This window comes from Pristiophorus japonicus, chromosome 3 (genome assembly GCF_044704955.1).
Source record: "Pristiophorus japonicus isolate sPriJap1 chromosome 3, sPriJap1.hap1, whole genome shotgun sequence".
In the NCBI taxonomy this organism is placed as follows: domain Eukaryota; kingdom Metazoa; phylum Chordata; class Chondrichthyes; family Pristiophoridae; genus Pristiophorus; species Pristiophorus japonicus.
This window is the reverse complement of record NC_091979.1, coordinates 177,577,521-177,865,878: the sequence shown is the minus strand read 5'-3', so window position 1 is coordinate 177,865,878 and position 288,358 is coordinate 177,577,521. Positions and strand designations below refer to the sequence as shown.

General features: G+C 46.8%; 1 protein-coding gene across 2 annotated transcripts; it reads left to right on the top strand.

The window, feature by feature from the left end:
• Positions 1-63,223: 63,223 nt before the first annotated feature.
• On the top strand, positions 63,224-280,665 carry ahr2 (aryl hydrocarbon receptor 2). Of its 2 annotated transcripts, none has more exons than XM_070876058.1 (11): positions 63,224-63,630; positions 63,773-63,960; positions 211,659-211,780; positions 215,918-216,007; positions 251,109-251,244; positions 258,867-259,006; positions 260,174-260,376; positions 261,264-261,373; positions 271,559-271,700; positions 273,536-275,651; positions 279,639-280,665. In XM_070876058.1, exons 1-11 carry the CDS (start codon positions 63,572-63,574, stop codon positions 279,654-279,656), a joined length of 3,324 nt encoding a protein of 1,107 aa, XP_070732159.1. In that variant the 5' UTR covers positions 63,224-63,571; the 3' UTR covers positions 279,657-280,665. The 2 variants fall into 2 exon arrangements, with proteins under 2 accessions (XP_070732159.1, XP_070732158.1); XM_070876057.1 differs by having other exon boundaries at positions 279,636-280,665.
• The last annotated feature ends 7,693 nt before the right edge of the window (positions 280,666-288,358 follow it).

Sequence of the window (288,358 nt, the reverse complement as noted above, 5' to 3'; positions counted from 1 at the left end):
GATTTGATAGTCCCACCCTTTTTCTTTAAGGGCACATATTTGGCCTGAACCCTCCGGATCTCCTCGTTGAATGTCTCCCACTGCTCTGACACTGATTGCCTTCAAGTAGCTGTTTCCAGTCCACAAGGCCAAATCACTTCTCAGCTAAGTAAAGTTAGCAAAGTCCCTCTTCCCTTTTTGAACAGGGGTGTAACATTTGCAGTCCTCCAGTCCCCTGGCGCCATCCCCATATCCAAGGAGAATTGGAAGATTGTGGCCCGAGATCTTACAATTTCCACCCTTACTTCCCTCAGTAACCAATGATGCAACCCATCCAGACCAGGTGACTTTTGTACTTGGAGAGAGAGAGAGAGACTGGGGGAGAGAGAGAGGGGAACAGAGGGAGAAACTGGGGAGAGAGAGAGTGGAAGAAGAAAGAGAGAGACTGGGGCAGAGAGAGAGATTGAGGCAGAGAGAGAGAGACTGGTGAGAAAGAGAGACTGGGAGAGAGAGAGAGAGAAAGAGAGAGAGAGAGTGACTGTGAGAGAGAGAGAGAGAGAGAGAGAGAGACTGGGGGAGTGAGAAGATTGGGGCAGAGAGAGAGAGACTGGAGAGAGAGAGAGACTGGGAGAGAGATAATGGGTATGGAGAGAGAGAGTGGGGGAGAGAGAGAGAGAGACTGGGGAGAGAGGGGCAGATAGAGCCTGGGAGGAGGCAGAGAGAGGGGAGAGAGAGGGGACAGGGAGAGGGGATCGGAGGAGAGAGAGAGAGGGGGAACTTGGAGAGGAGGTCAGGAACTAGGTGCGGGGGGGGGTGGGGCAGGGGGCTAAAGAGCACGGAGAGTACAGTGTGGATAGGGGAAGAATGTAATCCAGGTCTAAAGAAGCTGGGGGGGGGTGGGGTGGGGTTGAGAGCGAGAACTTGATCTAGATGGTAAGACGGATCATGTTATTCCAACCCCACCCCCTTTACACCCGCACCACGTTCTCCCTCTCCTCCCCCTATACCTGGTTTATATCTCAGAAAATTCGGTGCGCGTGTGACAAGTGATATCATTAGACTGGACGAAATCCAGAAGTGACGACACTGTCACTGTTAAGTCCTGACTCTAATGTACTGACTTACACGAGACACATGCTGAAATCAGGGTCACTCAGGACCTGCACCTTTAATTCCAGCTCTCCAGTGCTGCACTTGCCTGAGACCTCCCTTTATATACCTCAGTGGGACAGGTATGGAGTGTCTCCTGCAAGTGCACCCCTGGTGGTAAGGTATGCTTATTGTTACAGATCATATCCAGTTACAGTTATGTATAGCATGGCAAGATACAGTTATATACAGTAATGTGAGATACATGACATCACCCTCCCCCAAGGTCTTATTGCCTTTATAGATTCAGTCTCTCAGGTGGTCTGCGCTCTCGTGTGGAGCATCTTAGTTGTGGTTCAGTTGTTTGCCTTGGTGCCTGTTTTTCGTTCGGTGTGATTGCTGGTATTCTCACCTGAGCTGTCTGTTGAGACTGCCCTTTCCTCAGGTTGTTCCATCTGTCTGTCCACCAGGTGTGGTGTGAGTTCCACATTGTAGTCTGCCTCTTCAGTGTTATCAGTGAATCTACTTTTTACTTAGTCTACATGGCTCCGGCAGGTTTGGCCATTGTCCATTTTCTTTCTTTGTCTGTTACTGTCCCTGCAAGCCATTTGGAACCCCGGCCATAGTTTAGCACAAACACTTTGTCCTCTATCTCGTTCCACCTCTCCCTCGAATTTCTGTCATGATACTCAGTTAGCTTTTGACGCTTAGACTCAACAATTTAATGCATGTCTGGGAGGATTAACGAGAGCCTGGTCTTTAAGGTTCGTTTCATCAATAGTTGTGCGGGGGGAACCTCAGTCAATGAATGCAGACGAGATCTGTATGCCAGCAGCAGTCGCGACCTTGGATTTTTAGCATGCCTTGTTTAATGATAAGCACTGCTCGCTCCGCCTGGCCATTGGAGGCCGGCTTGAAAGGTGCTGTCTTAACGTGATTTATACGTGGTCAACTATAAAATCGTGAAATTCTGCACTGGTGAAGCACGGACCATTATCACTGACCAATATGTCAGGAATGCCGTGCATTGCAAACATGGTTCTAAGGCTCTCCACAGTGGTGGAGGTGGTGCTCGAGTTTAAAATGGTGCACTCGATCCATTTTGAAAATGCATCAACGACTACGAGGAACATTTTGCCCATGAATGGGCCCGCATAGTCTACATGCATCCGCGACCACGGTTTGGTGGGCCAGGGCCAGGGGCTTAGGGGGGCCTCCCTGGGGGCCTTACTGAGTTGGGCACAAATGGTGCACCAATGGACGCAGAGCTCCACGTCCACATCAATGCCAGGCCACCAGACATGGGATCTGGCTATGGCCTTCATAAGGACGATCCCGGGTGCTCGCGATGGAGCTCCCGGACAAACGCCTCCCTGCCTTGTAAGGGCATAATTACTCGGCTGCCCCACATCAGGCAGTCTGCCTGCAGTGAGAGTTCATGCATGCGCCTATGGAAGGGTTTGACTTCCTCGGGGCAGGCATCGCGAGCCTCTGCCCAGTCACCGGTTAAAACGCATCTTTTAACGAGAGATAACATGGGGTCGCTGGTCGTCCAGGCTCTGATTTGGCGAGCCGTCATGAGCGAACCTGTGGATTCAAAGGCATTGATTGCCATGACCATCTCACAGTCCTGTTCGTCGGACCATTCTGTGGTCACCAGGGGTAGACTGCTAAGCACTTCGGCACAGTTGCCTGTGCCTGGTCTGTGCCTTATCGTGTAGTTGTAAGCCGCCAGCATGAGTGCCCACCGCTGAATGCGCGCCGAGGCGTTGGCGTTGATTGCCTTGCACTCGGATAGTAGGGACGTGAAGGGTTTATGGTCGGTTTCTAACGCAAACTTGGCCCCGAAAAGGTATTGGTGCATCTTTTTGACACCGTACACGCACGCGAGCGCCTCCTTCTCAACCATACCGTACCCGCGCTCCGCCCACGAAAGTGACCTGGAGGCATAAGCAACGGGCTGCAATTTACCCGCATCATTGACGTACTGTAAAACGCACCCGACCCCGTACCCTGACGCATCACACGTAAGGACTAACTTTTTACCTGGGACAAAAAAGGCTAAAACATTCTTGGAACATAGAAGGTTGCGTGCCTTATTGAAGGCGCATTCTTGGGCGTCCCCCCAAAACCAATCGCACTCCTTTCTGAGTAGCACGTGGAGAGGCTCCAGCAGCGTGCTCAAGTTCTGCATAAAGTTCCCAAAGTAATTGAGTAGCCCGAGAAAGGCGCGCAGTTCCAAGACATTCCGGGGCCTGGGTGCCAGGCGAATCGCTTCGGTTTTGGATTCGGTTGGGCGGATTCCATCAACGGCAATCCTTCTGCCCAAAAATTCAACCTCAGGCGCGAGAAAAAGACACTTGGATTTCTTAACTCTTAGGCCTACCCGATCCAATCGACTTAGTACTTCCTCAAGATTGCGGAGATGAGAGTCGGTGTCCCTGCCCGTGATGAGTATGTCATCTTGAAACCCAACCGTCCCTGGGATGGACTTGAGCAGACTTTCCATATTGCGCTGGAATATATCAGCTGCCGACCTCATGCCGAATGGGATCGATTGTACACAAAAAGGCCTCGATGTGTGTTGATGGTGGTGAGTAGCTTAGACTCTTCAGTCAGTTCTTGCAGATACGCAGATGTGAGGTCAAGTTTCAAGAAAAGTTTTCCTCCAACCAATATGGCAAATAGGTCCTCCGCTCTGGGCAGCGGGTTTTGGTCCTGTAGGGAGATTCTGTTTATGGTAGACTTGTAATCCCCACAGATTCGCATGGATCCATCAGGCTTCATGACGGGGACGATGGGGCTTGCCCAGTCGCTGAATTCCACGGGAGAAATTATGCCTTCCCGCAGAAGCCGGTCCTGTTTGTTTTCAATCTTTTTCCTCATCACATAAGGCACAGCTCTAGCCTTGTGATGGACCGGTCTGGCATTCTGTGTGATGTAGATTCTAACTTTAGCCCCTTTGAAGGTGCCCACACCTGGCTGAAAGAGATGTTCAAAACGGCTTCGAACTGTTGAGCAGGAGGTCCATTCCTCTGACGACATGGTGTGAACATCATCCCATTTCCAATTAAGTTCTGCTAGCCAGTTTCTCCCCAACAGGGCTGGGAGATCCCCGGGGACAATCCACAGGGAAAGTCGGTTCACCATCCCTTTTTGTGTGACTGAGAGCATGACGCTGCCAAGGTCTGGGACGATTTCTTTACTATCGGTCCTTAATTTGGTGTCGATCTTTGTGAGTTTTGGTCTGTTGCTTTTGTGCGGCCACAGCTGTTCAAATTGTTGAACGCTCATGAGGGATTGACTGGCCCCCGTGTCCAGTTCCATGTTGACGGGTATCCTCCATGTTGAGTAGAACCCTCATCATAATTGGAGGCGTCTTGGTGTAAGAACAGTGGACAGTGATCGTGTTAACCCGCTGTACCTCGGCGCCCCGTGCACTGTTCCAACCGTCTTCTGGTCCGCTTTCCGACCCTTCCGATTCGTATACCAGCCGAGCTGCTGTTTTTCTGCACATGCAAGCCAGATGCCCTGTGTAGTTGCAGTTTCTGCAAACGGCATGCTGAAATCGACACATCCTGGTTGAGTGCCTTCCCCCACATCGCCAACACAGACCGTTTCCATTGTTTCCGAAGGATGAGCTGCGTCTGGCTGATCTCCTTTGAGCTTCTCTCAGTCTGCAGTTGATTGCTCGCATTGTGGGTTGATGAGGTGTGATCAGCCGTTCATGTGGCCCTTGATTTAGATGGCTTCTGGCGCCACTGTCTGTTGTTGAAGGCCTGCTCTCCTGCCTTTGTCTGTGTGTGGGGGTAGCGGTTTGTTTCACAATGTGAACCCCTTGTTCCGATGCCTTGTTGGTTGTCGTACCCGAAGTATAGATCAGCCTCGTTTCTTCTTCGCCTGCCAAGAACGTCTGTGCGACCAGTGCTGCTGCCTCTAGAGTCAAGTTCTTAGTCTCTATAAGCTTTCGGAATATGCCTGCGTGGCCTGTTCCTTCAATAAAAAAGACTCTCAGTACTTCTCTCCTTAGTTCATCGGGGAACTCACATGAACTAGCCAGCCTCCGAAGTTCCGCCACGAAGTCGGGTATGCTTTGGCCCACAAAGCGTTTGTAGTTGTAGAACCTGTGTCTGGCCATGTGTAGGCTGCTCGCTGGCTTCAGGTGGTCTCTCACCAGTGTGCTCAACTCCTCAAACGACTTGCTTGCTGGTTTCGCGGGTGCCAGCAGGTCTTTCATTAAAGCGTATGTTTTCGAGCCACAGCTGGTCAAGAGATGGGCTCTTTTTTTGTCTGCCTTATCATCGCCCAGCCAGTCTTTGGTCACAAAGCTTTGCTGGAGCCTTTCTATAAAGTCATCCCAATTGTCTCCAGCATTGTATTTCTCATCTGAGCTGTTGGTAGCCATTCTGTGGATTCTGTGATCCCGTAACTCATCGCCACTGTTAAGTCCTGACTCTAATGTACTGACTTACATGAGACACATGCTGAAGTCAAGGTCACTCAGGACCTGCACCTTTAATTCCAGCTCTGCAGTGCTGCACTTGCCTGAGACCTCCCTCTATATACCACAGTGGGACAGGTATGGAGTGTCTCCTGCAAGTGCACCCCTGGTGGTATGATATGCTTATTGTTACAGGTCCTATCCAGTTACAGTCATGTATAGCATGGTAAGATACAGTTATATACAGTAATGTGAGATACATGACAGTCACTATTCACTTCATACCCAATAACCTGTTAAAAATCTATGACTCACACACAATGCCCCATTTATGATGATCAGGGTGGTAAGGGGTTTGTATAAGGTCAGGAACTTGTTTGGGAGAGAAGGTCATGAATCCGTTGGGGAGGAGGGTCACGAACTCGGGCAGGTGGAGAAGGACTGAACTCGGGCTGTGGGGGAGGAGGTCAGGAACGTGAGCTGGGTGAGGGTGGTGGAGAAGGCCAGAGGACAGAGGAGGAATATCAGAAACTTGAGAAGATGGTCAGAAACTTGGCTGGGAGGAAGGTCAGACAGGAAGGTGGGGAGGAGGAACAGGAACTTTTTTGGATGGGGTGTAGGAGAAGGACTTAATCCATGAGAGTGAGGCCTGTCTATTCCAAGCATGCTCTGTTCTGTCTAGAGTTGGCAATCAGAATGGCTCGAATTACACTTTGCAGAGCCACTGATTAAACAGGCAGGGCGGATCTAATTACACATTCCAGAGAAACTGCTGGGTGTGTCTTATCCTCCAAGGGGACCAATCAGAAATCAGGACTTGTCATCAACAATGCCCAATTAGAGCTTTACGTGTTACAAATAAACGCATCCGGAAGGATATACTTTCCAGAGAGGAAGTGCAATGTAGGTTCACCAGATGGTTCCTGGGATGGAGGGATTGTCCTCTGAGGAGAGATTGAGTAGACTAGGCCTATTTTCTCTAGCATTTAGAAGAATGAGAGGTGATCTCATTGAAACATACAAGGCTTGACAGGGTAGATGCAGGGAGGATGTTTCCTCTGGCTGAGGAGTCTAGAACCAAGGGTCACAGTCTCAGAATAAAGGGCCGGCCATTTAGCATTAATAGGAACAAAAGAACATAAGAAATAGGAGCAGGAGTAGGTCATATGACCCCTCAAGCCTGGTCCGCCATTTAATACGATCATGGCTGATCCAATCATGGACTCAGGTCCACTTCTCTGCCCACTCTCCATAACCCCTTATTCCCTTATCGTTTAAGAAACTGTCTATTTCTGTCTTAAATTTATTCAATGTCCCAGCTTCCACAGTTCTCTGAGGCAGCAAATTCATCACATCCACAACCCTCTGAGAAAAGAAATTTCTCCTCATCTCAGTTTTAAATGGGCGGCCCCTTATTCTAAGATTATGCCCTCTAGTTCTAGTCTCCCCTATCAGTGGAAACATCCTCTCTGCATCCACCTTGTCAAGCCCTCTCATAATCTTATATGTTTTGATAAGATCACCTCTCATTCTTCTGAATTCCAATGAGTAGAGGTCCAACCTACTCAACCTTTCCTCATAAGACAACCCCCTCATCTCCGGAATCAACCTTGTGAACTTTCTTTGAACTGCCTCTAAAGCAAGTATATCCTTTCGTAAATATGGAAACCAAAACTGCACGCAATATTCCAGGTGTGGCCTCACCAATACCCTGTACAACTGTAGTAAGACTTCCCTGCTTCCCTCATCCTCTTTGCAATAAAGGCCAAGATTCCATTGGCCTTCCTAATCACTTGCTGTACCTGCATACTAACCTTTTGTGTTTCATGCACAAGCACCCCCCAGGTCCCGTTGTACTGCAATCTTTCTCCATTTAAATGATAACTTGCTCTTTGATTTTTTTCTGCCAAAGTGCATGATCTCACACTTTCCAACGTTATAATCCATCTGCCAAATTTTTGCCCACTCACTTAGCCTGTCGATGTCCTTTTACAGATTTGGATGAGAAGAAGCTTCTTCACTCAGAGGGTGGTGAATCCTTGGAATTCTCTACCCCAGGGGGCTGTGAAAGCTCAGTCGTTGAGTATATTCAAGGCAGAGATCGATAGATTTTTGGATATTAAGGGAATCAAAGGATATGGGGATTGTACAGGAAAGTGGAGTTGAGGTAGAAGATCAGCCATGATCTCATTGAATGGCGGAACAGGCTCGAAGGGAAGAATGGCCTACTCCTGCTCCTATTTCTTATGTTCTTATGTTCTTCTGAAAAGAAGGAGAAAATTGAAAAAAACAAATGGAATAAGCAGTCCCATCCTGAAAAAAATTAATGTTTTCTGATTTGAGTTGAAAGGATTTGTATGGTATGTATGTTAATTGATGGTGTTCCACAGCTGTAGGTTCCAAAGCCATGTCGGCACCAGTTGTATACAAACAGTACAATCCAACAAGCATCTCTACCAGATACAGAGGGGAGACAATGAACTCAAATGAGGAAATAGATATTTTCTTTACCTGCTGTAACTGTTACCTTTTTCCCTGGTTTTTCATTCTTTCCTTTACCATTTGCTTATTAGCCTCGGCAATGGGAATTTAGCAATCACAATAAGCGTCACTTTCCTACGACCAAGTTTAATCGTTCAGTGTGTCACTGATGAGCTTACTGGCCTGTCAATAGCCCTTCCCACTTTGACGTGTTTAGTCGCGATCCATGGCAGTGTTTGGGCTTTCGATTGGCTGAACAATCAACCTATAGAGCTGGTTCACACCCAATTAAAACCCAGTTTTTTTTTTAAATGGAAGAACTTGAGTTTGCCAATTTAAAAAAATGTGTTGAAAAATAGGCAGAAAGTTTTTTTTTTAAAAACCAAAGAAAGAATTGCATTTATATAACTTCTTATGACGAATCTCAGGAACATCTCAGAAAGCACTCCAGATACAATAGGGTATAAATCTATCTTGAGTGGTAGCACAGAATATGCGATAGTCAAATGAACTGCACACAATTTTTTGTTCATTGACTGCAATGGAACTGAAAATCAGGAGTGTGAAGTGGGCAACAATTTCCTATCGCAGGTTTTACACTGCCACCCATGCAATTTTTACCCCAATGAGTTACTCTGAAGCACAGTAACTATTGTTATGTAGGTAAACGGGCACGTAAAAGTAGAAAAGGGGTGATAGAACAAGCAGAAGTAACTTGTTTCAAACTTTATTTGAAATTGCTTTTTGGTGTTTATTATCATTTATAATGTTAATATAAGAACAAAGGAACATAAGAATTAAGAGCAGGAGAAGGTCATACGGCTCCTCAAGCCTGCTCTGCCATTCAAAAAAATCATGGCTGATCTTCTACCTCAACTCCACCCTGCCCTATCTCCATATCCCTCGATACCCTTGCTTTCCAAAAAGCTATCAATCTCTGCCTTGAATATACTTAACATCTGAGCATCCACACCCCTCTGGGGTAGAGAATTCCAAAGATTCACAACCCTTTGAGTGAAGACATTTTTCCTCATCTCAGACCTAAGTTGCTGACCCCTTATACTGAGACTGCGACCCCTAGTTCTAGACTCCCCTGCCAGAAGAAAGATCCTCTCAACATCTACCTTGTCAATCCCTTTAAAAACTTTACATGTTTCAATTCATTCCCTCTTGTTCTTCTAAACTCGAGGGAATGGGTTAGCATTTCACCTTCATTGTCGGCGATTTTCTCGACGGTACAGCTGTTTTTCCGCCCAGCAAAAGTTTCCACTTAAGTTTTTCAATGTTATTGCCCACATCTGAACACGCCCGCCGGGTCCAAACCATCCACGTGCAACACCGAGAACAAATACCAGGGGTAAGCTGAGCCTCAACTGCCGACGTCCAGATCGCCGAGAGAACCACCCTGTAAATGCTGCTTAATCACTGTGCTAGGTGAGTACCCTGCAAAGAAAGGTAAGTTAAAGGTTCTTTATTTTTTTTTAATTTTAAACAGGGATTAGGTATAAAACTGTCTTGGGAATGCTTTGTACGTTTTTTTTTAATTGACATTTCCCGCCCCCGCCCCCACCCCTCCCTAGGCCCAAGCGCAGCCTCAGACTAAATTTTAGTACTTACTGTCCATTCCAGTAACGACCACCCATGTTACTAACTTTCCAATTAACCACCGACAATGAGTGTGCAACTCCCATTTTTTCGCCGGGCGATTAGTTTTAATTCTCGCCAGCTTTACTCATTGAACGTTAGCAGTTCTTCTCAGTGGGCAATCGGGCCTTCAGAGGCTTTAGGAAAAGTCTAGACCATAGGGCTTGTCTATTTAACTTCTCCTCATAGGACAGTCCCCTCATCCCAGGAATGAATCTAGTGAACCTACTTTGCCCCTCTAAAGCTCAATATCCTTCCTTAGGTAAGGGACCAAAACTGCACTCAGTACTCCAGGTGTGGTCCCACCAAGGCCCTATATAATTGTAGTAAGAGTTCTTTACTCTTATACTGTCATCCCTTTCTAAAATGCTTTCCTAATTGCTTGCTGTACCTGCATGTTAATTTTCTGTGATTCGTGTACAAGGACACCTCGGTCCCTCTGAAGACCAATATTCCAGTAACCAAGCTGCTTCTGACAGCTGAGTACTTTATTATTGTAAAAGTATTGTTTAATCAAAGCATCTTAACGCATGAGCTGAAATCGAACAAAAGTGATCGGCCCTGGTGACAAGTGTTTCCCCAGATCAGTGATAATATTCCACCTCCAGACCAGTCCACTGTGCATCTATCTACCAGGGCATTGGATATCTAGGAGATGTAATTGGTCTAAGATCTGGAACACATTTTTACATCAGGTATTGCACTGGTGCAAATTGTCATCAACGATATTGAGCTGAGATCAACCATTCTTGAACAGGTGATACTTTTCTTCAAAGCTCAATTTATTTATGTCCATTTGCTTACAAACAAGGCCCTTGCCATCTATGAGCTTATCGTGGATGATTGCATCGACATCATGGCCCTGACGAAACTTGGCTGAGGAGTGATTATACCTTACCTTTAAACAAAGCTTCCCCGTCTGACTATACCTTCTACCAATTGCCCTGCCCTTGACCACCGTGGTGGCGGTGTGGCTCCCATCACAAAAATCTTTAAGGAAGCAGTAGCAGGACATTTGCAAAAAGCATAATTTAATCAAGCAGAGTCAGCATGGTTTATGAAAGAGAAATCGTGTTTGACAAATTTGCTGAAGTTCTTTGAGGATGTAATGAGCAGGGTGGATAAGGGGGAACCAGTGGACGTGGTGTATTTGGATTTCCAGAAGGCATTCGATAAGTTGCCAGATAAAAGGTTACTGCACAAGATAAAAGTTCACGGGATTGGGGGTAATATATTAGCATGGATAGAGGATTGGCTAACTAACAGAAAACAGAGTCGGGATAAATGGGTCATTTTCCGGTTGGCAAACAATAACTAGTGGGGTGCTGCAGGGATCAGTGCTGGGGCCTCAACTATTTACAATCTGCATTAATGACTTGGATGAAGGGACCGAGTGTAATGTAGCCAAGTTTGCTGATGATACAATGATGGATGGGAAAGCAAATTCTGAGGAGGATGCAAAAAATCTGCAAAGGGATATAGACAGGCTAAGTAAGTGGGCAAAAATTTGGCAGATGGAGTATAATGTGGGAAAATATCAGGTTATCCACTTTGGCAGAAAAAATAGAAAAACAAATTCTAATTTAAATGGAGAAAAATTGCAAAGTGCTGCAGTACAGAGGGACCTGAGGGATCCTTGTGCATGTACACAAAAAGTGAGTATGCAGGTACAGCAAGTAATCAGGAAGGCAAATAGAATGTTGGCCTTTATTGCAAGGGGAATGGAGTATAAAAGCAGAGAAGTCCTGCTACAACTGTACAGGGTATTGGTGAGGCCACACCTTGAGTACTGCGAACAGTTTAGGTCTCCGCATTTAAAGAAGGATATATTTGCATTGGAGGCTGTTCAGAGAAGGTTCACTAGGTTGATTCGGAGATGAGGAGATTGACTTATGATGATAGATTGAGTAGGTTGGGCCTATACTCATTGGAGTTCAGAAGAATGAGAGGTGTTCATATCGAAGCATATAAGATAATGAGGGGGCTCGACAAGGTGGATCCAGAGAGGATATTTCCACTCATAGGGGAAACTAAATCTAAGGGGCATAGTCTCAGAATAAGGGACCGCCCATTTAAAACTGAGATGAGGAGAAATTTATTTTCTCAGAGGGTTGTAAATCTGTGGAATTCTTTGCCCCAGAGAGCTGTGGAGGCTGGGTCATTGAATATAATTAAGGCGGAGATAGACAGATTTTTGAGCGATAAGCGAATAAAGGGTTATAGGGAGCGGGCAGGGAAATGGAGCTGAATCTATGATAACCCATGATCTTATTAAATGACGGAGCAGGCTCGAGGGTCAAATGGCCTACTCCTGCTCCTATTTCTTATGTTCTTATAGAGATTGGGAGTAGGAATCCTGGCTGACACTTTTTTCCTTCCATTCCCCTATTTCTAAATAAAAATACCTTGGCCTGTCCCCTTACTCCTCTGGCACTTTCTCCTCCTTTGAACATCTCACCTTATTCCACCGGTCTCACCTCTTATTTAAAATTCTCATTCTCTATCACCTACCCAATTACCATAAAAATGTTATCACCGAGATATCTTCACTGCTTTCCTCCCTCAGCCTCTGCATCAAGCGACTTCTCATCCTCAGTGATTCCGACCTCCATCTCAATTCATCTTGCTCTCTCTCCTCTGAGTTCACTACCCTCCTATCCTCCCTTAATCTCTCCCTCCATTTGAACTACCCAATCCATATTCACGGCCATCCCCTTCACCTTTCCATCACTCGTGGCCTCGCTATTCCTACCATGTCAATTACAGATAAGGCCATCTCTGACCATTTCCTTGTATCACTCTCCACCCACACCACCTTCCCCCACCCAACCCTACTTCCTTCTGTGTCCGACCCTGTAAAAAACTCTCTCCAAACTATCTTACAACTGCACTTGTCAACCGGGATTTCGCCGCCAAAAGCGAGTTCGATGTTGGCGGCATTAGTGTAGCATGGGAAGCATGCTCCAAAGTGCAGTCCACCCTCTCCCTTCAATCTCCCGTGGCTGGGGCCTGTTAAGCCTGCCCTGCTGGTTTCCTGGCCAATGAATTGGAAGCGGGTCTGATAGCGTCATCTGATTCCTTAAAGGGACCATGCCCACCTTTTATTTGACAGTTCTTCGGTCAGTCTTTTGCAGCATTGAGCTGCTGCAAACACTGACGAGCACTGCACAAAGGTGCACGGCTGCACCCCGGCTCTCCCATGACTCCCTCCAGATGCTTATGGAGGGAGTCACAGCACGCAGGGAGGTTCTCATCCATTCCAGTTGACGGAAGAGACTTCCCCAGCAGATCAACACAGCCTGGTTGCACATTGCACAGAAGGACATAAGCAGGGATGTCTTCTGGAGGAGCTGGCTGCAGTGACACAAACCTTTCAATGATCTCAGTAGATCAGGAAACGTTACTGCAAAGGCACACTCAACCTTATCCAGCTGTGCCATTCATCACATCCCCATCACTCTGCCTTCCCTACTCTACCCTGGCACATCCTTACTCACACCAACTTACCTTGCACCTCCACCCATCCCTCTCTCTCTCTCTCTCTCTATCTACATTATCATTTCCCCATTTCACTAGCAACCCCTTACCCTCCACCTTGTCCAATCATACCAACTAACAATACACAAGGGTAGGCACTTGGGCCCTTTAGCCAATGTTCATGTATAGTTAATGTTTATGTGTTGTCAAACATTGAAATCTTTATTTTCAACACTTTACATTCTTGGACAGATTTGTGAGCACCTTTGGAAGTGGCTCAGTGAGTTGTAGTGAATGATGAGACATAAGGGGACCCTCCACAATGGTGATGAGTATGAAAGGAATGGGTTGGACATTGCAGGGATGCTTTATGGAGCTGGTGCAGGGTGGTGCCAACCTGGTGCATCATGTGGCAGTCAGTGTGTACAGCGTCAAGTGAAGTAAATGTGGCCACGGTGAGGCTATCATTGGCCTCCCGGATAGAAATGTGGTCAGGTGCTGATATCCTGTGTACTGTGCAGCATCAGGTGATTGCGGAGAAGTTTGGTGTTGTTGGTGGTGATGCTGGTGTGTTTCGTGATGTTGGTGTTGGGGCTGATCATGATGGGATTTTTTCAAGGGCACCGATGCTGCTGGAATAGATGGGAAATGAGGTTGAGATGACTGAAGCGCTCTGTCAATGGTGAGGCAGGTTGCTCTAAGGAGGTGACAGTGAATAGAGAATTCATGGCAAACATTTCCAAAGTGCATACAGCTCAAAGTCTCTTCCAAAACCTGACATTAGTAGTAGAGAAAATGCTAGAATCTATTATTAAGGACGTGGTAACAGGGTACTTAGAAAATAATAATAGGATTGGGCACAGTCAACATGGATTTATGAAAGGGACATCATGTTTGACAAGTCTGTTAGAGTTTTTTGAGACTGTAACTAGCAGAATAGATAAGAGGGACCAGTGGATGTGGTATATTTTGATTTTCAGAAAGCATTTGATAAGGTGCCAAACAAGAGGTTATTAAACAAAATTAGGCCTCATGGGATTGGTGGTAATGTACTAGCATGGATTGAGGATCAGTTAATGGACAGAAAACAGAGAGTAGGAACAAACGGGTCATTTACGGGCTGGCAGGCTGTACACTAGTGGGATGCCACAAGGATCAGTGCTTGGGCCTCAGCTATTCACAATATATATCAATGATTTGGATGAAAAAATGTAATATATCCAAGTTTTCTGAAGATACAAAGCTAAATGGGAATGTAAGTTGTGAGGAGGATGCAAAGTGACTTCAAGGGGATATAGACAGGCTATGTGAGTGGGCAAGAAAATGAAAACATTGAACATAATGTGGAGAAATTTGAAGTTGTCCATTTTGGTAGGGAAAATAGAAAAGCAGAGTAGTTTTTAAATGGTGAGAGTTTGGGAAATATTGGTGTTCAGAGGGACCTGGGTGTCCTTGTACACGAATCACTGAAAGTTAACATGCAGGTATAGCAAGCAATTAAGAAAGCAAATGGAATGTTGTCCTTTATTACAAGAGGATTTGAATACAAGAGTAAAGACGTCTTACTGCAATTATATAGGGCCCTAGTGAGACCACAACTGGAGTACTGTGTACAGTTTTGGTCTTACCTAAGGAAGGATATACTTGCCATTGAGGGAGTGCAATGAAGGTTCACCAGACTGATTCCTGGGATGGGGGGTGTTATGTTCAGAATAACTCCACAAGACTATATTCTGTAAGCTCAAACTGTTGTGACCTTGGTCTCTTTAATGTAACTCCAGAGTGAGGAAGCAGCATAATAGACTGCCTTTTATACCTGCTTGCCCGGGTGTGCAGGTGACCCTTGGGTCTCCAACAGGTGCGCCCCCTGGTGGCGAGTCTTACACACTAGTAACGTTTACATACATAACATCACTCCCACCCCCCCACCCTCGCCCCGCACCTGCCAAAGTCTTAGATGCAAGTTATTTACAAGTTGAGGCAATCCGGGGCTCTACATTCCCGGGTTGATCGCCTGAGTTGAAGTCCTGGTATGGGTGAGTTGGTCGGATCATGGCTGCACGGCAGCGCAGCTGGTCTGATCGGACTGTCAGGCATGGTGGGTTCATCCTCGTGGTTGACCGTGAGGTCGGTTGCTGGTCGGGTGTGTGTGGGTGGAGCAATGATGGTAATGTCCTCTTCAAACTGTTCTTGGTTGTCAGTGAATCGCAGTTTGGTCTGATCCAAATGCTTTCTGCACAGTTGTCCATTCAAAAGTTTGACAACAAACACTCTATTCCCTTCCTTGGCTAAAACAGTGCCAACAACCCTTTTGGGACCATGACCGTAATTAAGAACAAACACAGGGTCATGAACCTCAATGTCACGCGATACAGCTGCGCGATCGTGGTACACGTTATGCCGGTGACGCCGGGTTTCTACATGATCATTGAGATCCAGGTGGACTAAGGAGAGCCTGGTTTTGAGCGCTCTCTTCATTAACAATTCTGCAGGGGGAACACCAGTAAGTGAGTGGGGTCGCGTCCGGTAGCTGAGCAGAACCCGAGATAACCAGGTCTGCAGGGAACTGTCCGTCAAGCGTTTCAAGCTCTGCTTGATAGTTTAGACTGCCCATTCCGCTTGACCATTAGATGCGGGCTTAAACGGGGCAGACCTGACAAGCTTGATGCCGAGCTGGTGAAACATGGTCCATTGTCACTAACAAGGACGTTGGGCAAACCATGGGTGGTGAACATGACCCGGAGGCTTTCAATGGTGGCAGTGGATGTACATGATGACATTATTATACATTCAATACATTTAGAGTAAGCGTCCACCGCTACTAGGAATATTTTTCCTAGAAAGGGGCCAGCGAAATCTACATGGACCCTGGACCACGGTTTGGAGGGCTATGACCACAGACTCAGTGGGGCCTCCCTTGGTGCATTGCTCAACTGTGAGCAAGTGTTACATTGGTGTATGCATGACTCCAATTCCGAGCCAATGCTGGGCCACCAAACGTGTGACATGGCGATAGCCTTCATCATGACTATGCCTGGGTGGGTACTGTGTAGGTCGCGTATAAACATTTCCCTGCCTTTTTTTGGCAAAACCACGCAATTCCTCCATAGGAGACAATCCGAATGGATGGATATTTCATCCTTGCGTCGGTAAAACGGCTTAATTTCGTCTTGCAATTCCCCGGGAACAGTCGACCGGCTCCCATTAAGGACGCAGCTTTTTACTAGTGATAGCACAGGGTCCTGGCTAGTTCAGGTCCTGATCTGGTGAGCCATGACGGGTGACTCTTCGCTCTCAAAAACATCCATTACAAGAAGCAAGTCTGCGGGTTGTGCCATTTCCACTCCGATGGTGGGCAATGGTAGCCGACTGAGGGCATCAACATAGTTCTCAGTGCCTGGTCTGTGGCGGATTATAGTCATATGCAGATAATGTTCGTGCCCATCTTTGGATGCGGGACAAAGCATTGGTGTTAATGCCTTTGCTTTCTGAGAACAGCGAAATGAGCGGCTTGTGGTCGGTTTCAAGCTTGAACCGGAGTCCAAATAGATAGTGGTGCATTTTATTAACCCCGTATATGCATGCTAATGTTTTTTTCTCAACCATACTGTAGGCTCTTTCAGCCTTAGATAAACTTCTGGAGTTTGGCTGACACATTGGCTTGTTGTAACACACAACCGACCCCGTACAAAGATGCATCACAAGCTAGTTCTAAATGTTTACATGGGTCATACAATACAAGTAACTTGTTAGAACATAGCAGCTTTCTGGCCTTATTAAAGGCTGTCTCTTGAGATTTACCCCAAACCCAGTCGTCACCCTTGAGTAACAATAATTGCAAAGGTTCCAGCAAAGTGCTCAATCCTGGTAGAAAGCTCCCAAAATAGTTGAGGAGTCCCAGGAAAGAATGCAGCTCCGTCACATTCTGTGGTCTGGGTGCATTCTGGATGGCCTCCATCTTGGAGTCCGTGGGTCTGATGCCATCCGCCATAATCTTTCTCCCCAAAAATTCGACCTCTGGCACCAGGAAAACACACTTCGAGTATTTCAGCCTGAGTCCCACTCTGTCCAGTCGCTTTAGAACCTATTCCAGGTTGTGCAAGTGTTCGGTGGTGTTGCGACCAGTGATCAGGAATTCATCTTGAAACACCACGGAGCACGGAACCGATTTCAGCAGACTCTCCATGTTTCTCTGGAAGATGGCCGCAGCTGAGTGAATCCCAAAAAGGCATCTGTGGTATATGAACAGCCCTCTGTGCGTGTTGATGCACGTCAATTTTTTCGAAGGTTCAGCCAGCTCCTGTGTCATGTAAGCAGAGGTTAGATCCAGCTTGGTGAACGACTTCCCCCCTGCTAGCGTTGCAAACAGGTCATCCGCTTTGGGTAATGGGTACTTGTCCTGTAACGAGACTCGGTTGATCGTCACCTTGTAGTCTCTGCAGATTCTGACCGTACCATCACTTTTTCAACACCGGAACAATTGGACTGGCCCACTCCTTGAACTCGACTGGCGATATGATTCCCTTTTGTTGAAGTCTGTCCAGCTCGATCTCGACATTCTCTCGCATCATATATGGAACTGCTCGGGCCGAGTGATGAACAGGCCATGCATCAGGGACCTGATGGATCTTCACCTTGGCGCCTGTGAAGTTGCCGATGCCTGGCTCAAATAACAAAGGGAAATTTGTTTAGCACTTGGCCGCACAAAGCGCCATCCACCAAAGACAGTGCTTTGATGTCGTCCCAGTTCCATCGGATCTTTCCTAGCCAGCTTCTGCCGAACAGCGTTGGGCCATCGCCTGGTACAATCCACAATGATAAATCATGCACATCCATCGTATGATACCTTCACTGCCACACTGCCAATGATTGGTATGAGCTCTTTGGTGTAAGGGCGCAGCTTTGTGTGAATCGGGCTCAGTTTTGGCCTTTGTGCCTTGTTACCCCACAGTTTCACAAAAGCCTTCTGGCTCATAATTGACTGACTCACCCCCATGTTCAAATCCATGGAAACTGGAATGCCGTTTAATTTGACTTTCAACATTATCAGAAGGTTTTGGTGGTGAAGGTATGTACCCCATACACTTCCTCTTCAGCCTCGGGTTGAGTTGCGTCTCTTACTCGTTCAGCGTGATCCGTGCCGGATCGGTCGTCTTCTGCCGAATCTGCCACGTGGTGAGTCGCAGTACGTTTGCACATTCGCTGGAGGTGCCCCATTGTTCCATAGCCCTTGCACACGTTGTAGTGTATGGAGAAAGAGTCAGACTGAACACTGTGAGCGCAATGTAAAATGTGACCTTAGTCTTTTATTGCAGGTCTCCAGAGTGCATCACCAACCTGTGAAACCTCCTTAAATACCTGTGCTCCTAAGGGATTATGGGATCCCTTGGGACTCCAGGGGATGAGCCCTCTGGTGGCTGTACAGAGTAAATACAAGTCCACATATATAACACCACTCCCCTGCAAAGTTAATAGTGTAACTATTTACAATGTGAGTCGATCTGGGGCCCTTCTTGCCCTGGTTGATCGTCTCGGTGTGAAAGCTGGTGTTGTTGAATCATTTGTTGGGCCCTCGCTGGGCTGCTGTGCAGTTGGCCTTGCTGGGCTGCCTGGTGTGTTGGGCCCTGCAGGGCTGCTGTGGATGATGGGTTCTGCTTCGTGGTCAACCGTGGTGCCGGTTGCCACTGGTGTGTATGTTGGGGGATCAAAAAAGCTAGGGTCCAAGGTGGGTTGCTCAGGATAGTCTATGAATCTGGGTTTGATTTGGTCCAAGTGTTTCCGGTGAATTAGTCCATTTGAAAATTTGATCCGAAACACCCTGCTCCCCTCTTTGGCCAGGACAGTGCCGGGAAGCCATTGTCCATAATTTAAAACAAATACAGGATCATTGATTTCAATCTCGCATGACTCATTTGCGCTCTCATGGTATGCAATTTGTTGAAGCCGCCTGCTCTCTACCTGTTCATGTAGATCAGGGTGAACTAACGAGAGCCTTCTCTTAAGTGCTCTTTTCATGAGCAGTTCAGCCCAATGAGTGAGTGGGGTCTCGTGCAGTAGCTAAGCAGGACTCGGGATAGGCGAGTCTGCAGTGAGCCTTCAGTTGCACTCTTCAAGCCTTCCTTGATGGTTTGCACTGCTCTCTCTGCCTGACCATTGGACGCTGGTTTAAACGGGGCAGATGTGACATGTTTGATCCCGTTACGGGTCATGAATTCTTTGAACTCAACACTGGTAAAACAGGGCCCGTTGTCGCTCACCAGGACATCGGGTAAGCCGTGAGTGGCAAACATGGCCCGCAGGCTTTCAATAGTGGCAGCAGACGTGCTAGTCAACATTATCTCACATTCAATCCACTTGGAGTACGCGTCTACAAACACAAGGAAAATTTTACCCAAGAACAGGCCTGCATCGTTGACGTGTACCCTAGACTACGGTTTGGAGAGCCAAGACCATAAACTTAGCGGCGGCTCCCTGGGTACATTGCTTAACAATGCGCATGTATTACATCTGTGAACGAAGTCCACATCGATACCGGGCCACCACATGAGGGATCTGGCTATCGCTTTCATCATTACGATGCCTGGGTGGGTACTGTGGAGGTCATTGATGAAGGTGTCTCTGCCCTTCTTGGGGACCACAGCCCCACAGAAGGCAGTCTGCCTGTATAGACATTTCATCCTTGCGCTACTTTAACGGCTTTATCTCTTCCTGCATTTCCACTGGGACACAGGACCAGCTCCCGTGAAGCACACAGCTTTTGACTAGAGATAATAAGGGGTCCTGGCTTGTCCAGGTTTTGATCTGCCGGGCAGTGACGGGTGATTGCTCACTCTCAAATGCTTCCATAACCATGGCTAGATCTGCGGGCTGCGCCATTTCCATCCCCGTGGTGGGCAATGGCAGCCTACTGAGAGCATCGGCGCAGTTTTCTGTGCCTGGCCTATGGTGGATGGCATAGTTGTATGCTGACAACGTGAGCGCCCATCTCTGGATGCGGGCCGATGCGTTGGTATTTATCTCTTTACTCTCGGAGAACATGGATATAAGTGGCTTATGGTCAGTTTCCAATTCGAATTTTAGCCCAAACAGGTATTGATGCATTTTCTTTACCCCATAGACACACGCTAACACTTCTTTTTCAATCATGCTGTGGGCTCTCTCAGCCTTAGACAGACTCCTGGATGCATAAACAACCGGTTGCAGTTTCCCGAAATCATTAACTTGTTGTAATACACACCAGATGCTATATGACGACGCATCACATGCTAGTACCAAACACTTACATGGATCATACAACACAAGCAATTTGTTTGAGCATAACAATTTTCTCGCTTTTACAAAGGCATTTTCTTGGCTTTTGCCCTCTTTTCGTAGTAAGACATGTAGTGGCTCTAGCAGTGTGCTGAGAATCGGTAAGAAGTTACCAAAGTAGTTCAAGAGTCGCAGAAACGACCGCAGCTCCGCCAAGTTCTGAGGCCTTGTTGCGTTCGCGATTGCCTCCGTCTTCGCGTTGGTGGGCCTGATGCCATCCGCCGCAATCCTCCTTCCCAAGAACTCCACTTCAGGCGCCAGAAAATCGCACTTCGAGCATTTTAACCTGAGCCGCATGCGGTTGAGTCGACTAAGAACCACCTCCAGGTCCTGCAGGTGCTTGACTGTGTTCCGACCTGTGACCAAGATATCGTCCTGGAAGACCACGGTGTGCTGGACTAACTTCAGTAAACTTTACATGTTTCTCTGGAATATCGCTGCTGCTGATCGGATAAACAAAAAGACCTTTGTGCGTATTGATGCAGGTGGGGGGCTTCGAAGAATCCTCCAGTTCCTGCGTCATGTAGGCTGAAGTCAGATCCAACTTCGTGAACGTCTTTCCTCCCGCCAGCATTGCAAAGAGGTCATCGGCCTTTGGTAGTGAGTATTGGTCCTGCAGGGAGAAACGATTGATAGTTACTTTGTAATTGCCACAGATTCTGACGGTGCCATCTCCCTTGAGGACTGGGACAATAAGATTGGCCCATTCGCTGAACTTGATCGGTGAAATGATGCCCTCTCTTTGCAGCTGGTCTAATTTGATCTCAACCCTTTCTCTCATCATGTACGGTACTGCTCTCATCTTGTGATGGATGGGTCGCCTCCCCGGAATTAGGTGGATCTGCACTTCTCCTCCTTGGAATTTCCCGATGCCTGGTTCGAACAACGAAGGAAATTTGTTTAAGACCTGGGCACACGAAGTGTCATCGGCGGGCGATAGCGCTCGGATGTCGTCCCAGTTTCAGTGTACCTTTCACAGCCAGCTCCTGCCGAGCAGTGTGGGACCATCGCCCAATACCACCCAGAGTGGTAACTTATGCACCGCTCCATCGTAGGAGACCTTTACGGTAGCACTGCTGATTACAGGAATCAGTTCTTTCGTGTAAGTTCTTAGTTTCATGCAAACTGGAGTTAAGACTGGCCCTGAGGCCTTGTTGCACCACAACCTTTCGAAAGTCTTTTTGCCCATGATGGACTGGCTCGCGCCTGTGTCCAGCTCCATTGACACCGGGAGTCCATTTAGTTCAACATTCAGCATTATCGGGGACAATTCGTGGTGAATGTGTGCACCCCATGTACCTCTGCCTCCTCTTTCTGAGGTTCTGGTTCATCGTGATCCTCCATTGATCTGTCCTCCTCTGCAACATGGTGGTTTGCAGGTTTAACAGGCTTTGCAACTTGCCTGCACACTCGTTGGAGGTGTCCCATTATTCCACAGCACTTGCAAATGTATTCTTTGAATCGGCATGAATGGAAACGATGATCACCCCCACAGCGCCAACATGGTGTTAATGGCCTTCCATTCATCACCCTTGATGATGGACTCTGAGTCATCTGCGGATGTGCAGCTGCAGGTATGTGTGACCTGCCCTGTAGGTTACAATTCGAAAACACTTTGCTCACAGTACTTGTAGCAGCACTTGTGTGCTGAGAGATTTGCTTCGCATTGTCACTGGTGGCAATGAACGCCTGGGCTATCACTATGGCCTTACTCAAGGTTGGGGTCTCTACAGTCAAAATTTTACAAAGTATGGTTTCGTGGCCAATGCCAAGTACGAAAAAATCTCTGAGCATGTGCTCCAAATGTCCTTCAAACTCGCAATGTCCTGCAAGGCGTCTCAGCTCAGTGACATAACTCTCTACTTCCTGGCCTTCAGACCTTTTGTAGGTGTAGAATCGGTACCTCACCATCAAAACGCTTTCCTTCGGGTTCAAATGCTCTCGGACCAGTGTGCACAAATTATCGTATGATTTCTCTGTGGGTTTCACTGGAGTGAGCAGATTCTTCATGAGGCCATACGTTGGTGCCCCACAGACGGTGAGGAGGATCGCCCCTCATTTGGCATTGTTCTCTTACCCATCTAGCTCGTTGGCTACGAAGTATTGGTTGAGTTGTTCCAAAAAGTTTCCCAATCATCTCCTCCAAAAATGCCCACTGTTCTCTGCATCTTTGGGTTCACTATCTGTATCTTGTCGCCAGTTGTTGTGCATGGAGAAAGAGTCAGACTGAATACTGTGAGCTCAAAGTAAAGTGTGACAGTCTTTTATTGCAGGTCTCCAGAGTGCCTCTCCAATCTGTGAAGCCTCCTTAAACACCTGTGCTCCCAAGGGATTATGGGATCCCTTGGGACTCCAGGGGATGAACCCACTGGTGGCTGTACAAAGTAAATACAAGTCCACATATATAACACATGTAGTGCTTGAATCGACTTTGATGGACCCGATGATTACCCCCGCAGCACCAACATGGTGTTAATGAATTTGCATTCACGCGCCACAGCGGACTCTGACTCATCCTAGGACTGGCCTCTGCAGGCATGTAGGTCCTGCCACGTACTGTTCAGCCTGCTGAAGGCATTATTTTATGCAGAATACTTGCATGTGAACTTCGATGCTGCAAAGATATATGTTTAGTTTTATCGTTCATGGACATGAAAGCCTGGGCTATCGTGATGACTTTGTTCAGATCTAGGGATTGGGCAGACAGCAGTTTGCGAAGAATGACCTCATGGCCGATTCCAAGCATGAAAACGTCCCGCAAGGCATCTTAGGTCGGTGACATAGCTTGCCATGTCCTGGCCCTCGGAGCGATGGTGTGTATAAAAGCGATACCTGGCCATTAAGATGCTCTCCTTCTGCTTGAGGTGTTCCCGAATCAGTGTGCACAAATCCGCATATGTCTTGTCCGTTAGTTTTGTCGGTGCTAGCAGATTTTTGATGAGGCATAGATCGTGGACCCACAAAAGGTGAAGAGAATTGCCCTGCGCTTAATTGTGTTACTGTCCTTGTCCAGCTCGTTGGCCACGAAGTGCTGGTCAACACGCTCAATGAAGACTTCCCAATCATCACCCTCAATAAATCTCTCAAGAATACCAATGGCAGCCATAACCACGTGAAAGTTCGTGATCTGTTACCCGTCGCCAATTTTTACGTTCAGAATAACTTCACAAGACTGTATTCTGTAAGCTTAAACTGTTGTGACCTTGGTCTCTTTATTGTAACTCCAGAGTGAGGAAGCAGCATGGTAGACTGCCTTTTAACCCTGCTTGCCCGGGGTGTGCCAGTGACCCTTGGGTCTCCAACAGGTGCGACTCCTGGTGGCAAGTCTTACACACTCGTAAAGTTTACATACATAACAGGGGAGAGATTGAGTAAACTAGGCCAATATTGTTCTGCATCTGTAAAGCATGCACCCCCATGTTCCGCCACCAGGGAGCGCATCCCTTGAAGTTCCTAGGGATCCCAGCATTGCTTGGGAGCACTGTATATCAGCTGGTGCCTAAGGCCTGTTCCTCACTCTGGAGTGTCTTAATAAAGACTGAGGTCACTGTTACTTTAACCTCCCTGTGTGCAGTCTCATCTGTGTTAGGAACACAACAACTGGCGACGAGTGCACAAATCCAATGCAAAGATGCAGCAAACTGTGGGCATCCTGGAGAAGTTCTCGGAGGGTGAGGACTGGGAAGCCTATGTCGAACGGTTAGACCAGTACTTTGTAGACAATGAGCTGGACGGAGAAGGAAGCGCTGCAAAAAGGAGAGCGATCCTCCTCACGGTCTGCGGGGCACCGACCTACAGCCTCATGAAGAATCTTCTGGCTCTGGTGAAACCCACAGATAAGTCATATGAGGAGTTGTGTACACTGGTTCGGGAGCATCTTAACCCAAGGGAGAGCGTGCTGATGGCACGGTATCGGTTCTATATGTACCAGCAATCTGAAGGTCAGGAAGTGGCAAGCTACGTCGCTGAGCTAAGGCGACTTGCAGGACAATGTGAGTTTGATGGCTACCTGGAGCAAATGCTCAGAGACTTTTTTGTACTGGACATTGGCCACGAGACCATCCTACGAAAACTTTTGACTGGAGAGACACCGACCCTCAGTAAGGCCATTGCAATAGCACAGGCATTTATGTCCACCAGTGATAACACCAAACAAATCTCTCAGCACACAAGTGCAAGCAATGTTCATAAATTAACTGGAATTGTGTTTGCGAGCAGAAATGTACAGGGCAGAAACCACGGGTCTGCAACTGCCAGCAGGCCTCAGGTGACCCAGATGACTCAGAGTCCGCAACAAAGGATGAATGCAACGTAGTTTGCACCTTGTTGGTGTTGTGGAGGCTTCCATTCAGTCTATTCATGCCGCTTCAAAGGGTGTGTTTGCAAGAGCTGTGGAACAATGGGGCACCTCCAACGAGCTTGCAGACAAGCTGCAAGCTCTGCAAAACCTGCTAACCACCATGTGGCAGAGGAAGATCGGTCCATGGCGGAATAAAGCAATTTCAAGCCTCAGAGAGAGGAGGCAGATGCTGAAGTACATGGGATGCACACATTTTCGATGAAATGTCCACCTACAATGCTAAACGTAAAATTGAATGGCTTACCCGTAGCCATGGAACTGGACACTGGCGCTAGCCAATCCATCATGAGTAAAAAGATGTTTGAGAGACTGTGGTGCAACAAAGCACTCAGACCAGCCCTGAGCCCCATCCACACAAAACTGAGAACGTACACCAAAGAGCTTATCACTGCCCTGGGCAGCGCCATGGTCAAGGTCACCTACGAGGGCACGATGCACGAACTGCCACTCTGGATTGTCCCGGGCAATGGCCCCACACTGCTTGGAAGGAGCTGCTGGGCAAAATCCGCTGGAACTGGGATGACATCCGAGCACTATCACATGTCAATGAGGCCTCATGTACCCAGGTTCTTAACAAATCTCCTTCCCTTTTTGAGCCAGGCATTGGAAACTTTTCAGGGGCGAAGGTGCAGATCCACTTGGTCCCAGAGACACGATCCATTCACCACAAGGCGCGAGCGGTACCTTATATGATGAGGGAGAGAGTGGAAATCGAGCTGGACAGGCTGCAACGTGAGGGCATCATCTCCGCAGTGGAATTCAGCGAGTGGGCCAGCCCGATTGTTCCAGTACTCAAAAGTGATGGCACAGTCAGGATTTGCGGCGATTATAAAGTAACTATTAATTGTTTCTCGCTACAGGACCAATACCCACTACCTAAAGCAGACGACCTATTTGCGACGCTGGCAGGAGGCAAGACATTCACCAAGCTCGACCTGACATCGGCATACATGACGCAGGAGCTGGAGGAGTCTTCGAAGGGCCTCACCTGCATCAACACGCATAATGGACTGTTCATCTACAACAGATGCCCGTTTGGAATTCGGTCGGCTGCAGCGATCTTCCAGAGAAACATGGAGAGCCTACTCAAGTCGGTACCACGCATGGTGGTTTTTCAGGATGACATATTGTTCACGGGTCGGGACACCGTCGAGCACCTACAAAACCTGGAGGAGGTCCTCCAGAGACTGGATCGCGTAGGGCTGCGGCTGAAGAGGTCGAAATGCGTCTTCATGGCAACAGAAGTAGAGTTTTTGGGGAGAAAGATCACGGCGGACGGCATTCGGCCCACAGACGCAAAGACAGAGGCTATCAGGAACGCACCCAGGCCACACAACGTCACGGAGCTGCAGTCGTTCCTGGGACTCCTCAACTATTTTGGTAACTTCCAACGGGGTTAAACACCCTCTTAGAGCCCCGACATGTGTTATTGCGTAAAGGTGAGAACTGGGTATGGGAAAAAAAACAAGTAATTGCTTTTGAGAAAGCCAGAAACATTTTATGCTCCAACAAGCTGCTTGTATTGTATAACCCATGAAAAAGACTTGTGCTCGCATGTGATGCGTCGTCGTACGGAGTCGGGTGTGTATTACAACAAGCTAACGTTGCGGGGAAGTTGCAACCTGTCGCCTATGCTTCCAGGAGCTTGTCTAAGGCCGAGAGGGCCTACAGCATGATTGAGAAAGAGGCATTAGCGTGTGTGTTCGGGGTAAAGAAAATGCATCAGTACCTGTTTGGCCACAAATTTGAGCTGGAAACCGATCACAAGCCCCTCATATCCCTGTTCACTGAAAACAAGGGGATAAATACTAATGCCTCAGCCCACATACAAAGGTGGGCACTCGCACTATCAGCGTATAACTATACCATCCGCCACAGGCCAGGCACCGAGAACTGTGCGGATGCTCTCAGTCGGCTACCATTGCCCACCACGGGGGTGGAAATGGCGCAGCCTGAAAACTTGTTGAGGGTGGCGCAGACCGCAGACTTGTTGATGGTCATGGAAGCGTTTGAAAATGATAAATCACCTGTCACGGCCCGCCAAATTGGGACTTGGACCAGCCAAGATCCTCTGCAGTCACTAGTAAAAAACTGTGTACTGTATGGGAGCTCGGCCAGCATTCCCATTGAAATGCAAGAGCTAATGAAGCCGTTCCAGCGGCGAAAGAATGAGCTGTCCATTCTGTTGGACTGTTGTGGGGTAACCGCGTAGTGCTACCCAAAAAGGACAGGGAGACGTTCATCTCGGATCTCCACAGCACACACCCGGGTATAGTAATGATGAAAGCGATAGCCAGATCCCACATGTGGTGGCCCGGTATCGACTTTGACTTAGAGTCCTGTGTGCGGCAATGTGCTCAGTTGAGCAACGCGCCCAGAGAGGCACCACTAAGTTTGTGGTCCTGGCCCTCCAGACCATGGTCGAGATCCATGTCGACTATGCAGGCCCGTTTCTCGGTAAAATGTTCCTGGTGATGGTGGATGCTTTTTCAAAATGGATTGAATGTGAAATAATGTCGGGAAGCATCGCCACCGCCACCATTGAAAGCCTGAGGGCCATGTTTGCCACCCACGGCCTGCCTGACATACTGGTCAGTGACAACAGGCCATGTTTCACCAGTGCAGAATTTAAAGAATTCATGACCCGCAATGGGATCAAACATGTCATCTCGGCCCCGTTTTAACCAGCCTCCAATGGGCAGGCAGAGCAGGCAGTACAAACAATCAAACAGAGCCTCAAACGAGTCACAGAAGGCTCACTCCAAACCCGTCTGTCCCAAGTACTGCTCAGCTACCGCACAAGACCCCACTCACTCACAGGGGTGCCCCCGGCTGAGCTACTCATGAAAAGGACACTTAAAACCAGACTCTCGCTGGTTCATCCCAACCTGCATGATCAGGTAGAGAGCAGGCGGCAGCAACAAAATGTAAACGATGGTCGCGCCACTGTGTCACGGCAAATTGATCTGAATGACCCTGTGTATGTGCTAAATTATGGACATGGTCCCAAGTGGATCGCGGGCACGGTGATAGCTAAAGAAGGGAGTAGGGTGTTTGTAGTCAAACTAGACAATGGACAAATTTGCAGAAAGCACCTGGACCAAACGAGGCTGCGGTTCACAGACTGGCCTGAACAACCCACAGCAGACACCACCTTTTTCGAGCCCACAATACACACCCAAAGGATGAGCGACACCACGCAGGACCAGGAAATCGAACCCATCACACCCAACAGCCCAGCAAGGCCAGGCTCACCCAGCAGCCCTGCAGAGCCAACAACACGCCAGCCCAGCAAGGGCACAGCCAACACACCAGAACAGACATTTGTACCGAGGCGGTCCACCAGGGAAAGAAAGGCTCCCGACCGCCTCACCTTGTAAATAGTTTTCACTTTGACTTTGCAGGGGGGAGTGTTGTTGTGTATCTGTAAAGCATGCACTCCCATGTTCCGCCACCAGGGAGCGCATCCCCTGAAGTCCCAAGGGATCCCAGCATCACTTGGGAGCACTGTATATAAGCCGGCCCCTAAGGCCTGTTATTCACTCTGGAGTGTCTTAATAAAGACTGAGGTCACTGTTACTTTAACCTCCCTGTGTGCAATCTCATCTGTGTTCGGAACACAACATATATTCTCCAGAGTTTAGAAGAATGAGAGGTGATCTCATTGAAATATACAAAATTCTTACAGGGCTTGATGGGGTAGATGCAGGGGGAATGTTTTCTCTGGCTGGGGAGTTTAGAACCAGGGTTCACAGTCTCAGAATAAGGGGTCGGCCATTTAGGACTAAGATGAGGAAAAGCTTCTTCACTCAGAGAGTGGTGAATCTTTGGAATTCTCTACCCCAGAGAGCTATGGAGACTCAGTCTTTGAGTATGTTCAAGACAGAGATGTTTTACTACATTAAAGGTGCTATATAAATATAAGTTGTTGTTAATTTGAGACACGCACACTCATATCTCTTATTTCCCAGTAATCTACTGTGGATTAATTAACCAGTAATTTTGCAGTGCACACGATGTATATATTTGTGAGCACATTTATTTCAGCATCGTCTCGTCAGCACTGAGATCGAGTACACGAGTTCATAGCACCGCTTGTTGCGCCATTTTTTTTTTAACTACAATCCATGTGGATTGGAAGCGACAAGATTGGTGATATCCTTAAGATTGGTCTCGCACTTGAGTCTCACAGAAACTAAGCCATCTTCCAACGTGCTCTAACAGCACTCGATCCTGTTTGATCTCGGAAGGTTTAGCAGGGTTAGGCTTGTTTTATACTTGGAGGGGAGACTGCCTGGGGATACCAGGTGCTATCGGCTTTGATTTAAGGCTCCAAGATGGGCATGGCCCCTGGAGGTGGATACCCTGGCTGCCTGCCTCTCTTACCCGGTATTCTCCGTGCCCAGTTAGGCTTGAAGAGGTGTCTGCCGTGTCTACCGGTACGCTTGAGGCTATTCACAACCGATGGGCACTGCAGGGTATACAGTATCTTATAGACATTGATGGTAACATTGGAATTTAGTTGGGAAAGTTCCTTTTGCTTTTGTTGGGACTTTTTTGCTTATGTTGAGCTTCTTTTAGTTTGATTGGACCACATGTTTCTTTCTTATATTAATGGTGTCCTAAAAGGGGCACTTGTTGTGCTGATTCTCCCGGGTCACCCTTATTGGTCCATCAAAATAGGCCCACAGAAATTAGGCCACAAATATCGTGGGAGGGCCAAGCATAAAGGGAAAGGATTGTCCAGTGTCAGCTGTGGCTCAGTGGGTAGCAATCTTGCTACTGACTCAGAAGGTTGTGGATTCAAGTCCCACTCAGAGAATTGAACACACAAATCTAGGCTGAAACTCCAGTGCAGTGCTAAGAGAGTGCTGCACTGTTGAGGTGCTGTCTTTCAGATGAGATGTTAAATTGAGGCCATGTCTGATGTCTCAAGTGGACATAAAAGATCCCATGGCACTTTTTTAAAGAAGAGCAGGGGAGTTCTCTACAGTGTCCTCACCAATATTTATCCCTCAATCAAAATAACAAAAACAGATTATCTGGTCATTCTCGCATTGCTGTTTGTGGGACCTTCCTGTGCACAGATTGCCTGTCATGTTTCCAACATTACAACAGTGACTACAATTCAAAAGCACTTAATTGGCTGTGAAGCACTTTGGGACATCCCGTCATGAAAAGCGATATAAATGCAAGTCTTTCTTTCTTTTTTGATCACATGGAATATGTACAGACCTTCATCACAAGTTACACACCTGCAACGAATACAACACAGTAAAAATCCTTCAGTAAAAAGTCATCACATATCAGTCATTACTGGAATATTAGTGTTTGCCATGACAACCAGCCCTGAGGAGACTAGGAAATTAAACCCTCCCTAAAGGCTCCAAGTACATATATATTACATGTTAAAAATAGTGGAATAAAAACAGAAAGTGCTATAAACACTCAGCAGGTGTGGGGAGAGAAACAGAGAAACATTGCAGGTCGATGATGACAACAACAACTTGTATTTATATAGCACCTTTAACGTAGTGAAACGTCCCATGGAGTTTCACAGGAGTGTTTTAAGACAAAACAAATAAATAAGACACCGAGCCACATAAGAAGAAATTACAACAGATGAACAAAAGCTTTGTCAAAGAGGTTGGTTTTAAGGAGCGTCTTAAAGGAGGAAAGAGAGCTAGAGAGGCGGGGGGGTTTAGGGAGGGAGTTCCAGAGCTTGGGGCTCAGGCAGCTGAAGGCACGGCCACCGATGATTGAACAGTTCTCATCAGGGATGCTCAAGAGTGCAGAATTTGAGGAGTACAGACATCTCGGAGGGGTTGTGAGGCTGAAGGAGATTACAGAGATAGGAAGGGGCGAGGCCATGGAGGGATTTGTAAACAAGGATGAGAATTTTGAAATCAAGGCGCTGCTTAACCGGGAGCCAATGTAGGTCAGCGAGCACAGGGGTGATGGGTGAACGGGACTTGGTGCAAGTTAGGACATGGGCAGCCGAGTTTTGGATGACCGCAAGTTTACGTAGGATAGAATGTGGGAGGCCAGCCAGGAGTGCATTGGAATAGTCAAGTCTAGAGGTAACAAAGGCATGGATGAGGGTTTCATCAGCAGATGAGCTGTGGCATTGGCTATGGAGACCAATGAGCTTACCCGATCACTCATCGGTGGCGTCAATGCAGTAGGTGAAGAGTTGACGGGCCTGACGGGAGAAATAGCAGTAATGACATGGGAACTTAGGGAGGGAATGTCCGAGGGCGTGCAAATTACGGCACAGGCCATCAGGGTGGGCATGCAAGTGTCGGCACAGGCCGTCAGGGAGGGCCTGGTTGAGGGAGCTGCTGCAATAAGGGCACACAGCCCAGCCAATCAAATGACACCCCTATGAGGAAGTGAACGTTCACTGAGATGTGGATGAGACATGGTTGCAGCCTTTCTTTGCTGCTTTTGTTCTTGTTCTTGATGTAGCTGTAGTAGCGTTTTTCAAATTGAAATTGTTTTGTAAGTTTTGTTACGTTACAACTTATAAGGGATCTTATGGTTTTTAAGTGATCTTATAGTGTAAATGCTCTCACATTTTTTTGTATCTTATTTAATTTTGCACCTAAAAAGTGATCCTGAAGTTTAAAAGTGTTCTTCAGAGTGTAAGATTTTTCAAATTGAAATTGTTTTGTAAGTTTTGTAACTTTACAACTTATAAATGATCTCAGGGTTTTCAAGTGATCTTATAGTGTAAATGCTCGCACATTCTGTAAATTATTTAATTTTGCATCTAAAAAGTGATCTTGAAGTTCAAGTGATCTTAGAGTGTAAAATTTTTCACATAAAAAGTGTTTTGTAACTTTTGTAACTTTACAAGTTTATAAGTGATCTTAAAGTTTTTAAGTGATCTTCAAGAGTCATATTAAAAAGTATAGTTTGATACAACAAATATTTTATTAGAATGACGTTAACTTTTCAATAAAATATTTTTTCATTAAAACTTTCATGTTCCATTAACACAACACAACGTAGGAACAACTGCAAAGAATAAACATGTCCATATGCAAAAGTGTTCGCAGTGCCCTCAGGCATCAGTAGTTGAAGCGTTCAGGGATGAGCTGCTGGCGCAAGGCTCGAGCAATCATTAAAGGGGCACAATGGACGGCCCTCCTCCGACCTCGTGCTCCGGCATCAGGCACTTGCATGCTTTCCTGATTGCCGTTATCATCCACATCCTGGTCTTCCGTAATACTATCATCATGCACTGGACCCTCACGTGGCTCTTCGGGTTCCACTACCAGCTCCTGCTGCCTCATGATGGCTAAGTTATGAAGCATGCAGCACACAACAGTGAAGTGACCGACCATCTCAGGAGAGTATTGCAACTGTCCTCCGGAATGGTCCAGGCATCGGAATCGCTGTTTCAATATGCCAATGGCCCTCTCAATGATGCTGCGCGTCGCAATGTGCGCCATGTTGTATTGACGGTCAGTTTCTGTCTGTGTCACGCGTAGGGGTGTCATAAGCCAGGTGGTCAGGCCATACCCTTTGTCTCCCAGTAGCCAGCTCTGCCCTTCTGGCTGCTGCTCAAACATGTCAGATAGAACGCTGTCACGTAGGATGAACGCATCGTGGGTGCTGCCAGGGTATCTCGCATCGACTGACATGATGCGCTGCTTGTCGTCACACACGAGCTGCACATTGATAGAGTGAAAACCTTTCCTATTTCGGTACTGCTCAGATTCCTCCACGGGTGCTCGCAAGGCTATGTGGGTACAATCAATGCAGCCCTGTACCTTTGGGAAGCCGGCAATCCTGAAGAAGTCCACAGCCCTCTCATGGATCGCTTGTGCGGTCATTGGGAAATTGATGAAGTCATTCCTTCGCACATAAAGTGCAGCCGTGACCTGGTAAACGCAGGCATGTATTGCACGTTGAGAGATGGTGCACACATCTCCAGTTGTAGCCTGAAACGATCCCGAGGCATAGAAAGAAAGTGCAGCTGTTACCTTCACTTCAACAGGCAAGGCAGTTATCCTTCTGCTTCTGGGCTGCAAATCTGCTCTCACGATATCACAGATCTCAGTGACAACTTCTCTGCGAAAACGCAGCCTTTTCACACAATCAGCCTCGCTCATGTCCAGGTACGAGCGCCTGGTTCGATATTGTCGATGTGGGTAAGGTCTCCTGCCCATCAACCTACGGGCTATGACGTTCCTGGTGCGGTGAGCTCTAATCAATTCTCTCCTATGCAGTGAATTGATGGCGAACCATTGCATAATATGTGGTGTTGACAATGCAGCACCCATTCTGCAAATGTAAATATAAAACTGTCGATGTGGCTGCCTCTCCCTGTCCAAATGGCCTCAGTCCCCCTCACAGCTCGAAGCCTGCTGCTGTATCTTTGGCTGCCTGCCTGCCCCTCCCTCCCCTCCCTCCCGTTCGCGGGAACATCGCTGAGCTGACTGTAAGGCTTCCACCTCAAGTGGAAGGCTGCTTGCTGCCTGGTTACTGCCTGCCCCTCCCCTCCCCTCCCTCCCCCCCCCCTCCCATTTGCGGGAACATCGCTGAGCTGACTAAGGCTTCCACCTCAAGTGGAAGGCTGCTTGCTGCCTCGTTACTGCCTGCCCCTCCCCTCCCCTCCCTTCCCCTCCCCTCCCATTCGCGGGAACATCGCTGAGCTGACTAAGGCTTCCACCTCAAGTGGAAGGCTGCTTGCTGCCTGGTTACTGCCTGCCCCCCCTCCCCTCCCCTTCCTCCACCCCCCCTCCCGTTCGCGGGAACATCGCTGAGCTGACTAAGGCTTCCACCTCAAGTGGAAGGCTGCTTGCTGCCTCGTTACTGCCTGCCCCTCCCTCCCGTTCGCGGGAACATCGCTGAGCTGACTGAAGCACTTTCACACAGATAGGAAGATGGTTTATTTAATCTTTTCTTTGCTTATAAATGTTTATTCAGGTTGGATTTATTTGTATAATATTTGTATAAGTATAAATAAGGATTTATTGTAGAATTTAATGAGTTCCCTTCCCCCCCCCCCCCCCCCCACCTCGTTCTGGACGCCTAATTTGTAACCTGCACCTGATTTTTTAATGTGTAGAACAGGTTTTTTCAGTTCTACAAAAATCTTCACTTGCTCCATTCTAAGTTAGTTTGGAGTACGTTTTCACTGTGGAAACTTTGAAATCAGGCGTCAGTGGCCGGACACGCCCCCTTTTGAAGAAAAAATTCTGTTCCAAAGTAGAACTGTTCTACCTGACTAGAACTGCAGAAAAAAAAATGTGGTGAATTGCGATTTCTAAGATAGTCCGTTCTCCACCAGTTGCTCCTAAATATCAGGCGCAAATCATGTGGAAACTTGGGCCCATAGAAACATAGAAAATAGGTGCAGGAGTAGGTCATTCGGCCCTTCGAGCCTGCACTGCCATTCAACAAGATCATGGCTGATCACCCACCCCAGCACCTCGCCCCCTCCACACCCCCCAACCCCCCCAGCCGCAAGGACCACATCCAACTCCCTCCCGAACACATCCAATGAACTGGCATCAACAACTCTCCGCGGCAGGGAACCCCACAGGCCAACAACTCCCCAAGTGAAGTAGCCTCTCCCAATCACAGCCCCAAACAGCCTACCCCCCCATCCCAAGAGCGTGCCCCCCCCCCTCCGGCTCCGGACCCATCCAACACCGGGAACACTCCCCCCGCACCCAACCCGCCCCGTCAGAATCCTTCCCAAATGCCGAACACCCCCGGATGTCGAGCCCCCAGCCCCGGCCACCCCGGAGCCACGCCTCCATGACGCCAACCACACCACATCCACCAACCACCATCTGCGCAGTCAACCCATCCACCCCACTCTGAACACTCCCCGCACCGAGGCACAGAGCCCCCAGGCCCGCCCCTCCAACACACTTCGCCCCCCCCCAGACCTCCACTGCAATGTGGCCCCTCCTGTCCCCCGCCCTGGGTTTATCCGCCCCCCACCTCCACCACTCTCCCCTCCATCCCCCACCCCCGTCTCCTCTCAACTTCCCTCTGCCTCCCCGCACAGGCTCCCATCTTGGGGGCGGTAACCTTCTGTGGCAGGGAATTTTAGCCCCAGCGTGAAAGTCCTGCTCCTGCCGCAGAATTGGCCTTACCACCCCTCAATGGAAGCGGAGTGCAATTTCCCACACCCCACTTCCTTTGGGGGCAGTTACCGGGGCACGACTGGATGCTCCTGTGACAGTTTGAACTGGTGCTTTCCACTCTCCCGTCCTATAACAGTTTGAACTGGTGCTTTCCACTCTCTGTCCTGTGAAAGTTTGAACTGGTGCTCTCCACTCTCTGTCCTGTGAAAGTTTGAACTGGTGCTCTCCACTCTCTCTCCTGTGAAATTTGAACTGGTGCTCTCCACTCTCCCGTCCTGCGACAGTATGAACTGATGCTCTCCACTCTCTCTCCTGTGACAGTTTGAACTGATGCTCTCCACTCTCCCGTCCTGCGACAATATGAACTAGTGAGCCTACTCATGCCACCCACCCTGCCCCCTCTTCTGCTGCTAACCATTTGACTGTACTGTTATATTTTGCAGAACTTGACGCCAAGGCTGACGATGCAGAAGAAGATTCAGACGTGAATGAGCCTGAAGAGGAGAACATCTTCCAATCCAACCCTCCAGACCAACATGGGGGTGAGGGGAAGGGTTGGAGCTGGATGAAGCTCCAATTGTTGCACTGACTTTGGAGGAGATGTCGCTCATGGAGGTGACAGCCCCTTCCGTGACTCGTGGTTTGAGTGTTGGTGGGACATTCCATGGTTTCACACCTTCTGAGGCTGCGGGTCCCAGTGGTGGGGTGCAGTGAGGTACACCCACGGGGAGGAGGGAAAGGAGAGCTCGACTGCGCTCTCCTGAGGTGCAGGATCTAACAGATATGGTTCAGATGATGTCATTGAGTGCGGAGAGCATTGACCTTACCCGATCTCTCCTGGATGCCATCAGTGGGGTGACTGATGAGGTAGCGGGACTGTCGGGAGAAGTAACAGTAATGACACGAGAAATGGGAACAATATCCGGGACCATCAGTGAGGGAATAGTGGCCATGATGGAGGGAATGTCAGAGGTAGTGCAAACCATGTCATTGACCATGAGGGAGGGAATGTTGCAGGTCATTGAGACACTGTCGGGGTGCATGAGGGACGGCATGTTGGAGTTAGCTGCTGCAATAAGGGAACACGCCCAGACCCCGCGCCCATTGACAATCAACTGTCACTCCCACTGCAATCCCCACACCAGCCTCTGAAGAGTCCAAAGCTGGGCCCTCCAACTTGCCGCCTAACGCCGATGCACCCGCATTCCCCCCCCGCCTCCCCCCTCCCCCTCACCCCGCACCCGCCCTCAAGAGGTACACAATATCCGAGATGTTAGAAAGAATAAGCTTGGTACCAGGCCAAGAAACACTGCGCCATCGCCTGCGGGCAGGGGTGGTGGGATGTCCAAGACCAAGCGCAGCCGGTGGTCTGAGAATAAGGGGGATGGATGCAGCCTTTCTTTGCTGCTGCTGTTGTTGTTGCTACTATTATTGTTGTTACTTGTTGTAACTGTTCTCAAATTTAAAGCTTTTTGTAAGTTGTGTAAATGTATAAGTTTATAAGTGATCTTAAAGTTTTTAAGTGATCTTAAAGAGCGATCTTAAAATAAAGTTTGATACAAGAATAATTTTATTAAAGTTAAATTAAATACATTGTAAACCTTTGAATAAAATATATTTTACATTAAAACTGAATCATATTCCATTAACACAACTCAACATTACGGAACAGCTCCAAACAGTAAACATGTCCATGTGGAATAGTTGTCGCTGAGCCCTCAGGCATCAGTAAAGCATTCACGGATGAGCTGCTGGAGCAAGGCTTGAGCAATCGTTAAAGGGGCACGATAGCCCACCCTCCTCCGCTGTCGTGCTCCGGCCTCACGCACTTGCATGTCTTCTGTAGCATATGGAGAAAGAGTCAGACTGAACACTGCGAGCTCAAAGTAAAATGTGACCGTAGTCTTTTATTGCAGGTCTCCAGAGTGCCTCTCCAACCTGTGAAACCTCTTTAAATACCTGTGCTCCCAAGGGATTATGGGATCCCTTGGGACTCCAGGGGATGAGCCCGCTGGTGGCTGTACAGAGTAAATACAAGTCCACATATATAACACCACTCCCCATCAAAGTCAATCGTGTAACTATTTACAATGTGAGTCGATCTGGGGCCCTTCTTGCCCTGGTTGATCGTCTCGGTGTGAAAGCTGATGTTGTTGAATCATTTGTTGGGCCCTCGCTGGGCTGCTGTGCAGCTGGCCTTGCTGGGCTGCCTGGTGTGTTGGGCACTGCTGTGGATGATGGGTTCTGCTTCGTGGTCAACCGGTTGCCACTGGTGTGTAAGTTGGGGGATCAAAAAAGGTAGGCTCCAAGGTGGGTTGCTCAGGATAGTCCATGAATCTGAGTTTGATTTGGTCCAAGTGTTTCCGGTGAATTAGTCCATTTGAAAGTTTGACCCGAAACGCCCTGCTCCCCTCTTTGGCCACGACAGTGCCGGAAAGCCACTTGGGACCTTGTCCATAATTTAATACAAATACAGGATCATTGACTTCAATCTCGCGTGACACATTTGCGCTATCATGGTATGCACTTAGTTGAAGCCGCCTGCTCGATACCTGTTAATTAGATCAGGGTGAACTAACGAGAGCCTTCTCTTAAGTGCTCTTTTCATGAGTAGTTCAGCAGGTGAGATCCCAGTGAGTGAGTGGGGTCTCATGCGGTAACTAAGCAGGACTTGGGATAGGTGAGTCTGCAGTGAACCTTCAGTTACCCTCTTCAAGCCTTGCTTGATGGTTTGCACTGCTCTCTGCCTGACCATTGGACGCTGGTTTAAACGGGGCAGATGTGACATGTTTGATCCCGTTACGGGTCATGAATTCTTTGAACTCAACACTGGTGAAGCATGGCCTGTTGTCGCTCACCAGGACTTCGGGTAAGTTGTGTGTGGCAAACATGGCCCGCAGGCTTTCAGTGGAGGCAGCGGACGTGCTAGCCAACATTATCTCACATTCAATCCACTTGGAGTACGCGTCTACAACCTTCAAGGAACATTTTACCCAAGAACGGGCCTGCATAGTTGAAGTGTATCATAGACCACGGTTTGGAGGGCCAAGACCATAAACTTAGCGGCACCTCCCTGGGTACATTGCTTAACGGCGAGCATGTATTACATCTGTGAACGCAGAACTCTATAAGTCCGCATCAATACCGTGCCACCACACGTGAGATCTGGCTATCGCTTTCATCATTATGATGTCTGGGTGGGTACTGTGGAGATCATTGATCAAGGTGTCTCTGCCCTTCTTGGGAATCACTACTTGATTGCCCCACAGAGGGCAGTCTGCCTGTATAGACATTTCACCTTTGTTCCACTGGAACGGCTTTACCTCTTCCTGTATTTCCACTGGGACACTAGACCAGCTCCCGTGAAGCACACAGCTTTTGACTAGAGATAATAAGGGGTCCTGGCTTGTCCAGGTTTTGATCTGCCGGGCAGTGACGGGTGATTGCTCATTCTCCAATGCTTCCATAACCATGGCTAGATCTGCGGGCTGCGCCATTTCCACCCCCGTGGTGGGCAATGGCAGCCTACTGAGAGCATCGGCGCAGTTTTCTGTGCCTGGCCTGTGGCGGATGGCATAGTTGTATGCTGACAATGTGAGCGCCCATCTCTGGATGTGGGCCAATGCATTGGTATTTATCCCTTTACTCTTGGAAAACAGGGATATAAGTTGCTTATGGTCAGTTTCCAAATCGAATTTTGGCCCAAACAGGTATTGATGCATTTTCTTTACCCCATAGACACAAGCTAACACTTCTTTTTCAATCATGCTGTGGGCTCTCTCCGCCTTGGACAGACTCCTGGATGCATAAGCAATCGTTTGCAGTTTCCTGAAACTGCAACTGACGCCATATGACGACGCATCACATGCTGGTACCAAACGCTTACATGCATCGTACAACACAAGCAATTTGTTTGAGCTTTTACAAAGGCATTTTCTTGGCTTTTTCCCCGAACCCATTCGTCCCCTTTTCATGGTAAGACATGTAGTGGTTCTAGCAGTGTGCTGAGACCCGTTAAGAAGTTACCAAAGTAGTTCAAGAGTCCCAGAAATGACCGCAGCTCCATTACGCTCTGTGGCCTCGGTGCATTCTTCGTGTTAGTGGGCCTGAGGCCATCTGCCACAATCCTCCTTCCCAAGAGTTCCACTTCAAGCGCCAGGAAAACGCACTTCGAGCGTTTTAACCTGAGCCACACGTGGTTGAGTCGACTAAGAATCTCTTCCAGGTTCTGCAGGTGCTCGACTGTGTTCCAGCCTGTGACCAAGATGTCGTCCTGGAAGACTACGGTGTGCAGGACCGACTTCAGTAAACTTTCCATGTTTCTCTGGAATATCGCCGCTGCTGATCGGATTTCAAACGGGCACCTGTTATAAACAAAAAGACCTTTGTGGGTGTTGATGCAGGTGGAGGAAACTGATGATTCCTCCAGTTCCTGCGTCATGTAGGCTGAAGTCAGATCCAGCTTCGTGAACGTCTCTCCTCCCGCCAGCGTTGCAAAGAGGTCGTCGGCTTTTGATAGTGAGTATTGGTCCTGCAGGGAGAAACAATTGATAGTTACTTTGTAATCGCCACAGATTCTGATGGTGCCATCTCCCTTGAGGACTGGGACAATAGGACTGGCCCATTCGCTGAACATGATCGGTGAAATGATGCCCTCTTGTTGCAGCCGGTCGAGCTCGATCTCTACCCTTTCTCTCATCATCTACGGTACTGCTCTCGTCTTGTGATGGATGGGTCGCCCTTCCGCAGTTCGGTGGATCTGCACTTTTGCTTCTTGGAATTTCCCGATGCCTGGTTCGAAAACTGGTTTAAGACCTGGGCACACGAAGTGTCGTCAACGGGCGATAGCGCTCAGACGTCGTCCCAGTTCCAGCATATCTTTCCAAGCCAGCTCCTGCCGAGCAGTGTGGGACCATCACCCGGTATCACCCAGAGTGGTAGCTTGTGCACCACTCCATCGTAGGAGATCTTTATGGTAGCACTGCCGATTACAGGAATCAGTTATTTCGTGTAAGTTCTTAGTCTCGTGCGACCTGGAATTAAGACTGGCCTTGAGGCCTTGTTGCACCACAACCTTTCGAAAGTCTTTTTGCCCATGATGGACTGACTCGCGCACGTGTCCAGCTCCATTGACACTGGGAGACCATTTAGTTCAACATTCAGCATTATTCGGGGACAATTTGTGGTGAATGTGTGCACCCCATGTACCTCTGCCTCCTCTATCTGAGGCTCTGGTTCGTAGTGATACTCCGTGGATCTGTCCTCCTCTGCAACATGGTCATCTGAAGGTTTAACAGTCTTTGCAGCTCGCCTGCACACTCTTTGGAGGTGTCCCATTGTTCCACATCCCTTGCAAACGTATCCTTTGAATCGGCATGTATGGAAACGATGATCATCCCCGCAGCGCCAGCAAGGTGTTAATGGCCTTGCATTCATCACCCTTGATGGTGGACTCTGAGTCATCTGTTGACGTGTAGCTGCAGGTATGTGTGACCCGCCCTGTACGTTACGATTCAAAAACAACATCACTTTGTTCACAGTACTTGTAGCAGCACTTGTGTGCTGAGAGATTTGCTTAGTATTGTCACTGGTGCCAATGAACGCCTGGGCTATCGCTATGGCTTTACTCAGGGTTGGGGTCTCTACAGTCAAAAGCTTGCAAAGTATGGTTTCATGACCAATGCCAAGTATGAAAAAGTTTCTGAGCATGTGCTCCAAATGTCCTTCAACTTCGCAATGTCCTGCAAGGCGTCTTAGCTCGGCGACATAACTCGCCACTTTTGTAGGTGTAGAACCGGTACCTCTCCATGAGAACGCTTTCCTTCGGGTTCAAATGCTCTTGGATCAGTGTGCACAAATCATCGTACGATTTCTCCGTGGGTTTCGCTGGAGTGAGCAGATTCTTCATGAGGCCATACGTCGGTGCCCCGCAGACGGTGAAGAGGATCGCTCAGCATTCTCTTACCCATCTAGCTTGTTGGCTACCAAGTATTGGTCGAGTCACTCCACAAAAGTTTCCCAATCATCTCCCTCCGAAAATTTCTTCAGAATGCCCACTGTTCTCTGCATCTTTGGGTTCACTATCTGTATCTCATCGCCAGTTGTAGTGTATGGACAATGAGTCAGGCTGAACACTGTAGCTCAAAGTAAAGTGTGACCTTAGTCTTTTATTGCAGGTCTCTCCAACCTGTGAAGTCTCTTTATATAGCTGTGCTCCCAAGGGATTATGGGATCCCTTGGGACTCCAGGTGATGAGCCCTCTGGTGGCTGTACAGAATAAATGCAAGTATACATATATAACAACTTACTCATCCTTGTCGTCCTCCTACTTCTCCTCCTCCTCCTCCTGCTCGTCATCTGCATCTTCCACATCATTATCATCAGCCACTCTCACTGCAAATGAGTCTTCCATTACCAGGTGCTGCTGCCTCATGATGGCTAAGTTATGCAGCATGCAGCACACAACAGTGAACTGTCAATCTCAGGGGAGTATTGCAAGTAGCCTCCAGAATGGTCCAGGCATCGAAAACGCTGTTTCAATATGGCAATATGTTGTGCGTCACAATGTGTGACATGTTGTATTCCCGGTCAGCTTCCATCCGGGTTACACGTAGGGGCATCATGAGCCAGATGGCGAGGCTGTACCCTTTCTCTCCCAGTAGCCAGCTCTGCCCTTCTGGCTGCTACTGCTGAAATATGGCAGATATAATGCAGTCGCGTAGGATGAACACATCAGGGGTGCTCCCAGGGTATCTTGTATTGACTGACATGATATGATACATGTCGTCACACACGAGCTACACATTAACGGATTGGAAGCCTTTTCTGTTCCTGTACATCTCAGAATCGTCCAAAGGTGCTCGCAAGGCGATGTGGGTACAATTAATGCAGCCCTGTACCTTGGGGAAGCCAGCAATCCTGGAGAAGCCCACAGACTTGTCATGGATTGCTTGGGCGATCATGGGGAACTTTCTGAAATTATTCCGCCGCGCATATAGTGCAGCCGTCATGTATTGCATGTTGCGAGATGGCGCACACATCCCCAATTGTAGCTTGAAAAGATCTGGAGGCATAGAATGAAAGTGCAGCTGTAACCTTCACTTCAACTGACAAAGAAGTCCTCCTGATGTTTCGAAATTGCAGGTCTGCTTTGACCAACTCACAGATCTCAGTTATAACTTCTTTGCGGATACGCAGCCTTTGGACACAGTCTGCATTGCTCAGGTGGAGGTACAAATGCCTGTCTCGATATACCAGAGGTGGGTAAGGCCTCCTGCCCAGCACCCTATGGACTCTGATGTTCCTGATGCGATGATGTCGAATCAATTGTCTCCTACATAGCACCATGATGCAGAAGGCTTGCACAAGGTATGGCATTGTCAGTATTACCCCCATACTTAAATTTAACCTTTGAAAGAAGCTCAAAACGGTAGGAAAGCAGGCAGGCAGCACTGGTTTGCAGCTCTCTCTCTCTCCCCAAGGTCTGCATGGATGGAGCACACCTAGAGGTCTTGTGACTTCTCCTCTCTCTCCGCCCCCCCCCCCCGCCTAACTAATTGGAGTCTTGTGACTTCTCCCCTTCTCTTTCTGTCGCCCCCCCCCCTAGCCCACTCCCCATTCATTGCAGTCTTCAGTGCAGCAGGCATCTCGCTCCTCGGGCTCCAAGCCTTCCGATCGGCACTTCGCTCTCTCTCTCTCCTCCTACCCCTGCCCCCCCCATCCCCCCACCCCGCCCCCCCAATGGCTTGTTTTGTAGCTGAGCCCCATGCCGCTGAGCCACTTCAGCCGGCCAAAACTACGACCCTCCAATCCTGCTTCAAGACGTGTGGCGGTGGTGGCGTGTGAGTGAGTAAAAAAGTGAGAAAACTTCTGAAATCCAACAAACTTACATTTCTACATTGACAGGTAAAACAAAGTTGAACTTTATTATTGATTTTGACAGTGTTCTTGACTCCCTCCAATATTTTCAATTTAAAAACAATGGCGTCTTTCAACGCAGATTTCTCAATGTGCGGTGATTTTTTTAAGTGCCCAAAATGTTTTTCGGGAATGGCCAGATATGCTGACCGAGGAGGAAAAAATGTTGGCCAAACTGCGAAAATTGAAAAAAACATGAGGGAACTCCCCCATGACGTAAAAAAAAAAATGGCCTAGAAAAATCGTAACTAAGTCAGTTATGCTGGCGCAGATCGCAGGGGGAAACATGGAAAAAAATAAATACGCCGGAAAAAACGTCGTGTGCCAAAAAAACGGTGCAAATGACCGGGGAAAATTGAGCCCCCGGTACTGGATGTCGGTGAAGTGATCTGACAATTTAGTGGTGGTGAGGTAGAGCTGGGTGTCATCAGTGTACATGGGGAAACTGATGCCGTGTTTTCGGATGAAGTCTTCAAGGGGCAGCATATAGATGAGAAATAGGAGAGGGCCAAGGATAGATCCATGGGGGACACCAGAGATAACGATGCGGAAGTGGGAAGAGAAGCCATTGGAGGTGATTTTGGGGCTACGATTAGATAGATAAGAATGGAGCCAGGCACGTGCAGCCCCATCCAGCTGGATGACGGTGGAGAGGCTGTGAAGGAGGATGGAGTGGTCAACTGTGTCGAAGGCTGCAGACAGGTCCAGAAGGACGAGGAGGGATAGTTTACCTTTGTCACAGTGATTGACAAAGATTGAAGGGATTCAAACATGGAATACCGGGAAAAATGGGCATGGATTTGGGAGGCGACAGCACATTCAAGGACTTTGGAGAGGAAAGGGAGGTTGGAGATGGGGCGGTAGCTAGCAAGCACAGTGGGGTCAAGGGGTGTATTTTTGAGGAGAGGGGTGATAACAGCAGATTTGAAAGAGAGGGGAAACAGTACCTGAGGAGAGAGAACCGTTAACAATGTCAGCTAACAGGGGAGCCAGAAAAGGAAGTTGGGTGGTCAGCAGTTTAGTGGGAACAGGGTCAAGGGAGTAGGAAGTGGGACTCATGGACAAGATGAGCGTGGCGAGGTCACGAGGGAGATCAGAGAGAAACTGGAGAGAAATGCGAGTTCAAGGTGAGGGCAGGGAGGAACCTCAGAGGAAGTTTGGCCCGGTGGGCTAGGGGAAGGAAGGGAAGTGGCTGAGGCAGCTGATCGGATGGTCTCAATTTTTGAGACAAAGAAGTCCATGAGCTCCCCGCACTTGTTGTTGGAGGTGAATGTGGTGGAGACAGGGGAGAGGGGTTTACGAAGACGGTTAGCAGTAGAGAATAGTAGCCGGGGGTTAGCTTTGCATTTCAGAATGATCCTGGAATAGTGAACAGTTTCGGCAGACAGGAGTAGAAACCGATAATGCTTTATGTGGTCTAGCTAGATCTGGTGGTGAATGGCTAAACCAATTGTCCGCCACATCTGTTCAAGTCTCCCTTGGACTTGAGGGAGCGAAGATGAGGGCCATACCAGGGGGAACAGCCAGGGTGAGAGAGAGTAATGGTTTTAATTGGGACTAGGGCAACAAAGGTGGTGGTGAGGGTGTGGTTGAGCTGATCGGTGGCTGCAGAAATGTCATGTGAATGGAATGCCAAAGGCTGGACAGTTGGGAGTTTATGGGCCCGAATTTGATCATAGCCAAGTTCCGCCCATTTATCATCGAAAAGACCGCTAAGATCCTGATGGTACTTTGGGCGGAGGTTTGGTGAAAAAATAGAAAGAAAATCGCCCAGCGGGAAAAATAGGCGTTGCACGTGGATTCTCGGCAGTCCTTTTCAAATTAAGTCCGAGGCTAGAGTCGGCCTCTTCATCATAGGCAGTCCCTCGAAATCGAGGAACACTTGCTTCCACTCTAAAAGTGAGTTCTCACGTGACAGTACAATACAGGAACTACAGTCTCTGCCACAGGTGGGACAGTGGTTGAAGGAAAGGGTGAGTGAGTAATCTGGTTTGCCGCACACTCCTTCCGCTGCCTACGTTTGCTTTCTGCATGCTCTCGGCGACGAGACTCATGGTGCTCAGCGCCCTCCCGGATGCTCTTCCTCCACTTAGGGCAGTCTTGGGCCAGGGATTCCCAGTTGCCGGTGGGGTTGTTGCACTTTATCAAGGCAGCTTTGATGGTGTCCTTGAAACATTTCCTCTGCCCACCTGGGGCTCACTTGTTGTGTAGGATGGGGGAAAACACAAAATATATTTTTTCAAAAAATAAAAAATAAAACATCGGAAAACATTCAGAGGACCCTTTTCCATTGAATCGCTGCAAAAGAATGAGAAAAAAAAATGTTCACTTACCTATTTTTGCAGGGTTTCATACCTACCATCCATTGAAAACTATGCGTTTCTTTTCCAGAAGTACGGAGCACCGCTCCTACCAAACTTGGACGGGAGCGGTTTTCCCAGTGTTGCACACCGGCGGTCCGCTCCCCAGCAGTATTTTGAAACTGCCGGCGTAAGGCCCTGATGAAACTCCCAACGGAAGACCGTCCAAAACAAGGAAATACCGTCAAAAAACCTGGTGGAATCCAGCGGTAGGGTCATCAATTTCGGGCCCTAAAAATGCAGTTGTAAGAAGTCAGGAGACAGTTTTTTCCAGGGGCCTTTCATCAGAACTGGAAGATGTTAGAGAATTAACAGTTTTTAAGCAAGTACAGAGTCAGGGAAAAGATTGGTGGGGCCGGGGAGTGGCAGGAGTGATTAAATAACAAAAAGGATAATGGTGCAAGGCAAAAGGGTGCAGAATGGAACAAGAAACAATAGATGGATCCAGAGGAGGTGGTAAGTGGTTACAGCAGAATAACAGGGATCGGGGAAAGCATGGTTAGTCTGGCAAAGAGAAGAAGTCTTCCGTAACTCGGGAATGTGATGGAGAAAGGTGGGTAGACAACAGGGGTGTGGACCATCCCCAGCCACATGTCGATAGAGGATTCCCACCCAAGCACCACCCCACACCCAATGTTCCCTTTAATATTTTTTGGGTGCGCAGCCCCTTTAAGGGACCATTCAAAATACCGCACATGCACGTTTTTTTCCCTTTTAAAAGTCGGTGAGCCAGCTGTGCAGGAGCAGCAGAGCATTGCATGGCCATACGGCTTAAAGGGAACATTGCCCACATCTCTTCCACTCCCGGTGGCTCTGGGGCAGCCATCCTCTATTGCCAGCACCTGCTCTCCGAGAGAATGGGAGCGGTGACTAAGAGCTAGAGTTGTTTAATTCGATGTTGAGGCTGGAAGGCTATAAAATGCCTAATCAAAAGATGAGGTGCTAGTTCTCGAGTTTGCGTTGAGCTTCATTGAAACTGTGTTGGAAGCCAAGGACAGAAAAGTCAGAGTGGAATGGAAAATGAAAACGGCAGTGACCAAAGTTCAGGATCACGCTTGGGGATTGAATGGAGGTGTTCAGCAAATTGAGCATCCAATCTGCATTTGCTCTCCCCACTGTAGAGGAGGCTGCATCGATACTAAATTGCAAGAAGTACAAGTAAATCGCTGTTTCACCTGGAAGGAGTGTTTGGGGTCCTGGACAGTGGGAAGGGGGAGGTGAAAGGGCATATGTTGCATCCCCTGCACTTGCATGGAAAGGTACTGTGCGAAGGGGAGGGGGTGTTGTGGGTGATGGAATAGTGGACTAGAGAGCGGTCTCTTTGGAATGCTGATAGGGGAGAATATTTTAATAAGTAATGCAAGTAGAATTGCTGGAAATTAAGTGAGCAGAGGGGTTCAATTGACAATAGATATTCCTCTATTAGACTGATTCCTTGTAAGTATTCTCTCCTAGCCAATATTGTCCACATAATAGCGCAAATGAATAGAAAAGTGCAAGTGAAGAGTCTTTCCTTTTCCTGCAATTGGGAGAGGCAATACTTCCCTGTGACTCTAGATGGCGTACAACAATCACGATCCCATTCCCCGCATGGTGAGGCAGCACAAATATTGATGTAATCCTGATGTCAAGAAATTGGTTATAGTGTGGGGATTCATGCCATTAATTCCATTGTTGTTCCTCATACAGTAAATGATGTAGTTAGTCTAGTGTGAGGAACAGGTTTCTCTTCATTGCCTGTGATACAAGAATTGGGGTGAGATATTTGGCAAAGGAGCAAATTCTACAAAGATTCTCGGTCAAGATTCAACCTGATATATGGAAGACTTTTTCTATTGACAGAAACCCCTCTGGGATCAGAGGGTAAATGCACGGTGTCCTGTGGGGTGCTGGGCCTGCAAGACCAGGGCGGTCTAAGACTGGATCATTGGCCTGGTGATTCGAGAAGTGTTCTATTTTATTAGTGGTGGTTTTTAAGACTAGGAGAAATAGTCTTACCATCATTAATATTTTCTATGGAAACCACTTACTAGAGTGCATGAGTCTTTACTCATTTCCAAACAAGACAAACAGGCTTGTAACATCACACCACCTATCAGGTGACTCCATAATCCCTCTGTTCGAATGTCAGAGCTATGCGACAATTTGTCAACTCAAACCCACAGTCCTGCTCAGTGTGCACAATGGCCAAGGGATTTAAAAGCTCACAGTCCGCTCTGCCACAATACATTCATAGTCCAAGTACATCATAAATCCCTGGGGACAGGTTTATGCAGCTGATTCCTACACATGATGAATGCCTGATCCCAGCTGTCCTCGAAACGGTAAGTGGTGGCCAGACACTTCTTCACTCTAACCCCATCCGACCTCTACCCCTACACCATCCCTACCCATCTGACCTCCACCCCAACCAAACCCCTACCCCATTCGACCTCCACCCCTAACCCACCCGAACTCCACCTCCACCTCTACGCCACCCTGACTTCAACCCCTACACCCCATCCGACCACCACCCCACCCCATCCGAATTCCACCCCTAGCCCATTTGATCTTGACCCTAACCTACCCCAACCTCTGCCCCGACCTCCACCCGAACCCCATCCGATCTCCAGCCTACCCCACCCTGACCTCCATCCCACTTCCTCCGACCTCCACCCCTACCCCACCCGATGTCCATCTCTACATCAACACGACCTCCACCCGAGCCCCATCTGACCTGCATCACTACTCCATCTGACATCCACCCCTACCCTACTCCTACATCCCATTCGACCTCCATCCCTACCCGACCACGACATCCATCCTTACCCCACCCTCCACCCCAGCCCCCACTCCCACCCCTACACCATCCGACCTCCACCCCTACCCCATCCGACCTTGACCCCTAACCTACCCCAACCTCCGCCCCTACCCCACACCAACCTCCACTCGAACCCCATCCGACCTCCAGCCTACTCCACCCCGACATCCACCTTTACTCCCTCCAACCTCCACCCCTACCCCATCCAAACTCCACCCTTAACCAATCTGATCTCGACCCCTACCTCACTCCTACCCCATCCGACATCCTCTCCTACACCACCCCTGTTATGTATTTAACCCCTTGTAACCTGCATTACACTACTACCAGAGGGCCTACCTGTTGGAGTCCCAAGGGATCCCAGCATCCCTTGGGAGCATGGTATATAAGCAGGCCATCCACGATGGACCTGCACTCTGGAGTCTTATTAAAGGAGCTAAGGTCACACTTGCTCATTGTACACAGTACTCAGTTTCATCCTTTATTGTGAATGTATCAATTGGCGATGAGGTAACGAACAACTGCGCAAAAATGCAAAGAACAGTTGGTATCCTGGAGAAGTTCTCAGAAGGGGACGATTGGGAGACCTTCGTGGAGAGACTCGACCAATACTTTGTGGCCAACGAGCTGGAAGGGGACGAGATCGCTGTCAAACGAAGGGCGATCCTCCTAACTGTCTGTGGGGCAACAACCTATGGCCTCATGAAGAATCTCCTAGCTCCAGCAAAACCAACAGCTAAATCCTATGAAGAATTGTCTACACTGGTCCGGGAGCACCTAAATCCTAAGGAAAGCGTTTTGATGGCGAGATATTGGTTCTACACGTGTCAACGGTCAGAGGGCCAGGAAGTAGCGAGCTATGTTGCCGAACTAAGGCGCCTCGCAGGACATTGCAAATTTGAGGGATTCCTAGAACAAACGCTTAGAGATTTTTTTGTACTGGACATTGGCCATGAGGTAATCCTTCGTAAACTATTGACTGTTGCAACTCCGAATCTAAGTAAAGCCATAACGACAGTCCAGGCATTTATGACCACCAGCGACAACACCAAACAGATTTAGCAGAGTAAAGAAGTTTCGGCCAGTACTGTGCACAAGGTAACATCGTTTTCAAACAGGAATATACATGGCAGAACATACACACCGGCTGCTGCTGCCCGACCTCAGGTGACCCAGTGTTCACCATCAATCGTTAATGCGAGGCAGTTAACACCTTGTTGGCGTTGTGGAAGTGATCATCGGCCCCATCAATGCTGCTTCAAGCACTATGTGTGCAACGGTTGTCGAACAATGGGACACCTCCAGCGAATGTGCAGGCGAGCTGCAAACCCTGCAAACCAACACATTGCAAAGGAAGATCGATCCACTGTGGATCAAGCTGAATTGGAGACTCGTATCGAGGAGGCAGAAGTGTATGGGGTACCCTCATTCACCACGAAATGTCCACCAATAATGTTGAAAGTTGAACTGAACGGAATTCTAGTATCTATGGAACTGGACACAGGTACGAGTCAGTCCATAATGAGTAAAAAGGCCTTCGACCAGCCCGGATCCTTTATTGTCCTTGGTAAAAAAAATGTGTCCTCCATGGGAGCTGGTCCAGCGTCCAAACAGAGATGCAGGAGGCAATTAAGCCGTTCCACAGGCGCAAAGACGAAAGGTCCCTGCAGGCAGACTGTCTGTTGTGGGGCAATTGCATGGTCCTACCCAAGAAAGGCAGAGATACGTTCATTTGTGAACTGCACAGCACCCACCCAGGCATTGTAATGATGAAAGCCATAGCCAGATCCCATGTGTGGTGGCCCGGTATCGACTCAGATTTAGATTCATGCGTGCGCCAGTGCAACACTTGCTCTCAGCTGAGCAATGCACCCAGAGAGGCACCACTAAGTTTGTGGTCGTGGCCCTCCAAACCATGGTTTATGATCTACGTGTACTATGCGGGCCCATTTCTAGACAAAATGTTTTTGGTTGTCATGGACGCTTACTCAAAATGGATTGAATGTGCAATAATGTCTGTAAGCACTTCCACGGCCACTATTGAAAGCCTACGAACCATGTTTGCCACGCACGGCCTGCCTGATGTCCTAGTCAGCGACAATGGGCCGTATTTCACCAGTGCTGAATTCAAGGAATTCATGATCCGCAATGGGATCAAGCACGTCACATCTGCCCCGTTCAAGCCCGCATCCAACGGCCAGGCAGAATAGGCAGTTCAGACCATCAAGCAAAGCCTGAAACGCATGTCGGAAGGCTCCCTGCAGACCCGGCTGTCCCGTGTGCTGCTCAGCTACCGCACCAGACTTCACTCACTCACCGGAGTTCCCCTAGCCGAGCTGCTCATGAAAAGGTCGCTCAAAACAAGGCTCTCTCTTGTCCACCCTGATCTCCATGATCACGTGGCGGGCAGGCGGTATCAACAAAGTGTGTACCATGACTGCACAAATTTGTCACGCGATATTGAGGTCAATGATCCTGTGTTTGTACTCAATTATGGACATGGTCCCAAATGGCTCGCTGGCATGGTCATAGCCAAAGAGGGGAGTAGGGTGTTTCAAGTAAAATTGGCCAATGGACTAACGTGCAGAAAACATTTGGACCAAATCAAATTCCGGTTCACCAACAGCTACGAACCACCCGAAGAAGACACCACCAACTTTGACCCTCCAACACACACACAAGTGATAACTGACATCATGGTTGACCACGAAGCCGAACTCACCATCCCCAGCAGCCCAGCAAGGCCAGCTGCCGAGCAGCCCAATGAAGAACTAACCAACTCACCCATACCCGCACTTGTACCGAGACGATCGACAAAGGAGTGAAAAGCTCCAGATCTTGTAAATATGTGTACTATTGACTTCATGGGGGAGTGATGTTATGTATTTAACCCCTTGTAACCTGTATTACAGTACTACCAGAGGACCTACCTGTTGGAGTCCCAAGGGATCCCAGCATCCCTTGGGAGCACGTTATATAAGCAGGCCACCCACGAGGTACCTGCACTCTGGAGCTAAGGTCACACTTGCTCATTGTAAACAATACTCAGTTTCATCCTTTATTGTGAATGTATCAACCCCGACCTCCACCCCTAACCCACCCCTACCCCACCCGACATCCACCCGAACCCCATCTGACCTCCACCACTACTCCATCTGACATCCACCCCTACTCTACCCCTACATCCCATTCGACCTCCGTCCCTACCCGACCACGACATTCACCCCTACCCCACCCCCAACCTTCACCCCAACCTCCACCCCTACCCCATCCATCCTCGATGCCAACCTACCCCGATCTCCGCCCCTACCCCACACCGGCCTCCACCCGAACCCAATCCCAACATCCACCCTACCCCACCCCGATCTCCACCTCTATCCCATACGAACTCCACTACCACCTCATGCGACCTCCACCCCTATCCCACCACTACCCCATCCGACCCCACCCCGACCTCCACTCCGACCCCATCCAACCTCCACCTCCACCCCTACCCCACCCAGACCTCAACGTATACCCCAACACGACCTCCAAACCTATCCTTCCGACCTCCACCCCTACACCCCATACGACCTCCACCCCCACTCCCACCCCTACCCCATCCGACACCCACCTCTGCCGCATACGACCTCCAACTCTATCCCACCCTGACCTCCACACCTACCCCACCCCTACCCCTACCCTACCCCAACCTCCACCCTTTCCTGACCTCCTCCGCTGGGTGAACTAATCTCAGCCAGGGCAATAATTAGGCCAACCATGTGTGCAGTGTATTGGAGACAAAATGTCAGCTAGGTTCCCCTTCTGTTCCACATCCATTGGACCCTGCTGGAAACTCCACAGGAATGGATATCAGGTGAGAACAGCATCAAGTTTGTCTAGGTTCACCCACACAATGGAATAGCCCACCAATACCTGCTGTAAAGCTAGAGATGAAGAATGGCCTCTTGGGCATGTGCCCAGTGTCTGCAAAACTGTATCCCAGAGAGGAGTCAGCAGCTTCAGGAGAAAAGGGGAGAAATTTGGAAAGATGAAAAAAATAGAGACACTGAACTTCAAAATAAAATATGGATAATTGTCTTAACGTATTAATGGGATTTGAGTTTCTGACCAGTATCTGCTTGGAAACAATGCGGAACCATGAATGCTGAGTTATATCACTGTGCATTATTCTATGGTCAGACCCGAGGAGCTCTGTGTGCGTTAGGGTTGCCAACTCTGTAGGATTGTCCTGGAGTTTCCAGGAATTAATCTCATGGACATTGCTGCAATCAACCCGTGAGAATAATCACAGGGGCAATTAAAGAAATGTACATCATTTTAATTTTCTTTGATAATGTTTGTTTATTAATTATAAAAATATTGGATACGGGGGGGAGGCTGTTTGACCGGCCGGCACAGTTGGAGGTGGGAGGTCATGTGATGAAACCTCCATGAACACGTCCAAGCAGAGTTGGCAAGCCTAGTGTGTGTCCTTGCATGGATATACAGAACAACGCTCTTCGGCACCCAAATGCCCGCTAAACTTTTAATGCTGACTCTTTACCAACATTACAAAGATTATTTTAACGGTCCAAAAGACTGCTTGGTCACTGAGGTTCTATTCGTGCTTGTTATTACAGACACAAGACCGAAGCCACGTCAAGCTCCCAGCAGTCGCAAATCCGTGGAAATAATTTCTGGGTAGGGCAGTGGAGGCAAAGGCTGGAACCATTGAAGGAAGAGTTGGATTTTGTGACTGGGGCACTGTATGAGTTTTATTTCTGGAATGGTTAAGCTCAGATAAATGGAATGATCGTCTTTAGTGCTGTCTACTTGTGATCTTATGAAAGCTGTACTGCATTGACACATAAACGACAGTTAAGAAAAGGACCCTTATACGGGGAGGGGGAGTTGAGTTAACTCTCTGCTATTTATAAGGCGTATGTTAAGGCATTTGCATCCATTTGCGCTATTTTAACAAGGATGTCTATCTGTTTTTTTTAATAGGTCATTGACTCCAATACAATAGCCCAGACAGGGATTCAATGTGAGCTAAAAATGGCAACAAAGGAAATTCAGTCTCCAGAAATTTATGCTCACTTACAACTAATGAGAGGGATCAGGCGTTACAATTCATTCTCACTTCAAGCCAGGCACCCTAATTTCTAAACAATCACTGGCATGTTTAATCTACGTATGCATATTTCATTAGTAGGTTGACAGTATGGAACTGAATAAATGGAGAAGCCCCAGAAGCTTCCGGGGGTCAAATTGAATCCCCAACCAAAATTTGGCTACACTTTGCAACTTTGTTGGTCAGCCGTGGCTCAGTGGGTAGCACTCTCTTCTCTGAGTCAGAAGGTTGTAGGTTCAAATCCCACTCCAGGGACTTGAGAATTAAAATCTAGGCTGACACTCCCAGGGGAGTGCTGCACCTTCAATAAGTGTCATCTTTCAGATGAGACGTTAAACCGAGGCCCTGTCTGCCCTCTCAGGTGGACGTAAAAGATGCCATAGTACTAATCCAAAGAAGAGCAGGGGAGTTATTCCCGGTGTTCTGACCAATATTTGGGACGTCCTGAGGTCATGAAAGGTTCTATATAAATGCAAGTTCTTTCTTTCTTTCCTTCCATTTTGTTACTTGTCTGCTGACTCCACATGCGATGCGCTATCGAAGGTCTTTTGAAATCCAAATATATTACATCTACTACATTACCCTTGTCTGCTCTTTGTTCCATCTTCAAAGAATTCAATAAGATTGGTCAATCATGACCACCTTTTTGGAAATCTGTGCTGATGACTATTATATTTTGGGTTTCTAGATATTTTTCTGTTACATCTTTCAATAAGGACTCCATTACTTTTAAAGCACTTTGGGAGGCTGTGGAAGACACTAAATAAATGCATGTCCTTCTTTCAACACATGGCAGAGTCTTCACCTTCAGATAGAGGGCTGACAGGTCGGCCTATGGCTGGTACCTTTTCAATGAGGTGGGGATTGTGTACCACATCCCCTGTGTTAATACAGGTGCATTCTGTACAAGACTTTGAAATACTTGACTGTACCCAAGAAGACCCCCAATTTTTATCACCTGAGCACAATAAACAGGAAGGAGGATATTGGAGGCTGTAAACTAGTTTGGGGATCTGGATAATGAAAGTTTATAAACAATCAGATTGAATGTTATCTTGCACCACTGATAGGCTAATAGCTTTGAAACTTCCTCGCACAATCTATCATTTTAAATGTAATATACAGAAATAGCAGATCCTGCTAACATACTGCAAATTATTTCCTGGTAATGCTGGCCCCTCCCTGTCATGTGACCTGGTGTTCCTGGAATACTTTCACCATAGAGGCGGTATAAGCTTATTATTGCAGAACTTCATCTAATTTCCACCTTCAGCAACAACAGCTTGCATTAATATCGCGCCTTTACAACAGTGACTACACTTCAAATGTACTTCATTGGCTGCAAAGTGCTTTGAGATGGCCGGTGGTTGTGAAAGGCACTATATAAATGCAAGTTTTTCTCTTTTTTCTTTCACGTAATAAAACGTCCCAAGGCACTTCAAAGGAGCGATATCAGACAAAAATTTATATCGAGCCAAAGAAGGAGACATTAGGACTGGCAACCAAAAGCTTGGATAAATAAATAGGTTTTATGGTCTTAAAGGGGAGAGAGAGGTTTGGGGAGGGAATTCCAGAGTTTAGGGCCTCGGCACCTGTCGGCACGGCCACCAATGGTGAAGGAAATCGAAGGTGCACAGAGATTTCTGGTGGGTTGTCAGGTCGGAGAAAATAAAAAAGACATTGAGGGAAATAGCGCAGATGCTGGAAATCTGAAATAAAAACAGAAAATGCTGGAAGCACTCAGCAGGTCAGGCAGCGTCTGTGGAGAGAGAAACAGAGTTAATATAAACAGAGTTAACGTTTCAGGTCGATGACCTTTCGTCAAAACTGGTAGAAGTTATAGATGAGCAGTTTATATGTCGGTTCGGAGCCACGGAAGAGGCGGTGGGAAAAGAATGAAATAAAATGGTTTGCGATTGGGTCGAGGTCAGTCGATGATTATATGGCAGAAGTGATGGCTCGAGGAGCTAAATGGTCTACTCCTATTCCTATGTTTCCACATGCGGAACCTGAGAGACGTAAAGAGAGGGAAAAAGTAAGGTGCATTTATTTTTCAAATTTAAAAAAACTGAGTGTTCAGCTCTCTGCTCAAAAATCAAAATTCCTGAATGAAATTGGCTGGTGTCAGTTGCCGCATTGAAGGACTGGGTGATCCTATTATCTTATTGTCTCAAGTTAAATAAATGCAAAATTGTAGGTGGCCGTGGTTGTGATTAATGAAACTGTCATTCAATCAAGGGGTTTAGATGGCGCCAGAAATCAAGGGCAGTCTTCAGTGGCTAAGAGAGAGATTAAATCACAGCCTCGTTAGTCTACCCTCTGTAATTTATTTTAAATAATGTCTGTGCACTAAAGTGCCAGTGAAATGAAAACAATGCTTGTGGCAGTTTACAAGTGGCACTAGGCTCCCCTGGTGGATCAGTGGGTAACCACATGCCACAGCTTGGTACGAAGGTCCCAGGTTTGATCATCTGAGGTATGTGCTAATCTCAGTCCCGATAGTTGTAGGGGCATTGCAATTGGCATCAGCACCCTTGGACCAGGGAGGGGAAAATCAACCAAAATTCCAGCCTCTTTTTGCTCTGCAATGACCCTCTACCCTCCCTCCCCACCCCACCTACTGGAAAGTGAATAAATAAATATCAGGTGAGGACAGTATTGGGTACACCTCTAATTCTCCCCATGGGAAATTAACCTGTGTAATCCTCACTATCTCGGGGCACGAAGGATAGCCACTTGGATGAGGTAATGGAGGGTCAACACCTTTGGGGGAGAATAGGAGAGAAGAGAGGGGAGGCGAGGGGAGAGGAGAAATTAACTGCAACATTCACTTATGTAGTGTTAGCAGAGCTCATTGATCATTTGGGTGGGTAGAGCTCCTAGTATAGACTGCATTGGTACGAGGAGCTCAGTACAACTCTTTTGAGGTAAACAAAATTAACCAGTTAAAACAAGTGCCCCCCGATCTGGGGGACACTCCAACCATTTTTCCAGGCCCTTTTTTGTTTTTTTGGGGTTTTTTTGTATTTTTTTGTAGGAGCTCAGTACAGGCTGGACAATGGGTTCCTGATGGAATGTATTATCAGCTCTCCTGGAGATTAATCTATTTGTTAACAAAGCACCGCATTGTTGTCGGAAACGCTCGATCTGTGTTAACAGGCAATGAGCAGCTTTACTTCAGTTTCCCAGTTGGCTGATGGTCTCTGTGTGGTTTACCGTGCCAGCGATTGCTGCGATAAGGTAGACTGGAATAATCAATCACCATGGGATCTGCTTTCGTCTCAGGTTACAAATCCTTTAAGGTGGCACAGCTGCACCACAAAATGTGAACGACAACAGAACATTTTACTAACAGTAAATGCAGGTTTATTTTCTAAATTGTCCCTCCCTTTGTTTCTCCACTTCTCCACTGAAAACAGAGAACTTCTGCTAGGGTTCAGTTCCCCAAATGCCTTGGGCCCTCTGGTACCTCATCCAGGTGCCCACTCGTTGGGGGTCATTTTGACTTTGTGTGACAGCCAATCGGTAGTTCGGTTTACATCTCTCCCAATGTTATATATCTACTGAAGTCAGCGGAAATAAAAATGGGTATAGATGTAAAACAGGCTTCCAATTCGCTATGGCCCATTTTACATTATCTAAAGGCTAAATGACCCCCTTCATGAGCAAGTCTAGATATCAAATGTGGGCACAGTGTGTAACTGTGCAGTGCATCACACTCCGACCCTGATCCTGACCCTGCCCAACATCCACACTCTCCAGTAGAGGTAGTGTCACTCTATAGCAGTCAGTGCCCACTCCATAATGGTATCTGAGTGTAATATATATTTAAAAGGACAAACTGGCAACATCAGAACAGCTGGGCAGGAACAGATCCTGACTCCTAAATCGATGTCAGTATTGGTGTCCCTCTGAGCTCAGGGGCGTTGGAGCTGATGGTAGCATGCCAATTGCTGGCCCGAATGAAATCAGATAAGTTGACATGAACCGGGGACCTTTTGGTCTGTACAGCTCAGAGCCTGCACCAGGTGGTGCCATCGCACACTAACTAATTTTATATAAAGGAGTTCAGCAAGCTTCATACTGCACCTTGAATTAATTCCACGTTTTATGTACAATCCCCACCGCTTATTGTGGCGTGTTGGTGGTAGCGCAATTTGCCCGCTGACTGTGGTGGATGGTAAAACCAAAAAGGTAAATAACCAACATATTTTTAAAATAAACAGGCAATCTCCACTTAGCTTCTTCTAATTGTAAGCAGTTGCACCCATAATCTCATCACGAAGGTGAGGTGTGAACCACTGTCTGAAACTCCTTGAAGACCCAACTTTGCCTGAAATCAGCAGAGCCTTTTAAATTGGTACGTATAAGGCAAAGTACTTATTAAACTGCCCAAAATAGTCGGCGCGCTTAATACATTATAAACGGTGCCTTTGTAATTGACTCCTGTGGTAATGACAAATGGTTAGCGTCATTTTCCCGATATAGGAGGATGTCTGGGATAAGCAAGGATGGTGTCAGGGGTGTACACTGTGATCTCTTTTTCTGAACGATCAAAATAAAATGACGTTGTGTAGAAGAGTTCAGAACAATAGCCCAGGAGGACCCAAGGATCCATTGCTTTTCTATGCTGAGTTGGCTAATCTCAGCTTGGTGGTGATAGGGTCAATATTATTGGTCTCAATGGCCCTGGGTTGTGGAGGAGAAAATCTGCCAGCAGTTTTTGCTCCTGATCGCTATCCAGTAACTCCTGCTGGAAATGTGCATATCTGCCTGTCGGGTGAGGACTGAATCAGGGAGCTGTGCTGCTCCCTGCAGTCAAATAGCCAGCCGGCACTCTCTGTCCAGACTCATACAGGAAGAATGGGATTTGGAACACGCACTGGTTGACACTGGTGCCCATGCAACTGTACCCCAGCAAAAGGTCAATGACTTCAGAACTGGAGGGGGAGGAGAGAAATTCCACAAGAGAAACAAATGGCAGACCAGTCTCAGTTGTTTCCCGTGGAAAGGAAGTGGTGTCAACTGAGGAATCAACAGGTACGAGAAAAATCATTTACAAAATGGGCGGGAAAGGGAGACCAATTCTGCAGTAAGTTTAGGAATCAGGAACCTTTGCTGCCCAGCTGTTCTGATGTTACCAGTTTGTGGTTTTAAGTATATGTTGTGCACTCGGATGGGTACAATAGCATTGTGGAGAGATGGCATGACAGTAATTCCCCTACACTTCCCTCACATGTCACTGAACGTGAGAAAAGTCATCAAGTTGACCCATGCAAGCTCATTCCTCTAGTATGCTAACTTTCTTTCAGACGTTCATAATTCTTGTACCCTAACTGCCCCATTGAGGTTAATCCTTCCAGTATCTTGTCTCCCATTCAAGCTTGTCTCTCATATGCCCTAACCCTCCCATCGAAGTTGGTCCCCCTAGTACCCAAACTCACCCATCAAAGCTCATTTCTTTAGTACCCTAACTCTCCCATTGAAATGTATTACTCTAGCACCCTAACTTTCCTATTGAAACTTATTACTCTAGTACCTTAACTTTCCCACTGAAACTTCTTATTCTCGTACCCGAATGCTCCCATTGAAACTTATTGCTCCAGTACCCTAACTTTCCTATCAAAGCTCATCCCTTTAGTATCTTAACTCTCCCATTATAATATCCAGCCTCCTTTATGAATGTCCCTCATATTTTGCTCTGTATAACCCTGTCCAGCAGATTATTCTAAATGTTTTGTTAACCATTGACTAAAGAGCACCTCCTAATATTTATTTTATGATTTGCTTTTCACTAATTTGAATTTATGTTCTCTGCTGCCACTATACGGAATTAATTTGAAGTAATATTCTAGATTCCCCTTATCTATACCATTTCATATTTTATATATCTTGATGAGGTCATCCCTGCCAATCTCAGGCACATTTTATGTAGAAATAGAGTGAGACACTGAAGATCGGTCGGTTCTACTAATATACCAATGTGTGGAGGAGATCTCAACAAGGGTTTATCAGTGGCCCTCTCCAGAACTCTCGTCAATGATGAACACAATCACTTTGATATGTTCAATTTTACAGTGAATGATGCACAGGATGCATCAACTCCATTGTACCTCTACAGGTGCCCGTCACTCCGAATGGACTGAACAACAGTGGTCTCTTCAATAACCAGATTGATATAAGAATCGCACCGCTGATTCTATTTAAAATGGTAAGTATTTAAAATGAGGGCCTCAGTGTAAGGTGTCACCACTGAACATGCGTATCAGCAGCAAGGACCTGTGCTAAACTTTTCTTTATTTGCAAGCGGTAAAAGATCTAGTGTTGGAGCTTTAGGATGGTACTTGTGGTAGTGTAGGAACAGACACAATGAAATCTCTGCCAAGTATGTTGTAAGCCAACAAAGGGAATGTGTGACACTATCAACTCAAGATGATGTGTCCTGCTTTAAAAAAAAACTAACTATGAGGCAATGTGGCGTCACAGTGGAAGGGTTGGGCACAAGTTGGATTCTCTGAGAATCAGTCCCCACCAAACCCCCTCCCCCCGTTTCCCTCCAGAGTCATTCTTCTGCATCACCTTGGCATCCAAGTAGCATTAGTGAAGTGTTGGCAGCAAATCAATCAGTCCACTCTCTGGTCTATAATTGTTAAGTTTCACAGGGAGATGAGAGACAGAGGAAATAGAGTTTATCCTATTTTCATGGATACACTGCATCAAATTATGATTATATTGGTTTAGGAATTAATGATTTAACTAATTTGGACTTGATGAATAAAAATGGGGCAATGACTATCTCCACAAGCAAGCACGCAATTAGTAAGTGACAAGCGATATTTATAATGCCTGTCGGTTTATGAGATTTCTCTTTCTCTTCCCCCAACACCCATCTAAATTCAGAACTCGCCTGATGACGTCAGTCCTCGAAATGTGGAAAAACAGTCATGCCTGCCAAACTATCTTGAACATGGGCAGGCTAAACAGTGGCATGAAACACCCTGCTCCCACTCATCATTGTTCCTGCCCATATCTAGTTTGACACACTTCACCCCGAACACATTAGCTGATCTCTGGTGGTGCATTTGATATCTGCTGCCCCAAACTAGTCCTTGTTGGAGTGGACTTGTTGCGGGAGTACAGGAGCAGTCAAAAGGTCTGTTGACACTGGTTGGATTGACTCGCCCAAAAATGACCTCTTGGGCGAGGTACGAGCGGACAGTCGGTGTAAGGCTTCAGGAGAGAAGGGGAAGGATTGAAGGAAAAAAGGTACCCCACAAATCTGAAAGCACTAAAGGGATATTTTTGTGGGGGTTTTGCCTCAGAAGAATCTGTCCTCCTCACTATAAACTCATTTTACTGTTAACATGACTTATTTAATGTGACATTATTCACATTGCTATTTCAAATAGATAATACTGAATGAAGACCATCTCATAAAATTTATACCCACACATGGAGTGACCAGAGGGACGGAATCACAAGTGAGTCACTGCCATCCAAAACTCTGTTGCCCATATCCTAACTTGCACCAAGTCCCATTCACCCATTACTCCTGCTCTCACCGACCTACATTGGCACCTGGTCCTGCAATGCCTCAAATTTAAAATTCTCATCCTTGTTTGCAAATTCCTCCCATGAAACTTTTCAAGGAAGAAAAGAAAAACTTGCACTTATATAGCGTCTTTCACAACGACCGGACATCTCAAAGCGCTTTACAGCCAATTAAATACTTTTGGAGTGCAGTCACTATTGTTATGTGAGAAACGCAGCAGTCAACTTGCACACAGCAAGCTCCCACAACTCTTTTGGGGGATAAAATAAACATTAGATCAAGTACCCCCACGATCTTTCCAGACACTTTTCAACTGCCTTTTTAAAAAATGTTTTGTTGTTGTTCTTTTGTGTTTTTTTGGGGGTATTAAAATCATATATTTTACAAGTGCCCCCTATAAAAGGGGAGGGGGACACTAAAACCGGCAATTAAAACAAATTAAACTTTAAAACATATAAAATCAAATTAAAATTTGGTTGCCGGGGTAACGATGCACTCCAGTCCCTCTGACGTCCACCTCTCGGGGAAGGCCGCGAGCGTAACATAAGAAACATAAGAATTAGGAACAGGAGTAGGCCATCTAGCCCCTCGAGCCTGCTCCGCCATTCAATAAGATCATGGCTGATCTGGTCGTGGACTCAGCTCCACTTACCCGCCCGCTCCCCATAACCCTTAATTCCCTTATTGGTTAAAAATCTATCTATCTGTGACTTGAATACATTCAATGAGCTAGCCTCAACTGCTTCCTTGGGCAGAGAATTCCACAGATTCACAACCCTCTGGGAGAAGAAATTCCTTCTCAACTCGGTTTTAAATTGGCTCCCCCGTATTTTGAGGCTGTGCCCCCTAGTTCTAGTCTCCCCAACCAGTGGAAACAACCTCTCCGCCTCTATCTTGTCTATCCCTTTCATTATTTTAAATGTTTCTATAAGATCACCCCTCATCCTTCTGAACTCCAACGAGTAAAGACCCAGTCTACTCAATCTATCATCATAAGGTAACCCCCTCATCTCCAGAATCAGCCTAGTGAATCGTCTCTGTACCCCCTCCAAAGCCAGTATATCCTTCCTTAAGTAAGGTGACCAAAACTGCACGCAGTACTCCAGGTGCGGCCTTACCAATACCCTATACAGTTGCAGCAGGACCTCCCTGCTTTTGTACTCCATCCCTCTCGCAATGAAGGCCAACATTCCATTCGCCTTCCTGATTACCTGCTGCACCTGCAAACTAACTTTTTGGGATTCATGCACAAGGACCCCCAGCTCCCTATGCACCTCAGCATGTTGTAATTTCTCCCCATTCAAATAATATTCCCTTTAACTATTTTTTTCCCCCAAGGTGGATGACCTCACACTTTCCGACATTGTATTCCATCTGCCAAACCTTAGCCCATTCGCTTAACCTATCCAAACTCTTTGCAGCCTCTCTGTGTCCTCTACACAACCTGCTTTCCCACTAATCTTTGTGTTATCTGCAAATTTTGTTACACTACACTCTGTCCCCTCTTCCAGGTCATCTATGTATATTGTAAACAGTTGTGGTCCCAGCACCAATCCCTGTGGCACACCACTAACCACCGATTTCCAACCCGAAAAGGACCCATTTATCCCGACTCTCTGCTTTCTGTTCGCCAGCCAATTCTCTATCCATGCTAATACATTTCCTCTGACTCCGCGTACCTTTATCTTCTGCAGTAACCTTTTGTGTGGTACCGGTGGGCAAGCTCCCACAAACAGCAATGTGATAATGACCAGATAATCTGTTTTTGTTATGTTGATTGAGGGATAAATATTGGCCAGGACACCGGGGATAACTCCCCTACTCCTCTTTGAACTAGTGCCATGGGATCTTTTACATCCACCTGAGAGAGCAGAAGGGGCCTCAGTTTGACATCTCATTTAACAGAGGGCAGTCCCTCAGCATTGCACTGGAGTGCCAGTCTAGATTTATGTGCTCAAGTTCCTGGAGTAGGACTTCAACTTACAACCTTCTAATTAGAACAGGGGGGTTATCCAACATCGCTAAAAAAACAGATTCATTGATCATTATCTCATTGCAGTTTGTGGGACCTTGCTGTGTGCAAATTAGCTGCCATGTTTCCATACATTACAACAGCAACTACACTTCAAAAGTACTTCATTGGCTGTAAAGCATTTTGGGATGTCCTGAGGTGGTGAAAGGCGCTATATAAATGTAAGTTAATTCCTTTGATATTGTAATTGTGAAAGATGCTGTGAATGGTTCTGGTGATATCACTGCAAACTGGCACAGGCCATGTATTCTCAATGATGACATCTCTGGAATACAAAAAAGCAACTAAGAATATAACTTCTAATTTGAAGAAATGATTGAATATAATTGTTGTAATATTGGAAGGGTGAGTTTATGCATTTTCTCACTCCTTATTTGGAACCAAATTCTATACCAGTTTACCTCATGATAGGACTCCCCGCTTTCAACTCCCCTCATGAGTGTCTTCACCCCGCAATGGCAGCTCCACTGCTACCTTAAATAGTCTCCTCCTTCATTGCGGCAGCTTTTCCGGGACGAGAGCGGGGTTGGAGCCAATGATGTCAGGCCAATTAATTTTAGACCAGCCCACACAGACCTAGAGAGAAAAGTTCCTGGTGGCGGTGGGCGAGAGAAAGAAAGACTCCGGGACACATTGTGGATTGTTTGGGGATATTTGCTTGACGGAGCCAGCGAGCGACCGAGTTAAAGATTTGGGATCTGGCCCTTGCCGATTCCGCACGGATTTTTTCATTCCGCCGGCGCAGTTTGAGAGCCCGCAAATCCTGGGATCTTGCTTAGTCGGAGCGGCGCTGGCCACCACGGTTCTGTAAAGGGGCTTGGAGCCACTTTTGGGCTGTGGATTTCCTTGTTACTCTGTGGACCGACATTTATTCCTGTCCCTTAGGAGACATTTGCCGCCAACATGCTGAGCGCTGGCGGTATATACGCCGTGAAAAAGAGGAAGAAGCCCGTGCAGAAGAGGTAAGGATCGGATTTAACAACAACTTGGAGTTAAATGGGAGTGCAGCTTTCGTAATAGCTTTTCACAATTGTTTGTGTGGGTCTGAGAAAACCTGAATCACTTGTTTACTTTTTCCCTCTTCTTTTTAAAAAAAAATATAAGACCTAAACCACCACCTGTCGACGGCGTGAAGTCGAATCCGTCCAAAAGGCACAGGGATCGGTTAAACTGTGAACTGGACAAGCTGACCAGCCTCCTGCCCTTCAACGAGGATGTGCGAGCTCGACTCGACAAACTGTCGGTGTTGCGCCTGAGCGTGGGCTATCTGAAAGCCAAGAGCTTCTTCAACGGTAAGACAAGATCGATTAAAGGCAGACAGGCAGACACACAGACATAGACATAGAATCATATACACCGTGTCAGGCCCGCCGTGTCTATTTCACGCGAGTGTGCAGCATTGCGTGTGTGCCTCACGGGCTGGAGAGTGAGCGGCTGCGTTTCAATTCTGCTTTTATAAAACCCTAATTCAGCACAGACCTGGGATCAAACACACATACATTTTTGGCAAGGTTTCCAGAATGTGCAGCATGTTGCATGTTGGAGTGTACACTTCATCCTGTGTGTGCATTTGCAGACTGTGTTGCGGTGGTAATGTATGTTTCAACAGAGGGTAAATATCATAGACTGGATTGTGTGCAGCTTTGCATATACTAGGAGCGGTGTGTATATATCAGAGTGGAGAGTGCAACAGTATTTGGGATCACCGCACTATTGCCAGAGATAATCCTGTACCGATTTAGCCCTTCTAACTTTTAAGTTGTTTATTCTCACTTGGCGAGCCGCGAATATCTCAGTTTGTATCTTAATGCGGATCTGCTGTAAAATGCAATGGGGTTTCAGTTGAGGGTACAGGCTCACCGCAGGCTGGTTAAACGATGTGCCCAGGCATTTCTCTTGGGTTAAGTGCTGCCCGGATTTATACGGTGGATATTTTTTCCTGTTAAATTGGTGCTTGAGATGCCTCACGAACGCATTGCGTTGCAATCCGACCCACTTTGGAGCAATGAGGAAGCACTGAGTCATTGACATTGTAACTTCTTTGTTATGAAGAACTCCATCCTGTTTGGATGTGACCTGTCCTCGTGTTTCCCAGTTGTGGTTCTTTCTTTCATTCAAACTTGCAAAATATCCCGGACCTCCCAGTTTGAAACTTCCTGCCTTCTGTTATCCCTCTGAATGCTCCCTCAGCTTCGCCCCCTCCTCCCCCATTAAAAAATGGACGCGTTTATTTATACTGCAAAAATAGCTGGCATGCTCCACTCTGGTCCCCTTGGAGGATACGCCACACCCTGAAGTTTCACAGGAATGTGTCACTGTAACCGCCCATCCCAAGGTCTCACTGACTTTGCAAATTGTAACTCGATTCATGCACTTTGACATCCTGAAGGAACAGTGGACAGAGCTCCCCAGAAGACAGCAAGGGCCAGCCAAAGTCCTGTACCCCATTCCAAGCACATCCCGACCACAGCCAAAGTGCCTTACCCCAGTACAAGTGCATCTTCCCCCACCCCAACCGCACTCCAACAAAGATGGGACATTGTGTACGGTTTATTGGGTATGAAGCAAAAGTGACAGTCTCAGGACTTCTGGATATCTTCCACTCCAACGATGTTACTTGCAGGGGGTTTGAAGAACATGATCCATCTTCCCTGATTTCCCTCCCTCCACTCTGATCATCCCCTTCCACCCATATTGTCTCCCCTTCCGCCCCCAGCCCCCCGGCAACCTTTTTCTCTCTCGCTCTCCTTCCTCCCCGTCCAGTCTCTCTCTCTCCTCTCATCTCCTCCCCCCTCCAGCCCCTCTCTCCTCTCATCCCCTCCACCTACCAGCCCCTCTCTCCTCTCATCTCCTCCCCCACCCCCCACTCTCCTCTCATCTCCTCCCCCACCCCCCTCTCTCCTCTCATCTCCTCCCCCACCCCCCCTCTCCTCGCATCCCCTTTCCCCCCTCTCTCCTCGCATCCCCTCCCCCCTCTCTCCTCGCATCCCCTCCCCCCCTCTCTCGTCGCATCCCCTCCCCCCCTCTCTCGTCGCATCCCCTCCCCCCCTCTCTCGTCGCATCCCCTCCCCCCCTCTCTCGTCGCATCCCCTCCCCCCTCTCTCGTCGCATCCCCTCCCCCCTCTCTCGTCGCATCCCCTCCCCCCTCTCTCGTCGCATCCCCTCCCCCCTCTCTCGTCGCATCCCCTCCCCCCTCTCTCGTCGCATCCCCTCCCCCCTCTCTCGTCGCATCCCCTCCCCCCCTCTCTCGTCGCATCCCCTCCCCCCTCTCTCGTCGCATCCCCTCCCCCCCTCTCTCGTCGCATCCCCTCCCCCCTCTCTCGTCGCATCCCCTCCCCCCCTCTCTCGTCGCATCCCCTCCCCCCCTCTCTCGTCGCATCCCCTCCCCCCCTCTCTCGTCGCATCCCCTCCCCCCCTCTCTCGTCGCATCCCCTCCCCCCCTCTCTCGTCGCATCCCCTCCCCCCCTCTCTCGTCGCATCCCCTCCCCCCCTCTCTCGTCGCATCCCCTCCCCCCCTCTCTCGTCGCATCCCCTCCCCCCCTCTCTCGTCGCATCCCCTCCCCCCCTCTCTCGTCGCATCCCCTCCCCCCCTCTCTCGTCGCATCCCCTCCCCCCCTCTCTCGTCGCATCCCCTCCCCCCCTCTCTCGTCGCATCCCCTCCCCCCCTCTCTCGTCGCATCCCCTCCCCCCCTCTCTCGTCGCATCCCCTCCCCCCCTCTCTCGTCGCATCCCCTCCCCCCCTCTCTCGTCGCATCCCCTCCCCCCTCTCTCGTCGCATCCCCTCCCCCCCTCTCTCGTCGCATCCCCTCCCCCCCTCTCTCGTCGCATCCCCTCCCCCCCTCTCTCGTCGCATCCCCTCCCCCCCTCTCTCGTCGCATCCCCTCCCCCCCTCTCTCGTCGCATCCCCTCCCCCCCTCTCTCGTCGCATCCCCTCCCCCCCTCTCTCGTCGCATCCCCTCCCCCCCTCTCTCGTCGCATCCCCTCCCCCCCTCTCTCGTCGCATCCCCTCCCCCCCTCTCTCGTCGCATCCCCTCCCCCCCTCTCTCGTCGCATCCCCTCCCCCCCTCTCTCGTCGCATCCCCTCCCCCCCTCTCTCGTCGCATCCCCTCCCCCCCTCTCTCGTCGCATCCCCTCCCCCCCTCTCTCGTCGCATCCCCTCCCCCCCTCTCTCGTCGCATCCCCTCCCCCCCTCTCTCGTCGCATCCCCTCCCCCCCTCTCTCGTCGCATCCCCTCCCCCCCTCTCTCGTCGCATCCCCTCCCCCCCTCTCTCGTCGCATCCCCTCCCCCCCTCTCTCGTCGCATCCCCTCCCCCCCTCTCTCGTCGCATCCCCTCCCCCCCTCTCTCGTCGCATCCCCTCCCCCCCTCTCTCGTCGCATCCCCTCCCCCCCTCTCTCGTCGCATCCCCTCCCCCCCTCTCTCGTCGCATCCCCTCCCCCCCTCTCTCGTCGCATCCCCTCCCCCCCTCTCTCGTCGCATCCCCTCCCCCCCTCTCTCGTCGCATCCCCTCCCCCCCTCTCTCGTCGCATCCCCTCCCCCCCTCTCTCGTCGCATCCCCTCCCCCCCTCTCTCGTCGCATCCCCTCCCCCCCTCTCTCGTCGCATCCCCTCCCCCCCTCTCTCGTCGCATCCCCTCCCCCCCTCTCTCGTCGCATCCCCTCCCCCCCTCTCTCGTCGCATCCCCTCCCCCCCTCTCTCGTCGCATCCCCTCCCCCCCTCTCTCGTCGCATCCCCTCCCCCCCTCTCTCGTCGCATCCCCTCCCCCCCTCTCTCGTCGCATCCCCTCCCCCCCTCTCTCGTCGCATCCCCTCCCCCCCTCTCTCGTCGCATCCCCTCCCCCCCTCTCTCGTCGCATCCCCTCCCCCCCTCTCTCGTCGCATCCCCTCCCCCCCTCTCTCGTCGCATCCCCTCCCCCCCTCTCTCGTCGCATCCCCTCCCCCCCTCTCTCGTCGCATCCCCTCCCCCCCTCTCTCGTCGCATCCCCTCCCCCCCTCTCTCGTCGCATCCCCTCCCCCCCTCTCTCGTCGCATCCCCTCCCCCCCTCTCTCGTCGCATCCCCTCCCCCCCTCTCTCGTCGCATCCCCTCCCCCCCTCTCTCGTCGCATCCCCTCCCCCCCTCTCTCGTCGCATCCCCTCCCCCCCTCTCTCGTCGCATCCCCTCCCCCCCTCTCTCGTCGCATCCCCTCCCCCCCTCTCTCGTCGCATCCCCTCCCCCCCTCTCTCGTCGCATCCCCTCCCCCCCTCTCTCGTCGCATCCCCTCCCCCCCTCTCTCGTCGCATCCCCTCCCCCCCTCTCTCGTCGCATCCCCTCCCCCCCTCTCTCGTCGCATCCCCTCCCCCCCTCTCTCGTCGCATCCCCTCCCCCCCTCTCTCGTCGCATCCCCTCCCCCCCTCTCTCGTCGCATCCCCTCCCCCCCTCTCTCGTCGCATCCCCTCCCCCCCTCTCTCGTCGCATCCCCTCCCCCCCTCTCTCGTCGCATCCCCTCCCCCCCTCTCTCGTCGCATCCCCTCCCCCCCTCTCTCGTCGCATCCCCTCCCCCCCTCTCTCGTCGCATCCCCTCCCCCCCTCTCTCGTCGCATCCCCTCCCCCCCTCTCTCGTCGCATCCCCTCCCCCCCTCTCTCGTCGCATCCCCTCCCCCCCCTCTCTCGTCGCATCCCCTCCCCCCCCTCTCTCGTCGCATCCCCTCCCCCCCTCTCTCGTCGCATCCCCTCCCCCCCTCTCTCGTCGCATCCCCTCCCCCCCTCTCTCGTCGCATCCCCTCCCCCCCTCTCTCGTCGCATCCCCTCCCCCCCTCTCTCGTCGCATCCCCTCCCCCCCTCTCTCGTCGCATCCCCTCCCCCCCTCTCTCGTCGCATCCCCTCCCCCCCTCTCTCGTCGCATCCCCTCCCCCCCTCTCTCGTCGCATCCCCTCCCCCCCTCTCTCGTCGCATCCCCTCCCCCCCTCTCTCGTCGCATCCCCTCCCCCCCTCTCTCGTCGCATCCCCTCCCCCCCTCTCTCGTCGCATCCCCTCCCCCCCTCTCTCGTCGCATCCCCTCCCCCCCTCTCTCGTCGCATCCCCTCCCCCCCTCTCTCGTCGCATCCCCTCCCCCCCTCTCTCGTCGCATCCCCTCCCCCCCTCTCTCGTCGCATCCCCTCCCCCCCTCTCTCGTCGCATCCCCTCCCCCCCTCTCTCGTCGCATCCCCTCCCCCCCTCTCTCGTCGCATCCCCTCCCCCCCTCTCTCGTCGCATCCCCTCCCCCCCTCTCTCGTCGCATCCCCTCCCCCCCTCTCTCGTCGCATCCCCTCCCCCCCTCTCTCGTCGCATCCCCTCCCCCCCTCTCTCGTCGCATCCCCTCCCCCCCTCTCTCGTCGCATCCCCTCCCCCCCTCTCTCGTCGCATCCCCTCCCCCCCTCTCTCGTCGCATCCCCTCCCCCCCTCTCTCGTCGCATCCCCTCCCCCCCCTCTCTCGTCGCATCCCCTCCCCCCCTCTCTCGTCGCATCCCCTCCCCCCCTCTCTCGTCGCATCCCCTCCCCCCCTCTCTCGTCGCATCCCCTCCCCCCCTCTCTCGTCGCATCCCCTCCCCCCCTCTCTCGTCGCATCCCCTCCCCCCCTCTCTCGTCGCATCCCCTCCCCCCTCTCTCGTCGCATCCCCTCCCCCCCTCTCTCGTCGCATCCCCTCCCCCCCTCTCTCGTCGCATCCCCTCCCCCCCTCTCTCGTCGCATCCCCTCCCCCCCCTCTCTCGTCGCATCCCCTCCCCCCCTCTCTCGTCGCATCCCCTCCCCCCCTCTCTCGTCGCATCCCCTCCCCCCCTCTCTCGTCGCATCCCCTCCCCCCTCTCTCGTCGCATCCCCTCCCCCCCTCTCTCGTCGCATCCCCTCCCCCCCCTCTCTCGTCGCATCCCCTCCCCCCCTCTCTCGTCGCATCCCCTCCCCCCCTCTCTCGTCGCATCCCCTCCCCCCCTCTCTCGTCGCATCCCCTCCCCCCTCTCTCGTCGCATCCCCTCCCCCCCTCTCTCGTCGCATCCCCTCCCCCCCTCTCTCGTCGCATCCCCTCCCCCCCTCTCTCGTCGCATCCCCTCCCCCCCTCTCTCGTCGCATCCCCTCCCCCCCCTCTCTCGTCGCATCCCTCCCCCCTCTCTCGTCGCATCCCCTCCCCCCCTCTCTCGTCGCATCCCCTCCCCCCCTCTCTCGTCGCATCCCCTCCCCCCCTCTCTCGTCGCATCCCCTCCCCCCCTCTCTCGTCGCATCCCCTCCCCCCCTCTCTCGTCGCATCCCCTCCCCCCCTCTCTCGTCGCATCCCCTCCCCCCCTCTCTCGTCGCATCCCCTCCCCCCTCTCTCGTCGCATCCCCTCCCCCCCTCTCTCGTCGCATCCCCTCCCCCCTCTCTCGTCGCATCCCCTCCCCCCCTCTCTCGTCGCATCCCCTCCCCCCCTCTCTCGTCGCATCCCCTCCCCCCCTCTCTCGTCGCATCCCCTCCCCCCCTCTCTCGTCGCATCCCCTCCCCCCCTCTCTCGTCGCATCCCCTCCCCCCCTCTCTCGTCGCATCCCCTCCCCCCCTCTCTCGTCGCATCCCCTCCCCCCCTCTCTCGTCGCATCCCCTCCCCCCCTCTCTCGTCGCATCCCCTCCCCCCCTCTCTCGTCGCATCCCCTCCCCCCCCTCTCTCGTCGCATCCCCTCCCCCCCTCTCTCGTCGCATCCCCTCCCCCCCTCTCTCGTCGCATCCCCTCCCCCCCTCTCTCGTCGCATCCCCTCCCCCCCTCTCTCGTCGCATCCCCTCCCCCCCTCTCTCGTCGCATCCCCTCCCCCCCTCTCTCGTCGCATCCCCTCCCCCCCTCTCTCGTCGCATCCCCTCCCCCCCTCTCTCGTCGCATCCCCTCCCCCCCTCTCTCGTCGCATCCCCTCCCCCCCTCTCTCGTCGCATCCCCTCCCCCCCTCTCTCGTCGCATCCCCTCCCCCCCTCTCTCGTCGCATCCCCTCCCCCCCTCTCTCGTCGCATCCCCTCCCCCCCTCTCTCGTCGCATCCCCTCCCCCCCTCTCTCGTCGCATCCCCTCCCCCCCTCTCTCGTCGCATCCCCTCCCCCCCTCTCTCGTCGCATCCCCTCCCCCCCTCTCTCGTCGCATCCCCTCCCCCCCTCTCTCGTCGCATCCCCTCCCCCCCTCTCTCGTCGCATCCCCTCCCCCCCTCTCTCGTCGCATCCCCTCCCCCCCTCTCTCGTCGCATCCCCTCCCCCCCTCTCTCGTCGCATCCCCTCCCCCCCTCTCTCGTCGCATCCCCTCCCCCCCTCTCTCGTCGCATCCCCTCCCCCCCTCTCTCGTCGCATCCCCTCCCCCCCTCTCTCGTCGCATCCCCTCCCCCCCTCTCTCGTCGCATCCCCTCCCCCCCTCTCTCGTCGCATCCCCTCCCCCCCTCTCTCGTCGCATCCCCTCCCCCCCTCTCTCGTCGCATCCCCTCCCCCCCTCTCTCGTCGCATCCCCTCCCCCCCTCTCTCGTCGCATCCCCTCCCCCCCTCTCTCGTCGCATCCCCTCCCCCCCTCTCTCGTCGCATCCCCTCCCCCCCTCTCTCGTCGCATCCCCTCCCCCCCTCTCTCGTCGCATCCCCTCCCCCCCTCTCTCGTCGCATCCCCTCCCCCCCTCTCTCGTCGCATCCCCTCCCCCCCTCTCTCGTCGCATCCCCTCCCCCCCTCTCTCGTCGCATCCCCTCCCCCCCTCTCTCGTCGCATCCCCTCCCCCCCTCTCTCGTCGCATCCCCTCCCCCCCTCTCTCGTCGCATCCCCTCCCCCCCTCTCTCGTCGCATCCCCTCCCCCCCTCTCTCGTCGCATCCCCTCCCCCCCTCTCTCGTCGCATCCCCTCCCCCCCTCTCTCGTCGCATCCCCTCCCCCCCTCTCTCGTCGCATCCCCTCCCCCCCTCTCTCGTCGCATCCCCTCCCCCCCTCTCTCGTCGCATCCCCTCCCCCCCTCTCTCGTCGCATCCCCTCCCCCCCTCTCTCGTCGCATCCCCTCCCCCCCTCTCTCGTCGCATCCCCTCCCCCCCTCTCTCGTCGCATCCCCTCCCCCCCTCTCTCGTCGCATCCCCTCCCCCCCTCTCTCGTCGCATCCCCTCCCCCCCTCTCTCGTCGCATCCCCTCCCCCCCTCTCTCGTCGCATCCCCTCCCCCCCTCTCTCGTCGCATCCCCTCCCCCCCTCTCTCGTCGCATCCCCTCCCCCCCTCTCTCGTCGCATCCCCTCCCCCCCTCTCTCGTCGCATCCCCTCCCCCCCTCTCTCGTCGCATCCCCTCCCCCCCTCTCTCGTCGCATCCCCTCCCCCCCTCTCTCGTCGCATCCCCTCCCCCCCTCTCTCGTCGCATCCCCTCCCCCCCTCTCTCGTCGCATCCCCTCCCCCCCTCTCTCGTCGCATCCCCTCCCCCCTCTCTCGTCGCATCCCCTCCCCCCCTCTCTCGTCGCATCCCCTCCCCCCCTCTCTCGTCGCATCCCCTCCCCCCTCTCTCGTCGCATCCCCTCCCCCCCTCGCTCTTCCATCCCCTCCAGCCCCTCCTCTCTTCCATCCCCTCCAGCCCCTCCTCTCTTCCATCCCCTCCAGCCCCTCCTCTCTTCCATCCCCTCCAGCCCCTCCTCTCTTCCATCCCCTCCAGCCCCTCCTCTCTTCCAGCCCCTCCTCTCTTCCATCCCCTCCAGCCCCTCCTCTCTTCCAGCCCCTCCTCTCTTCCATCCCCTCCAGCCCCTCCTCTCTTCCATCCCCTCCAGCCCCTCCTCTCTTCCATCCCCTCCTCTCTCCTCTCTTCCATCCCCTCCTCTCTCCTCTCTTCCATCCCCTCCTCTCTCCTCTCTTCCATCCCCTCCTCTGCCCCCCCCCAGCCCCTCCTCTGCCCCCCCCTCCCCCTCCTCCTCTCCCCCTCCTCCTCTCCCCCTCCTCCTCTCCCCCTCCTCCTCTCCCCCCTCCAGCCCCTCCTCTCCCTGCCCCCCTCCAGCCCCTCCTCTCCCCCCCCCTCCAGCCCCTCCTCTCCCCCCCCCTCCAGACCCTCCCCTCCCCCCCCCCTCCAGCCCCTCCTCTCCCCCCCTCCTCTCCCCCCCCCCCTCCAGCCCCTCCTCTCCCCCCCCCCCCCTCCAGCCCCTCCTCTTCCCCCCCCCCCTCCAGCCCCTCCTCTTCCCCCCCCCCCTCCAGCCCCTCCTCTCCCCCCCCCCTCCAGCCCCTCCTCTCCCCCCCCCCCCTCCAGCCCCTCCTCTCCCCCCCCCCCCTCCAGCCCCTCCTCTCCCCCCCCCCCTCCAGCCCCTCCTCTCCCCCCCCCCTCCAGCCCCTCCTCTCCCCCCCCCCCTCCAGCCCCTCCTCTCCCCCCCCCCTCCAGCCCCTCCTCTCCCCCCCCCCCTCCAGCCCCTCCTCTCCCCCCCCCCTCCAGCCCCTCCTCTCCCCCCCCCTCCAGCCCCTCCTCTCCCCCCCCCCTCCAGCCCCTCCTCTCCCCCCCCCCTCCAGCCCCTCCTCTCCCCCCCCCCTCCAGCCCCTCCTCTCCCCCCCCCCTCCAGCCCCTCCTCTTCCCCCTCCAGCCCCTCCTCTTCCCCCTCCAGCCCCTCCTCTTCCCCACCCAGCCCCTGCTCTTCCCCCAGCCCCTGCTCTTCCCCCAGCCCCTGCTCTTCCCCCGGCCCCTGCTCTTCCCCCGGCCCCTCCTCTTCCCCCGGCCCCTCCTCTTCCCCCGGCCCCTCCTCTTCCCCCCCCCCCCCTCCAGCCCCTCCTCTCCCCTCCCCCCCCTCCAGCCCCTCCTCTCCTCTCCCCTCCCCTCCAGCCCCTCCTCTCCCCTCCCCCCCAGCCCCTCCTCTCCCCTCCCCCCCAGCCCCTCCCCCCCCTCCAGCCCCTCCTCGCCCCCCCCCCCCCTCCAGCCCCTCCTCTCCCCTCCCCCCCCTCCAGCCCCTCCTCTCCTCTCCCCTCCCCTCCAGCCCCTCCTCTCCCCTCCCCCCCAGCCCCTCCTCTCCCCTCCCCCCCAGCCCCTCCTCTCCCCTCCCCCCCAGCCCCTCCTCTCCCCCCCCCCCCCAGCCCCTCCTCTCCCCCCCCCCCCCAGCCCCTCCTCTTCCCCCCCCCCCCCTCCAGCCCCTCCTCTCCCCCCCCCCCTCCAGCCCCTCCTCTCCCCCCCCCCTCCAGCCCCTCCTCTCTCCCCCCCCCCTCCAGCCCCTCCTCTCTCCCCCCCCCCTCCAGCCCCTCCTCTCTCCCCCCCCCCTCCAGCCCCTCCTCTCCCCCCCCCTCCAGCCCCTCCTCTCCCCCCCCCCCTCCAGCCCCTCCTCTTCCCCCAGCCCCTCCTCTTCCCCCCCCCTCCAGCCCCTCCTCTCCCCGCCCCCCCTCAGCCCCTCCTCTTCCCCCCCCCCCTCCAGCCCCTCTCTCCTCTTTCCCCCCCCCCCCCCTCCCGCCCCTCTCTCCTCTCTTCCCCCCCCCCCTCCCAGCCCCTCTCCTCCTCCTCCCCCCCTCCCAGCCCCTCTCCTCCTCCTCCCCCCCTCCCAGCCCCTCTCCTCCTCCTCCCCCCTCCCAGCCCCTCTCCTCCTCCTCCTCCCAGCCCCCCTCCTCCTTCTCCCCCCCAGACCCTCTCCTCCTCCTCCTTCCCCCCCCCCCCCCGAAGCCCCTCTCTCCTCTCCCCCCCCCCCCCCCCCCCAGTCCCCCTCTCTCTCCTGTCTCTCTCCCACCCCCCCCTCCCCCCAGCCCGTGTTTCACTCCCCCGCTGAGCCCTTTTCACTCTTCCCTCCCCCGGCCCCCCCCCATCTCATCCCTCCCCTCTTTTCCCCCCCCCACTGAGCCCCTCTCACTCTTCCCTCCCCTGGCCCCCCCCCCTCTCTCTCATCCTTCCCCTCACCTGCCCCGGTCTCATTCTAGATTCTGGGGAGGTCCCACCAGATTGGAAAACTGCAAATTTAACGCCCCTGTTTAAAAAAAGGAGGCAGACAAAGAGCAGGAAGCTATAGACCAGTTAGCCTAACATCTGTGGTTGGGAAAAAGTTTGAGTCCATTATTAAAGAAGCAGTAGCAGGCCATTTGGAAAAGCAAAATTCGGTCAGGCAGAGTCAGCATGGGGAAAGGGAAGTCATGTTTGACAAATTTGCTGGAGTTCTTTGAGGATGTAACGAACAGGGTGGATAAAGGGGAACCAGTGGATGTGGTGTATTTGGACTTCCAGAAGGCATTTGACAAGGTTCCACATAAAAGGTTACTGCACAAGATAAAGGGTTCAGGGTAATATATTAGCAAGAATAAAGGATTGGCTAACTAACAGAAAACAGAGAGTTGGGATAAATGGTTCATTCTCGGGTTGGCAACCGATAACTAGTGGTGCTGCGCAAGGATCAGTGCTGGGATCACAACTATTTACAATCTATATTAACGACTTGGAAGAAGGGACTGAGTGTAACGAAGCCAAGTTTGCTGACGATACAAAGATGGGAGGAAAAGCTATGTGAGCAGGACACACAAAATCTGCAAAAGGACATAGACAGGCTAAGTGAGTGGGCAAAATTTTGGTAGATGGAGTATGATGATGGAAAATGTGAGGTCATGCACTTTGGCAAAAAAAATCAAAAGAGCAAGTTATTATTTAAATGGAGAAAGATTGCAAAGTGCCGCAGTACAGTGGGACCTGGGGGTACTTGAACATAAAACACAAAAGATAGTATTGTGTTCCTAACACAGATGAGGCTGCACACAGGGAGGTTAAAGTAACAGTGACCTCAGTCTTTAATCAGACACTCCAGAGTGAGGAATAGGCCTTGGGGGCCGGCTTATATACAGTGCAACCAAGGGATGCTGGGATCCCTTGGGATTTCAGGGGATGAGCTCCCTGGTGACGGAACATGGGAGAACATACTTTACAGATACACAACATCACTTCCCCCCGCAAAGTCAAAGTGAAAACTATTTACAAGGTGAGGTGGTCGGGAGCCTTTCTTTCCCTGGTGGACCGCCTCGGTACAAATGTTTGTTCTGGTGTGTTGGTTGTACCCTCGCTGGGGTGGCGTGTTGTTGGTCCTGCAGGGCTGCTGGGTGAGCCTGGCCTTGCTGGACTGTTGGGCGTGATGGGTTCGATTTCCTGGTCTGGGGTGGTGTCGTTGATCCTTTGGGTGTGTGTTGTGGGCTTGAAAAAGGTGGTGTCTGCTGTGGGTTGTTCAGGGCAGTCTGTGAACCACAGCCGTGTTTGGTCCAGGTGCTTTCTGCAAATTTGTCCATTGTCTAGTTTGACTACAAACACCCTATTCCCTTCTTTAGCTATCACCGTGCCAGTGATCCACTTGGGACCATGTCCATAGTTTAGTACATACACAGGGTCATTCAGATCAATTTCCTGTGACACAGTGGCGCGACCATTGTTTACATTTTGTTGCTGTCGCCTGCTCTCTACCTGATCATGCAGGTTGGGGTGAACCAGCGGGAGTCTGGTTTTAAGTGTCCTTTTCATGAGTAGCTCAGCTGGGGGCACCCCTGTGAGCGAGTGGGGTCTCATGCGGCAGCTGAGCAGTACTCGGGACAGGCGGGTTTGGTGTGAGCCTTCTGTGACTCGTTTGAGGCTCTGTTTGATTGTTTGTTCTGCCTGCTCTGCCTGCCCATTGGAGGCTGGTTAAAACGGGGCCGAGGTGACATGTTTGATCCCATTGCGAGTCATGAATTCTTTAAATTCGGCACTGGTGAAACATGGCCTGTTGTCACTGACCAGTATGTCAGGCAGGCTGTGGGTGGCAAACATGGCCCTCAGGCTTTCAATGGTGGCGGTGATGGTGCTTCCTGACATTATTTCACATTCAATCCATTTTGAAAAAGCATCCACCACCACCAGGAACATTTTACCGAGAAACGGGCCTGCATAGTCAACATGGATCCTCGAATATGGTCTGGAGGGCCAGGACCACAAACTTAGTGGTGCCTCTCTGGGCGCGTTGCTCAACTGAGCACATGCGCTGCATTGCCGTACACAACTCTAAGTCAAAGTTGATACCGGGCCACCACACGTGGGATCTGGCTATCGCTTTCATCATCACTATACCCGGGTGTGTGCTGTGGAGATCCGAGATGAACGTCTCCCTGCCCTTTTTTGGTAGCACTACGCGGTTACCCCACAACAGGCAGTCTGCCTGAATGAACAGCTCGTCCTTTCACCACTGGAACGGCTTGATTGACTCTTGCATTTCAATGGGGATGCTGGCCCAGCTCCCATGCAGTACACAGTTTTTTTACTAGGGACAGCAGAGGATCTTGGCTGGTCCAAGTCCTAATCTGGCGGGCCGTGACAGGTGATTTATAATTTCCAAACGCTTCCATGACGATCAACAAGTCTGTGGGCTGCGCCATTTCCACCCCCGTGATGGGCAATGGTAGCCGACTGAGAGCATCCGCACAGTTCTCGGTGCCTGGCCTGTGGCGGATGGTATAGTTGTATGCTGATAGCGCGAATGCCTACTTTTGTATGTGGGCTGAGGCATTAGTATTTATCCCCTTGTTTTCAGCGAACAGGGATGTGAGGGGCTTGTGATCGGTTTCCAGCTCAAATTTGAGGCCAAACAGATACTGATGCAATTTCTTTACCCCGAACACACACGTTAATGCCTCTTTCTCAATCATGCTGTAGGCCCTCTCTGCCTTAGACAAGCTCCTGGAAGCATAGGCGACAGGTTGCAACTTCCCTGCAACGTTAGCTTGTTGTAATACACACCTGCCTCTGTACAACGGTGCATCACATGCTAGCACAAGTCTTTTACACGGGTTATACAATACAAGCAGCTTGTTGGAGCATAAAATGTTTCTGGCTTTCTCAAAAGAAATTACTTGGCTTTTTCCCCCATACCCAGTTCTCACCTTTGTGCAAGAACACATGTAGGGGCTCTAACAGGGTGCTTAACCCCGGTAGGAAGTTACGAAAATAGTTGAGTCCCAGGAATGACCACAGCTCCGTGACATTCTGTGGCCTGGGCGCGTTTCTGATAGCCTCTGTCTTGGCGTCTGTGAGCCGAATGCTGTCTGCCGCGATCTTTCTCCCCAAAAACTCCACTTCTGTTGCCATGAAGACGCATTTTGACCTCTTCAGCCGCAGCCCTACGTGATCCAGTCTCTGGAGGACCTCCTCCAGGTTTTGTAGATGCTCGACAGTGTCCCGACCCGTGACCATTATGTCGTCCTGAAAAACCACCATGCGTGGTACCGACTTGAGTAGGCTCTCCATGTTTCTCTCGAAGATCGCTGCAGCCGACCGAATTCCAAACGGACATCTGTTGTAGATGAACAGTCCCTTATGCGTGATAATGGAGGTGAGGCCCTTCGAAGACTCCTCCAGCTCCTGCGTCATGTATGCCGATGTCAGGTCGAGCTTGGTGAACGTCTTGCCTCCTGCCAGCGTCGCAAGTAGGTTGTCTGCCTTAGGTAGCGGGTATTGGTCCTGTAGCGAGAAACGATTAATAGTTACTTTATAATCGCCGCAAATCCTGACTATGCCATCACTTTTGAGTACTGGAACAATCGGGCTGGCCCACTCGCTGAATTCCACTGGGGAGATGATGCCTTCACATTGCAGCCTGTCCAGCTCGATTTCCACTCTCTCCCTCATCATGTGAGGCACCGCTCGCGTGTTGTGAATGGCTCTTGCCTCTGGGACCAAGTGGATCCGCACCTTCGCCCTGGAAAAGTTTCCAATGCCTGGTTCAAAAAGGGAAGGAAATTTGTTAAGAACCTGGGTACATGAGGCCTCATTGACATGCGATAGCGCTCGGATGTCATCCCAGTTCCAGCGGATTTTGCCCAGCCAGCTCCTTCCAAGCAGTGTGGGGCCATCGCCCGGGACATTCCAGAGTGGCAGTTCGTGCACCGTGCCCTCGTAGGTGACCTTGACCATGGCGCTGCCCAGGACAGTGATAAGCTCTTTGGTGTACGTTCTCAGTTTCGTGTGGATGGGGCTCAGGGCTGGTCTGAATGCCTTGTTGCACCACCTCGCCATCAGCATGCTCTCCCTCGGGTTAAGATGCTCCTGAACCAGTGTACGCAGCTCCTCATACGACTTATCTGTGGGTTTCATCGGAGCCAGAAGATTCTTAATGAGGCTGTAGGTCGGTGCCCCGCAGTCTGTGAGGAGGACCGCTCTCCTTTTTGCAGCGCTTCCTTCTCTGTCCAGCTCGTTGGCTACAAACTACTGGTCTAGCCATTCGACATCGGCTTCCCAGTCCTCGCCCTCCGAGAACTTCTCCAGGATGCCCACCGTTTGCTGCATCTTTGCGTTGGATTTGTATTCTTGTTGCCAGTTAGTGTGTTCCTAATAGATGAGGCTGCACACAGGGAGGTTAAAGTAACAGTGACCTCAGTCTTTAATAAGACACTCCAGGGTGAGGAACAGGCCTTAGGGGCCGGCTTATATACAGTGCTCCCAAGGGATGCTGCGATCCCTTGGGACTTCAGGGGATGAGCTCCCTGGTGGCGGAACATAGGAGTGCATGCTTTACAGATACACAACAGATAGTATGCAGGTACAGCAAGTGATCAGTAAGGCCAATGGTATCTTGCCGTTTATTGCAATGGGGATGGAGTATAAAAACAGGCAAGTCTTGCTACAGCTATATAAGATTTAGGTGAGGCCACAACTGGAATACTGCGTTCAGTTTTGCTTTCCCTATTTTCGAAAGGATATACTTGCTTTGGAGGCAGTTCAGAGAATGTTCACTCGGTTGATTCTGGGGATGAGGGGGTTGACTTATGAGGAAAGGTTGAGTAAGATGGGCCTTTATTCATTGGAGATCAGAAGAATGAGAGGTGAACTTATCGAAACATATAAGATTATGAGGGGGCTTGACAAGGTGGATGCAGAGAGGATGTTTCCACTGATGGGGGAGACTAGAACTTAGAGAGTATGATCTTTGATTAAGGGGTTGCCGATTTAAAACCGAGATGAGTAATTTTTTTCTGAGGGTTGTATATCTCTGGAATTCGCTGCCTCAGAGAGCTGTGGGAGCTGGGACATTGAATAAATTCAAGACAGAAATAGACAGTTTCTTAAACGATAAGGGATTATGGGGAGCGGGCGGGGAAGTGGAGCTGAGTCCATGATCGTATCAGCCATGATCTTATTGAATGGCGGAGCAGGCTCGAGGGGCTGTATGGCCTACTCCTGTTCCTATTTCTTATGTTCTATTCCCACATCACTCTCTCTCTCTCTCTCTCTCTCTCTCTCTCTCTCTCTCTCTCTCTCTCTCTCGCACTCACCTTTCTGCTTCCCAGCCCCTCTCACTCGCGCTCTCTCTCTCTCTCTCTCTCTCTCTCTCTCTCTCTCTCTCTCTCTCTCTCTCTCTCTGCTTCCCAGCCCCTCTCGCTCGCGCTCGCTCTCTCTCTCTCTCTCTCTCTCTCTCTCTCTCTCTCTCTCTCTCTCTCTCTCTCTCTCTCTCTCTCTCTCTCCTTCCCAGCCCCCCCCCCTCTCTCACGCTCTCTCCCCCTCCCCCTCTCCTTCTCTCACTCGCCCTCTCTCTCTCTCATATATTTCACCACCCCCCCCCCCCCCCCGCAATCGCCCACCGAGATCAGGTCGTCAAACTTGTGCCTTCGGTCCTGCTTCTCGGCACCACATGGAGGGAGTGATTCAAGGCTGGTCTGAGGGGGCGGGGGGTAGCTTTACAGATGCGGCATGGGGGGGCAGGACTTGACAGACACGTCTGTCCAAAAAAAAAAATTGCAGTACAAATAGTTACATTGATTTAAAAAAAATAGTTCTATTTGTGTCATAGACACAGTGTACACCAAGGCAGTTCATGCTGGGTAATGTATGCGTTCATTTGAATTGCTGCTGTGTAGAGATACACAATGCAGCATTAGCTCCTATTTGTGAGCTTACCAGATATTGGAGATTAATACTGATTCGTGTTGAAAAGACATAATTTATATAAAATAAAGGCCTTATTCAAGGTATGTGTAATTTATTCAGCATCTGAATCTCAGACAGGCATTAACCGTTTACCTGCTGACTCACGATTGACTGCCACTTAACCCAACCATTTATATTTCTACAGTCAAAAAGCTGTTCTGGCGTGTTGTGCTTTTCATGCCTGACGAGAACCGTAGACCCATTGAACATAGCAAATCATCTGTTTTTTTTTGTTTTGGCACCAAGGTCCCTGTTTTTCAAAGTGTAGCTGTACCCTAGCAAGAGTCAGACAGGTGGGAGAGAAAATTGGGTGGGGTGGGGTGGTGGATGCAGACTCTCAATTGGACTTTTTCAGTGAACATTTTACTGCTGTTTGTGTGTCACGTGAAGCAGGTCAGATTGTGTCTACACAGACTCAGTTTTCAGTGATCTCTTTTAAACAATGGATAACTAATTAAAAGGCTACACCCTGTTCCCTCTCCCCCTATAATTAATCTTCAAGAAGACTGGATTGTTGGCCAGATTCCCTTGAGTCAGCAGCCCTAGAGACTGGGAAGTGGTGCAATGAAGGAATTTTTGACTCTTGACCTTTCACTGACTGCTGTAGAGACTTCACGTTCCAGCCAATATTTCCCCAAGGACAGCCCTAATGGAACGTTGATTGATGTTGGTGTCTGTCAGTCATAAGCCTGGGTGGCACTCAGTGCAGAGGATGAAAGTGGTTAGAATAAGCCATCCACATTGTTTCAATTTAACTTTTCTGAGGTTAAAAATATTACCTCGCCCCCTCATCCCCAGTCGGTAAGAAAAATGTCGTAACGTTCTCTCTTGGGCAGACATCTGAGACATTATTAAATCTGGAGTATGTTGAGCATTCCAAGACCATCTCCACTCTCGGAAAACAAAGTTCATTTAAGCCAGCCTATTAATCTCAGTAGATTCTGCTCTGATTTTTCTTCAAGCATAACATGGCACCATGACGGCACTGCTGAGTGATAAATTATACAGGGGCATTAGTGGATGTCGCCTGTCTGCACTCCGAGGGGCTATGGTGCATGATTCGGAGAGACCAAGAGGGCTGGAAGGGGCGAGCTCCGATGACCAACCGCTTCACTGGGTGTTGCTCTAGTGTATGGTCGTTGGGGAGATGGAGGTATATCCAGTGCACCCTACTGGAAAACAGGAACGGACTTGGCTATGATGTCGCACATAGTCAAACATACTTGCAACGTTCACTGTCCAGGCTTGTGCATGAAGAATGACCATTAGAGCAAAATAACAAAGGATTGTCTGTGCTGTATAACCGTATTCCAGAATGAATCGGCACCATAAGAGGAGAGAGGAGAATGATGGGACTAACATTTGCATTAATAATCAGCAATCAGGCCATTGATTTTTGATGACTGACTGACTGAATAAGTCAAATTCTGCTTTTATTGTTTGAGTTTCTGTGTCGACATGACCTTTGTATTTTGGGGATTGCAGTCTGCGATGCCCCCACTCGTTTTGGGTTAAGAAAAAACCGGCATTCTCAGCTGTTCTCAAAATATGAAAACCTAAATCACCTGACCACTTCCACTTCAGACAAGTCTGTTTTCAAGCGTGTGGCAGAGCCTATTATTCTAAGTCTGTTTTAAACATCTTGGCGTTGGCCTGATCTCTGGGAGTTTTGAAGCTGTGGGTTGACACTTTGCAGTGCCATCATCGCAGGCAGGAACTGGATGCTTTTCACCAGCAATGGCAGGGGAAGTCTTTCTCTTGCCATAGCTTAGTCTGCATCACCATCTAGTTCCCTTGCACAATAAGCACAGACATTTGGTGTAAACTAAATGGAAAGGGCTAAATGATGAAGGGTAGCAGTGAATTTGAGGCAGTCTTGGATTAACAGATATCTTTGGAAACTGGCTAGTGTTATGATAACTGCAGATTTAAATTGCTGTTTGTACCTCCACAAAATCCCATCACTGTCCAGTATGCAAACAGTCACAGGTGTGTCACCTTTGCAAATTGGAAGATGTGGTTGTTTTTGCACATGAGGTGGTTTATTTGCCTAAGCTCTGTATTAGTAATTGTTAAACACTGGGAAGGATTGAACAACAAAAGGCGAATGTGGTGTTTGAACCATTTGGGAGGCTGTACATCCACCATCATGCTATGGATTTGAAAATACTTAAAATCAACACACTGCTTTGATCAGAGAGTCTGAAGTAGGTGGCCTTGTCAACAGAAGTTTGAGAAATCAATCGCAGCCAATTCTGACTCCCTTTTAATGTCTGTTTGCAAGGGTAGCAGATGTGATGGGACAGCTAGTGGATTTACCTTACTGATAGTGGTGGCACTCACAGGTTTAATGACGTCATGGGGCTTGGGAGCCACTATTGCAGCCACATAAATGGCAGGGAAATTAACTGAGTCTAAACAAACCTCCTTTTGGAGAAGTATGCCCTCATGTCATTTCTTTTTTGGGGCCAATGCCATGTTTTATTTACTTATTTCCTGTCGTCTTTCCCCGCCCCCATCCTCAACGTTTTTTCCTTGTTAATTGTGAGAATGCAACAATACAAGTCACGTTGAAGTGTACCAAGTGTGTCGGTTACACGCGGCGTAGTCATTATGAAATTGATGCGTGCCTTTTTCTATCTCTTCAAACAATAAAGAAAACTTCTTCCGAAGACTTTCAAAAGTAAAAGTTTCATGCCTTATTATAGGGGACGGGAGTAGTTAGTGAACTCTAGCAACATGGAGTAAGGGAGCGGATTACATTGATTTGAATGGTACGCTTGGGAGACCCACTCCAGAGGCTTGAGCACATAATCTAGGCTGACACTTCAGTATTGAGGGAGAGCTGTACCATCTGAGGTACTGTCTTTCACGTGACATTAAATCTGCCCCCTCAGGTGGATGTAAAAGATCCCATGGTATTTTTGAAGAGCTCCTCTGACAATATTTCATCATCATCATAGGCAGTCCCTCAGAATCCAGGAAGACTTGCTTCCACTCCTAAAGAGAACCCTTTGGTGGCTGAACAATCCAATGCGAGAGCCACCGACCCTGTCACAGGTGGGACAGACATTCGTCGGGGGAGCGGGGGGAGGATGTTGATTGGGACTGATTTGCCACACTCTCCTCCTGCTGCCTGCGCCTGACCTCTTCACGCTCACGGCGTTGAAATTCAAAGAGCTCAACGCCCTCCCGGATGCACTTTCTCCACCTAGCGACTCCCAGGTGTCAGTGGTGATGTCGCACTTTACCAGGGAGGCTTTGAGGATGTCCTTGTAATGTTTCCACTGCCCATCTTTGGCTCGTTTGCCGTGAAAGAGCTCTGCATAGAGCACTTGCTTGGAGTCTTGTGTCTGGCATGCACAGCGAAGCTGATAGAGCGTGGTCAGTGCTTCAATGCTGGGGATGTTAGCCTGGGCGAGGACACTGATGTTGGTGCACCTGTCCTCCCAGGGGATTTGCAGGATCCCCATGGCCAATATTTATCCCTCAACCAATAGCATTAAAGAACGATTATTTGGTTATTAACACATTGCTGTTTGTGGGACCTTGCTGTGAGCAAATTGGCTGCTGTGTTTCCTACATTACAACAGTGACTACACTTCAAAAAGTACTTCATTGGCTGTAAAGTGCTTTGGGACGTCTTGAGTTTGAGAAAGGCACAATATAAATGCAAGTCTTTAGTGCACTTGATAGTCTTCTAAGTTACGTAGATGTGCAACCAAAACCATTTTATGTGGGCGCAATTCATCCTAAACCTAGGGGCACTTTAGTGCTCTAATGCGTGCTTCACATCGCTTCTTCAGTCAGCGGGACTAACTTTCCAAATTGGTTCCTCCAATGGATGTCTTTAGCACTCAGTAATTAAACACCAGATTATAAATAAATCAGCAACAAACAAAGAAAAGGATGTTAGATTTGATCTTAGTTCTCCAATGCTCTGTGTTTTTCTTTTTAAGGGGGTGCGGGGGGAGATAGTGACAGCAAGACTTCCCCTGAAAGGAAGAAGCAGCTTTTGGTCAGCTGATAGTGAATTGTACAATGTAATGTTATACCTTGCCTGCTGTTTGCAGCAATGTTTATGCTGGGATGGTTTTTCGTTTATCAGTGTACAGAGATGGTTGCAGAGCCTACCATGGTGTAGTGATACAGGATGTTGGCTTTAATCACTCACCATAATCAGCCCACTGGATACTGCAACATACTTCCCAATCTTTCCGAGAGATAGTGAGACGTTAATATCCTGATGGCCTAGAGGTAAAGTTCAAAGATCCCAGATTCAATTTCCAGTTTGTGGTAAGTTTGTTCCCTAGGTTAGGGAAAGGAATTATCAGTCTGGCTCCCCACACCCACCCGGTGGGCTATTCATCATTGGAGAGGCATCACCGCTGAGTCCAATCCTGTCCTCGCCTAGCTTTAAAACCGATGTGTTTCCAGAAGGGGCCACTGCGTAATAAACAGGATCTTCTCCACCCTCCCCCATCGCCCAGGCTTACTGATAATTGTAAGCAGTCCTACTAATGCTCTGACTGATAGCAGCTAACTTGGCATACATGAGAAATTGATCCCGAAATTCCCCTGCTGTGCGGCTCAGCTGCCCATTGCATAATCCTGCTGGGTCTTCTGGAGATCACTTACAGTTTTGTTTCATAAAACTGATGAGATTCCAAGTTGTGCTGGTGTACAGCTGTTGGACGGAGGCTTCAGAAACTCCACAGAAGAGTTGTGACATTGGTCCAATAAATAGCTGTGCAGAGCTTTAAAACTAGAGGGGGAGGGGTAAAGTGACCTGGTCAATATTTCGACACCAATTGATCAGGAGATTGCCACCATGCCCCATCCCCCCATCTCCATGTGGAGCCATTTAATGTGGATTTGGTACTAATGGGGGATTTCCATTCCTCTGTTTTCTCTCCTCCCGAAGATGTTGACTTGCTGGGATTTTGGTGCATGACTATGTACCTCACACAAATGATCATGCTCAAAGAATTAACATGAGCATCAGCAAATTACTTGACTGAGCTGGATTCAAACCCAGGTTGGAGAGGTAAATGGACAAACTGCTTGGCCATTGTGCCATGCCAGCAGCCAACCCCTCCAATTTTTTTCCAAACAGGAAGGATGGCTGCTGTAAGTCTTCAGACTGTTGCTGCTTGCCTGTCCTAGTGTAACCATATGGAAATCTTACTTGAACTGAAGCCTTAATGTAGGTGGTTGGTTCCTGTAATGTATGCACCTCCATCATAGTCCCTCCAAATCCAGGAAGACTTGCTTCCACTCAGTGAGTTCTTAGGTGACTGAACAGTTCAATATGGAAATTACAGTCTCACAGGTGGTACAGACAATCGTTGACGGAAAGGGTGGGTGGGGAGTTTGATTTCTGCATGCTCTCGGTGACTAGACTCGAGGTGCTCAGTGCCCTCCCGGATGCTCTTCCTTCACTTAGGGCGGTCTTTGGCCAGGGACTCCCAGGTGTCGGTGGAGATGTTGCATTTTATCAAGGAGGCTTTGAGGGTGTCCTTGAAATGTTTCCTCGAACCACCAGGGGCTCGCTTGCCGTGTAGGAGATCCGAGTAGAGCACTTGCTTTGGGAGTCTTGTGTCGGGCATGCGAACAATGTGGCCCGCCCAGCGGAGCTGGTCGAGTGTGGTAAGTGCTTTGATGCTGGAGATGTTGGCCTGATCGAGGACGCTAATGTTAGTGCGTCTGTCCTCCCAGGGATGCTCTCAGGTGCATATATTACAGTTCCCAATCCTGGCTCTCGTGTAATGTCCTGCATTGTGTTGTGCACTTGCCTTGAGAAATCTACAGACCTAAAGACGGATAGGGTGGGGGATCGTGTCGCAAGATCCAGGCAAAATACTTACACTGAGTTACAGAAATTAATTACAAGCGGTCAGAGATCAGCTGCAGCAAGTGTGCATTCTTCATGTTTTAAAACATGGTTGGCTATGTTATGAATTTCATTGGAATGTTGTCAGTTAATTAGATGCACTTCTAATGCATACCTTGTTGCTAAATAAGGTCACTGATTTGTTCTCTGACTCATAGCTAAGGAACTCTGAAGTCTGTTGGATGCACATTCAGTTGCTTGTGTGTCTTTTTTCAGTCTATCTCTTTGTTTTTGGTTTCAAGTTCATTGCCTGTGTTCAATTGAATTGTAAAAGGAGAGCCTGGAATTCGGCGTAAGCCAAACAGTGGAGATTTCAGGTTCTTGACTGCGGCCATTTTGTTGTAGGCCACCATGAGTTTAGCCATCCAGCTGATTTAGTTGTGTTATCCATTATCCCTATTACAATTGATTTATATTGCTGCCTGTCACTTAGATTTCTGCCCCCTGAAACTTAACTGTCACAATATTAGTATTCCTGATGGAATGAGCTCACTATACAGCCTCGTCATATGCTGGCAGAGCTGTCAGTATTGAACATATAACAGACCTGAGATTTACAGCCATGAGCTGTATACAGAAGTGCTCACTCACCAAAACCGTGAGTTGGAGAAAGCCTTCCAATAAAACTGCCATTTTAATGGAGAGCTTTCAATAAATATTAGTGATTTTGGGAATAGCCCCAAGTCGACAGCAATTTCTTGCTCTCCAGCGAGAGAAAACTCTTCGAGCAAAGTCATGACTTCCTGGCAATAATCCAGGTACAAATTCCTGAGGCGGGAATGGTGGGTGATAAAGATCTCCACTGTGAAACTCCTGACAAGCGTGGGAGAGAAGATATGCTAACTCAGTCACAGATGCAAGACTTACCATTTACTTTTCTCAGTTGTTTATGATTTCTCCTCTTGTAGGCCTCCCAGCATCCTGTGCCCATTTGCAGGGTGCAGAGGCTGAGCAGATCTCTGCCAGTGACCTTGTACTTCTGGCCACTAGGAAGTGCACGGGTGTGATTGGACTGACTTTCCATTTCTCTTCCATGGAATATTAGGAACAGGACTAGATCATTCAGCCCCTCGAGTCTGTTCTGCCATTCCTCCATCATCATAGGAGCTGATCAAGCGTGGTCAGTGCTCCAATGCTGGGAACGTCGGCCTGGACGAGAAGCTAACGTTGGTGCGTCTGTCCTCCCAGGGATTTGTAGGATCTTGCGGAGATATCGTTGGTGGTATTTCTGCAGTGACTTGAGGTGTCTACTGTACATGGTCCATGTTTCTGAGCCATACAGGAGGGGCGGGTATTACGACAGGCCTGTAGACCTGATGGCAGTTTTGAGGGCCTGGTCTTCAAACATTCTTTTCCTCAGGCAGCCGAAGGCTGCACTAGCGCACTATGATGATCATCATAGGCAGTCCCTCTGAATCGAGGAGGACTTGCTTCCACTCTTTTAAAATGAGTCCTTAGTTGGCTGAACAGTCCAATAAGAGAACCGCAGTCCCTGTCACAGATGGGACAGATAGTCGTTGAGGGAAAGGGTGGGTGGGACTGGTTTGCCGCATGCTCTTTCTGCTGCCTGCGCTTGGTTTCTGCATGCTCTCGGCGATGAGACTCGAGGTGCTCAGCGCCCTCCGGATGCACTTCCTCCACAGAGGGTGGTCTTGGCTATGGACTCCCAGGTGTCGGTGGGGATGTCGCACTTTATCAGGAAGGCTTTGAGGGTGTCCTTGTAACGTTTCCTCTGCCCACCTTTGGCTCATTTGCCGTGAAGCAGTTCCGAATAGAGCGCTTGCTTTCGGCGTCTCATGTCTGGCATGCGAACAATATGGCCTGCCCAGCGGAGCTGATCAAATGTGGTCAGTGCTTCAATGCTGGGGATGTTGGACTGGTTGAGGAGGCTAATGTTGATGTGTCTGTCCTCTCGGGATTTGCGGAGAGATCGTTGATGGTATTTCTCCAGTGACTTGAGATGTCTACTGTACATGGTCCATGTCTCTGAGCTATACAGGATGGCGAGTATTATTATAGCCCTGTAGACCATGAGCTTGGTGGCAGATTTGAGAGCCTGGTCTTCAAACACTTTCTTCCTCAGGCGGCCGAAGGTTGCACTGGAGGCGGTGTTGAATCTTGTCGTCAATATCTGCTCTTGTTGATAAGAGGCTCTCGAGGTATGGGAAATGGTCCATGTTGTCCAGGGCCATGCCATGGATCTTGATGATTGGGGGACAGTGCTGTGTGGCGAGGACAGGTTGGTGGAGGACATTTGTCTTACGGATGTTTAGCTTAAAGCCCATGCTTTCGTACGCCTCAATAAATATGCCGACTATGTCCTGGAGTTCAGCCTCTGCGCAGACACAGGCGTCATCTGCGTACTGTAGCTCAACGACAGAAGTTGGGGTGGTCTTGGACCTGGCCTGGAGACGGCGAAGGTTGAACAGATTCCACTGGTTCTGTAGTTTAGTTCCACTCCAGCGGGGAGCTTGTTGACTGTGAGGTGGAGCATGGCAGTGAGGAAGATTGAGAAGAGGGTTGGAGCGATGACTCAGCCCTGTTTGACCCTGGTCTGGACTTGGATTGGGTCTGTGATGGATCCGTTGGTAAGGATCACGGCCTGCATGTCGTCGTGGAGCAGGCGGAGGATGGTGCCGAACTTTTGGGGGCATCTGAAATGGAGGACGCCCCATGGACCCTCACGGTTGACAGTGTCAAAGGCCTTTGTAAGGTTGAAGAAGGCCATGTGTAAAGACTGGTGCTGTTCCCTGCATTTTTCCTGCAGCTGTTGCGCTGCAAAGATCATGTCTGTTGTGCCCCGTAGGGGCCGAAATCCGCACTGTGACTCCGGGAGGAGCTCCTCATCCATAGGGAGAAGACGATTGAGGAGGACTCTCGCGACGACTTTCCCAGTGGCTGATAACACGGAGATTCCTCTGTAGTTGCCGCAGTCGGACTTGTCCCCTTTTTTAAAGATGGTCATGATCACTGCATCTCTGAGATCTCCCGGCATGCTCTCCTCCCTCCAGATAAGTGATGAGGTCATGTATTCGCACCAACAGTGCCTCTCCGCCATACTTCAGTGCCTCAGCAGGGATTCCATCTGCTCCCATAGCCTTGTTCTTAAGCTGTCTTAGGGCTTTTTCTATCTCGTGCAGTGTTGGGGTTTTACTGAGGTGGTGGCGGGTAGCATGCTGTGGGATGGAGTTGAGAACACTCGAGTCAAAGGCAGAGTATCGATTTTGAGGAGTGGTGAGTACCATGGTTGTGACCACCCCCCCCCCCCCACCCCCCCCCCCGACCTTCCACTCTGAACTCCAGTTGACCACTGACCCTCCCAATGCCTGCCCCCAACCAAGCCTCTGCCATTCAATTAGATAATGGCTGATTTGTACCTCAACTTCATTTACCCACCTGAGCTCCATATCACTTGTGACCCTTGCCGAAGAAACAATTCTCTCGATCCTGAAAACTCCAATTGACCCAGCATCCACAGCCTTTTGGGGGAAGAGTGTTCCAAATTTCCACTACTTCCTGATTTTTGACCTGAATGGCCTAGCTGCAAATTTAAGATTGTCACCTTGTTGTTTACTCCCCCACCAGAGTAAATAGTTTGTTTCTCTCTACCTACCCTATCCAATCCCATTATCCTTTTAAACTCCTCCATTAGATCACTTCTCAATCTTCTATGCTCGAGGGAATACAAGTCTACTCTACGCAACCTGTTCCTCATAATTAAACACTCTTCAGTTCTGGTATTCTGGGGAATCTGTGTTTCACTCATTCCAAGGTCAATATATCCTTCCTGAGATGCGGTATCCAGAACTGAATGCAGTACTCCAGATGGGGTCTGACCAAGGCTCCATGCAACTGAAGCATCATTTCCTTCCCTTTGTATTCCACTCCAACCTCTGTCGTCGAGCTACAGTACGCGGACGACGCCTGCGTCTGTGCACACAGAGGCTGAACTCCGAGACATAGTCGACATATTTACCGAGGCGTATGAAAGCATGGGCCTTACACTAAACATTAGTAAGACAAAGGTCCTACACCAGCCTGTCCTCGCCGCACAGCACTGCCCCCAAACATCAAGATCCACGGCGTGGCCCTGGACAACGTGGACCATTTCCCCAATCTCTGGAGCCTCCTATCAACAAGAGCAGGCATTGATGATGAGATCCAACACTGTCTCCAGTGTGCCAGTGCAGCCTTCGGCCGCCTGAGGAAAAGAGTGTTTGAAGATCAGTCCCTCAAAACTGTCACCAAGCTCATGGTCTACAGGGCCGTAGTAATACCCACCCTCCTGTATGACTCAGACGTGGACCATGTACAGTAGACACCAAGTCGCTGGAGAAATACCACCAGCGATGTCTCCGCAAGATCTTGCAAGTACCCTGGGAGGACAGATGCACAAACATTAACGTCCTCATCAAGGCCAACATCCTCAGCATTGAAGCACTGACCACACTTGATCAGCTCCGCTGGGCAGGCCACATAGTTCGCATGCCAGCCACGAGACTCCCAAAGCAAGCGCTCTACTCTGACCTTGTCCACGACAAACAAGCCAAAGGTGGGCAGAGGAAACATTACAAGGACACCCTCAAAGCCTCCCTGATAAAGTGCGACATCCCCACTGACACCTGGGAGTCCTTGGCCATAGACCGCCTTAAGTGGAGGAAGTGCATTCGGGAGGGCGCTGAGTTCCTCGAGTATCGTCGCCGAGAGCATGCAGAAATCAAGCGTAGGCAGCGGAAGGAGCGTGTGGCAAACCAGGCTCCCTGCCCACCCTTTCCCTCAGTGACTATCTGTCCCACCTGTGACAGAAACTGTGGTTCTCGTATTGGACTGTACAGCCACCTAACAACTCATGCTAAGAGTGGAAGCAAGTCTTCCTCGATCCCGAGGGACTGCCTATGATGATGATGATGATGATTCCAGCTCGCTAGAGAAGTGCTGGTGCTTTGTTCAGTGTGCACTCGAGGCCTGAGATTGGGACATTATTATCTGGGGGAATCTTGGGAACAGAACTCCCTATTCCACCTGCGAGGTGTTCGATATGATACCCAGCCTCTCTGGAGAAATGTCGCCCAATTTTATTATATCGATTCTGCTCTCCCTCGTGCAATTTGAATCTCCTCTTGTTGTGAAAAGTAAAGGTTTCTTCCTTTTTTACGTAGCTGATGCTTTATCTAATTTTGTAGCTTTGAATAAGTTGCATCTTCTGGAATATCTTGTCATCGGAAGCTGAGCAATGGTAAACTCACCTAGCACTGGCCTATTCCTGATTAATGCATTATCCATAAGGTGCTGTAGAGACCAGGACATTTCTAGGAATTGTTTTATGTTAAGTTAGCCGATGTGATTTGGGTTGCAGTTGTGACCGGGCTACAATTGGCCTCCATTCCCCTGTGCTTGACAGGAGAATGATTGACCGACCTTCCCATACTCAATTGCCATTCCGTGACTCTGATTGGAAAGTGCACTTGTGTGGATATCACAATTAGTTGTGAGGCATTTAATGGTCAGATGGACTAGTGCTATTTACACTCGAGGCAACGCATGATGGCTTGGCACGTAATGCATGTGAATCTGTAGCTGGCAAGATATGATGCTTTCAGGGGGGGAGGAAAAAAAAGAATATTTCTAAGGTGGGGGGGTCGGGTGGTGGGAGATGGTTAGCTGCTTAAATTGTCACTGCTTGCTTGGCCTTTATTGCAAAGAGGATGGAGTATAAAAGCAGGGAAGTCTTGCTACAGCTATATAAGGTATTGGTGAAGCCACACCTGGAATACTGCGTGCAGTTTTGGTTTCCATGCTTATGAAAGGATATACTTGCTTTGGAGGCAGTTCAGAGAAGGTTCACTAGGTTGATTCTGGGAATGAGGGGGTTGACATGAGGAAAGGTTGAGTAGGTTGGGCTTCTACTCATTGGAATTCAGAAGAATGAGAGGTGATCTTGAAACGTATAAGGTTATGAGGGGGCTTGACGAGAGGATGTTTCCACTGATGGGGGAGACTAGAACTAGAGGGCATGATCTTGGAATAAGGGGCCGCCCATTTAAAACAGATGAGAAATTTCTTCAGGTTGTAAATCTCTGGAATTCGCTGCCTCAGAACTGTGGAAGCTGGGACATTGAATAAATTTAAGACAGAAATAGACAGTTTCTTAAACGATACGGAGTTATGGGGAGTGGGCAGGGATGTGGAGCGGAGTCCATGATCAGATCAGCCATGATCTTATTGAATGGCGGAGCAGGCTCGAGGGGCCACATGGCCTACTGCTGTTCCTACTTATGTTCTTCGAGTGTTAATAGAGCAGGAAAATTGTCACTGCTTGCATAGTGTTAGTAAAGCAGAAAAATTGCAAGCATATATTGTTTTAATATGTGTACACCTTGGCTCAGTGGTGGCACTCGCACCTCTGTGACCGAAGGTAGTGTTCAGACCCTACTCCAGAAACAGGCATGTAATCTTCGCTGACCAGTTGATGGAGCCCTGCATTATCGGAGGTGCTTTAGTGCCGCAAATGCTTCTCAGGCTGAAATTAAGTAACTCTGGGCAAATTGTGAATTGGATCTGAGAAGTCTCCTGCTTGCTGAGTGACACACCAGGCAGCACAGTACCTGCTTGGCCATTGTGGGAGCATCAATGCTTTATTTGGCCACCCTGCAGTCAGATACACTGTTATCTGGGGCACTTGTGTAGCAAGGGAATGGAATTGAAATCCTGTTTTCTGTTTACTTAACAGGTTTGTGTCTTCTGGTATCGGGTGCTACACTAGATTGAAGTGACAATGTTTCCAAGTAGAGTGGGCGTCTTGCTAAAGTCTCTGGGGAGTTTTATGTGCTTTATGGAACACCAGTGAGCAGAGCAATATTGAAACATCAACTAAATAGAGCACTTTAGGACCAGACGTCACGTGTGTGGCTCCACCTTCCTCCCCCTCTCCCCACCCCACTCTTTTTAATGACGTCACGTTCTGATGTGAAGTCCACTCGTGTTATGGTTTCTGTTTCTGTCATTGTGTTTGTTTGCAGCTCCTGCTGTGCTGCACGTCCCGGCTGGTGTGTTGTAAATGAAAATGCATTCAATTCATATTTAATGAAATGGCATTGAGACATTAAAGTTTAAAGTGCTGTTTTTGCACTCTTGTTAGTGACTCGGAGGTGGAGAGCAGACTGCTGTGTGTGTGTGTGTTTGTGTTTGTATGCTGTCAAAAAATACTGTTAATATTTATAAAAAATGGAGGGTACTTGGTTACTATTGTGTATTTATATCATACACAGGGAACCAATTCTGCTTTTCATGTGAAATTCCAACAGGAGTCATTGGATTGTGGGTCGAAAGACTGTAGGGGTGTAATGTACTATGCAGGCAGACAGACTAGTCAAAAGTACTGAGGGAGTGCAGCATTGTTGGGTGAACTAATTGTATAACCAGACAGTCTAGCCCAGTAGTGAGGGAGTGCATTGTTGTAAGTTGAGCATGTTGTATAGGTGCTATATAAACACAGGTATTATAACTGAGCACACATTTGGGAATTTGCGCTGGGAGCTTCTGATCCACATTTCTCAGTGACACACCATGCAGTGCAGTTACTCTATAATTTTTTAACCATTTGCAAGGTAATTGCCGGATTATTCCATTCCATGAATGATGTGACTGTTCTACAATGAGGATTTGACTATAGTGTCTCGCATTCATCAGCCACAGTTGGTTTTTGTTTTATTGACTGTTAGATAGAATTTATAAATAAACGGTGTGAGTGAGCAACCAGGCTGTAACGTAGTCTTGGGCTTCAGATGTCGTCTACAAACCATTCAAACTTTGCTGACATCCTTCCATGTAAAACAGTGCCATCTTCATAACTTGTGTTTTGGATTTTAAATTTGTTTTTATTTATTCCTGGGATGTGGGTGTTGCTGGCAAGGCCAGGATTTATTGCCCATCCCTAATTGCCCTTGAGAAGGTGGTGGCGAGCCACCTTCTTGAACTGCTGCAGTCAGTGAGGTGAAGGTACTCCCACAGTGCTGTTAGGGAGGGAGTTCCAGGATTTTGACCCAGCGACGGTGAAGTAATGTGATGTGTTTCCAAGTCAGGAAGGTGTGTGACTTGGAGGTGATGGCGTTCTCATGCGCCTGCTGCCCTTGTCCTTCTGGGTGGTAGAGGTTATGGGTTCGAGAGGAGCTATCGAAACAGCCTTGGCAAGTTTCTGCAGTGCATCTTGTGTAGATGCTACACATTATAGACATGTAGTAGAGGGAGTGAATGTTTATGGTGATGGATGAGGTTTGTGGGAGGAGAGGTCCCAGTTAGGGTGGGTGATAGATTGGTGCCCCAATGTTCCATACCATGGCAAGGCAGAATGTGGAGTCGTGTGTGGGGGAGTGGAGCGGAGCAGAGCAGAGCCCTGTTGACTGAGACTAATTCGTAACTTCCTCCATGCTCAAGTGACCTTGGCTGGAGGGCAGGAAAGACATCGGTACTTTAAACAGGGTCTTGATTAAAAATGTAATATTTAACTTCAATTGTGGGATGATTTTTCACATTGAACAAAGCTGGCTGTACAGCTGTAGATTTTATTCTTCCCAACTTTGGGTTGTGTCTAAAGAGAGCATTTTGACTGTGTAACATTGAAGGTCCCTTGACATTGCTGCACCAGTTTTGGGAAAGTGGAGCTACCTTGACCTGCAAGAAACCATCTTCTCTCCTCGTTTATTTACCCAGCTGGCACAATTCACCTGTCGCTTCATGACAAACCTGCTCAGCACTGTTGCCCTCCCAACATCCTTACACAAGCACTTTGCAGTGGAAGTCACTGGGTAACAATCAGGAGCTTGAAACTGTTTGACTTTTCTTTCCTAGCCCAGTGTTGCATTGGCATTGATGAAATACAAAAGCATCAAATGCTGCATTGCCTGCCTTGTTCATCAAGGACATCCTTCAGTTTAAGGGAGAAAGGGGTGAAAGTTGCTTTATTGATGTGGTGCACCGAATCATTGATCCTGATACCCAACAAATCAACCCGTTTAGATCGGAGTGAAGAATAGTATCCTTCAGTGTGGTTTACATATGCCATGACTACATTCTTGAGCAAAATTACCCCAATTACAAATGAACTTCTGCAGTACTGTGTGGTGAAATGTGTGGCTTCGAATCCATGTTGATCATTTTGAACAAGCACAAATGCTCTTCAGTAAAATAGACCTCACCATTGTCAAAACCCATGATCCATTTTACTGTGTACTTGAATAAGTTTACGTGAATGCCTCAATGACTTGGGTTTCCCCAGAAGGTATGCAGATGTGTGTTTCTGGGAATGATTTAGTGAGGGACGCAATGTGTGAGGTAACAGCTTGGGTTGTCCTTACAGTATACCAAAAGAAAAATCCTAAGCTGCTTTTATTTGTCATCTGGGGTCATGGCAGAGTGATGTCACACCAATGTTTGAGCTACTCTCGTATATTTATATTGTCCATTGTCTCAGGATAAGCTCTGAAGGTCCCTCCCTAAACTGCTCCGTGTCTCTCCTCCTTTTAAGATGCTCCTTAAACCTACATCTGACCAAGCTTTTGGCCATCTGCCCATATATCTCCTTGTGGCTTGGTGTCAAACTTTGTTGACGCTCCTGTGAAGTGCCTTGGGACTTTTTGCTACATTAAAGGCACTATATAAATGCACAGTGGTGGTGGTGATAATGATGATGATTTGGAGAAGAGACACTCAGGCTTCTTATGTGCTGAAGATTAGGCCTCTGTTTTCTAAGTTGCCTTCCAGTGGGCCTACATGAGTCAAAGTGTGGGTGAACGTTTTTTTTTTAAAAAAATTATTTGTGGTGACCGCCTCCCTCTTGCAGAATCAGATGTAGTGGACGTAGGAAGGATGGGGAATGAGAGGGCTGGCCTGTGAGAGTGATTGAGTAGAATAGGCCTATATTCTCTGAAGAACGAGAAGTGATCTCATTGAAACGTCTAAAAAATTTTAGAGGGCCTGGCAGGGTAGATGCTCAGAAGCCGTATCCCCTGACTAGAGAGTCTCGAACTAGGGGTCATAGTCTCAGGATAAGGGTCAACCTTTCACGTCGTGAGATGAGGAGAAATTTCTTCATTCAAAAGGTTGTGAATCTTTGGAATTCTGTACCCCAGGGGGCTGTGGATGCTCAGTCGCTACTGAAATCGATAGATATAGGAATAGGGCGGGTAGGTGGAGTTGATATAGAAGATCTGCTGTCATATTGAATGGCAGAGCACGCTCGAGGGGCCGTATGGTCTACTCCTGCTTCTATTTCTTATGGAAGGCCTGGAAAATTGACACGCAGAAAGCAAGCACATTGGCAGGTGATGGCTGCTTGTGAAGATCAAAACATTTGACATTCCTTTTAAAATAGATCTGATGGAGATACTGCTAGAATAAAAATACAAAATGCTGGAAACACTCAGCCAGTCAGGCAGTATCTGTGGAGAGAGAAGCAGAGTTAATTTTTCAGGTCGATGATCTTTCATATTTTGCTTTTGAGATACTACTACAAAAGCACTGTAGACTAGTGAGGTCAACTTGGATTGACAGCTTACTCCTGCTCCCAGTTCCCAATCATAGCTGCATTACCGGGGGAGATGCAGAGCAGCAACCAGGGAAGGAAGAATTAAAGCAACTAAATCTCCAGAGGCTTGTCATCTGGCCAGCAATCTCACTATTTGAGATAAGCAGCCGGTGCAGACTGGCATTGTGGAAGCCTGGGAGCAGTTTGCCTGCCTCACTTATGGCCTGGGTGGGGAGAAGGCAGAAAGACGAAGGAACATAAAGCTTCATTGTGTGCAAATGGTCATTGTAGCTACCCTGCCACCACCCTAGCTAAGATTGGGAATTGAATCTGGAATCTTTCTGATTCCAAAAATATCAACTTGGCTCAGTGGGTAGCACTCTCATCTGAATCAGAAGGCTCTTGGTTTATGGTCCACTACTTAAGTGCAAAACCTATGGCATTTGCTGACGGAATCCATTCTTGCAGGTAAGGTGTTACACTGAGGTCATGTCAGCCTGTTCAGTTCGATGTTAAATTCCGTGGCCCGATCGAAATACAGCAGGGAATTCTCCCAATACCCTTGTCTACATCAACCAACACCAGTTGTAAATCGATTGGCTGGTCACTTGCCTTGTTTTGTAGGATCTTGCTGTGGACAAAAATGGTTGCCACACGTCGAGATGCTTCTGAGAGATCTGATAAATGCAAGATTTTCTTTTGTTTGACTCTGTACTGTGTGCTCGGGTTAAATTCTCTGGTTAAAGTGCGATCGGGCCTATCCCAGATTTCCTGACCTAGTCCCCTGCGAAGCAGCTGATTGTTAGTTCGGAAGCAGTAGTTGTGTGTCTCGCTGCAAACCTTTTCTTTGATGCACCTGATAAGAGTTATTAAAACGACTCCGTTAATATGAATAAAACATTGTTAAAAAAACATGATGGATTGAGAATGAATCATTTATGCCGAGTGCTTTTCTAAAGAAGCAAACAGATCACCGATATCTCCGGGCTTTTCAGCAAACCCATGTGTGTTGCGGGTCAGGACATAGCACTGTCAATAAATGTTAGCCAGCTCCCAGCTGCATTTTGGCAGTTTGTCTTCAGAGTGCTTCACACTCTACCTGAATTGTGGTGCGGTGGTATACAGATTAGATGCTGTTGTTGTTTGCTGCTTCAAGTTGGCATCACTCTTGATTCCGTTAACGATTTATTGATTTTTTTTCGCTGTTGGTTTTGTTATTGCTGGCATAGGAGAGAAATTGTTCAATAAATAATTATAGTGACCGAGCCATTTGAATCATTTTTCTCATTCTCGCTCTCTCTTCCCGTCCCTTCCCCCCCCCCCCCCCCATCCCCCTGTGCAAACAATGGTTAAAAAAATCACAGCTGGTGAAGGGTCAAGAGAGATTGTAAATGGTCACACTTCTGAGGCATGTGTGGGTATATGCAGGAGAGATGGCAACTGTATATGTCCTGGTTGCTGTGTACACTTCCCTTCTGCATGTGAGTAAAACTGGCTCAGGCTGCCGGCTACAGTACCACACGACAAAATGTTGTGACTGGAGTCGCTCACTGAGCACACAGCAACCTCTATGCCATGTTCCTTTCCAGCCACTTCCCTCTCTGAGCCCCAGGGGACATCACTGTGCCACACTCACTATCTACCATCTTTATTTTCTGGCCATGAGGATATTTATCCAGTCCTTGTGTCAGCTGTGTGTGGCTCAGTTGGTAGCACCACTGCCTCTGAATCAGAAGGTTGTGGGTTCAAGTCCCATTCCAGGGACTTGAACACAAAAATCTAAGCTGACACTCCCAAATCAGTACTGAGGGAGCGCTGTACTGTCAGAGGAGCCGTCTTTCGGATAAGACGTTAAGCCGAGGCCTGCCTGCTCTCAGGTGGACGTAGAAGATCTTATGGCACTATTTCGAAGAAGAGCAGGTGAGTTATTTCCGGTGTCTGAACAGCATTGAAATGGGCCATTCGGCCCAACTGGGCTATGCCAGTGTTTATGCTCCACACGAGCCTTCTCCCACCCTACTTCATCTCACCCTATCAGCATATATCTAACTCTAACTCTATCAGCGACATGTCCCCAATACAGCAACATTTGCATTTGTCATTCGGATTGATATAACAGTGACTGCACTCAAGTACTTTCCTTTCTTTCTGGCTTTCTTGCTTTCTCCCTTCCTACTTTTCTTTTTTTTTTTCTTTTATATCAAACCACCGCTAGTGCAAACTTTCCCTCAAATGGGAAAAGCTAATTGAGGAATTGTCACTTACCTTAATGTGATTGTGCCTTCATGTTAATTCATAAGGGGGCAAATGACAGGGAAGGCTGCGTGCAGCTGCTGAGCTGAGTGGATGTTTCCTACAGGATAGAATGCTGAACAGGGATGTCAAAAAGGAAATCACTGAGATTGCTAAGCAGCTGGTATTAACTCCAGTGCTGGATGATCATTAGAAGCATTAAGGACTACTTTTGTATGCTGGTAAGCTCTCATATTTGACATTCCTCCAAGTCTGTGTCTTAGGATTGGGATGCTGGCTACTTACTTCTCCTTTTTTATCTGACACTTATCAGCACCTCCCAATACCCAGAGCATCATCCAAAAGTAGATGTGAACGGCTTTGCACTTAACAAGGCTTCACTGGCCCTCCACGTTCACAGGAAATAAAATCCCCTCTCTCTCCCTACATATTTACATTTCAGTGATCTTGACCAGTACCCACACCCTGCACCCCTGCCAATTCTCATTGGAAGGGTCTTTCTTGATTCTCTGAGTTGATAGCAATGAGTGTAGAGTAAGGCAAAAAGATAAGCGAGATGGATAATCATTAAATGGATATTATATTGATGTTGTCAAAACCCTTTACCCTATTCCAATAGGGAGGAAGGTGCAGTGATGTAATCTTCTACCAGCATTGTTTTTGCCTATTGCAACCAATAGTTTTGATGTAAAGTCATCGACCTGAAGTACTGAGGACAATTTTAATCTAACTTGCCTGGTGGGCAGCCCACAGGATCAGGTTGAACACTGGATTTACGTCCCGCCCGATTTTACGGCACATTAACTCTGATTCTCTCTCCAGAGATGCTGCCTGACCTCCTGAGCCATTTTCTGTTTTTAATAGATTATTTTTTTTGTTTCAGTTAAGATGGTGCTCAGAAAGGCGGTCACAAAGGCTTACACTGAGGCAGTATTGGCACTGGCTACATGTCTCTGACAGCGTATTAACTGCCTGCAGTTGTGATTTATTCGTGGGATAATGTGCAGCGCAGGGAGTGTGTTTCATGTTGGGAGCACGTTACAAAGGTGCAACACAATTGAGGGGGTCGAGAGGTCGTTGCAGCTCGAATGTGTGAAGGGTCTGGATACTCCTGTGGTGGGGCGCGGTCTGATTTTTGGCATCGGACATAGCTATGATGCTCCCCATGTGGGAATAAACCATTGTACTCAAATCATGAATGAGGTACTGGTGGGCAGCAGGTGCCAATAGAACTACACCCCAGTAATAGTCAGCAGCACTGGCATGGGGGTCATCGTCTCCTGTGCTGCAATTAGTTTTGATTCAGGAGAAGAGAGAAACAGGGAGAATATTGTGCAGAGGAGGGGAATTAAAGCTGCACAGGGAAAATTGAAGACCCAACTCGAATGTATATTCATCCCACTTTAAAATAAACAGTGAAATAAAACCGCAAGGCTGCCGGGCCACCTAGTTTGACTCCCTCATTGAGATGGTATCTCCCCAGGGCATTCTGAGATATGTTTTGAAAGTCTTTGTGCTGGATCCAGCTCTGCTGCCTCGCCGAAGAAAGGAAGGAGATGCGATCTCCTCCCATCGGATCGGCCCAGCCTGAGTATATCTGGCCTTTGAGAAGCTGAGTGTCATTAGGGCAAATGTGCCTGAGCAGCAGTGGCTGAGAAGGGGGGACCCTGCTGCCACACTGGGGGTGGGAGAAGGGGACCCTGCTGCCACACTGGGGGTGGGAGAAGGGGACCCTGCTGCCACACTGGGGGTGGGAGAAGGGGGGACCCTGCTGCCACACTGGGGGCGGGAGAAGGGGACCCTGCTGCCACACTGGGGGCGGGAGAAGGGGACCCTGCTGCCACACTGGGGGCGGGAGAAGGGGGGACCCTGCTGCCACACTGGGGGTGGGAGAAGGGGACCCTGCTGCCACACTGGGGGTGGGAGAAGGGGACCCTGCTGCCACACTGGGGGTGGGAGAAGGGGACCCTGCTGCCACACTGGGGGTGGGAGAAGGGGACCCTGCTGCCACACTGGGGGTGGGAGAAGGGGACCCTGCTGCCACACTGGGGGCGGGAGAAGGGGACCCTGCTGCCACACTGGGGGCGGGAGAAGGGGACCCTGCTGCCACACTGGGGGCGGGAGAAGGGGGGACCCTGCTGCCACACTGGGGGCGGGAGAAGGGGACCCTGCTGCCACACTGGGGGCGGGAGAAGGGGACCCTGCTGCCACACTGGGGGCGGGAGAAGGGGACCCTGCTGCCACACTGGGGGCGGGAGAAGGGGTGGTGGTCCCACCTATGGAATGGGTCTGATGTACAAACTCCACAACAAGAGTTGCCGTGGCGATGAGGGGCTGCTCTGGTTGCAGAGGTTGTTTGTTTCTCAGTTTGAGTATTGATGTCTATGCCTGGCATTTGCTGGAACAAAATAATGTCACAAAAATGTTTCCCATATGATAGATGTAGTGTGAGCTTGTTGGGTCCAGCGTGACAACCATTTAAAAAAAAATATATATATATATTTTAGCAGTTTTGTTTTTCCATTATTAAGGATCTAGGCCCTATCCAAAAAGAAATTGCCTACTTTAAATGCTCAAGAGCTTGGAAAAGCTCAGGTTGCAAACATTCGCTTGGGATGCCAACGGTTATCATGACCGAGAGCGGCCAGACAATAATTGGAAACAGCACAGCTGATTTAAGGACAGATTAAAACGCACTGCCCTGGATTTCACGCATGTTTGCCTCTTTTTATATATCCTTTGTCCCTCCCCCTTTCATCGGCCTGTTTGATTCCTGTACATTACATGGGTTTGGCAGAGGTCTGCAGCTCACTTCAAAAGGATGGTTAGCCGTAAGACAGTGAGGAGCAGGGCCAGCCCAAAGCAGCCAGCTTGAAATCATTACTCTCCAATTCTAATGATGATGTTGATAACCAGCTTCCACGGCTTCAGATGCAAAGGGGGCCAAAGCAAATAGTTTCCACTTGACTCACTATCTATTTTATGGCCCTTGTAGATAATGTGTAAGTATTTCACATTACTGTGATCCTAATTGTACTTCCACCATGTTTAGGCCTATCTCTGTGTATATCTCTTCCTTTCCAGAACTGGTTAATTTTGTTTTTGGTATACAGGAAGGGAGATCTAGGGGCTGAAATTGCCCCTTTCCTTAAGGCCTGTTGCCACTGGAAATCAGCGGCCACGCTGCGGAGTGCAATGGCCGCTGACATTTCATGTAATGGCTGTCATTTTTAAAAGCTCCGCTCCTGTGATATCTCGCCGGTGACCCGTTTTCCCCCCCTCCCACCACCACCACCACTCCGCTGATGCCGATCTGTCCCAAGTGCGTCATCAGAGTGCACACCGCCGATGTTCCCTCCAGACGGCGAAATTCCACCGAGAAAATCTTCCTCCCGCCGGGCGGTGCCAAAAGCTGCTTTTCACAGGCGGTGCAGTGAGGCTGTGGCCTTCTAAAATGGTGATGCGGCTCCCATTAAAGGGGAGGACGCACCGTCTCTGCCGCCATGTTTTTTTGTCGGCTGACTGTCATGTCGGGCCGGCAATTATGCCCCCGGGTTTGGCCAGGCCCCAACAGGCAACCTGGCACCCCCTCTTGGGTGACAGGCCGCTGGCCCAGCTGAAACCTTCGCTGGTGGCCCAGTGGACTAAACTTTAAAAATCGAGCAGGCTCTCCCCTTTTAAGTGAAGGGGTGAGCCGTGGTGATCTGGCGCCGTGATGACGTAATCAGTGCTACGCTGAAGACTGACAGCGGCGGCCATGCGCCCCCCCCCCCCCCCAACTTCCACCCCTCTAGTGTGCTCACCGCTGTATATCCGCCCCCATTATGACCGACATCCAGTCAGCTGGAAAAAAAACCTGCTAAAGAACAGAATTTCGCTCAAGAGGCCACCGCATTCAACATGGTGGTGAAAATACTAGAAACTCTGTGTGTGTGCGCCCCATTTCCAGGGGTGGGCAATTTCGGCCCCATATGATTTTCAATCCTAAGAAAAGAAACATTATTAAGTTCTGGCAACAAAATCTTGCATCTGTTGCTTATTTTTCTTAATATGTGAATGGCATTCTGTACACATGCTTCATTACAAAGATTCTTGAACGATTTCACAAGACCTTAAAAGGCATCCTTGATCTCATTGAAGTCAACTTGTGGGAAATGGCTACTGTAATGTATGCACCTGTGAGTATGCTCACAGGTTAATTTGATTTTAAATGTCTAAAGTTTAATTTGTTTAATGTGCCGGTTTTAGTACCCCCCCCCCTTTAGCCAGGGGACACTTGTGTTTTTAGTACCCTCAAAAAAAAAAAAGGGGCACTTGAGTGAAAGTTTTGAGAGTGTGACCTCCCTCGTTTAACCAGGGGGCACTTGTTTACAGATGCAACAAAAACAGTTGTGGAGCTGTTGACGGGCATTGGTGTGTGTGTGAGCACCCAGGCTGCAACTTTCCATCTTCAGACCCTGAAGAGATACCTAGGTGGTGTGCGCTGGTGACTTATTTCTTCCGCCAGCAATACTGTCTCCTGTTTGTGAACCTGGGGGGCATCCGGACAGCCATGTGGGGGCTGCCTGTCTTTTACCAAGAACTTATCGGGGTCTGGAACAGAATCCCCACCAAGCGCAGTTCTCCCCCGTCTGGAGCGGTGGCTGTCCTTTGGGAGCCGCTGCTCAGGAATCCGTACGTCCACGACCGCAGATTTAGGTGGCAGGCGGATGAGAGGGCTGGGTTTGTCAAGGTGACCAGGGTCAGGGACCTGCTCGATGGCGGAGGAGCGGGCTGGATGGCACCAGACGTGCTGGCACGGCGGCTATCCTGGGCTGGCATCCGGCGCGCGGCCAATGCCATCGAGTTGCTAAAAACAGCACTGGGCCCTGACTCCGTTAGGTGTGTCGAGGATGCTCAAGCACGTGGGGCGATCCTGCCCGAATTGACTCCCGTCGGGACGGAATTCCTCATCGGCGCCAAGCCGCAAAACCTTCCTCCGGCACTTCACAACTTGAGCCTCCTCCGGGAAATCCCCTCCGTGCCTTTCAGTTCTGCACGGAGGGGATTCCTGTACAGGCTGCTCTTGCACACTCTCCACTTTGCCATTCTCGACTGCTGTCCGGACACGCCATGGTGTACCATCTTGCCGTCCGGAGGAGGTGGGGGTCCCCAATGGAGTGCTCTCTACGTGAGAGTCCTCCCTTTATTTATTGGGGACTTGGCCTGTCCTGTGCAATCGGTTTTTAAGTCGGTTCACGGAATTCCAGGCCGCCTGCAATTTCTGCAGTCTGGTGGAGTCCGTGTTCCACGTGTATGTTGTTCCATGTGTATGTTGTATGTGTGAGGTTGCAGCCCCTTTTCCATTATTTGAAAGGGCAGTTCCTCAAATTCTGGTTGCACTTCAGTCCCACACTCCTGATCTTTGGGCACCCTGTGGGGAGGGGAGCAGACAGATTGGAAGCCCTCCTTGGAGGACTGCTGCTGGGCAGGGCCAAGGTGGCCATTAACCGGTCCAGGCAGCGGACGGTCGAGGGGGTCGTTCAGCCCGCTGGTACATCCGAGCCAGGGTGTCCCTGGAGATGGAGCACGCGGTGTCCACCGGTACGCTCCCGGCCTTCTGCAAGAGGTGGGCGCCAGAGGGACTGGAGTGCATCATCACCCCCAGCAACCAAATTTTAATTTGAATCAAATTTACGGTTAAAAGTTAATTTGGTTACTTATCGGTTTTAGTGCCCCCTTTAATAAGAGGGCACACGATTTATGGTTTCAACTTAAAATAGTTGCAGAGCTGCTGAATTGGGAGTGGTTTAGCAAGTCACATGATGTTCACAAGGCTCAATAAAACCCCAGCCAGTTGGGTTAAGGGGTCCACAAGGAGGCAGGTGGTTGTGAGCCTGGATAATGAACTGGTTATATGTAGTGTGATTGTTAAACCTTGGTTAATAAACCAACTAGTTCTTAATAACAATGTGTTGCTATGAATTCTTAAGCAAAGAACCCATGAAGCTACGTTATTATTTATCCCTGCTCCCCTTTTTCAAAAGTTCTTCTCACTTGAGCACCACGAATGGTACATTTTCCAACTGAGCCAATCAGCTGCCCAGTATACTAATTGCCCGGTTTTCGTCCTGTAACAGGCAGACGATCCACACCCCTAGTTTTATACCCCGGTGCGGGGAGGGGCCAAACTCTATATCCACTCCGCTGAGCCATGCAAAACGTGGAGGGTCCTGGATTCAATTCCTGATCTGTGCGGAGTTAACTGATCTCGGCGGGTAGGGTGGCATCCGCACTACCACAACAACAACAACTTGCATTTATGTAGCGTCTTTAACGTAGGAAAACATCCCAAGGCTCTTCACTGGAGTGATATCATTGGAACATAAGAACGAAAGAAATAGGAGCAGGAGTCGATCATTCGGCCCTTGGAGCCTGCTCCGCCATTCAGTAAGATCACCGCTGAACTTCGACCTCAATGTTTCCGCCCTATCTCCATATCCCAGTTGATCTCTGTCTTGAATATACTCATTGAGTATACGCCGCACCTTTTTGGGTAGAGAATTCCAGAGCCACTACCCTCTGAGTGAAGAAATTTGACCTCGTCTCCTTATCCTGAGACTATGACCGCTAGTTTTAGATTCTCCAGCCAAGAGAACAGCTTCTCAGCATCTACCCTCTCAACCCCCTTACAAACTTTATACGTTTCAATGAGATTTATCATTGATTAAAAATTGACAACAAGGCAAAGGAGATGATATTAGGGTAGGTGACTAAAAGATTGATCAAAGAGGTAGGTTTTAAGGAGAGTCTCAAAGGAGAAGAGAAAGGCCGAGAGGTTTAGGGAGGGAATTCCAGAGCTTGGGGCCCAGACAGCTGAAGGCACAGCTGTGAATGGTGGGGCAAATGAACAGGTGTGCACAAGAGGCCAGAGTAAGGCAGAGTTATCGGAGGATTTCGGGGCTGGAGGAGGTTACAGAGATTGGGAGTCATGAGGCCATGGAGTGATTTGAAAACCAGGATGAAAATGTTAAAATCGGTGTTGCTGCACAATAAATGTGAATGGGCATTGAGTGAGAATAGAATGGGGCTCAGCTGTACCCTGCTGATACTCCAAGCCTACGCTCACACTTGAAGAATCACCAATTGGGTGAAAGAGTTGTGCCTGGCATCCGTGGAACTGTATTCCAGGATCAGTCATTGTCTTTGAGGAGAGGGATTTGAAAGGTGGGTGTGGAGCAAGGCGAAGAGGTATTTAAAATTTTAAAAATTGCCCCCAAGTTAAACAAGAATGTAATTCCCAGTCTGATGAAATGCTCCCAGTTTTATACTCTGGGAGGATGATGTTCCCTCCTCCCCTTCTAATGTTAAATGGCTGTTCGCTAACAAACTGAACATGATGAGACTCCATTTAAGTGTATGTCTTCCCTTAAGCAAGGCCAGGTTTTACACAGGTAATTGCACAAAATGCTAGGTTAAATTTCACCAAGGTGACTGGATTCACGACCAAATCCAAGCCAATAATTCCTGCTGGATTGGCTAGAAATACTCTATCTTTCCACAAGGCTTGTGATCCATACTGTGTTGATGTATTTTATGCAGCAATGACAAATTTGGTTTGTGTTTTTTTTTAACCACAGGCGCAACAGATCACTCTCCAACAGAATGATTTGGCCTCCAGCCTATTTTATAAAACATTTGATAAAACTCACTGGGTGGGAACAGTCTCTCTTTGTCTATAACAGGTAGTCAGATTGCAAAAGAGGGAAAATTGACAATTACAACATAAATATGGAGCCAGAAAAGGCCACTCCGACCTTTGGTTCCAAAAGACCAGGTACAGCTTGTTCTGTCTTGGTTCTTTACATAATTCATTGGATGCCCTGAGAGGAGATTAACGAAGTGTACACCATCCAAAATTACCGTAGTTCATGTATAGTCTGGGACAGATGGCGTTTGCAGACTATTTTACCGTGGGGGTGTCGCACCAAAGTCTAATAATGTTCTCTCCTGATGACCTAGGGGAATGGTCGCACAGTGGTTATGTTACTGGACCAGTAATCCAGAGGCCTGGACTAGGATTCAGCGATAGGAGTTCAAATCCTACCACGCCAGTTGGGGAATTCAATTAAATAATTAAAAAAAGTATCAGTAATGGTGACCATGAAACTATCGGATTCTCGTAAAAATCCATCGGTTTTCGGGAAGGAAATCTGCCATCCATACCTGGTCAGACCTATGTGATTTCAGACCGACAACAATGTGGTTCACTCTTAACTGCCCTCCAAAATGGTCTAGCAAAAGCCATTTAGCTGTATAGTGGTAGGGGATTCTACTGTAAGGGGAATAGATAGATGTTTCTGCAGCCGCAACTGAGACTCCAGGATGGGATGTTGCTTCCCTGGTACAAGGGCCAAGGATGTCTCGGAGCGGCTGCAGGACATTTTGGAGCGGGAGGATGAACAGCCAGTTGTCGTGGTGCATATAGGTACCAACGATATAGGTAAAAAACGGGATGAGATCCTACACGCTGAATTTAGGGAGCTAGGAGTTGAATCAAAAATTAGGACCTCAAAGGTAGTAATCTCAGGATTGCTACCAGTGCCACGTGCTAGTCAGAGTAGGCATTGCAGAAGAGGTAAGATAAATATGTGGCTTGAGGAATGGTGCAAGAGGGAGGGATTCAAATTCCTGCGACATTGGAACCGGTTCTGGGGGAGGTGGGACCAGTACAAACTGGATTGTCTGCACCTGGGCAGGACTGGAACCCAATGTCCTAGGGGGAGTGTTTGTTAGTGCTGTTGGGGAGGGGTTAAACTAATATGGCAGGGGGATGGGAACCTATGCAGGGAGACAGAGGGAAGTAGAATGGGGGCAGAAGCAAAAGATAGAAAGAAGAAAAGTAAAAATGGAGGGCAGAGAAACCCAAGGCAACAATCAAAAAGGGCCACATTACAGCAAAATTCTAAAGGGGCAAAGTGTGTTAAGATGAGCCTGAAGGCTCTGTGCCTCAATGCGAGGAGTATTCGTAATAAGGTGGACGAATTAACTGCGCAGGCAGCTATTAACGATTATATAATTGGGATTACGGAGACATGGCTCCAGGGTGACCAAGGCTGAGATCTCAACATCAGGGGTATTCAACATTCATGAAGGATAGACAGAAAGAAAAAGAAGGTGGGGTAAGGTTGCTGGTGAAAGAGGAAATTAACGCATTAGTAAGGAAGGACATTAGCTTGGATGATGTGGAATCTGTATGGATAGAGCTGCGGAATATCAAAGGGCAGAAAACGCTAGTGGGAGTTGTGTACAGACCAGCAAACAGTAGTTGTGAGGTTGGGGACAGCATCAAACAAGAAATTAGGGATGCATGCAATAAGGGTACAGCAGTTATCATGGGCGACTTTAATCTACATATAGATTGGGCTAACCAAACTGGTAGCAATATGGTGGAGGAGGATTTCCTGGAGTGTATTAGGGATGATTTTCTAGACCAATATGTCGAGGAACCAACTAGAGGGCTGGCCATCCTTGACTGGGTGATGTGTAATGAGAAAGGACTAATTAGCAATCTTGTTGTGCAAGGCCCCTTGGGAAAGAGTGACCATAATATGGTAGAATTCTTTATTAAGACGGAGCGTGACACAGTTAATTCAGAGACTTGGGTCCTGAACTTGGGGAAAAATAACTTCAATGGTATGAGACGTGAATTGGCGAATGATACTTAAAGGGTTGACGGTGGATAGGCAATAGCAAACATTTTAAAGATCACATGGATGAACTTCAACAATTGTACATCCCGGTCTGGAGTAAAAATAAAACTGGGAAGGTGGCTCAACTGTGGCTAACAAGGGAAATTAAGGATAGTGTTAAATCCAAGGAAGAGGCCTACACTCGCGCCGATTTTGTAAGTGGGAGGGGGCGGGTACTATTTAAATTAGTTCTTTTCCTGTCGGCAACGCTCCGCGTGCACATTGGAGCATTCGCGCATGCTCAGTGTGGAAAAAAAACATTCGCACTCTGCCATTTTTGTAGTTCTTTGTAGCTGTTTAATTTTTGAACATTTTTTAATAAAACCACATTGCCATCAGCACTGAGACTACCCTTCTCACTGTCTCCTTCCCCTCCCTCCCCTCCGCGGCAACAAGCCGCTGTCTCCTTCCCTTCCCTCCCTCCCCTGCGTGGCAACAAACGGCGGTTTCCTTCGAACGATGCCTGAAGCACTTTCACACAGGTAGGAAGATGGTTTATTTAATCTTTTCTTTGCTTATAAATGTTTATTCAGGTTGGATTTATTTGTAGAAGTATAAATAAGGATTGATTGTAGAATTTAATGAGTTCCCTCCCCCCCCCCCCCCTCCCCTCCCCCCCCCCCCCCAACTCGTTCTGGACGCCTAATTTGTAACCTGCGCCTGATTTTTTTAATGTGTAGAACAGGTTTTTTCAGTTCTACAAAAATCTTCACTTGCTCCATTCTACTTTAGTTTGGAGTACATTTTCACTGTGGAAACTTTGAAATCAGGCGTCAGTGGCCGGACACGCCCCCTTTTGAAGAAAAAAATTCTGTTCTAAAGTAGAACTGTTCTACCTGACTAGAACTGCAGAAAAAAAAATGTAGAGAATTGTGATTTCTAAGATAGTCCGTTCTCCACCAGTTGCTCCTAAAAAATCAGGTGCAAATCATGTGGAAACTTGGGCCCCTAGACATATGGGGTCTCTAGATAGCCACTGGGAATGGAGAGTCTGGCTGTTTGCCCTTCCCACTGCCTTTACTACCACCCTTCCCTAAGCTCCAGGGGGACTGAGGTCAGTTATAGTGCCCCTATGGCTGTCATAGTTAAGATCAGCTAACTTTGCACAGGGATCTGCATGACTGTATATCACGGCACATATGGTATTTAGTCCTCAAACATTCTGGAACATTCTGTGGATTACTCAGATGTTGAGGTCCAAGCTGGGAGTAAAGGCTTTCTCTCTCTGATTAGGCCTATGGTGCAGCTTAGACAGTGATCCATTGGCAACACGTTGAACAAACCTCAGCACGCTGGGGTTACATTTCTCAGCCAAAACCAACATCAGCAGCCTCGTGGATAAAACTGAAATCTAAAAATAGTTTCTGCTTATTTGATTTTTAAATCTATAAATGAAATGGTGTAGAGCAGGACTGAGTGAAGTGATCAGAAGCGTGTGTCATGCTGGAAGCTTGCTGGGTCCGTAATTAGACGATTCGTCTGCCTCCAAAATCAGGGTTACATTTTGTTTTTGCCAATTGTCTCTGCGCATCCGCCAAAGTTTGCTCTAACGCTGTGGGTTCCACAGGCTTGGGCAGTAGTTTGCTAACTCTCTGACAGCTGTGCTTCACCAGTCCACTTCGACAGTGCCTCAGGGCATCACTACCAGGCCTGATTCTGTCCAAGGTTATGGTAAGGATTTCAGTGAAGTATAGTGCCGGGCGTTTGATATTTTCCGACTATATCCCCTTGAATTGTAGAACAATACCCAGCATTTCAGTTCTGTAGATTTAGTTCCATTAAATGTTTGTTTGTGTACAGTGAGCAGCTGTCGAGCTATGTGATAGTGTTAATTAGTTATACCAATATAACTGCACCACCACCGGTGCAGCATGGCAAGATGCTACTGCAGCAACTCACCAAGGCTTCCTAGGCAACACCTCCCAAACCTGTGACATCTACCACCTTGAAGGTCATGGGCCACAGGTGCGTGGGAACACCATCTCCTGCAAGTTCCCCTCCAAATCACACACCATCCTGACTTGGAATGTCCCAAAGTGCTTTACAGCAATAGAAGTATTTTTGAAGTGTTAGTCACAATGAAGGAAACGCAGTAGCCAATTTGCCATGGGATATTTTATGTCTACCTGAGGGGGCAGACAGCACATACCCCCTTGGTTTAACATCCCAGCCGAAAGACTGCACCTCTGACAATGCAGCACAACTATCTTCACTCCTTAATGCCAGGATCCTTATCCTGTAGTTCACTCCAAGCCAAGCCTGCAGAATCTCCCAGATCCCATAATGTGCCTCTTATTATTCAAACATGTGAAGACAGCTTTGAACTGCTTAAATATCCTAAGACAAGCCACTACTCCCAAACTCATGAATCCTCTTCCCCATTCTCATCAAACAAGGATCCTACACTTCCTGCATCACAGAATTTCTCCCAATGACTTTAAACCCCAAGACCCCTCGCCCAGGTCCCACAACACTACTCACTACTCTGAAACCTGGCCACTACTTAAGCATTGCTCAGATGGTTTCCCTCCCTACTCAGCAGTACATATCGTACCTGCACACTACCTTTCTCCAACAATCTTCCTCTGTATTGTGTGCTTTGAAAAAAGTTGGGATAAAATTAAGACACGCTTATATGAACATGTAACAATCAAGGTTACAGATTTGGTTTCCATTGCAAATATAAACATGATTGTGAAATTGGAAGCCAAGAACACTTCCACAATATTATAAAAATGCAATTTTATTAATTATTGCACATCAGTGGCTCTGATAATGTTGTACATCATGTGCAATAAAATAGCCAGTCCTCGTAAGACAGCTCGAACAATGCCACACAAGGTAAATGAGTGATGTATCGTAAACAGTGCTTCTTCACACTCCAGACATCACACATTGACTGTAAATACAAAACAATCTTTAAAAAGAGGGAAAAGCTAACTAATTAATGTGGGGTGCTTCTGATCTGGAGCCAAAATTTATAACTTGCAGAGTTCCCTGACCAAACAACAATTAAACTCAGTGACCTGAGGCTCTTGTTTATTTAACAATGAGAATTTGTGGCTTTAATGGGACACAGATCCACCTTGCCAACCAAATAACACATTGTGCATTCCATGGGATAATACTTCTGTTCTAAAACAGTGTATTATCCAGCTTACCATGAGCAATCCATGGGACATTCACTGGTAATCGAAGTTTTGCCTGTAGAAACATCTTTGGAGCACAAAATGATCTGTTGCATTTTTCTGATTCAACTTTTGCAGGAACCCATTTTTTAAAAAACTCAGCACTCAATACATTGTCCATGACTCTCTACAATTCCAGGTCTGCTTGCTACCTCTAATTTGTCTCTGATTTGGCAAAGTCTTAATTTTATAATGATCATCCTTGTGTTCAATCCCTTCATGGTCTCGCTTCTCCTCCAGCCTTACAACCCGCCAAGATCTCCTCCAATTCTAGACTTTTGTGCACCCCGATTGCCATCATTCCACCATTGGTGACCGTGCCTTCAGCTACTAAGTTCTGGAATTCATTCCCGAAACCTTTCTACCTCTCCTTCCTTTTAAGGCGCTCCTCAAAACCTACCTCTTTGACCAAGCTTTTGGTCATCTGCCCTAATATCTCTATGTGGCTTGGTGTTGAATGTTGTTTGATAACACTCCTGTAAAATGCCTTGGGTCATTTTTACTACATTGAGGTGCTATATAAATGCAAGTTATTGTTATGTAGGATATCCACTGAATTAATTCTGTGCCTTACAGCTCATTGAGCAACACCACGAGAGAGTTACTAAGATGGGAATCAATTGACTGGAGTGCTTTAGGCAGTAGCCTACCTCAAGTTTAAAATAACGTTCATGAATGTTTTATGCTCTCATCTGAATCTCCTGCCTTGTAACATGCTCTCACCCATGCGCAGTCCTGTCTGCAGCACACTCAGGCTTGTGTTGTTAACTGATTATACTGGGATACAACGGTTGTGTGGTGACGTGAAAAATCCCCTGATAGTTGTAGCAGCATATCATAACTTCCTGGACACTGAAATTGGGGAACTTCCATGATGCAGTGAATATGGAAAATTCGTTTGGTGCAGTTGAGGGTTTGGGGTATTACTTAAATTTTTGTGGTTAAAATGTGGCATTCCAGGATGAGAGTCAAATTCTCCAATGGATAGTGTTTTTGCATCCTAAATCTGTAAGGGGAAATGTTTTATACAAGGGATTCTTCGTGCTAGGAATGCTTGAGCTGCTAGTTTTGAACTTTCTAGGCTTAAAAAAGACTGATCAGAATGGCCAGATTGGATGGTTGATTTAGATAGTCAAACACCAGGGTTGACGCCTGGGAGTTCTCAATCCTATCCTACCTCAAGAAGAATCCCGTTGCAATTTGCAGGGGGATTTTTATTATGCGCTGGGTTGTGGGGGGGAGAGGGGGTGAAGTTGGGGAGAAGCAACTTAATTGAGTCAAACCTTGTAGCCCACAATTCTGAGACTGGAATTCTATCAGGCCTTTCAAATTGTCCCCAAGTCTTCTCCATTGGAAATCAGAGGCATCTTGTAAATTGGACTGGTCAAGTGGGAGTGCCACACTTTCAAGAGGGCTATGGTAATTTTAGTCCTTTTATTTTGAGTGGGAGTGGACACCAATGAGATCATGATAGCTCCCTGGCTCTTGCTATTCCCCCGGCCTCACCTCATTCCCACGGGGTTTGCTCTTTCTCATCAGGGACATCGCTTGGGCTATGATGGTCTCCTTTCTACCCGAGAGCAATTGAAGTGAATCGATTCCCGTTTTCAGGCTGCACTGTGTGGTTTTGTGAAAAGGGTGAAAACTGGATACTGTTATTTATGAAAATAGAAATGATTATTCTATTTACACTTGGGGGATCCAAATTTAACAATTGTCTATCAGTATGCAAGACACCCTTTTTTTTTGTTTCTGGCTTTTGGAATTCAGTTTGAAGTACAGCGCAGTGCTCTAGGCATCTCATGTGTTTCACGGCTCAAATCTGTCATATTCTCGGTGACTCCAGCTAATCCTAGCTGAAGGCTAATGAGGTGGATTTAATTTTGCTCAGTACCAGCTTCTCGGAATGAAATTTGATATGCCGGGGAAAGAACTAAGGAGATGATTTTGAGTCTCAAGTTATGAGCAGGGAAGGAGTTCTGCCTGGTGGTTGATATAACAATCAAAGTAACTCCTGAGGGTCACTAGTAAAAGAATTCACGGGGGCGGGATACAATACAATTGAGATTTTCATCTGCCCCACTCCCTGGGTCAAAATGATCTGAAGGAACATATTTGTACTGATATTTAGATCTCACTTCTGAAACTAATAGTTTGATGTTAATATCATGAAGTTCCATTTCAGTGACTTTGTGAATGGGGAATGCTGACTTGAACCAACAGAGTGGAGCTTCATGACAGACAACACATATTGGTCAGTCCTGTACAAATTGTCTGGTCCCAGGCTGCCTCTAACCAGATGGTCAATTGGTGACAGTCGCTGAGTGATTGTAATTAGTGACCAAATATCTCCCTACGCAAGACTGATTGATTTTGCGGAATGTAAATGGAGTATGACAATGGACTTGTATTAAGATAGTCACCGATGGCAGGAGACATCCAAGTATTGACAAAACCCTTACAGAGCAAATGATCAAGTTAGAAAGAAAGAACTTGCATTTATATAGCACCTTTCACAACTTCAGGATGACTCAAAACACTTTACAGCCAATTACGTACTTTTTTGATGTGTTGTCACTGTTGTAATGTAGGAAATGCGGCAGCCAACTTGTGCTCAGCAAGCTCCCACAAACAGCAATGTGATAGTGACCAGATAATCTATTTTAGTGATGTTGATTGAGGGATAAATAGTGGTCCTAAGAGACTGGGAAGAATTCCTTTCCTCTTCTTCGAAATAGTGCCAAGGTGCCCACCTGAGGGCAGACGGGGCCTTGGTTTAACATTGCATCTGAAAGAAGGCATTTCCGACAGTACTGCACTCTGTCCGTAGAAAGAGACAATAAATTCATCACATGCTCATTGTCCAGGGTCATGTGAAGAGTGACCAATTTTGGGGGAGTTACCTGCAGCAAGGTTGGCTGCTGTGCCCAAAATATTCCAAGCTGGCTGCTTAGAAGGCATTGTTGAGACCGAGATGTGGATAAGTTGGTGTCTGGATCTCTCGAGCGGTTCCAGTGAAGAGCGAGAGCTGAGAGTGGATTGAGGTGTGAACAAGTTTCACACTGAGGACTGCACTCCAGGTCAAAGGGTGTCTTGTGCTTCTCACCCTGTGCTTCATCCAGCTGATGATAGCTGACTCATCCTGTGAAGGCTGCTCACTATCTGCTAAATCCACTTTGTAAAGACATTTCACTGCAGCTTAAATCGCTTATCCCATGTCTCTGCTCTTCAAGGTGCTACCTCAAGGGAAAATTCTTGTATTGAAGTGTTCAGTTTACTTTATTTTGCAAACATTGCTATTTTATTCGACCCTTCCAAAGTGCAATTTCTAATGAGACCTTTAGCTCCTTTTCTTATTGAAGACTGACTTTCGTGTCTTGTTCAGATTGCTGTTGAGTGCTATACCTGCCTCTGGGCAGGGGGTTAGTGCTGTCACACAGGATGTCTGTGCAGTTTTGATCAAATCTATTGCAGTCTGTCCCTGCCTCGTTCAGTGGGGGCTTGTTCTGCAGGGTTCAGGCTACATTGAAGTGTGCCAAGCTTTGACTGATGTGAATTCCTTATTGTTTGTACTATCTGAAGGATGATGTCAATCTGGATTTACTGAGTGAGGATTCTCCCCGGTATAATAAAGGGATTACCCCCACAGATCTAGACGGAGATATGCCCACACTCATGACGCACTTTTACTCTGCAGTTCCAATTCTGGGATAGTGGTGCTACTGCTGGCCGCCTGGAGCCCACTCTTCCCCATTTGCAGGCGCTATTCACGGGGCAGAGGGGAGAAGTGAGACTGAGAAATCCAATAAAAACTTGGGTCCTCATTGCTAGACCATTTCCTGGAGTAGCTGAGGCAGGAGAATGCTGCTTGCATGTTCAGGTGAACTTTAACATGTCCAAGTGCCCACCGGGTCACAAATGTGTCATACACTTGCGCTTACACATTTAGAGATGGCTACAAATACCCTGACACACACACTTGCATGGCACATGTGGTATCACAGGTACACATGCTATAGCGGGTAAACATGTACAAACGTACAATTTCTCATTTTGAATGTAAAAGAAAAATTATTTCCAAAAGTAAAAGAAGCACCAAGTACTCAATTGCACTTTTGACTCATTGACATTGGGTTCTGATCTTCAGATGTCTTCCGATTGCACTGCTGCAAGAATGGGTGAGAAGGCGCCATTGGAGTCTGCTCTTGATACTAAACCTCTAATCTCCAGCCAACACAAGCTGTTCACAGCATGAAGTGACCTCCCACAGTGTCTTCCACTTCCTCTGGCTGCCCCTGTGAGCAGATTGATGGGGCTTGTCACAGAACGACACAATCTCTAAAGGTCCCCAATACCCGATCTCCATGATACTTGTTACAAACTGAGGTGGATACATCTTGGAACATGATCCCAGTGCTTAGCAATGCTTTAATGTCCTCAGGATGTACCAAAGTGCTTTGTAACCAATTACTATGTTTTGAAGTGCATTCACTGTTATGTTGGCAAACACAGCAGTCACTTTGTGCACAGCCAAGTATCACAAACAGCAAATGCTCTCTCTTGGTGGTGTTGTATGCAGGAAGATAGTGACCTGAACACTGGGAGAACTTCGTGCTCCTCTTGATGTAGTTGCCACGGGATCTTTTGCACCTCTCTGAGCAGGTTTTGGTTTAATGTCTCATGTGAAAGACAGCAGCTCCAGCTGCAATGAAGCTAGATTATGCACTCGAGTCCAGAGCCTTATGACTCATCATAGGCGGTCCCTCGAATGAGGATGACTTGCTTCCACGAGTTCACAGGTGTTTTGATGAAGGACCCGATATTCCAGTCCTGAACTCCAATTGAGGGGGTGGAAGATGTCTGTGCGTGGATTTTTTTAACGTGTGGTGGCCTTTGCACACCAGTCATCACACGGGCTTGACAAAGGCTAGGCCTTAGTCCAGTGACCAGGGTTACCCAAGACATCTGGAGACCAGCTCTGCTGCACGGGCCGAGTGCGCGCGCACATCGCAGTGTGGGCTGGCCCGTGCTGCTTCTGGGTCTCGTACCCTCATCTGTCGCACCTCCGCCACGATCTCTCGTCGCTCATCCACCCCGACCTTCCCACTCTTCTGTACTTGGGTCCTGCCGATGTTCCTGCCCACGCTCCAAAACGACGACCAGGGTTTTGATGACGTTGCCCATCTCAAAATTGTTGCACACTTGGAGCAGCTTGCACTGGAGGTTGAAGTGGTATGCCGCTCCAGCTCTTTTACAGCCCGACCTGCGGAGCTGTTCTCTCGCAGGTTGGGGGGCAGTTACTATGACGCGAGAGTCCCATGAGTGAGCCATGCTGGCAATGGTGCATCATATTTGCCGCCAAAAGCTCAACAAACTGCATAGCAGACTATGCTTTGCCCGTGGGACTTGGCTTTGCTCATGCATCCTAAAACCTGCATACTAAAATCTGCTACTTGATATGTAGATTAATGCGAGTTGAACATAGAATCAAGATTTCTAGAATTGTATAACAACTTTTATTTATATGGTGCCTTTAACGCAACAAAACATCCCAAGACGTTTCACAGCAGTGTTATAAGCCAATTTGATAAATTTGACACCGAGCCGCATAAGAAATTATTGCAGATGACCAAAAGCTTGGTCAAAGAAGTAGATTTTTAAGGAGCATCTTCAAGGAGGAATGAGAGCGAGAGAGGCGGAGAGGTTTAGGGAGGGAGTTCCAGAGCTTGGGGCCCAAGCAGCTGCAGGCACGGCCACCGATGGTTGGGCAGTTATAATCAGGGATGCTCGAGAGCAGAATTTGAGGAGCGCAGACATCTCGTGGTGTTGAGGCTGAAAAATAAGGAGGGATTTGTAAACCAGGATGAGAATTTTGAAATCGAGGTGTTACATAATCGGGAGCCAGGGGTAATTGGTGACCAGGACTTGGTACGAGTTAGGACACGGACTACCGAGTTTTGGATGACCATTCTACGTAAGGTAGAATGTGGGAGGCCAGCCAGGAGTGCGTTGGAATAGTTACATCTACAGGTATCCAAGGCATGGATGAGGGTTTCAGCAGCAGATAATCTGAGGCAGGGGTGGAGCCGGACAATGTTACGGAGGTGGAAATAGGCAGTTTGTTATGCCGCGGAATGTGGCTGGAAGTTCATTTCAGGGTCAAATATGACACCTAGGTTGTGAACAGTCTGGTTTAACCTTAGATAGATGCTAGGGAGAAAGATGGAGTCAGTGGCTAGCGAACGCAGTTTGAGGCGGGGACCAAAGACACTGGCTTCGGTCTTCCCAATATTTAATTGGAGAAAATTTCTGGTCATCCAGTACTGGATGTTGGGCAAGCAGTCTGACAATTTTGAGAGCATGGAGGGGTCGAGGGAAGTGGTGGAGAGGTAGAGCTGGGTGTGGTCAGCGTACATGTGGAAACTGGCGATGATATCGCCAAGAGGCAACATATAGATGAGAAATAGGAAGGTGCCAAAGATAGATCCTTGGGGGACACCAGAGGTAACAATGCGGGAGTGGGAAGAGAAGCCGTTGCAGGAGATTTTCTGGCTACGATTAGGTAGATAAGAATGGAACCAGGCGAGTGCAGTCCTACCCAGCTGGCTGACGGTGGAGAGGCGTTGGAGGATGATGGAGTGGTCATCTGTGTCAAAGGCTGTAGACAGGTCCAGAGGACGAGGGGGGATAGTTTACCTTTGTCACAGTTACTAAGGATGTCCTTTGTGACTTTAATGAGAGCCGTTTCGGTACTGTGGCAGGGGCGGGAACCAGATTGAAGGGATTCAAACATGGAGTTCGGGAAAGATGGGCATGGATTTGGGACGTGACGACACGTTCAAGGACTTTGGAGGGGAAAGGAAGGTTGGAGACATGGCGGTAGCTTGCAAGCACAGTGGGGTCAAGGGTTCTTTTGAGAGGGGTGATGTCAGCAGATTTGAAGGAGAGGGGGACAGTACCTGAAGAGAGAGAACAGTCAACAATGTTGGTTAACATGGGAGCCAGAAAAGGAAGTTGGATGGTCAGCAGTTTAGTGGGAATGGGGGTCAAGGGAGCAGGAAGTGGGTACAGCACAGAAGGAGGCCATTCGGCCCATCGAGTCTGCATCGGCTCCTTCAAAGAGCATTCCAGTTAGTTCCACTCCCCTGCTCTTCTCCATATCCCTGCAATTTTCAAGTATTTATCCAATTCTTTTTTGAAAGCTACAATTAAATCTGTATCCACCAACCGATCAGGCAGTGCATTTGAAATCCTAACTACTCGTTGCATAAAAAAGATTTCCTCATGTTGCCTCTGGTTCTTTAGCCAATTACCTTTTTAAATCTGTGCCCTCTGGTTATCGACCCATCAGCCATTGGAAAAATTCCCCTTTAGTTACTCGATCCAAACCCTTCATGATTTTAAACATCTGTCAAGTCTCCTCTTGGCCTTCTCTGCTCGGAGCATTGAGCCCATTGTATGATATACAAACCAGGGAGTTACATTGAATGAGGAAGAGGCAGCGAGTTGTTCATATGGGTACATTGAAGGGCTCGAGTGAAATATTTGCCCAGCTCGTCGCATATCTGAGAAGGAGCTCAGAGACAGAAATCTGGGAGCATGTGGGTAGACAAGACTGTTCCTCAGTTGTACCACAGGTAAAACCTTTGGGGCCAGTTGTTCCTGCGCAGGGTTCCTGGATTTTCTTGTATGTGTATCTGTTGCTAAAACACACATCTCGCGTGTGTGTCCCATTATAGAGTTACTTCGGTCAGTCTTTATTTCTGCAGCTGGTTAGTAATACCGGTTTATTGTGGACACGCGGTGTCTTTCTTTAGTTACACCCATAGTCAACAGTCTGTGGGCGAGGATCCTTTGTAATACTTTATAGGGGGCTTTCATGAACTGGTTTAGATAGATTTGCCACAGCTCACAGCTGCTCTGAACATGTTCGCCTGAAGTGGTAAGTTCCTGCCTGACCTCCTACAAAAAGAAATGCCAAATTCCCACTCTCTAGCCATTTTGGCAATGAGAAGAACCAAATGAGGAGCTGGGTGACACGTGAATATTTACCAGTTGTCCAAGTGTTGAACTGAAGATTAAAAAATAAGTTGGGATGTTTGGGCTGACCGGTTCTGATGGACGTCTTGCCTTGAAGTTTTGCTGTCAGCAGACGGCAAGCTTACTAGAATTGGTTGGCTTATCGAGAGGGAGGAGGTGAATTATGCGCATGGGTGAGAGTCAAAGAAGGGCAGGATCAGGCTCGACTGTGATTCCCTGCATGGTCAATTTGCCGGTCAGTACTCTCAGATTTGGTATGAACCCAGTATGTGTGTGTGTGAACATCTGGCGAGGACAGGATCAGTAGTGAAGCCCTCTGTGCCAACAATTTGTTGGTTGTGCTCACATATGAAGGTTGCCAGTCAAGGGTGCTAAGACCTGTGAAACCATAGCACAGCAATAGTCAGCACCTTACCACTATAATAAGAAAGGAGAAAACTGGGAGAAGAAAAGATCTTTTGATAGGTACTCCGCATTAAAGCTGCAGGGTTAAATATCTCCAGAAACATGCAGGTATGCATCATGTGATGTTATGACGTGCAGTCTTTAAAAATACTTACGAATAGAACCAAGAATAAAAATGCTTGATTACACATGAAGCATTTTTTTTATTAGACAGCATACATAGGGACTGGTGTTAATATGATGTTTGTGGGTTATGTGATTGCATTTGTTTTGTACATTGCTTGTATCCTTATTAAATAATTTGATTATCTTTCCTGTTCTGGTATACGTGGGAGATGTGAGGGTCAGAGCACACTAACTCTTGTTAAATTCACGCTGAACTGTCCTTTACATGATGACACCGCTCTTTCTGGCTCTGTTCAAATCTGCAGGAACTTGGTTTGAAGTAATTGGTACTGAATTGTTCTCATGTCATTTGTTTTTGATCTTGGCCTTGAGGATGGTGTTGGAGGTACGGTGAAGGATAGGCACTTTCCCATCCTGACACCTCTCTGTTGCCTAGTCTTAACATGGTATTATGGGCAGACAGCTGTGAGCAGGTGAGTTGGCCAGCACCTGGCTGAGGTGAAATGGGGGGACCCAATGAGATAGTGAGGGGCAATAAGGTATGACTGGAAGAGGAACTTGCAATGTTTTCAGGGTTGTTCACAAAACATTGACAGCTGCACCTCAAGTGGATAAGGCCATGAAAAAGTGAATGAATCACTGGATTTTATAGCAGGAGGAATGGAATATAAAAGTCGAGATATAATGGTGAATCTATAATAAAACCTTAGTAAGCCCACCGTTGGGTACTGGGTGAAGTTTTGGACTCCACACTAAGGACAGATTCACTAGAATGCTGCCTGCTATGAGGAAATACAAATGAAGAAAAACGGAAAAATTGAAGCTGTTTTTGTTAGAACAGAGGGTGATTTGATAGAGGTGCTGAAGGGATGGGATTGGCTATGCAGAAATGGACTTTCCAGTGAGGGAGAGATATAGAACAGGAACCTAGATGTGAGATTAAGTACAGAGTAGGAGAAACTTTTTCACAGAGGGCTGTGAGGCTGTGGAATGCTAGTGATTTGAAGCAGAGTCAACAGTTAAGAATAGGTTAGATAGGTAATTGAAGGCGATGGAAATAAAAGGATATGAAAAGAATGCAAGGCAAATGGGATTAGGATTACTGAATGTGTGGAGGATAAACACCAATGCAACACTGACTGGTTGGGACGAACAGCCTGTTTTCATGTTGTACTTTCTATGTAATTCTTCTCATTTCAGACACCCAGTATCAGCCTCAAGCACTCATAGGTGATGTACAGCACAGCTGGATGCTGTGAAAAGCTCCTTCCAATCTGCTCCAGCAGTGTGTCAGCCCCAACCACAGAAGAGGACACCTTACTGCACCAGTGTGCCTTATTTTAACATTTCCCACACAAGCCATCCTGTGATCTGAGTGAGATTGCTAATGAGTGCCAGATTAGGGATAGGTTTGTACTATGACCACTTGGGATTGGATTGAGATTTCCCAAATTCATTTTATGTGGGCCTCTCAGCCAACAGGAGATTTTCATTGTTTGGGCTGGATTGTAACCCAGGCCCCAGAGGTGAAAGGTCACTGTCTAACCCACTGTGCTGCCCTTTTCTCTCAAATCCTATTCCTAATCATGTTTGCAGCAAATTTTGAATGGACTTCTAACATCAGAGTTCTAGGTCTCATAGAATGCATGTGAGCCCTGGCTAGAGACATGACTCACAAATTGTTTGGTCTTTTTGAAAGATAGAGAATGTCTTTCACAGGACGATCTCTCATGCACTTGCTTGAACTGAATCAGACAATGCGTGAGTGAAATCTTTCTAATGCTTTGAGATTGATTATGTACTGGTAGATGATGTGGGACCAGATGGCTGTAAAAGCCAATGGCAGCTTTACACTTGTTACTCTCCATTACTTCATCAAATAACTCAAACAAGTTAGTCAAACTTGGGAATCTCTGTTTATATTGCTGCCTTATAATTACTACTAGGCATCTATTTGAGGTCTGTAATTTTCTCTCTTTTCTGCTCTGCTTTGTGAAACTTGTTCCCAGGTCTCCATTATTCTCAGTAGTATGATAGAGAAGCTCATCCACATATGCAAGTAGGAAGTGTAAGGCCTAGTATGGGCTGAAGGAAGCCCTTCCCTAGTACAATATACATATTTTACAACAGAATCTGTTCATTAGGTAGTTCATACACACAGCTCTCCAGGAAGTGCAATCTCTAGCCTCTGCTCTGACAGAGCGATAGCTTTGTGGAGGAAACCTCATGGTATCTGACAATAGCTGCTTTCTGAGCCAATTAGCACTGACCTCTTTCAGGCCTGTGAGCTCTGCTAATTGTTTCATTTGATTTGATTCTTGGCACAGCCCTCGAATCCTGTGGTAATCCTGCTGTCCCTAATTAAGGCGTTCACAGTAAGGGTCGGGGACCCGCATGTTGCTTGACCCTATGTCTTATTTCATATTTTTCATAATTCTGCAATGAATATTAACTCTTTGCAGTACTCAATCTTGTTTTGAAAATATCTCAATTCTCTTCGATGAAACTACTGAAATTATTTTGTTGAAAATGTTTCTTGCTTTCAAATTCCTTTCCCTCCCCCTCGTTTGAGGCCATAGGATGGCAGGTGGGAGGGAGACTAGTGGGCAGTGTGCTTCAAACCCTCGCACCATTGCTGATCTTGAGCCAGCTAATAAACTGATCTGATAGTCAACTATTTCTATTGTGTTAATCAACTCCCCCGCACTGTACAGCTCAGTAAATCCACCCAGCCAGCACCCTGTGTTACTGACTATCTGTATTGATAATTCTGCTCCCTCAGTTGGGCTCAGTGACTCCTCTGAGCCAGTTTGTTAAATTAGTCATTTGGATTCAATCCTTAAACAGACACATATATATTTTTTTAATAGAAAAAAAATTTACAATATTTTGAAATTACTGATATTTGTTGCTAATTGAGTTTGACGGGGAGTGGAGTTGGGTCTCCTTTGAGCTGCAGTCTGGGATTTTTCGGAGAAGAGCAGGGGAGTTCTCCTTGGTGTCCTGCCGATTATTTATACTTGAACAAACATCACTAAAACAGATTATCTAGTCATTATCGCATTGCTGATCGTGGGACCTTGCTGTGCCTGTTAAAAGGGAATTGTGGACGTAGGAGTCGAGGCTTTGGATTTGGCTTGAGAAGGGAGCGAAATGAGACATGGACTGATTGGAATTTATAATTAAGTTTATAGTATTTTATGGATTGTTAAAATTTTCATGTGTTAATTATATGTTTTCTTTTGTTGGGGAGGGTGTTATATCGTGGGGTGTGTTAGGAACGGTCGTGGAAGCTGTGTACCATGGAATCTCTCAAGTTGTTAGAAAATGATTTGTTCAGTTCAGAAATTATACTACCAAGATGAGATCCCATCCGTCCCTTCCTGTTGATGTGGTTTTTAGATCTGATTGGAAATAAAAAGCTGATATCAATAAAAGTGATCATCCAGTTGCTGGATTGCCGTTTATCAAAAAAGCAACTGGCTCATTGATGTCCTTGAGGGAAGAAAACATGCCGTCCTTACCTGGTCTGGCCCACATGGGATTCCAGTCCCACACCAGTGTGGTGGCTAATAACTTCCCTCTGAAGTGGTCCAGCAAGCCATTCAGTTGTATCAAACGATCACCTTTGATATGGCTGAAATTGATAACTGAATATAACTCCATTGAACAGTTGAAGTTTACAGCACATGTGTCTATGCAACTCTTTGTGAGATATACATGTAAGCTAGTCACTAATTCAGAAAAATGTATTTCTGAACAAACACCAGAGAGTGGTTTGAATGTGGATCTTGCTACCACGAGGAGTACTTTAGGCGAATAGAATAGATGCATTCAAGGGGAAGCTAGATAAGCACATGAGGGAGACCGGTTTAGAAGGATATGTTGATAGGGTTAGATGAAGTGGGGTGAATGGAGGCTGATGTGGAGCATGAACACCAGCACCAGTTGGGCCAAATGGCTTGTTTCTGTGCTGTACATTCATTGTAATTCTATGTTTCAAAACAGTGGGTAACTAGGACAAAAGCAAACTATAGCAGACATTGGGGCAATAAATGCCACATCCCAAGAATGAAAAATAAAGACTTCCTCCTTGAGCACAGACCGAGTCCTCTGTCTGTTTTTGTTTTATTTTCAGGTTATTGTTGAATATGTACCAGCTGAAGTTCTCTCCACTGATTTCACACTGCTTTCAGAGCTGTGCTGTCTAGCTGGGAGCTGTGACGGACTTTGGATGGCTCCAGGGGAGGAAGTAGGCCCTGTCCCAGAAGCATGGTGTCTCATTACCCTTTGAGAAAACAGTGTCTTACCTTTTAACAAGTACAATGGAGCATGGGAACGGAATGCATAATTACAGCCTTTTGAGTGACGTCTGTGCAGATCCCATAAATCATCACTGACTCTTCTGCAGACAATGGAAGATCTGTTCCCTCCTGTGTTTTTGGTTGGCTGCAATTGAGGTTTCCAAACCCCTCCCTCACTTCTCCCACCCTGATAATGGTACTAATCTGATATTTTTGCAGCTTCCACCTGCTCTCCTTTTTATGAGGTGAATTCATGTATTTCGCTGGAAAGATGAACTTCATTTTATCTGCACACTTCAGTCTTTCACATCCAGTCCCATTCACCCGTCACCCCTGAGTTCGCTGACCTACATTGACTCCCGGTCCGACAACGCCTCGAATTTAAAATTCTCATCCTGGTGTTCAAATCCCATCGTGGCCTTGTCCCTTTCTATCTTTTTGTAATCTCCTCCAGCCCTATAACCAACGTTCCCAGTAAGCAGCACTTTGTTCTGCGTGGCCCATTCCTTTTACTGCACGGTCCCTTTAAATTTCTGCGGTACTTTCTGTGGAAAAGCTGGTGAGAGGCCTTTTGCGGGCCCTTTCCCGTTACTGTGTGGCCGAGCAGCTTAGAGGGAACATTGCCTCCGAGAACTCCGCGTCCCTCCAACTCTGGCCTCTTGTGCAACCTCCTGCTTCCTTTGCCGAGCTTTGGTGGCTGTGCCTTCTGCTGTCTAGGTCCTTACCTGGAATTCCCTCCAATCTTCCGTAGGCGCGTTGATTGACCCAGATGGTGAAAGGTCACTCAGCTGAAAAACATAACCACACCAATGATGAAGAGTGGGCACTTGGGTGACGTACCCAAGGGAAAAGCATGCCTGCATCTCAAGAAATGCAGTTAGAAGAGGATTATATGGGAGAGAGATGCAAGAAATCTAACTTGTATTTATATAGCACCTTTTAATATAGTGAAACATCCCAAAGTGCTTCACAGAAGCGTTAGCAGGCAAAATTTGACACTGAACCAAAGAAGGAGACACTAGGACAGGTGAAGAGGTAGGTTTTAAGGAACGACTTAAAGGAGGAGAAAGAGGCAGGGAGACTTAGGGAGAAATTCCAGAGTTTAGGGCCTCAGTAGCTAAAGGCGCGGCTGCCCATAGCGGAGCAATTAACATCAGGGGTGCGATGTGCAAGAGGCTAGAATTGGAGGAGTGCAGATATTGACGGGAGGGTCGATTATCAGGCTGGAGGAGGTTACAGAGATAGGGAGGGGTGAGGACTTTGAACACAAGGAAGAGAATTTTAAAATTGAGGCATTGCCTGACTTGGGAGCCAATGTCGGTCAGCGAATACAGGGGTGATGGGTAAATGGGACGGTGCGAAATAGGACACGGGCAGCAGAGTTTTGGATGACCTCGAGTTGATGGAGGGTACAAGGTGGGAGGCTGACCAGGAATGTGTTGGAATAGTCAAGTCTAGAGTTAACAAAGGTTTGGATGAGGGTTTCAGCAGCGGATGAGCTTGAGGTAGGGGCAGAGACAGGCGATGTTATGGAAGTGAAAGTAGACTGTCTTGGTGATGGCGAGGTAGCTGGGATGAAAAGCTCTGAAACATTCCAGATAATAGGAGCACAATGACTTCTGTAATGATTGCAAGACCAGGGTGGTGCAGCCGTACCTCACGAGCGGCAGAGCAAGTCGCTCTGGAGCCGGCGATAGTCTTCTGAGCTGCTTCTAATTTCCACTGGGAAGCCAATGGGTTTCTGTTCACAGCTGGCTTCCTGCTGCTGGCAAGCGGCTTGGTATTTGCTTTTCGTAAAAAAAAATCCCTATTCTTTAATGATTCTGTTCTGTGTGTCCTGTTTAATAATAGGAACAGGTAGAAAGGAAGTATCGGGGCGTTCGACTTGGAATATTGGCTCCTGTTGAAACACACTGAGGGGGGGAACGGGTATCATTTTACAGATACTCAGTCTTGTGGCCAGTCAGCTCATTTTGGTCCTTGTTTGTACAAGTTTGTTTAATTAAGTGAGGGGGGAGGAGTAACAGCCGCAGTCATTTCTGAGAGTAGCTGAAAGCTGTTTGGCTGAAAGATGTTTTTCAAGAGGAAGTGTCTTGTGAAGTTTTCACGTACTGCTATAAAAGGAGCTCCTTGTGTGCTCACTGCTGCCTGTCCGCCATCTGCTGGTTCATGATTTACAACTGGAGGGTGGTTTGAGGCCACCTGGGAGCAGATTATTTTTTAAGCTGCTACCTTAGTGCTAGTGTTATATTTCACCAGTATCTGTACAGGGTTTCCCCTTCCCTGCAGTGTGAGCAGGGCCTGATCTCCTCCTCCTCCCCCTTCCCCCCCCCGGCCGTAGTGTGAGCAGGGCCTGTTCATTACTTTGCTCTGTATTTAGTCAATATCTAGGCTAGGTGTAGCTGTGTCAGCCAGCAGTTCACTATACAATGTACAGCTTACCAATGTACAATTGTACTGCAACATGCTGTGAAACAACCCATCATTTTGAAACTAACATCACTTCAATGCGATAAATGTTTGACTTGTGTATACAATTACATGACATTTTATTTTTGCTGAAGTCATAAATACAGATGTGTGCCAGAACTATAGAAAAGTCTTCAAAAAATTTGTCTGCTTGACTTGGCCATAGATTTCTGGTAATTGACTGCGGATTCTTGTTAACCCTGCAATGATGCTATCCCCAGGTATCGGTATCATTGCAATTTGGGCTTCTCTTTCAAGTAAACATGCAGTGATTTGGGCAGAATTTGCTCGACCTCCCTCCCCCACACACAGCAAGCAATTAACAGAAACCAGTTGGAATTTGCCATATTTAGCTGAGCTAAAATTTCACCTGCAAAGAGAAAATAAAGAAATAACTTATAACTTGACAGAGCCCACATCTCAATGCAGTTTTCATGTAATAACAATGTGGAGTGTACCAGTGTTAACCAATGTAAATTGTTGACTAGCTACAGGTGAGTTATGGCGACACCATTTTAGGCACATGCGCTAATATTGGTTGAAACCACCTGACACACATTACAGGTAAATATACTTTGTATATATTTACTTAACACATATCTACCACCATTCAGTACGAAAGGTTGCCATCTTTCTCTTCCACTGAGGTTTGGAATTCTGGCATGAAACTATCAGACACAGCAGACCTTAGAGCAGCTTTTAGGGTTTTTGACCAGCAGTTGAGTGGTATTTTGTCCATCAGAGTGACTGCTGAGAATGTTGACTCGCACAAGACTATCCAAACCCACTGTAATGTATTTGCTTCATGGGTTCTTTGCTAAAGAATTCATAGCGCCACATTGCTATTAATAACTAGTTGGTTTATCAACAAAAGTTTAACAATCATACTACACATTACCAGTTCATCCACAAGGCTCACAACTGCATACCTCATCGTGGATGACCTAGACCCAACTGACTAGGGTTTTGAGTCTTGTGAACATCACGTGACTCGCTAAGACACTCACAGTGCAACAGCTCTACAACTAATTTAAAATAAACAGATGTTTATTAAAGGGACACTATAACACACAAATTAACAAAAATGTTAATGGAACTTTAACTAATCAAATTAAAATTTGGTTGCCGGGACTGATGATGCACTCCACTCCCTCCGGCTCCCTCTGGCGGAAGACCACGAGCGTACTGGTGGATACCGCGTGCTCCATCTCCAGGGACATCCTGATGTGAACGTAGCCGCGGAAGAGAGGCAGGCAGTCGGGCTGAATGACCCCCTCGACTGCTCGCTGCCTGGACCTGTTAATGGCCACCTTGACCAGGAGCAGTCCTACGAGGAGGCCTTCCGCACAGGATCTGCCCGCTTCCCTCTGCACAGGATGCCCAAAGATCAGGAGCATGGGACCGAAATGTAACCAGAAATCAAGGAGAAACTCCTTCAAATAGTGGAAGAGGGGCTGGACGACTCCAGACCGCAGAAATTGCAGGCTGCCTGGGAGTCCATGAACTGACTTAAAAACTTAGTGCACGGGACTGCCACACCCTCCAGGCCAAGTCCCTAATAGATAGAGAGGACGGCCGGGTAGAGAGCACTCCATTGGGGACCCCTGCCTCCTTTGGGCAGGTGCAATACACCCACCTTTGGTGTATTTGCTTAGTGCAAATAGGAGTATTGACATCACAAGCCCAACGACTGACTATCACTCATTTTTTAATTACTAATCAAAAATGCAATTAGCCTCATCTGGATTCCCAGCTAGTGAGTAGCTAATGTATTGGACACCACTGGAGTACACTGTTGTTGATCTTAGCACTGACAGCTGGTGTTGGTGCAAAAACTGGTAAATAACAAAATAACCTCCCACCCTTAAAAATGAGGACTGTGTTGTGCAGCGATTAAATGTTGCCATTTCACCTCTGGGGCTGTGGGTCAGTGTCCAGCCCAAGGGCCCATCTTTTGCAGAGCTTGTTCATGAGCATACATGAAAAATTCTCTGTGCAGCTTGCCCCAGTTATCTGTGGTTCTCTAAATGATTGAGGTATTTTTTTGCTTTCTGTTTAAGCGTTTTCTGCTCTCCCGTGTCGTGTCACCTGGTGTTTTTTGAATTCTGTCTGTTTTTGTTTAATGTATGCATGGATAGAGTCAGATGGGCTCCGCTGTCTGATCTGTCTGGCTGATAAGAATGGCAGGAAAATGGGCAAATAGGTTACTCGAAATCTCTGGGATCAGTGTGTCCTTCAGGGCCAGATTACCAGCTGTTACTTACTATGGAGAACGGCTATCACTCTGGATATTGGCCTTTGCTGATGAGAAGCTGTAACTACTGATAGAAGGGAGCCAATTAACTCGTGAAACTTCCATCGTAACTGTGTGTGGAGTTGGGGGAAGCAGAATATAATTTAGTATCATTATCCACTAAACTACACTTGATTCAATTCGACAAAATTGTTTGAAATGTTTTCAACTGGAAAGGAAAATTTTTACTTTTCCAAATGTGGATGAAGCCAAGTTGGGATCTCTGGTGAAAAGGAAGACTTTCTCGTACAAAGTATTTGGCAGCTCTCCACCTGAGTGTGGATGATCATCCGTGGTGGATTTTAGTACCAATCCCGACAATCCAGCCCAGTTTAAAGGTGCTATTTATGCTACAGGAGTGCAGCCAGCTGCAGAAGAGCAGGCTGCGCAGCCACACTGACCATACCCCGCCCCCCTCGCTCGCTGCATTCCACACTGGGCAAGCCCGAGCTCTCCGGACCAACTCCATCTCTGGTCCACCATATTGCGTGGGTCTGCAATACTGCCTTCGGGATAAGCGAGCAATTTGGAGTTGCATAAAGGCGGAGATTAATGAGCAAATAGTGAAGTTGGTGAAGAGTTCTTACCAGTGCTCATGTTTCTATAGATTGATGTGACGAGGGTGAAATACCCTGTCTCCTGCGACTCTGATCTATGCTTTTTAGTTGTGTTTTTTTAAATCTAATGACTATTTATTTAAATGTTGTACCTACTTTGAACAGATGAATGCACATGGCTAATCTCAGCTCCCCTCCTCCACCATCAATACCATTTAATAATTCAGACTAAGCCTTAAAATAAACTCCCTATAAATAATACAGGTTGGCTCTTGGATCGAGCGAGAAGCTTACTTTCTTTTTGTTTGACCTGTCCTCTATCATTCATTTCCAAATCCATCCCACACCAATGAAACGACATCCAGCGTTGATCTAAAATTAGGCTTCGGGCCTATGCTGAATCCCGGTTTTACTCCCAGCTTCTCCCATCTTCCCCCTAAATGCAATGCACTCAATTTCTGCTCTTTCCCTCTTTTTTTTTTTTCCCCTTCTCGCTGCCATCTATTTCCCTCACTCTTGCCCATTGCCATCCATCTCCACGTGGGTGTAGCACTCTCGCCTCTGAGTTAGAAGGTTGTGGGTTCAAGTCCCACTTGAGAGAGACTTGACCACAAAAATCTAGGTTGACACTCCAGTGCAGTACTGAGGGAGCGCTGCACTGTCAGAAGTGTTGTCTTTTGGATGAGAATTTAAACTGCCCTCTCGGGTGGATGTAAAAGATCCCGTATGCAAGTCTTTTCTCCTCAGTGCTGCAGCTACCCAGGTGTTGCTGCCATAACAGCTTGAGGGGCTGAATGGCCTACTCCTGTTCCTATATTCCTATGTTCGTTGTTGCATGATGCAGACACATAGGAGTTTGGCGGCCCAATGTATCTGTCAGCTGGTGCTCTCCATGATTGATTGCCAACCCAGGAAGAATGACCACAGATGGGGTACCGGAGTGTTGTCAGCAGTCATGGAATTAGTGGCAGTAATTAATTAATTGGGAGGAGGAGAAGTGATAAAATTGAGGGGAACGAAAAGATTTATATTTCTGTAGCGCCTTTCATGACCTCAGGATGTCCCAAAGCGCTTCACAGCCAATGAAGTACTTTTGAAGTGTAGTCACTGTTGTAATGTAGGCAATGCAGCAGCCAATTGGTGCAGAGGAAGCTCCCACAAACAGCAATGTGGTAATGAGCAGATAATCTGTTTTTTGTGATGTTGCTTGAGAGAACCCTGATGAATTGGAGAAAAGATGACGGGCAATTTCAAAACTAAGTTGTTCAGATTGATTTGACCCATTGGTATTGTTGCAGTGCTAGGATTTCAGGAAAGCCAGGTGTTAGGGTTAATAGCATCCACTCCTGATTGATGGGATAGTTCAATGAGGAGGGGGATTGAGGGATTGTAGATAAGATATGTGCATAATAATTTATTTCTGTAAGATAGAATATTGCATGACTTGGACCAATGCAGATAAAACACAAGAACATAAATAGGAGCAGGAGTAGGCCATACGGCCCCTCGAGCCTGCTCCGCCATTTAATACGATCATGGCTGATCCGATCATGGACTCTGGCCCACTTCCCTGCCCGCTCTCCATAAACCCTTTATTCCCTTATCGTTTAAGAAACAGTCTATTTCTGTCTTAAATTTATTTAATATCCCAGCTTCCACAGCTCTCTGAGGGAGCGAATTCCACAGATCCACAACCCTCAGAAGAAATTTCTCCTCATCCCAGTTTTAAATGGGCGGCCCCTTATTCTAAAATTATGCCCTCGAGTTCTGGTCTCCCCCATCAGTGGAAACATCCTCTCTGCATCCACCTTGTCAAGCCCTCTCATAATCTTGTATGTTTCAATAAGATCACCTCTCATTCTTCTGAATTCCAATAAGTAGAAGCCCAACCTACTTGACCTTTTCTCATAAGTCAACCCCCTCGTCCCTGGAATCAACCTTGTGTAGCTTCTCTGAACTGCCTCCAAAGCAAGTATATCCTTTCTTAAAGATGGAAACCAAAACTGCACGCAGTACTCCAGGTGTGGCCTCACCACTACTCTGTACAACTGTAGCAAAACTTCCCTGCTTTTATACTCCATTCCCTTTGCAATAAAGGCCAAGATTCCATTGGCCTTCCTGATCACTTGCTGTATCTGCATACTAACCTTTTTGTGTTAAGACTGTTGTTGTAAAGCATTGGTTGAGAACAAGTTGAGCACTGTTTCAATGGAGGTCACTCGGGCTATCGGCATGCATTCACATTTGCTCTTGGTAACTTCAGAGACAGTTCCTTGTTCGTAACTACCTCTACAAGGCATACATATCCCATATTGAGGTCTGGCTAAGGCTTTCTTTAAAACTGTAAGAATAACTGGATTTTTCGCAGTCTGTATCTCCCAGCAGCACAAATCATTTTGTATCTGCAAACCATCTTGCGGGTTACTGTGACACTGAGGTTAACTGCACGTTAACCACATGACTTTGGTGACTTGGTTCCAAAATGGCAGCAATGGTGATGCAAGGGAGGGATCAAGTCAAGTAAAAGTGATTTTCTTTCTTCAAAAGAAAGTGGGTCCGAAATTGCCCCCCTCCTTGAGGCCCATTACCGCCTTGAGCAGATAGGCCACACTGACTGGGGGCAGACAGATGGGCCGACCTCTTGTGTGCCAGGCCGCTGGCCCAGCCGAAAACTTCCCTGGTGGTCCAGTGGGCCAAACTAAATTCAGTGCAGAGTTCGCAGCAGCCCTCATCTTTAACTGAAGGGGAGATACATTGTGACGCGTCAGTGCGGCACTGATGGCTCGGAGCAACGGCCGACCCAAATCAAGGGCACTTCCGGCCCGCAGCCCCATGGACTGGGGCGGATAAAAATCTTCAAAAATGGTGAGTGCGCCTACTCTTAGTCGGGGGGGCAATTTCGGTTCCATTGTATGTTAATTCAGCCTGAGTTGTCAAACAGAATTTAAGCATCTCCTATGTAAATATTTAATGTTTTAGAATGGCCTTCAGCTACTTTTTAGAGGGGAGGGGAACATACAGTATTTTTGAGAGGCGTGTAATTATTGATTGAGGAGATTTTTTTGGGAGGGTCCGTTCGAGAACCAGTGGTCCAAAAATGCAGCTGAGACCCTGCCATTTTGGCCATGGGGAGTTACAGCAAAGTAAACACTCCGTCAGCAGTCACACACACAGTCTCGGTGCTGCACTATGGCTGGTGTTTCATTCAGATTATTTAGTCAGTGCCTGTCTGACACAACTGGTGACCTGTTGCAACATCTGCATGTCCTCTGGTCAGTCGCTTAACCGTGATTTCTGCCATCAAGTGTCAGCATCAGGCCCTCCCAGGCGCCCTGCTCCTTAACTTCAGATGAGCATCTTTTGCTGCACATTGGTTTCCATTTCCCTCACCAGGCTATCCAGTGGTCTCTGAGTGTGCCAATTAGTGACAGTTCTTGAGGTAATTTTGGACTGTGGACTTGTGCCTATTCAGAACTGGATGGAGAGTGCCCCAAATTCATTTGATATTAGACCCTTACACATGCAGAAAGAGGAGACTTTAATTGGATCAGTCTGGCCTGGATTGAACCCAGATCCCAGAGATGAAAGACCAGTAACCCTTTGAACCAACCAGACCTCCCCCACCTATTTAACATGTGAAAGCCAGTCATCGTTCTTCCCATTTTCTGCTTTACCTGGGGCGCACCCCTCCAAAACAAAACTGTTTCCAGTACATCCACCACCTTTTATGGAGTGCTCCTCTGATGATGTCATCAGTTGACTATGTGCTCAAAAGTATTAACCAATGGACAATCTAGTTAAGTGACAAAATGCAAAGTTCAGAGTCAATATTGGTACCTTTTTTTTCCTTCTCCAATATTGTCCCCTCTTCTGAAGGTGCTGCCTCTTTGTGGGGAATGGTCTACTCTAATTAACCCAAGTTGCCATTCTTCACGTGTAAGGCTGGACACTGATTGTTGGCAGGTTTAGTTTGTGGGGGGGTGGTGCCTCGCATCTTATTTCCGATCTGACATCTACACATGAACTTTCCAGCAGGGATCAATGGACATCTTGAGGAGCAGGACTCCTGGGTTATTTTCTCCTCTCTAGTGCCAACATGCTGTGGCCAATTTGAGCATTTCAACCTTCTCGCCACAGCTGAGATCAGTTAGCTCAGCACTGAATGGAAATCTGGTGTTTGTGGCTCAGTACCACCCAGGGCAGTGCAATCACTGTCTGGGGAGCACAGGATCCCAAGGAGCTCACCCATTGCCTTGCTGCATTTCAGCAGTGACTAAACTTCAAAAGTACTTCATTGGCCGTGAAAGGTGTTGTATAAATGCAAGTCCTTCTTGCGTTGTTTTTTGACGTCTGATCCATCCGCTTCACTTGGGAATGTGTTTCATGGAGATTTCTGTAGTAGTTGAATTTGAGAGTTAGTGTGCCACGCTGAGAGTGCAAATGGTTTGAAGTGATCTGTCCGTGACCCATGGCACTGTATGCAAGCTGAACCACTGTGTCTGATCTGCTGTAACTAAATGTTTTCAAATTCAGATAACATCAGTTGCATTCTTTGTCATGTTTTTCTTTCTGGTTGAAACAAATATGCCCAGGTGATAACATCTTTTGGAGATTCTCACTGGGAATGGAAGACAAGCAGTTGGCATGCATTTGTGGTCTTTCATTTCCCCCTCCAAACCCCTCCTTCCCCCATCATGACTAATTATCACTGTCTGTTATATAATGTATTGCTATTTCGTATGAGCTTCTGACCTGAGGTTGTCTTGGCAACGCAATTCGTCTGTGTATATGGAAGGGAGTGCATCATTTCTTCAACCTGAAACATTTCAAGTCTTCATTGTAAGCCAGAATAGGGGAGGAGCTAGAATTATTTTGCAGCTGAACAGCAGCACAGGCTTGAGGGGCTGAATGGCCTACTCGTATTCCTAAATCAGCCAGCCTGCTTAGCACCACCACAAACTCCACCCTCCCCCCCCCCGGTCACAGCATGTCCCTGTATGTGCGCTCAAGCCAAACCTGATGATGCACTCTGCTGCACCTCCACTGCGGAAAGGCATAATTACGGTCGGACATGTTTACATAGGCAGTTACCATTATAAATATGGATCTAGGAACTTATAATGAGATGTTTACAGGGAGTGTAGGTACATATAAGATTTTTCAAAAATTATAATAGCTCTCGTGGCTTTGCTGACAGGAAGAGGAACTGGGGAAGAATCTGAAAAATTGTTAAAATAAAAGTAGTTGACAATTACTGGGTTTCTGCCAACGTTTATAAAATAGAATGTTTATTTAATGGAATGGGTTTGGTGAAAAATTAAGTAAAACTTGTAATTTAATAATGGTTTTGATAGTTACTGCTGTATGTATGCTTAAATTTATTGATTAAATATAAGTAACAGTTATTTAATTCAAGAAGACTCTCATAAATTGATCAATTAAATAAAGGATAGAAGACAGACATATTTATGGAGCATCTGTCATGACCTCAGAACATCTGAAAGCACTTTGCAACCAATGAAGTACTTTCGAAGTGTAGTTACTGTTGTAATGAGAAAAAAAAACACAGCAGCCAATATGCGCACGGCAAGTTCCTACAAACAGCAATGAAAAAAATGACCAAATCATCAGTTTTGGGTGTTGGTTGAGGGAGAACTCCCCTGCTTTCCTTCGAATGGGATCTTTTACGTTCACCCGAGATGTCTCATCTCAATGACTGCACCTCTGACATGCCTGGATTTTGTACTCAAGCCTCTGGACTGACACAAACCCACAATCTTTTTACTCAGAGGTGAAAGTGTTACCCACTGAGCTACAGCTAATACCTAAAACGGAAATAAAGTTTGACTGCCGCCCAATATATTATTTAAATAATTGAAATTTAGTAGTGAAGTTTGGGCAAAATCTGTTGATCCTTAACATGCTGGCCCTAATGGTATGCAGGCTGGAGCTTAGTAACATTTATTGATGACACAGGGAATCATCTGCGGGAGTAACTGAGAAAGGGCACAAGATCCCAAAGCAGAGGAGGAGATTTCAACAGGCGGGGAGGACGCTGATTGGCACAATGATGGGTGCTGAGTGGAACGTGAAAAATGATGTCGAACTTGTGGCAAAGCAATCAGGATTGGGCCATTGAGAGGCCTATGGGAATAGGATTTCATTTTATTGAGCAGTGGCTGATCGAATTTGAGGCAGTCAGGCGGGGGTCCTGGGGACTAGAGTGGGGAAGGGGTGGGGAGCAGCCATGCTGAGCTGGAGGCTGAAAAGTTGCCTTTCAAGCAGTTACCCCTACAGAGCTGTTTGTGTGGCAGCCAGCGCTCTGAACAGCCTCCCACCGCGTAAAGGCACTTTTCTGATGTGCTACAGAGTCTTGGGATACCAATATTCAAACAGAAGCTCACAGTCAGCAACCCCCCATCTCTCCTGTTTATTTTATCTGGTAACGCTGCTCCTGTTGGAAGCAAGAGATACAGCTGAGGAAATCCAGCTGTGCGCCTTCACTCTTTAAACGAAGAGAGAACTGCTCACAGGAGAATCTGGGTCTCTGCTGTTAATGGAACAACAAAACTCAGATACATTATATTTACAGCCGATGGTGGGAGAGCCCTGATATTTGCTGTCAGCCCTGTGCTTCGAATATAAAAATCTTCTAAATTATGTGGGTTGCACAGCGGTGAGAATGCCAAAGAGTCCCCTTCAAGTTGAGGGGGCTGAAATTGCCCCCTTTTTAAAGAGCCGTGACCACCTCAAAGAGACTGATGGTGAGGAAAGCACTCACCACTCGGTCGGCGTGGAGTCACCGTCAATCATGACACTGCCCTCATTTTTGGGTGGGGGGAGGGGAGATGGTGGTGGACGTTCCCTCACCGCCGGTGTTCCCGCCCCACCGATCCCTTACGGACCGGCAGCAACCCCCATTCAGCCCCGTGTGAGCAGATTGGCCTCTGCTCAGTGCCCCTGACCACTTTCTCCCGTGGGAATTTGCTTGTGGTTGGGTTAATGGGAGGGTACAATGCCGCGGCTGCCATTTTATTTTAATTGTCAGCTGACTCCGAGGTCGGCACGGCAATGGGAGCCACGGTTTCGGTTGGGCCGCCAAGGTGCCGGACAGCTGGCCTGAGCAAAACCCTCCCTGGTGGCTCAGTGAGCGCCACTGAAGTGGCTGCAGAGTTCGCAGCAGCCCTCCCCTTTAACTGAATTGGAGGGACGTCGCTAAGCGTCAGCACAAAGCGGGACGTCCGTGTCGCGCTGACATTATCAGTGGATTGGGGCGGAGAAACTCTTCAAGATTGGTGAGTGTGCCCCCTTTCGGTTGGAGGGCAATTTCGGCCCCGAGTGTTTTACAATATAAAGGGGCACTAATGATTTCGAGACTGTGTTTTTGAGCCTACTGGTTCTGTGTGAAGGTTTGTGTCAGAGCCATCACTAGTACTTTCTGACAGGAACATCTGAGTTTGATAGATTAATGAAGGCAGCATGTTCAGGCACAGATACCACGGCCTGTAATGCTCTTTGATGTCAGTGAAATTACAGTGCAAAAACCACGTGAGCTTTGGTAACACATCTCCATCCTGTTGATTTATGTAGACAATAACTAAGACATGAAAATATCAGCTCCCCTGTTGCTTGAGTGGGTAATGGCAGCACACAGAATGGCCCAAATCCCTTGGCATTACACTGACTCCTGCTGGAAAGTGTTGTGTTTGGGCTCGAAGTGTGAACCGGATCATGGACTGCTGTCCACCAGTAGTCATGGAACTGCCTGTGGCCATGGGAGCCATACCTCAGCAAGATGTGAGCACTTTGAGGAGAGGAGGGGGAGAAAAGTGGGTTTTCCCCCCCTGTGTTTTGATAGTTTTCCCTACCAGGGTATATCAAAGAGCAACATCAAACAGGTGTCTGTTCCTGCTTTGATCCTTGGGCAGCTATAGCCTATGGACAAACCACAATAGTATTTAACAGTAGCAGCAGAAACACTTCCCTCTAACAGAATTACCCTCTGGACAGTTTGAAAGCAATATCCATTTGTCAGCTGTGTGCTTTTATCTGTGAGTGCTCAGCTGTGCTCCTGCAGTCCTTAATGAGAGAGCACAGAGCAAGGTCCAGTGGGAGTGCTTCGCTGCTGAGGAATTGGACACAACCACGGCATTGTGTACAATTCAGGTACATGCTGGGAGAGAGGGGAGAATGGAAGGAAGGTTGAGGAACCCTTTTGCAGTCTTTTCTAAATCCAAGCTGTTAACCAAGTCGGATTTGTTTTCAGAAGTGGCAGGGTCACGATTGGGAGGAGGAGTAATTCTTCTCAAGAGGCTGAATAGCAGGATAGCAGTAATGCTGTAATTTATCGACATGCAGAGGGAAGTGCTGATGACTTGTTGAGCTTCTCCACTCAGCTGCAGGTCTTGGCAGAAGCAGGGCCATTCATTTCCACAGTTGTGAAGCCACTGTGATTGCTGCCAGACACAGATCTGCCAGTTTGTCAGACTGCATCCACCTGGTCACAATGACAACGGTGTCAATAGACAGAGAGGATATTTCCACTCATAGAGGCAACTAAAACTAGGGGATATCGTCTCAGAATAAGGGGCTGCCCATTTAAAACAGAGATGAGAAATTTCTTCTCTCAAAGGGTTGTAAATCTATGGAATTCTCTGCCCCAGAGAGCTGTGCAGGCTGGGCCATTGAACATATTTAAGGCGGAGATAGACAGATTTTTGAGCGCTAAGCGAATAAAGGGTTATGGGGAGCGGGCAGGGAAGTGGAGCTGAGTCCATGATCAGATCAGTCATGATCTCATTGAATGGAGGAGCATGCTCAAGGGGCCAGATGGCCTACTCCTCCTATTTCTTATGTTATGTTCAATGAGTTGGAGGCAGGGTGGGACCTTTGGCAGGACTCACAACAAATAGTCCTTTCTTACAGCAAACAAAGTCTATTTACTCAGCAAACAGAGTCTATTTTAAACAGTGCACTACAGCAAACAGTCTACAGAGTCTATTTAAAAAAAAAAAATAGAACTCATGACTGAAACTACAGCAAAGTCTCCTGATAAAAGTAGGGTGATTTCTCCAGCAAAATGCAGTGAGTGGAGGATAGTTACTTAATACCAGATTTACATAGGCAGCCTCAATGTTGAACATTGACATAGGTGTGACACACAATTATGAGGAAGTTCGACAGAGAGTGCGTGCTTATACAAGCTTTTTAATCTGTATAGATATTGGTGTAGTCTTTTAGTTAAGCAAATGGCCAACTTGTTACCTTTTTCCTACAATTTTTTCTTCCTCTCCAGATGGCATTGAATATTACTGTGTGCAGTTCCACAGGTGTTGAGCACCCACTGCTGCCTCACCCAAATGCCATTCTCCAGATGTGACCCAAAACAGCATGTGGTAGCAGGATATTTGGTCATGGGAAGCATCACAGCTGAGCCTGATCCTGCCCTCACCTGATGCCAGCACACTCACTTCTAGCAGGAGCCCTAGCTCATTTTCTGCTCCTAACATCGGGGTGCTGAGGCCAATTATAGAACTTCTTTCGCTGCCCCACTGATATCAGTTCTTGAACAGAGTGAGAATGAGTCTGGAAACTTACTGGAGATTTATGGGCCAAGTTACTTACTGTTGTAACCACTTGAGCCACCTACCCTTTAATTGTGCAAACCAGTTAAAGGGGCTGTTTGTGGCCCCCTGAAGGTTCATTGGGTATGGGCAACCCCGGGCGTGGGGTATGGGCAGCTACTGGTTCTCGGCTACGCAAGCCTAAAGGCTCCAAGTGTGATCCTTAGTTAGGAAGTAGGAAGAAAATCCCTTTTCCCCCCCGCCCAGGATTGAATAGCCCAACTATCTTGGCTGACTCATGAAGAATAGCCACTTGTGTGAGGTACCCAAGGTGGCCGACACACATGGAACTGTATCCAAACTAGATTTGCCACCATTAAGAAAGGAGAGGCGAAAGTTGGGAATGAATGTATTCATAACCAGAGCTCTCTGCTTCACTGATTTTTGTGGTCGTGATCATAATTCATGTAGTTTAAGCATAATTATGGATAAAGACACAGAAAAAACGAGTAAGGGTTCTGAATTGGGGAAAGGCCAATTATACTAGGCTGAGAGGTGATTTAGCAAAAGTGGACTGGAAACAGTTTCTTGAAGGTAAGCCATTGCCAGAGCAACGGGAGGTATTCAAGAGGGAGGGACATGGAGTTCAAGGTAAACATGTTCCACTAAGAAAAAGGGTAGACCTGGCACAAGGTGCATACAGGGTAAGATAAGGCAAAAAGGGAAGCTTATATCAGATATCGTGAGCTCAATACTACACAAAGCCTAGAAGAGTATAGAAAGTGCAGGGATGAAATTAAGAAGGAAATTAGGAAAGCAAAAAGAGGGCATGAAAAAATACTGGTAAATACAATCAAAGAAAACCCAAAGATGTTTTACAATTATATAAAGAGGAAGAGGACGGAGGATGTGGGTAAGGTACTTAATGAATACTTTGTGGCTGTCTTCACAAAAGAGGGGAACGATGCCAATGTTGAACTTCAGGAGGAAGATAGTGAAATTTTGGACAAGATAAGCATAGGGAGAGAGGAAGTATTTAAGGGTTTAACATCCTTGAAAGTAGATAAATCACCAGGACTGGATGAAATATATTCGAGGCTATTAAAAGAAGCAAGGCAGGAAATTGCGGCGACTCTGACCATTTTCCAATCCTCCCTGGCCACAAGTTGTGCCAGAGGATTGGAGAACTGCTAACGTTGTTCCATTGTTTAAAAAGGGAGGAAGGGATAAACCAAGCAATTACAGGCCAGTTAGTTTAACCTCGGAGGTGGGCAAATTACTGGAATCGATTCTGAGGGACAGTATAAACCTTCATTTAGAGAAACGGCGATTAATTAAGGACAGTCAGCATGGATTTGTTCAGGGAAGGTCGTGTCTGACTAACTTGATTGAATTCTTTGAGGAGGTAACAAGGAGGATCGATGAGGGCAGTGTGTTTGATGTAGTTTACATGGATTTTAGCAAGGCTTTTGACAAGGTCCCACATGGCAGTCTGATCAAAAGAGTAAAAGCCCATGGAATCCAAAGGAGAATGGCAAATTGAATCCAAAATTGGCTCAGTGGCAGGAAGCAAAGGGTACTGGTTATGGGAAGTTTTTGCAACTGGAAGGCTGTTTCCAGTGGGGTTCCACAGGGCTCAGTACTCGGTTCCTTACTTTTTGTAGTATATATTAATGATTAAACTTAAATGTAGGGGGCATCATAAAGACATTGGCAGATGATACAGAAATTGGCCGTGTGGTTGACCGTGAGGAGGAAAGCTTTAGACTGCAGGAAGATATTGATGAACTGGTCAGTTGGGCAGAAAAGTGGCAAATGGAACTCAATCTGGAAAAGTGTGAGGTAATGTATTTCGGGAGAGGCAACAAGGCAAGGGAATACACAATAAATGGGAAGCTACTGAGAGGTGTGGAGGAACAGAGGGACCTTGGAGTATTTGTCCACAGATTCTTAAAGGTAGCTGTTATGTTTTGAATAAAGAATCTGACCAGATACTGCAAGCTTAAAGTAATGTGTGACCATAGTCCTTTATTACAGGTCTCCAGAGTGCCTCGCCAGCCTGTGAGGCCTCCTTATGTACAGGTGCTTCCAAGGGATTGTGGAATCCCTTGGGACTCCAGGGGATGCGCCCTCTGGTGGTGAAACAATGTATTTACAGGTTTACATATCGACCTGTCCTGCTACTGTTTTATATAAGATAGTTGAAAAGGCATACAGAATGCTTTCTTTTATTAGCCGAGGCATAGAATACAAGAGCAGAGAAGTTATGCTAGAACTGTATACAACACTAGTTAGGCCACAGCTTGAGTACTGCATGCAGTTCTGGTCACCACATTACAGGAAGGATGTGATTGCACTGGAAAGGGTGCAGAGGATATTTAGGAGGATATTGTCAGGACTGGAAAACTTTAGCTGTGAGGAAAGATTGGATAGGCTGCGTTTGTTTTCCTTGGAACAGAGGAGGCTGAGGAGACATTTAATTGAGGTGTATAAAATTATGAGGGGCCTAGATAAAGTGGATAAGAAGGACCTATTTCCGTTAGAGGTCAATAACCAGGGGGAATAGATTTAAAGTGGTTGGTAAAAGGATTAGAGGGGAGATGAGGAAACATTTCTTCACCCAGAGGGTGGTGGGAGTCTGGAACTCACTGCCTGAAAGGGTGGTAGTCAGAAACCCTCATCACATTTAAAAGGTACTTGGATGTGCACTTAGAGTCGTAACCTACAGGGCTACGGACCAAGAGCTGGAAGCTGGGATTAGGCTGGGTAGCTCTTTTTAGATCAGCACGCACACGATAGACCGAATGGCCTCTTTCGGTGTCGTTTTTTTATCACGACCAGATTCCTATTACCAAATCAGTTTTGAGTTGAGTTAATTAATTTGCCATTAGTTCCATGAAGCTTCATCTTCTTAAGGAGACTTGCATGGAAAACCTAATCAAATACCTTTTTAAAAAAAAAAATCCCACTGAATGATAACCACTGGATAGCTCATAGCTGCCAATTTAGTTATCCCCTCAGAGTTCCAGTAAATTTCTGAGGAAAGCCTTAATCTACATGATCTCCCTTTTATGGCTTCTATCTTCTTCAGCTGAACACTGATGGAATCCAGTGTAATGTTCTTGGCTATTCTGCCCACTACACATGTTGAGCTCCAATTTCTGAGTTCATGCATTATTCCTTTTTTGAATATCAGTCCTCAGGTGCTACATCTGTATTTATTATGGACTATTTCCTCAAAAAACCTGCCTGTATGAGTTTATAGGAAGAGAATAGACTGATGTAAAACCAGTTCATTTCCAGATCAGAATGTGCGGCGGTGCCCCCATGGTTGAATAGTAATTATCTAGATTCATACATGAAGAATTGCCACTTGAATGAGCTATCCAAGACTCGCTCTATAACACCACATCCCCAGCAAGAAGAAACACCTCCGAGAGAAAATGAAGTGGGGAGGGGGAGGGGGAGGGGGAGGGGGGGCAACAAACAACTGCAGAATTTATGATAACCTTGTACTGTACATTAAGTACATTATTTTAGTATGCAACTTGAGCATACAAAACATACATTATTAACAAAATGGCTGGTGTAGAACTTCTTGCAATGTGTTCACAACAACATAGTGCATCATGTAACGCACTGCAAGTATAGTCTCACAGCAGACATATATTAGTCTTCTGGTATCCTTGCCAACATTCTTCCCTCAATCAATATGGCCAACAAAAAAGATTAATTAATTAAATTTGACTTTTGTGTTGCATTGGCTGCCATATTTGCCTTCTTAACAACAGTAATCGCACCACAAAAGTAATCTATTAAATGTAAAATACTTTGCGATATCCTGAGGATGGGATAAGGTGCTATATTAATGCACGTTTCTTCTTTCCCACATGACATCTAATCATATCAATTCTCTAAAAGGAGTCATTGGACTTTATTTGGAATCTGAAGTATTTAATGTATGTTTAATTGGCCCTGGGTAGGCTCCTAAAATTATTTGATTTTTAAAGTTTGACAGTTAATATGCTTCAGTTTTGACAGAGACCCTTACCAGCCTTGGTCTCTGTTCCCTCAATTAGTAAGACCACTGTTACTGGTCTCTTACAAACTATCATGAGCTTGGTAAGTCCTGAAATGATAGATAGGAACCAGAAGCTGACCCAAATAACATGGTTGCAGCAATGCTTCACCAGCACAAATAGTTAACTCTGGTGAATGCTTGAACTAATGTTCACTCCGTCTCTGAGGTCAGTTAATCTCTCCACATAGATGTTAAGGTTTGGTTGTCCAGGCCTATGTTTAGTGGCTTCGCCTAGTATAATGTACGGAGACTGGCAGGCTGCCAGTTCCTTGGTGGAGCAGCAGCTGAGAGTGCCTGATGTATTTTAACTTCACAGAATCAATATGGCTTTTTATTTAAAAGTGTTCCAGGCCCAATCCTTCCCTGCACTCATTAAAGGCAAGTTCCAACTTGCCCACGTGTTGGTTAAGAGGCTGTGGAGACTGTCAGATCTGTGAAGGGGGTGTGGTGAAAGAAGGGTCTGATATCCATCTAACTGTTGATACCTGTTTGCTCACTTTCTTCTTCTTACTTCACCATTATTTAATATATATATAAAAATAAAATGTGCTGCTCTCCCGTGGCATTGTTCGTGATGAGTCAGAGCACAGGCGGTCTCATAATGATAGGGATATTGTGTCATGTAACGCACAATCTACTTTGGAGTCACTTATTTACGATGCTGAATAAAGTAAATTTTAGTTTGTTGTTGTTTGGTACTCCTGGAATTTTTACCCTTGCTTTGGGGAATAAGTCTGGCAACTGTTCATTATTCTGTGAAAATTGTAAATGAGTGGCTTGATATTCCTTGGCCAATGAATTTTCCTTTCTCAAAACTGAGGATACACAGCAACATGTTCTAACTTGAAGGTAGATGCCTACGCCTAGAATTTCCACCGAGATTTGCTAAAAACAGCCGCTTACGCTGTCACGTCAGGAGATCAGGAAAATCCTGTGGAAATTCTTCCTCCTGGAGTTTAGCACTATGAGCAAAAGCGGGGATCGTAGGGTTTAGCAGCACAGTGGCAGCCTTGGACTTTGCTAGCACGAGGGAGGCTGGGGTTTAGCAGAAGTAGAGGAGGATGTGCACATTGTGGTCATCAGATGAGAATGGGATCAGGGATAACTGATGGCAAGATAGACAACTGATATTATGAGTTTACATGTAGATGCCCATGTCGGGAGAAAGTGGAGGGAGCTGGGGATCCCTACAAGCTCTGCTCGAATTGATTCTCCACAAAAAGAACGACTCAAGCCATGTCTATACATTATACACTGACTTTACTGCATAAATACTTCATTGGCTGTGAAGCGCTTTGGGGCATTGTGAAATCATGAAGGGCGCTATATAAATACAAGTTCTTTAACAGCCCAAATTGGAAATGGATGGAATCATGAAATATCACAGGTGAATATCTTGCAATCCCATGTAATAAACCTGAATTTGACTTAGTCAGTTACCATAAATTAGTAGAATATGATCCCTGCACTTGGGAAATGGAGTGGTTTGTGTTTGGTAATGTTTACATACATATGTGTAAGACTTGCCACCAGGGGCACACCTGTGGGAGACCCAAGGGTCACCTGCACACCCAGGGCAAGCAGGTATAAAAGGCAGTCTACCATGCTGCTCCCTCAATCTGGAGTTACATTAAAGAGACCAAGGTCACACCAGTTTGAGCATACAGTCTTGTGGAGTTATTCTGAACATCATAGTTTGCGTGGCAGGAGGAGTCAGAATAGTTTTGCATGTGTGCTAAGGTTGTCAATAAACCTGTTTCACACTTCTGGTACCACTTGCATATTGATGCAAAGCAACTTAATGTAACCCATGGGTCTGGCCCCAAAAAATCATCAGATAATGAAGGATGAGGAAGGCTACTTGGCCCATTTCATTCATCTACCAGAGAGGCCCTAAATTTGGCAGCCCAATTGTTCCATCAAAGATTTCAGAGCTTACCCTTTCTCTATTCCAGGAAGTCTATTCTATTTGCTGATCACTCTTTGTGTGTGAAAAAAGATTTTCTGGTATCAGTCCAAAAATTACATTTTACTAGTTTGAAGCTGTGTCCCACTTATTGTACACTCCAATTCAATTTCAAGTTGTATTCCAGTTTTCTTTTTTCTGCTTCCTTTATCTACCTTGCATACTGCTGCAGTGCGTGTGGTGGTGGCGAAGGTGCTTCCACAGTGCTGTTGGGTACGGAGTTCCAGGATTTTGACCCAGTGACGATGAAGGAATGGCGATGTTTGTCCATGTCGGGATAGTGTGTGACTTGGAGGGAAAATTGGCGGTAATGGTGCCCCCATGCACCTGCTGACCTCCTTTTAAGTGGTAGAGGTCGCAGGTTTGTGAGGTGCTACCAAAGAAGTCTTGGCAAGTTGCTGCAGTGTATCTTGTGGATGGTACATATTGCAGCCACGGTGCACCGGTGGTGGAGGGAGGGAAGTGGTGGGAAGCCACTTATCTACTAAGACTCCTAGCTCTCTTTCAGTGTCATCTTTAGCTCTTTGAACAGCATTCAAAAATTGTGTGTTTAGTTTTTCTTCCCACCTGCAATATTTTGCACTAATCCACTTACACATTTTATCCATTCAATAATTCTGAGCTATCTCCTCTGATTCCACTGGCCCTCCTACTTTGGTATCATTTATACATTTGACAACTTTCCATTCAGTTTATGAACCCGAGTCAATGATGTTGATTGGACACAGTAGTGGTCCCAATACTGATCCCTGGAGCACCCCACACAGTATCTCCTGCCACCCTGATATAGCTTCTAACATGTAATGTTGTTGTCTTTTACTCTTCAGGCAATTTCTTATCCATTCCCACGGTTAACTCTGAATCCTACAGCTTTGAATTTAACCAATAGCCTTTTGTGTGTAATTTTGTCACTGGCCTTTTGGAAGTCTATTCATACCATGATGTAGGGCATTCCACAGTCCACTTGGCTTGTCACTGTCTTGGGCTATGTGCATGTACCCAGCTCCTTTTGTCATTGAGCTCAGTGGGAGTCTTGGGGTCTTCTGGCTGAAAATCGCACTGATACCAGTCGGAGTCTATCCAAAGGAATTAAAGTCTGAATCAGTCTTCATGTATAAAGACGGTTTTATGTTGTGTAAGAGCAGTCCAAAATCAGATGTTTAGTTCTCCTGCAATCAGATTCTCAACTACAGGCTCCCAGGAGGCAACATTGGTGGTACTTCTCCAGTGTTTTGAGGTGCCTGCTATACATAGTCCATGTCTCTGAGTCATATAGGAGGGTGGGTATCACTATTGCTCTGCAGACCATGAGCTTGGTGCCAGGTTTGAGGTCCCGGTCTTCAAACACACTCTTTCTCAGATGACTGAAGGCGGTGTTGGACCTCGTCGTCGATGTCTGCCCTTGTTGACCGTAGGCTCCCGAGGTATGGAAAATGGTCCACATTGTCCAAGGCCTCGTCATGGATTTTGATAACCGGGGAGCAGTGCTGGAAGGCAGGAGCAGGTTGGTAGAGGACCGTTGTCCTAGAGATGTTTCGTGTAAGGCGCATGTTCTCGTCAGCCTTAGTGAAGGTGTTGACTGGCTTGGAGTTCAGCCTCCCGAGTGTGCGCAGACGCAAGCGTCATCTGCGTACTGTAATTCGATCCTGCAAATCCATTGGCAGGATAGGCACACCAAGGTCAGTGTTCTCACTCAGGCCAACATCCCCAGCATCGAAGCACTGACCACACTCTATCAGCTCTGCTGGACGGGTCACATCATCCACATGCCTGACACGAGATTCGCAAAACAAGCACTCTACTCGGAGCTCCGACAGAGCAAGCGAGCCCTAGATGGGCAGAGGAAATGCTTCAAGGACACCCTCAAAGCCTCCTTGAAGAAGTGCAACATCCCCACCGACACCTGGAAATCCCTGGCCCAAGACTGCCCAAAGTGGGGAAAAAAAGCATCCGGGAGGGTGCTGAACACCTCGAGTCTCCTTCGCCGAGAGCAAACTGAAGCCAAGCGTCGACAGCGGAAGGAGCGCATGACAACCCAGGCACCCCACCCTCCCGTTCCTCCAATCACTGTTTTCCCCACCTGTGACAGAGACTGTCGGTCCCGTATTGGACTGTTCAGTCACCTGGGAACTCATTTTTAATGTGGAAGCAAGTCATCCTTGACTCCGAGGGTCTGCCAAAGAAGAAGGTACTGTGGCTCAGAATCAGTGAGACTGTGGATCTGTTACTGAGCAGACTGAGCCAGTCCCAGCACATCAATGTGTTTGTCATGATTTAAAGGTGTGCTATGATGTGAGCACACATGACTCATTGGGCCAGCTCAGAGCCTCTTCCCAGGCATGCACAGGAGACAGGCTCCGTCCGCCTACATGAGAGCGTAGGCGAAGAGTCATTTGAATGCGGGAGAGCTGAGCACAAAGCCATTTTGGTGTCTCTTTCAGGAATGACCTGGGAGCCAAGTGATGGATTGATTGGAGCCAGATTGACTGCAGTTGTTGAGAGTTTTGTTCAGATTCATTTTGTCTGGACCAAAAAGAGTTTCATTTTGTCTGGAAGTTTATAAGGCTCTATTTTCGCCACCATTGGGCACTTTTTTTTGGCGTCTGTTCAAAAAAAAATCAATGATCATGATTTTGCTCAAAATTTATACCCGCCAGTGGCAGTTTTTTGTATGCAAGATTTTTTGGCGTATGTCTGGTTGAAAACTGATTTCAGTGCTGTTTTTGGCCCTTTTGATTTTTGGCAACAACGATTTTTTTTCAGGGCAGAGCACAGTGGCCTTAAGCACCAATCCGAAAAACCCTACGTTAACTTAAGGAAATCGGTGCTGAGTATATTTCTGAGGTTTTGGAGCGAGGGAAGAAGACAATTTAAAACACACATTCAAGATGATATTTGCAGAGGGAACTCAGAAAATAACTCAAAGTTCATTTTTCCCCACAGCATGTTTTTGAGAATGAGCAAATTGCGATTCTACCCCATTACAACACTGAATCTTTGCTGATGGGGCTCCAGTCATGGGTCGGAGGAGTGCTGGCCGACTGAAGGATTGCTCCCTTGGCCGGACACTGGATGCACGGACACATATGTCACATGGAAAAAGTTTTTCTTTTCGCCGCATGCACAGTTGAAGCTCCACCCACAGATTTACATTCGAATACTGCAGCGTCAAATTTAAACTTTACTTTGGTGAAAATTATATATTTTTTCAGCACAAACTGACAAAAAAAATCGATCATACATCCTCCTCGGCCCCAAAAATCGGCAAAGAGGAAAATGGAGCCCATAGCGCATCTACTTTTTCTTACTGGTGTTTGTCAACATTCAGCAGCTGAGTATTTTTGACTTGACTTGTAATTGAATCCAGAATATAACCATGTGTGTACTGTTTTCATTTTGTTAATTGCTTAACAATCAAGGGTAACTGGCAGCACCACATCAAGGGAAAACTCTCCGATGAAGTCTTTTAACAGCCTTATCTGAGAGTCACTTTAATCTTTCTGTCTTTCCCACATGAAGATCTGCCACTTTATAATACAAGATAAACAGAATAATTTGGGGCTAGTTACTGAGGCAATAATTGGCAATGGTGAAGGATGGCAGAGGAAAGGGTGGCTGTGATTGGGAAACCAGACCAACAGTCAGGGAAAATTAAAATTGATATTTTAATATATAATAGCACAAAAAGCCACAAGTTAATGTGAGGGGTTGGGGGGAGGGCGGCTTGACCTGAAAAAAAATAATTTCAACTAAGTTTTGTAAAAGACGATTAACGTGGTGATCTGTTTGGATATGGGTCAGAGATGGGTAGATGGAATTATGGTACAGATCAGCCCTGATCTAATTGAATGGCGGAGCAGTTTTGAGGGGCCGAATGGCCTACTCATGTTCCTATACTTTTATATAGTTCGGTCAATGGTTTCTGTATCATCCGGCAGCCACATCAAGGAAAGCTGGCCAGCATTTTGGACAATCGACTCGTGGCTCTTCCTGGTTGCCGTTGCTTTAAATGGGGGCCGGTAGTCCCGTTGTGCTCGTAGCACATTTCTACGGTCACAGCGTGACATTTTGCCCGGCACGCACATGCATGAATAGTGTCGCCATGATTTCATGCCACCGCCACGCGCAAATGTGTTTATTACCCTGAGATTGACATCATGACGTCAGCATTTAAACATCGGTACTCTACCCATGTCAATATGGCACTGCCAGCCCGCACACGGGCTTCCCTTGGTCTCTGATCCACAAGGAGGCTGGCGGCATTATGGAAACAAAAATTTAGGAGAGTGGGATTGTTGGGCTGCTCCCCTGAGATCCAGCCTAAAATGTGAAATGACCTATTAAAAATAAACCCTGGTTGGGCATTGTGATTCGGTGGCTGCAGGGTGTCCGATGAATTGGCTATTGCAGTTTTCCGAGAAGAAAACGGGAAGGTGAAGTCATCTGCAAAAACCTTGGTTGAACTGCTTCCAACTTCCTGTGAGCTCAATCTCCAGAGAGCTTCAGCAGTTTAAAAAAGAACAGTTTGAAAAGAAAATTTAGGTAGCGTTGCAAGTTTAAGGAAAAGCTTGTAATAAGACTAAGAGTCGCTTTGCGTAGCAACATCTTAAGTAGGTTATAATAGAATGGGTTTATTTTTTTTAAACTAAAAATAACATTATTCATGGATGTCCGAATGAAACATCCATAGGGAGTTACATGTCACCGCCATTCAAAATCCTGGAGAATCCACATTGTGCTCAGACTCCTAGGACCAGTGTATGTATATTATATATGTTGAAAGAAGATAAGAGTTTTGGCTCAGTGAGTATTACCAATGATGGCTTGGGTTCCTGTCTCTTTGCTGTATTCAGTGCTATGTGCAAATTCTGTCTAAATGTCTCAACTTTCTTCTTTGAAGCTTCTTCAGTCTCTGCTGGTTTTCACGGAAACAGTTACTGAAACAAGCCAGGAGTAACTTCCATACCTCACCGAATCCAGGGATAAATAGAAAACCAACAATCCAAAACACTCAAGTTTATGGAGGATTGTGCTGGTGAATTCCATCCCTAAACCTCTCTGCTTCTCTTTCCTCCTTTTTAAGAAGCTCCTTAAAACCTCCCTCTTTCTTCTGCCCTAACTTCTTCTTATGTGGCTCGGTATCAAATTTTGTTAATATTCCTGTGAAGTGTCTTGGGACATTTTATTAGGTTCGAGATGCTACATAAATGCAAGTTGTTGTAAGAGGTAAAAGGACCAGTTGAGATCAGATGAGAAGGGGTAGTACCGCCTTCCAAACGCACTGTGATTGGCCCCAGTCTGAGTACCACTTGGAGCAGCAGGAACAGGTCCATGGCAGGAACCGGGTGTTTGCTCGTTCTCCTGACCCCGAGGGGATATGTGGGCAGACTGAAATTTACCTGCTGTTACTCTTTTCCCGTTCTGACGGTGCTGACTCTTGCTGGAATAACTTTTCCATGAGTGCTGGCAGTACCTTGTCCAAGTCACGACTCACCCTGTGTGCATTGAGACAGTGAATGAAAGAGACTCTTTTGTAGATGGTGAGTGCCCTCAGGCCATCAGACCACAGAGGGCATCAGAGCTAAGCCTTATCCCATCCTTACCTAGCATCTAGATGTGTATTTTGTTTGATAACGTTCCTGTGAAGTGTCTTGGGATGTTTGATTAGATTAGAGGTGCTACATAAATGCAAGTTGTTGTTGTAAGATGTGTATTTCTACAAGGAAAGTCATCAGGAGCAGGAACCCTGGCTAATTTTGGCTAAAAATTCCCTACCCCTACAAGCTAAGGTGCACTAAGGCCAATTGTCACACCCCATGTACTGCCCTGACTGAGATCAGCAAGCTGGACACAGACTGGGGGGGGATTGAAGCGGGAACCAACCTGGCACAAATGTGTTTACTTACACGGCCATGGTGGGGGAGTTGACATTTACGGGTCAAATGGGATTTTGGAGTCAGTGAAGCGAGTGACCAGGAGCTAGACAAGCAGCCTCAACGAGGTCCTCTGATCTTTTCATCTGCCTGTCAGCAGTGAGGGAGTGGGAGCGGGAGCGGGAGCGGGAGGAAAGCTACGTGGCACATTTTCAGAAGTCAACTGTCTGACCTCGGAGGAAAAAAACAAGGATTCATGGCGACCGCTAGCTGCCAGTGCTGACCCGGGATCTTTGCGGACAAGAAAATATTAGGTGTGCCATCTGTTTCCTGAGAACAGAGATCCCATAATTAAAGTCCAGCTGTTGTAAGAAGAACTGCCGCGAGCTGACTGGGGGCTTTCAATGGTGGCCTGTAATGAGCATGATTGTATACTCCAAACAAATAGACAGTCCTTGGTGATGCTTATGGCTTATATCCGAGGGCTTTATGCTCACTTAATGGCTGTTAAATTGAAGCTTCTTTCTTAACTTGAGCACAAATGTGAGATCATGGTGTGGATCACAGAGATGAGTTCAAAACATTGGAAACAACTACGAATGTGGAACTATCTTTACATACAGTGCACCTGTTTTTCATTGTTTGCACCTGTCTGTGGCCCTCCCTGACGGACCTTCACGAGTGCCTTTGGAACTGCGATCTGCTCTCTCCTTCCAATTATCCCTTGCCATGTGAACAGATGCCTTATTTTTACAGGATATAAAGGATTTTGTTGTTTGTGAAAATTAATAGTTTGAACCGGCCTTTTGTGGTGCAGTACAGTGCAACTTTTCAGCTCCTCCCTCCCCCAATGCCTGGCAAAATATGACTGAAAAATGTGAAATGTATAAGGAACAAGGATATAATGAATACTAATAGCATCCTGTACAAAGTAACTTAAAGGAGTGGGAGCTTGGTGGGGTGGTTACTCCAATATCAAACCATTCTTCGAAGATCAGTAATGTTTACCGTTCTGTCCAAGAGACATTTTTTTATTTATTCGTTCACAAGATGTGGGCATTGCTGGCAAGGCCACTGAGGTCCTTGTCGTAACGGTTTAGTACAATTGAGTGGCTTGCTATGCGATTTCAGAGGGCAGTTAAGAGTCAACCACATTGTTGTGGTTCTGGAGTCAAACATAGGCCCAATCAGGTGAAGGACATTAGTTCTGATGAAGGGTTATCGACCTGAAACGTTAACTCTGTTTTTACATATGCTGCCTGACCCGCTGAGATTTCCAGCATTTTCTGTTATTATTAAAGGATATTGGTGAACCAGTTGGGTTTTTACGATACTAGCTTTTTAATTCCAGATTTACTTAATGAACGGAATTTAAATTCCCCCAGCTGCTGTGGTGAGATTTGAACTCTCATAGAAACATAGAAAATAGGTGCAGGAGTAGGCCATTTGGCCCTTTGAGCCTGCACCACCATTCAATAAGATCAAAGCTGATCATTCACCTCAGTATCCCTTTCCTGCTTTCTCTCCATATTCCTTGATCCCTTTAGTCGTAAGGGCCATATCTAACTCCCTCTTGAATATATCCAATGAACTGGCATCAACAACTCTCCACAGGTTAACAACTCTCTGAGTGAAGAAGTTTCTCCTCATCTCAGTCCTAAATGGCTTACCTCTTATCCTTAGACTGTGTCCCTTGGTTCTGGACTTCCCCAACATCGGGAACGTTCTTCCTGCATCTAACCTGTCCAATCCAGTCAGAATTTTATATGTTTCTATGCGATTCCCCCCTCATTCTCCTAAACTCCAGTGAATACAGGCCCAGTCGATCCAGTCTCTCCTCATATGTCAGTTCTGCCATCCCGGAATCAGTCTGGTGAACCTTTGCTGCACTCCCTCAATAGCAAGAACGTCCTTCCTCAGATTAGGAGACCAAAACTGAACACAATATTCCAGGTGAGGTCTCACCAAAGCCCTGTACAGCTGCAGCAAGACTTCCCTGCTCCTATACTCAAATCCCCTATGAAGGCCAACATGCCATTTGCTGCCTTCACCGCCTGCTGCACCTGCATGCCAACCTTCAATGACTGATGTACCATGACACCCAGGTCTTGTCGCACCTCCCCTTTTCCTAATCTGCCGCCATTCAGATAATATTCTGCCGTGTCCAGCCAGCAACGCATGCCATAGGGCATTGGTTGCGGCTGTCTGCTGCCGAATGGCCTCCAACGTCTCCCTTGCAGTCTGTGTTTGCTCGGAAGACCAGTTGGAGAAATTCATGCAGAACTCACTCCAGGATGCTGGAAACTGGTTCCAGTTCGTGGAGACCTGGCTCCAGTTCGCAGAGAATCCCGCGAAACCCTGGATAAGGTCGCGACCGTCTCCCTGCACAGGGATATTGAGCTCTCTGTCTGGCCCTCCATGGTAGGCGATTGCTCACCACGCTGACCGGACTTCTGTGGGGTCGGCGTTTGCAAAATAACGCACCTTGGCATCGCCATCTGCACACTGCTTGGTCCCGGTGCCTCTTCCATCTCAATCGAGATGGCCGCAGGTTGTCCCTCCCCCACCCCCACAAAAAAAATCTCCCTCCTCCTCCTCTTCCTCTTCCTCTTACTCCGTCGCTTCCTCCTGCGAGCTGTTAGAGGGGTCTATATTTGCAGTTGTCCTCTCTATGCTCAACGGACACTTCACCTTAGAAAGATGAATGAAATTTCTAAACAACTCAACACTATATATCAATATTTCAATAACCCAAAACATTGCAATACTTTTCAAAACCCCACATGCACAAGGGTTCATCAGGGTTAACATGGCCTCATTCATAGATCAAGACTACATCGAAATTATTGAATTATAATTGCATAACATTACATACAAAGCTATGACATTTTTCGTATGTATTTAGTAATGTTTGACACATTGCACAGTTCCCATTACTCACGAGACTGAAGATTGAGCTCGGCTTTCACGCCCCACTAAGGCCACCGCAAGCTCCTCATATGGAGTGAGAATGTGTACGATCGTGGAGCCGCCACCTGTCCTCCTTTGCTCCGTGCGGTTGATACTTGGCTTTTTCTGTAAATGAAAATTTAACATTGCACGGCATAAGCTAATGTACTTGACAATAAACATTGAAGACTGACACATTTAAATGTTCAATTATTACATAACATTGTAGTGCATATGAATTTTAATACTATAGGATTCAACTTGGTGTTGGCGAGAATAAATGTAATTTTTAATTTATTTTATATTATACATAAATGACAGAGGATTCTAAATACAATTTACAAACATCAAGTAAATAATACGTGATTTTTAAATATCACTTTTAAATATGTTTTAAATATAGAATATATAATCCAACTTGCTCTGGCAACTGCCAGCAGGCTGTTCCATCTCTTGCGGCACTGGTCAGCCGTTCGCACCTCATTCGATGCCAATGTAACAACATCGGCAATCTCCAGCTAAATTCGCCTTTATGCGCAGGGTGGAGGTTTCCCATGCCCACCCCGTGTTAAGTCCTCTCACCTCATTGAGACCACATTAACAAGGGCCTTGTTGGCCTCCTTACTAAAAGCTTTTGCCCTTCGCCTCGCCATCTCCCTTTGCTTTTGTGTTTGCATTGGCATCGACATAGATGATATATAATCGAAAATAGATAGCCAATAGAAAAAGGATAATATCTCCTATGCTAGCTATTCAATCAAATTTATTAAATAAATTTAATAGATTTGTCAAACTTTATTGGATATTTTCCTCACTGCTTCTCTCCGACCCTCCCTGTGGCTTCTGAGCATGTGCGATGACCCATGAACTCTCCAAATGCAGCAAAAAAAATCCCCACATATGCGCACAATAGCATTGCTAAGGAAGCGCTTTTTTTTCAATGATTTCCAGTTGACTATTTTTTTTGGGTGATCGTGAGAAATCAGATCGCCCAATTGGCATCGCCGGGGTAAGGCTGAGTGGAAAATCACAAAAAAAAATGAGCCTTGTGCCGACGATCTGCATGGGCGAGACTTCCCACATTGCTGGAATAAGGCCCATTTTTTGGGCCTTAGCCACCTAATGGAAAGTCTAGCCCATTGGCCGAAATTTCCCCCTTCTTTAACCTGACCCATCCGAAAATGCCCCTGAGTCGGGGAATTGGGATCCCGCCCTGCCCAGTGAGCCGACCCCTTATCGCCCGGTGGCGACCCTATTCCGCCCCGCAATGGAAATTGCCCCGTGGGAATGGAGCCACCACCGCTCAGTGCCCAGCGGGAAGCTGCCAGTGACTGGATGACGCATCTGCCCTTAAAGGGGAGGGCGCTCTGCCATGGCCGCCATTTTATTTTAATTGTTGGCCGACCCTGAAGTCGGCCCCACAATGGGTGCCGGACCGCTGGCCTGGCTGAAGCCCTCCTTGGTGGCCCAGTGGGCATCACTAAAGTGGCTGCAGAGCTCGCAGTGGCCCTCCCTTTTAACGGAAGGGGAGGGACGTTACTACACATCAGCGCCATGCGGCACATCTGCGTTATGTTGACGGCACCGTCTATTTTCCACTCCGCTCACGACGCACTTCCGCCCGAAACACTACTCGGACAATTTGAAAATGTTTAAGAGGCCAAAATCACTCTATTCTCCACCCCAAGGATTCGGGCTGAGAATAATCATTTAATTCAAATTATCTGCCCTATTTGGAGCAGAGGGCAATTTTGCTCGCTTAGTGTTTACTTTTTACCAGCACATTGGCTGAGTCTTTTAAAGAGGTTTACCAATTCCCAATCCCACTCAAATTCCATCACGTTTGTTTGCGGTAAGGTTCTCTGTATTTAATTTATAATAAGTAAATAATTTGCAGCAACAGCCATGATGGGTGACGTACTCCTCTGTATAGGGTCAGGAGGATGGTGTAAACACAAGATGTTAATTCAAAAATGTCTTGAGAAAATTTAATTTGAGCATAACTCCTTCATGCTTTGAATCCTCAAGTAGAACAGTTTGCGCACAGGTCAAATAAATATTTACTTAAAGGAATTGAATTGATTCCTTATTCAACTAGGAGTAGAGGAATATGGATTGTGAATGGCTGGAGGACCGAGACTAGTGAGTGAGCTAAATTATTCGAAGTCTCCGTGTTAATTCTGTTATCTTCTTATATATCTAATTTGGTTTTTCTTGGTCTTCTAATCTGAGGAAGGACCTTTTTGCTATTGAGGGAGTGCAGCGAAAGTTCACCAGACTGATTCCCGAGATGGCAGGACTGACATATGAGGAGAGACTGGAAAGACTGGGCCTGTACTCACTGGAGTTTAGAAGAATGAGAGGGAATCTCATAGAAACATATTCAATTCTGACAGCACTGGACAGGTTAGATGCAGGAAGAATGTTCCCCATGTTGGGGAAGTCCAGAACCAGGGGACACAGGATAAGGATAAGGGGTAAGCCATTTAGGACTGAGATGAGGAGAAACTTCTTCACTCAGAGTTGTTAACCTGTGGAATTCCCTGCCGCAGAGAGTTGTTGATGTCAGTTCATTGGATATATTCAAGAGGGAGGGCTAAAGGGACCAAGGGGTATGGAGAGAAGGCAGGGAAAGGGTACTGAGGTGAATGATCAGCCATGATCTTATTAAATTGTGGTGCAGGCTCGAAGGGCCGAATGGCCTACTCTTGCATCAATTTTCTATGTTTCTTCCAGTATACAATTTTTTGCATTTGTCTGTACTAAGTTTCATCTGCCATTTGTCTGCCTACCAACATATATCTCAATTCTTCTGCAAAAGCTTAACTGCATCCTCAGTCCCTACTGCACTCCCTATTTTAGTGTTCCCTGAAAATTTAACAAGCATTTTGCATCCAATTCATTTCTGAAGAAGAGCACTAATCCCTGCAGTACTCCACAGTCCTTTAATCAGACATTTTAAAAGTGTTCATTCCAGTTCAGCTGCAGGACACGATCTGTTTCTGTATCACAATCTTTCTCTTGCAAAATCTGTAGTTCATTTCAGGTCAGGCTCAGGACAAGGAGAAACAGCAAATGCAGTAAATACTTAAGATCCGAGTCTTTGGATCAGTGTCAAGAATGCAGCACTCTCAGGCTGAGCCGAGTGTTTCGAGTAACTGAACATGAACTCGCTGCTTTCTCCATTTCATCAAACAATCAGTAGCATTCAGTCAGCCAGCTTCTGATACACCGATCGAACCGCGTTACATACAGTATACAATTCGTAAAGGATGTCACTCCCACTCTTTATACAGTCTAGACCTGATAACTCAAAGTAGTTGTTTGCATGAGAAAAAAACATTCAAATTCTGCAGTAATTAGAATTGAGTAACATAAATAAACAGTAATGAAAAGAAAAAGTACAAAAAATTGAACGATTCAGTAATTCAAATGAACTGACTGAATTAAGAGCAGTGGAATGTAGAATAATGGCTACCTTGGAACGAGTTACAGGCTGGCAGCTAATCAAGGGTTTCAGAAAGTTTTCTATAGAATAATGGTTATCCAAGAGTGAGTGACAGACTAGAATCTAATTGAGGGGTTCAGGTGGTATAAACAGTTATATTAAAGCCTGAATGCTAATAACCATCATCTGAACCACAAGATTAATGTTTGGTTTGAAATGACTCCCTGTTGTATTTTAAAGTTCTGCTGCTTGTACTTTAGGAATGAGGAGGTTTAATGTGTGTTTGTGCACCAACAGCAGCTGTGAGTGGAGGCTGCTGACGATTGGCGTGTTACATGCACATGGTATGTGATGACATCGCGACAAATGTAGGAACAGGAGTAGGCCATTGAGCCTCTCAAGCCTATTCCGCCATTCAATTAGATCATGGCTGATCTGTATCTCAACTCCATTTATCTCAACCACCTTGGTTCTGTAACCCTTAATACCCTTGCCAAACAAAAATCTATCAATCTCCATTGTGAAATTTTCAATTGACTCCCTAGCCTCAACAGTTGTTTTTTGGGGGGAGAGAGTTCCAAATTTCCATTACCCATTGTGTGAAGAAGTGATTCCTGACGTCGCCCCCGAACGGCCTAGTTCTAATTTTAAGGTTATGCCCCCTTGTTCTGGTCTCTCCCACCAGAGGAAATAGTTTCTATCTACCCGATCAAATCTATTAATCATAAACACTTCAATAAGATCATCTCATCATCTTCTATACTCAAGACATTACGAACCTAGTTTATGGAACCTGGCCTTGTAATTTAACCCCTTAAGCCGCGGTATCATGCTGGTGAATCCAAGGCCAGTATATCCTTCCTGAGGTGTGGTGCCCAGATCTGAATGCTGTACTCTAAATGGGGTCTAACCAGAGATTTAAGCAAATATAACTGGAGATCAAAGGTAGCCGCTATGTGGGTTTATCGAAGAAATTCCCTGCTCCCCGTTTGTAATCATGCTTTGAATTCATTACTGTAGCTGGATGAGGATGGCATCACCAACCAATGGCAGTCAGTGGTAATCTTCATTAGCATAAAACACGTCACTCGCACAGCAAGTGCAAATCTACCGACTTTCTTGTCCTTTATACATTTCACAGCTGTGTACATATACTAGAAAACAGCATTGCAATTACAATCTATCTACATCCCCCTCAGATTTATCGTAAGGTTGGTGACGGGTGCTAAGGTTATGGTCCATAGCTGCTCTCAAGTAGCTTTTCCTTGTGCGTGCCAACAATGAGAGAGGGAAACCAGGGGAGAGATGATACATCATAACTGAGCCTAATCCTGTCTTCATTAGATGTCCACATGTGTGCACTTTTTGGCATCAGTCACTGGATAGTGATTAGGAGCCTGAGCCCTGGCTGATGGAACTGAGGCCAATTGTATTGCCCGGCTTGGCACAGATCAGGGATCGAGCCTCCTGGTCTCTGTGGGTTAGTATCACACTGGGCAGTGCCTTTACCAATTAAGCCATGGTGGGAGCATAAGGGATACTCTCTGATCTCAAAGTGCAGAAGATATTAGATGGCGGAATCAAATGGTAACATGCTGTAGGTAAGACGCAAGACAAGAGCTTGCTGATCAGGAATTGAAAAGATTGGCAAGGGGAGTAGGGGGAATAAGCAGGTCAGACTAATGCAGTCTCTGGCATCTCCTGGCGGCCAGCTACAAGGGGCATTGGCAATGTGTTGAGAGCTGTGTGTGTCCATCCTGTTAGCAGCAGGTAGGCAAGTTGAAGGAGTGAGGGGATAGATCAGAAAACTTCCCCTCCATTTAAAAAAAAGTTAAAAAATTCATTGAGGAGGTTAAAAAAAAAAACAGCAAGGGAAAAAGTAATGAATAAAATGGCATTATTAACCAGTGATTTAAAGATTAAAAATGTGATACAATCTCCTTTTTTATATTTCTGGACAGTTTAAAATGATGCCGAGTGTCTCCTGAGCTCTGTAACGCAACTGCACAGCTCGAATGGGGAAGAATGTGTAATTACAAGCTGATGTACTGGCGAGGTAAAGTGATACCTGTATTGCAGTGAGCTACCCACCGGTAATTTGCCCATGTCAGTCTGAAATGCACGCATCGGTTTTTCACCCCATTAACGGCCTCCCAGTTTTCTAACACTTCTCCTGTTTTCTTTGTGCATGTGAGTGTGATTTGCTATTTTAAACCATTTCACTGGAGTCATTCCTGAAGAATGTTTTCCTAGGAATCTGTTTTGTGCTCTTCATGATCGGTGCCACAAGCAGGGCTGGATTATTCTGTGGAGGAATGCGATGGTTGCCCGATTGTGTTGTCAATGTCGATGTGCTCCTCCCTACTACCCCTTCGGGCCCCAAACGTGCAGCTGCCCTGATTCACACACTCTTTATAAAAAGCCTTGGTGCGGCTCTGTCAATGGCTTGCTGCAAGTAGGGGCCTTATTGCCTCTGCAACTTAAAAAAAAAAATTACGAGGGATTCTGCCCCAACTGCAATGTGTTCATGTATCGACCTTGTGTGAGGACAGGATCAGGCCTGACTGTGTGTGATCCCTGGAACAGTTGAATAGCCTGTTAATGCTAGTAAGAATGACACACAAAGAATGGGCACTTGGGCGAGGTAGCTGTGCTGCTTTCCTCCAAGAACAAGTTGACTGATTCAATGGGGGAGGATGGGAACCAGCAAGCGGTGGGGGGAGGGCGAGGGGGGTTGGGGAATGGGAGACCCATTTTACCATAATATCTTGTATATGTGAGTCACAGATATGAATCAAGTTGTGATATGTACACAAAAAGTACGTCCACTGGTTGGGTACCTGGTCTCTGCTGCTCGCTCCCCCATGGTGATTGGGGGATGAGGTCTCTGGTTCCTCATGGGGGAGCGAGGAGCAGAGACCTCATCCCCCAATCACCATGGGGGAGTGAGGAGCAATTACTTGGGAGATCTCAGATACTTACAATCTATGGAGTTCAGGAACATTGGCAGTGTGTCTTCTAGAATAATGGAATTGCGGGGATTCTATTTGGATCAGTATTGAAAACCCAATAACCATCTCTGCAGTAACCCAGTCTTGATTTTGGATGTTGTTAGAGTAGCAGTGAATGGAAGTTTTCAGGTATGACAAAGATGCAAAAGTAGATGGTTGCAATCCACATATATTCCTCTGACTGCAGAAAATTAGTTGAATTTTCCCATTGTGTACCTAGATTTAGATTTTTTTTTCTTTTACTCCCCTCCGTCATTTTTTATCCCATGTTTCATCTTGTTCTTTAACCATCACTTCCTGCCCCATGGTGCATCTTCATTCTGCCCTCAAAATGCTGAACATCTGTTCTCTTCCCCACCTCCTCCCCCCAGCCAAATATTCCACTGACACTGAAGATCACTTGGGTGAGGTATCGGAGGCCAGCCAGTCTCTGTGGAACCACACCTCACATTGAGTCATTAAAGATCGGAAGGGTCGGGGGTGGGGTGGGGGGAAACGACATCTTTCGGGTCGGAAGAGAAGAAAACTTGATGAGCAGGATGGTTTCCTCAATCATTCATATCAAGCGCTGTCTGACACCTGCTGCTGCAACTTTTATTATCACTTTAGGCAATATCATGCTGTGTGTGTGATTTTTTTTTTCCTGTGCTTTCTTCATGCTGTAGCTGTGATTTATCACAGAGCCAGAGGTGTCTGAAAGCTACTTGTACCTTGTTGCTAGTTGCAGTGGATAGATTGGTTTCCTGTGTGCTGTTCCCCAAGTATAGAAGATTGATTCCTCAGTCTCCCGTTCCCCGAAGTCTTGAGTTGCTATGGAATTAGAGAAGGAATTTTTGGATTGTTTCCAAGTTTTGCACTTCTGGAGGGATACTCGCAAATACATGGGATGCGTAATTCCTATTTAGATCCCAGAAAATCTATGCTATGTGTTTATTAGGTGGTATTATGTAGGCTGGTATAGAAAATTTATAAACTCCTTGGGTCTTTAAGTGTATAAAAGTCCTGGAAGAAGTGCGAGCAGTCTGATGAATTAGCAGTGGTTATTGGAAATGGAAAGGTGTGTGTGTGTGTCAAGTGTCAGCCTTAGCTCAGTGATGGCACTCTCACCTCTGAGTCAGAAGGTCATGGGTTGCAAGCACCAATCCAGAGATTTGAGCACATACTCTAAGCTGACCCTCCAGTACAGCACCTTCCCTCTGTGCAAATTGGCTGCTGCATTACTCTACCAATGACAAAACTAATCCTTGAGCGGCGGCACACAGTTTAACCTTTGGTCTGCATGGCAATGACACGGTGCAGCCCAGGATCGGAGGGAGTACAGAATAAATGTCAATTCCACTCTCCAATTCGATTTATATCCCAGAGTGCTGTCCGAGCTGGGACTATTTCTAAAGATGCAAATGTTGTAAATAATTTATAAAACAATTCAAAAAAAGTGCCTCATTCACTGTGAAGTGCTTTGGGACATCTTGAGGTCAGGAAAACTGTTAAACAAATACAGGTTCTTTCGGGTATGGTGAGAAAGCAGGAATGGGGTACTGAAGTTGAATGTTCAGCCATGAACTCATTGAATGGCGGTGCAGGCTAGAAGGGCCGAATGGCCTACTCCTGCACCTATTTTCTATGTTTCTATGTTCTATATCATGCACATAGACCTCATTCTCAAAGTGCAGATAAATAACACCATAAAAAAGCTAGAGTTTTATAAATAGAGACGTGGTTAAAAAAAGTAAAGATGAATTTATACAAAACTTTGATTAGGCTACAGTTATAGTACTGTGCACAGTTTCAGGTGTCTCATTATTGGAAGAACATTAAAGCTATGGCGAGTATTTCAATGTAGAATCATTGGGATGATGCCAGGGATGGGAAATGATAGTTATGAGCTGAGACTTCAGATTCTGGAACTATTTCCACTGGAACAAGAAAGGCCAAAAGAAAACTTAACAGTTTTTAAAATCATGAAAGGTTTTGATGGAGTGAATAGGGAAAGGTTATTTCCTCCAGTTGGGGAATTAGTAATGAGAGGCTCATCAATTTATGGTGATTAATAAGAGAGTGCAGATAGAGGTAAGGGGACATTTATTTTACACAGAGGATTGTTGGAGCTTAGGATGCTTTGCCACAGAGTGGTTAATGCAGACGCCATTGCATCTTTTAAGGGGTGAATGTTTCAAATGGGCAATGGGAAGAGAACAGGACAGTGGGATTAGTTTGGTATTGCTCTTGTAAAGAGCTGGGAAAAACACAATGGCCTTAACGGTTTTCTTCTGTGCTGTAAATTTATATGATTCTATGATCAAAGCAGTAAGGAAAACTGCTGTGGATAAGAAATTAGAAGGAAGTGGTCCAAATAATGAAAAGAGTTTTTCCAGTGGCCAGAAAATACTCTCGAGATGCTTCCAGAATGATACCCGGTCTTCAAGGGTGAAGTTACGAGGGGAGATTACACAAATTAGGGTTGTATTCCCTAGAAGTTAGACGGTTAAGGGGTGATCTGGTTGGAAGTTTTCAAGATATTAAGGGGACCTCTCTTCCGCAAACAGCAGTTGATGCAAGAACAACTATTCGTTTTAAATCTGCAATTGATGGCTTTTTGTTAATCAAAGATAATAAGGGATATGGGCCAAAGGTGGGTATATGGAGTTAGGTCGCAAATCAGCCATGATCTCATTGAATGATGGAACAGACTCGAGGGGATAAATGGCCTACTCCTGTTCCTATGCCTATGAGCAGATCTGCTATCTGTGGAGACCAGAGGGGAAATAATAAAAGCCAAATAACTAGATAATGAACGGACCTCCAAAATAAATATGGAAGGAGGGGAAAGAAACTCCAGTTAACCCAACAGCCTAAAATTTCTCTCAATGAAAAGTAAAAATGCAATAATGAATAACTCAAATTCACAGACACGAGCAGTTTTGAAAAGCTTGATTATCTGAGACAGCCATTTGGTCAAGTGGTTGTTTACAATGGTTAAGAGGAATTTTGCCTCGCTCCTGCCCCACCCCATGGTCCTACACCGTGCTAGAATAATACCCTTTGGTCACCAGTTATGGAGCGGCAGTGAATATCTCCCTGGCATGCAGTGCCCTACATTCCCTGACCGAATGAAGATCAGTAACCTCTCTATCAGATAAGCACATCACTTAGCAGCATTGATTTTTTTTAGAAGGTAAAACCACAAAAGTTTGGCCTATAGTGAAGAGCAACTGGTTTGAATCCATGCTTCATACTATTTGAGTGAAAGCTTGTGGTTGCCATCTAAAGTGGAGAATGTGGTTTGCTGCGCTATTTTTTTAATATATAAACAGAGTTGGTTTGTTTACAGTTGCTATTGATTTTCACACATTTCACACAAGATCATCTTTAGTATTTTTATCCCCTCCTCTCCTGAATGCACTGACTTGTGTTGAGGAATGGTTCCATGGGCACCAGCCAGTGCTTTAGTCAAAAGGAAATTGAGACAAGTGCAGACCATGGAATCAAGCCCCAATCCAGGAATTGAATGCAATAAAAACTGGGCCCACACTCTGCTACAGCACTGATGGTAAGGCAAGGCCCTGTATGCCCATCCAGCTGATCATTGAGGATCTCGTAACTCTATTCAAAGAAAAGCAGAGAGTCATCCCAGCCAACATTCTTTCCCCATCCCGCGCCACCAAAAACAGATTGATTGGTCTTTCAGTTTACACTGGTTAGTGCATAAAATGGCTGCCACGTTCACCTACAGAACAACTATGAAATGCCTTGGGACATTTGCTGTGTCACAGGCACGATATAAAGCCAATCTGTTGAATTTGTCAGAGGGGTATTTAACTATGAGGGCATCACAGCTAAGCCAAATCTTGTTCCCACTTGATGTCCACTTGTATGTGCACTTTTCGTAGCGCAAAACTGACCCTAAATTGGTAATCTGTTAGATCATAAAAATGGACAATGCAAATGTGCGTCCGCTGCTGTAGGAAGTGCTGGTTACAGGCTAAGTTTAAGGCACACTGAGGCTTTGCTCACCAGCTCACCCATGTTGCATTTGACTTGGAGATGGTTTGATCCCAGTTCAGAAGGTAAAAGTAAAAGAGTGAACCATTACTGACCAATGTTCACTTTATTTTTTTTTAATGTGGGTGGTGCCTTTAAGGGGCTGCACAACCCATTCAAAATACGGCCCATGTGCTGTTTTTCCTATTTAAAAACTGGTGAGCCAGCTGCGTGGGAGCAGCAGAGCGCTGCACTGCCACGCAGCTTAAAGGAAACCTTGGCACTGACATCCCTCGCTTGATTGAGCACACACCATTCGTCTATAACAAATAACATTTTGGGATACAGTGTATGAGTAATTTGAGACCTGACGTAGGGAGTGTAACATGCTCGGGAGGAACAGGTGATTTGGATCTATGGTTCCCAAAGCTCTCTACCACTGGGGATTGCTTTGCCTCATGTCTGGGTCTGTTGTAGACTAATTGAGAGAGATTGATTGCCATGATAAGTCGACAACTCCATTTTCATTGAATTATGTGACTACCTGGGTGGTGGAAGGTGAAGTAGATGGAACTTGGGGGTTTTTCTGGTCCAGCAATTCCTGCGTTTCCTATAAAGTGGTTCCTGCCTTTGGAAACTAATACTATCCATATCAGCCCTATCAAAATAAATGAGCCATTGGCTTCTCTGCTCGTCCTTGAAATTCAGAAGTGAGAAGCATCCTCTTGTTAATTTGTTCCCCAAAAGTTGCATTTGGATGTGTGAGCTTGTCCTTTTCTGTAAATCTGCAGCCTGGACAGATTCGAGAGCTCCTGATGGCTTATAGCTTTGCGAGGATCTTTCGGCTCATTGTACCTGCAGGTACATCTTTTACAACTGAATACCTTCTTATCCACTGTAGAGCAAACAATAAGGATAAGAAGCATCTATTGCTCCTGCTCTCAACAATAACAATAGCTGAATGGGAGCGCGATCAAATGAAGTTTGACTGAGCCACATAGAGATATATGTGACCAAATCCTGGTCAAAGAGCTAGGTTTTAAGGAGTTAAAGGTGGAGAGGCAAGAGTTTTAGGGAGGGAATTTCAAAGCTTAGAGCCTTGATAGTTGAAGGCGCAATGCCAATGGTGGAGTGATTAAAATCAGGGATGCGCAAGAGTCCTGAATTGGAGGAGCTCAGCGATCTCGTAGGATTGAAGGGCTGGAGGAGATTAGAGAGAGGGTACTGTTTGGGTAGTTATTTGATGATTTCCCTTTCAGACGATGCCAGAGCAGGGTGTGAGCCGGTTGAAGCATGGAAGGGAGTGCAATGCGTCTCAGTAAAAAGCCTTGAAGGGAGGAAAGAACTAAAGGAATGTGTCATTTAGCTGTCTTCTGTCTGTACGCCGAGAACTTGTCTTTCAGCTAATGTAGAATAGCGATCTACTGATCCTTATGTATTTTGTGACTGTCATGTATTCAACTGTCATTGTAACCCATGTATAAGCTGACCTAAGTTGTACACCTTGAGAACACTGACCACAGGGGGCGAACTTGTGGGAGACACTCCTAATCTGGACTTTCCGGTCTAAAAGGGGAAGCTCCACCCACCGTCTGCCTCTTGAGGTCTTGGTAATAAAGGTAACTGGTCACAGTGATCTTCTCTCAAGTATGGGCATCGTGTGCATTTATACTGTATAGTAAGGACATATTAGCGACCCTGCGGAGCGCATAGTCCATTTAAGGGGCAGTGTTGTCATGCACCTTATTCCAGTGATGCTGCTGTTTCATGATGCCGTGTTCATGTTAAAATGTTCAGAACCCGTTTTGTTTTCGTTTGAGGGAAGGTAGAAGATCCACTTCTTTTCAGACATAATTGCAGTGTTTTAGTTCTGATTTATGTCATTATATTGTGTGGCACAGTACTCCTTTAATCTTAGCCAAGGATGATACAGTTTTAAGTTTTTTTTTATGCCAATACAAACATTGCTGCCGCCAAGTGGCACGCATTTGTTCATGTAATATATGACGCAAATGAAGGAACACCAAAAGTACAACAAATACAAAAGCAAAATACTGCGGATGCTGGAATCTGAAATAAAAACAGAAAATGCTAGAAATACTCAGTAGGTCAGGCAGCATCTGTGGAGGGAAACAGAGTTAACGTTTCAGGTCTGTGACCCTTCATCAGAACTGGAAAAGTTCAAGATGCAACAGACTGTTCAGGAAGTGCAGGGACAGTGAAAGGGGGAGGAGAGGAAAGAATAAAAAGGAAGGTCTGAGATCGAATCTGTTGCATCTCAAACGTTTCCAGCTCTGACCAAGGATCACAGACCTGAAACATTAACACTTTCTCTCCACAGATGTTGCCTGACCCACTGAGAACACCAGAAGTTGTTTAAATGTAAAATAACATCATCGCTTTTACATAGTCAACAAATGCAGTTTTCCAGCTGGGCATGGTTGCACAATTTGTATTGGGTAAAAGAAAGTTATTGTATTACTTCTGAGGAAAGAGAAAGAATAACTTGCTTTTATGTGGCACTTTTTAATGCCTTCCGGATGTCCCAAAGCAATTTACGGTGAAGTGCGGTCACTGTTGTTGTTGTTGAGACAAATGCAGCAGCCAGTTAAGAGCAACTTGCATTTATATACCGCCTAACAAAAACATCCCAGGCGCTTCACAGGAGCGTTATCAAACATTTGTCACTGAGCCACATGAGATATTAGGACAGGTGGCCAAAAGATTTGTCAGAGGTAAGTTTTAAGGAGTGTCTTAAAGAAGAAAAGAGAGGCGGAGAGGTTTAGGGCCTTGGCAGCTGAAGGCACAGCCAGCAAAATAGAGGGATTAAAAGTGGGGATGTACAGGAGATAAGAATTGGAGAAGACGGAGATAGGATCATAGATTGACCCATCTCGGGTGGGGGGCGTTGTTGGGCTGGAGGAGCTTAGAGAGATAGGGTGCGTTGAGTCCATGGAGGGATTTGAAAATGAGGATAAGAATTTTTAAATCGAAGAATTATCGGACTGGGAGCCAATGCAAGTCAGTGAGCACACGGGTGATGGGTGAACAAGACTGTGCGAGTTAGGTTAACTTAAAATGGCACACTTCTCTTCAGTTCTGTGTGCCAGTTGAAATGGTGGTGTTTCCTTTCATGAATCTGCAGCATTTTTGCCTTGGGTAAAGGTGACCTGACTTTCCTCAGTGTAAAGAACAGCACCTTGACCCCTGTCAGTTTCATCAGGGAAAGCTGGACGAATCGATGAAGGATATCTAAGACAGTAAATCCAAATCTCGCAGAATGCTTATAATTTCACTGTCCGGTGCGGTTCTGAACCTTGTAAACGGGGAGCTCCTAGCATCCATACCCAGTCGGTGTAGATTTTGCTCATCAGAGGGTGCTAAAGTTGGGCTAAAGGAATAGAAAAATCAGCCATGTTTCCCTTTCCTGATCTCTGTCCAGTGAAACTGCCGGAAAGGTATCGGGGAGGACAGGTCAGTGCTCAGCTGTGATAATCCCATGGTCAAATAGCCCACCAACATTTGTTGTTGTGACTCAGGTGAACAATGGCTGAATTACTCGACCAATGGAAGCATTCCCTGTAAGAATGAACTGCGGGTGGAGGGAGGGGAAATTTTCATTTTTATAATGAAAGATATGCATTTGGGATTTCTATAGCGCTTTTCACAATCTCAGGACGTCCAAAAGTGATCTATAGCCAATGAAGTACTTTTAAAGTGTAGTCACTGTTGCAATGTAGCAGCCTAAGAGCTCCTTCACGGCAAACGAGCCAAAGGTGGGCAGTGGAAATGCTACAAGGACACCCTCAAAGCCTCCTTGATAAAGTGCAACATTCCCACTGACACCTGGGAGTCCCTGGCCAAAGATCGCCCTAAGTGGAGAAAGTGCATCCAGGAGGGTGCTGAGCATCTCAAGTCTCAACACCGAGAGCATGCAGAAATCAAGCGCAGGCAGCAGAAAGAGCGTGCGGCAAACCTGTCCCACCCACCCCTTTTTCCCCTCCCCCCATCGAAACTGTCCCATCTGTGACAGAGTCTGTAGCTCTCGTATTGGACAGTTCAGCCACCAAAGAACTCACTTCAGGAGTGGAAGCAAGTCTTCCTCGATTCCGAGGGACCGCCTATGATGATGATGTTGAGCCAATCTAATGCAAACGTTTTCAGTTTCTTACTGCACCAGATTGATTTGGAGAGGAAGTCATTTTTTTTGTCTTGAGAGAAAATTGTGTGTATTCCAGGATTAAAAGGATCCCGGAGTTGCTGTTCACTTGATGTACACAGCTGATGGTGCTGTCTTTGTGTTTACAAGTCAGATTACTTGCCTCGCCTCAGTGTTGTTCGCTTCCCGCTTCTCGTTTCCCCTCTCGCTCGCTCGCTCGCTCTTTTTTTTGGCACTCATTGGGTTAATGCTCTAAATCCACTCCTAAACAAAACAAAGAGTCTGTCTTTCAGAGTTTTGGAGCAGTGTGCTGCACGAAACCCTTGGCTGACAGGACTTGACAGATGTGGCCAAGAACAGCTTTCCCTGCCAGTACATCGCGTGTGAAGGCTTTATTGATAAATAGGTTGTTTGCAGTATTTTACCATGAAGTATGCAGGCCTGGTTGGTGGTGCTATGTTTCCACACAGACCCTCTCTGTTAACCCCCTGCTTTCTTCCTCCTTTTGCCCCCCCCTCCCCAAAAGAGAGACTCCAGTCTAAAGCCATTCAACTGAATTCTTGCAGATAGCAATCTGTTTGCATGGTTGAGAATATGCATTTAATAATAACTAGTAATTTTCAGAGGCCCAGTGCAACAAATGAAGCCTAACCGTGAAACTTGTGAGAAGCTGTTTGAAGTGCGCAGCACTGCGTGCTTGTGCAGAATTATGCAAGCGATGTAAATCCCGTCTGCTGGCTGATAATTCTGTAATTTGAAGGGAGCGGCAAATCAGTCTGTATCAAACGTTTCCTTTTCACAGGGGCCCCTTGGACTGAGCAATTTGTTTATAGGTTCCTAGTGGGCGGAGTAGGCAAGTGTTGACAACTCAAGTTTTGGTTTGTAAAAATAAATCGTAAGGCTGGTGACATTTTTCCTTCGATTTAAAGAGCTTGGCTCTTGGCAGGCTTTAAACAATGGGCCACTTCACTATCTGAGAGTTACTGGCACTGTTTTCGCCTTCACTTTATTAGGCTGTAACAGAAAGAGTGCGAGATTGATTGATACCTGGTTGCAGGACTAGGAGCGTGCAAACTTCAATTTTGGCACAGGACTTCAAAGTGGGGGAGGAGTGTAGGAGGGAGGTGGAGTGTTTGAGGGAGGTGGAGTGTTGGATTACATCAGTGCAATGTTTTCTAGCTAGCAATCCAGTGTAGTACAGAGCCGCCTCCTGTCTTAAAATATGGATAGCAAATATTTAGTGTTGTTTAATTTTTGCTGGGCTGTACTCTTTTTTTTTTGTTCCCTGCCAGCATTTGTTTGCTTTATTTTTCTAAGTGTTCTTGTCCAATCTCAGTGGCAGTGTTCCACACGCACTTGCAATCCTCTGGTAATTTACCCAGGTTGCTATCCTTCCGTGTATGAGCCGAGACAATGAGCATTGGCAACTATTCAGCTGTTGGGGGAAGAGCACCTGACACATGCGCATATATTCCAGCAGGGAGCGCTGGATGGCGATCAGGAGCAGTGGGGTAGGGCTCAGCTGGTATTTCTTTCTCCCCAACATGGAGTGTTCAGGCCAGCGATAGTGCCACTGCCTGAGCTGAGTTCATAAACTAACTCAGCAAAGATTTGCGATTGAACCTGGGCTTTCTCCCATATCAAGCAGTGGAGGTATCGACTGAGTCATCAGCCAATTATGTTTGCAGCAGATTTGAAGATGGTAAAGACTGCAGCTGCAGCATTCACAAACTGGTCTGGTGCAAGTCGTCTGATTTTTCAATCTCAGCATTTTTTAAGCTCCTTTTCACTGCTCCCTCATCCCCCAGCCCAGGACATTGATCACCGTGTGGAAGTACTGTCTGGTGCACATCTTGCATCAAGCAAGGAAGTAGAGAGAACTGAGGGTGAAATGAAATAAAATGGGAGTTAACAACATTGGTCATTGCATGGTGTGTCTATTTATTCAAATAAGCTGTATTGTATGTCAACAGCACATGATAGCTCCTTGCTCTGTGGTGAATCAGGTTATAAAGAAAGCTTTCCTCATGGCTTGACAAAGGCAGTGCCCCTGAATAAGGAGGGGTAACATTAGCTCTGGATTCTTGGCTGTGAAGCTCCCCATGGTTGATGATCTGCTGATGCTTACTGTCTACATTTGTACATGAAAAATACATTAAGTGCCAGAGAATGGCTGGCACCATAGCCCAGCAAATGCCAACCGCTTCAGGATAGATGGGGAAATGCTTGGGAGAGCGAATGGGAAAAACACAGGGACCCGTTAGTGCCAGTGCAGAGATGCAAGGGGTGGCCACAGTGCCACTCATCCAGTTCTTCATCGTTTGGATATATGGGAAGAGCGGGTTTCTACTCCTGAAAGCCTAGTTGAGTTTGGGAACATTGGTGTCCATTTTTGTTGAGCAGAGAAATGGAAAATTCTTGAACCAATTCAGTTTCCTTCATGTTTCTGTATTTTCAAATTCCCAGATGTCCTTCTGTTGACCCCTCTCTCCCCCACCACACACACAGGAATGCGACTCCAAGCCTCATGACATCAGGGCTAGAGTTTCCATTTCCGGCGGTAAATGCTGTTCGACTTTTTAGAACCGCCGGAATACCGCTAAGATCCAAAGCTGCTAGTTTCAGCGAATTTTTTTCAGCGGTGGCAGTAGTGGTATTCACTGGGCGGTGGTGGTGGTTCCAATAGTGGAGTAAGGCTGGGCGTCCCTAACAACCGGCTTATGTGTGTCCACAAATTTTTTTTCCTTTTTTCTGGTGATTTTGGGGGTCGGGTCATCGCGAGAGCGGAGGGGAAGAGAGTACGAGAGCGAGGCGGTCTATCAGTCCACACAGGAGAGAAGTCAGCAAGTAGACAGAGCTTGAAGTTCCCAACTCTTCAAACATGGCTGTGTTGCCAAGGCCCAACTACAGGTTTGCTGCTACTTTTGCGAGGTTACCTATTCAATAGGATTTGGGGAAAGCTGCCACAGTGAATGCTAAGTAACCCTCATCACATTCAAGTCAGGGAGAACAGTTTAGACAGTTGATAGAGCAGAACATTTTTAAAAAGAACAACCTCCAAGGTAAGCAAGCTATTGCTTTCACCCAGCTCTTCCTATTGAGAGAATACTGTGGAATGAATGAACTAACCCTTCAACTGAATGACTGATGTGGCATCTAGTAAGGGCCCGACATTTAGAAACAGCACAAGGATTTTCTGATGGCCGAGTGGGCCAAGGCACCAGCTAGAAGGCCTCGGGATTGGTCTGTCACTATTCAGTCTATGTATCAGGTGAGGACAGAGACAATTAATGGTTTGTCTTCCACAGTTGCATAGTCTGCTGACACTCACCATATAAACTTCCAATATAAACAGTAGCGAGATTCTGGAGGCTTGCCACTGCTGGTGGAACTGTACACCTGCAAGAGTTCGTGCCTTCGGGGGAGGAAGGGAGAAATGTGGGGGCGGGGAGGAATGAGTAGACTGATGCCCATAGACCGCTGTCCTGCTTGATTTCGCCCGCGCTTTAAGGGGTGGGGCAATAATGGAGAGCAGACCAGGAGCGAGATGCGGAGGGGGGGGGGGGGAAATCAAAGGACTTCAAGTAAAGGATTACTATCTTGAAACCAAGGCTATTTTGGCTCTGAATCTGTTTATTTCCAGCAGGAACATTTTGGGATGTCCTGATGAACAGTCTACCATAAAATTCCTTCATAAGCTGCAACTTGTATTGTCTTTATTAAATTAGACATAAATGGTGCAAAGAACTTATTTGAATCTGAGTTCACCGCCAGGCCAAATTGACTGCCACTCGCTGATCTGAGCTTCTTTTATACTCTGTCAAAACAGGCCTTTGAAGAGAGCTGATTGCCTTCAGGTGGCCAAGTTAATTAGACGAGGGTTAGCTGTTGGGCAGTAGCAGAGATACAGGCCCGGTCATTAGCGAACAAATTTGTCAATGCATCAATTCACCTCGATGAAAACATAGTCTGTTCAGGTCACTGAGAAGTGCATTGTGGCTCCTTTAAGTGACCTATTGAGCCTAAATGACTTTTGGCAATAGATGTTTCTGTTGTTTTTTTTTCTCCTGTCTTATTTGCTGGTGACCCTTTAGGCTGCCTGGCTTTTCTGTTTGGGTATTGAATAATGGTTTTACAAGTAAGGTGAAAGTACACAGAAAATCAAGCTGGTGTGAGGAGGTTCCTTCAGCTGGACTGAAGTGGAAAAGGAAACAGATTTGTCAAAGTTTCAAGTACAATGGCTTTACCAGCCATGAATTCTTTGGACTAGTCCAAGGAGCACTGGTAATGCAGTCTAGTTAATCCACCTTGCGGAAGGTTTCTGCTGTTTCATTATCTCTTGATGCATAAAGGGAGTAGGATTGATTGCAATTAGCCTGACAGCGGGGTGACTTCTATCCAGAGGGGAAGATAGCCTGAGTAATGGGAAGATTAGGGTTTAATGTACAGACATAACCATTGCAGAAGAAATGTTCGAGGTTACAGCTGTGTAACTACATTATTCTTGTTAAATGAACCACCTGCTCTGATAGCTGTTAGACTCTGGGGTTTCTGCCTGGTCCTCCCTTACTGCTCCAGCCCCATAATTGTTTTTGTGGGAACTTTTATCTGAACAGCTTTTTTGTTTGGTCTCTAGATAGTTTCAAAGAAGGGTTCTGATTGGCTGAAAAATCCAGGCTGGCATTGTACAGACCTCATTGGTTATTGTGGTGAAGTGATTGGAGAGTTTTCTCTCTATATTCTGAATTTTGTTCTACGTTACAACATTTTATTTCCTACATTACAACAGTGACTACACTTCACAAAGGTAATAATCTCTGGATTACTACCTGAGCCACGAGCAAATTTGCACAGGGTAAATAAGATCAGAGTTAAACATGTGGCTCAAAGACTGGTGTGGACGAAATGGGTTTTGGTTCGTGGGGCACTGGCATCAGTACTGGGGTAAGAGGGAGCTGTTCCGTTGTAACGGACTCCACTTGGACCGTGCTGGGATGGGGGTCTTGGCGAATCGAATAACTAGGGCTGCAGAGAGGGCTTTAAACTAATTAGTGGGGGAGAGGGTTCAGGGTGAATGAAAATTTTAAAAATTCAAAGAATAAGGAGAAGGCAATAGATTAGAGTAGCACTGCGGGAAATGAAAACCAAAGTGTGACAGGAAAGGACAGAATGTATAAACATAAGTGAATAAGAAAATGGTGTCAAAGCAGGAAAAAAGGTAAAGAAAACACATTTAAAAACTCGTTTTCTGAATACACGCAGCATTTGTAACAAAATAGATGAGTTGACGGCACAAAAAGATACAAATGGGTATGATCTGATGGCTATTAGAGACGTGGTTGCAAGGCGACTTAAGGCTGGGAACTAAATATTCAGCGGTATTTGACAATTCGGAAGGACAGACAGAGGAAAGTGAGGTGGGGTAGCTCTGTTAATGAGATCAGTGCATTCGTGAGAAACGATACTGGCTCAGAAGATCAAAATGTTGAATCAGTTTGGGTGGAGATAAGGAATAATAAAGGGAAAAAAGTTGTTTGTGGGTGTAGTCATTAGGCCCCCTAACAGTAGCTACACTGTTGGACGGAGTATAAATCAAGAAATAATGGAGGCTTATAAAAACGAAACGGCAATAATCATGGGCGATTTTAGTCTTCACATTGATTGGACAAAACAAACTGGCCAGGGTAGCCTTGAAGAGTTCATCGAGTGTATCCGGGATAGTTTCCTTGAACAGTACATTGTGGAACCAACCAGGGAGCAGGCTATCTTAGATCTGATACCTTGTAATGAGACAGGATTAATAAATGATCTACTAGTAAAGGATCCTCTAGGAATGAGTGACCATAACATGATTGAATTTCAAATTCAGTTGGAGGGTGAGAAAGTTGGATCTCTAACCAGTGTACTAAGCTTAAATAAAGGAGACTGCAAAGATATGAGGGCAGAGTTGGCTAAAGTGGACTGGGAAAATAGATTAAAGAGATGGATGGTTGATGAGCAGTGGCAGACATTTAAGGAGATATTTCACAACTCTCAACAAAAATATATCCCAATGAGAAGAAAAGGCTGTAAGAGAAGGAATAACCATCCGTGGCTAACTGAGGAAATAAGGGATAGTATCAAATTGAAACCAAGGGCATACAATGTGGCCAAGACTAGTGGGAGGTCAGAGGATTGGGAAACTTTTAAAAGCCAGCAAAAAACAACAAAAAAAATAAGAGAGGGAAGATAGGTTGTGAAAGTAAACTAACATGAAATATAAAAACAGATAGTAAGAGTTTCTACAGATGTATAAAAATGAAAAGAGTGGCGAAAGTAAATGTTGGTCCCCTAGAGGATGAGACTGGGGAATTAATAATGGGGAACAGGGCAGAGACTTATGAACAAATATTTTGTATTGGTTTTCACGTTAGAAGACACTAAAAACATTCCAATAGTGGATAATCAAGGGGCTATAGGTCGGGAGGAACTTAATACAATCACTACCACTAATGAAGAAATACTAGGTAAAATAATGGGACTAAAAGTGGACATGTCTCCTGAACTTGTTGGCTTGCATCCTCGGGTCCTAAAAGAAGTGGCTGCAGAGATAGTGGATGCATTGGTTGTAATCTACCAAAATTTCCTAGATTCTGGGGAAGTCTCAGCGGATTGGAAAAGCACAAATGTAAGGCCCCTATTTAAAAAAGGAGGCAGAAAGAAAGCTGGAAACTATAGACCAGTTAGCCTAACATCTGTCATTGGGGAAATGCTGGAGTCCATTATTAAGGAAGCAGTAGCAGGACATTTGGAAAAGCATGATGCAATCAAGCAGAGTCAGCTTGGTTTTATGAAAGGGAAATCATGTTTGACAAATTTGCTGGAGTTCTTTGAGGATGTAATGAGCAGGGTGGATAAGGGGGAACCAGTAGATATGATGTATTTGGATTTCCAGAAGGCATTCAGTAAGGTGCCACATAAAAGGTTACTGCACAAGATAAAAGTTCATGGGGTTGGGGGTAATATATTAGCATGGATAGAGGATTAGCTAACGAACAGAAAAGAGAGTCGGGATAAATGGGTCATTTTCCGGTTGGCAAACAGTAACTAGTGGGGTGCTGCAGGGATCGGTGCTGGGGCCTCAACTATTTACATTCTATATTAATGACTTGGATGAAGGGACTGAGTGTAATGTAGCCAAATTTGCTGATACAAAGATGGGTGAGAAAGAAAATTGTGAAGAGGACACACAGAATCTGCAAAGGGATATAGGCAGGCTAAGTGAGTGTGCAAAAAAAATTGGCAGATGGAGTATAATGTAGGAAAATGTGATATTATCCACTTTAGCAGAATAAATAGAAAAGCAAATTATAATTTAAATGGAGAAAAATTGTAAAGTGCTTCAGTACAGAGGGACGTAGGGGTCCTTGTGCATGTAACACAAAGTTAGTATGCAGGTAAAGCAATTAAGCAGGAAGATAAATAGGATGTTGACCTTTATTGCAAAGGGGATAGTGTGTAAAAGCAGAGAAGTCCTGCTACAACTGTACAGGGTGTTGGTGAGGCCACACCTAGAATACTGCGTGCAGTTTTGGTCTCCGTATTTAAGGAAAGATATACTTGCATTGGAAGCTATTCAGAGAAGATTCACTAGATTGATTCTGGAGAAGAGGGGGTTGACTTATGAAGGGGGTTGAGTAGATTGGGTTTATACTCATTGGAGTTCAGAAGAATGAAAGGTGATCTTAACAAAACATATGATAATGAGGGGGCTCGACAAGGTGGATGCAGAGAGGATATTTTCCACTCCTAGGGGAAACTAAAACTAGGGGGCATAGTCTCAGAATAAGGGGCCGCCCATTTAAAACTGAGATGAGGAGAAATTTCTTCTGAGGGTTATAAATCTATTGAATTCTCTGCCCCAGAGAGCTGTGGAGGCTGGGTGATTGAATATATTTAAGGTGGAGAAAGACAGATTTTTGAGCGATAAGGGAGTAAAGGATTATGGGGAGCGGGCAGGGAAGTGGAACTGAGTCCATGATCAGATCCTCCATGACCTTTATTAAATGGCGGAACGTTGTGGGCCTTCCTGACCTGCGAGAGGACACCATCGCAGGTCGGGAGTATAAGAACATGCCACTACAACCTGCAGTGCGAGCCGTTCCAAGTGTGCGACGGCTTCAAGGAGGGCAACATCATCAAAACTCAGGTTGCCGTTTGGAGCTTGGAACATTGGCGGGGCACAGGTACAGCAGAGGGCGGGAAGGTCGGGGCGGATGAGCGGTGAGAGATCGAGGCAGAAATGCGGTGAGTGATCATGGCGGAGGTGTGGCAAATGTTTGGTGGCAGAGGAGCGGCGAGAGATCGTGATAGAGGTGCGGAAAATGGGAGTCCGGGGCCCAGGAGCAGCATGGGCCTGCCCACACTGCGATGTGTGCGCGCATTAGGTCCGTGCAGCAGAGCAGGTTTCCAGTCATCCTGGTTAACCTTTGCCACTGGATAAAGGCCTAGCAATGTCAAGCCCGTGTGATGGCTGATGTGCAACGGTCACCACGCGTTAAAAAAATCCACGCACTGGCATCTTCCACCCCTGGAGTTCAGGACTGGAATATTTGGTCCTTCATTGAAACATCTATGAACTCATTCCTTTTTGTGTGGAAGCAAGTCATCCTCCTTTGAGGGACCGTCTATGATGATGAAATGGCGGAGCAGGTTCGAGGGGTGAAATGGCCTACTCCTGCTCCTATTTCTTATGGGACATCTGGTGGTCATGAAAAGCTCTATTGAAATACAAGTCTTTTTTCTGAACAAGGTGGGTGGAGTTTGAACCTGGGACAGTCCTGGCTCATGTGGCCTCGCAACAGCAGGTGGTATATCTACACACAGCTGTTGGGGGAGCTTTGCTTTCTGCCTTGTCCTCAGACTGGTAAGTTGATGGTTCCCCGAGAGCTGACTGTTAAGAGGCCTGAGCCAGTAAAGTGCTGTCGTGGCAATTGTGGTCTCATCCTGCAAGAGTCCAATTTGCTAATGAAAATGTCATTTTTGTCTGTGTGTCTGTGTTTGGCAAGAAGTCTTTCCCTATAAAAGTGCTGTGTGTATATATACTGAAAAACAAAATGATCCACAGATGTTTGCAAATCCGAATCATAACTTAAAAGGGCATTGTCCTCATCCGCAAGTGTTGGACACAGGCTTTTTTTCCATATGTAATGTTTTTTTTAAGTGTGAAAGGTGTTTGTTTTGTCATTTTCCTCCCTACAGATGGGGCTGCCTCGTGATTGGTTATGGTCCCATGGGACTGCCTCGTGGTTGGTTATAGATTGGATAAGCTGGGGCTGTTCTCCGAGCAGAGAAGATTGAGAAGATTTGATAGAGGTGTAATGCTGTAACCATCCTATGATTCTATGGTCCTATGGGACTGCCCCATGGTTAGTTATGGTCCCATGGAACTGCCTCGTGGTTCCAGATGACCGGCTGGTGCTGGGCTACCATTCCATGGTTGTTGGTAGCCCTCCAGCACCTCACTCAGCTGCTTGTCTTCAGATATGAACCAGACCAGTGTGTGTCACCTGGCTATTTGACCATGAAGGGCATCACAACCGAGCCTAATTCTGTCCTCAGCTGACATCACACTGTATAGCAGAAGTCCCTGGATGCCGATCAAGAGCAGGAACCCTGGTTGACTTACTTAAGCCAGTTGTCGGACCCGAACTGAGAGAAGCTGATTTGGAATCGAATTTGGGATCGTCTAGGCCAGGTGGCTTAGTGCCACAGAAAATGGTGCATGTGATCACTATGCTATCAGTGGAGCTCCAAGTTACTTGGACAGGGACAAACAGTCTTGCATAATTTTCTGAGCAATAATGTGACTCATATTTTTACATTGTGTATGTGTAAACATGTAAAATGAGGAAATTAATGCAATAGTAAGGAGGGACATTAGCCTGGATGATGTGGAATCGGTATGGGTGGAGCTGCGGAATACAAAAGGGCAGAAAACGCTAGTGGGAATTGTGTACAGACCACCAAACAGTAGTAGTGAGGTTGGGGACAGCATCAAACAAGAAATTAGGGATGTGTGCAATAAAGGTACAGTAGTTATCATGGGTGACTTTAATCTACATATTGATTGGGCTAACCAAATTGGTATCAATGCGGTGGAGGAGAATTTCCTGGAGTGTATTAGGGATGGTTTTCTAGACCAATATGCTGAGGAACCAACTTGAGAGCTGGCCATCCTAGACTGGGTGATGTGTAATGAGAAGGGACTAATTGGCAATCTTGTGCGAGGCCCCTTGGGGAAGAGTGACAATAATATGGTAGAATTCTTTATTAAGATGGAGAGTGACACAGTTAATTCGGAAACTAGGGTCCTGAACTTAAGGAAAGGTAACTTCGATGGTATGAGGCGTGAATTGGCTAGAATAGACTGGCAAAGGATACTTGAAGGCTTGACGGTGGATAGGCAATGGCAAACATTTAAAGATCACATGGATGAACTTCAGCAATTGTACATCCCTGTCTGGAGTAAAAATAAAACGGGGCTCAACCGTGGCTAACAAGGGAAATTAAGGATAGTGTTAAAATCAAGGAAGAGGGATATAAATTGGCTAGAAAAAGCAACAAACCTGAGGACTGGGAGAAATTTAGACTACAACAGAGGAGGACTAAGGGCTTAATTAAGAGGGGGAAAATAGAGTACGAGAGGAAGCTTGCAGGGAACATAAAAACTGACTGCAAAAGCTTCTGTAAATATTTGAAGAGAAAAAGATTAGTGAAGACAAATGTAGGTCCCTTGCAGTCAGATTCAGATGAATTTATAATGGGGAACAAAGAAATGGCAGACCAATTGAACAAATACTTCGGTTCTGTTTTCACGAAGGAAGACACAAATAACCTTCCGGATGTACTAGGGGATAGTTGGTAGTGAGAAGGAGGAAATGAAACAATTTCCTGCCTAATAAGGATATTCGTTAGGGAAATTGATGGGATTGAAGGCCAATAAATCCCCGGGGCCTGATAGTCTGCATCCCAGAGTACTTAAGAAAGTGGCCCTAGAAATAGTGAATGTATTGGTGGTCATTTTCCAATAGTCTTATCGACTCTGGATCAGTTCCTATGGACTGGAGAGTAGCTAATGCAGCACCACTTTTTAAAAAAGGAGGGAGAGAGAAAACAGGGAATTATAGACCGGTTAGCCTGACATCAGTAGTGGGGAAAATGTTGGAATCAATTATTAAAAATGAAATAGCGCATTTGGAAAGCAGTGACAGGATCGGTCCAAGTCAGCATGGATTTATGAAAGGAAAATCATGCTTGACGAATCTTCTGGAATTTTTTGAGGATGTAACTAGCAGAGTGGACAAGGGGAACCAGTGGATGCAATGTATTTGGACTTTCAAAAGGCTTTTGACAAGGTCCCACACACGAGATTGGTGTGCAAAGTAAAAGCGCATGGTATTGGGGGTAATGTACTGACGTGGATAGAGAACTGGTTGGCAGACAGGAAGCAGAGAGTCCTTTTCAGAATGGCAGGCAGTGACTAGTGGAGTGCCGCAGGGCTCAGTGCTGGGACCCCAGATATTTACAATATACATTAATGATTTAGATGAAGGAATTGAGTGTAATATCTCCAAGTTTGCAGATTGAAATTGAACTGGGTGGCAGTGTGAGCTGTGAGGAGGACGCAAAGAGGCTGCAGGGTGACTTGGACAGGTTAGGTGAGTGGGCAAATGCATGGCAGATGCAGTATAATGTGGATAAATGTGAGGTTATCCATTTTGGCGGCAAAAACATGAAGGCAGAATATTATCTGAATGGTGGCAGATTAGGAAAAGGGGAGGTGCAATGAGACCTGGGTGTCATGGTTCATCAGTTATTGAAAGTTGGCATGCAGGTACAGCAGGCGGTGAAGGCGGCAAATGGTATGTTGGCCTTCGTAGCTAGGGGATTTGAGTACAGTAGGAGGGAGGTCGTACTGCAGTTATACAGGACCTTGGTGAGGCCTCAGCTGGAATATTGTGTTCAGTTTTGGTCTCCTAATCTGAGGAAGAACGTTCTTGCTATTGAGGGAGTGCAGTGAAGGTTCACCAGACTGATTCCAGGGATGGCTGGACTGACATATGAGGAGAGACTGGATCAACTGGGCCTTTATTCACTGGAGTTTAGAAAGATGAGAGGGAATCTCATAGAAACGTATAAGATTCTGACGGGACTGGACAGGTTGGATGCGGGAAGAATGTTCCCGATCTTGGGGAAGACCAGAACCAGGGGACACAGTCTTAGGATAATGGGTAGGCCATTTAAGACTGAGATAAGGAGAAACTTCTTCACTCAGAGAGTTGTTAACCTGTGGAATTCCCTGCCGCAGTGAATTGTTGATGCCAGTTCATTGGATACATTCAAGAGGGAGTTAGATAATGCCCTTATGTCTAAAGATATCAAGGGGTATGGAGAGAAAGCAGGAAAGTGGTACTGAGGGAATGATCAGCCATGATCTTATTGAATGGTGGTGCAGGCTCGAAGGGTCAAATAGCCTACTCCTGCATCTATTTTCTATGTTTCTAACATGGGAGAGTTCACTACTTTCAATAATATTTCATTAGTTGTCTTTTGCTGACTATTGTATGGAGCAATTTGCTTTCCAGTTCAGCCACACTGCTTCTTTAGGGCTTTGGCTCTGCCTAGTCGAATAATGATTAGTACTGGCCTGGAAAAGAAAAGATTTCTGCATTAGAATCGCACCAGGTGACTGTATCAACCAGGATAAGCAACCATCCAATCTGTCCGCTCATTCAGCACGCTCCTTTTTGTTTAAGAAAAATGTAATCTATTTTGATCCAGAAGTAAATGCTGCTCCATGTGTATGTTTAGGTACGTTGTAATCTGTCTCGGCCATTCCAGTTGTAAACATCGCTCTTAATGTTTCCTTCATATCGACATCCAGGCAATCGCACTTTGAAAATATTATTTTGTGTCAACATTGCTTGTCAAAGTAGTGCAGCCCCCTTCCGCCCCCTCACCTTCTCAGAAGGTGCTGAGTTTACTTGTTTACAGCTCCATGAGGGTCAGCTGCCCTCTGATACCTTATTCAAAGTATTCATTCATCATGGGTGAGCTTAAAAAATGTGTTGTCAGGCTGTTTCAGCTGCACCTAATCCTGTATTTGCCCAGGAGTCATTGGATAGTGATTAGAAGGAGGAATGGCCACTTTTATTTCCATTTCCAACCCTCCCCTGATTGAGATATGAAGATGATTGATATGCTACCACCACCTAAACTGAGATCGGCTAACTCAGCAGAAGCCAAGGAGATTGGCGAGGATTGGGATGATGAAACAGAAAGACTTATTGCAGAATTTAGGTTGAGCTGGAGTTTGTGAAGGTGAACCTTGGGAGGCTGCAGAGGAGAGCAATGGAGGAGTTGAGGGTGTTGTAGGTGAGAGTTTCAGTGATAGTGGGTTGAGATGGTGATTGAGGTGGGACAATATTATGGAGGTGGAAATAGGTGCGCTTTGGTAATAGATTGGATGTGAGGTTTGAAGCCAAGCTCAGTGTTGAACCAGGGCACTCAGGTTGCACACCATCGGAGTAGCTTGGCAGGGATCAAAACCAAAGGTTAAAGTACTGATTTTCTGGTGAGAACCAACAATAATATTTTTGGTCTCGCTGATGTTCGGTTGAAGAGAGTCTGACAACACATCAACAGTTGTGGAGACGAGAGCAGTGGCACAGAAGCTTACCCTATGGTTTGGATGACATTGCAAAGAGGTGTTCTGTCAGAGAGGAACAGGAGGAGGTTGAGGTTGCCACGTTTCCATTTTGGAACTGCTCACACTCTGCAGCAAGCGACACATTTACTTGCGGAAGATCAAGGGAGCTGCTTTAAAAGTGCAGTGCATCCAGGGTGTGACCTCTTGACCACATTTTAGCACAGAAGGCTTAAAGAAAATTGAAAACTGTGTGGCTGTTCAAGTGTGCAAACTCTCCATTATGGTCAGTGTTACTTCAATGTTAGCTGTAGGAGGAATCAGTCCAGGAGCTGAAGCTTCTCCCCCCAGTGTGTTGATGAGGCCCCCTGAGATTAAAGCTAATAGTTTATTTTGCTCTGTCTCCTATGAGCTGGCAATAAAAAGTCACCATGGGACTTTCTTGGAGCTGTCAATCTTTCCATGTGTGGGCTCCAAGGAATCCTCAAGTGCTGGGTTTATGCGAAAACAATGTTCCAGGGCAGAAAGCTGGGTCGCAGGTGAGATCACCTCACACAAACAGATTGAGACCATCAGGAGTCCAGTAAATTACGTGGACTCTGTGAGGTCTGCAGCAAAATCCCAAATTTTATTCCATTTTCCCTGAAGCTGTAAATCCACTGGGGCCGCAATTTGTTGTGATGCAGACGAGGTTTTGGGAGTGGGGTGTTTCTTTAAACAAAATTTAATTGGCCCAGATTTTATGGTCAGCGGCCAAGTGAATGGCCGCTCACTGCTGACCTCAAAGAAAGCTGCCCACAAAGGTCGAGCAATTTCAATGGCGTGGATTTTACCTCTCCCAACATTAATTTGAATCTGACGCCAACTCTAGGGGATCTCCAGCATCCAGCAACAATGGTGTCGTCAAGCTGGCACCAATCACTGAAGAATTCTAACAGACAGGAAACCAGGAAGTAAAATGGAGATTTTATCGTTCACTTTTTAATCGTTTTACAGAGAGCCAAATAATGTTTGGGACATACATATGGCATTAAGAGAGAAGTTGAAATGTCATTTTTTTGTTTGTTTATTATATAAAAAAACTTGTGGAATTTTTAACATCTTGGAAAAATTTGAGTGCACCATTAATAACCCAGTTACACCTTTCAACAAGGATTGACTTTCGGGGTTTTTAAATAGCGATGCAGGGTATTAGAATGTAATGGAAGTTTTCATCGGGAACTGATATTTGAATTGATTGCCGGCTCTGGGTAGTTAAACAGTGCAGCCTGTGGAGGAGCAGGGGGTGATTAACAACAACTTCTGGATTTACGCTTTTTTTCCGCACATGTGCGGACTCCTGAAATTGCTGATAGTTTCAGAAGAGTAATGATGGCACCCGCTAACAGTTTCACTGTTGTTACCGCTGGGAAAATCCAGGCTGTTATATCCTAAAACTTTTAAGGGCTGGATTTTTTACTGTTGTCTGCCTCTGTTTTTGCCCCGGAGTGGTGGTAATGGCAGAGTGAAGTGGCAGTGAACTCTTCCGGACAGACGGCCAGCTTCCAACGCCTTGCCGGGGTTTTCGGGTCCGGTTTCGGCGGGGCACGGAGCACTCTGCCCGGAAGAGGTGAGCCGGTGTGCAACGCCCATGGTTACGACACTGGCTCAACTTTTGACTCCCGTCCGACCCGTAGCGCGCCCTGGTGGGAACTCCTGTGAAAGCAGGCGCTCCAAGCTGTAACAGCTGCTGTGAGGTAAGTAATGGCGACCTCAAGTAAGTGTGATTATTTTATCTCTTTTTTTGCGATTTATGTTGTGGTGGCGTGGGCTATGAATTGACTCTGTTTTTGGAGAGTTTTCTTCAGGTTTTTTTTATCCAAAGACCTCTTGGACTGCTCCCAGGCCGGCTGTTTAGCTCGGGATTTTCACATGCTGAGCCGGCCGAGCGCCCTAAGAGTTGTGTAACATCGCTCTTTTATTACTCCGCCCTACCCTCAATGCCTAGCTGTCCAATTTTGCTGACTGAGGCACAAACTTTTTCCAGGCAGTATCAGGGCTGCCCCGCCGTTGTTAACACCCCGAAATATTAAAAACTGAAAATCCAGCCCGAGTGTGCATTGGTGCCACTTTATAAAATGTTTCGCCAACTGTTTTTTCCAGCCCATGAATTCCATGATCGATGTCATAGATGAAGTGATTATAATTAGTATCGATGATTTCCCCCTCGTGGCCACATTCAATCAAAAGTTTCAAATTAAATAGACAAAAATAATTGCCCCCTCTTCCTCTCAAGACACTGATTCTGCTGGGGTATGGTTGTACCAGTATTGGCCATGCTCTCCTATCTTGCCCACTGGTTAAATTTCATGTGTGAACCTAACCAGTGAGTGTCAGCTCATATTTGAACGTCGGGGGACAGGGTGGGGGGTGTGGGCGTGCAGCATTTGAACTCGACCCTGTCCTCGTCTGACCTGCACATGTCCAGTAGCACGCACTGGCTGATCGACGGGTGGATGTTCTCCCCCCCACCCCTCCCACATCCCTTGCTAGCTACGGGACTTGGAATCCAAAGGTAGTGTGCCTGCCCACCACCTGACTGAAATCAGCAAGCGCAACACAAACTAGGGCTCAGACTTGGGGGGGGGGGGGGGGGGGGCGAAATTGGCCCTTTCTATAAGAGCCATGACCGCCTCAAAGATGCAGCCATGGGTCGGTAAGGATTCACCGCTCGGTCGGCGGGGAGGGCAGCCATTTTGTAAATTGCCTTCCTTTATTTTTGGAGCGATGTACAGGAACGCCTCAGCCATCTTCCCTCCCCGTCGGGCACGCCCCCCCCCCCCCCCCCTTTTCCGCCCTGCGGGAAATTGCCCCTCGGGAGCAGATCGGCATTGGGGCGGAGAAAACAAAAAAAAAAGGGGAGTGCTCCCCATTTGGGGTGGACGGTAATTTAGGCCCTGGGAGCTTCCTGCAGTGGATGACTCGGTGACATACCACAGGTCTGTAGCCATTAAATTACTGGAGGAAGCTCGAGGGAAACCATCTCAAAAACTGCATCGCATAAACTTAGCGAGGCAGCAGCTATCCTGTTGGCTGCAGCAAAGGCCTTCTTGGTGGCCATTATGGCAGAATTTTCAGGAACTGAATCTCTGCTCAAAGACCTTTTCCATAGAGGTCTTCTAAATGCTCTTCCCTCCCCTTATTTAAAATAAACCTCCAGCTCTTGTGATGGTTCAGTGGATGAAGGCACTAGTACGACGATGTGCTGACCCAGAAGCATTCTCGCTCAATCAAAGGATATACTTGCTTTGAAGGCAGTTCAGAGAAAGTTCACTAGGTTGATTCTGGAGATGAGGAGGTTGACTTATGAGGAAAGGTTGAGGAGGTTGGGCCTCTACTCATTGGAATTCAGAAAATGAGAGGTGATCTTATTGAAACTGTTATGTATTTAACCCTTTGTAACTTGCATTACACCTGACCACCAGAGGACCCACCTGTTGGAGTCCCAAGGGATCCCAGCATCCCTTGGGAGCACAGTATATAAGCAGGCCACCCAGCAGGTACCTGCATTCTGGAACCTAAATAAAGGAACTCAGGTCACACTTGCTCATTACACACAGTACTCGGTCTCACCATTTATTATGAGTATAACAATTAGCGATGAAGTAACTAACAACAGCGCAAAAATGCAAAGAACAGTCTGCATCCTGGAGAAGTTCTCAGAAGGGGACGATTGGGAGGCCTTCGTGGAGAGACTCAACCAACGAGCTGGAAGGGGACGAGAACGCCACCAAACGAAGGGCGATCCTACTAACTGCCTGTGGGGCAACAACCTGTGGCCTCATAAAGAATCTCCTAGCTCCGGCAAAACCAACAGAGAAATCCTACAAAGAATTATGTACGCTAGTCGGGGAGCACCTAAATCCTAAGGAAAGCGTTTTGATGGCGAGATATTGGTTCTACACGTGTCCATGATCGGAGGGCTAGGAAGTGGCGAGCTATGTCGCTGAACTAAGGTGCCTCGCAGGACATTGTGAGTTTGAGAGATTCCTAGAACAAATGCTCAGAGTTTTTTGTACTGGGCATCAGACATGCGATAATCCTTCGCAAACTGTTGACTGTAGAAACTCCGAATCCGAGTAAAGCCGTAACGATAGCCCAGGCATTTATATCCACCAGCAACAACACCAAGCAGATTTCGCAGAACAAAGAAGTTTCAGCCAGTACTGTGCATAAAGTAACATCGATTTTGAGCAGAAATGTACAGGGCAGAACGTACATGCCGACTGCTGTGGCCGACCTCAATTGACCGAGTATACCATCATCTGTTAATGCGAGGCAGTTAACACCCTGCGCTGCGGAGGTGATCATTGGCCCCATCAATGCCGCTTCAAGCACTATGCGTGCAACGGTTGCAGAACAATGGGATACCTCCAACGAATGCGCAGGCGAGCTGCAAACCCTGTAAACCACCACGTTGCAGAGGAAGATCGATCCACAGTGGATCAGACTGAGTTGGAAACTCGTACGGAGGAGGCAGAAGTGTACGGGGTACACACGTTCACGACGAAATGCCCACCAATATTGAAAGTTAAACTGAACGGCATTCCAGTATCTATGAAGCTGGACACTGGGGCAAGTCAGTCCATAATGAGTAAAAAGGCCTTCGACAGGCTGTGGGGAAAGAAGGCACACAGGCCCAAGCTCAGCTCTATTCACACTAAACTTAAGGACTTACAACAAGGAACTAATTCCTGTAATTGGCAGTGCAGAAGTCAAAGTCTTCGATGATGGAGCAGTACACGAACTCCCGCTGTTGTGCCAGGAGATGGCCCCACGTTGTTTGGCAGAACTGGGACGACATCCGAGCGCTTTCATCCGTCGACGACGCCTAGTGTACCCAGTAGCTGGGCACGTTCTCATAGTTATTCGAGCCAGGCATTGGAAACTTCTCGGGGGCAAAAGTGCAGATCCATTTGGTTCCCTGGTACACGACTCATCCATCACAAGACTCTGGCGGTACCATACATGATGCGTGAAAAAGTGGAAATTGACTTGGACAGGCTGCATCGCGCCGGTGCAATTCAACGACTGGGCCAGTCTGATTGTCCCGGTACTCCAGGAGGACGGTATGGTTAGAATTTGTGGGGACTATAAGTAACGATTAACCGTTTTTTGCTGCAGGACCAGTACCCGTTGCCCAAGGCAGACGAGCTATTTGTGACCCTGGCTGGAGAGAAGACGTTCACCAAGCTGGAGGAGTCTTCATAAGCATCACCTGCATCAACATAGGTTTGTTCATCTACAACCGGTGCCAGTTCGGGATTCGGTCGGCCGCGGCGATCTTCCAGCGGAACATGGAGAGCCTGCTAAAGTCGGTTCTTTGCACAGTGGTTTTCCAGGACGACATACTGGTTACAGGTCGGGACACCATGGAGCACTTGAAGAATCTGGAGCAGATTCTTAGTCGGTTGGATCGCGTGGGGCTCGGGTTGAAACGCTCGGTGTGTTTTCCTGGCACAGGATGTCGAATTCTTAGGAAGGAGAATCGCAGCAGATGGCATCAGATCCACCGACGCCAAGACGGAGGCCATCAAGAACGCACCGCGACCACAGAACGTGACGGAGCTGCAGTCGTTCCTGGGACTCTAACTATTTTGGTAATTTCCTACCTGGGTTAAGCACCCTGCTAGAACCCCTACATGCGCTACTGCGCAAGGGAGACAACTGGGTATGGGGGAATTCACAGGAGGCTGCCTTTAAGAAAGCCAGAAATTTATTGTGTTCTAACAAACTGCTTGTCCTGTATAATCCATGTAAATGATTAGTGCTAGCTTGTGATGCGTCGTCATACGGGGTCAGGTGTGTGTTACAACAGGCTAATGATTCGGGGATTTTGCAACCGGTTGCGTATGCATCCAGGAGTTTGTCCAAGGCCGAAAGGGCCTACAGCATGGTTGAAAAAGCGACTGGCTTGTGTTTACGGGGTTAAAAAAAAATGCACCAGTACTTATTTGGCCTCAAGTTAGAGCTTGAAACGGACCACAAGCCGTTCTCTTGAGAGCAAAGGGATTAATACCAATGCCTCTGCCCGCATCCAAAGATGGGCGCTCACGCTGTCGGTGTACAACTATGTAATCCGCCACAGACCGGGCACACACATTTGCGCAGAAGCTCTGTCGGTTACCATTGCCCACCACCGGGGTGGAAATGGCACAGCTAGTGGACTTGCTCATGGTCATGGAGGCATTTGAGAACAAGAAGTCCCCCGTTATGGTCCACCAGATCAGAATCTGGACTAGCCAGGATCCTATACTGTCCTTAGTAAAAAAAAAAACTGTGTCCTCCATGGGAGCTGGTCTAGTGTCCCAGTGGAAATGCAGGAAGCGCTTAAGCCGTTCCACAGACTCAAAGACGAGTTGTCCCTGCAGGCGGACTGTCTTTTGTGGGGCAATCGCGAGGTCTTGTCCAAGAAAGGCAGAGACACATTTATTTGCGAACTGCACAACACCCACCCAGGCATCGTAATGATGAAAGTCATAGCCAGATCTCACGTGTGGTGGCCTGGCATCGACTCAGATTTAGAGTCATGTGTGCGCCAGTGCAACACTTGCTCTCAGTTGAGCAATGCGACCAGAGAGGCACCGCTAAGTTTATGGTCGTGGCCGTCCAAACCGTGGTCGAGGATCCATGTAAACTATGCGGGCCCATTCCTCTGCAAAATGTTTTTGGTTGTCGTGGATGCTTACTCAAAATGGATTGAATGTGCAATAATGTCTGTAAGCACATCCATGGCCACCATTGAAAGCCTACGAGCCATGTTTGCCACGCACAGCTTGCCTGATGTCCTAGTCAGCGACAATGGGCCGTGCTTCACCAGTGCTGAATTCAAGGAATTCATGACCCGCAACGGGATCGAACATGTCATATCTGCCCTGTTCAAGCCTGCATCCAATGGCCAGGCAGAACGGGTAGTTCAGATCCTCAAGCAAAGCTTGAAACATGTGTCAGAAGGCTCCCTGCCAACCCAGTTGTCCCGAGTGCTGCTCAGCAACCGCACCCCACTCACTCACCGGGGTTCCCCCAGCCGAGCTGCTCATGGAAACGTTGCTCAAAACAAGGCTCTCTCTTGTCCATCCTGATCTCCATGAACATGTGGAGGGCAAGCGGCATCAACTAAGTGCGTACCATGACCGCGCAAATTTGTCACGCGATATCGTGATCAATGATCCTGTGTTTGTGCTCAATTATGGACATGGTCCCAAATGTCTTGCTGGCATGGTCACAGCCAAACAGGTGAGTACAGTGTTTCAGGTCAAACTGACCAATGGACAAACACAAAGAAAACATTTTGAGGTTCACCAACAGCTGCGAACAACCCGAAGAGGACACCACCAATTTTGACCTTCCAACACACACACAAGTGACAACTGACATCATACTTGATCTCAAAACCGAACTCATCATCCCCAGCAGCCCGGCAACGCCGGCTGCCCAACAGCCCAGTGAAGAACTGACCAACCCACCCACACCAGCATTTGTACCGAGACGATTGACAAGAGAACGCAAAGCCCCAGATCGTCTCACCTTGTAAATAAGTGTACTGTTGACTTCACGGGGGAGTGATGTTATGTATGTAACCCTTTGTAACTTGCATTACACCTGACCACCAGAGGGCCCACCTGTTGGAGTCTGAAGGGATCCCAGCATCCCTTGGGAGCGCAGTATATAAGCAGGCCACCCACGAGGTACCTGCACTCTGGAACCTTAATAAAGGAGCTAAGGTCACACGTGATCATTACACACAGTACTCAGTCTCACCATTTATTATGAGTATAACAAACGTATAAGATTATGAGGGGGCTTGACAAGGTGGATGCAGAGAGGATGTTTCCACTGACGGGGGAGACTAGAACTAGAGGGCATAAATCTTAGAATAAGAGACCACCCATTTAAAACTGAGAGATGAGGAGGAATTTCTTCAGAGGGTTGCAAATCTGTGGAATTTGCTGCCTCAGTGAGCTGATGAAGCCGGGACATTGTCTATCTCTGTCTTAAATTTATTCAGTTTCTTAACCGAAAAGGGATTAAGGGGTTATGGGATTAAGAGGGCAGGGAAGTGGATCTAAGTCCATGATCGGATCAGCCATGATCGTATTAAATGATGGAGCAGGCTTGAGGGGACGTATGGCCTACTCCTACTCCTACTCCTGCTCCTATTTCTTATGTTATGTTAATCAACAGTCTTTGCGTTTTGGGTGCAACAGTTGGCTTGAGTGCCCCTGATCCAATGGCACTAAAAGAGGAGCATGGAAGTTCTCCCGGTATCTTGGCCAATACTTATGTCTCGACCAAAAAATTAAAGAGATTATCTGGCTGTTTAGCTCATTGCTTTGGTGGGATAGTGCTGTGTGCAAATTGGCTGCTGAGTTTCCTTACATTACAATATTGTCTATCCTTCGAAAGCACTTCATTGGCTGTAAAGTGCTTTGGGACATCCTGAGGATATAAAAGTTGCTATATAAATGCAAGTTCTTTTTTTTTCTCTAAGATAGGAGGAGAAAAAAACAGTCAATGCACAGTCTGTGTGCAATTTGGCCTACAGACTCTGTCTTCTTGGAATTGTTTAATTTCTCTTGCACTTATTGTAAGGCCTGGGAATTCTGGGCTGTTGATGGAGTAGCTTAGAGATGTAAGTGCTCTGTCTTATTCCACTCTTGGTTCAGAAGGAAGTAGTGCAGCCTGAAACCTGAGCTACTGTTGGAATGTAGCAGAGCACAATGCTGGTTCTGTGAGTGTGCAGAGCCTCGCCATGGGTTAGGAAATGAACAACCACAGACTGAAAAACTCCGTGCACAGAGCAGCAGCCATAATTACCGCTTCAGTGGCTCCTTGTTAAAGCCCTGTTGAGTTTGTGAACGACGTAGAAAAATAAGGTGGTGGACCAGTGGTCACCTGTGAAAGACTTTGTTCTGTTTCTCTGCCACTCTAATACTGCTATTGTGGTCCGAGATGTCTGGTCGTCCTCCATTCCAAACTTTGCTCTCTCCATTCCCCCCCCCCCCACCCCCAAGGTCAAAATCAGCCTGTGAAACATGAGTGTGATTCCTTCCATGTCTTAGCTGCTCCGTAGCCCAGCTCATGGGGTTTTACCAGCTCGAAAACCAGACTCGGGTGGGATCATGGTTCTGAGATCTGCTTTGCTGCAAATGATGAAAATTCACTGAAAATGTCAACAAGGTTGATAAAATCTTTTACCACAAGTGTAAATAGGAGAAAAATTAGCCATTCATTTGTATAAAAACTTTTCTCTTCAGCCTATTCTTTTTAAAAATTTCCACAGCCTACTGAGAAACTGGATGGATTGCAACTGGACCACTATGGGATTCTCCCTGTGTATTCTCTGATAATGATGGAATGGGCCCAGCTCTGACACACAACACAACTTGCATTTACATAGTATCTGTTACTGTAAAGACAGGTCCTGAGGCTCTTGACAGAAGTGTAATCCAAAGAAGGAAAAATTGGGAAGGGTGACTAAAAACTTGGTCAGAGAGTGGACTTTAAGGGCAGCCTTAAAGGAAGAAAGGGATGTGGAGAGGCGGAAAGATGCAGGGAAGGAAATCCAGAGCTGAGGCCAACATTTGCTAGGGGATAATTCGATGGGGTGGCAGCAGCCTGCCAGCCTATTCAGTCATGGGGTCTTTCACAGGCCAGCTCGACGCTGCCTTTCTCCAACACCCACACTTGTGTCATTTGCAGCAGTGGCCTCTGGGCAGCGATCAGGAGTGGGAACCTTGGTTGATTTGTTTTTTTTCCCTTCTCTAGCCAATAGGACCAATTGTAGTAACTTAACAGCTGCCCTGTGTATAATTGCTGCCGCATCATAAATGCTGCTGCTCTGACATCATTTTTGGATGTCCATTATGTGGTGTTGAACCAGACTGTCCGCAATCTTGGTGTCATATTTGACCCCCGAAACCACATATCCGTGCCACTACTAAGACCGTCTACATCCACCTCCAGAGCACTGCCCGACACCACCCTTGCCTCAGCTCCTCATCTGTTGAAACCCTCATCCAAGCCTTTATTATCTCCTGGACTTGACTATTCCAACGCACTCCTGGCTGGCCTCCCATCTTCCACTCTCCATCAACTTGAGGTCATCCAAAACTCTGCTGCCTGTATCCTAACTCGCACCAAATCCCATTCATCCATCACTGCTGTGCTCACTGACCTACATTGGCTCCTGGTTAAGCAAATCCTCGATTTTCAAAATTCTCATCCTTGTTTTCAAATCTCTCCATTCCCTCACCCCACCGTATCTCTGTAATCCTCTCCAACTGCACAACCCTTTGAGATCTCCAAATTCCTCCAGTTCTGGCCGCTTTTATATTCCCAATTTAATCTGCCATTGGGGGCTGAGCCGCCTTTTGCCTAGGCCCTAAGCTCTGCAATTCCCTCCCCAAACCTCTCTGCCTCTCTACCTCTCTCTGCTTTAAAACGCTCCTAATATCTCCTTACAACATTGACTACACTCCAAAAGTACTTCATTGGCTGCAAAGCGCTTTGAGACGTCCGGTGGTCATGAAAGGCACGATATAAATGCATGTCTTTGTGCGGCTTGGTGTCAAATTTTGTTTGATAACGCTCTTGTAAAGCGTCTTGCAACGTTAAATATAAATACAAGTTGTTATAATCATTTCTAGGGCTGTCCATTATTCTCTGTGTAACTTGATCCCAAGCTTCTGTTATTCTTTGAGAAGCTTACTCCTGTGCACCCATTATTCTGAGAGACCTCTGACTTTGTCTGTGAGTTAGGGTACTATGATCAGCAGTGCCGTCGGGGCAAACAAGCAGAGGCCAGCAGCATAATGACCACACCTGGAGCACTGTGCACAGTTTTGGTCTCCTTATCTGAGGAAGGATAGACTTGCCTTGGAGGCAGTGCAATGATCTCTGATTGATCTCTGGGATGAGAGGGCTGCCCTGTGAGGAGAGATTGTGTAGACTGGGCCTATACTCTCGAGTTTAGAAGAATGAGCGATGATCTCATTGAAACATATAGGATTCTGAGGGGGATTGACAGGGTAGATGCTGAGAGGTTGTTTCCCCTGGCTGGAGTGTGTAGCACTAGAGGGCATAGTCTCAGGATAAGGGGAAGGCCATTTAAGATTGAGATGAGGAGGAATTTCTTCACTCGGGGTTGTGAATCTTTGGAATTCTCCACCCCAGAGGGCTGTGGATGCTCAGTCATTGAGTATATTCAAGGCTGAGATCGATAGATTTTTGGACTCTTGGGGAATCACGGAATATGGGGATAGAGCAGGAAAGTGGAGTTGAAGTTGATGATCAGCCATGATCTTGTTGAATGGCGGAGTGGGCACGAGGGGCAGTATGGCCTACTCCTGCTCCTAATTCTTATGTTCTTATGACAGAAACATATGTACTGAAATAAACATTTCAGTTATTCTCTGTGTAACTCGGTCCCAGGCATCCCTGATGCATTTAAGGGGAAACTAGAACAGCACATGAGGGAGGAAGGAAATGTTGGTTGGGTAAAGGCTCGTGTAGAGCATAAATGCCGTCATAGACCAGTTGAGCCAAATGGCCTGTTTCTGTGCTGTAAATTCTATGTAATGTATCTACATAATATAACTATTGCCGTGGACTCTGCATAATGGATGTCTACAGGCAGCGTTTGGCGAGTGTCACTTTAAAATAGCTCAAATATAACAGAATATCAACTCATGGGCCGTGGCCATCTCCGGCCTCCGACTTCAATGAATGAAGGGTCATGCAAAATTGTATACAGTATTTTCTTGAGATTCAAATAGCAAGCAGCTGTTTTTTGGGATAAAAGTACCATTCACCCTCATGGCCTTTATACACTGCATTAACAGCCTGAACCTTAATTACTATCAGATGTTTCATTATTTTAATCAAAAGATTTATTGAAAGGCTCTTCTAATAAGTACAAATGTTCCCGTTAACTGGGTCGCACAGTGGAATAGAAGCCAAGTGACTGAATATTAAAAGCAACCAGTAACCCAAATTGTAAAGGAAAATGGACCTGTCCCCACACATCCCATGTAGCTGAGATTTGCAGCTGCTGAAATATATTTGTAAACACGGTTCAAGGACTATACAGTGAAATCTGGGATTTCAGAGAATAGTGACAGCATTCCGGTTTGTGCCTGCAATGGCTGACGCAACTGGGCGAGTTCCTGATTGAGGCCTGGGTTGTTGATTCTTTCAGGAATGACTGGGTACGGTGTGGGTGGCACACAGTGGAGCTTTTATTGTCGTCCACCAGTGGAGATGAAATGCACCCGCATTTATTGTGGGGAGAGGCTGAAGTGTTGGAGAGGGTGCTTGCGATTTGTTCAATACCCCTTCCCGCCCCTCCCCCAGCTTTGAGGTACTAATACTGCTGGGATATGATTCTATTGGGGATGGCAGTGTTTGCTCAAGTGCTGATTGAACCTTGATACAGTGTTAACAAGCTGGTCAACTGTGGCAGGCATCACAGCTGAATCTGATCTTGCTCCTGATGTCCACACACTTTCTTTTTCAGCAACAGCTGATTGGCTAGTGAGTGATTCAATTCCTACCCCAACTCCCTTGATTCAGGACATTGACTCCAAAAAGAGTTTCAGGACATTGAGATAAATTGGAGCACGCCAGCTGTTGCCTTGACTAGGATTTGCTAACACGGTACAAATCAAGGATCGAATCTGGGAACTTCTGATTGTATGGCCCAGTGCCATACCGCATGGTGCATTAACCCACAACGCCACGGAGGAAATCAAGCCTATCTTTTTTTTTTAAAGGTCTTGATTAATTCATATGATTGTGACGTATTTTGTGCATTGGTAATAACCATTTATAATGGAGCCATGTTTTCATGATACGGTTAATAAAAGCTAATAAGAATTACCATTTTTTTCTTTAGTTCCACTGTTAATGAAGTTGACTTGTTTTGATTGAAGGAGTTACCAACCATTTAGTTAGAGTTTCTACAGCGAGAAGGCGCAAAAGCCTATGTATAAACTTGTGACAAAACTAATGCCTTACACAGGTTGATTTTTCCAGATTAATTTAATAATAAAGGCTGAGTGCTCATGTTAAAAGCCATGTGTTCTCTCCCATACTGTGGGTTCCTTGTCCTACTGTTTCCAAGAGCGATGCCCAGCTTTTTAACACCGCCTGAAATCATGTCTGTTCCTGGGCTTGTGCAAATGATGACTTGATTGTTTAACTGTCTATTCTCCAGCTCCAAAAAGCCTCGTTAAAACACAACCGTGACATGGTTGATAAAATACTACTTATTGTAACTCAGTGTGGTCTGGAAGGGAATAATGTTCGATGCCCTATTAGTGCTAGTGAGCAAAACTGGGCATTGTTTTTTTTTAATCCTAATTTCATCCCTTGCTCTCCTGAAGGCACACACTCTGGCTGGAGAACACGTCTATTGGTGTTGGCAGACTTCACCCTAGTGGCCTTCAGTAAAGTTCATGATAGCAATCAGGAACCGGAACCCTAGCTGATTTATTTTCGCCCCACCTTAGCTCAGGGATGCTGAGTGCTTCCACATCCTCAGGACATTCCCAAAGTGCTTTACAACCAATTGATTTGCTCGTGAATACAGTCACTGTTATAATGTAGGCACATGCAGCAGTGAATTTCCTACAAACAGTAAATTAATAATTGACCAGGCAATCTGTTTTAGTGATGTTGGTTGAGGGAGGAATGTTGACCAGGACACCAGGTGAACACACTGCACTTCTTCGGAAAGTGCCATAGAATTGTTTATTTTATCTGAAAAACAGCACCTCCAACAATGCAGCACTCCCTCAGTACTGCACTGTAATGCCTGTTGCAATTATTGCTCAAGTCTTTATTGGGGCTTGAACCCACAACCTAATGGGCAAGAGATTAGAGAGTTATAAACTGATCCAATCTGACAATTCATTTGTAGCACCCCAGTACAACATCATCAGTGAGGAGGATAGTAGCAGACTCCAGGACACAGACTGGTGAAATGGGCAGACACATGGCAGATGAAATTTAACAGAGAGAAGTATGAAGTGATGAATTTTGGAAAGAAGAATTGTGAGAGACAATATAAACTAAATGGTACAATTTTAAAAGGGGGGCAGGAACAGAGAGACCTGAGGATTTATGTACAGAAGGCTTTGAAGATGGCAGGACAAGTTGAGAAGGCTTTTAAAAAAAGCACATGGGATCCTTGGCTTTATTAATAGAGACATAAAATACAACAGCTCGGAGTTTATGCTAAATCTTTATAAAACATTGGTTAGGCCTGAGTTGGAGTATTGTGTCCAATTCTGGGCATCACACCTTGGGAAGGATGTCAAGGCCTGAGTGAGGGTAGAAAGGAGATTTATTAGAATAGTACCAGGGATGAGGCACTTTACTTAGGTGGAGAATAGAGAAGATGGGATTGTTCTCCTTAGAGCAGAGGGAAGATTTCAAAATCATGAAGGGTTTTGGTAGAGTAAGTAAGGAGAAACTCTTTGCAGTGGCAGAAAGATTGGTAACCAGAGGACACAGATTTAAAGCAATTGGCAAAAGAGCCAGAGGTGAGATGAGAATGTTTTTAATGCAGCGGGTTATGACGATCTGGAATGCTCTGCCTGAAGGGTGGTGGAAGCCGATTCAATAATAACTTTCAAAAGGGAATTGGATAAATATTTGAAGGGGAGAAAACTGCAGGACTATGGGGAAAGAACAGGGAAATGGGACTAATTGGATAGCTCTTTAAAAGAGCCAGCATAGGCACGATGGGCCAAATGGCCTCCTTTACTGTAAAACTCGTGAGTTGCAGCAGCTGAGATGAGCTACCTCACCATGGACAGGATGTCCTAGTCTGTACACATTAGTACAACACTACATGGTGCATTTACCCACTGAACAGTGTTTGGTATGTGCAGGAGAGCATTCACAACAATGCCCAACAACAAATTATCCAGCAGGTCATCCCAAGGTGTTTCACAAAGAATAGGAAGGAGAAACGGACACACCAAGCAAAGTTAGTCGGGGAGGTGTCTGAAAGGAGTGGCTTAAAAAGATGGCCTTTAAGGTTGGGAGAGATGTGGCATGACTGAGGGGTTTAGAGAGAGAGAAAGAATTCCTGAGTGCAGAATGTGGTGGTGGAGATTCTGCTGCCGAGGCGACACAATCGGCCTGAGTAGGTGGAGTGGAGATTGTGAAGCAAGATCGAAGGCTTCCACACCAATCAGGATCTCCGTGTGTTTGAAGCTTGCTTCAGTGTATACAGGCCCCCGTACTTCTACCCTTGAGATACTGGTACCTATGGAACTATCCCATGACGTGGCAGATACTGAGTTTGCACAACAGTTGAAAAAGCTCTTCATTGTTATAGTTGAAGTGTTTGATCATTTCTCTTCTCCTCTGCCCCCACCCAATTCAGGTGACTCCTGCACAGACCGCCTTCTGTTCTTGTGTGGGGAATGTCATAGCCACGTCCAATTCTACCCGTGCCCAGCAGGGAATAGCAATTTGGGTGGGAGTAGGGAGGGGGTGAAATCCAGACTGATTCTATGCTCCCTAACCGAGGGGTGCTGAGACCATTTGCAACATCCCTACCATCATCCTGGCTCAGACCAGCTAACTCCGCACGAACTAGAGGTCGAACTTGCGACCAATTTGGCTCAGCTACTTAGGGGTCGAAATTTGGTTGCTAACGCCTGCTGATAACGCCGGTGTTAGGTGTTAACTGAGAGTTAGGCATTTGGGAGTGGCACTGGATGCTAGTCACGCCTGACGCAAAATTCGGTGGTCATTTTTTAAGGGCATTAAAATGTTACATCCTGCCAGCTAACACCTTGGAAATCATGATGTCAGTTGGTGCCCCTATCGCGATATAAATAAAGTTTGAACGTCGGCCTTCCTGGCAGGCGTTCTTACAGCCTGGAAAAAGTGGTGAGTAAAGAGCGGAACTCAGGTGGAATTGGTCAGAGAACAAGGTAAGTTTTTATTTATTTATTTATTTCATTTTCATTAGTCGTCTTCATTAGTTGTAACAGTGGGGGAGTTTGTGCGTGGGTCGGAGAAGTTTGAGGTTTTTATTCTTCCCTTTTCTTTCCGTTTTGTAGCTCTCATGGTGACAGCCTCTCGAGGCCTCCTGAGCTCCTGCCTGAGGAGGAGTGTGCAACGTCACTTTTTAGCGCTGTTCTCTCATCTTTGGGCATAAAAACTGAATTTGGCAGTTGGAGCCTGCACCTAACGCCTCGCAGTAAAATCAAACAGCGGTACCCAATTTCGATCCCTTAGTGTCTTAATTCACTGAGCCATCTCGGGCCTGCTGCACTGATTTATCAGAACTGTTCTGTGCTTGGATAACCTACTTGCACCAAACCTTGTTCTGTTGCTCCGTAAGTTTGACTTTTTGGAAATGGGTTTCTGTTCATCAGAATATTGTGCCAATCATTGCAAAATGACTATCCGCCTTGAATAAATAACCAGGACTTTGAGATAAGGAAATGGTAATTCAACAGGAAAGCAGCATACGTTTGATTTGCAGACAGTGTAAAACAAAAGGAAGTCTTTTTTTCAAAAAAGAAATAATCCTGAAAAGGCATTCTTCCTGTATGATTGATGTTGATGTGTTGTACAGCTTTGATTTATTAGCCTGTTTGCTCGTCACCTGAATTGACTGAAACATTTAAAGGGTGAAAAGCTAGTTATCAAATGACAAACTCGAGGCACATTCTAAAAGATTAACGTATCTTCCTGTGACCTTAAATAAACGTTCCCAGAATTATAGGCCCCAAGTTTCCACACGATAAAAAACGGGCGCCCCTCCGAGCTGGGCGCCCGTTTTTCGCGCCGGAAAAAAAACGCGCGATTCTGGAGCGCCCTGCAGCTCCATGTCTGCTTGGCGCGGAGCCTACACTCGCGCCGATTTTGTAAGTGGGAGGCTGCGGGTACCATTTAAATTAGTTTTTTTCCTGCCGGCAACCCTGCGCGTGCGCTTTGGAGCGTTCGCGCACGCGCAGTGTGAAGGAAACATTGGCACTCGGCCATTTTTGTAGTTCTTTGTAGCTGTTTAATTTTTGAACATTTTTTAATAAAAGCACATTGCCCTTCCATGATCAGCACTGAGGCTTCTTGCAGCAGTGAGAAGGCTGCAGGAAGCCTCAAAGTTGAGGCAGCCATTTCCCGACGGCCTACCCCCCTGCCGTCGGGAAATGGCTGCTGAACTTGAGGCTTCCTGCAGCCTTCTCACTGTCTCCTTTCCCCCACCCCCCCGCCCGCCGTCGGGAACGGCTTCCTCCTTCCCCCCCCCCTCCCGTGGGAACGAACGGCTGCCTCAACTTGTGAGGCTTCCTGCAGAATTCTCCCTGGCTGAAGCACTTTCACACAGGTAGGAAGATGGTTTATTTAATCTTTTCTTTGCTTATAAATTTTTATTCAGGTTGGATTTATTTGTATAATATTTGTAGAAGTATAAATAAGGATTTATTATAGAATTTAATGACTTCCCTCCTCCCCCCCCCCCCACCTCGTTCTGGACGCCTAATTTGTAGCCTACGCCTGATTTTTTAATGCATAGACAAGGTTTTTTCAGTTCTACAAAAATCTTCACTTGCTCCATTCTAAGTTAGTTTGGAGTACGTTTTCACTGTGGAAACTTTGAAATCAGGCGTCAGTGGCCGGACACGCCCCCTTTTGAAGAAAAAATTCTGTTCCAAAGTGAAACTGTTCTACCTGATTAGAACTGCAGAAAAAAAAATGTGGAGAATTGCGATTTCTAAAATAGTCCGTTCTCTACCAGTTGCTCCTAAAAAATCAGGCGCAAATCATGTGGAAACTTGGGCCCATAGTGTGTGTGTGCCAGAGCCATTTGGAAACTTTACTGTGCATTTTTTTTCAATACTTTGAGAGCTTCAATGTACCACAGTGGAGGTTAGCCTTTCTGCAGTTAGAGAAGAGTTTAAATGGCTGTTACTGGCCTCACCAGACAGAGAGAGTGCTTATGCTTCATTTCCCTCGCAATGATTTTTGTTGTTACCAGCTGCATCATTGTATGAAATGTTTGGCAAAAAATGCTCTCAATACAGACAGTGGCCTGTAATAACATGTATTTAAAAAAAAAACAATTAGTGTTGACCCATGAGATCACTGGGTCCAGTTTCAGTACAGATATGAGTCTGATGTGCTTGATACATCATTCCCCAGAATGATGGAAATGTGACCAAGCTAGGCACAGAAGGGGAAGGATTCAAAATTGCTGACCAACTGTCATGCTGTAAAGCTATTTTTACTTTTTTTTTCAAACGTTCCTCACATTTCACCCGCTAATCTTGCATTCCTGCCACAAATATGAAGTGTACAGGAGATGACTAAACAAATGGCTAAATGAGATCAGCAGTATTGTTTCCTCTTAAAGAAATAACTTGCATTTATATAGCGCCTTTTTAAGACCTCAGGGCATCCCAAAGCGCTTTACAGCCAATGAAGTACTTTTGAAGTATAGTCACTAGTGTAGAGTAGCCAATTTGCACACAGCAACCTCTCACAAACAACAATATGATAATGACCAGATACTCTGTTTTTAATGATGTTGATTTTGAGGGATATATATTGGCCAGGACACCAGGGGTAACTCCCTGTTCTTCGAAATAATACCATGGGATTTTTTTACATTCAAATGAGGGCAGACGGGGCCTCGGTTTAACATCTCATCTGTCAGACTGCACTGGAGTGTCAGCCTCGATTGCTGTGTTCAAGTCTCAGGAGTGGGACTTGAACCCACAACCTTCTGACTCGGGGGCAAGAGTACTATCCACTGAGCTACAGCTGACACTACAATTCTTGAAGCATTGTGCTGTTACAGAACAAAGTAACAGAACGCAGCCCGATCATCGGTGGCTGATTTGAGTGCCAGCCAGCTCTGCGGCTGGAATTGCTTATCTTTAAGACTCTCGGCGATGCATAACAAGCCTACCCATCCTCCAGCTTTATTTCTGTGTTTTTTGAAAGGGTGTGTTGCATATGAATTGCCCTTTCCCCTTCTAGTCTCTTCGACTGTTTTCAAGAGGTTAGTTCAGTGACCAACCACTAAGGCGCTCTCAATGCTGACCTGAAGCCTGCAAGTACGTCCCACTGATGACTCCCCATCTCGCTTTACAAAGAGGTGCCTAGCAGTTTTCTGTAGTAACATTTGAACCACAAAGACATATTTGTTATGTTCCTTCGCTGTGTGCTCTATACTAATCGTGTCCACTGAAATTGACCTATTGCAAGTAACAGTTTCTTCTTAAAATCTCCCTTGGAGCTGGTACCTCCTCCCCCAGCCCCCGGTCTTTGTTTTTTACAGGTGGTTATTGCTGACCTTGGTGACTCCTTTGGTCTACCAGGCAGAGATTGCCCAATTGCTGGCTGGTTTGCAACTACCAGTCCGATTATTGGCCGGGTGTCTGGAAATTTCTAAAATGTAAGCCAGACACCACAAATCTGAACTTAGAAAAAAATAAGAAATAAGTCCATGTTTTCCACGTAGTGTCTGGTAATGTGGTGCCACTAGTTATTAATGTTTTCAATGAATTTTCAGCAGCAATGAAACAAACCCCAGCTCTCTCTCCAGGATTTCACCCATCCCCCGCCCCCCCACCCCACAACTATCACATTCCAGTGGGCTTCAGATTTGGAAGAGATTAGTAACCCTAACTGGGCTAACCACGGACGACTTGCTTCACACACTCCATTCAAGCAGTGCCATGTTTGCACCACAATGGACAGAATCCTCGGTGATGCACAGCTGCTCACAGTCCTTGGTACAACTGTGATAGCCATCAAGGTCGAGGGCCTGCTGACAGTCTATAAAGGCTCATGCTTAAAACATGGGTATTTGGATGAGATACCAGAAGGTGCCTGTTATCTATGAATCCGCAAGGAGTCAATGTTCTCAGGAGGTTAGGGGGGGAAAAAAGCAAGACTGAAACAAAACGGTGAATGGAACATTGCGACCGGCACAGGCATGATGGGCTGAATGGCCTCCTTCTGTGCTGTAGCATTCTACGATTCAATGTAATGTCACAATTTGATTTGAAAATATTCATTTAAAAGAAAGGAATCTCTTTCTCTGTTTTCTTCTGTCTTCCTTCTCCTGCTCCCTCTCATGCGCATGCTCTCTTTTAAAAAAATCTGTCTATCTCCTTTCCAGTGTGTAGCACTCAACCGAAAATTAACATAAGTTTGCCTCAAGCAATGGCACAACCAACCGGCAATGTGATTAATATCACAGGCATGCAGTTGGCTGGTGACCAGGGTTGTTTCATTAACTTTGATGACTAAAATCATCATCTCAAGGGCAATTGGGGATGGGCAATAAACGCTGGCCTTGCCAGCGACACGTACATCCCGTGAATAAATAAAAAAATGGCACCAGGTGAATATTGAAGGAAGACTGTACCTTCAAGAGAGAAGGGAAGAAAAACGTGGGCAGAAATTGTGACCCCCATTGCTAATTTTGATGTGCTGGTAAAGAAGCTTTGGTATTTGAAACCCTTTGCCCACATACTAAGATTTGCTTGCTGACGCAATGCATTCATTTCTCTTTCATTCGTAGACCCGCACAGACTTGCTTGGGTGTAAACTGTGGGTGACCTAACACTCCCCAAAGCTTCGAGAACAATAGCTCTTTGAGTCCCACCAAGTAAAATCTTGAGAAGAAAATTCAAAAGCAGCCTGTTTCTTGCTTGTGTGTGGTTTTGTTCCCACTTTCTACCCGAGCCTGTGGATCAGGTCTAAAGGACCTTAACTGGCACAGAAAGTAAAGGAACTCGGGCAGCTTGTGTGTGTGCTTTCCCTCCTCCTCCACATTAAATAGAGCCAGGACCTGATGCTTCTGCTGGTTTTAATTACTGAAATGAGATTACCTATTGCTGTAATCCAGTTTGAAGCCATTTTCTTCCGATTGAAATTTGCAGAGTTTGCTGAATTGCCACAGCATCTTCCAAGACCAAACCTTCGCTGCTATGCACAAATTAAAAAGGGAGATTTTTTTTTGATAGGGTTAAATTGTTTGGTGCAGGAAAGAAAGAGACTGCTCACAGTGAGACTTCAGTTCCAAAGTGAAATTCGGGGCTGGTGCTAAAACTGTTCATGTAAGACAATACAAAGCAGTTGCGAAATATTTCCAGGCTTTTTTTTGTGTAGGTCCATGTTTATGATGCTCAGTTGAAGGCCTGGTTGAGACCTTTGCGTGGTAGACTATCAGCCCAGCATCTGATGTGTGTGTTAATATGGTTTTAGCATGGTTTCCGGTTTTCAGCTGGAGACGGAGGCCACTCTCAACCCACCTCCTCCTCGCCTTTGGTCCTTGCCAGTCCTGACACTGCCTGAGCTTGAATTGGACATGTGCTAGCTCTGGTATGATCATGGTGAATGAGAAAAAAGTTAAATTCTTATATGCACATGGTGGTATGTTGTTCTAGTTCTGTAAAAGTGTCCCTTGAGCAGGTGGGTGCTCAGCTTGGTGACTCGATACAATAACCATAAATAGTTCTATTCTGGCATACATTGCAATGTGGCCCCCACTGTCTGGGCCAACTTGTTAATATAAATCACATGGGTAAAAACATCTGAAATGACTTTCCCTCCATTTAAGGAAAAATAGAATCACATGTTTTTAAAAAACATAATGTATGGAATGAGAAAATGCCACTTGTCCCTTCACACCTTGCTATTTCCACAGACCAGGTCCAGTTTGACCAGTCAAGGACCCGGCTCATTTAACGCCGATTGCTATCTAGCCTAACCTCTCTGCCTTTCTTTCACCCCCTCTCCTATTTTTCCCATCCGCCAACAACACAAGGACCTGTTCTGTGGAACATTTGATCATCTTGGTCTAAATAAGACATTTTTAATTCTTTCTTGGGATGTTGGTATCTCTAACAAGGCCAGCATTTATGGCCCATGCTTAGTTGCTCTTGGTAAGGTGATGTTGGGCCTTCGTAAACCGCTGCAGTCAAAGTGATAAAGGTACTCCCACAGTGATGTCAGGTAGGGAATTCCAAAATTTTGAGCATGAAGGAATGGTAATATATGTCCAAGTCGGGATAGACAAACAAAACTGGGATGGGGCCTATCCTGCGCTTACTGCCTCCCTATCATTATTATCAGAAACTTTGATATGAAGGTTAATTTAGTCTCTATCTGCAGCAGCAGAGGAAAATTTGAATAGGTTTGTAGGTAAATTTAAGAGTCTGGCATTTACACTATATTTAATCATTCTGGTGAGGGCTGTGGGTTTTGAGATGGGAAGAATTCAAGTTGGCAAGCTTTCACCTCATTTGGAAGCAATTTGCTAAAATACAGGGCAGCTTTGTTCCAACTCTGTAATTGTGCGAGTTTCTCAGTTTAAGAATCGATTTGCAGCCTTGCACACAAGAAAAAAAGTTGAGAACGCATGTAGTTAGCCGATGGAGGTTATCTGAAGTGGCATCATTCCTTTTGCTGATGGCGCCAGCCGCAACAGAGTAGTTTAGCCTCCATAGTAGACAAGTAGTGACCAGTCACGACAGGTAGAAGCAAAAAGGATTGGGCAGCAAATTGGTGATATATTCAGACCTGAGAAAAGCCAACCTTGTAATCTCTACTGTATTATGGGTTATAAACTCTTTCCAATTTCAAAGCTTCACCTCCTTAGCTTGATATCCAGCCTAAATTTGGCGCAAGTAAGTTGCTATGATGGGTGGAAAAATTGGTCATGGAGGAGGAATCATCAAAAACAAATCAACCATATGTCTCACGGTTAGGAACATCGTCAGGAGTGTTGTTTGCCTTGTGGGGGCCCTGGGCAAAGGTTCGGTTTGGTGCTCCTATAGCAATAAAGTTGAGACCGTTAAGTTTAACACTGGGTCCGCTCGGGGCCTCTGACTTGCAAGCTCCTAACGCCTCCCCTGAAAATGGGTGTTTCCCAACCCCTCTTTCTGCCCAGTGGTGAAGTACTGTAGTTCTGCTTGGCAGAGCACAGAGAAAACCCATCGCTTGCTCCTCATGTCCATGCAGTTCAAAGTCCCGCGGACCAGTAGAACTGATGAGAACGGTAAATTAGATACCTGAAACTGCTCTTTACAGTGATGTGACCAGGCAGTCAGTGCTCTCTGAGACGTGACTGCAGCAGTACCTCAGACAGGGAGCCACAGGCATAGCTTAAAAGAACTCACGGGGAGAGTCTATGGAGTGCTTCAAAATATTTACTGATCCTGAATAATGCTTTTTTCCAATCTCCTTGCTTTTGTTGGCTGCAAATCAAACCTATTCAGACTGCTCAATTCTGTTAACTAGAATTTATTCAACAGAGAGTAAAAGAGAACAGTGATTATTTGCACGAGTATGTGTAGTCTCCTCGAAGCCGAAACCGGAAGATGGACCTGAGTCGTGAGCTGGAATTGCCGCGTGTGTCTGGGCGAGAAAGAGAGAGAGAGAGACTGGGGTGGGGGAGGAGGAGAGAGATTGCGACTGGGGCGAGGGGGCGAGGACGAGGACGACATAAGAATTAGGAACAGGAGTAGGCCATCTAGCCCCTCGAGCCTGCTCCACCATTCAACAAGATCATGGCTGATCTGGCCGTGGACTCAGCTCCACTTACCCGCCCGCTCCCCATAACCCTTAATTCCCTTATTGGTTAAAAATCTATCTATCTGTGATTTGAATACATTCAATGAGCTAGCCTCAACTGCTTCCTTGGGCAGAGAATTCCACAGATTCACAACCCACTGGGAAAAGAAATTCCTTCTCAACTCGGTTTTAAATTGGCTCCCCCGTATTTTGAGGCTGTGCCCCCTAGTTCTAGTCTCCCCGACCAGTGGAAACAACCTCTCTGCCTCTAGCTTGTCTATCCCTTTCATTATTTTAAATGTTTCTATAAGATCACCCCTCATCCTTCTGAACCCCAATGAGTAAAGACCCAGTCTCCTCAATCTATCATCATAAGGTAACCCCCTCATCTCCGGAATCAGCCGAGTGAATCGTCTCTGTACCCCCTCCAAAGCTAGTATATCCTTCCTTAAGTAAGGTGACCAAAACTGCATACAGTACTCCAGGTGTGGCCTCACCAATACCCCATACAGTTGCAGCAGGACCTCCCTGCTTTTGTACTCCATCCCTCTCGCAATGAAGGCCAACATTCCATTCGCCTTCCTGATTACCTGCTGCATGTTGTAATTTCTGTCCATTCAAATAATATTCCCTTTTACTGTTTTTTTTTCCCAAGGTGGATGACCTCACATTTTCCGACATTGTATTCTATCTGCCAAACCTTAGCCCATTCGCTTAACCTATCTAAATCTCTTTGCAGCCTCTCTGTATCCTCTGCACAACCCGCTTTCCCACTAATCTTTGTGTCATCTGCAAATTTTGTTACACGACACTCTGTACCCTCTTCCAGGTCATCTATGTATATTGTAAAAAGTTGTGGTCCCAGCACCGATCCCTGTGGCACACCACTAACCACCGATTTCCAACCCGAAAAGGACACATTTATCCCGACTCTCTGCTTTCTGTTAGCCAGCCAATTCTCTATCCATGCTAATACATTTCCTCTGACTCCGTGTACCTTTATCTTCTGCAGTAACCTTTTGTGTGGCACCTTATCGAATGCCTTTTGGAAATCTAAATACACCACATCCATCGGTACACCTATCCACCATGCTCGTTATATCCTCAAAGAATTCCAGTAAATTAGTTAAACATGATTTCCCCTTCATGAATCCATGCTGCGTCTGCTTGATTGCACTATTCCTATCTAGATGTCCCGCTATTTCTTCCTTAATGATAGTTTCAAGCATTTTCCTCACTACAGATGTTAAACTAACTGGCCTGTTACCTGCCTTTTGTCTGTCCCCTTTTTTAAACAGAGGCATTACATTAGCTGCTTTCCAATCCGCTGGTACCTCCCCAGAGTCCAGAGAATTTTGGTAGATTATAACAAATGCATTTGCTATAACTTCAGCCATCTCTTTTAATACCCTGGGATGCATTTCATCAGGACCACGGGACTTGTCTACCTCGAGTCCCATTAGCCTGTCCAACACTACCTCCCTAGTGATAGTGATTGTCTGAAGGTCCTCCCTTCCCACATTCCCATGACCAGCAATTTTTGGCATGGTTTTTGTGTCTTCCACTGTGAAGACCGAAGCAAAATAATTGTTTAAGGTCTTAGCCATTTCCACATTTCCCATTATTAAATCCCCCTTCTCATCTAAGGGACCAACATTTACTTTAGTCACTCTCTTCCGTTTTATATATCGGTAAAAGCTTTTACTATCTGTTTTTATGTTTTGCGCAAGATTACTTGTAATCTATCTTTCCTTTCTTTATTGCTTTCTTAGTCAGTCTTTGCTGTCGTTTAAAATGTTCCCAATCTTCTATTTTCCTACTAACCTTGGCCACCTTATACGCACTGGTTTTTAATTTGATACTCTCCTTTATTTCCTTGGTTATCCATGGCTGGTTATCCCTTCTCTTACCGCCCTTCTTTTTCACTGGAATATATTTTTGTTGAGCACTATGAAAGAGCTCCTTAAAAGTCCTCCACTGTTCCTCAATTGTGCCACCGTTTAGTCTGTGTTCCCAGTCTATTTTAGCCAACTCTGCCCTCATCCCACTGCAGTCCCCTTTGTTTAAGCATAGTACGCTCGTTTGAGACACTACTTCCTCACCCTCAATCTGTATTACAAATTCACCCATACTGTGATCACTCATTCCGAGAGGATCTTTTACTGGGAGATCGTTTCTTATTCCTGTCTCATTAAACAGGACCAGATCTAAGATAGCTTGCTCCCTTGTAGGTTCTGTAACATACTGTTCTAAGAAACAATCCCGTATGCATTCTGAATTCCTCCTCAAGGCTACCCTGTGCGATTTGATTTGACCAATCGATATGTAGGTTAAAATCCCCCATGATTACTGCCGTTCCTTTTTCACATGCCTCCATTATTCCCTTGATTATTGCCCGCCCCACCATGAAGTTATTATTTGGGGGCCTATAAACTATGCCCACCAGTGTCTTTTTCCCCTTACTATCTCTAATCTCCACCCACAATGATTCAACGTTTTGTTCATTAGAGCCAATATCGTCTCACAACTGCCCTGATATCATCCTTTATTAACAGAGCTACCCCACCTCCTTTCCCTTCTTGTCTATCTTTCCGAATTGTCAGATACCCCTGTATGTTTAATTCCCAGTCTTGGCCCCCCTGCAACCACGTTTCTGTAATGGCCACCAAATCATACCCATTTGTAATGATTTGTGCAGTCAACTCATTTACTTTATTTCGAATGCTGCATGCGTTTAGGTAAAGTGTTTTAATACTAGTTTTTAAACCATGATTTTTAGTTTTGACCCCTCCTGCAGCCCCTTTATATTCATACATATTGTCCCTTCCTGTCACACTGTCAGAGACTGGGGGGGGGGGGGAGGGAGGAGGAAAGAGAGCGAGAGAGAGAGACTGAGGGGAAGGGGGAGAGAGAGAGACTGAGGTGGGGAGGAGGAGAGAGAGAGAGACGGAGGGGTAGGAGGAGAGAGAGAGAGACGGGAGGGGGAGGAGGAGAGAGAGAGAGACGGGGGGGGGGGGGGAAGAGGAGAGCGAGAGAGAGAGACGGGTGAGGGGGAGGAGGAGAGCGAGAGAGAGAGACGGGGTGAGGGGGGGGAGGAGAGCGAGAGAGAGAGACGGGGTGGGGGGGAGGAGAGCGAGAGAGAGAGACTGGGGGGTGGGGGAGTGTGAGACTGGGTGTGGGAGGGGAGAGAAACTGAGCGAGAGACTGTGGGGGAGAGTGACTCCCCACCCCCGTCACTTTCTCTTTCTCTTTTCCCCCCCCCACCCCAGTCACACTCTTTCTTTCTCCCACCGCATCCCCGTCACTCTCTCTTTCTTCTCTTCCTCCCTCCCCCCCCCCCCCCACACCCCAGTCACGCTCTTCCTCCCCAGTTCCGCGCTCACGTGCCCCCATCTCCCCCATGTTTTCTCTCCCACAGAAGGCAGCGAAAATGTTCCTGTAGATAATCACAGCAATATTCTGGGCAAAGGTCCTGAAGATAATCCAAAAGCTAGACACACAGGACAGTTCCAGCTCATGATACAGGCCAGGGATCGAGGAGTTTGTGTACGCGTAGGAGTTGGGGTGGAGTCCAGGACATGTAGGCGTTGTAGGACGTGGAAAAAAACGAGAGCAAATAATCACCCTGAAAGAGAAGTGCCTTAGAGACTGGAGGAAATCATTTTACCAGCTGTAATATTACAGTTCACTTTCTGCAAATTTGAATATGTTGCTCATTTTTTTACAGTAGAGGTTTTTGATTTGAACATGCAGTCAAATCCGTGTGCTTGCAAATGGGATGTAGGCAGGTCTTCAGGGATCTCGGCTTGTTCAAGGTTAATTCTGACATTCACAGATCTGCACAGACTAAGATTGAAGTTCAAATGGTTTAAAAATCATTAGGATCTACATTGAGTGTCTTAATTTTAATTACAGCTGTCACATTCCCATGGCCTCCACCCCTGTTTTTCTCCCCTTCCCTCTTGCACTGAAAGTGCCGACTGTTACTGGGGTGCAGTTCTAGCAGCCCTGAGATACCTCACTTGAGCAGTTGTTCTTCATGGATGAGTGTCCACAGGCTGTAAAGCTGGAGGACATCATAGCTGCGGTTGATCCTCTTCTTGCACACACTCTCGCACGCACACGCTCACACACACAATTGCACAGGATAGATCAGTATAGGAAATCCTGGGTGATTTGCCCTTCATCCTCATACTGAGGGTAATTGTCGGTGACTGCACCACACATATCCCTATCTGAGATTGCTCACACAGCACAAACTGAAGTTTGACCCTAATTTTCTTGGGCTATTTGGCTGTATTGCAGCACGATGCACATTTACCCAGCAGTCAGTAGATTCTATAAACCATTCTTCTTCCAAAGCAGGGAATACTACAGCACAGCCCATCTCACTCGACATGTTCGAGTAAGCTTTGGGTCACCTTTCCTATCTTCTCCCATCATGGTGTGGTCTCTGCTCCTTATTTCTCCCTCTCTAAATACTGTTGCTCATTTTTCTGTGCTGTAGGTGCTACATTTGAGCAAGTGGTTTGTTCATCACTTGGGGGCAGAGCCAGCGCTGGTTTAGTTGTAGTGAAGATTTTCAGGCTTTGGATGGATTTGCTTTCACATTAAACAGTGTTGTGCAAAGAGATTTTGGATCATTGGATGAGGAAGCAGCATCGCTAACACTGGCAATCCACAGGAGCTTTTATTAATACTTGCTATTTACCATGGGAAATTTAAACATGTAAAATGTTCTGTGAATTGTGAATATGATGGAGTTTCTGTAAATTGTATGAGTCATTAGTGAATCACAAGTATTAATTAATAAGAGAAACGCGTCTGGAATCCTGTAAATTGACTGCTGGGATTTGCTGAACCTGCATCCCTTGTCAGTGCAGATTTATTCATCTGCCCCCTCAGAATAAGCCAACGTTATATTAAAGCTAAACTGATGGTGACCACGGCCTTTACTCAGTAATGTCTTGTCTGTTACTGATTCTTTCTGAAAAGGAAAGTGCACATTGCTTTATAATTGTCCTGTTCCTTTTCTAAACCGTCCATTTGTGGTTTTTTTGCAGCCAGAATGAGGAAAAACAAGGCTGGCTGGCTGGCAGACAAGCCGGCAAACTTTCGAGGAAATGGACAGCAAAATGCTCAGCCGAGCAGTCCGATGTTTCCCGAGGGAGATTTATTGCTCGAGGTGAGGATGAACATAATGCAACAAAGATGAGGCACCACTGAGGGGATGGAATATTTCGGAAATTACTAACCATCCCTAAATTTCCACGGTCTTTGTACTCAGGAGTGACCAGGTCGAAAGTATTGGGAGACATTAGGGACTTCTCCAGAATCTGGAGCACGGAAAGAGGGGAACCGAACCTTCCAGGGCAGTCCTCGAGTAGTCGGAAGATTAGGCTGTGGAGAAGGATGTGTGGGAATGCTTGAGCTAATTTTGATGAGACCATTCATTCCCCAAATGCATTCTGCAATCCACAGACTTGAGTGTGGAGGTGGAGGCTGTACTAGGGAAGTGATGAGGGTGGCAGTTGGTAAAAGACCTGGTGGAGATGCGGGAATCAAAGGTTGAAGTAAGAAAGCTGTTCAATAGATTAATGGGAGTAATGGTGTCATGATGGGAGGAGGCCAGAAGAGAGGAAGTTGGGAGTTAAGAGTGTGTGGCAAGGGAGATGTTGGGAATTTTTTCCAGGGTTGGAGGATGGCGCTAATCGGGTTAGATTAGGCAAGGTAAATAAGAATGGTGGGGGAGACAAGCAAGTGATCAGAGATAGCTTTGTTATTAATAAAGATCATGCAGGTAGCAAGGTTACACGAAATAGCGTGATGAATTAGATACCATAAACTGCAGAGTATAGGTGTGGGTGGAGATATTGGTGTGAATGGTGAGGTACAGTAAGAATGGGAGGGCAGAAAAAAGCAGGGTAATTACTGTGGAGATTGAACTCACCAAAGGGGAGCAATCACTTGGTGCAAAGCTGTGGGCAGGGATCTTGGTGAAGAGGTTGACATGGGACTTGAGAGCGTGGTAGATGGCCACAGCCCGAAATGAGGGGCATGAGGAATGGAAGTGGATGTGATGTTTAAAAGAGGAATGGGTGCCTGAGGAGTAGTTGAGAGAGAAGGTGACTTTGACTGTCAGTGGCAGTGCTGTCCCTATCGTGCAGGTTGATAGCTGTCCTTGCAGCAGATGGCACAGATCTGCACCTGGCTTCATGCTGACCAGAAGCCTGCAGTACAGTTGACCCTAGTTATTGCCAGGTAGTTGTGCTAGAGCCTGCAGATACATTTGGTGACTTAATGGCAGGTGCGACCAGCCTGGCTTTGACACCTGCTGATCTCTCTGGCATGCCTTCTTTCCTTTCATGTTCCTTCAACGAGGGAATACTGTTACTGGGGCACTTCAGAACCAACATGCAATGCCAAGTTGATTTTGACTTGCCAACCACCAGGGGTTCTTCACTTAATTGCCTTGTTGGTTCCAGAGTTCCCATGAAAGTTTGTATTGTAAGCAGTTTCTTTTCAATCTGCCTCTTTCTCTTAGCTCTTTATGTCCTGCTATAATCTTGTAAATTCTTTAGTTACAGTTGGCTTTCCTCTGAATTTGCAGATAATAATCAGCTAATTTACATTCCACATAAATGTATTTTTTGGAGAAAGGAAAATAAAGCATTTTTCATAAAAATGCCAACATAAATTAATAATAGAAGCCTGTATTTAAAAAAAAAATTAAACTTGGGGGTGGGGGAACACAGCCCTTTAAGCACTGCATTTCTCATGGAGGCTCCCTTGGGCCCAATTCTGATGGGCAAAGCAAGCACCCAGCAAATCCTGTCCCAAATCAATAGGAAATGTCAGCGCATTAGACTATTTGAAAGAAGCTGTTGTTTTTCACGTGAGCACTTTAGGCCAGGTTAAAATGCATTCCAGAAAGTTGCACTTCCTGTGAAAGTGGCAGAGGTCAAGGCTATATAGCATTCAGCCCTATTTTCCAATCTTCCCCAGCACCTGCTCTGCTCTGCTCTTACAGCAACAGTGTTGAAGACCAGGATAGCTACCCTTGGGTTCAGGACGGTGGGGGCTCAAAGCTGTGCTACCTGTGGTGGCTTTTCTCTTGGGGTGGGCGCTTGGAGGAAGAAGGGGAGCCAGTGCCAAGTTGGCCAGAGTCGGAAGAGCTCAGGATATGTGCTGGAGGCTGGAGAAGATTGCAGAGATAGGGTGGAGAAAGGTCATGGTGACCGTGAATCATTACGTTATGACAGATCTGCAAGTACTTCTCATGATGTTGAGCTTGAAATATTCTTAAATATGAATTCCAGCTAGTTTTGTTGTCTTATGAATATTCAAACTCTGCAGGATTTAACAACTGTTAAATCCTAATCTCCAAGGTTACCAATTTGCAGTTTATACTAAAAAGTGAATGGAATCACAGAATACGATGATCAAAATCTATGTAATAGAAATGTAATTTTACTCACAATAAGCCCATGCCTAATTATAAATCGGCAGAGCAGCAGAATGCAATTACCGAATCTCAAGTGAAAATCCCATACATTCAATGAAAGCGATAGCCTGGCTAATCTCTTATTTATTGTTTGAACTCAAATATCTGCTAGCCCTTCATCTGTTGATATACCTGCATTTGTTATATTAATAATTGTGTGTAGGAGGGAGAAGAAAATATTTAAACTTTCACATCATTTTAACTTTTTCTCCCAATGCTGCAGAATATTGGGTCTGCCATCTTTTTTCTGGCTATGGGAGGGATGGTGGGTTGAGCTTACAGCCATCCTGTGCCAGAAGCATTGTGCATTTACCACTGCTAGCCTGGAGGGACCTTTCCCAATATCAGGGAAGGTACGTGGCCAGAATCAGTCATAAAGGCAAATTAGTAACTCTGCACATGCAAGGTCATGAATGTGTAGTTGCTTTGAATGCGTGAACCACACTCTGCCTTTGTTGGTCTTGCGCTGCAGAATAAATAGGGTGGGGTGGTGGGCGGTGAGTGAGTGGATTTGGCATTTAAACAGCGTGTCAGTTAATAAAGCTAGTTACCCTCGTTGGAGAGGAGACTTGGGGGCGGGGGGAGATGCAAACAGTTTAAGACTCTTCATACAATAGCTAGCCGGGATAACTGCATTCAGACTGAGGACATTAATCTCTCTGTGCCACTCCCTTTTATTTATCTTTGCTTCCTGTCAGTACTCCAGAGGAAGGTTGGTTGGAAGTGGAATTGATGGGCTGAAGGAATGGAATCCAATGTCCTGCATTTTAGATTTGAGTAGTAACCCACGGGTACTTGCAAGAAGTGTGATTCTCCAATGCTGTCAAGTCCAGGGACCCGCCCTGCTTGATATTCCGGAATGCTGTCAAGGGTGGGAGATCTGTGTCTGCCATTTATGGGACTCTTATCAATACCAAGTGCCATTAATGTTTAATGCATCCTGCGGAATGTGGAATCTGAGCTTTTTACATGGGACCAACAATAGACCAGGTCAAGAAGGTCTAATTATCTTGGCAGTGATTGAAAGTTTAACGGTTCCTCCCTTCATTTCAACTGCTTCGGAGAGCTGAGAGCACATTGTTTAGAAGGAAAAGCTTCCCTTGCGTGACTTGGGGCTGTATTTACATTATTTTCTGGCAATTTCTTCTCTTATTGGAGCAGCAATAGAACAAAGCAGTCATTAATTGTGAGGGATGTTTACCAGCACTAATGGCGTTGCACAGGGGGAAGTGTATTGTGCTTTTATAGAATGTGGTATTTGGGAAAAAAAAACATAGACTGGATTACTCTGTGTGATTAGCCAGGGAACAAAGATAAGTTGGCAAAAATGTAAATTCTGTTTCGCTATTATAAGTGGGAAAATTGGAGGCATTTGCAGGGTCCGGCAAGGTTATCATGACTGTCAGTGGGCACTGTGGTTCTTTATAAACTTATAACATAAGGACATTGCTTTACCTTTAACCAACTGGTCATGACCTGGGAGTGCTTGATGCTGACAGAGTGGCAACATTGGAGACACACTCCATTCCCAATTCTGATGGTTTTATTATTGGTAAGTTGAAAAGAAAATCACCTAAAGATAATTTTTAAAATCCTTTGATGTTGCAAAGATGAGTGGGCACAAGGGCGTTGCTTGGTGTGTTGGAGGTGATGGGTTTTAAAGATATCCTCTATACATTTACATTGGGATTAAAGTAATTGCAGTTAAACATTAGGCTGAAACTTGCAATTGGTGAAGGTCTCTAGAATATTAATGGTGATGGTGTCAGGTGTTGCTTTGCATTCCTGCTATTTATGTTCCTTTGTCCTGTTTTCTAGGCTCTGAATGGCTTTATTCTGGTTATCACCGCTGAAGGATATGTGTTCTACTCCTCTTCCACCATCCAGGATTACCTTGGCTTTCACCAGGTGAGTTTGAGATCTCTTTAATTGAAAGAGTCACGCCATCAAAACTCCCATTTAAAGATCCTGTTGTTAGAGGGACTGGGCAGTGCAATGGGTTACATCCTGGCGGTTCACATTTAGAACTTGGGATCAAATCCAATTCAGACCGAGGGAATGACAATCATTGTCTTCTGGCTATAGGGAAACGCTATAGCAAAACATAAGAGAAGTACCACCAACACTACCTCCGCAAGATCCTGCAAATCCATTGGCAGGACAGACACACCAATATCAGTGTCCTCGCTCAGGCCAACATCCCCAGCATTGAAGCACTGACCACGCTTGATCAGCTCCATTGGGTGGGCCACATCATCCACATGCCCAACACGAAACTCGCAAAGCAAGCGCTCTATGCAGAGCTACGACACGGCAAGCGAGCCCCAGGTGGGCAGAGGAAATGCTTCAAGGACACCCTCAAAGCCTCCTTGACAAAGTGCAACATCCCCACCGACGCCTGGGAGTCTTGGCCCAAAGTGGAGGAAGAGCATCTGGGAGGGCGCTGAACACCTAGAGTCCCATCGCCGAGAGCATGCAGAAATCAAGCGTAGACAGTGGAAGGAGCGTGTGTCAAACCAGGCTCCCCACCCACCCTTTTCTTTAACCACTGCCTGCCCCACCTGTGACAGAGACTGTAGGGCCCGCATTGAACTCTTCAGTCACCTGAGAACTCACCTTTAGAATGACTTCGAGGGACTGCCTATGACGATGATGATGCTAGGGATCCAAGAATAAGTTTGGCAGTATCAGCTCAGTTTCAAATAGGCAGGGGCCAACAACACAAAACAGCCCTTAAATCACTACTGGTTTTTGATGAAGGTCTCATTCACAACACAAACTTATCTTCTCTCTTTCAGATGCTGATTAACCTGCTGTGTATTTTCAGCATTTTTTGTTGTTGTTACCTTTTTGCTTGGAATTTTTTTTTTAAAGTAACTTTGTTCTTTGCTGCTCTTGTACCTCTGCGACTACCACCCGCTTACACCCACCTGCTTACCATCCAAAAATGCAAGTTTGGTCAAAAAACACGTACGTACCGCTCGGCGGAATATTCATCATTGACAAACCGCCGAGCGGTATGCACACTGTCCACCATGTAGAACCGCCCGCAGACCGCCCAAAAAATGCAATTTTCATGACATACCACCGGAGCTGCGTACCGTCCTGGAAAAGGTGGTTTTACACAATCTTAAGTGGGCGGGAATGGGCTCTGGTACTCAGAGCCGCCATTTTGAAATCGGGAAAAGTTAGCAAAAGCAGCACCTCAGTATTTGAGGTGAACAGTGACTTTACAGTGCGATTTACAGTGGGAAAGGCATTTTTATTGGTACTGAGTACATTATTAAGATAGAAGGCATTTCAATTATATTTTTTTTCATTGAAAAATCTTTTGGCGATTTAAAAAGAATGGGGCCTGTACTATCTCAGCCTGTATTGCTGACTACCTGTCTAATGTGGGATCCAGCTGGGAGAAGGTTTATTGAGCAGAGTTATCAGGGTAATGGAGGAGGTCACAGACTGATGTTGAGGAGGAAGCCTTACCCCCAAAGGATTTTGAGGGAGAAGCGCTCATACTTGGACCTGACCGATCGACAGTGTGTTTGAAGGCTGCGCTTCCGAAAAGAGGTGATCAATGTGATTTGCCAGCTCATTAAGGAAGACCTGCAGCCTAGTACCACCAACATTACTGCATTCTCCGTTGAGATGAAGATTCATTTTATGCAGGCGGCTCTTTTCAGGCATCTGCTGGGGACATATGCTGTATTTCTCAGTCTGTTACTCATTGCTGCATTCGACAGGTAACCGAAGCACTGTATGCACGCCGGATGAAATTTATAAACTTCCCAATGACTAGGGAGGCACAGAGTGACAGGGCTTTAGGATTTGCATGCATTGCCAGCTTCCCCAAAGTGCAGGGTGCTGTTGACTGTACCCGTATTGCCCTGCGAGCACCATTACATGTCATGAAACCATAAAAGATTCCACTCCCTCAATGTGCAGCTCATCTGCGACCATACGCAGCGCATAATGGCAGTGAATGCCTACTTTCCAGGGAGCATCCATGATGCGCACATCTTGCATGAGAGCACTGTGTCTGACCTGTTGAAGTCTGAGCCACAAGGTAAATGCTGAATGCTGGGGGACAAAGGGTATGGCCTCGCCACCTGGCTCTTGATACCCCCAACCCCCCCCCCCCCCTGCGGAACCCTCAAATGCCAAGCAACGATATAATAAGAGAAATATAACCAGATGTGATATTATTGAAAAGACAATTCGAGTGCTGTGGCGGGTGGGGGGGCAAGCTGCAATACTACCCTGAGCAGGTCACAGTGGTGTGCTGCATGTTGCATAATTTAGCAATCGTGCGGGGACAGGAATTGCCACAGGGGACTGCAGGACCACCTGAGGAGAGAGTGCAGGAGACGGAGGAGGAAGATGAGGGGCAGGAGGATGAGGAGGAGCTTCCAGATGAACCCATGGCACCCCCCCACTCCCCAACACCACAGCCAGAGGGCACTGCAAAATTATGACTCTTACCCCAAAAGTTTGACACTACACAAGAGTGCTTAAATTGAATTCAAACGTTTATGAACAAATGTAAAAACTATACAACAATTTTAAAACTTTGTATAACTTTAATAACAACTTTAATAACAACTTTAATAACAACTTGAAAAAAATCAAACTTCAATTATTTTACATAAACCATGAACACTTGACTCCAAACCAACCTTTACTGTTCTCTACCTCGACCGTGACCGTGTGCTCCACCACCCTTGGGATGGACTCACCCACCCCACCCCCCACCCTGCCTTTCTTACTCACGCCCTTCCCTTTCTCACTGCCCCTGAGCCCAGACTTCCCCGTGGTGGTACCAAGCTGGCATGCAACACCGCACCCCGAGTGCTGTTGCTGTCGTTGGGGGTGAGGCATTGCAGGTGCAATAAATGAGACCTCAGGATAAGCTCGTGATCCAGAAGGCACGACTTCAGGGCCAGAAGCTGCTGGCAGCTCCCCATCCTCGGGTGCTGTCGACCCGACTACTATGGCACGGGGGGGACTCGGCACCATGTCCCGATCCCGTCAATTGCCGCATGGCGTCGGCGGTTTGCTCCATCACGGTGATCAGATGTGACATATCCTCCGACTGTCGTTCTGATAGCGCCACAATGTTTCCGACTAACGTAACCATGGCCTTGAGCAGCTCTCGACCTATGTCGATGCTGACCTGTGGCAGACACACCATGTCCTGGTATGTGCCAAACTGTCTTGCAGCAATGGACCTTTTCTGTACCAACCTCTGTCTTTGCGGCAAAGGCACTGCAACGCTGGGGGTGTGTTGCTGCGCACCGCTTGGTCCCGCAGAATCCGAGGAGGCATGCAGGAATCACCTGAATATAGACTCAGTGGTGGAGGATGTTCCAGATGGAACTGGTGTATCCTCCTCCATCTCCACCCCCACCTCCACTGGCTCTTCCTCTTCCTCTTTGTCTTCTTCATCTCTGCCAGTGGTGAAGTCGGAAGAGGGCTGGATGACGCCAGAGGAGGAGGCAGTGGGTCTGTCATTTGGTCTCTCTGCAGAGGTCTGGTCTGAATCATCTGAGCAACATTTAAAAGTGCTTGACACCAGGGAAGGGGTCAGGGTTACATGAGTACATGAGCACAGTGACGGAGCGCAGTCTTACTTAAATGTCCACCACTGCTGCATTACTGCATTACATATCGCAGACAGACAATACATATATACATATACATTGCGTTACATGCCCCCAGCAGTGCAGTACATTATATGAGCCCAACATTACAGTGCAATAAAGTACATTACATGAGGCCAATATTACAGTTACAGTTACATTACATGACATTACAGCACCGCAACACAGACTGGGGATTGTATTAAACTTACCATCCTGTGTGAGTGGATCACCTCCAACCGATGGTGACATGATTGCTGTCCCCAACCAGGGACAAGGCACAGATCTCTATCTCCATCAATGGTTCTTGCGTTGGGGGTCCTCCCATCCGTACGCCGCTGATCCGCTGCTATTGCAGATGACTACTTCTGCAGAAAGTGAAGTAAATGAAAGTAAAAATCTTCAATCCATTTAACATCGCAGACCCACAGGTTCACATACACACAGGTTCACATACACACACATCAAAACACTGGGTTGATCCTTTTGTCATTGCCTGAACGCACAAATGCAACGCCGTAACCTTGGGATAAATAACATCATCCACTGACACTGAACCTACATTTACATGGTACATGGGGTGGGGGGGGGGGGGTACATAAATAAAATCATTACTTCTCTTGCGACCCTCACCAGGTCGTTCCACCTCTTACGACACCTTTCCCCGGTGCGTACTATGGTACTTGTGGAGAACACAATCTCCCTGATCTCATCCCATATTCCGTTGTACTCCTTTTGGTGGGGGTGGGGGGGAGGGGGGGGTGCTTTCCACGACCAGCCTTCGTTGGTTTGGAGTATCTCTCCATAATATTCTCAAAGGGCAGGTAACTCTGTCTCGTCGAAGGCGGGCGCCCTCAGCCTCCCGTCCTTCTCTGTTCCTGCGCTTCAACTTCTTTTTGAGCGTTTCCATTATATTTATATTATTACATGATTTTTGTTGTATAAAATGTTATTGTTGATATTGTACATTGATTATTATTTTTTAAACTCTAGAGTCTGTGATTAAACCAACTGACCCTCCAATATCTTGCTGCTCCTTCTCACTCTCGCTTGACTTTAACCTCCCTGCGCTTGCATGGGTGGCCCCTGACCCCCAAAATAGCGGGTAATAAGCTTCTCTAGAAAAAAAAAAATTTGCACATGCCACACCATCCATCGACAATAAAATCGATCTGGATCGGCAGTATGCCGGTGGTTTGAAACAACGCACTGCTGGCATACTGCCGAGAAATGGGCGGACCTTATGTCCAATTTTGGGCCCCTTGTATTCCACTAAAAGGAAGTCATTAACTTCATTATTTTAACCAGTTCAATCGAATGCTATCAGTTTGATTTGGGTTACAACAAGAACAACTTGTATTTATATAGATCCTTTAACATAGTAAACCATCCCAAAGAACTTCACTGTAGTATTGCAAGACAAAACATTTGACACCTGATGGCTTTATTGCACTTACAGCAATGTCTACATTACCACATTAGTCCCCTAGGTGGAGCAGTAGTCCACTAGATAGAACTATATTGCACTTCTCCCTCCTTAATGAAGAAGTAATTATAACAAACAATCATCATACATAACTTGCATGGTTATACATAAAAGATATGGGGCTAGATTTTACACTTTTGTGCAGATCGCCCAAAAATGGGCATTATTTCTGGCGTGGGCGGTAAAAATGAGTTTTCAGATCGCCGACTTGTCGCCCATTCTCAAAGCCCTTAGTCTCCATTTTTGAAATTGGGCATTACCACGAGCAATATGAAATGGGGCGTTAGCGTTAAATTTCTCTGACCTTCTGCCGTAAAGTGTCGCCGTCTTTAGCAATGGCATGGCAACGTTCATTTCCCATGATTCAGGAGGTCAGGGGTCATAATTACATGCGCAGAAGAGACAGAGAGAGGGATTGACAGCATGTGTGGGTGTGGTGTGTTTGCATGTTTGGCTGTTGTGGGAGGCACAAGGGAGCTTCACCAGCAGCAAAAAGCCTACTAAGCACCAAGAACATAGTTGGCACCGAGTTTTTGTCCAACAAAGAATATATAACATGGAAGGGATGGAGGAGGCCCTGGAGCTGGTAGCCAGGAACACTGGTGGCAGAGGGCTCCCAGTGGTCCCGGAGTGTGGCACTGCACCCCAAAGTGCCGCACCCCCATTGCCCCAACCACACATGAAAGCCAGTAGCAACATCTTGCTTCTGGCTCGGAGCACGTTCCCACCTTTGGACCGTCCTCTCCCGTATCCGTCCAAGCAGCGGTTTGGCTGTCATACCCCTCCCCCCCCCCCCCCCCCCCCCCCGGCCAATGAAGCAGCGCCTGAGGAACTCCTCGGCCAGTTAGCTTGGAGTCAGGAGGGGAAGGGGTAGAGGTGGGGATGAGAAGAGGCGGGGTGGGGGGGGGGGTGGCTGGGTTGTTTTTTACAGAAATACTGATGATTTCAGACTAATGTTCGGTTTAAATGTTTTTTACTTAACAAAACCTTGTTGCGCATTGGCTCAGATAGCTGCAACGTTACACACTGGTGATTCCTTAACATCAAAGGGTATAATTATACTTAACTTCAATCAACTTAAACTTTAACTGCCATTAAGGTGATGCCCACCATTGATGTATGACCTGCACACCCAGCAGTGTGTCAGCCTTGTAAATACCACCAACGTTCTTTCAGACAAAGCAATCATTGATGAGCTCCTGACGCAAGAGTCTTGCAGCTATCATGCCACCGTGAGCCCTTTCATACTGTCTACAGGGGGGCGGGGGGCATGGCTTCAGCGTCAGCCTGATTGTCTGGCCAGATGTCAGTGTCCATCTCCTCGTCCTCTTCTCCCTCGCTTTGGTGAGGTGGACTGTCAGACTCATCAGGCAATTCTTGTCCTCTCCTGATAGCCAAGTTGTGCAGCATGGAGCACACCAACACGAATTGAGCTACCTGCTCAGGGTGGTATTGGAGCTCGCCTCCTGAGTGGTCCAGGCATCTAAAGCACTGCTTAAGCACTCTAATGGTTTTCTCCACGATATTGCAAGTGGATCTGTGGCTCTCTTATCGCCTCTCGGCTTCGGTGTTGGTGTCACGCAGGGGGTCATCAGCCAGGTGACGAGGCCATATCCTTTGTCAGCAAGCATCCAGCATTGACCTTGTGGCTGATAAACAATTCAGATACAGTGCTCTCAAGTAGGATGTGAGCATCACGGATGCTGCCTGGAAATTTAGCATTCACTGCCATAATAATTTACTGGTGGTCAACAACGAATTGCACATTCAGGGAGTGGAATCCCTTGCGGTTCCTGAAAACCTCTGCATCCTGAAAAGGTGCCTGCATCGTGATGTGCGTACAGTCTATTGCTCCCTGCACCTTGGGGAAGTTAGCAATTCGGTAGACTCCTAGAGCCCTTTCAGTATGAGCCTCCTGCATGTGTACAGGGCTTCAGTGACCGGTCTAATGCAGCAATGTGTGGCATGCTGAGACAGACCGCAAATATCGCCAGATGAGGCCTGAAAAGAACCCGACGCGTAGAACGACAGTGCTGACTTTGACCTCGACGGACAGTGCAGTACTGATGGTGCTGGCAAGCTGCAGATCTCTTCTTATCAGCTGGCATACCTAAGTGATAACCTCTTTGTGGAAGCGCTGTCTCCGAAGGCAGATGGTGTCAGGCAAGTTGAGGTAAGATTGCTTCTCCCTGTACTTGCAGGGGGGGTGTAACGTCTGGTCCTCCTCATCAGTCTGGCACGTCTTACATTGGGCACATGATGCTGTGGAGCGTACCTTCTACCGTCTCAAGTTTGCAGCATGTAATTGGTCATCAAGAGAGGGCGAGAAAGGACAGACCTCATTCCAATAGCTAGCTGTTCTCCACCGATTGGTCACAAAGAACAAATGTCCTCACGAAGACACCTATTAAATTCTAATCGTCCACAGTATGATGAAGATGTTTGTTCAGATGTTCACATCACCTCCAAAGTACATCTGAACTCCCCTGAGGTTGAAGCAGAACAGCTGTTTAAATGATGCGACATGTAGTTCCAGTTTTTCCCAGCGTTTTTTTGGGCGAGTGATATTGTGGGCGAGATGTGTGCGAGGGGGTGAAAGTGACACTGGGCAATCTCCTGGGCGTTAGTTTCAGCAAATGTGATCTTTACGACAAAATAAAGTGGGCGGTCGGTATTATTGAATCTCGGCATTAACTCCGTGCGGAAAGTAACGCTGGGCGATGATATGCACGTTGGTTTCGCCCATTCTGATGATTCCGCCCAAAGAAAGTGGGCGGGCGATACTACTTTTTCCCGGCGTTATGCACATGGAGAAAGTAACGCTGGCCGATAAGTGTCCGGAAAATGGGCGTCGGTTTCCATTTTGTGGCTAAATGGCCGATATCTGGGCGTTATATCTCATTTCGGCGGTAAAATGGATGTTACGTGGGCGTTATGTATGCAAAAAAAGTGTAAATTCTAGCCCATGGACTTATTTTGCCATATTTACAAATCAAACTTAACCACTGGTTTTCTGTTTCGAATAGGATACCTTCACTCTCGAACAGAACTTCCAAAATATGATGTCGAACTCACTCATTCTAGGCTGACCCTGAGGAGAGTTTGTCTCCAAGGGATGCCCTTTATCGACATTTGAACTCTCTTCAATTTCAGAGAGTATGTCTGCCTGATTCGGACTCCGACTTAAATTCTGGCTTTCTTGACAAATCTTCTAGAATTTTTTGAGGATGTAACTAGTCGAGTGGACAAGGGAGAACCAATGGATGTGGTGTATTTGGACTTTCAAAAGGCTTTTGCCAAGGTCCCACACAAGAGATTGGTGTGCAAAATTAAAGCACATGGTATTGGGGGTAATGTATTGACATGGATAGAGAACTGGTTGGCAGACAGGAAGCAAAGAGTAGGAATAAACGGGTCCTTTTCAGAATGGCAGGCAGTGACTAATGGGGTACCGCAAGGTTCAGTGCTGGGACCCCAGCTATTTACAATATACATTAATGATTTAGTCAAAGGAATTGAATGTAATATCTCCAAGTTTGCAGATGACACTAAGCTGGATGGCAGTGTGAGCTGTGAGGAGGATGCTAAGAGGCTGCAAGGGTGACTTGGACAGGTTAGGTGAATGGGCAAATGCATGGCAGATGCAGTATAATGAAGATAAATGTGAAGTTATCCACTTTGGTGGCAAAAACAGGAAGGCAGAATATTATCTGAATGGCGACAGATTAGTAAAAGGGGAGGTGCAACGAGACCTGGCTATCATGGTACATTAGTCATTGAAAGTTGGCATGCAGGTACAGCAGGTGGTGAAGAAGGCAAATGGCACATTGGCCTTCACAGCTAGGGTATTTGAGTATAGGAGCAGGGAGATCTTTCTGCAATTGTACAGGGTCTTGGTGAGGCCACACCTTGAATATTGTGCACAGTTTTGGTCTCCTAATCTGAGGAAGGACATTCTTGCTATTGGAGGAGTGCAGCGAAGGTTCACCAGACTGATTCCCGGGATGGCAGGACTGACAAATGAAGAAAGACTGGATCGACTAGGCTTATATTCACTGGAATTTAGAAGAGAGGGAATCTCACAGAAACATATAAAATTCTGACAGGATTGGACAGGTTAGATGCAGGAAAAATGTTCCCGATGTTGGGAAAGTCTAGAACCAGGGATCACAGTCTAAGGATAAGGTGTTAGCCATTTAGGACCGAGATGAGGAGAATCTGTAGAATTCTCTACCACAGAAAGTTGTTGAGGCCAGTTCGTTAGATATATTCAAAAGGGAGTTAGATGTGGCCCTTACGGCTAAAGGGATCAAGGGGTATGGAGAGAAAGCAGGAATGGGGTATGATCAGCCATGATCATATTGAATGGTGGTGCAGGCTCGAAGGGCCGAATGTCCTACTCCTGCACCTATTTTCTATGTTTCTAAGTTTTTCTGTTTCTTGGGCTTGTTTCTAGTATATTTGATGTAGGATATGCTACTGGTACTCTACTTGTAATAACACTATCTGATTCATCAGAAATAATCGAATTATTCCAACTTTCAGCTCCTTCCACATCTGTAGGTAAAATATGATCAATGTGAACAAACCTAACCTGGCCATGATCAAACTTCTTAACCAAATATGTGCGAGGACCACATATCTTCACCATCTTCCTGGTCATCACTTTAACCATTTATGGTGACCGTTCCTCACTCTCTCCTTCTGATTTAATTTCACACTTCTCTCTCTTACTCTACCTCTATCATGATCCTCTTTAGATACGTCATAATGAATTAACATGGTGCTCCCTACCAACTGATTTTTACACTCCTTGAATGCTGCGTCGCATTCTTCTGACCACTTCCAATGGACCTGTTTATTTTTCAACAGCTCATTCAGTGGATATAACACTGTAGCCAAATTTGGTCGGAAATTCCCATAATAGTTCAAAAGACCCAAAAATGATCGAAGTTCAGTTACGTTCTTGGGAGTGGGTGCATTTCTGATTGCATGCAGCTTTCCCTTGGTTGGATGTAAACCATCTTTGTCTACTTTGTGCCCTAAGTACTCCAGTGAGTTTTGAAATAACTCACACTTGCGAGCAGTCACTCGTACTCTGCTTCTCTCGCCATTTGAGCACTTCATTCAATGGGCCTGAAATTGGTCGACATGCCGCAGGTGTACCGCCCAAAAGGGTGATTTTGGTCAGAAAACAAGCTACATAACGCTGACATACCACTCGGTGGAATATTCATTAATGACATACCACCGTGCGGTATGCACACCGTCCGCCGTGTAAGACTGCCGACAGACCACCCAGAAAGTGCGATTTTCATGACATGTCGCCGACATACCACTGGAGCTGCATACTGACCTGGAAAAGGTGGTTTTACGCGATGGTAAGTGGCCAGGAATGGGCAGAGTGCACGGAGCCGCTGTTTTGGAAATCGGGAACTGTCAGCTAAAGCAACAGCTCTGTATCTCCTGAGGTAAAAAGTGATTTTAGAGTGCGATTTTGATTGGGAAAGGCATATTTACTGTTACTGTGTAATTATTAAGATAGAAAGGCATTTTATCAATATTTTTTTGATCGAAAAATATTGTGGAGATTTATAAAGAATGGGGCCTGTGTTATCTCAGTCTGTATGGATGACAACCTGTCTAATGGAGAAATCAAATGTGAGGAAGTTTATTGAGCAGAGTTATAAGGCTCCTGGAAGAGATCGCAGAATGGTGATGAGGAGGAGGCCTTACCCGCAATGGATCTTCAGGGAGAAGTGTTCATTCTTGGATCTGACCCATCGACAGTGTGTCCAAGGGATGCACCAAAAGAGGTCATCACTGAGATTTGCCAGCTCATTAAGGCAGAACTGCAGCCTGGTAGCACCAATATTACTGCACTCTGTCGAAGGTGGTGACTATGACACTTTCCTTTTATGCATGTGGGTCTTTTCAATCATCAACTGGGGGCATATGCGCAATTTCTCAGTATGCTACTCATCGGTACATTTGACAGGTATCATCATAGGCAGTCTCTCAGAATCGAGGAAGATTTGTTTCCACTCTAAAAATGAGTCCTTCGGTGGCTGAACAGTCTAATACGAGAACCACAGTCCCTGTCACAGGTCGGGCAGATAGTTGTTGAGATGGGGTGGGTGGGACAGGTTTGCCGCACGCTCTTACCGCTGCCTGCGTTTGATTTCTGCATGCTCTCGGCGATGAGACTCGATGTTCAGTGCCCTCCCGGATGCACTTCCTCCACTTAGGGTGGTCTTTGGCCAGGGACTCCCAGGTGTCAGTGGGGATGTTGTACTTTATCAGGGAGGCTTTGAGGGTGTCCTTGTAACTTTTCCTCTGCCTACCTTTGGCTCGTTTGCCATGAAGGAGTTCCGAGTAGAGCGCTTGTTTTTGGGAGTCTCGTGTCTGGCATGCGAACAATGTGGCCTGCCCAGCGGAGCTGATCAAGTGTGGTCAGTGCTTCAATGCTGGGGATTGAAGCACTGTATGCACACCGGATGGAATTTATAAACTTCCCAATGACGGAGGCTCAGAATGACAGGGCTTTGGGATTTGCACGCATTGCCAGCTTCCCCAAGGTGCAGGGTGCTATTGACTGTATGCATATTGCCCAGCGAGCACCATTACAGGAGGTGGAGGTGTACCAAAACCGTAAGGGATTTCACTCCCTCAATGTGTAGCTGTTATGCGACCAGACACAGCGCATAATGACAGTGAATGCCAACTTTCCAGGGAGCATCCATGATGTGCATATCTTGTGGGAGAGCACTATGTCTGACTTATTGAAGTCTGAGCCACAAGGTAAATGCTGGATGCTGGCGGACAAAGGGTACGGCCTCGCTACTTGGCTCTTGACCTCCCCCCCCCCCCCCCTCCCCCCCTGCGGTACCCTCAGACAGAAGCCAAGCCACGATATAATAAGAGCCATATAGCCACATGTAACATAATTGAAAAGGCAATTGGAGTGCTGAAGCAACGTTTTCGATGCTTGGACCACTCGAGAGGCAAGCTGTAATACTACCCTGAGCAGGTTGCTCAGGTCACAGTGGTGTGCTGCATGTTGCATAATTTAACAATCATGCGGGGACAGAAATTGCCACAGGGGACTGTGGGACCACCTGAGGAGAGAGCTCAAGAAACGGAGGAAGAAGAGGACGATGAGGGGCAGGGGGATGACGAGAAGCTTCCAGATGAACCCACGGCACCCGCCCCCCCCACCCCCAACACCGCAGCAGAGGGCACGCAGAGCATATGCCACTGCAAAAGTGTTACATGAGCAGCTCATAATTAAACGCTTTGCTTGAATGTGGAGAGCTGTGTTTTGGAACCCTCATGACTGTTACCCCAAAGGTTTGACACTGTACAAGAGTGGTTAAATTCAATTCAAATGTTTATCTAAACATTTAAAAAATATCCAACAATTTCAAAACTTTGTAAAAAAAATTAACTGTTACAATAAAAACTTTAACAAAACTTTAATACCAACTTTAACAAACATTTTATAACTTTAATAACAAACCCTTTACTTTCCCCGTCCACTACACTCTGCCCTTCCGCGGCCATGTGGTACTCCACCCTTGGGATTTATTCCCCTTTCTTACTGCTGCCCTTCCCTTTCCCAGTGCCTGTGGGCATGGACCTCTCCGAGTATATACCAAGCTGGTATCCAGCACCGCACCCCAAGTGCCTTGCTGTCATAACAATTAAGGGTTACGGGGAGCGGGCGGGTAAGTGGAGCTGAATCCACGGCCAGATCAGCCATGATCTTGTTGAATGGCGGAGCAGGCTCGAGGGGCTAGATGGCCTACTCTTGTTCCTAATTCTTATGTTCTTATTGGGCGGGGGGGTGGGCGGGGGCAGTGAGACATTGCAGGCGCAATAACTGGGGCCTCAGGAGAAGCTCGTGATGTGGAAGGCATGGCTTCAGAGCTGGGAGATGATGTCAGCTACCCACCTTCCGGTGCTGTTGACCTGACTACTATGGCATGTCGAGGTTCGGCGCCAGGTCCTGATCCTGTCGATTGCCGCATGTCTTCGATGGCTCGGCAATTCGCTCCATCACGGTGATCATACGCAACCTTTCCTCTGACTGCTGCTCTGATAGAGCCGCGATTTTAGTGGCTATTGTAGTCATGGCCTTGAGCAGCTCTCGACCTTTGTTGACGCTGACCTGTGACAGATGCACCATGTCCTGGTACAGCCTACAGCAATCAACCTTTCCTGCACCAACCTCCATCGCTGCAGCAAAAGTCCTGCAATACTGGGGGTGTCTTGCTGTGCACCGCTTGGTCCCGCAGAATCAGAGGAGCCATGGGGGAATCCCCTGAATACATACTCCGTGGTGGAGGATGTTCCAGCTGGTGCATCCTCCTCCGTCTCCACCTCCACTGGCTCCAGGATCAGCGACTCTTCCTGTTCTTCTTTTTCCTTGTCAGTAGAGGGCTGGGTGATGCCAGGGGTAGAGGCAGTGGATCTGTCGTCGGTATCACTATGGCCTGAATCATCCGAGTCAAAGTATAAAACAACATTTAAAAAAGATTGGCACCAGGGACAGGGCACGGGCCTCGATATCTGTAAGTGGTTCTTGGGTTGTGGGGCCGCCCCCCGTGCGATGCTGATCGGCCGTTATTGCAGATGTCTTCCTCTTCAGAAAGAAAAGTAAATTAAAGTATAAATCTTCAATCCTTTTAACATGGCACGCACACACACGCGCGCGCGCACACACACACACACACTAAAAAAGCACTGCGTTGATCCTCCTGTCATTGCCTGAAAAGCACGAATACAAATAACATCATCTGTGTGACACTGAACCTACATTTACATGGTACATAGCACGTGGGGGGGGGGGGGTAAATAAAATCATTACTTACTCTTGCAACCCTCACTAGGTCATTCCACCTCTTAGGGCACCTTACCCCAGTGTGTACCATCCTACTTTTTGAGGACACAGCCTCCCCGATCTCGTCCCAAATTCGGTTGTACTCCTTTGGGAGGTGCTTTCCACGGCCACCTTTGGTGAGGTTTGAGTACCTCTCTGTGATGTACTCCAGAAGGTCAGGTAACTCTTTCATCAAAGGCAGGTCCCCTAAACCTCCCCTTCTTCTCGATATTCCTGCGCTTGGAAGTTTTCTTTAACATTAACATAATTTTTTTCTGGATAATTTCCCTTCTTAAATATTTGTCCTTGTGTTGAAAGTGAATTTTTTTTTCCACTGTGCTATCTATTTTCAAACTCACTGGCCTTCGACTACCTTGCTGCTCAATCTCACTCTCTCTCCCTCCTCCTCAACTCACCGCATGCGTGGGTGACCCCTGAAGTAGTTGAGGCCAATTCACTAAATATATTCAAAAGGGAGTTAGATGAAGTCCTTACTACTCGGGGGATCAAGGGTTATGGCGAGAAAGCAGGAAGGGGGTACTGAAGTTTCATGTTCAGCCATGAACTCATTGAATGGCGGTGCAGGCTAGAAGGGCTGAATGGCCTGCTCCTGCACCTATTTTCTATGTTTCTATGTTTCTATGACCCCCGAAATTGCGGGTAAAACACTTTTGGAGGGGGAAAAAAAATTTGCGCATGCGCAGTTCTGTGCCGCACCGTCCATCGAACAGAGAGTCGATCTTGATCGACTACTAAGATGCATACCGCCTGATGCATACCGGCTAAAAAATTTCACCAATTTTGCCGCCTTCGGTCTCTGTCGTATGCCAGCGGTATGAAATGACATACCACCGAGAAATGGGCGGACCATCGGTATCGACCAATTTTGGCCCCATTATGTTATTATGGATTTGCCTGTTTGGTGCTGAAATTAGTATGTCATCTAAATAACATACTACTCTCCAATGCCTTGCAAAATCTGGTTCATCACCCCTTGAAATATGGTGGGGGCAGAAGACATTCTAAGTGGTAGCCAATTAAATTGATATAGGCCTATGTGAGTATTTATAGTCAAGCATGACTTGGACTCCTCATCTAGTTCAAATTGTAAGTAAGCATTTGTAAGATCCAACTTTGAGAAGATCTGACCATCTGTCAGCATTGTGAATAAATCTTCTACATTTGGCAATGTATTGGGGAGATTACTCTCTAGAACCTGATATACAGTTACTTTATAATCGCCACACAACCTTGCCTTACCATCGGATTTCAGTACAACAACAATGGGTGTAGCCCAATTACATAGATCTATCTTAGAAATAATGTTCTCAGTCTCTAGCCTTTTGAGTTCTTGCTCAACTTTCTCCTTGAGTGCATATGGTACAGGACGTGGCTTGCAGTAACTGGTCTAGCGTCCTTCTGTACCCTGACATTTGCCTTGAAGCCTTGGATCGGACTGCCTGTTTCGCAGAACACCACCTGATACTTCTTAATGACATCATCCTTCGATGTAAATCTCATTTCAACATACACAATCTCACTTCAATCCAGCTTCAGTGATCCCAACCAATTTCTTCCTAGTAAGGCAGGCGCTGCCACTACTAAGAGAGGCAAGCTCTGAAATTGATCCTTGATTTTCACTGATAGTGATACGACCTACCACAGGAATTTGCTCTCCTGAGTAGCCTCGCAACTCTATCATGGATTTCTCCAGTGGGAAATCACACAATTTGTCGAAATAGAGTGATTCCGGTACTGCACTCATGGATGCGCCAGTGTCGATTTTCATGGGTATCCTGGTTCCTGCAACATCTACTTGGATGATGCTTTTCAAATCACTGTTGGATCATTTCATGCTCCTGATGTGTAGCTCTAAAACCTGTTACTTTTCTTCCATGCTATGTACTCTCTGGGGATTTCTACTTATAGTCTTGAAAGTTGGTTTACTCTTCAGTCGGCATGTCTTTGCAAGATGCTCAGTTTCACTGCAGAAGAAACACTCTGCCTTCACATGTAGACAACTTTAAGCAATGTGTTGTCCCAGACACCAATAGCACAATTTCAATGTATTGTTACCTTGACCAGTTGCTGAGGCCTTGGGGCCCAACTGCCTTTTAGTTTTAACCTACATGCGATTCATCTTGGTTGTCTGACGATTAGAAATAGCATGAAATTCTCGAATATTGGTTGGCCATGTCCATTGACATAGCTGTCTGACAAGCTAAATCAAAAGTCAAGTTAGGAGTTGTCAATAACTTTCTTCTGATCGCTTTGTTTGTGGGATGAAAAATGAAGCAGTCACGCAAGGCTCAGTCCTGAAAGTTTCCGAATACTTTTGTCAATAAATTGATCTCGTGAACCAAAATGATAACTTTCAGCAATTTCCATGGGCTCAGGACTGTAGTGCTGTTCTAACTTCTTTACAACATAAGAACATAAGAAATATGAGCAGGAGTATTCCATACGGCCACTCGAGCCTGCTCCGCCATTCAATAAGTTCATGGCTGATCTGATCATGGACTCCGCTCCACTTCCTTGCCTGCTCCCCATAACCCCCTATCCCTTTATCGTTTAAGAAACTGTCTATTTCTGTCTTAAATTTATTCAATGTCCCAGCTTCCACAGCTCACTGAGGCAGCGAATTCCACAGATTTACAACCCTCAAAGAAATTTCTCATCTCAGTTCTAAATGGGTGGCCCCTTATTCTAAGATAATGCCCTCTAGTTCTAGTCTCCCCCACCAGTGGAAACATCCTCTCTGCATCCACCTTGTCAAGCCACCTCATAATCTTATACATTTCTATAAGATCACCTCTCATTCTTCTGAATTCCAATGAGTAGAGGCCCAACCTACTCAAGCTTTCCTCATGTCAACCCACTCATCCCTAGCATCAACCTAGCGAACCTTCTCTGAACTGCCTCCACAGCAAGAATATCCTTTCGTAAATATGTAAACCAAAACTGCACACAGTATTCCAGGTGCGGCCTCGCCAATACTCTGTACATCTGTAACAAGACTTCCCTGCTTTTATACTCTATCCCCTTTGCAATAAAGGCCAAGATTCCATTGGCCTTCCTGATCACTTGCTGTACCTGCATACAAACCTTTTGTGTTTCATGCACAAGTACCCCCAGGTCCTGCTGTCCTGCAGCACTTTGCAACCTTTCTCCGTTTAAATAATAACTTCCTCTTTGATTTTTTCTGCCAAAGTGCATGACCTCACACTTTCCAATATTATGCTCCATCTGCCAAATTCTTGCCCACTCACTTAGCCTGTCTATGTCCTCCTGCAGCCTCTTTATGTCCTCCTCACACATTACCATTCCTCCCATCTTTGCATCGTTCGCAAACTTGGCTACGTTACACTCAGTCCCCTCTTCCAAATCGTTAATATGGATTGTAAATAGTTGGGGTCCCAGCACTGAACCCTGAGACACCCCACTCGTTACTGATTGCCAACCAGAGAATGAACCATTTATCCCGACTCTGTTTTCTGTTTGTCAGCCAATCTTCTATCCATGCTAATATATTACCCCCAACCCTGTGAACTTTTATCTTGTGCAGTAACATTTTGTGTGGCACCTTTTCAAATGCCTTCTGGAAATCCAAATACATCACATCCACTGGTTCCCCTTTATCCACCCTGTTCGTTACATCCTCAAAGAATTCCAGCAGATTTGTCAAACATGACTTCCCCTTCAAAAATCCATGCTGACTTTGCCTGAACAAATTTTGCTTTTCTATATGTCCTGCTACTGCTTCTTTAATAATGGACTTTTCCCAACCACAGATGTTAGGCTAACTGGTCTATAGTTTCCTGCTTTTTGTCTGCTTCCTTTTTTGAATAGGGGTATTACATTTGCAGTTTTCCAATCTGCTGGAACCTCCCCAGAATCCAGGGAATTTTGGTAAATTACAACCAAAGCATCCACAATCCCTGCCACTACTTCTCTTAAGACCCTAGGAAGTCAGCCATCAGGGGAGTTATCTGTCTTTAGCCCCATTATCTTACTGAGCACCACCTCCTTAGTGATTGTGATTGAGTTAAGTTCCTCCCCCACTATAGCCCCTTGACTATCCACTGTTGGAATATTGTTAGTGTCCTCTACCATTAAAAACTGATACAAAATACTTGTTTAGAGTTTCTGCCATCTCCATGTTCCCCATTACTAATTCCCTGGTCTCGTCCTCTAAGGGACCAACATTTACTTTAGCCACTCTTTTCCTTTTTACATACCTATAGAAACACTTGCTATCTGTTTTTGTATTTCGTGCTAGTTTACTTTCATAGTCTATCTTCCCTTTCTTAATTTTTTTTGTCATTCTTTGCTGGCTTTTAAAAGCTTCCCAATCTACTGTCCTACCACTAGTTTTGGTCACTTTGTATGCCCTTGTTTTTAATCGGATACCGTCCTTTATTTCTTTAGTTAACCACGGATGGCTTTCTTTTTTCTCGCACCCTTTCCTCCTTACTGGAATATATTTTTCTTGAGATGTGAAATATCTCTTTAAATGTACACCACTGTTCATCAACCGTCCCACACTTCAATCTGTTTTCCCAGTCCACTTTAGCCAACTCTGCCCTCATACCTTCATAGTCTCCTTTATTTAAGCTTAGTATGCTGGTTAGAGATCCAACTTTCTCTCCCTCCATCTGAATTTTAAATTCAACCATGCTATGATCACTCATTCCAAGGGGATCCTTTACTAGGAGATTGTTTATTAATCCTGTCTCATTACACAGGACCAGATCTGCTCCCTGGTTGATGGTTACATACTACTCAAGGAACCCGTCCCTTCTGCACTCTATGAACTCTTCCTCAAGGCTCCCCTAACCAATTTGATTTGTCCAATCAAGATGAAGGTTAAAATCACCCATGATTATTGCTGTTCCCTTTTTACAAGCCCCCACTATTTCCTGGTTTATGCTCCGACAGAGTTGCTACTGTTAGGGGGCCTATATACTGCGCCCACCAGTGACTTTTTCCCCTTATTATTCCTTATCTCCATTTAAACTGTTTCAACATCCTGATCCTTTGAGCATATATCGTTTCTCACTATTGCAGTGATTCCATCTTTTATCAATAGAGTTACCCTACTTCCTTTTCCTTTCTGTCTTTCCTTCTGGATTGTCAAATACCCCTGAATATTTAATTCCCAGTCCTGGTCACCTTTCAACCACGTCTCTGTAATAGCTATCGGATCATACCCATTTGTCTCAATTTGTGCCGTCAACTCATCTATTTTGTTACAAATGCTACGTGCATTTAGATAAAGTGCCTTTAAGTTTGTTATTTTACCCTTAGAATCTCCATAAGTGATGTGTCCTTTGGCTTGATAGGAACAAGCAATTTTTTCAGAGTTTCATACACCTCTGAGCCTGCATCAGTCAGGAAAATAGCCTGTTTTCTTTCCAACATCACCCGGTTATGGTTTTCATCATCCAGCACTTCAGTGATACTATTCGCGGTCAAAAACATTTCTAGCCGCTCCACACATGTGCCGAAAGTCTCACGGTTGGTTTGAAACTCATCCAAGTGCCATATAGGCGCAGCCATCTGGACTCTTCAGTTCAGCCAAGTGTGCTTGTAATTTACCTTGGATTTTTAGCTGTTCTGAAAACAAAGAACCTCTATAGTCTCTCTGTTGTTTGGGTGGAATCATACACCAAAGAAAATTCAGCTCGTGTATCGAGGAATCCCATCCTTCATCGTCAATGTGATATATTCTTTACGACGTCACAAACACACAGACTTCACAAAATGGCTTTGACACAGGTCACCTGACAAGTTCCTATCACCTGATGTCTTTATTGTATTTACAGCAATGTCTGCATTACCACAGTAGTCCATAAGGTGGAGCAGTAGGCCACTAGATTGAACTATATTACAAGAGGCCAGCCAGGAATGTGAAATAGTCAAGTCTAGAGGTAACAAAGGCATGAATGAGGGTTTCAGCAGCAGATGAGCTGAGGCCAGGGTGGAGATGGGTGATGTTACGAAGGTGGAAATAGGCAATCTTAGTTATGCTGTGGATATGTGGTTGGAAGCTCATTTCAGGGTCAAATATGACACCAAGGTTGCGAACAGTTACAACTAGAGTACATGATGCAAAACTATTTTGCAGCGGTGATACTCTCCTGTAACAATAGGTACTCTGTGTGTTCTTCCCTTGCATTTTCTGTCCTTAGGCTGTACACTTAGACAGTGTGCCTAACCCATACTGTACCTGACATGGAACTGATTGGAGCAGTGTGGTGGAAGCTTTGCAGTGTGTCTAGCCCGGGTTGTACCTGATGTAAGGGTGATTGAAGGGGCAGTGTTGGACGGGAGCTGAACTCTGTATCTAACGTGAGATGTACCCGGTTGGGGTAATTGTTGCTGATGCTGGGTAAAAATAAAGAAATGTTTGCTTCTGCACATTAAAAAGCACAAACTCCAAAGTTACTGGGAAAGAAATTGTATCTTTAAATGATGCAGAGGAGAAACTGAAAAATATTGCAGGAATTATACACTGAAGTGTTTGGATTTTTTACATTAATTCACTGCAACTAATTGTTAATTTTTCAGTGCTGGCAGTTTGTGTGATTGTTTATTCTGTGTTGCAAAGCTTGTGAAGTAAAATTATGAAATGGAACGATCCAATTTCTGAGCATAATGGAGGAGAAAACAGCATAGTTTCTTTCCCTGTTTATCTGCGGAGTGACGCAAGCAGAGGCATCACTGCTTCCCCCCTGGCACACTTTATAATTAGCAAACTTTGCAGTTTTGGCAACGGGGCTTCAATTTTCTTCCATTGCAATTGGAGCCTGAGGAAGAAACTGGTCGTCACAGAGCAGTGATCTCTGAGTGATCCTACAGTCCAGCATTGCCCATAGTCATTGTACGAAAGGGCACATCTGAGCAGCCAATGTGGAGGAACACCTCCCAGCGGTCAGTACAGAGCTCCGTCTCTGATCAATACAGACAGGCATTTCCAGAAAGTTGAAAGCAAACCTCCCGTTGACTTGATGCATGTCACAGGGAGACTACTAAAGGGGAAAGGGAAAAATAACATCAAACAAGAGCCATTCTTGCCCCTTTAAATCAATCAATCCAGCCTTGCTGTCAGGCGGCCAGTATTATAGCTACCAGCGTGCACACCAGAAATGATTAAATCCGAATGGTCTGGAGAAAACGGATACCTACCGTTTATAAATAAAACGAATCTCTGCATGGTACAGTAAAGCTATATGCTTGAGGTGCTGCTTCCCTTGAATGGCACAGTGTTCTGTGGTGTCAGGTTTGTAGAACACTCCCTTTTGCGCTCCCTGATGCACAGCAGCAGGAACACTCAACGTTATTAAAGCATCATCAGGAAATGAAGTCTGCGGAGTGCCATTTGATAAATTTAATTTTAATAGGAAACTTCTGCTTTTTGAGATGGTGTAAAATTCTGTGCGGACTGAGAGTTGCAGAGTGTTTGAAGCTTGATCTCTGATGTCGTCTCGCCCTCTGATATCTATCCATTCCTAGAAATGACAACTCTTTACTCTCTGAACACGGTGGGGTGTATTACTTGCAGATACCTGTGGGGTTTGGAGGATTGAGGACCTATATAATACATGCATGCAGGATTCTGCTGTCTTGTGTCTTTCTAAATATTGGAACTTGTTTCAGTTTTGGGATTACTCACATGGAAGAGGAGCGTGCGGTTTCCGGTCTCGGCAGCACGTTCCTTGGCTCAACACACAGATTCTATAAATACAGATACTCAAAACCACCGCAATAAGATCTTTACCTCCACACGCAAGTTGTGAACAAGAAAGTCTGCAATGAGTTGAGTTGAAATCCGAAGATGTTTCATGGAGAGGCGTTGACTTAAACGCACAGTGCTGCACCAAAGTCTCAGATCAGATTGTGCGCTCCGCCCGTGGAATGGGACGTGAACCCATGATCTTTTGGCTCTGAGGCGACATTGCTGCCATTGAGCCGAGGCTGACGCCTTGCTTATCATTTGGCTCGTCCATAATGGCCTAGGGTTCAATTCACGGTGGGTGTTGAGTTAGCTGATCTCCGTCGTGGCAACAGTAAGAATGCTATAGTACCTCTGCCCCGATGAGCTAGGAAGGGATAAAATCAACAGGGCTTCCACTTTGTATCACTGTCCAGTGACTCTTGCTGGGAAAGTACAATTGTGTCGATATCTGGTGGGGCACAGTAGGATTACATTGCGATCGCGGCCCCCGCCGCAGTATATAATGACCTGTCAACAGATGTGGGTGAAGACTTGGAAGTGGCTGAGTGGAGCCACACGCAGGATGTCCGTGCTTTCAGAGCGGTGTTGGTGGGAGGGGGGATTGAGGTGGGGGAAGGCCTGCGTACTTGTGATACTTATTTTCGGGGTGCTTATATGATTCCCCACCCACGTCTCAAAGAACAAGTGGAGTTCTACAACTTGAACTTGGATTCCAGCTGTGCTTCTGAAGCAAGTGTGTTTTTAATTAAACTGAAGTGCTATGAAATCCAATGCATCAGTCATGCTGGCGTGTAAATTCCACTACTATATTTAAGGGCTGTGATCTAGCTCTATTGATTGCTGGGTGAGTAAAGGCAGCATCCGCTGTGTTATTAAGCCAAGCCAACCAGCAGGTTTTCAGTCTGGTGCCCACTTTGCAGTGAGTTAGCTGATATCAGCCAGGGAATTCGCTGTGGAATGTTACAATTGGCCAAGGACATCTGGGTGAGGGACGGGGCACATCAGGCAGGATTTCTGCTCCTGATCCCAATGCAATGACCTCTGCCTGAAAGTGCCTATGTGTGGACGTCGGGTGACGTTGGATTCTGTTATGTTCCTGGCCGCCCTGAGGCTCTAACATGCTTAGGGTTACACATGAAGAATGGCCACTTGACCCGGGTACCAGGCAGTGTGGCCTCCTGCAGAAGTACAGCCTAGTATCAGAGAGCACTTGTAGGCAAGGATGGGAGAAAATTTTGAGGGTGGAGACGGGAAGCAATACAGTGAATTTTCTCAACCCCAGTCTCTCGCCTCTTGCCCCCCGCGCCATCTCTTCCTCTTTTCCCCCCCCCCCCCCCCCGCCATCTCTTTCACCTCTGCTCGCCCTCTCTCTCTCCCGCCTACTCTTTCCCCTCCCCCCTCCCCGTCATTCCTTTCCCCTTTCTCCCTCTCCTCTTCCCCCCCCCCCCCTTTCTCTTTCTCCTTCCCCTCTTTGCCTCTCTCTCCTTTCCTGCCCCCTTTTACCCTTTCCCCTCCCTCCTTTTGTATGAGACATTAAACTGCTCTCTCGGGTGTTCATAAACAAGGCCATGGTAACTATTAAGAAGCAGAATAGAGGAGTTCTCCCCGGTATCCTGGGCAAATAATTATCCCTCAACCAACATCACTAGAACAGATTTTCTGGTCATTAACACATTGCTATTTGAGGGAAAGTTATTGCAAGAATCCTCCATCAGTCTTCTCCCTATGGCAGAAGAGCTCCTCCCAGAGTCGCAATGCGAATTCCACCCACTAAGGGGCACAACGCACATGATCTTCACCACGCGACAAATTCAAAAGAAATGCAGGGAACAACAACACCACACTCTATACATGGCCGCCTTTGACCTGACACAGACTTTTGACACTGTCAAACCGTGAGGGATGATGAAGTGTACTCTTAAAATTTGGTTGTCCTCAAAAATTTGTCACCTTCCTTCACTTGCTTCATGATAACATGCAAGCTGTGATCTTGACCAATGGATTTACCACAGACTCGATTCACATATGGACCGGGGTGAAGCAAGGCTGTGTCATTACATCAACACTCTTCTCTATCTTCCTTGCTGCAAAACTACATCTCACTGTCAGCAAGCTTCCCGCTGGAGTGGAGATAATCTATGGAACAAACTTGAAACTGTTCAACCTCCGTCATCTTCAGACCAGATCCAAGGTTGTGCCATCCTGTGTGTTCGAATTACAATATGCAGATGATGCTTGCATCTGTGCTCACTTGGAGGATGAACTCCAAACCATTGTCAACACGTTCAACGTAGCGCACGAGCGCATAGGTTTTACACTAAACATCCGTAAGACAAAGGTACTCTATCAACCTGCCCCGCCACACAGCACTGCCCCCGATTATCAAAATCCATGATATGAGACCTTGGATAATGTGGACCATTGTCCATACCACGGGAGCCTACTGTCAACAAGGGTAGACATTGATGACAAGGTCTGAAACTGCCTTCAGTGTGCTATCGCAGCCTTTGGTCGCCTAAGGAGTAGAGTGTTTGGAGAAGAGAACCTTAAAACCGGCACAAGCTCATGGTCGACAGAGCAGTGGTGATACCTGCCCTCGTATATGCTTCTGAGACCTGGACTATATACATCAAGCACATCAAAGCACGAGAGAAGTACCATCAATGCTGCCTCAGGAAGTTCCTGCAAATCCATTGGCAGGATAGGCACATCAATGTCAGTTTTCTCGCGCAGGCAAACATCCTCAGCATCGAAGCATTGACCACGCTCGATCAGCTCCGATGGGCGGGCCACATCGTCCATATGCCCGATACGAGACTCCCAAAGCAAGCACTCTACTCTGAGCAACGGCACAGCAAACGAGCCCCAGGTAGGCAGCGGAACCGTTTCAAGAACACCTCAAAAAGGCCTTCCTGAAGTGCAACATCCCCACTGACACCTGGGAATCCCTGGCACAAGATCGCTCAAAATGGAAGCGAATAATCTGTGAGGGCGTTGAATATTTCGAGTCTCTTCGCCGGGAGCAAGCGGAGACTAAGCGCATATGGGGCATGGAGCAGATGACAACCCAAGCACTTTAACAAACCGGCACTTCAACCAACGTACTTTCAACCACTGTCTGTCCAACCTGCGACAGAGACTGTAGCTCCTGCATTGGACTTACCAGTCATCTGAGAACCCATATTAATATGGAAGCAAATCATCTTCGACTCCCAGGGACTGCCTATGATGATGATGCTGCTATTTGTGGGATCTTGCAGTGCGCAAACTGGCTGTTGTATTTCCCACATTACAGCAGTGCTGTACAGTGACTACAGTTCAAAAGTATTTCATTGGTTGTAAAGCATTTTAGGACGTCCTGAGCTCGTGAAATATATAAATGTACGTCCTTTATTTTCTTTTTATTTTACTCTCTTCCCCCTTCCTTGTCTGCCTCTTACCCATTTCTCTCTTTCCCATTCCCTGTCTCTCTCTCTCCCCAATCTCCCTCTCCCTCTCCCTTCTCTCCTTCCTTTCTTTCACTCTTGCAATGTCTGTAAGCTTGCAATGTTGTAGCTCCAGACTGTGGATGTGGACGTATTGTGTTACTGCAACTAAAGGTGAATAATTGAGTTAGCTGACCAGAAGCTTCCGGAACTTCTGAGATGCTCTCTGCCATTATAGAAAGCTGTGTGTGCTGTGCTCTGTGAATATATCACATTTGGCGGCGAGATGGGATTTTTCGGATGATATAAAGCTGAAATTTTGTTGGTGAAGGATTCAGCCAGCCGACACAGACGTTGGAAGCTTCTCTGTTTTTGGAGATAGCTACAAAATCCGAGATAAAAAAAAAACAAGTACAATGTCTACACGGCAGAGACAAAATGGCGGCACCCATAGCAGTAATGGGACACTTACGTGAATATAAACGCGACCAGGAAAGGTTTAAGGCGTATGTGGACCGGCTAGACATGTATTTCACTGCAAATAATATAATCAAAGTTCCAGAGAACACTAATCAGAACCGGGCTGTGTTGGAATGGAAGAGAGCTATCTTCTTATTGGAAGTGTGTCCTGAGTTGTATGAAACCCTGATAAATCTGCTTGTGCCTGACAAGCCTAAGGACACAACGCTTAGAGATTTTAATGAAGCTGGAGCAGCACTACATCCCGGTACTGTTGGAAATTGCTGAAAGCTATCGTTTCGGTATATGAAATCAAAGGGCTGAATAAAATATCAGTGAGTACATTGTAGCATTAAAAAAAACTATCTATTCACTGTAATTTTGGGAACTTTTCAAAACCAAGCATCGCAGGACCGTTTTGTTTGTGGGATGAAAAATAATGCGATCAGAAGAAAGTTTTTGACAACGCCTGACTTGATTTTTAATATCGCTTGTCAGACAGCGAGGTCGATGGGCATGGCTGACCAATATTCCTGAGAATTTCATCATAATTACAGTTGTCAGACAACCAAGGTGAATCGCCTGCAGGTTCAAAGTAAAAGGCAGTGAGGTTCCAAAATCTCAAACTGGAAATTCTAACAGAGCACCAAAGTTGTGCTATAGCTGCCTGGCACAACACATTGCTCAAAGTTGTCCATATGTGAACACTGGGCATCTTGCGAAAGCATGCCGACTGAAGGGTAACCCAACTTTCAAAGCTATGAATCCAGCGTTCAAAGCAATGAGTAGAAATCCCCAGAGACGACATAGCATGGAAGAACAACAACAGGACAAGGAGATGTTAGAGTTACACGTCATCAGGAGCACGAGGTTAACGGACAGCGATTCGAAAAGCATCAAAATCAATTTAGAGGTTGCGGGATTCAAGATACCAATGGAATTCATGGAAACATAGAAAATAGGTGCAGGAGTAGACCATTCGGCCCTTCGAGCCTGCACCACCATTCAATATGATCATGGCTGATCATGCAACTTTAGTACCCCATTCCTGCTTTCTCTCCATACCCCTTGATCCCTTTAGCTGTAAGGGCCACATCTAACTCCCTTTTGAATGTATCTAATGAACTGGCCTCCACAACTTTCTGTCGTGGAGAATTCCACAGGTTCACAATTCTGAGTGAAGAAGTTTCTCCTCATCTCATCTCGGTCCTAAATGGCTTAACCTTTATCCTTAGACTGTGACCCTTGGTTTTGGATTTCCCCCAACATCGGGAACATTCTTCCTGCATCTAACCTGTCCAATCCCGTCAGAATTTTATATGTTTCTATGAGATTCCCTCTCATTCTTCTAAATTCCAGTGAATATAAGCCTCGTCGATCCAGTCTTTCTTCATATGTCAGTCCTGCCATCCCAACAATCAGTCTGGTGAACCTTCGCTGCACTCTCAATAAGCAAGAATGTCCTTCCTCAGACTAGGAGACCAAAACTGTGCACAATATTCAAGGTGTGGCATCACCAAGGCCCTGTACAACGGCAGTAAGACCTCCCTGCTCCTATACTCAAATCCTCTGGCTATGAAGGCCAACATGCCATTTGCCTTCTTCACCATCTGCTGTATCTACCTGCCAACTTTCAATGACTGATGTACCATGACACCCAGGTCTTGTTGCACCTCCCCTTTTCCTAATCTGTTACCATTCAGATTATTGTGTTCCTAACACAGATGAGGCTGCACACAGGGAGGTTAAAATAACAGTGACCTCAGTCTTTAATAAGACACTCCAGAGTGAGGAACGGGCCTTAGGGGCCAGCTTATATAAAGTTCTCCCAAGGGATGCTGGGATCCCTTGGGACTTCAGGGGATGAGCTCCCTGGTGGCGGAACATGGGAGTGCATGCTTTACAGATACACAACACAGATAATATTCTGCCTCCTGTTTTTGCCACCAAAATGGATAACCTCACATTTATCTACATTATACTGCATCTGCCATGCATTTGCCCACTCACCTAACCTGTCCAAGTTACCCTGCAGCCTCTTAGCATCCTCCTCACAGCTCACTCTGCCACCCAGCTTAGTGTCATCTGCAAATTGGAGATATTACATTCAATTCCTTCGTCTAAATCATTGATGTATATTTTAAATAGCTGGGGTTCCAGCACTGAACCTTGCGGTACCCCACTAGTCACTGCCTGCCATTTTGAAAAGGACCCGTTTATTCCTACTCTTTGCTTCCTATCTGCCAACCAGTTCTCTATCCGCGTCAATGCATTACCCCAACACCATGTGCTTTAATTTTGCACACTAATCTCTTGTGTGGGACCTTGTCAAACGCCTTTTTGAAAGTCCAAATACACCACATCCACTGGTTCTCCTTTGTCCACTCTGCTAGTTACATCCTCCAAAAACTCTAGAAGATTTGTTAAGCATGATTTCCCTTTCATAAATCCATGCTGACTTGGATCGATCCTGTCACTGTTTTCCAAGAGCGCTGCTATTGCATTTTTAATAATTGATTCCAACATTTTCCCCACTACCGATGTCAGGCTAACAGGTCTATAATTCTGTCTTTTCTATCCCCTTCCTTTTTTAAAAAGTGGGGTTACATTAGCTACCTTCGAATCCATAGGAACTGATCCAGAGTTAATAGAATGTTGGAAAATGACCACCAATGCATCCACTATTTCTAGGGCCACTTCCTTATGTACTCTGACTATCAGGCCCTGGGGATTTATCGGCCTTCAATCCCATCAATTTCCTTAACACAATTTCCTGACTAATAAGGATTTCCTTCAGTTCCTCCTTCTCGCTAGACACTCGGTCCCCTAGTATTTCCGGAAGGTTATTTGTGTCTTCCTTAATGAAGACAGAACCAAAGTATTTGTTCAATTGGTCTGCCATTTCTTTGTTCCCCATTATAAATTGACCTGATTCTGACTGCAAGGGACCTACATTTGTCTTCACTAATCTTTTTCTCTTCACATATCTATAGAAGCTTTTGCCGTCATTTTTTAATGTTCACTGCAAGCTTACTCTCATACTCTATTTTCCCCCTCTCAATTAAACCCTTTATCCTCGTCCTCTGTTGAATCCTAAATTTTTCCTAGTCCTCAGGTTTGCTGCTTTTTCTGGGCAATTTATATGCCTCTTCCTTGGCTTTAACACTATCCCTAATTTCCCTTGTTAGTCACGGTTGAGCCATCTTCCCCACGGGTGCATCTGTGAGTGTAGTACCGGAGCCGCTATATCTCGACAAATTGTGTGATTTCCAACTGGAGAAATCCAAGATAGAGCTGCGAGGCTACTCTGAAGAGAACATTCCTGTGATAGGTCGTATCACCGTACCGGTGAAATACAATTTCAGAACTTGCCTCTAATAGTAACGAAAGGAGACAAGCCTGCCTTACTAGGAAGAAATTGGTTGAGATCACTCAAGCTGGATTGGAATGACATTTTTCGTGTTGAAATGAGATTTGCATCGACGGATGATGTTACCAAGAGTTATCCGAAGGTGTTCTGCGAAACGGGCAGTCCGATCCAAGGCTTCAAGGCAAGTGTCAGCGTAGAGGGACGCTATATCGATTTACTGCAAACCACGTTCCGAACCATATGCACTCAAGGAGAACGTTGAGCCATGAACTCAAAAGAGTAGAGACTGAGAACATTATTTGTAAGATAGATCAATGTAATTGGGCTACACCCATTGTTGTTGTACCCAAGTCCGATGGTAAAGTAAGATTGTGTGGTAACTGTAAACCAGGTTCTAGAGGGTAATGTCCCCAATACATTGCCGAATATAGAAGATTTGTTAACAACACCGACAGGTGGTCAGATTTTCTCAAAACCAGATCTTACGAATGCCTACTTACAGCTTGAACTAGATGAGGAGTCCAAGTCATGCTTGGCTATAAATACCCATCTTGGCCTATATCAATTTAATAGGCTACCGTTTGGACTGGGGGCTGTCTTCAGCCCCTGCCATATTCCAAGGGGTGATGAACCATATTTTGCAAGGTATTGAAGGGGTAGTATGTCATTTGGATGACATACTAATTTCAGCACCAAATAGGCAAATTCATAATAACATATTGAATGAAGTCCTCAAACGGCTTGAGAAGCACAGAGTACGAGTGTCTGCTCGCAAATGAGTTATTTCAAAACTCAGTGGAGTACTTAGGGTACAGAGTAGACAGAGATGGTTTATATCTAACCATGGGAAAATTGGAAGCAATTAGAAATGCACCCACTCCCAGGAATGTCACTGAACTTCAATCATTTTTGGGTCTTTTGAACTATTATGGGAAGTTCCTACCAAATTTGGCTCCAGTATTACATCCACTGAATGAACTATTGAAAAAACAGGTCCATTGGAAGTGGTCAAAAGAATGCGATACAGCATTCAAGGAGTGTAAAAGCAAATTGGTAGAGAGCACCATGTTAGTTCACTATGACGTATCTAAGGAGATTAAGCTAGCATGTGATGCCTCTCTGTATGGAGTTGGGGCAGTAATCCCTCGTGTATTAAGTAGTGGGGAGGAGAGACCAATTGCTTTTGCTTCACGCACTCTCAGTGCCAGTGAGAGTAATTATGCGCAAATTGAAAGGGAAGCTTTGGCATTAATATTTTGGGTCAAGAAGTTCCACAAATATTTGTATGGTCGTAAGTTTACCATCGTTATGGACCATAAGCCCCTAACAGCAATCCTCCATCCAAAGTCCCCAGTTCCAACACTAGCTGCAGCCCGAATGTAGAGATGGGCTTTGATTTTGTCAGCATATACATATGATATTGAATACAGACGATCAGCTGATCACAGCAATGCTGATGCTATGTCTAGATTGCCTTCCCCATCACAAGTTACACCCAATAGGGAAGAAGTCTTCTATTTTTCATATATTGATGAACTGCCAGTCATAGCTGAAGAGATTGGTAGAGCAACCAAACGTGATCCAGTGATGTCAAGTGTGTATGATTATATTGCAAATGAATGGCCAAACCAGGTAATAGACAAAGATATTGATCCATTCTTCATTCGTAGGAATTAATTATCAGTTGATAAAGATTGTATCATGTTTGGTGCAAGAGTGCTTATACCAAATAAATTCAGGTCCAAATTATTAGGAGACCTCCATGACCAGCACCCGGGAATGTCTTGACCAAGAGTTTTGCACGTCGTTACTTATGGTGGCCAGGTCTTGATAAAGATATAAAGTACACCATGAGTCAGTGTACGACATGTCAATCGGTAAGCAAGCAACCACCATCAGTACCATTACAGCCATGGAAATGGCCTCCCAGGGTGTGGCAAAGGCTACGTATTGATTTTGCTGAGCTAGAAGGACAACAATTGTTCATTGTGATTGACAGACATTTGAAGTGGGTCAAGGTGTTTCCAATGTGGAAAATAACAACAAGTAAAACATTAGACATTTTGCGAAGTTTATTTTCTTCATTTGGCCTCCCAGAAGAAATTGTTTTGGATAATGGACCACAATTCCATTCAGAAGAATTTGCATAGTTCAGGAGAAAAAATGGTGTGAAACATACCAAGCTTCCAACGTACCACCCTGCTTCAAATGGTGCAGCAGAGCGCACAGTACAAATTGTAAAACGTTCCCTCATCAAACAAATGGTAGATCCAAATCTAAAGAAACGACAGTTGTCATTGTATCACAAATTGGCTAATTTTCTAATTACGTACCGTAATACTTCTCATACACCTATTGGTAGAACACCAGCAGAGTTGTTTCTCAAATGACAGCTACGAACCAGATTCTCGTTGTTAAAACCAAATTTGGCACAGTCCGTAGAAGAGACACAATTAAGACAGAAAGAGAATCATGATAGAGGTAGAGTAAAAGAGAGAAGTGTGAAATTAAATCAGGTGAGAGTGAAGAACCATCACCATAAATGGGTGAAGCGATTACTAGGAAGATTGGTGACGATGTGGCCCTTGCACATATTTGGTCAAGATGTTTGATAGTGGACAAGTTAAGTTTATTCACATTGATCATATTTTACCGACAGACATGGAAGGAATGGGGTACCTCAAGGTTCTGTGCTGGGGCCCCAGCTGTTTACATTGTACATTAATGATTTAGACGAGGGGATTAAATGTAGTATCTCCAAATATGCAGATGACACTAAGTTGGGTGGCAGTGTGAGCTGCGAGGAGGATGCTATGAGGCTGCAGAGTGACTTGGATAGATTAGGTGAGTGGGTAAATGCATGGCAGATGAAGTATAATTTGGATAAATGTGAGGTTATCCACTTTGGTGGTAAAAACAGGGAGACAAACTATTATCTGAATGGTGATAGATTAGGAAAAGGGGAGGTGCAACGAGACCTGGGTGTCATGGTACATCAGTCATTGAAGGTTGGCATGCAGGTACAGCAGGCGGTTAAGAAAGCAAATGGCATGCCTTCATAGCGAGGGGATTTGAGTACAGGGGCAGGGAGGTGTTACTGCAGTTGTACAGGGCCTTGGTGAGGCCATACCTGGAGTATTGTGTACAGTTTTGGTCTCCTAACTTGAGGAAGGACATTCTTGCTGTTGAGGGAGTGCAGCAAAGGTTCACCAGACTGATTCCCGGGACTGACCTATCAAGAAAGACTGGATCAACTGGGCTTGTATTCACTGGAGTTCAGAAGAATGAGAGGGGATCTCATAGAAACGTTTAAAATTCTGACTGGTTTAGACAGGTTAGATGCAGGAAGAATGTTCCCAATGTTGGGGAAGTCCAGAACCAGGGGTCACAGTCTAAGAATAAGGGGTAAGCCATTTAGGACCGAGCTGAGGAGAAACTTCTTCACCCAGAGAGTGGTGAACCTGTGGAATTCTCTACCACAGAAAGTTGTTGAGGCCAATTCACTAAATATATTCAAAAAGGAGTTAGATGTAGTCCTTACTACTAGGGGAATCAAGGGGTATGGTGAGAAAACAGGAATGGGGTACTGAAGTTGCATGTTCAGCCATGAACTCATTGAATGGCGCTGCAGGCTCAAATGGCCTACTCCTGCACCTATTTTCTATGTTTCTATGTTTCAGTGAGTTGAAGGTGGGAATGATTCAATTATTTCTGACTCATCCAATAGTTTTGATACACCAGTAGCAAATCCTACATCCAATGTACTAGAAACAAATCCAAGAGAAAATCCGAATTTAAGTCTGATTCCGAGTCAGGGAAACAAACAGTCTGAAATTATAGTGAGTTCAAATGAAAATCAAGGAAATCCCTTGGAGGAAAACATTCCTCAGGATCAGCCTCGAATGAGTTTAAATTCGACACCATGTTTGGAAGGTTCTCTTCGAGAGCAAAGGTATCCTCTTCGAAACAGAAAACAAGTGGTTATGTTAAATTTGTAAATATGGCAAAATAAGTACATATCCTTTTGTTTTGTGTAAACATGCAAGTTATGTATGATATAATAACTTCTTCATTAAGGAGTGGGAAGTGTAATGTCTGTAAGCTTGTAATGTTATAGCTCCACACTGTGGTGTAGTAATACCTGCCCTCCTGTTTGGCTCAGAGACATGGACCATATACAGTAGACATCTCAAGTTGCTGGAGAAATATCACCAGCGATGTCTCTGCAAGATCCTACAAATCCCCTGGGAGGACAGGCACACCAACACCAGCGTCCTCATTCAGGTCAACATCCCCAGCATTGGTGCACTGACCACATTTGATCAGCTCCGCTGGGCAGGCCACATAGTGCGCATGCCAGACATGAGACTCCCAAAGTAAGTGCTCTACTCTGAGCTCCTTCATGGCAAATGAGCCAAAGGTGGGCTGCGGAAATACTACAAGGACACCCTCAAAGCCTCCCTGATAAAATGCAATGTCCCCACTGACACCTGGGAGCCCCTGGCCCAAGGCTGCCCTAAGTGGAGGAAGTGCATCCGAGAGGGTGCTGAGCACCTCGAGTCTCAACGGCGAGAGCATGCAGAAATCAAGCGCAGGCAGCGGAAAGAGCATGTGGCAAACCAGTCCCACCCACCCGTTCCCTCAACGACTATCTGTCCCACCTGTGACAGAGTCTGTGGCTCTCGTATTGGACTGTTCAGCCACCAAAGAACTCACTTCAGGAGTGGAAGCAAGTCTTCCTCAATTCCGAGGGACTGCCTATGATATTGATGATGGGATGTGGACGTATTGTGTTACTGCAACTAAAGGTGAATAAATGAGTCAGCTGACCAGAAGCTACCGGAACTTCTGAGAAGCTGTCTGCCATTATCGAAAGCTGTGTGTGCTGTGCTCTGTGAATATATCACAACTCTCCAGTGCTATCATGTTATTTTAGGGTGACCATATTTTCTAAACTGAATCCGGGGACACACCGGGTGGAAGCCCAACAAAGTAGCCAGGGCGGAAAATGTAGACTGTGCAGTGTAGCAGCCTATATTTTAACAATTGCACATATTCACTACAAAGTCAAAACAGATGTGCATATAATTACTGCGGATTAAAGTCATTATAGTTGCGCGTTCGGACACCTGATTTCCCCTCTCCCAGTGACTGACCCACCCACCGTGTCTAGGATTAGCCCTCCTCCCCCACTCTCCCCAGTGAGTGTGACTTCGCCCACCCCTGCGGCCTCTCCCTCACCAGCTCCTGTTGCTGTGCTCCCAGGTACTTCCGGTGCGAGTAATCTAACAGCACGAGCCCGGCCAGAAACGCAAACAACACTCGGCACATACGCAGAAAGACCGCCCAGTCGTGCATGCGCAGGGAGTGCCTCTGACCATTGTACAAGTTGTTGTTTAACTTAGCCTTCGAGCCACAAACTGACAGCTCAGGGATAGAATCACTGCCCAGGGAGGGGTACACTTCAGGGAAGAGTTTTGTAAACCAGGGGCTCTTCTGGGGACATTGTTTGCCTGGGGGCACAGTACCTCAGAAAACGGGGCCATATGGTCACCCTACATTATTCCCTTTACTGTTCGATAATGGGAACCAGCTCTAGTCCTGTCTCCTTCCTACAATTTAAAATCTGTTCACAGGTTATTAAACCCATCTGTCCATTAAACCCAAACCTGTCTTTTATGGAAGTGTTTAATATTTCTGCACTCTGGAGCCTCCACATGTTCCCCTCTGCCCCACCCCTCCACCACACCCCTCCACTTTCTTTCTGATGAAAGGTCCCGCCCAAAGTGTTAACTGTCCTTTTCTTTCTGACTGACCTGCTGTGCAGTTTTTTTTGTTTTGACTTTGGATTTCCAGTATTTCCAGTTTCCCTTTCTATCTATATCCCAGCTATAATCCTTTGCTCCCAAGAATGTTAGAAATTTTCATTGCTTTGGCTTGGCTGTATTTTATTCTAAGTTCCGTGCTGCCTGACTAGCCGATTGACTTGATGTGATTATTCTGTTCTTTTCCAGTCGGACGTGGTGCACCAGAGTGTGTTTGAGCTGATCCACACGGATGACCGGCCTGTGTTCCGTCGTCAGCTCCACTGGGCCCTGAATCCACCTGCCTTCCAGGAATCCAATCCCCATGCAGACAGTGAACTATCAAGTAATTGGGTGATTTTATATTAAAAGTGCTATATTGTAGCCGAAGTATTCCATACTGTGTTATCAAAATGCACTTGAAAAATAATGTAGAAATTGAGCTGTACAGTCCCAGGTTCAATTATTTTTATTCATGCACGGGTTGTGGGCATTGCTGGCAAGGCCAGCATTTATTGCCCACGAGAAGGTGGTGGTGGTGAGCCGCCGCCTTGCCCCACTGCAGTCCTTTTGACGAAGGTTCTCCAACAGTGCTGTTCGGGAGGGAGATCCAGGATTTTGACCCAGTGATGATGAAGGTACAGCGATATGTTTGAAGTCAGGATAGTGTATAACTTGGAGGGGAACTGGTGTTCCCATGTGCCTGCTACCCTTGTCCTTCTAGGTGATAAAGGTTGCGGGTTTGGGAGGTGCTGTCGAAGAAGCTTTGGCGAATTGCTGCAGTGCATCCTGTAGATGGTACAAACTACAGCCACAGTGGAGGGAGTGAATGTTTAAGGTAGTGAATGGGGTACCAATCAAGCAGGCTGTTTTGTCCTGGATGGTGTTGAGCTGTTCTGAGTCAACTGATTCCACCCTGGAGATGGGAGCACTACAATTAGCTTCAGTGCCCCTAATCTCGGGAGGCTGATCAGTATCCAGTATCTCCCCTGCTGGTATGTGTGGGTATTAGGTGAGGACACTATCTGATTTAGCTGTGATGCCTTCCACAGCAACAACAACAACTTGCATTTATAGAGCACCTTTAACTTAATAAAACAACCCAATGTGATTCGTAGGAGCGTTATCAGACAAAATTTGAGAATGAGCCACATAAGAACATATTAGGACAGGTAAGCAAAAACTTGGTCAAAGAGGCAGGTTTTAAGGAGCGTCTTAAAGGAGGAAAGAAAGGTGGAAAGGTGGAGAGGCGGAGAGATTTAGGGAGGGGATACCGATCTTGGACTTCAGCAGCTGAAGCACGGTTGCCAATGGTGGAGCGATTTAAAATCAGGGATGAGCAAGAAATCAGAATTGGAGGACCGCAGAGTTCTCGGTGGGTTGTAGGGCTGGGGGAGGTTAGAGATAGGGAGGGGTGAAGCCATGGAGGGATTTGAAAACTAGGATGAGAATTTTTAATTTGAGGCTGGACTGGGATGCTAATGTAGGTCAGCGAGCACAGGGGTAATGAGTGAACCGGACTTAGTACGACTCAGGATGCGGGCAGCAGAACTTTGGATGTTCTGAAGTTTATGGAGGGTGGGAGATGGGAGGCCAGCCACGAGAACTTTGGAATAGTCAAGACTAGAGGTAACAAAAGCATGGAATAGTAGCAGATGGGCTGAGTCAGGGGTGGAGACGGGCGACGTTACAGACGTGGAAGTAGGCAGTCTTGGTGATGGAGAGGCTATGGTGCTGGAAGTTCAGCTCAGGGTTAAATAGGATGTTGAGGTTGCAAACAGTCTGGTTCAGCCTCACACAGTTGCCAGTGAGAGGGATGGAGTCGGTGGCTAGGGAATGGAATTTGTGGCGAGGGCTGAAGACAATGGTTTCAGTTTTCCCAATATTTGATTGGAGGAAATTACTGCTCATCCAGTACTGAATGTCTGACAACCAGTGATGCAAATCAGAGGCAGTGGGTTAGCCTGCTAACACACACTGTTCTATTCTCACACATGAGCAGTGGCCTTCTAAGTGAAGTATGTGAGAGTTTTTCCATCTATGTAAGGGAGTGTAGTCTAATAACAACTTAACTGCAATGGTCAACATGCGGTCTTATTCTGCTTGCATCCTTCTCGGGATTTAAGGATTGAAGTAACTGGTGGTAACATTGTGGTATTCTGTTGATGGAATGTCAAGTAGCAAAGGTCAGGAAATTCCTGTTGGATTGATAGGAAGTTGCTGTTGCAGTGATTTCCTGAATTTATGCAAATTTTTTTTGGGGGGGGAAAACACTCAGTGCTGTTACAAGGTTTCATGCAGGTGTAATGGAGGGAGGGATATTTAGTTCTGTACTATAAAACTATAAACTATAACTATACACTTGAACTATAAAAAACACCCAGCAGTATCAATATAGATAATGCCCATCACAAACTAGCATGTGCCTGGAGGTGATCATTTGATCTGTACAACAATTGGGTGAAGTACTGGGGGTTACAGTTCTGTCACTGCTGGCGGTTGTGGCTTGAATTAAGTGCGTCACACAAGTAGCATGTCACATATTAAAAATAATAGTTTGTGTGATTTTTTTTTTCCCCCTATAGCATATAGATACTAATACACCCGCTGATGACATTGTATTGGTTGGCTGTTCCCAGTGTAATGGGGGCTTAAGATCTCCGTGGTGCCTCCTCTGGCCAGAAGGACGAGGCAGGTTGATACCTGGCAGATATCCACACAGCCAATGGAAAACAAATTTCTTAGTTCCACTGGTTTCCGTGGAAGCCTGTATTTTTTCATTAAAAAGTTATTTAAACCATGAATCACACCAAATAATTAATGGTAAAATACAACATCTTAAAAACTATGCTGCCAGGGAGATGATAAGGTGAAGTCAAGTGTGATGAATTGATGAATGCTTGCCATGTAAATAGTTAATCAATCTTGTTACAGTAATCTTCACTGGCAAGGAACAGAAATAATTTGGGGAGTCTACGACCAGGGGGCATAGCCTAAAAGTTAGAGCTAGGCCTTTCAGGAGTGAAGTTATGAAACACTTCTGCACGCAGAGGGTAGTAGAGGTTTGGAACTCTCTTCCGCAAGCGGCAATTGATACGAGGTCAGTAGTTAATTTTAAATCTGAGATTGGTAGATGCTTGTTAACCAAAGGTATTAAGAGATATGGGGGCAAAGGCAGGTGTACGGAGTTACGTCACGGATCAGCCATGATCTCATTGAATGGCAGAACAGGCTCGATGGGCTAAATGGCCTACTCCCGTTCCTGTACTCCAATGTTCAGAGTTGCGTATGGTTGAAACTGGTGTTCTGCTTGGTGGAAAATATACTTTTTCATGAGGCACAACCAACATTCCCTTTAAGATGTGTGGCTATGCAGGTCCCGCACAGCCGGTGAACTGGCTTTTAAATAGAAAAACCATGCATGCGCGGAATTTTGAATGGCCAGCACAGCTGGTTAATGGGGCCGTGCGGACGAAAACAAAATTAGAGGGAACATTAGGCACAGCCTTTTCCGATGATGTCTCTGAATGGCCAAGTGGACATGTACAGTCTTTTACCTTGTTGCCCACTTATAGCTGCTCCAACTCCAACCCACAGTAAGTTTGTGACAGTAACCCCAAACGTGACTTTTCCTTCCTTCCTTATAGGTGGCACTCTTGGCTCAGTTAGAAAGTTGTGGGTTTAATCCCCATTCCAGAGATTTGAGCACACAATCTAGGTTGGCGCTTCAGTGCAGTACTGAGGTCGTGCTGCACTGTTGGAGGTGCCGTCTTTTGGATGAGGGCCACTGTACAGCAAGATTCTAAAGGGTCAAAGTGTAATAAAAAGGCAAGCTTGAAAGCTCGGTGCCTCAATGCGAGGAGTATTCGGAACCCAGGAGAGGGCTCTGAGCTAGTTAGAGAGGGTGAGAGCTCAGATGAACAGGACCCCAAGAAAGAATGCAAAAGGCAGGAGGCAACAGAGCAGAGTAGCACTGGGGTAAGTGTAAACCACAAGGTGATAGGAAGGGACAAGATGTATGAATATAAAGGGGCTGCAGGAGGGGTCAAAACTAAAAATCATGGTTTAAAAACTAGTATTAAAACACTCTACCTAAACGCACGCAGCATTCGAAATAAAGTAAATGAGTTGACGGCACAAATCATTACAAATGGGTATGATTTGGTGGCCATTACAGAAACGTGGTTACAGGGTGGCCAAGACTGGGAATTAAATATACAGGGGTATCTGACAATTCGGAAGGATAGACAAGAAGGGAAAGGAGGTGGGGTAGCTCTGTTAATAAAGGATGATATCAGGGCAGTTGTGAGAGATGATATTGGCTCTAATGAACAAAATGTTGAATCATTGTGGGTGGAGATTAGAGATAGTAAGGGGAAAAAGTCACTGGTGGGCGTAGTTTATAGGCCCCCAAATAATAACTTCACGGTGGGGCGGACAATAATCAAGGGAATAATGGAGGCATGTAAAAAAGGAACAGCAGTAATCATGGGGGATTTTAACCTACATATCATAGAAACATAGAAACATAGAAAATAGGTGCAGGAGTAGGCCATTCGGCCCTTCTAGCCTGCACCGCCATTCAATGAGTTCATGGCTGAACATTCAACTTCAGTACCCCATTCCTGCTTTCTCGCCATACCCCTTGATCCCCCTAGTAGTAAGGACCTCACCTAACTCCTTTTTGAATATATTTAGTCAAATCAAATCGCACAGGGTAGCCTGGAGGAGGAATTCATAGAATGCATACGGGATTGTTTCTTAGAACAGTATGTTACAGAACCTACAAGGGAGCAAGCTATCTTAGATCTGGTCCTGTGTAATGAGTCAGGAATAATAAACGATCTCCCAGTAAAAGATCCTCTCGGAATGAGTGATCACAGTATGGTTGAATTTGTAATACAGATTGAGGGTGAGGAAGTAGTGTCTCAAACAAGCGTAATATGCTTAAACAAAGGGGACTGCAGTGGGATGAGGGCAGAGTTGGCTAAAGTAGACTGGGAACACATACTAAACGGTGGCACAATTGAGGAACGGTGGAGGACTTTTAAGGAGCTCTTTCATAGTGCTCAACAAAAATATATTCCAGTGAAAAAGAAGGGCGGTAAGAGAAGGGATAACCAGCCGTGGATAACCAAGGAAATAAAGGAGAGTATCAAATTAAAAACCAATGCGTATAAGGTGGCCAAGGTTAGTGGGAAACTAGAAGATTGGGAAAATTTTAAACGACAGCAAAGAATGACTAAGAAAGCAATAAAGAAAGGAAAGATAGATTACAAAAGTAATCTTGCGCAAAACATAAAAACAGATAGTAAAAGCTTTTACCGATATATAAAACGGAAGAGAGTGACTAAAGTAAATGTTGGTCCCTTAGAAGATGAGAAGGGGGATTTAATAATGGGAAATGTGGAAATGGCTGAGACCTTAAACAATTATTTTGCTTCGGTCTTCACAGTGGAAGACACAAAAACCATGCCAAAAATTGCTGGTCACGGGAATGTGGGAAGGGAGGACCTTGAGACAATCACTATCACTAGGGGGGTAGTGCTGGACAGGCTAATGGGACTCAAGGTAGACAAGTCCCCTGGTCCTGATGAAATGCATCCCAGGGTATTAAAAGAGATGGTGGAAGTTATAGCAGATGCATTCGTTATAATCTACCTAAATTCTCTGGACTCTGGGGAGGTACCAGCGGATTGGAAAGCAGCTAATGTAACGCCTCTCTTTAAAAAAAAAAAAAAAAAAGGGGGCAGACAAAAGGCAGGTAACTATAGGCCGGTTAGTTTAACATCTGTAGTGGGGAAAATGCTTGAAGCTATCATTAAGGAAGAAATAGCGGGACATCTAGATAGGAATAGTGCAATCAAGCAGACGCAACATGGATTTATGAAGGGGAAATCATGTTTAACTAATTTACTGGAATTCTTTGAGGATATAACGAGCATGGTGGATAGAGGTGTACCGATGGATGTGGTGCATTTAGATTGGCACTCGATAAGGTGCCACACAAAAGGTTACTGCAGAAGATAAAGATACGCGGAGTCAGAGGAAATGTATTAGCATGGATCGAGAATTGGCTGCCTAACAGAAAGCAGAGAGTCGGGATAAATGGGTCCTTTACAGTTTGGAAATCGGTGGTTAGTGGTGTGCCACAGGTGCTGGGACCACAACTGTTTACAATATACATAGATGACCTGGAAGAGGGGACAGAGTGTAGTGTAACAAAATTTGCAGATGGCATAAAGATTAGTGAGAAAGCGGGTTGTGTGGAGGACACAGAGAGGCTGCAAAGAGATTTAGATAGGTTAAGTGAATGGGCTAAGGTTTGGCAGATGGAATACAATGTCAGAAAATGTGAGGTCATCCACCTTGGGGGGGAAAAAAAACAGTAAAAGGGAATATTATTTGAATGGGGAGAAATTACAACATGTTGCGATGCAGAGGGACCTGGGGGTCCTTGTAAATGAATCCCAAAAAGTTAGTTTGCAGGTACAGCAGATAATCAGGAAGGCGAATGGAATGTTGGCCTTCATTGCGAGAGGGATGGAGTACAAAAGCAGGGAGGTCCTGCTGCAACTATACAGGATATTGGTGAGGCCGCACCTGGAGTACTGCGGCAGTTTTGGTCACCTTACTTAAGGAAGGATATACTAGCCTTGGAGGGGGTACAGAGACGATTCACTAGGCTGATTCCGGAGATGAGGGGGTTACCTTATGATGATAGATTGAGTAGACTGGGTCTTTACTCGTTTGAGTTCAGAAGGATGAGGGGTGATCTTATAGAAACATTTAAAATAATGAAAGGGATAGACAAGATAGAGGCAGAGAGGTTGTTTCCACTGGTTGGGGAGACTAGAACTAGGGGGCACAGCCTCAAAATACGGGGGAGCCAATTTAAAACCGAGTTGAGAAGGAATTTCTTCTCCCAGAGGGTTGTGAATCTGTGGAATTCTCTGCCCAAGGAAGCAGTTGAGGCTAGCTCATTGAATGTATTCAAATCACAGATAGATTTTTAACCAATAAGCGAATTAAGGGTTATGGGGAGTGGGTGGGTAAGTGGAGCTGAGTCCACGGCCAAATCAGCCATGATCTTATTGAATGGCGGAGCAGGCTCGAGGGGCTAGATAGCCTACTCCTGTTCCTAAATCTTATGTTCTTATGAGACGTTAAACCACCTCAGGTGGAAGTAAAATATTCCATGGCACTTTTCACCCAGTATCTTGGCCACCCCTCAAACAATACCATCAAAAACCAGATTATCATTTCATTATCTCATTGCTGTTTCTGGGATCTTGCTGTGTGCAAACTTGCTTCCAAATTTCCCTACATTACAACAGTGACGAGACTTAAAAAGCACTTTATTGGCTGTGAATCGCTTTAGGTTGCCTTGAGTTCGAGAAAGGTGAAATAAATGCATGTCTTTCCCGCCCTTCCCTCTGGTCTTTCCACCCTTCCCGTCAACATATGCCCTTTCTTCTCCTGTGAGAATTACCCAGTCTCTGCTCGGTGCCTCCCTCATTGAGATCAGAATTCAGGGAATGGAGGGATTACAAGTCTCCCAGTCCAGCCTCACAGACTGCTTACTGGGGTGAGATACAAGTGGGCTGCAGGCACCCAGGGGACCATACCCCCAGCATGAAGAGAGATGATGGGGGAAAATTGGAGGGGGAGGGGGAGAAATGTGCATCCCACTTATCATTCATGAGGACATCCCACTCATGAATTTCAAACAAAAATCAACCTCAAAAAAAAAAACACTGGAGACATGCGGCAAGTCCATCAGCATTTATAAAGGAAGCTGAACAGTTTGGGTGGAGACCCTTTATCAGAACCCAGTTTAAACGATCGCTGCCCAAAGCATCACTCTGATGCTGACGAACCTGCTGTGTATTTGAAGCATTCCTTTTGTTTTTGACTTTCAGCATTTGTATTTTATTTATTTAATCCTCTTTCTATTTCACTGCCTAGCTATTCCGGAGAATAGTAGCCTTCGCTTCAATGTAGTCACTTATGATCCTCATCACCTACCACCTGAGAATTCCTCATTTATGGAGAGGAACTTTATCTGCAGGTTCCGATGCCTCTTGGACAATTCCTCTGGCTTCTTGGTAAGTAAATTGGAATCCAACTCTATTCCCATGTGCTTTACGTTTCTGTTTAAAGTCTAGTAGACCCTTCCCCAAGACAGGCAAAGACTGTTTGTTGAAATTGGAAGGCTATCTTTCTTCCCAGCCCTTTCCCCAAATAAATTGGCTCAGTAAGTTTATCCAATATTTAGCTGAGCCAGAGAGACCAGAAAGGTCCCTGATTTGATCCTGAGTCAGGGCTGGTGGCTGGGGCACTACAATTTTCCTCAGCATGCCGACACAGATGGGGAGGAGGGAGAGGACTTGTCACTCCTGATTGTTATTCAGCAAGCCATGCTGGAAGGTTGGTGTTTAGGTGAGTATGGAGACACCCCCTGTGGCCCAATAGCCTGCACCTCAGCAACACCGTTAGAAGGAGGCCGTTCGGCCTATCGTGCCTGTGCCGGCTCTTTGAAAGAGCTATCCGATTAGTCCCACTTCCCTGCTCTTTCCTCATAGCCCTGCAATTTTTTTCCTTTTCAAGTATACAATTCCTTTTGTAAGTTATTATTGAATCTGCTTCCACTGCCCTGTCTGGCAGTGCATTCCAGATCATCATAATTCACTGCGTAAGAAGAATTCTCCTCAAGTCATCTCCTGGTTCTTTTGCCAGGAAAATAAGCAGAGGAAAAAAAAATTAAAGGTGACATCAAAATGAGATGGAGGCTAGCAAATACAATTTAATTAAAAAAGGAAGAGAAGGAGGGAAAACCAGAGGGTAATGCATCACTGGCCAGCTCTCTAGACCCATCTAAGCAGCTGGTTATGAGCAGCATTGATGGAGACCTGGGCAGAGGCCACCCATCCTGCCCCCTCATGGTAACTGCCCATCCTGCCCTCTTCTGGGAACAGGCTGAGTGCTCTGGCCATGGGTAATGTGAAGTCAACAGCAGGGAAAAACCAAATCAAAAGGACGCTCCTCATCCATGTGAGGGTACGTGCCTCAAAACAATAAAACGCTGTAAAATCCAATGTATAAATCACACCTTTGTATATGTGGACTGCCATCTTCGAAAGATCAAGATCAATTATGCTATAGGTAAGCCGCCCTCCTGTATTTAGAGAACATAAATACTGGAGTTAAATTGGTACAGTAATCATCCTTGAGTTTCTATTTGTGCCTATTGATTGATTCTGTCTTTACTGCAGACACTGAACTTTCAGGGGCGGCTGAGGTTCTTACACGGGCAGAATAAGAAAGCTGAGGATGGTGCTCCCATCCCACCTCAGCTGGCTCTGTTTGCTGTGGCAACTCCTCTCCAGCCTCCATCCATCCTGGAGGTCCGGACCAAGACGCTCATATTCCAGACCAAACACAAGTTGGACTTCACACCAGTGGCATGTGACACGAAGTACGTTGTGTGGGTGAGAGAGGGGCGGGGTGGGGAGGGGGCGGAGGGGAAAGGAGATAGAGAGCGGGTCAGAGGAAACGAGAGATGCTGGGAATCGGGGCAGTGCAAGTGCCTGATACGAGATTCAGTAAATCTCCTTCAACCCTGCTAGCCTCCTCTAGCTGGGAGCTGGGATTGGTCCAGCCAGCAGATGTCTCCATATACAGAGCAAGCAGACAATTCCAGTTCCTCTCTCTCCCTCTGAGGTGAGACATCTCGGCAACATGTATTGAGGCAAGCAGAGTAAGTAATCAAACCTACTTACTCACACTCTATGGTGCTGTGTGTTAATGCTGCAGTGTTTTATGCCATTCTGAAGGATTTGTAAACTACTGGAATGAGCATGGATTTATCCTGTTTTATGTCCAGTATCTCTCAACTACGATAGTCCTTCTCAGCTCCTCTCCTGAAGGTACTGACTCTCACTGGTGTGTGGCTCTGCAGGGGTTGGCAGCCAGCCTGTCGCTCGGCGAGTATCTAGTCCACACCTGTGGATCTTGACGGTGAATGTCAGGAGGCATCTCAGCCAGCCTCTACACAAGTGCACTTCCAGAAAGAGTTGGTGTTTCAGGATCAGGAGCGAGAATCCTGGTTTTACCCTTCAAAGCTCTGGGGCGCTGAGGTCAATTGTCCTCAATGTTGTTACCCTACTGCTGGCCCAACGGAGCCCTCACACGGGACTTGAACTTGGACCTGCTGGTTTGTTGGTGTCAAACAGGGCAGTGTATTTAGTCACCAAGCCCTCGGGCCGGGAGATGGACCTCGCACATCGAAAGATTGTCCAAGAACTCACATTCTAGCCGCCTTGTATTGTTTGTTTATGCAGTGCTTTTATTTCATTGTTACAGGGGAAAGTTTGTACTGGGTTACACGGAAACTGAGCTGTGCATGCGAGGCTCAGGTTATCAGTTCATCCATGCAGCCGATATGATGTACTGCGCTGATAATCACGTGAGAAGTGAGTATAGCTCAAAAGCATCTTTCACTTGGGGCGAGAAACTACATGAGGGTGCAAGGCCCATATTGCAGGATACCATCAGGCACAACAGTAGTAGAAGATGAGGTGGAGTGTAGGAGGGATTAGGTGATGCGGGTTGTAAGCGCCTGAAGATTATAATAGGAAGGAAGCACTAAAGGGAGTGAAAATGAGGCTGGGATAGTCATTTCAGAAAAGCAATTAATGCTTTAAGATTGGATAATGCTCTCCGTCACCTATTTCCTTCTAATATAACTATATGATTCGGATTTCCAGAAGACATTGTGAGCCACTGGAGTGACTTGCTACTGTGATGCTATCATCACTCCATAAGAGGGAAGGATCTGCCTAGCGATATAGAAAGCTATCTATTTACAAAACGTGCATTTTCAGCACACAGCTACCTTCTCCGGCTGCAAAAATATACTGCATAAAACCAGTAGTGATAAAATTCCAGGCATTGCTAACAGATGACGTGGAGATAGTCTTCATACTGCAATCTCTATAATTTTTCCAATTAAACTGTTCACAATACAGGTTTCGGAGATGTGGCCCAGAGATTTACAGATCACAAAGGACTAATGAACAGGACTGTGCATAGGTTGCAAGGGTACAGGATAGCAGACTAGTGAACGGGACTGTGTATATGTTGCAAGGTACAGGATACTAGACTGCTGAATGGGAGGCAACAGGACGTATTGGAAAGACACTATTAGATTAAACAATCAAATATTGGCAGGCAACACTGTAATGGGGAAATAGTTTGGGTACAGTCGAGGTACATTCCCACGAGGGGGAAAGGTAGGGCAACTAAAGTCGGAGCTATTTGGATGACGAAACAGATAGAGAATATGATGAAGCAGAAAAAGAGCACGTATGAGAGATGTCAGGTTGCAAATACATCTGAGGATCAGGCTATATATAGAAAGGTCAGAGGAGAAGTGAAAAAGAAAATAAGAGGGGCAAAGAGAGGGTATGAGAATAGAATGGCAGCCAACATATTAGGCAATCCAAAAGTCTTCTATCAACATATAAATAGTAAATGGGTAGTAAAAGGAGGGGTGGGGCCAATGAGGGACCAAAAAGGAGACCTATGCATGGAGGCAGAGGGTATGGCAGCGGTACTAAATGAGTACTTTGCATTTGTGTTCACCAAGGAAGAGAATGCTGACATAGACATAGTGAAGTGGGGCCACTTGATAGGAAAAAAATTGATAAAGAGGAGGTATTAGAAAGGCTGGCTGTACTACAAGTAGACTAGGATGCTGACGGAATTGAGGACGGAAATCACGGAGGTACTGGCCATAATATTCCAGTCCTCCATAGATACGGGGATAGTGCCAGAGGACTGGAGAATTGCAAATGTTACACCAATGTTCAAAAAAGGGTGCAAAAATAAAGGATGCATGATGTACTGACCAACATGCTCCATCCACCCTTTGTTTCTGATTGGTCCCCTTGGAGGATACGTCACACCCTGAAGTTTCACAGGAATGTGTCACTGGAACCGCCCATCCCAAGGTCTCATTGACTTTGCAAATTGTAACTCGATTCACTTTAACTTCCTGAAGCGACAGAGGACAGAGCTCCCCAGAAGACAGCAAGGGCCAGCCAAAGTTCTGTACCCCAGTCCAAGTACATCCCTCCCCCAGCTGAAGTGCCTTACCCCAGTGCATGCCTTGCCCGCCCCCCACACACACACACACACACACACACACACACACACACGCACACGCACACGCACACGCACACAATAGATGGGACATTGTGTACGGATTCTTAACCGGTTTATTAGGTATGAAGTGAATGGTGACAGTGTTGTGACTTCTGGATATCATCCACTCCAATTATGTCACTTGTAGGGGGTTAGAAGTAAGTGATCTGTCTTCTGAGTTCCCTCTCGCCTCCGATTTCCCCCCCCTCCCCCCGTGTGTGTCTCTCCTCCCCAGAACCTCTCTCTTTTCTCCCCCCACCCCCTCCCCCCAGGCCCCTCTCTCAACACCCCACCCTCACTCTCCCCCAGCCTCTATCTCGCTACTCCACCCCCAACCTCTCTCTTTCACGCCCTTCCCTCCCCCCCCCCCCCCACACCCCCCCCCCGCCGCATCCCCCAGCCTCCTTCTTTCCCAGCCCGGCCTCTCTCTCTCGCTCCGGCCCCTCTCGCTCTCGCTCTCGCCCCCGGCCGGGAGGGGAGGCCGGAGCTTGACAGCAGGCGGGACGCCGGATGTCTGTCAAAAAAGTGCTGTACAAATAAACTCAGCAACTACAGGCCAGTCAGTTTAACCTGAGTAGTGGGGAAGATTATAGGCCCGAACTTGGTGGAAGCTAAGTTCTGCCCAAGTGCTGTCCAAAGGACCGCCGAGATACCTGACGGTTCTTTGGGCAGGAGTTTCATAAAAAAGTCCTTGAAAGACCGCCCGGCAGACAAAAAGGGGCTTATGCCATGAATCTGGGCAGCAGCGGGTGGGAGCGCCCAATCTCGGCGGCAAATGCAATCCTTGCCAAAGTGCCGCCGAGGATTGAGTCGGACCCAGGGAGGGGGGAACACATAAGAATAAAAATTTACACAAAAAAAATGACCACTGGAAGACCTTCCGGGGACCCCATCCACATAAATCGTTGAAAAATAAATAAATAAAAGAAGTTCACAAACCTTCCTTTGCAGGTCTTCATACTTACTATCGGGGTTAGACCTGCCTCCACGCAGCGATCCTTCCCCCTGCTGCCGACGACTCGCGCCTAGAGGAATCTGTCAGCTCGATGGGCGGGAGGTCACTTATGCTCCTTGCGCGCTAGCGGCCATCAGTGAGCGGTTCCCAGCGGTCCCCACCTCCCGATGGCGGGGGGCCCAGTGGAAACTAGCACAGAGGGGAGACCGCTGAAAAAACTTGGTGGCAACGACCGGCAGCAGCAGGCGGTAAGACCACCAAGTTCGGGCCCTTAGAAACCGTAATCAGGGACCAAATTGACAGTCACTTGGCTAGGGGTGGATTAATTAAGGAAAGCCAGCACGGATTTGTTAAATGCAATTGTGTTTAACCATTTAATCGAGTTTTTTGATGAGGTAACGGAGCGAGTTGATGAGGGTAATGCAGTTGATGTGGTGTACATGTATTTCCAAAAGGCATTCGACAAAGTGCCACATAATAGGTTTGCCAGAAAAATTGAAGCCCATGGAATAAAAGGGACAGTGGCAGCCTAGATATGAAATTGTCTAAGTGACAGGAAACAGAGAGTACTGGTGAACGGTTGTTTTTCGGACTGGAATAAGGTATACAGTTGGGTTCCTTGGGGCTCGGTTCTAGGACCACTGCTTTTCTTGATGTATATTAATGATTTGGACGTGGGTGTACAGGGCAGATTTTCAAAATGTGCAGATGACACAAAACATGGAAGTATAGTGAACAGTCAGGAGGAGAGTGATGGACTTCAGGAAGACATAGATAGGCTGGTGAAATGGGCGGACCCATGGCAGATGAAATTTAATGCAGAAAAATGTAAAGTGATGCATTTTGGTAGAAAGAATGAGGACAGAACATATAAACTAAATAGTACAATCCTAAAGTGGGATGCACGAACAGAGAGACTTGGGGGTATGTGCACATAAATCTTTAAAGGTGGCAGGGCAGGTTGAGAAAGCAGTTAAAAAAGCTTACGGTATCCTGGGATTCATGAAGAGGTAGAGGGTGAGATTTTCCATTATTTTGCCATGCATACTGCCCACTTAACATACATTTTAACACTGAAATGAGGTGCAACGCCCAGATATCGCCCATTTATCCACAAAATGGAAACTGACGCCCATTTCTCGGTCACATCCCCGAGCATTACTTTCAAAACGCCCAGAAAAAATAATACCGCCCTGTTATGTATGTAAACCTGTAATTACCATGTCTATCCACCAGAGGGCTTATCCCATGGGATCCCACAATCCCTTGGGAGCACCTGTATATAAGAAGCCCTCACAAGCTGGAGAGGCACTCTGAGATTTGCAATAAAAGACTATGGTCACACTTACTTTGAGCTTGCAGTATCTAGTCTGACTCTTTATTCAAGACTTAACAACTGGCGACGAGATACAGATGCCGAACCCCAACGCAACAATGCAGAGAACTGTCGGCATCCTGGAGAAATTTTCGGAGGGAGATGATTCGGAAATCTTCATGGAGCGACTTGACCAATACTTCGTGGCCAACGAGCTGGAAGGAGTAGGGAATGCTGCGAAACGAAGGGCGATCCTCCTCATTGTTTGCGGGGCACCAACGTATGGCCTCATGAAAAACCTGCTCACTCCAGCAAAACCCACAGATAAGTCGTACGATGAGTTGTGCACACCGGTCCGGGAGCATCTCAACCCGAAGGAAAGCGTTCAGATGGCGAGGTATCGGTTCTGCACCTTCAAGAGGTCTGAAGGCCAGGAAGTGGTGAGCTACGTTGCCGAGCTAAGGCATCTTGCAGGACATTGCGAATTTGAAGGACACTTGGAGCATATGCTCCGGGACTTCTTTGTACTTGGCATTGGCCATGAAATAATACTTCGCAAACTTTTGACTGTAGAGACCACAACCTTGAGTAAAGCCATAACGATACCCAGGCGTTTATCTCCACCAGTGACAATACCAAACAAATTTCCCAGCACACTAGTGCTGCTGCAAATACTGTGAACAAAGTAATGTTGTTTTCAAAACGAAATGCACATGGCAGGACTTACATTCCTGTAGTTGCACGTCCACAGATGACTGAGTCCACCATCAAGGGTGGTGAATACAAGGCAATTAACACCTTGTTGGTGCTGCGGGAGTGATCATAGATTCCATGCCGCTTCAAAGGATACGTTTGCAAGGGCTGTGGAACAATGTGACACCTCCAACGTATGTGCAGGCGAGCTGCAAACCACCATGTTGCAGTGGCGGACAGATCCACAGTGGATCATGACGAACCAGAGCCTCAGACCGAGGAGGCAGAGGTATATGGGGTGCACACATTTACCACAAAGTGTCCCCTGATAATGCTGAAGGTTGAGTTAAATGGACTCTCGGCGTCTTTGGAGCTGGACACGGCCGCAAGCCAGTGCATAATGAGTAAAAAGACTTTCGATAAGTTAGGGTGCAACAAGGCTTCAAGGCCAGTCCTGACTCCCATTCGTACCAAACTTAGAACGTACACAAAGGAACTGATTCCCGTAATTGGCAGTGCTACCGTAAAGGTTTCCTACGATTGAATGGTGCACGAGTTACCACTCTGGGGGGTACCGGGCGATGGCCCCACGCTGTTCGGCAGGAGCTGGCTGGGAAAGATACGCTAGAACTAGGACGACGTCCGAGCGCTTTCGTCCGTCAACGACAGCTCATGTGCCCAGGTCCTTAGCAAGTTCCCCTCGCTGTTCGAGCCAGGCATCGTGAAGTTCCAAGGAGCAAAAGTGCAGATCCATTTGATTCTGGCGGCGCGACCCATCCATCACAAGGCGAGAGTGGTACAGTACATGATGAGAGGTTGGAGATTGAGCTCGACAGGCTACAACGAGAGGGCATCATTTCGCCGATCGAATTCAATGAGTCTGCCAGTCCAATTGTTCCAGTCCTCAAGGGAGACGGCACCGTCGGAATCTGTGGTGATTACAAAGTAACTATCAATCATTTCTCACTGCAGGATCAATACCCTCTACCAAAGGCAGATAACCGATTTGCGACGTTGGCGGGAGAGAAAACGTTCATGAAACTGGACTTGACCTCGGCCTACATGACTCAGGAGCTGGAGGAATCTTCGAAAGGCCTCACCTGCATCAACATGCACAAATGTCTTTTTGTTTACAACAGATGCCCGTTTGAGATTTGATCAGCCGCGGCAATATTCCAGAGGAACATGGAAAGCTTGCTGAAGTCGGACCCGTGCACCGTGGTCTTCCAGGACGACATCTTGGTTACAGGTCGGGACACCATCGAGCACCTGCAAAACCTGGAGGAGGTTCTTCGTCGGCTTAATCATGGGCTCGGGCTAAAACGCTCTAAGTGCGTTTTCCTGGCGCTTGAAGTGGAGTTCCTGGGGAGAAGAATCGCGGCAGATGGCATCAGGCCCACCGATTCGAAGACGGAGGCAATCAAAAATGCACCAAGACCACAGAACATGAAGGAGCTGCGGTCATTTCTAGGATTCCTGAACTGCTTTGGTAACTTCTTACCAGGTCTTAGCACATTGTTAGAACCCCTGCACTCTTTACTGCATAAAGGAGATGAATGGGTATGGAGTAAAAGCCAAGAAAATGCCTTCGAGAAAGCTAGGAAGCTGTTATGTTCAAACAAATTGCCTGTGTTGTACGATCCATGTAAACATTTGGTACTAGCATGTGATGCGTCGTCATACGGAGTCAGGTGTATATTGCAACACGCTAATTAATTTGGGAAATTGCAAGCGGTTGTTTATGAATCCAGAAGTCTGTCTAAGGCCGAGAGGGCCTACAGTATGATCGAAAAAGAAGTGTTAGCGTGTGGTTACAGGTTAAAGAAAATGCATCAATATCTGTTCGGGCTCAAATTTGAATTGGAAACTGACCATAATCTTGTATCCCTCTTTTCTGAAAATGAGGGGGCTAAATATGAATGCACCGGCCCACATCCAGAGATGGGCGCTCAGGTCCGCATACAACTATGACATCGCCACAGGCCAGGCACAGAAAACTGCCGATGCTCTCAGTAAGCTACCATTGCCCAGCACCGGGGTGGAGATGGCACAGCCTGCAGATCTAGTTATAGTAATGGTAGCATTCGAGAGTGAGCAATCACCTGTCAACTTCTGACAGATTAGAACCTGGACAAGTCAGGACTCCTTACTGTCCTTAGTAAAAAAAAAAACTGTGTGCTCCATGGGAGTTGGTCTAGTGTCCCGTTAGAGATGCAAGAAAAAATAAAGCCGTACCGACAAAGGATATGGCCTCGCCACCTGGCTGATGACCCCCTTGAGTGACGCCCACACCGAAGCCGAGAAGCGGTATGAGAGCCACAGATCCACTTGCAATATCATCAAGAAAAACATTGGAATGTTTAAGCAGCACTTTGGATGCCTGGAGCATACCACCAAGAAGGAGAGTTCCAATACCACCCTGAGCAGGGATCTCAATTCATGGTGTGCTCCAGACTGCACAACTTGGGTATCAGGAGGGGACAAGAATTGCCAGAAGGGTCTGCCGGTCCACCTCAGGAGAGAGAGGACGAGGAGGTGGACGCTGACCTCGGGCCAGACAATCAGGCTGACGCTGAAGCCGAAGCCATGCCCCCGCCCCCCTCTAGACTGCAGGAAAGGGCCTGTGGTGTCTACAGAGTTGCAAGAGCCTTACATCAGGAGCTCATAAATGAGCGCTTTGCTTGAAAGAACGTTGGTGGTATTTACGAAGCTGACACACTGCTGGGTGTGCAGCTCATACATCAATGGTGTGCATCACCTTGGTGACAGTTAAAGTTTAAGTTGATTGAAGTTAAGTGTAATTATACCCTTTCATGTTAAGGAATCACCAGTGTTTAACGGTGCAGTTATCTGAACCAATGTGCAACAAGGTTATGTTAAATAAAAAACATTTAATCTGACCATTTGTCTGAAATCATAAGTATATCTGTTTTTAAAAAAAAACACACCACCCCACCCCCGCCCACAACAAATTTATCACATTTACATCATTACAGTGGTCCCACATTACAGAACACAAATGCAAACCAACAAGGTAGCCCCCTCTCCCCTTGCCTCAACCCTCCCACCAAAATAGCAACAGCAACCTAAAAATATGCCCCAGACAACACCTGCGGCCATGCACCTCACTTTCCTCCCCCCCCCCCCCGTCCCCGCTTCTCCTCCCCACCTCTACCCCTTTGCATTCCCCTCCTGACTCCAAGCTGCCTGGTCGAGGAGCTCCACAGGCGCTGCTTCATTGTGGGGGGGGGAATGACAGCAGAACCGCTGCTTGGACGGATACGGGAGAGGACGGTCCCGAGGTGGGAATGTGCTCCGAGCCAGAAGCAAGATGTTGCTCCTGGCTCTCATGTCATTGGCAATGGGGGTGCGGCATCTTGGGGTACAGTGCTGTGCTCTGGGACCACTATGACCCCTCTGCCACCAGTGTTCCTGGCTAACCGCTCCAGAGCCTCCTCCATCCCTTCCATGTTATGCATTATTTGTTGGACAAAAACTCGGTGACAACTATGTTATTGGTGCTTAGTAGGCTTTTTGCTGCTGGTGAATCTCCTTCGTGCCTCCCACAACAGCCAAACAAGCACACTACACACACACTTTCAGTCCCTCTCTGCTCTCTCTCTCTCTCTGTCTCTTCTGCACATGTAATGATGACCCCTGACCTCCTGAATCACGGGAAACAAGCATTGCCATGCCGTTGCTAAAGACGGCGACACTTTACGGCAGAAGGTCAGAGAGATTTAACGTTACTGCAAGCAATCTGAAATGGGCGTTAACGCCCAATTTTTAAAACGGAGACTAGGGGCTTTAAAAATGGGCGACAAGCTGCCGATCTGAAAACCTATTTTTACTGGCCACGCAATGCTCATTTTTGGATGATCTGCATAAGTGTAAAATCTAGTCCATAGAATACAAAAGTGGAAATTATGAAGAACCTTTGTAAAACACTGGTTCGTCCTCAACTGGAGTACTGTGTCCAATTCTGGGCACCACACTTTAGGAAGGATGTGAAGGCCTCAAAGAGGGTGCAGAAAAGATTTACGCGAATGATTCCAGGAATGAGTCATCAGTTACGTTGATAGACTGGAGAAGCTGGAGTTGTTCTTGGAGCAGAGGAGATTGAGAGGAGATTTGATATAGGTGTTCAAAATAATGAGGGGTCTAGACAGAGAGAAACAGTTCCCATTGACACAAGGGTCAAGAACCAAAGGATACAGATTTAAGGTGTTTGTCAAAAGAACCAAAGGCGACATAAGAAAAACTTTTTTACACAGCAAGTGGTTAAGATCCAGAATGCATGGCCTGAAAGGGTGGTGGAGGCAGATTCCATTTTATCTTTCAAAAGGAAGTTGGATAAGTATCTGAAGGCTAACAATTTGCAGGGCTTTGGGAAAGGGCGGGGGGAGTGGGACTAGCTGAGAGTTGGCACAAGCTCGACGGGCTTCTGTGCTGTAACCATTCTATGATTCTAATGGATCATCTGGACCGGTTCAGTATATTGGAGGACCAGCCATAACAATGTGAGCACATTCCCCATGTTGGTCAATTCCAGACTCAGCTTCATCACTTTGGTGAGGTGTCAAGCAAATGCCGTGCGCTTAGCGTAGGGAGTCAAATCCCTCCACGGTCTCACGCCACCCTTTATAGAAAATACTTCTCCAATGCTAGGTCATAGGTCACAACTTTGGTTTTCTGACTCCAGATTTCTGCTGTTTCCTAGTTCCCTCCACTCTGCTGTTGGAGGGTAGTCTTTCTGTCACTGTGTCTCTTCCCTCTGGAATTCTCTTCCAAACCTACTTGCTTTACTACTTCTATCCCTCTACTTTCAAAATTGTCCTAAGAAAGTTTTACTTCTACCGCACCTTCGGATTTACTGCCTAAATTCCTCCACTTCCTGTTCAGTGTCTCTCTCTTGCCAAGTGTTCTGCGAGATTCTTGGGTGCGTACACAACACGTACAGGCATCTTCCACACCCTCAATTGGAGTTCAGGACTGGAACATTGAAACACCTGTGAACTCTGATGACACAACACACGACTGAGAAAGAACTTTTTAAAAATAAAGTTTCAGTAGCACAATAACTTTTTAACAGCCACTGCCCAGCTCCGGACTCCACTGCGCAGCTCCGAACCCCACTGCAGAATCAGTAAAATCTAACATTTACTTTAGTCAGTCACTTGTGTTCCTGATCCATTTTGTCTTTTGCAGTATTGAGTGAAACATGATTGTTCCTGAGCTCGGTCCATGGAGAAACCATATCAAAGTACTTAGTCAAGGATGAATGGGGTCAATTGGAAGAGTAGAATGGAATTTAGGAGTTTTGCTTGCATTGAATTTGTTGGGGAAAAGCTCTGTAGACCCTTTCCTTGAGATTAGTGGGACTGCGTAGAGCGGGAACAAATTGTACGTGGTCTGTGGATGAAGTAATTTGATGGGCCGAATAGCCTTCTCTCACTTCATGCTTTCTAATCTCATCATGTTCTGTTTCAGTGATTAAAACTGGAGAGAGCGGAATGACCGTCTTCAGACTGCTGACCAAACAAAGCAGTTGGGTTTGGGTCCAGTCGAATGCTCGTCTGGTTTACAAGGGCGGACGACCCGACTCCATAATTTGCAAGCAGAGGCCCTTGACGTAAGTGCACTGTTCACAGAACTCTTAAGTTTGTTCTCAGTTAGCATTTCAATTTGGTTTTCTCTTATATAATGGTTTAGAGAGTCTTGTGGCATGTACTGCACAAGGTGTCCTCAATATTTATGGTGCAGTTTGGCAATTGACAAAAGAATTCAATAGAAGGTACAACGCAGAAAACAGGACATTCAGCTTCACTGATCTATGCAGGTGTTTCTACTCCTCATGATCTTTCTCCCAGACTTGCTATTCCACAAGCTGCAATTGGTCCTCTCAACATGTTAACCATGTACAAACCAAGATCTGTCTTCTTGCGAAGGATACAATTCTTTTAAAGAGTAAATCTCCTGTACGCGGTGAAATTAACACAATTTTTTTGCGTTCTTTGTTTTTCTTCCTTTCCTTACCTGTAGGTAAGGCTTGGAAACATCATATAATAATCTTTCTGTATTTTTGATTAGATGTGATTCAGATGGGTAGCCCATGCCACCCTGTGGTGCGATTCATTTTGTTTCCATTGGGAGGGGTCTGGGGGTGCTGGATTTGTTAGAGCAGAAACCGGAGCGATCGATGTCTGCAGATGCACTCCTGGTTTCTGAGGAGCGTGCCTTCTGGATTATCATTGGCGAGGGAAGGGAAAAAATGCCTGCCTGTTTATTTCTTTGGCCTGCCCCCCCGAGATTCCTGCAGACCCTATGCTCCATACAGGTTTGCCGTGCAGGTCTGCTGTCAGGTTTCCCAGGCTTGAATGCCCAACAACGAGACAAAAAAGAAACAGAGGCAGGAGGCTGGCAACTCCCCCTTCACCTGGCTGGAGAGACTAAAACCAGGCAGACATAGTCTCAGAATAAGGGGTCGGTCATTAAGGATTGAAATGAGGAGAAATGTCTTCACTAAGAGGATTGTAAATCTTTGGAATTCTCTACCCCAGAGGGCTGTGGATGCTCAGTTGACGAGTATATTCAAGACAGAGATCGCTAAATTTTTGGGCACTAAGGGTACAGTAGCATAGTGGTTATGTTACTAGACTAGTAATCCGGAGGCCTGGACTAATGATCCAGAGACATAGGTTCAAATCCCACCATGGCAGCTGGGGAATTTAAATTGAGTTAATTAAATAAGTCGGGAATAAAAAAACTAGAATCAGTAATGGTGACCATGAAACTACTGGATTGTCATTAAAAACCCATCTGGTTCACTAATGTCCTTTAAGATAGGAAATCTGCCGTCCTTACTTGGTCTGGCCTATATGTGACTCCAGACCCACAGCAATGTGGTTGACTCTTAACTGCCCTCTGCAGTTCAAGAAGGCGGCTCACCACTGCTTTCTCCAGGGCAATTAGGAATGGGCAATAAATGCCGGCCTTGCCAGTGACGCCCACATCCCATGAACAAATGTAAAAAAAAAATCAAGAGATATGGGGATAAAGCGGGAAAGTGGAATTGATGTAGAAGTTCAACCATGATCTTTTAGAATGGTAGAGCAGGCTTGAGGGGCCGAATGGCCTACTCCTACTCGTATTTCTTATGTTCTTCCACATCATCTGCAAACTTTGAGGGCTTGGGCCTGTGCTTACTCTGTTGGGGTGGAAATCTGATGAAACGGGCCTCCATCACCATTTTCTCGCCTAAAAACTGAGCATGCAACAAAGGGGAAAATTCTCTCCCGCAGTCTTAATTCCATTGGTATGTACTGGATCTAAATCCAGATTCCAGAGGAGTCTAAGCCACAATGGCAGCCACTCGTCAGTACTGTTTAGCTGCAAATGCAGAGTTAATAATATAGATTTATATGAACAGCAAGTAATTTCTCTCATCCTGTACTAATTTATCCTCAGGAATGAAGAAGGTGAGGAGCACCTCCATAAAAGAACCATGCAGTTGCCATTCAATTTTGCCACAGGAGAGGCAGTTCTGTACGAGACCAATGTGTTGCTTTCAGAGCATCTCGATCCATTTCAAGCTAAGGGAAAAGGTGTCAAGATTAAGAAGTTTTCTACTGGGACAAATACTATGGACCAGAAAAATGGAATTGATCCTAATTCACTTCTGGGTGTCATGATGACTCAGAGTCCGTCTGTGTACATCTCACACCATGAATCAGAGTTTAACCTGGACGATGCCTTTGCAAATGATTTTGCCGTTGTAAATGTGGCAGGGGACTTCTGGCAGGTGGCCAATAATCGGAAGAGCTCTTCCAAACAGGAGGCGATGGACCTTGATCAGGAGGATCCACTGTCGACCATAATGGATATTCTGTCTCAAAAGAATGCTGATGAAAATGACCTTTGCGACACTCTCCAAAATCTGGATGTGGATGTGGAGAATATGGAGTTGGAGCAATGGGAAGAGACTTTAATGAAAATGGACGACAACACTTCTATACCAGATGATCTGAATGATATCCTCACCACAGATTTTATACTGTCATGTGTTGAGGACATGCTTACAAAAGACAGTCCAAAAGCTAATGAATTCCCGCAGGAGAGATTAGACTCTACAGAAGTTAACTTAATGGGGCTGGGCCAACAGAAGCTATTTGGATTCAATACCCAGAACCCAGCAATGCCTGTTAATCAAAATTCTACAGCACCTGGCACCCAGAACCCAATGGCACCTGGCTATCAAAACCCATTGGTCCCTGGCCCACAGAATCCAATAATACCTGTCTGTCAAACCCCAATGATGTCAGGCCCCCAGAACCCAGTGCTACCTGCCTGTCAAACCTCAGTGATGTCTGGCCCCCAGAACCCAATGCTATGTGCCCGTCAAACCCCAATGATGTCTGGCCCTCAGAACCCAATGATGTCTGGCCCTCAGAACCCAATGATGTCTCACCCTCAGAACCCAATGATGTCTGGCCCTCAGAACCCAATAATGTCTGGCCCCCAGAACCCAGTGGTACCTACCCGTCAAACCTCAATGATGTCGGGCCCCCAGAACCCCATGGTGTCTGCAGCCCAGAATTCAGCGCTGTCTGCTCCCCAGGACCCAATAGCCTCTGGACCACAGAGCACAATGCCATTTGGACTCCAAAGTACAAGTATGCCTAGACTACAGAACAAAGTACAACCTGGAATCCAGAATCCGCTGGGATCTTTCTCACGGAACCCTCTCGAAATGAGTTTATGTAATCCTTTGGGTCCTAACCCACAGAATACCATTTTATGTAGCCCTCAAAAGCAATGCAGATCTACTCCGCAAACGATGAACTGTACAGAGCAAGTCACCATGCATCAAATGCTCATGGATAAAATGTCACCATTGCATTCGCTACAAAGGGATCTGCAACAATCTCTGCAGCAGAAGCCCCAGTACTTGGGACTAAATGGACAGCTGAAAGTGCAGCCTTTAAATAGGCCACAGCAACAAGTGCCAGAGTGGCAGTTGCAAATACTGCAGAATGGACAACAGGTTTGCACACAACCATACCAAGTGCAAGATTGCTTGCACCATCAAACGCCTCCGTCTTCTTGCAGATCGACACAAGCCTCACAAGACGGGGTTTCCACAGCTTGTTACCTGGATCAAAATAACAGTGAACAGCTTCCGTACAGCTGCAATATAGCAGTCCAGCAAAGGACCACAGTGAAGCATATTCTGACGGGGCCGTCACCCAGCAGTAGCAGCAGTTGTATGTTTGCCTCTTATGAATACGAAAGCCGTGCGCCTCTTGTAAGAAATGGATTGTCGTTCCCAGATAGAAGCCCCATCGCTCCTCTGCCTCCCTACAGTAAAATTAAAGTATCCCCGAATCACAGTCCCTTACAGGCAACTTGTTACTATGAGAATGACCCTGTTGTGGGCTCCTCAGTTATCCCCAATGGGGAAATTCGCATTTATCATTCTTCTTGTCAATTTGAGCCAAACCTCTCACCCTTACCGATGGCAGAGGATTCTGTCTGTGGGATTCCAACAGGTCAGGTACCTTGGAATTATAACGATCAATTCAAGGTGAGGTCCCAATCTCTCTCTGGCTAGTAAACCATATATATTTAATAATGGGCTTATTCAAATCCAAAGATATTTCACTTTAAGACTGTTATGCTGCTGGTAGGGTTAATCGGAGAAGTGTATTCTACTGATTTGGCACACTTTCCTGTAAGGTGTGAAAGATATCTGTACATGATTCAGTATCTCTCTCTAGCTTCTTGTCTGCTGGTTAGTGGCTTCCTGGAGGCTGATATTTTGTTTAGAACATCCTCTGATTATGACACTAGGATTTTAGTGGCCTTCTGTCTGGGCGCCATCGTTGATGTGGTTCTGAGCCTGGAACCCAACTTTAACTTGGGGTGGGAATTGGAGGTTCGAAGCAGGCAATGAACCATCTGGTGAGACGGGTGGGAGCATGCTGTGAATTCTACAACCTTAACCACCCCCCACACGCCATCTCCATTTGATGAGCGTGGAGCCAGGAGGTTTTACCTGCCAGGCTTTATTCACATGCACTGGCACTGACTCCTGGCCGAAGATGTCACCGCTGGTGGGCTGGAGTCAACACTGAAATAGTCCCCGACAAGATAAATAAGGAATTGGGTGGGGGTCAGAAAGTCTGGGGGAGGTGCACTCCTCTTCTTAGCCCAAAAGGAGCTGTAAAAAATGTAATTTTAATAATTCAAAATCATTTACCTGACCCTCCTATGGCCAGGATCCTACCTACCCTGGCAGGATCAAGACTGTCCGGCCCTGGTCGGACCTGCGGTTAAAATGGGACGTGACTTTGCCGTTGAAATTAGGCCCCCACTCCTCTGGGACGGGCGGCCATTCCGTACCTGAATTCAGACATGATAAAATGTTGGGAATGCGGGAATGTCGCACAAACTCTTTTCTCTCCCCCCCCCCCCCCCCCCACTGCTCCGCCCCATCCCACCACACCACCTTGGATGTGGATACCTGTCTCACATTATATCTGTCTTGCAGTATCCAGCTTTTAAGTCAGCTGTGTGAAAGCTTTGATCTAAGGCTAAGCAACAACATTTCTGTGTTAAACAGCCCCAATGTGAAGGTAACAGCTTCAAAATTAGTTTTTTTGGGGGGGAAAACATGTAAACAATTATTGGGAAAAACATTTAAGATTGGCACGTGCAGTGTGGTGCATAAGCAAAATTGGAGAAGGAAAATGACTTGTGAAGTAGGAAGTGGATAGCCCCGTAGAATGTCAAACCTTTTCCAGGAAAGTCCATCCAAGCTCCAATAATAATCTCAGCTACTTTTTCAAAAAAATTGGTAGGGGACCAACAAAAAACGGTCAGGTATCTGTGGACAGAGTTGTTGTGAGCCACCAGGTGGCACCTTTGACCAATGTGGTGAAGCATTGCCATTCCTGAGCCTGGTTCTGCAAGAGTGAGAGTTTTCCAGCCTCGGCCTGAGTCGGTACAGAAAACCAGGCTCGGGAGTGGCAATGCTTCACCACATTGGTTAAAGGTGCCACCTGGTGGCTCACAATAACTGTCCACAGAGACCTAACCGTTTTTGTCGGTTCCCTATCAATTTTTTTGCAGAAGTATGTACACTTGAGAGTTTTTCCCTTTCCGCTAAAGTCTCCGCATGCAGGGGCACGACAAGCAAGAGTGATGTGGGCAACGTGGCATGATATACTACCGGCCTGTTGCTATAAGATGATTCTTGTCTCCCAATTCCATTCCAATTCTTCCTCTGGCTGCCTCTAGCTAATAACAACAACAACAACGTGTATTTATAAAGCACCTTTAACGTAGTGAAACATCCAAAGCCGTTTCTCAGGAGTATTATGCGCCAAAAATTTGACACTGAGCCGCATAAGTAGAAATTAGTGCAAGTGACCAAAAGCTTGGTCAAAGAGTTATGTTTAACTTTAAAGCCATTTGGAGTAGAATAATGAGAAGTGACTCAGACATTGATTATATAGCATCTTTACAACATTGGTTTCATCCATTGAGCCCATTTAAATTCATCCTAACAGAATTCCAACCCTATCTCAGCAGCTAGATGTTTTTTAAATGAGTCTATCCTCCTGCCTTCAAACACTCTTTTAGTTGGGCCTCACTGCCTGACTTGACCTTAGTGGCCCTGAACCTGAACCTGTGTCCTCTCGTCCTGCTGCCCTTGAAGATATTCAAGTATTTTTTTTTGAGTTCTCTTTATTTGTCGCATTAAAAAATCTTGTGCATCTACTTCATTATGTTGAGGATTATAGGCTGGTCAGCAATAGGTTATGTGAGACTGAGTGGCAGGGTTTTGGAATAGTCCGTGGTGGGATTGCTGTCTATCTGGTTTTGCTTGGCCACCTGCTAATTCTCACTGGCTATTTCTCTCAGGTTTTTAAATCCACTTATAAATTTTAAGTCATTTACCCCACGGTGTACCTAATGAACTAAAATAAGACAGAACCTATTTGACTGGGGTGTATGTCCAGTTTTGGACTTGTTTAATGGTGTAAATCGCATTCAGTAAAATCACTCATAGGAGGTCCCTCGAAATGAGGACAACTTGCTTCCATGACAAAAAAGGACGAGTTTACAGGTGTTTCTATGAAGGACCTGAACTACATCCTGAACGGTGGAAGATGCCTGTGCATGGATTTTTTTAACATGTGGTGGCTGTTGCACACCAGCCACCACACGGGCTTGACAGAGCTAGGTCTTGGTCCAGTGGCAAGGATTACTCAAGACGACTGGAGACCAGCTCTGCTCAGTAAAATAGACCTCCCTTTAAAGATGATTCATCTAAGATTGTACATAAGGTAACATACCATCTCCTTGGGGAGCATCGTGTTGTCTCAGCTCAGTTCATGGCACGCCCCACCTTTGAACCAGAAGATTGTGTTTCAAACCTCACATCAAGAGTTTAAGATCATAACCTAGGCTGACACTCCAGTGCCAGTACTAAGGGGGTTCTGCAATATTGGAAATGCCATTTATCTGATGAGAAACTAAATGGAGACACCATCCACCTGTAAAGATGAGCATTAAAGAGCCAATGGCATTATTCAAAGAGTCGGAAGCTCTGGGGGTAGAAATTGCCCTCCGTCCGAAACAGGGCGCCTCTACCGTTAAAGTTTTTCCCAGCTGCAGTCCAGGAGATGGAGATACCGGAGAAATTCAGCACTTTTGTTTTTTTTTCTCCGTAGTGCGGTGTTCCCGTCTAGTGTGGGGCGGAAGTGACATCGCAGCTGGTCTGCCGCCCCGATCAGTCATCAACTTCAGTTAAAGGGGAGAGCCACTGCGAGCTTTAGTTAGGTCCGCTGGGCCACCAGGGAGGGTTTCGGCCGGGCCAGGCTAACTGTTGGCAGTACTGGCCGACAAAAGAAAATAACATGGCGGCTGCGGTAGTGCACCCTCCCCTTTAAGGGCGGATATGCTGCCATTTCACACATAGTGCACCGACAGCAAAAACAGTCGGGGGCACCGGCCAGCGGCGGGGCCCATCCCGCAGGCCAATTTCGGGTAAGGGGCAATTTCTCGAGGGCGTCCCCGCCAGTTGGAAAGGGGTCGGCACGTGCACACTGCAATGGGAAAGCGGGCGGAGCAGTCCCGGACACCGCTCCTGATGTGCTATTTCTAAAATGGCGGCCCCTCCATGGAGAGTTGGCGGCCATTCTGCGGCTGCCAGAGGCCTTATTGGGAGGGGCAATTTCGGCCCCTGGTGTCTTGGCAAACATTTCTCCCACATTCTTGCAACATTACCATCCTGTCACAGGTTAATTGGTCATTCCATCTCGTTGCTCATCTTTTTGTGTGCCAAATGTCTGTTTCATCTGACAACAATAACCTGGAAGTGATTCATCGAATGTGAAGCACTTCAAGATGTTACTGAGCGATGCAATAATGCCTCATACAAATTGAAGTCCGTCTTATCCTTCCTTTTGTGTGAATTGCAAAGTGCAAGTTTTTCCTCATTTAAAACTTTTAATTCCTTGGACTTCACCAATCCTCATAACTGCATTTGCTATTCTTCCAGCAGGGAGAAGCTCTGAATTAAGGAAATGGAACACTAGACATCCCTACTCTCTTCCACTTTGTTTCCCAAGAGCACTGGGCTGGCCAATTTTCGTGACTTATTCAGATTGGGGAAGGCTGAACCCAACAGTGCACAAACTTTGAACAGTGTTTTGTGTAAAGTGCTGAAGTACGGACAGACAAGCGAGCGACCAAAGTCGCAAGTCCATCGTAAAACGAATGCTTTCATGCCTTAAGCATCGTCGCCTATATGTCTTTTGTGATCAATTTTCTATTGCTCTGTACAAAATATTAACTTTTATATTTTTGTATAAAAATGCAGTGTACTTTTTTGCGTTGATATTGCTGGTATAGTCATGAGCCATGTTTTATTTTCTTTTTTGAGGAAATCACAGTTTTAAAGTGCACTGCAATCCGTTGTGCCTGCTCTGCATTCATAACCTTTCAATGAAGGAGAAGTCTAGAGGATCATTCCCAAGAACGGCCTTCTACTGAGGATTTTTTTTACTGATTGCTAAGTATTAATTGAAAAATAAAAGCATTCTTCGTGCAGCCCAGACTCCCAAGAGCTGAGGCGCTATTGCCAGGCAGAAATAAACCTACAGCACTGCTCGCGCGCCGAAGTGAAAGCGGAGTTGCACAGTGGACAGATGACTAGCTCAGTGTCACCCGCTGAATCTTCTGAAGTTGGAACATACTTTTTAAAAGAACAAAAGAACCATTTCAACTTTTTAAGCTATTTACGTATTAAATCAGTGCTTTAAACAGATTTGTGTATAACAGTATATGAAAAAAATTGTTTTGATATTGCAAATGTCATAGTACAGAACCTATTTGTTATTTTGCTGTCCGGCTGCACCACTCTGCAGTTCTGTGTATAATATATTTTACCACTCAATATATTGTTGCCTTTCACTTAAATGTTATGTAGTTTATAAATGTCTAAAAACAGTTAGCTGTTGACAAATTGTATCTTTTTGCTTAACATTAAAAATACTTTTTTGTAACCTCTATCCACCCCTCCCTTATTAAAGCCTTTTTTCTTTTTTTAAAGTGTGATGTGAATGAGTCTGTGTTTCACTTCCAACGTTATTAAATTAGGGTGCATAAAAAAATTTAATCTTTCCAACCTGTCAGATGCCTAAAGTAACTTTTCTCTCGTTTCTCATTTTCTTTTTTTTTCTCCTCTCCGCTCCTGAATGTGCTTTTTTTAAAAAAAAGTTTGCTCGTGTATCATGTACAGGGGTTGCTTCCCTCTGACCATTCCTGTCACCACGCTGTGGGATGCCACTGCCCAATGTCAACACACTTAGTGGCTGAAATTCCTCGTTCCTTCAGGCAAATCGGCAGCCACGCTGCGGAGTGGAGTACCCCGATCACCCCCTTACCGCTCCTCTGCTGCCAATCTGTGTTAAGCACGTCGTCATCGTGCGCACCGCCGATCTAACACCCGGCGGTGGCATTTCCCACGGAAAATCTTCAGCCCGCCGCACGGTGCCGAAACAGCCTTTTCCCCGGTGGTCCAGTGAGGCTGTGAGGCCTTTTGCAGCAGCCGTGTGGTTTCCCTTAAAGAGGATGGCTCATTGCCGCTGCCACCATGTTTTTTTTTTGACAGCCGACTGACAGGTCGGCCTGACAATTATGCCCCGCAGCTTCGGCCAGGTCACCAACAGGCAGCCTAGCACCCCCTCTTGGGTGCCAGGCCGTTGGCCTGGCCGATACCCTAGTGGCCCAGTGGAGTGAAGTTTAAAAAATGCGGAAGCTCTGCCCTTTAAGTGAAGGAGAGCAGTGGTGACGCGATCAAGGTGGTGAAAACGCACCACTGCCAACCTCCGCCCCTCAGTTGCTGTCACTGCCGTGTCATTATGATCGATTTCCGGATGAAAACAAAAAAAACCAAAGAGCACAATTTCCCGAAAGAGTCGACCTGAACTGCAGCTGCGGTAAAAAAACATCGAGAGTGGGGGGGGACAATTTGTACCCGTAACAATTTTCAGTAGGGGCAACTGGTCACCTTTGAGGAGAAGGAGCCATGATTGGCTGAGCCCTCCAGACTCCATTAATGCTACAGCCAATTGTAGTGCCCCAACCACCATCCTGGCTATACACTGTAGATCAAGGGCCTGAAATTCAGTACTGCTCGAAAGCTGGTACTGCCCCCCACCTTTTTGTGGCCATTAGCGCCGACATTTCTTTGTGGCTGGACCACACCATATTCAGCTCCAAAAGTGAACAAATGGGTTCCAGCGCTAATGAACCCTTCCAAAGTGGATTTTTCAGCGGTGTGGCTATCTTAATTTGAACGTTACCACCACTGAGAAATTCAGCATGCAGGTAAGGGTCTCTAACGAACCAGCTACTAAAAGGCCAGGGTTTGCAGCAAGGCCCTGACGGGGAAAGGAGTTTGGAAGGATGGCTGGTGTAAGAAGAGCTAACAGGTTCACTGATATAGAGTTGGAGACACTGATGGACGGTGTGGAGGACAGAAGAAGAATACTGTTTACTGACACGAGACCTGGCAGACAGGCAGTACATAATGCTTGGCGGGAGATTGCAGAGAAGGTGTCAGCCACCTCCATATATGTGAGGACGCACCCTTCCCCAGGAGCGTGCTGGCCAGTCTGCACCAGCCCTTCCAGAGTGGCGATGGGTCGACGGGGATCCTCCTCCTCCTGAGCAGCCTCCTCCTGCACCACCACCTCCTCACGTGGTACGACTGACTTGACCTCCAATAGTTGTCCCCTCATGATGGCCAGGTTGTGCAACATGCAGCAGACCATGGTAATAATGGACACCCGTTGAGAGTACTGCAAGGTGCCACCAGACCGGTCCATTTGTTTACAGATGTCTATGCACTGCTCGATGATACACTTGGTGGCACAATGAGCATCATTGTATGCATGCTCTGGAACTGTCCTGGGGTTCCCCTATCATAGGCAGTCCCTCGGAATCGAGGAAGACTTGCTTCCACTCTAAAAATGAGTCCTTAGGTGGCTGAACAGTCCAATATGAGAACCACAGTCCCTGTCACAGGTGGGACTGGTAATCGTTGAGGGAAAGGTGGGTGGGACAGGTTTGCCACACGCTCTTTCCGCTGCCTGCTCTTGATTTCTGCATGCTCTCGGCGATGAGACTCGAGGTGCTCAGTGTCTTCCTGGATGCACTTCCTCCATTTAGGGCAGGGACTCCCAGGTGTCAGTGGGGATGTTGCACTTTATCAGGGAGGCTTTGAGGGTGTCCTTACAACGTTTCCTCTGCCCACCTTTGGCTCGGTTGCCGTGAAGGAGTTCTGAGTAGAGCGCTTTGTTTTGGGAGTCTCATGTCTGGCATGCGAACAATGTGGCCTGCCCAGCGGAGCTGATCAAGTCTGGTCAGTGCTTCAGTACTGGGGATGTTGGCCTGGCCGAGGACGGTTCTGGGGTTCCACAGTGGAGTGAGCAGCCAAGTGAACAGGGGACATTCCTTGTCCCCAAGCAGCCAACCGCAATCCTGATTCGGGCCGGTGAAGACGGCAAGCACACTGGTCTGACGCAGAATGAACGAATCGTGGCTGCTCCCTCCGCTGCCGGTCTGCACGGTGCTGACAGTGACGCCTTCTCCTGCATGCCACCCTGCTTCTGAGCAGGTGTACCAGGTGTCGCCCTCAAAACACTCCTCCCATCCTCAGGGTGAAACCTGCCATGCAGGTCTCTGCAGCCCACAGGACTCCACTAAAGAGACAGACCTGAAAGTTGTACAAAAGTACAGGGGTATGTGCAAATCTCTGAACAGCACTCAGCAGGTTGAATGGACCCAAAACAAGTAATAAAACTATTAAAAGATAAATACAGTGGATAATGTAATCTTAAATAAAATCACTAATAATTAGTAAAACTATTAAAAGATAAATAGTGAATACTGTAACCTTAAATAAAAACACATAATTAATAAAACTATTAGAAGATAAATGCAGTGGATACTGTAATCTTAAATAAAATCACTAAGAATTAATAAAACTTAAAAGATAAATACAGTGGATGTTGTAATCTTAAATAAAAATATTAAAATTAATAAAACTCTTTCCCGACCAAAAGGCCCCGATCGCGGCAACACTCCAGCGGTGTCCCGTTCGAGCACCGACTCGAATATCTCGCAGGCGCACTGCTAGGAAAAGGCGTACCGTTTTGCAGCTGTAAGTCCCGGTCCTTGCCACTTTACAGCGGTCCGCACGCTGCAGAGTTCGACGCTGGAATGTCACCTTTACAACGGCTTCACTGCACCGTTTCCAGCGGAAGTGCACACCGCTTAAATCTCCCCGAGCTGAATATGGCTCGGGGAAGGAAAATCATCTGACCGCGGCGGCCGACGATTTTATCGATTGCCCCCCACCCCCCCAATCTCTGTGGTAGCCGTCCCTTTGGGGATGGTGAATTCCGGCCCCCAAAACTCTAACCAATTGCAGGGGTTCTAAAACGTTTTGCTTCCGAGGCTCCCCGCTGCCCTCATGTTATAGAAATTGCATGGACTCCCTGTAACATAACACAAGTATACTGTATAAAATGTTGTTCTACAGTTAAACATATATATTTATTATTATTTTTGTTTTAGTAATGTGAAACATGCTGCTGCTGAAGTTGAGACTGTCTCCGAGTTTGGTAAAGACCTTGCTCAAGTTAGCCGAATGTTGCCGAGGTTGTTATACTGAAGTTAGTAGACAGCCATTGAGGTTAATAAACTGACAGTGAGATTAATAAACTCAGAGTTTAATAAACTGTCACAGATTAAAAAACTCACAAAATTTCAAATACTCTCACTGAGATTAATAATCTCTCACTCAGGTTAATAAACTCGGATTTATGAACTGTAACTCAGATTAATAAACTGATTGAGATTAATAAACTCACTGGGGTTAATAAATTGTCACTGAGGTCAATAAACAGATTCATAAATTGTCACTGAGATTAATAAACTTACTGAGATTAATAAAATCACTGAGATTAATAAACGCACTAGGGTTAATAAACTCACTGAGATTAATAAATTCACGGAAATTAATAAACTCTCAATGAGATTAATAAAGTGCCACTGAGATAAATAAACTCACTCAGATTAATAAACTGACTGAGGTTAATAAACTGTTACTGAGAATAATAAATTGTCAATCAGAATAATAAACTCACTGAAATTAATAAACTCACTGACATTAATAAACTCACTGAGGATAATAAACTGTCACTGAGGTTAATAAACTCTCTGAGACTAACAAACTCACAAAGATTAATAACCTGCCACTGAGATTAATAAATTGCCTGAGATTAATAAACTCACTGGGCTAGAACCTCCACTTTTAGGCTTATCGCCCCAAAATGGGCGTTATTTCCAGTGTGGGCGGTAAAAAAGGGTTTTCAGATCGCCGGCTTCTCGCCCATTTTCAAAACACCTAGTTTATATTTTTGAAAATGGGTGTTACCGCGAGCGATATCAAATAGGCGGTAGCGATACATTTTTTGACCTTCTGCTGGAAAGTGTGGTCGTCCTTATGTTCTTATGTCCTTAGCAACAGCATGGTAATGCTCGATTCCCATGATTCAGGAGGTCAAGGGTCATCATGACATTCGCAGAAGAGGAGACAGAGAGAGAGAGGCAGCTCAGAGGCACTGAAAGCGTGTGTGGTTGTGGTGTGTGCTTGTCTGGCTGTTGTGGGCGGAACGATGGAGATTCACCAGCAGCAAAAAGCCCACTAAGCACCAAGAACATAGTTGGCACCGAGTTTTTGTCCAACAAATAAGATATAACATGGAAGGGATGGAGGAGGCCCTGGAGTTGGTAGCCAGGAACACTGCTGGCAGAGGGCTCCCAGTGGTCCCGGAGCACTGCACTGCACCCCAAGGTGACGCACCCTCATTGCCAACCACACATGAGAGCCAGCAGCAACATCTTGTTTCTGGTTCGGAGCACGTTCCCATTTTGGGACTGTCCTCTCCCATATCCGTTCAAGCAGCGCTTCGACCGGCGAACCCCCACCAATGAAGCATCGCATGAGGACTTCCTCGGCCAGGCGGCTTGGAGTCAGAGGGGAAGGGGTAGAGGTGGGGAGGAGAAGCAGGGAGTGGGGGGGGGGTGGGAAAGGGTTGGTTTGTACAGAAATACTGATGATTTCAGACTAATATTCGGTTTAAATGTTTTTTATTTAGCAAAACCTTGTAGCACATTGGCTCAGATAGCTCCACCGTTACATACAGGTGACTCCTTTACATCAAAGGGTATAACCACACTTAACTTCAATCAACGTAAACTTTAACTGTCACCAAGATGATGCCCACCATTGATGTATAACCTGCACACCCAGCAGTGTGTCATCCTTGTAAATAACACTAACGTTCTTTCAGGCAAAGCGATCATTGATGAGCTTCTGATGTAAGGCTCTTGCAGCTATTATGCCACCACAGGCCCTTTCATGCGGTCTACAGGGGGGCAGAGGCATGGCTTCAGCATCAGCCTGATTGTCTGGGCTGCAGTCAGCATCCGCCTCCTCGTCCTCCTCTTCCTCTCTCTGGTGAGGTGGACTGTTAGACTCATCAGGCAATTCTTGTCCCCTCCTGATAGTCAAGTTGTGCAGCATGGAACACACCACCACGAATTGAGCTATCTGCTCAGGGTGGTATTGGAGCTCGCCTCCTAAGTGGTCCAGGCATCTAAAGCACTGCTTAAGCACTCCAATGGTTTTCTCCACAATATTGCGAGTAGCTCTGTAGCTCTCGTTTTATCGCCTCTCAGCTTTAGTGTGGGTGTCACACAGGGGAGTCATCAGCCAGGTGGAGAGGCCATATCCTTTGTCACCAAGCATCCAGCACTGACCTTGTGGCTCATTGTTAAACAAGTCAAATACAGTGCTCTCACGCAGGATGTTTGCATCATGGATGATGCCCCAAAATTGAGCATTCACTGCCAGTATAATTTGCTGGTGGTCGACAACCAGTTGCACATTCAGGGAGTGGAATCCCTTGCAGTTCCTGAAAACCTCAACATCCTGAAAAGTTGCCCACATCGCGATGTGCTTACAGTCTATTGCTCCCTGAACCTTGGGAAGTTTGCAATTCTGGAGAATTCTAGAGCCCTCTTACTCTGTGCCTCCCTGGTCATAGGGAAACTGATCAAGTACTTCCTACATGCGTACAGGACTTCAGTGACCTGTCTAATGCAGCGATGTGTGGAATGCTGAGAAAGTCCACAAATATATCCAGCTGTGGCCTGAAAAGAACCCGAGGCATAGAACGACAGTGCCGCGGTGACTTTGACCTCGACGGACAGTGCAGTACTGATGGTGCTGGCAGGCTGCAGATCTGCCCTTATCAGCTGGCATACCTCAGTGATAACCTCTTTGTGGAAGCGCAGTCTCCGAAGGCAGGTGGTGTCGGGCAAGTCGAGGTAAGAATGCTTCTCCTTGTAACATCTGGTCCTCCTCATCTGTCTGTCATGTCTTACATTGGGCACATAATGCAGTGGAGCATTCCTTCGGTGATGTCGAGTCTACTGCATGTAATTGGTTACCAAGAAAGGGTGAGAAAGGACAGGCCCCATTGCAGTAGCTCTCTGTTTTCCACCGATTGTCACAAACAAGGAATGTCCCGACGAACACACCTCTTCAATTCCAATCGGTCACTGTATGGTCAAGATGTGTTTACAGATGTTCACATCAACTCCAACGACCTGCAGAACACATCCGAACTCCGCCGAGGTTGAAGCACAACAGCCTTTTAAAGGACGCAACATGTGATCTCGAAGATGGCGTCCATAACGCTGTGATTCGTTCCGGTTAGTTCCACTTTTTCTGGGCATTTTTTTGGTCGAGCGATATTGTGGGCGATATGGTGAAATTGACGCAGGGCGATCTCATGGCTGCTAGTTTTGGTAAATATGCTCTTTACGAAAAAAAAAGTGGCTGGGCATTAATATTGAATCTCGGCATTAAATCCGTGCAGAAGTAACGCTGGGTGATATTATGGCCGTTGATTTCGCCCATTCTGCTGATTCCGCCCCAAAAAAGTGGGCGGGTGGTAATATTTTTTCTCAGCGTTTAAGCACACGGGGAAAGTAACGCTCGCCGATAAGTTTCCGAAAAATGGCCACCAGTTTCCATTTTGTGCCAAAATGGCGATATGTGGGCGTTATACGTCATTTCAGCGGTAAAATGCGTGTTAAGTGGGCGTTAAGCAGACAAAAAAAGTGGAGGTTCTAGCCCACTGAGTTTAATAAACTGTCACTGATATTAATAAACTTCCTAAGATTAATAAACTGAGATTAATAAACTCTTATTGGGGTTAATAAAATGTCACTAAGATAAAAAAAACTCACTGAGATTAATAAGTGGGCTAGATTTTCCACATATTTTGCATGCCCACTTAATGTACATTTTACCGCTGAATTGACGTATAACGCCCACATATCGCCCATTTAGCCACAAAATGGAAACTGACGGGCATTTTTCGGAAACTTATCGTCGAGCGTTACTTTCCCCATGTGCGTAACGCCAGGAAAAAATAATACCGCCGCCCACTTTTTTTGGGCAGAATCATCAGAATGGGGGAAATCAACACCCATAATATCGGCCAGCATTACTTTCCGCACAGAAATAACGCCGAGATTCAATAATACCGCCCGCCCTTTTTTTTTTGTCGTAAAGAGCACATTTGATGAAACTAACACCCAGGAGATTGCCCACCGTCACTTTCACCACCTCGCACA

Coding starts and splice junctions, on each gene's coding strand:
- ahr2 (XM_070876057.1), top strand. CDS start 63,572: ATGCTGAGCGCTGGCGGTATATACGCCGTGAAAAAGAGGAAGAAGCCC. Junction 260,377..261,263: donor CCAGTGGCATGTGACACGAA/GTACGTTGTGTG, acceptor TCATTGTTACAG/GGGAAAGTTTGTACTGGGTT. Junction 261,374..271,558: donor CGCTGATAATCACGTGAGAA/GTGAGTATAGCT, acceptor GTTCTGTTTCAG/TGATTAAAACTGGAGAGAGC.